This window comes from Capricornis sumatraensis, chromosome 9, assembly GCF_032405125.1.
Source record: "Capricornis sumatraensis isolate serow.1 chromosome 9, serow.2, whole genome shotgun sequence".
NCBI lineage: Eukaryota > Metazoa > Chordata > Mammalia > Artiodactyla > Bovidae > Capricornis > Capricornis sumatraensis.
In genome coordinates, this window is record NC_091077.1 from 25,940,585 (window position 1) to 26,228,942 (window position 288,358).

Sequence of the window (288,358 nt, forward strand, 5' to 3'; positions counted from 1 at the left end):
AGGCTAGGAAAGATTGAAGGAGGGAGGAGAAAGGGACAACAGAGGATGAGATGGTTGGATGACGTCACTGACTCGATGGGCATGAGTTTGGGCAAACTCTTGGGCAAACTCCAGGGAAGCCTGGAGTGCTGCAGTCCATGGTGTCACAGAGAGTCGGACACAACTGAACAACTGAACTGAGTGGCTCAGAAGTATAACAGACATTTGGAGAAACAGGGAACTTGAGAGAGAGCAACAGAATAATGAATGTGTTTTTGAGTTCAGCCAATTTGAAACCTCAGCTAAAACGGACAAGGAACTGCCAAGAGGCTTAATCTTGAGAGCTTTTGTAAAGAAAATTTCTCTGGAAAGTGAGTAATTAAGACATAATTCTTTCCCTGAAAGAAAGGGAGCCCATTTTACCAGGAGATCTGGTTCCTTATTCTGTAAGAGGTTGAAATTTGCAAGTGGGCACTGTATGAATTCTGCTGCCCAGAGGGGACAGTCACTGGCATCAAGCCCACAGTGACCCATGTGCTGGCACAGCCCATCGGGAGGATCCACGGGAATGATTCAAGTTCCTAAAGACAATTTGCTTCTTGCTCAGTTGGTAAAGAATCCCCCTTCAATGCAGGAGACCCTGGTTTGATTCCTGAGTCAAGAAGATCCACTGGAGAAGGGATAGGCTGCCCACTCCAGCATTCTTGGGCTTCCCTTGTGGCTCAGCTGGCAAAGAATCCACCTGCAATGTGGGAGACCTGGGTTCAATCCCTGGGTTGGGAAGATCCCCTGGAGAAGGGAATGGCTACCCACTCCAGTATTCTGGCCTGGAGAATTCCATGGACTATATAGTCCATGGGGTCACAGAGTTGGACATGATTAAGTGACTTTCACTTCAAGAGAAATGCAATCCTTCAGAGCCCAAGGAATGCCCAGCCTTGTCTCAATTTTTAGTGGATTTTTATGTGTGTCTGTCTTGAAGACAAAGCCAACAACTGATTTTCACATCAGCCCAAGGTGATCTTCCCTACTCTAAGCAAGTAGCCGGGGAACGCAGGTCACTTCTATCACGGAACAGGCAGGAGGTACATTATAGAGGAAAGGCGTGAGAGCAGAAGGCAAAACGGTTGGATGAGGACATAAAAGCAGTAGGGGCCTAATGAGCAATCCTTGGCAGGGGGCCCAGAGCAGCTTCAGGACAGGGACAGAGCCCAGGAGGAGCCCTTCCTGCTTTGGGTTAAAAAAAATAGACCCAACTCTCCTCTAAGAGGTGGTCTATTCATTCTGTGCAGTGTTAGGTCATTCCTTTGAAAATTTTAGGTAGTAATAAAAACAGTCATTTTCTTAACACCACCCCTTGAATCACCTTCTGCATCCCTGGATCATATTAATTTTCATCTTGTGTGTGGGCAGTCTCCCAGAAAGTTTCAATCTTGGTGAAAGCTTAAACAGCCCACGGCCTTTCGAAAATTTCTCTTATGTACCCCATTTACTTCTATTCTCTCAGCCCATACTTATCTCCGATGGAAAATAAAAGGTAATTGGGCTTCTTTGGTGGCTCAGCAGTAAAGAATCTGCCTGCCAAAGCAGGAGATGTGGGTTTGATCCTTGGGTCTGGAAGATTCTTTGGAGGAGGAAATGGCAACCTACTCCAGTATTCTTGCCTGGGAAATCTCATGGACAGAGGAGCCTAGCAGGCTACAGTCCATGGGGTCGCATAAGAGTCAGACATGACTTAACGACTCAACAACAACAAAGGATAATTACCATATAGGCCAGGAAACAGTATTTTTCTTAATAACCATAATTAGTCTGGAATTAGCAAAACCTTTCTCACATAGAATCCAAAAGTAAACTTCATGTTTTCCTTGCCCTTGTAGAACTTAGCATTTTCCTTGCAGCAACCCACTCCAGTACTCTTGCCTGGAGAATCCCATGGATGGAGGAGCCTGGTAGGCCGCAGTCCATGGGGTCGCACAGAGTCAGACACGACTGAGTGACTTCACTTTTACTTTTCACTTTCATGCACTGGAGAAGGAAATGGCAACCCACTCCAGTGTTCTTGCCTGGAGAATCCCAGGGACGGGGGAGCCTGGTGGGCTGCCATCTATGGGGTTGCACAGAGTTGGACACGACTGAAGCGACTTAGCAGCAGCAGCAGTAGCAGCAGCAATGATACTGTGCAAGTTTCCAAAGCTCTCCACACTATCAGTCCAACTGGCTTTCCCTGAGGAAGCTGATAAATTTGGCCTTCTCTTTTCAATCTGCTGGCCCAGGAAACCTTGGACTTGGGAAGGTTTGCCCAAGGTGTCCAGGTTTGTTACTATGCACCATTTTTCTGTGTAAAATTTTCCAGATGGTTATACAACCTGTAATAAGACCACGGTCCTTTGAACCCTGAGCAGGTGTATGATTTTACAGCTCAATATTTTAAGATAGAATTTGTTTTAATCTTCTAGTTAAGCCTCTTTGTAGAAACAGAGCTGCCAAGAGAACAAATGCAATTCACTTGCAGTTGTTTGTCTAGTTAACAGTAAGTACGCAAATCAGTTTCCTGTTCACACAAAAGATTTTCTTGTGTTTGAAATCTTTGACCAAGGGGACATTGGCTTGGATGTTTATAAGGAATTCACAAGGTTAATTATCTATAGTGCTCTGTGCACCAGGATGTGAAGTGACTTAACAAGCAGCTGCTAAGTATCAAACAAGTATACTGCCAGCACTGAGTTTTTGAAAAGGATCTTTGTGTGTGCAACAAGAAGACCTCACAGGGGTCTGTGTGGAATCAGGGCTTCAGTGAAGTGAGCGTTATCAGGAAGTAGGTGGACAGCACAGGGGAAAGGAGAAAGGAAGCTTTCCTGTCAAGATAAAATTAAGACAAGGGTTTGCAAATGGTCCATTTCCCTCAGGTTTTGTGTTCAAGGTTTTCCTGTGCTTTTTTCTTTTTTTTTTCCTTCCTCTGCCATGTATGTCTTCCTTTTTCTTTAATATGAAAACATTCACTTTAAGAAGTATTTCCAAAGAGCCTCTTGAGTCTTAAGGTCCATGGCAGGTTTGTGTTATCTTTGGAAACAAATTGTCTGCCGTGTTCATGGTGGAAGCCCATCAGCCAAGGCCCGGCATGCTGGGAGCAGGTGGTGCCTTGGGAGTGTGGCTGATGCACCCTTCATACAATGCAGAGATTCCTTACCGTGGATGCAACCCCTCACCCCAGGGTGTTCATTGATGTGTTTGTCCTTTTTTGCCAGGCTGTTTAAAATCTCTTCTCTTTACTTGATTGCACAAAGATATTTCCCAACAGCCCAAATAAGTTAGTCATCAGTTGTACATTGTTTAAGCACAGGGGAAAGGGAAGATGTTATGAAACCTGAATGACAAAGGTGGCATATTCTCGGTTCTAGTTTCAAAACTGTTGGTTTAAATGAAAGATGGAGAAATTCACAGGCGTCCTTGTAGAACCAGTTTCTCTTGTGGTGAAGGCTGAGAGAACGTGGCTATGAGGAAACCCCTTGTTAAATGTGCAGTTTGGAAGATAGAAACCTATGGCCAGATGTTGGACTAGGGGTCAGTAATTCTCAGGGAAGTGACCCCTCCTTCCCATGCCATTCTGTTGTGACAGATGGCAGATGTGATAGATGAAAGCGGGTGGCACAATGTATCTAGGCAGGAGGGGCAGAGACATCTCAGTTTTGTGTGCGTCTGAAGTTGTGAGCAAAGGCATTCAGAAGTCCGCCAAGAGCAGATCACTGATGTAAGCTGAGGGGAGCCTCTAGGCTCTGTTGCTCCTGTGGCAGGAATGAGAGGTTCCATCATGACCAAGGGACTGAGGCCACGTGTTAGCAGACGGACACCAGGATGCTATGTGGAAGCCAGGTCAAGGTGTGCTGCTCCTCCACACACCATGAGAATAAGACAGAATGAGTCATGCCTGGAGCAGGAAGGTAGCATGGGCCTGACTCATGAACAGACACCTGCTGCCCGCTGCTGCAGGGGAGCCATCTGCTTGCCTGCATCTCGTCTCAGAACTTGTTAGCATCAACCCTAGGATAAGGGTAAAGAAGAAACAATCCTGAACAGCCGAGTTCTTTCCCTATTAAATTTTTTATTTAAGATAATTATGGATTCACATGCTGCTGTAAGAAATAACAAAGATCTTATGTATCCTTTACCCAGTCTCCCAAGTGGCAACACCTTGCAAAATGGCCATATAATATCATGGCCAGGATATTGACATGGATTCAGTCAAGTCACAGAACATTTCCATCACCACAAAGATCTTCAACGGCGTCCTTTTATAACCACATGCACTTTCTTCCTTGACCCTTAACATCTGGCGACCACTAATCTGTTCTCTCTTTCTCTAATTTTGCTTTTCTGAGAGAGTATTTCTCCTTTATCTTTAAAGAACTATGTCACTGATGCAAAATTCTAGGTTGATGGCTTTTTTCTTTCAACACTTGAAATATTTAAATTTGTACTTGCATAGCTTCTGACAAGAAGTCCAATATATTCTTATCCTTGTTCCTACATAGGTAAGGTGTTTTTTTCCCCCATCTGGTTTCATTAAAGATTTTCTCTGCATCTGATTTTTTGAAATTTGGATATGCACATGCATAAATGTGTATATGTTTTGCATTTAACCTGGTTCGCATATTCTGAGCTTCATGGATCTGGTGATTTGGTGTCTATCATTAATTTTGAAAGTTCTGTCATTATTACTACAAATATTTTCAAGTTGTTTAGCTATTCTAGTTCCATTACCTTTACATAGAAGTTTTAGAATAATCTTTTCTATATAGATAAAAAGTATTGCTGATGTTTGATAGGAATTATGTTAAACCTTTATATTATTTTGGGGAAAGTTGGTGTTTTAGTATCTTGAGTCTTCCAATATGTAAATACAATATGCTTCTCCATTTATCTTCTTTGATTTCTTTTATTAGCATTTTATAGTTTTTAGTATAAAAGCCCTATACATGTTTTGCTAGATGTACACTGGAAGAATTTTTTAAATTAAAGAATGAAAGGATTGTAAATGGTATTGCATTTTTTTATTACAATGTTTTAATTACATGTTCATTGCCACTACATAGAAATACAATAAATTTTGTATTTTTATCTTATATCCTGAGATCTTGTTGAACTTACTTATTATTCCTGTAAGTTTTTTCTAGATGCTTGGGATTTTCTACACATCTGTAACTTGGGACAGTTTTATTGCTTCCTTTCCAATCTGTATGACTTTTATTTCCTTTCTGTGCTTTGTTGCACTGACTTAACTTCCAGCACTGTGTGGAGTAAGACTGGTAAGGTTAGACATCCTCATTTTGTTCCCAGTCTTAGAGGGATGATACTCAGTCCTTTATCATTAAGTGTAATGTTACCTGTAAGTTTTTTGTAGACATTCCTCATCAAGACAGGTCTTTATGAGAGAGTAAGTTGAGCAAGTTTTCTTCTATCACTATTTCTCTGAGAGTTTAAAATTATGAAAGGGTTTTGAATTTTGTCAAATGCTTTTTCTGCATCCATTGATGTGTTATGTTTCTTCTTTAGCTAGTTAATATGGTAGATTCCATTGATTTAGTTTTGAACTAGTCTTGCATCTCTGGAATAAACCTCTCTAATCCATGATGTATAATTATTTCTCATTTTTGGTGAATATTGTATTGCTCAAGTCTTGTTAAAATATTTTGAGTTTATATTTATGAGGGATATTAGGCTTAGTTTTCTTTTTCTGGTTTTGACATCAGGGTAATACTTTATAAAGTGAGTTGGAAAGTATTCTTTCTTTGTGATAATCGTTTTTATGTGTCAACTTGGCTAGGCTGTGGTACCCAAATAATTGGTTAAACATTATTCTAGATATTTCTGTGAAAGTATTTTTTGAAATGAGATTAACATTCATATAAGCAGAGTTAGTAAGGCAGATTACCTTCTATATTATGGGTGAGTCCCATCTAAGCAGTTGAGTACCTTAATAGAAAAATGTTGACTTCCCTTGGGAAATTTATCAACATACTGCCTTGGAACTTAAACTATAACTTCATTCTTTCCTGGAGATTTTGGGCTTGCCAGTCCTGATACTCACAAGAACCAATTCCTTAAAATAAATCTCTCTCTTGCATGCTCTTGCTCTCTCTGTCTCCATGAATGCATGCACGTGCATGCATGCGCACACACATGCGCGCGCACACACACACACACACACACACACATCTATCTATCATGCTATCTATAAACACACACACCCCTTACTTGTTCTGTTTCTCCAGAGAACCCTGTCTGATACACTTGTTTCTAAATTCTGGAAGAGATTACATAAAACTGGTGTTGACACTTATTTTAAATATTTAGAATTCACTGGTGAAATCACTGGGTCTGGGGATTTTTTTGTTTTAAAATTATTAATTCAAGTTCCTCAAAATTTGTAGCATTATTCAAATAATTTCACATAGAGTGAGTTGTAGTGGTTTGAAAGTTTTTAAGGAATTGGTTCATTTCTTGTACGTTGTCAGATTTTGGCGTGCAGATTCTCTTATTTTCCTTTGATGTCCACGTGGAAAGCAACTGTTTTGTTCCTGATATAGTGTGTCTCCTTTCTTTTATCTTTGTCAGACTTGTAGAAATTGTCAATTATGTCAATATGTTAAAAAACCAAGTCTTTGTTTTTACTGATTCTTTTCCTACATTTTCTTTTTTTCAATTTCATCTATTTCTGCTGTTTATTATTTTATTCCTTCTGCTTGCTTTGGGTTTATTTGGCTCATTTTTTTCCTAGCTTCTTCATAAGAAGTTTCATTTTTGGTTTTTGACTTCTCTTCTTTTTAAATATTCATTTTTGATGTTATAAATTTCTGCCTCATTACTACTTTAGCAATGTCCCACAAATTTTGATATGTTTATTTTCATTTTCATTTAATTCAATGTATTTTAAAATTTATCTTGGGACTCCTTTATCCCATGGATTATTTAGAAGTTTACTGTCCAAGTTGGGGATTTTTCTATTATCATTTCATTATTGATTTCTAGTTTTATTTCTTAGTGGCCAGGGAACACCCTGTTTGATTTAAGTTCTTTTAAATTTGAGGAGATGTGTTTTATGGCCTAGGATATGGTCTATCTTGCTGCTGTTTATTCTTGTTGAGTGGAAAGTTCTGATTGTTGATTAGATGCTGTTGGTTAATGATGTTGTTTAGTTCTTCCAAACAATTGCTGATTTTCTTTCTAGTTGTTTTATCAACTGTGGAGAGAAGGGTTTTGAAATCTTCAACTACAGTTGTGAATTTGTCTGTTTCCCTTTCAATTCTGTCACATTTTGTTTCAGATATTTTGCAGCTTTGTTGCATATTCCAATATATATGGCATTACTATATCTTGTTGGTGAACTGACTCTTTTATCACAATATAATGTATCCCTTCAACTCTGATAAATTTCTTGGCTCTGAAGTCTACTTTATCTGATATTAATACAGCCACTGCTTCTTTCCTCAGTCAGGTGTTTGCATAAAATATCTTTTTACATTTTAAGTTTTCAACCTGCCTATATTATATTTCAAATAGTTTTCTCAGAGGCAGCATATAGTGGGCTCATGTTCTAAATCCACTCTGATTCCTTGTGTTTTAGTTAGATTATTCTTATTTATATGGAACGCTTACTATGTTAGGGTTTAATACTTCTATTTTGTTTTTAAATTTTCTGTTTGTTTACTTATTTCTTTATTTTCTTTTTCCTGCTTTCCTTTGGATTATTTTTAAAAATCCAGTTTGATTTGTCTGTCTGTCTTTGTATGGCTTTTTTTTTTTTTTTACAGATTATTCTCAATATTATATACATATTACTTATTAAAGTCTCTTGTTGGAGATGGGAAAGTATTGCATACTTTTCAAATGCATTTGAAATAAAAGTTCTCTGAATCACATGTGGATGCTCTCAAGGAGAAAGGTATGTCAGTGTCATTTCATTATCCAACTGACTGAAATTCTGTAAAAATTCTTTAAAAATGTAACACAATGATGAATCTCATAAAGTGCTCTCGAACTGGGAGAAAAATTAAGATGCTTATTTTATAAAGCTGCCATACCGTAACTCACTTCCTTCCAACACTACTTAGATCATTAGGAAAAATGAGGAATCATCTATGAGCATATATATATATATATTTCAGTTCAGTCACTCAGTCGTGTCTGACTCTTTGCAGTCCCATGAATTGCAGCACACCAGGTCTCCCTGTCCATCACCAACTCCCGGAGTTCACTCAAACTCATGTCCAACAAGTTAGCGATGCCATCCAGCCATCTCATCCTCTGTCGTCCCCTTCTCCTCCTGCCCTCAATCCCTCCCAGCATCAAAGTCTTTTCCAATGAGTCAACTCTTCGCATGAGGTGGCCAAAGTACTGGAGCTTCAGCTTTAGCATCATTCCTTCCAAAGAACACCCAGGACTGATCTCCTTTAGAATGGACTGGTTGGATCTCCTTGCAGTCCAAGGGACTCTCAAGAGTCTTCTCCAACACCACACTTCAAAAGCATCGATTCTTTGGTGTTCAGCTTTCTTCACAGTCCAACTCTCACATCCATACATGACCACTGGAAAATCCATAGCCTTGACTAGATGGAAATTTGTTGGCAAAGTAATGTCTCTGCTTTTGAATATGCTATCTAGGTTGGTCATAACTTTCCTTCTAAGGAGCAAGTGTCTTTTCATTCCATGGCTGCAATCACCATCTGCAGTGATTTTGGAGCCCCCCCAAAATAAAGTCTGACATTGTTTCCACTGTTTCCCCATCTATTTCCCATGAAGTGATGGGACCAGATGCCATGATCTTAGTTTTCTGAATGTTGAACTTTAAGCCAACATTTTCGCTCTCCTCTTTCACTTTCATCAAGAGGGTTTTTAGTTCCTCTTCACTTTCTGCCATAAGGGTGGTGTCATTTGTATATCTGAGGTTATTGATATTTCTCCCAGCAATCTTGATTCCAGCTTGTGCTTCTTCCAGCCCAGCGTTTCTCATGATGTACTCTGCATATAAGTTAAATAAGCAGGGTGACAATAAACAGCCTTGACGTACTCCTTTTCCTATTTGTGATTTACCAAGTTATCTCACTTAAGGGCAGATTCTAATCAACTTCATTTTGGAGAAAATTTCACAAACTCATTTTAAACAAACCTCACTGTCACTAATGCTGACTGACAATACACAAAACATTTAACTCTCTCTTTTCCCTAATCTAGGAAAATGATGAGAAGTTCAGATGAGAAGTTCCTTGCTTTAGTATTTAACTGTTACAGTTAATTGTACCTACCCAAGACATCTCAAACAACCATAATTTAATAAAAATATAAGATACCAACTATAGCAGTACCAAAAGTAAATAATAAATTCTTTCTTTATTTTCCACTTAGTAATTTTTAGCATTTTTCATATTCTCTAAGGATTTATTCCTTCTAGAGAGAGTTCATTAAATCAATAGAACATTTATGTGTTGATAATTTAGAACTCTTAGGGATTCACCATAGTTTTCTGGGGGAAAGATATCACAGATATTCTGACTCATTCAGGGTTAGCCCTAGTATTAAGAGAGCAGATTTTCTTGGGATTCATCACCCAGGAGAGATTTTCCATGTCTTTGATTCATATTGTAAGTATTTATGTTCTCATTTTAATTGCTGAAGAAAAGAAATTTCAATATAGACAGTGACTCTCTTTAAATATAATTCTTTTTTCTCAGTATGCATTCAGTTCTTCAGTTCTTACTGAAAAAATAGCAGAAGGGAATATATTTCCTCAGATTACACTTTTCAATTTCAGCATTTAAGTAGGTCTTAGGAATTCCTCAGTATGGTCTGAGGGCTTGAAAAAACTCTCACCATTACAGATAACCTTTCCACAGCTTGAATTCCTAATTCAGAAACAGTTTCATGTTTTGGGAGTTAAATATTCTATTTCAAAATTGTGGAGTAAACACCAAGATGTAAAAACATTTTTCTTCAGTATCTCAATTCGTTAAAGTCTGTAGCAAGATGCAATTTTAAGAACAACATTTTGGAATGGGTCCAAACTTCTATGGTAAAATAGTAGGAGTGGGTAACTCCCAGAGGATATTTAGATTAATTTAAATTCCTGGCATCTTAAATGGAGCCACAACCTTTCTCCATCCCTAGATCTTCCTCCAGTCTGCAGCAGACTATACATGACCTGGCTCTCTGAAAGTTGTCCACCCCTACAAAGTAGCATTTATCTACTCAAGAAAATCCATGAAGGGTTAAAAAAAAAAAAATCCCTCTAACCAATTTCAAATTTATTTACTTATTTCATTTATACATTTGGGCCAAATCTAGACATCTGATATGATTGATAGAGCATAAAATAAGTGCAAACGCATAGTAAGTGCTCAGTAAATATTTGTTGAGTGAACAAAGGAGCATATATCTGGCTATTAACCTATTTGAAAAATGGTAACTTGACCAAAAATGGCATTGCGGTGAGATTTCTCCTTTGATTTATAGTGCTGCCACCCTGTGTAGTCCTTGGAATGGTAGAGGGTGCTATGGCAGAGAAAGATACTTTGATTTTGTGCAAAAAATTCCATATAAGTTATCAGCAGCTGGATTGGTAGAGTTATGATTTTCATTCATCTTTGGAGAAGCCTCCCCTTATTTTAGAAGAATCACAAAAATGGTCATTTAATTACAAGAATGTGAAGCAAATGCCTACTTCTTGATAATGAAGTTACCATATATATGAATGTAGAAGCACAGGTTGGTACTTGGCCTTCTGTACAGAAGTATATATCGAGACCATTTTCTCCTAGGTATAGATATCTATAGGACTCTTGGAATGCCACAAAGGGTGTTATTTAAGCTTATATATTCCTGGTTTTAGGGATATGTAGTTGCAGTCCATGAAGTGAGACCACACCCTGTGGGTGGGGTAGAGTTTTCTTCAGAAGAAGAATATTGTCATCATTAATCATCCTGGGGTTCAAAATGAACAGCTTTGGATGAGGGTAGGTTAAGGCCTGCTCCTTTCTCTGGGGGAAGAAAATGGGATGTTTATAGTGAAATGCCAACGGTATTGTGTCTGCCACATGGAAATCTACCGAAAACAAACAAGAACTTGAGATCTTAAGTTTAGCCCTATATGCGATTTTTTGCAGTGTATCTTGATTATTCCCAAGCATTTAATGAAGTTTTGTTAAATACCACTGTGTGCTTTGGCTATGCTTCAGGAGATTAAGGGAGATGCTTCTGACTGTGACTGTGCCCATCTGGGTATCAGAGCGGAGGTGTGCGTGGTGGGGACAGGTAGGCAGTCACAGTGTGGCTGGATGTGACAGCCCCTCTCTGAAGCTGCAGTAGTTCAAGGTGAGAGCCACAGATCCACATGTGGAGTCACCAGCGAGGGGGGATTTTCATAAGTTTCCTGGAGAGCAGAACTCAGTGGAAGGTCGGCCCCAGCAAGATGTTCTGGGTGGAGGGGTGGAGTCTTTGTCATTTTCATTTTTAATGGATTTAACAGTTCAGCTCCAGTGAATCTCAGGCTACAAATGCAAGTCTGCACACATTTCTTTATTTTCTATAAATTCTCTGAATATTGACTCTGAACCCCTATCCCACCAAGGAGGCAGGAAGCTTGGCCCCAGTCCTTCTGAGTCTTACCTTAGCCTGACTTCAGGCCAGGATTCTTGGTCCGGAGACACCTTTCTGTCATTTGATGATGCCGAGACCCTGTCTTCGCAGTCAGCTTGGTCCCCTCAAGTCTGCAGCTTGTTCACACTGAAGACATACATGTATGTGAAACTCTTGGCAGGGCCTGAAGTCCTGGTCCTCAGAATCTAACCCACCCTGTGGTCCCTGTGGCCGATCCTGTCCACCACATCTCTGGAGAAGGGAGCAGGCACGGGTTCCTGCTGCTGATTGGATACACATGCCTCAGGGGAGGAGGGAATCCCTCCCTGCCTCCTCGCCTTCCCCTCAAAGGCATCTTCTCAAACCTTCTTTCTGCAAAGGACTTCAGCTTTGGAAATGAGAAAGCCTAGAAAGAAAGTTTCTCATGGTCTGCTTCTCTGCTTTCACACAGAACTACTGGTTCTAGACAAAGGAGCACACAGCAAGCTATATTTTTAATGTGGGGAAAGAATGAAATAAATACAGGGAGCAAAATGCATTAATACACTGAAAAATCATTCTGTTAGATGATAATAAAAGGCATGTGCGTTTATTTTTAAGCCATAGCCTGTTGAGATGGGGGGACCCCCTGAGTAACACAGTTTCCTTAGGATGCTGAGTTGTGAACAAATCTGTGTAAAAATGTCTGTACTCTGATCACTAGGATAAGTCGAATTGGGAGTAAGAACATCACAGTCAAGCCTAATTCTAAAACTTACTAGTTGTATGACTTCAAGCAATTCATTTGATGTGCTCTAAACAAGGAGTCAGCAAATTTTTTTTCTGTGAAGGCCCAGATCCTTAGACTTGTTCGCTGTTGGTCTCTGTCACAGCTACTCAACTCTACCACCATAGGCAAGAAACCAGCCCAGGGACACCTTTATGGCTAAGCATGGATGTGTTCCAATAAAATTTACCTTATAGACAGTGAAAATTGAATTTCAAATAATTTTTGTGTTATGAATATGATTTTTTTTGTTCAACCATTTAAAAATGTAAAAATTTTTTTGTTCAATCATCCTAAGTTCACCAGTCATGCAAAAATAGGTAGCCAGTAGGATTTGGCTTTGTAGCCTTAGTTTGCTGACCCGTTCTGAATTGAATCTAGCTCTAATATTTACAGCTTAGTTTTCCGGTCTGTAAATGCTAAACATAGATGTCCCTTAATTGTTCATTTTTGCTTCTCTGTGTGAAACTGAGAACTGATGCCACTGGTTGCAAAGGAGAGTTTGTAAATGAAATAAGTAGAACATCTATAGATGGGCTTTCTCCCTTTAGAAAATACCAGTTCTGGTAGTCGTCATTTATCTACTTACCTGAGATTTGTTGTGTGGGTCAAATGACTTTATTCTATCAGAATTTCATTCTGCACAGCACATACATACAAAAAAGAAAAATTCAGAAACTGTTCTGAGCTGATGAGGAAGCTGCAGTGAACTCCTGGTTACTTCCTTTGGGTCTTTTTTTTGTGCTGTCTCTGACCTGCATGTGGAAATATGCATTACCTCTGAATGTAATATGAAAGTTAAATACAAATCTATCTGAAAATGTTTTAACTAACTGAAGGTAAGATGTAATATACTCATTTTGTTTAAAAATATCTCATTTTGAGTATATATTAGACTATAAATCAAAAACCCAAATATTGAAATTTATGGTGACAATATACAAAATTGGACCTGGTGTACACATTGTATTGCAGGCAGGGATTCCAGACCATTTATTCACAGGGCGGTTGAGATCAGTGTCTTAAGCAGCCTGCTTTAATACAGAAGGAAATAGTGGGGCCCAGGGCAAACGGTACAGTGCATCTTCACTCTTCTTAAAAGTATTTACTTTAAAACAAAACACACTGGGCAAACAAAAGCTAAAACAGAGTTCTGACCAAACCAATAAATTGATCAGTTGAATCTGGACAGTTTTTTGACTCCTCTTATGGAATAAGTTGGAGAAAGAAGGTGCCTATGGAAAATTGTTTTTCCTATGAATGGAAATGAGGGCTGACCTGAGAAAGAGGTGGAGACAATGAATATCTTTGTTTCATAACTGCATAGAGGTGCTGAGTATTGTGAAAGTTGTACTGGCCTGGAGGCCTGGTTCTGGCATTTCCTACTTATAAACTTGGGATTAATTACTTAACTAAAACCTACCTCATGAAAATAATCTATTTGAAAATGTTTGACTAATCATGAATTGATATGTAAATATTAGTTATGCTCCTATATACGTAGCTGTTGGCTAGTAAATGCGGGTCCCTAGCAAGATAATATGGCATCTACTCTAGCTATTTATTGTTTCTTTCACCATCACCATACCAACTTCATTCCAATAGGAGCTGGGCAATAAGGCACACCTTTTTATTACAGGGCCAAGGATTATATTATCAGCTTTTCTCTTTTCACTAGAACTCACTGTTTGAACCCCATATGACAAAGAGCTGGTGGAAGTCTAGCTCTTTCTCTCTCATTCAGCTGTCATCCTTTGCCTGTGATTATATCATTCTTTGAAAAGGTGACATCAGACAATAAACTCTTATTTGAGCTTATTTGTGGTTTTTAAGAAAATCAATTAAAGGATTATTAGACAATACGTTCTGTGATATATTTTCCATCCAAAAACAAGGGCTTGGGTATTACTGGATTTGAGCACTAAGGATTGTTCTTTGTTAAATAAAGAGCAAATTTAAACATTTGGGATGGAAATGGTTAGACATGAATTAAATGTCATCTTGCCACAGGTTCATGTTATTGGGAATGTACTGAGTATCTAACTTAGATGCTTAATTTCTCTGGGAACTTGGAAATTAAAGCTGTTTTTAGTTTTGTTTTACTGTAAAAGTCCTAATTTCATTAGGTATGGGAAATCTCACGGCCGACCCTATCTTTTGCCATGAACTTTGTCCCAGTGTACTAGTACTTTTATTTTAAAAAGATTATTTCCTACTTGAACTTGACTTTGCTCTGTGAGTGAGAACATTTTCTTGTGTATGGGAAATCCTAACAAGATTTTGTTGTAGTGGCAGGGGAGAAATTATAGTAATCATTTATTCTTTACAATTTACTTTTTCTTTTTGTGTCTAGTTTTCAAACTATGAGAGTCAAACTTTTGAATCTCAAGCATTTTAGTTTCCAAGTCCTTTAAATATGTTTGTTTTCTTCTGTCTGTTGGAAATAGTTTTGTCTCTGCAGTCCCTATACTTGATAATTGCCAGATAAATATTATTTTGACTTAGGCCTGCAACATTCATCAGCACTTCTCTACTTATTAAAGCAAAAATTCTTTACTTGAGAGTAATGTAGAAGGAAATGATAGGGTTTGGGGGTAAGCAGAGAGCATAAGAGATAACTGACACTTGACTGAATTCATTCTTTCCCAGAAATATTTTTGTCGAAAATACTATAGTGTCTTTGCTTTTTCATGAACTTCATTAAATCCTAGGGCATCTCCTTCACATTTCTGGGTTGGTTTCTCTGATAACTTGCTTTCCTGTTAGTCTTTAATAAGTCTGTTACTATGATTTCATCTTGTCATGCACATAATAATGAAATTAAATTGTTAAAAAAAAATAGAGCATTTGTTTAAGTTGATGAGTCATACCATATGTTCAATTTAACTTCCTCTCTGAGTATAGTTAATGACTGGTGAAAAAGTAGAATTAAAACTCCACCTATATTTCTACAAATGTTTTTAGACTGTTAAAGAATGGCTATACTTACTTGTTAATTAGTTTACTTTTTAAGATTTCCAATTAGTTTGAACCAGATACCTGAATGGCTTCCTAAATTTTCTTTAAGAACAAGGTCATGAGCATACTAACTGCCTTGTGATATTTACACCAGATATTTTAAAAGTCAGTAGACTATTTCAACAATCCAACTGGCTCCTAAGAAAATGAGACTTTGGCTTACAGGGTGCACTATAATCTGATTTTTGGTTTGTCTGAACTAGCTATTTGGCACAACCTGAAGTTTACGACCCAATTATCTGGAGGAATGGCAGAAAATGGAAATGAACTTTGAGGAGTATACAATGCATAAATGTTCAGTAGGGATTGTGTAATTTTGTACTTATAAGTGTCTCAGAGGCCAGAGACCAGTAACACCTCTTCTCATCTTACCCCCTCCTCATAAAACTTGGATATTTAAAGAATTCTTATTACCAAGGTGTCATTAACAAAGATTAGTCTCTTTACCTTTGTACCAAATCTCTTCTCCACTTCTGATTGGGGGATAACCTAGACCTGAGTCAAGATCAGTTTCTTGTAAAGACGGGTTTGCAGGGTAATAAGACTCTTGATGATTTCTTCGTCAGTGACTGGTCCCTTAGATGTGTAGAGGTGACAGGCTCCATTAATTATTAACAGCAGCTCCAGCTGTGCCTGTTACTTTATCTCCCCCATCAGGCTGCTTTCATGCTGAGGGCCAGCCATGACATCAATGAGGGGACATTGATCTAGAAGCGAACACGCTCCTTTTTGGGAGGTGATAGTTCTTCTTTTTTTTTTTTTTGTCCCCCTCTCCATATTTGTCACGTTAGCCTCAGGATCCCATGAGATTAAGACAATCTAGTGTAATAAAGAAATGGAGACTTGATTATCAAAATAACACATCAAAGTTGCAGAGACGATAGTTTCTCTTGGAGATAGTCCACTCAACTAATTGAAACATTTAAAGATTTCTCACAGTAATACACAGGAAAGACATGGCAATGTTCAGTCTGACTATGGTGTCAGACGCAACTGGCAGAACTTCAGGACTGGAACAGGGAGCCCTCTTTGGTACTGGAGAAGCAGAAAAGACAGTGGGGATCAAAAAGTTTGAAGAAGTAAGAAGGAGGTACCAGAGAGAAGTGATTTCTGAAATGAAGGACTTAAGTAAACTTCATGGAAAAGCTTCTCTCGGAGCTGTGGGAAAGTGCTTTTCGAGTCACCCTCTGGGATAGTTTTGTGTATTTATAATCATGGAACTTTAAGTTGGTTTCATTTCTGATAATGGGCTACAACTGTGTGTACTGCTGACATTTCAGCTGAAAATCTGAGGTTATAAAACAAATATGGGAAGATTCTTGCTATATATGATCATAGAACCCACTGGCAGAACCAGTGGTTTTATTTTGTAGTGAACCTCTAGAGTCAACGTTGCAGTTATTATGAGTCCAAAACCCAATACTTCCTTTAAAAAGTCAGGTTTTGTTTTAAGTTTAAACAAAGTTTAAAACTTTAAGGAGACTCTTAACTGTGTGAACTCCTGAATGATTTGTAAAGTTGTGATTTTCATGTTTGCTACAATATTGCTAGTATCTAATTATTGTACCTGAAGAGTTTTGATGAATATTTGTTGAATTGATTGAGTTAAATTGAGAAGTAGCAACAGTCAGACTCATAGAAGAGCTATAGCTGTGTGCCTGAGTCATGCTGTACCAAAAGAATAAGAACTAAGCACCAAGGTCTTAAAGTTAGTACGCAGCTGCTCTCTTTGGATGGGAAATGGTTCATCTGAAGGGAATGTGTGGAAGAGGAATGTATATGACATCTTCTATTCCATTACTTACAGGGTAGCTTTCATTTGCTTATGCTCTATTTTTTAATTATTTTTATGCTGTCCACAGCTCATTGATATTTTGCTTTGGTCTTAGTGTTGCTTGTAAGGGAAAAGCGAGTGTAACCCATTTTCCCAGGGAGATGTTGTCCTAGGACACTTTTCCCAAAGGACTGCAGCTCTGATTCATCCATTCTTTTGATTGCTTTGGTTTTACTTCATTTCTACCCTTGCTAAATGCTAATGAGATACATGCGATAGAGAAATGTATTCTAGAGGTTACAAAAGGACAGAAGTCATGGCTGTTTACTCTGCTGACAATGATTATGCTTTCAGTACCCCAACATTCCCCAGCTTGAAACTCGCCCTCCACGATAGCTTTCTGTTCACAGTTGAGCTGCATACCAGAATGGGATTTGTCCCACCCCTCCCTTGCAGTGTGACAAACCTCTGGTAAGAGGATGATGCTAAGTTCTTTGACCATCTGTCTAGTTTTGTGCTTTTCCCTCTTTTTCTGATATCAGGAATGTCTAAAAATGTAGTATTCTACAGCTGTGTGGATTATATGACAAATGTCTCAAGGGTTCAGTGTTTGCATCTGAGGACCTCCCTTTGTTTTCTTTCCTTCCAGTATGAACCTTATAGGATAGTCAGACCCATGAACTTGAGTTTGAGTTTACCAATGAGGAGATTGCTTGGGCTCTGGTCTTTACCTTGATGACACTTAATAAATTTTTATTGTTTTTTACTGGGTATCTTTACAAATCCTCCTCATAGACCACAGGAGAGGCATTATTATTAGAGAAAATTGGGGTTTCTTGTAAACATTCTGGAGAGTCCTTGACCTCTGGGAAACAATGGGCCTCCCGGTCAGCTTCCAGCTGCTGAATCTTCCTTTCCTTTTCCTCTAAAACTTCTTCCAGCTGAGTGATCTTCTCATTCTGAAGGGAAACCTGAGTCGACAACTCCATAATCAGGCTGATTTTTCGGTTACCTTCTTCCACAGGTGGGAGACCGCCACAGGACTCCTCCAGTGAGCTGTCTTCTAAGGCAAACAAGAAAAGGAAAACCTGAGCAGTTTTAATTAGATTTCCCAGAACTCAAAGAGAGGGAAGATGAAAAAGCTTCATTTCTCATGTTCTTAAAGGAGAACACAGATGTTGCATCATCTGGTCAGATATACTGAGAAAGGAATCTGAATCGAGTGTGGGGAAAGACTCTCGGTGCTCGTGAAAAAAATCTTAGAAGCCTCTGGAGAGGGAGGAGAATCAGGTTTTGCCAACTCTTTTTTTATACGCATTTAACTTTCAATTAACCATGGGAATGAGCTGTCCTTAAAAACGCAATAAACAGCAATAGCCTTTTCCTTAAGAATTTTTCACAATCTGGTAGAAATATACTTCAATGTAAATTATAATTTGACTGAAAAAAAAGTTGCCATTGCCCCTTTTGGGGAAAATAATAATGAAAAAATACAAGTTTCTTAACCTAGCTTTAGAGTTGGCAAGGGTTTAATCTGAGGTGATCAGGGAAACTCTATTGCATGGTATACAGATCAATTTCTTTAGGTCTGAAGACTTTTCAGTATGTCTTAATAAAATCATATACCTCCTGAATGTAAAAGCTGTCTTTAATTTCTATCATCTAACCCTGTCGATAAGGATAAAGGCCTGACTAAGGAAGGAGAGAGAGAGATTCCAACAAAGAGATAAAATATTAGTGGCTGGCAGCAGGAAATCCTTGAAAGTAAATATCATGAGGCCGTCAGAAGTTTTAGCTATTAAAAGGAAATCTCATTCCACTAGATTTTAGCAGTATTCTCCCCCATTCCACCCACTCTTATCCAGAAATTTCTACCATTAAAATAACCTCTAAGTTGTATAAAAGGCAGACTTCAGCTATAAGAAGCAAGGCATGTCAAGGGCTTGGGTGTCTTTGTTGGATTAATTGAACCAATAGCATATGAATGAACCCGGCACATGGTGTTGATGGTTAATTGCTATAAATGAAGGTCCAGACATTACTCAAACCCCAGTGAAAACACACCGCACAGCTGCACCTGAAAGAAACAGAAGGTGAAGTCCAGGATACAAAAACCTGCTACTATTGTGTCCCTACACACCTGCTAAAATGGGGCAGCTTTATCGCGATAGTCCAAGCAGGCAGGGAACCATCCATCTCTCAGCAAATGAAACTGATTTGCAGTCATCATTTTCTCAAGATCATAGAGTGAAAGCTTTGAACACCACTTTGCACAGAGGAGATGATGCTCTGGCTTTACAAAACTTAGAGATCAGGCTGTTCTCCCCTCACAGAAATTATTACCAGCACTGTACTATGCTTCAAGAATCCACAGAAAAATTTGTTTACTGTACACTTGAAATCCTAACAGTAATGTTTAAGGAGATGGTAGTTTGAGCACCTTTCTTAAAAAGCAATAAAAAAAATCCATCTCAAAGGAGCATTTAATGCGTTCCCTCTTCAATAGGTTCGGAGAAGGCAATGGCACCCCACTCCAGTACTCTTGCCTGGAAAATCCCATGGACAGAGGAGCTTGGTAGGCTGCTGTCCGTGGGGTTGCGAAGAGTCGGGCACGACTGAGCAACTTCATTTTCACTTTTCACTTTCATGCATTGGAGAAGGAAATGGCAACCCACTCCAGTGGTCTTGCCTGGAGAATCCCAGGGATGGGGGAGCCTGGTGGGCTGCCATCTATGGGGTCGCACAGAGTCAGACACGACTGAAGTGACTTAGCAGCAGCTTCAATAAGTCTGTGCTTTCAGGCCCAGAAGAGGGTGATCATGGAGTGGGGATGGGGAGGGGGCTTTCTCATTTGCTGACTTGCCAGGCCTCACCTTTTCTCTCACTGCAGCTGTGCTACCCCAATACAGTAGCCTCTTGCCCCATGTTGTTATTAGGCAACTGGATGTGGCTGGTGTGAATGGAGACATTCTGCTGCTGCTGCTAAATCACTTCAGTCGTGTCCGACTCTCTGCACCCCCATAGACGGCAGCCCACCAGGCTCCTCTGTCCCTGGGATTCTCCAGGCAAGAACACTGGAGTGGGTTGCCATTTTCTCCTCCAATGCCTGAAAGTGAAAAGTGAAGTCGCTCAGTCATGTCCGACTCTTAGCGACCCCATGGACTGCAGCCCACAAGGCTCCTCCGTCCATGGGATTTTCCAGGCAAGAGTACTGGAGTGGGGTACCATTGCCTTCTCTAGGAGACATGCTATGGGTATAAAATACATACTTGATTTGGAAGATAGTTTGAAAAGAATGTAAAATGTCTCATTTAAATTTTAAAAACAGTATTAAAATGACTTTGTGTTTGTTTCACTAAAATGTATTTTTAAAATCAATTTTACTCCTTTGTTTTTACTTTTTAAAAATGTGGCTACTAGAGAATTGGAAGAATCATATCAGCTTGCATTTGTGACTCTCATTATATTTCTCCTGTATAGCGCTGAACTGGAGTTTGCTTTTGGCTGGGTGCTCTTTGAAACGCATGTGGTTGTATTTCCTACAGTCGGCTCTAGTTAATATGTACAATTGCTATTTTAGGAGGGAGTCTTGCTGGTCTTCAACCATTAGCACATGAATTATTTTTCTGTTACTCCAGAAGGTGAAAGTGTTAGTTGCTCAGTTGTGTCCGACTCTTTGTGACTCCATGAGCCTGCCAAGCTCCTCTGTCCATGGAATTCTCCAGGCAAGAACACTGGAGTAGGTAGCCATTGTCTTCTCTGGGGAATCTTCTGATCCAGAGATTGAACCTGGGTCTTCTGCACTGCAGGCAGATTCTTTACTGTCTGAGCCACCAGGGCCAGGGAAGCCACTCCAGAAGATGGAGGCATGGAAATCTTGGCTTGGGAGAATGGGTTCTTAGGGACTGAAATGAGTTTCAACAGGAAATGAAAGAATAGATGGGAAGTGGCAGCAAGAAGCTGTGGGAAGGTGTGACGGGAGGAATGGCAGGCAAGATGGAGAGGGCTGGGCATCATGAGGCTCAGGGACGGTGAGGAGGCATCAGAAGCATCTCTCCTTGTCCGTGCCTGACCTCTCCTTCAGTCTATTCCAAGATTTTCCTCTCTTTTCAGGAGAAGTTATTTTCTACCAATTGCACAATAAAGAAAGGAGTTTAGTACCATTCCCAAAGGCAGACTAATCAAAACTATTTTTTTAAATGTTTTTGTAACATATTGCAATATAGGTAGGACATTTTGTTCACTGAATTCTAATGAGAAAAGGGCAAAAATGCAGCAGTGTGGCCTCTTAGAGGCTATCAGTTACTTGGTCATTTCCTCACTCTCTGCCCTCCTGGTAGAGTGTAGTAGACAAGAAGATAGACAAAGAGAAAAAGAGCCAGGGTGTCTCGGTAGCTCAGGCTGCTGCAGCACAATACCACAGGCTGCATGTCTTAAGGAATATTTGTTAAATGAATTTTGTCACAGATCTAGAGTTTAGAAGTCGAGGATTAGGGTGCCAGTGAGATTAGGTTCTGTTGAGGGCACTCTGCCTGCTTTGTGGACAGTTGCAAGAAAGCAGCTGAGTCTGCACATGGTAGAGAAGGAGATCACAAGTTCTCTGATATTTCTTCTTACAAGGGAACTAACATCATTCCGAGGGTCCTGCCCTCATGACCTTGTCTATTAATGATTACCTCCCAAAGGCACCGTCTCTAAATACGATTACATGGGGGATTATGGCTTCTGCATATGGGTTTGGCGGGGGACACAGTTCCATCCATAACACAGGGAGAAGACGGTTGGAAACAGAGCAGAGAAGGAACATGAAGCTGAAAAACAAGGAGAGATGACAGGAGGCCTGTGATTCCTACTGTAATGTTTCCATGTATTAAATGAGAATGCTGATAGGGAGACAAAGAAGAGATTTCTCATGCAAGTTTATTTTTACTATTAAATGACTTCTTTACACATATAACAAAAATATTTTTGTTCCGTTTCTAAACACACGATGAGTAACAAAAGTGCTTTAAACTTTTCAGCAAAGTGAGGAACTCCAGGACTCACATCCTATTTGTACTGGAAATAGCCCAAGGCCACCCCAGTGAATTTTTCAGACTCGACCACTTCCCTGGTGGCTCAGATGGGAAGGAGTCTGCCTGCAATGCAGCAGGCCCAGGTTCAACCCCTGAGTCAGGAAGATCCCCTACAGAAGGAAACGGCAACCCACTCCAGTATTGTTGCCTGGGAGATCCCATGGACAGAGGAGCCTGGTGAGCTACCAGTCCATGGAGTCGAAAAGAGATGGACACAACTGAGCGACTTTCACTTCACTTTACCTCACCCCAGTGAGTTTTTCAGACTCTACCACAAGTCTTCCCATGATCTGGTCTACACTGCTCTTCTCCACTCTAGGCTCCCTCATCTGTAATAGGAAGAGATGTGCGTCCCTATAAAGTCTTAACAACTCAACCTGCCCCCAAATCTCAAACACGTGTGGCCTTCTGTGGCCTTTGCTTCAAGCTCAGGCAGTCTTGCCAAGGCCATGGCTGCCTGAGGCATGGGGGATTCTGTTTACTGACTAGATAATCTCAGTTTAACCTCATAACCAGAGGTAAGACAGATTCTTTTCTGTGTCAGAGGGAGTAAACCTGATTAGCAACTGTCAAGATATGATGTCATCACAGTTGCTCCTATTGTAGAGGTTTTTACAAGCATACATCATTTTTCAGGATTTACCACATTTCTGCCTTAAAAAGGTGGGAAGTAGAAGTGAGGCTGTGGGTCTAGGATCACGGCAAAGAGGAGGGAGGAGAAAGGGTGGTGAGAATTGTGCAGATTTAGAGGGCAGACAACAGGAGCCTCCTGCTTCCAGCTGGGCCAGGCTATGTTCAAGTTTCTAAGTCACCTTTGAAAGACAATACTTTTGGCCATTTCCAGGTCCCCGTTCTTTTTAAAATTTATTTGTTTATTCACTTTTGGCTCTGCTGGGTCTTCACTGCTGCACAGCTTCGCTCTCGTTGCGGTGTAGGGGCTGCTCGCTAGCTACTCTCGTGTTGGCCTCCCTTCTGGAGCACAGGCTCTAGGCGTGTGGGCTCAGCAGTTGCGGCTCCGGGGCTCTAGAGACCAGTCTCAGTCGTTGCGGTGCAGCGGTTTAGTTGCTCCGTGGCCTGCGGGATCTTCCCCAATCAGGCGTGGAACCTGCGTCTCCTGCATTGGCAGGCAGATTCTTTACGGGTGAGCCACCAGCCAGCTTCCCATTCTCAATACCCTCGAAAACTTCATGCTCTTAGCAAAGTGTCACATGAGAGTTATGTCAAAAATGACAAAATAGACAACAGAGGTAATTGTAGTTTGAGTAGCTCAGAGACTTGACAGTTGGAATGCACAGTTTGGGGGTGCCCAGACCTCACCTGTACAGGAATTATTTCTGCAGCATCCCTAAATGATGATTTTCTGAGTAAACTGCATACGTTGGTATCCCCTTTTCTGGGTCAGCTGCCAATTGTAATGAACGAATGAAATTTTCATTTTGACATGAGTGCAGCTGCGTGTTGTTCTAGAACTGTCTGTCAGGTGGAAGGCTGGAGGAGGGCAGGGTACAATTTATAATGAATCAGAGGAAAGAAATGTGTGAAGGGTGGCCAGTGAATGGCTAGAAAGACATTTTTAAAAACCTTATAAACTTTTTTTTCTCAAAAGGAGTGTTCGCATTTTGATCCCTTTACTGATGTCACCACCCAAATGTGTTCATTGAACAGAGAAATGCTGAGAACCACTGATTGAGCATCTGAGTCTAACACCTCTAGCAATGGGGAAACACCCTGTTCCTAGTAATGGGAAAGCGCCCTGTTCCCCATTAGGGGAAGGTCTTAAGTTAGGTCTTAAGCATCTTTCATGGCCCTCTTGTTTATTCATTCAGAAATTAGTTCAACAACTGGGACCCTGCACATAGAGAATAAATCAGGTTTATTCATAGTTCCACAGTTGGGTAGGAGAGGCAACACTGAGTTAGGACATATAAGACTTAGCTTAAACAAGCACCTCCGCTGGGTACTCATCCATGGACATTTATTTTCTCTTTGACTTTCAAGCTGATGACCGAGGCTGCCAAGTATTTTCTCAATTAGAAAGACTCCCACCAGTGAGGTGATTACATACCTCACTCTCTCAGAGCCACCCAGGATTACTGTTTGGCCTAAAAGACTATGTCAGCTTCCTCCTCTGTACAAATGCCTGTCAGTCTGACTCACCTTCATGCTGGTCGTGAAAGCTGTATATATTTCCCAGTAACCACAAGGGAGTCCAGTTTCATATGTTGCCATAGTTAAGTTTGAAATTTGGCACATCCTTGTAAATATATCCCTTTTGCTACTTGGATAAGATCCAAAATGACAACAAAAACCTTCCTAATTTTCTATCCTTCTCTATACAATGAATGTTTGAGGATGATAGTTCTTGGCAATGAAATGATTCAGTTGTATTTTGCATTCTTGTAACACAAATGTTTTACCTCTTGAAAATCAGGTTTATCTTACTTCCTGCAGACTCATGTATCCTCCTGCCCCAATGTTTTTATTTGAGCACAGAATACATTTGAAGTTGGTATTTGTCAATTTGGAAAAACAATAACAACAACAACCAAGCAGCATCATAAGAACAGATTTTAGCTGGCAAATAGTATTGGCCAGCTAAAATATGTAAAATATAGTCTGTTATTTGCCTGGAGATTTTGATATGTATCATAAAACTCCCCATATCATAATGTTAACCTGTCCTATAAGAAGATTGTGTGTTTCAGAGGAAAAATTTGAGGTGCGATTGTAGACAAGCAAATACGCATTTTCACCCAGCAACATCCCAACAGTTCCATACCTAAGAGCTTAAAGATGTTTTAATAAGTGCTTTGGAAGGACAATATATTTAGTTGAAACCTTGATGGAAAGGCTGCAGCTCTGATGACATAGAAAAGTGCTTCAGAAAGCCTATAGAACATTCGTTGAAAAGGAAAACACTCAGGAAAAGCAAGGAGTGCTAGAGACTCTATAGGAGGCAAGTTCACTGGGCCTCAGGCAGATGTTGTGCTTGTGCCGGTTCCAGAGCCAGCGTGCAGGCTCTGGCGGATGTGGATGCTCTGAGGACTTGTTTAGTGTTTGGGTACCAGGTAGGATGAGAAGCACCAGCATCACTCCTGTGTTGGTACGATGTTCTCACCGTGAGTCACGGGAGCCAAGCAGGCTGAGGAAACTGCAGATTCCCAGCCTCCGGCCTGTGTATACTCCACAGCATAAATGCCCTGTGATATACCCATGCTTAGCCTTTATGGAAATGCTAAATGCACAGCACACGAGTAGTTGACGTATTGCTTCATATCTGGCCACACTACTTCTGCTACTGTCCTTTCAAGCTGGTTTCAATTCTGCCCAGAGAGGTGACATTAAAACATAGGTTGGGTCTTGACACTCTCTTGTCCAAAACCCTTCAGTTTTAAATTTCATATAGACTAAAAACCCAAGTGCTTACACTGACCTTTGATTTGCTCCCCCTGTGTGTTACTGACACACTTCCTATTCCCTCTTTCCTCATTCACCCTGCTAAATTCCTACCAACCTCTTCGCCATTCCCACCAGACCCAGTGTTTTCCCACCGCAGGGCCTTTGCATTCTCTTTCCTCTGCCTGATAATTATAACTCTGATTTATGCATGGCTAGTTGCCTTACTTCCTTCGGGTCTTTTCCTGTCCAAGGTCACATTCGCACAATGAAGCCTTCCTTGGCCACCCTGCCTGAAATTTCAACGCAACCCCCATTGCTGAACACACCAAATCCCTGTTCCTTACTTTGGTGTTCCTAACTTGCTACATTTGACTACTTTATATTTTGTTCTGTCACTAGTCTCTCTCCTCCACTAGAATAAAAGCTCTAAGAGGGCAGAATAGTTTCACTACCATATCTTCTGTTCATACTGTCAAACAGTCTTGACATGTAGTAGGTACTCATTGTTAAGTGAATAAGTGAATGAAAGTTAAGTGCGTAAATGATACAAAACTGCCATGGTCATGACTAGGCAAGAGGTTTCAATTGGTATATCGTTAAGCTGATCCCCAAGTTTTTTCATATTTTTTTTCAAACAAAGCTTTTCTCTACTGCATTTTAAACAGATAATAAACTGTTGTGATTGTACAACATTGCACTTAACATCTCTGCATTTTTCTTTTAAATAGAAAAGTGGGAAAGTTAGATTGTTTCCAGATCCATTGACTTAGATTCTTGAAGCTGTGAAAATGGTTTGCCAAGTTGGCACCTGACAAACCATACCAATATGGAGAATCTAGGTCCTCACTGCTGACATTCTGCTCAAGCGAATCGAGGAGGACATCTGGGAATTTATTTTTCTGTGAAGTTTTTGGGGGTGATTCTGATGATCAGCCAGGTATTTGCACTTGAATTTCTGCTGACCTACAGTAAACATGGTGATCCAAGTTTTTGGCAAAACCCTAAGGGGCAGGTCAGAAATGCTCTAGGCAAGCCTCTTCTCAACAAGGCTGCAGAGCACACAGCTGGAGGAGGGATGAGGTCTGTTACAGTCTGGGCACACTATAGTGCCGTGTACCATCTGCACATGCCAGTAGGGCAGAGGTTTTACTTGGGTGAGTGGAGGACAGCGTATGTTAACGTACCCCGTCACTCCTTTTCAGGGCAAAGTTCCTTCCCACACACTTCAGGTGCTTTGACAAAGCACTTTTTGTGCCTCCCCGTGGTTACCCAGAAGGGCTCTGCCTGTAAATGTGACCAGCAGCCCGAATTCATCCATGGTCCTTACAGCCTTGCTTCTGCTCTGTCTTAAATCTCCTCTTGCCGGTTCTAACATGGCTAAGTTATCTCCAGAATACCAGAGAAAATGCTGAGTGTTTGGGAGTTTGTTTTTGCTTCTATTTCCCAGGGGCAAGGATGAATCCATTTCCTCACAGGCTGACCTGGGGAGAAGTCTCTCTCTTCCTTCCCGTGAGGACTGAGTGGGAGAGGAAATGAGCCAGAGGAAGGGAAGGGAGAGATCACGCCTTGGGGTGGAAGCTTGGTCACTCCCCAGCTTCCATAGGAATTTAACAGCCATCATGGCCAGATAGGGGACAAGGGAATCCCCTCTGCAGATCTGAATCCAGGGTTTTCTTCTTGGAGCTTGCTGGAGTCGGGTGATAGGTCCAAGAAGACTGATAAGAACATTGTCAGAGAAAGACATGTGACAGTAGCTTGGGAGGAGGGCTGTCTGTATGGGAAAGCAAGTGAAGATGTCTCGAAGATGGTGCCACAAAAATGCACATAGCTGGAACATGGTGGAGGGGGGAAACTCGGTGGGCAGACTATAGTGTGTGCCATCTCCTACCCACACCAGTAGGGCAGAGGTTTTACTTGGGTGAGAGGAGGACAGCATATGTTAATTTACCCTGTCACTCCTTTTCAGGGCAAGGTTCCTTCCCACCCATTTAAAGGTCTCAGATTACAGCAGATTATTCTGCAGAGAGGTGCTTTGACAAGGGACCGGAGCACTGTCTGTGTAACTGCACCTGAGTTGTGCCAAGAGGAAATCAATTTAAGCAGAAGAAAGGTTTTGGGGAACCTCTCTTACCTCTTCCTATAAGCAGACTGGAAGTCCCCTCCCATAGATCTGGCTCCTTGGAAGAGAATAATGGTTGAATGCAATGACTGACAGCCTGGCCAGAGGCTGAAAGATAGAAATGAACCCTGGTGGAAGAACAGAAAATTCTAGGGAGAGGGAGAGCCAGGAGATCGGGAGAAAGAAAGAACAAGAAACAATAGATGAAGGATAGTTTCTACGCTTATCTGAAGTGGAATCTGTATGGATGCAAAGTCACTCAGAGGAATAAAGAGAGAAAGTGAAAGTTGCTCAGTCATGTCTGACTCTTTGCGACCCCATGGGATACGGAGGAATACAAGTAAAGAAGATATTCCATCATTTGGAACATGTCTTGCACTAGGGTGACCAGCAGTGAGAATTTCTACTTCTCTTCCTGGGTAACTCAGAGGTTACCTGAGCCAAAGTTTTTATGAAATGAGGAGTACCAATTAACTTTGTGTTAATTTTCAAAAGATAATACAGTTTCTAGTGTTGGATGGTATTGAGAAATAGAATGACACTCCAGCAATAATAGTATTGCAGGATTATTTTTCGATCATGAGAAGGAGCTCTGGAGAAAGATGGGATAAAGGAGTCGTCATTTTTGTCGACCACAACTTTGTTTAAACTTTGTAGGGGAATGGGATTTGTGGAGAGGGGGTAGAAATCATTTTAGTTTTGCTGGCTTGACACTGTCTTTAAATGTCTGTGACAGCAGGACCCTTGGGTCCCATCATTTTCCAATGCAAAATTTTGACTGACTTGAGCATCTGTTTCACAACACACAGCCGCCTTTGTTCCCTCTCACCTGGCCCCTCGTTTTCTTCCTTTTGACTGATTAGCCCTGGGATGACTGTGATAACACCACTGAATTTTCCCGGCCCCCTAGATTACAGTGCTAGATCTGACTCAGTGCTTCTTGGCTGGAGTTAAGGAATCCATGCATAGATGTCAGAAATTGCAAGAAAAACAAATATACTATAGTGACCAAGACTCTCTCCTTGACCAAATTTTAGTCAGACTTCTCTGACTCATGTTCTTGACTAGCCTGACCCTGGACGCTTGTCCTCAAGAGGCTGGATGCAACAAGAATCCTGCTAAGTTACTTTAGCAAGAATCTCCCATCCTTGGTGTCTGATCAGTCTCAATTTCTGATCAAATCTCCTCCTCCTCCACCCCAGGGTGGTGAGTAATGAGGAAAACTCTATCCATGATAGGGGCCCAGAAGCTGCTTAGCCAGTCAACTTGGTCTCAACTGAGGGAAACTCGGGGTTTCCCAAGGGATAGAGGTCTGGATTCCAGACTCTCCTGCATCCTATGGAATCTTATTCCATTGTTGGTGCCTCCTCCTTGTAAATGTTAACCTTTTGACTGGCTCCAAGCAAGCAGCATTTAAATATACTCAGTTGCTATTAACTTGAAAAGGAAATAAAATCTCTTCACTATCTGAAGCCTCTTCAGTGTTGTGCGTCCACTGTATGACCCTTCACAGGTGTGTCTCTCTGAAGGGCTGTCTCTATTCTCTTCCCTTTCCACACACCTTCCTCCTGTTAACCCATTGCATTCTAACTTTTTGCATTTAGTGACAGTCCTCAACTTGGCTTCGCCGAGGTTACTAATGTCACCGGATTCAGTGCGCATGATTCAGTGTTTATCTTGAATGACCTCTGAACGTTTGCCACTGTTGACAGCCCCTCTTCAAACCCCCTTCACTTCTATAACATGATGCTCTGTTTCCTTCCAAACTTTCTGAATAGTCCTTAGTCTCACTCTGTGGGCTCCTCCTCAGCACAGTTATTGCAGGGAGATCTTTACATTCCTGGCCTTAAACTTTCTTCCGTCTGTAGATGATTTCATTTACTCCTTGTGGCTGTGACTGTAAACTATTTGTGGGAATGATACCCAAATTTGCAACATCAGGTCAAACCTGAGCTCTCGCATCTAGACTCCTCCCTTGAGACATCTCATAAACATCTCAGGTAAAATATATCCCAACTTGAACTCACCAACATCCAAAATTGATTTCCTTCTGGTATTTTCTAGCCGAGTAAAATGGCATCATCATGCATCTGCCTGCTAAAGTCAGAAATCTGAGAGTTACCTTAATTTCTCCTTGACTCCCATGCTCTTCCTCCACCTTGTCACAAAGTCCTGTTGATTCGAACCTCCAAATGATGCTTAATTGTCTAGTTGTCTCCATGAGGTCAGGCAACACACTCCTGCAATGTCCTTCACCTCCATGGCCTTACTATTCTTCATCAAAAATTATTTTTAAAATCTCTGTGGGATACTATTTTATCGGGGACTTTTCCAAGCTGTACAACTTGTTCCTCAGTTTTAGTCCTTTATGGCCAAAGGGCCTAAGAAGCTGGTGGGGACCGCTTATCAGATGATACAAATGGGCTTTATAGTAGCACATCTGAGCTGGAATCTACGGGATTCAATTACGACCAAGTAAAGAGTATATTTTTGGAAAGGAAACCTGAAAGTGGTTTGAGTGCATGAGAAGCAATAGCAGAGTTGAAATGAATAAGAAAATGTCGAAGGAGGGAGGCCCTGGTACCGTTAGGAGGAATAGCTCACAGAAACAAATACTGCTTATTAGTCTTACCTCCTATACAGGTAATCATATCTGCCTTTACTTTCATCAACTCTTTCTTTCACTTTTATTTTATGCAACTGGTGTTAGTTTAAATTTCACAGTAGTAAGACAATTGTGAGTTGTTAACAGTTAACATTAACTGACTCGGGTGGGTGGGGACCAGGGGTGTCTCTGCTGAACTGAATTGGCAGCATAAAAATGCCCTGTTCCTGAGGACAGCCCAGGGAGCATGATTCTTTCTATTCCTTCTCCCAGTGGAACGTCACTGCAATTTTATCAGCTTGGTTTTATTTTATTTTTTTAATTTCAAGATGTAATTTCATCTTGAAATTACCAAAGATAATTCAACAGTGATGGAGAAATTCCCCAAGAGGGAACTCAAACAAACTATTCTTTATTTAAGAAATCTTCTGATATTTGATGCAAATTCATAGATGTTTTCCCATTAGTTACCTATGCTATCATGTAAGTTATATGCCTTGGAAACATTATCAAAGCTAATGGTAAACGAGTTATTTTCAGGTTGGGCTTAAACCCAAGGCACTTCAGAGAAACACAAAAAATTTTCTAAGAGACTAGTGAAACACTTAGCAAAATGCTTCCATTCTGATCCTGGAAAGTTTTGTATATATTTTGGATATATTGTGCATAAATTTGGAAAAAAAAGAATATTTATAACTTTTAGAGATGTCAAAGAACTTCCATAATTATGATTCACTTTTTTTTTTTTCCATAACCCCCTCCTCCATACTTGGAAAAGGAAGGAAAAGAGGGGAGTGAAAAAGGAAGTGGGGAATAAATGAACATTTACGGAGCTCTACTTTATGTCATTTTACTAAGCATTTGTTTAGCAATCACAACAGAGCAGAGGAAATGTTTATGTTTAGTTTCTAAAATTATGACTGAGGCCACTAGAGGCCTTATAGGTGTGTTAGTCACTCAGTCATGTTCAACCCTCTGTGGCTGTAGCCCGCCAGGCTTCTCTGTCTATGAAATTCTCCAAGCAAGAATACTGAAGTGGGTTTCCATTTCCTACTCCTCCCAGGGGATCTTCCAGACCCAGAGATTGAACCCTGGTCTACTGTGTTGTGGGCAGACGCTTTACAATCTGAGCCACTGGAGAAACCCTAGAATCCTTATACAGGACCAGAAATATGTGGGCCACTTTCCAGCTTCGTCACCCCTCCCCACCTCTGCTCTCAGACATTCGTGTAAGTCCACACAAGCCTTGTCCCTTTAGCACACCCGCCTTATCTGGGATTGCAGCATCTCTGTGGGGGCATTTTCTGAGTACTTCTCAATTGCTTACGTGATATTTCTGGCTTTACAAGAATAAAACAACAAGCCAGGTGTCTCTTTTTTTTTGTTTTCATCTGTTCTTAATTTCTGATCTGAAAAATGTTAAGATGGTAGGAATCCTAGGAACTGGCAATAGGATTGCCGTTAAGACTTACGGGCATTTGTCCTGGCAACCTTCCAAGATGACCCTCCCAGCGTCTCTGGGTTCTAACCACCTGGATAAACAAAAACTTAGTGATACGTTAGTGTTCAGCAGGCCAAATTCTCATTTTGTCTCTGGTTTGAGATATAGAAATGATCTAATTTATATTATGTATGAACCGATCACTTCAAGTCTTTAAACTACTTTAAGTTGAACCTTCAAATGAGAAAGTATGCCTAAAATTGTAAAATATCCATTTTTTAAAGAGTCAGGTTGGATTTAATCAATCATGTATGGTGATTTTTACTTGAGATTAGCCTCAAAGAATCAATATTGTCTGTGAATATATCAGCCGGGGTGATTTCAGCTCCAAATAACAGACCTGTGACTCTCAGCAACTTAAACAATGGGGAGTTTAAATCTGGGGAATTCCAAGGTTAGCTCATTCTGCGGCTCAAGGAAGCCAGTTCGGCTCCTCCTGAATTCTCTGATTTCTCCCTATATGCAAGGTGGTTGTTCCTTACAGGGCATTGTCTAAAAGTTGGAAGACAAAGAAAGTCTTATCTTTTTAAGCATTAGGAAATCTCTCATGATGCGCATAACAGATCTGATCATATCACATTCCTAAAGCAGTCCTTGACAAGGATATAGAATCCCCATGACTAGTTAAGTCTAATAAACACTGAAATTCTAGGATGGATGGGGAAGACCCTTGAAACACATTATCTGCCTAAACTTCTAATAAATTGGGAATCTGTTAAAGAAAAATAGTGACTTTTGTGTAGGTGACCAATAATGTCTGCCATAGTGAATAAAACTGTCACAGAAATGCCAATAGTAGTATGACATTCAGTACTGCTTTTGTGGCAAAAACACCCTGAAAGCCCAATTCTAACTGGCTTAAGTGAATAAAAAGAATATATTGAGATAGGACCGGTTTCAGGCAAAATTTGAACCATCCCCAAAATGCAACTGGAGGCACTTTGGCCTCTCTGCCCTTTCTTTATGTCAGTTTCTTCCCAAGCCTGGTAGCCAGGTGATTAATAGTGTCTTCCAGGGATAGCCCTCATTCTTTCCATCTAATGGCAAAGAGAGTGTCTACCTATAATAACACAGAAAAATAGGAAGCTTTTCTTTCCCATAAGCCTCAGCACATATCCCTCAGTGGCTCATATTAGATTGCAAGCTCATCTCTGAACCAGTGGATGGGCTATTCAACTGATGTTTAAGCTTCTAACATTGTAATGCATTTAAAAGCAACACAATTATGACAGTGATTTTCTGACAGAAGAGAAAGGAAGTTAGGCAGACAAGCAAATGAACGAATGAATAATGAGGAAATAAAGACCTTTCCCAGTTATGAGTTTCATATTGCAGTTATTTCCCTAGTAAGAGTGTCAATGGATTAAATAATTACTGTCTGGAAGACAGCTTAGTGAAAAGTATTGGTTGCTCAGTTGTGTCCATTTCTTTGCAACCCCATGGACTATAGCCCAGCAGGCTCCTCTTCCATGGAATTCTCCAGGCAAGAATACTGGAGTGGGTAGCTCTTTTCTTCTCCAGGGGCTCTTCCTACTCAGGGATCAAATCCAAGTCTCCTGCATTGCAGGCAGATTCTTTACCATATGAACCGCAGCTTAAGATAAAGCAAACCATAAAAATAAAACTTATAGGAAACAACTAGCAATATCCACACCAGTGTTAAAATTTTAGCAGAATAAGAAACTGGTTGTTTTGGATGCAGTGTATTGGTTTTGAAAAATATAAAGAAGTTATTCACAGTAATTTTTTGTTATTAGGGAAATTAAATATTTTTTGGCTAAAGAACTCAGGCAGAATTAGTTTAGGTTCAAATTTGGCTTTGATATTTGTTTATCATTTGAAGAGACTTTAAAATCTAAGTTAAGTAAGAAGAAATATTTTTAGTGGTATGTACTTTTAAATACATAGTGATTTTTAATGTTAGGAATGTCAACATTTCTAAAATGTCTACTATTAACATATACATCATGAGGTAAAAAGCATATTTGTACATTCTAAAATATACTCTTGGATACATTAATAATGAATAAGAGCCAACAAGTAAATTACATGATTCCGTATAGAAAAAGAGGGCAGCTACCAAAAGATGCAAAGAGAGGGGGAAGAGTTTCAGGGCCTACACTGCATGGGAGGCCACTGAAGTAATTTCCTAAAATCTTGAACAAATCAGCATCTCTGTTTTTCAGCCTCTTCGTTTATAAGACAAAAATGTCAATGTATATAATCAATGAAAAATTGTCCTGACTTTAGAACTCTGTTAGGGACTTTGGAATTCTGGGCATATATTCTAAACTATTTTGGGACTTAATGTGTTGTTAGTTTACAAGCCAGCATTTAAGCTTCTTCTTGTTGTTCAGTCATTAAGTCGAATCTGACTGTTTGAAATCCCAGGCACTGCAACACGCCAGGCTTCCCTGTCCTTCACCCTCTCCCAGAGCTTGCTCAAACTCATGACCATTGAGTCAGTGATGCCATCCAACCATCTTGTCCTTTGTTATCCCTTTCTCCTCCTGCCTTTACTCTTTCCCAGCATCAAGGTCTTTTCCAATGAGTTGGCTCTTCATATCAGGTGACCAAAGTATTGGAGCTTCAGTTTCAGTCCTTCCAATGAATATTCAGGGTTAATTTTGTCTAGGATGGACTGGTTGATCTCCTTGCTGCCCAAGGGACTCTCAAGAGTCTCCTCCAGCACCACAATTTGAAAACACCAATTCTTTGGTGCTCAGCCTTTGTGGTCCAACTCTAACATACAAGATTCTTATACCTGGTATAACAGCCCATTCTGCTGTATGTCTCAGTAGCATGTGTTATAGTAAGTGCCAAATCTTGTATCAAACTGGAGGCAGTTAGTATCTCCTCAATTAATTAATATCCCCCCAAACTACTTGTCAATCACTTGTTAATAGAAAAACAGCCAAAAGATGAGCAGAAATAGCATGGTTAACACATCTTTAGCTTTTTCAAGCTTCCTAGAATTTATTAATTCTGTTGATGATAAACCAGAAAATTACATACTTTTATATGGATATGAGTCTCCCATACGGAGAAAGTAAGAAAAGTGGGAGTTTCAATTTTAAAAATTGAAAAAATAAATTCTTAAAATTGATGCTGTGTTAATGGCTGGTTTAATACATGCTTGTAAAGCCAATAGGACAACTTAAACCCTTGAATTATCATCTCTCAGCAGGGGTGATATAGGAGTGCCAGTGTGTATCTCTGCATGTGTATGCATATATCTTTGTGGTCCAAGAATGTCCAGAGAAGGAGTAGATAATGTGACATAGGAAAAAAATAGGGTAAATGACTGCTTTTCAGTGGGGAGTCCTTCGTCTGGACTTACCCCCCTTGAAAGCTGCATTCTGTCAAAATAGCCCATCCAACCCCTGCAGAACAGAACTGATAGAAGTACAGAGGAACAAAGAGGAGGGGCGAGAGGGAGACTTCGCATGGCAGTGTAGCAGAGGGCAAAGCTATAAGAATGAGCAGTTACTGGGCAATTTTGCAGAGGATGATTTGGAATAATGGAACTCTCTAAAGAGCCAGAACTGTTGTATGCAATAGCAAAGTAGAATCTGTTGTCAACCTCAATGAAAATACTTTTTGCTTTGAGAGAGAACTTTGAACGACTGCTGTTAGACAGACAAGAGAATTCCCTGTGTGAGTGTAGAAGCCCTGAAAAAAGGGAGTGATTCTCGCGTGTAAGTCTGAAAGTAGGACTGTGAAAGCAGAATGGCAATGGGGCAAAATATGCACAGGATGAGGGAGGCGTTTTTTCATCCACAAATTCCTTAATGAATAGGATAGGAAGTTAAAATGAGAAACTGCAGTCTGCTCAAGGTAAATGTAGAGAACTGGAGATAGTATGGATTATAAGATGGTTTCTGGCATTCCCAATCCTTTCATCTTGACAAAGTTCTGAGGCAAAGAGCTCTTCAGATACCGTCAGAGAGGCCTGGGAATCAGGTGGAAGCACCTGCCTGTAGCAATCCGGTGTTTGGAGTGGTGAAACTGGTTAGGCAACATCATTTCCCAAGGGCTGCTGGTGAGCCTGATGCTATCAGGATGTGTCACACATTCCACGTATTTACACTGTAAATATACATGCATATCAGCATGGCCAGGAATCAGAGGAATCCAGCTAAAATAATACATTTGGCCAAATGCAAAGTGGTTAACCTCCCATCCATTTCCTACCAGGATATAAAAACCAATCAACATAAAATTTTGATCTCAAATTCTAATAATTTAACATCAACAAAGAGAAAAATGCAAATAAATGGAATAATACAAATTAGTATTTGACTGGGACTCACTTGTTTTGGGAGATTTTGGAGATTTGAACTCATTTATTCATCTAGCAAAGTAGCTATTATACAGAAACCTCTAAGTGCGGCCTTGTGGATAAAACAGTGGCCAGAGATCAGTCTCCTCTCTCAAGGAAAAATGTAAATGCTTAATTCTTTTTTATTATTTACACTAAACTTGTTTGTGTCAATAATTGTTAATTGGCTCAGTTTCAAGATAAAGAATTACAAATGCCAGAATGTAAAAGACATTTCATGATGAAGGCAAGCATCTTGAGAAATATTATAGTACATTTAAATAAAAAATACACCCCTTTGTTTCCTATTGGTAAGAGGAATATGAATATGACATATAAGAACTGTCTTTGTGTAGAACAAAATTGAAGTATAGACATTGAAAGAAGGGAGTGTTCTGTGTTAAGATTAGGGTCCCTCTGATCAATTGCTCCGTGTGCTCTGCAGGGCAAAACTTTTCGTCATCTGTGACTAGGTCTATCAATATATCAGCATAGTATCTCATCAAATTATAAGAGGCTTACACGACTTAATTCATGCTAAAGTCTTATAATAATGCCTGGCACATAATAACTGTGCAAGAAATGTTAACTATATCATTATTACTGTCTCCCTACTGTTTTTAAGCATATTGCTCAAATGAACATTCACCATCTTCCTGTAAATCACTTGATGTTTCTGTTTAGCAGCAGGGTCAAGTAGAAGTTTTCATTTGTATAGTTTCCTAATCCTATAGCTCTATTTCCAAAATCCTAAAATCTCTGGAAAATGAAAGTTTTCATAGTTTATCTGGTGGCAAAATCTGATCTGACCCGATCTGAATTCATATGGCAGCAAAATCTGATCTGAACTGATAGGAAGCTATTTTTAGTATTTATACATCCCATTCAATGTAAATAATATTTTTGAGTATAGATTATTATCCCAACCCTGTTTGAATTATCTTTCAAATTTGACAAATTCTCCTTTCTGAAATATATTTGGCCCTAAAATTTTACATAAATTATAAAGCTGGGCTTCCTTGGTGGCTCAGATGGTATAGAATCTGCCTGTAATGCAGGAGACTAGGGTTCACTCCCTAGGTTGGGAAGATCCCCTGGAGGAGAGCATGACAACTCACTCCACTATTCTTGCCTGGAGAATCCCCGTGGACAGAGGAGCCTGGCAGGCTACTGTCCATGGGGTCACAAAGAGTCAGACACGACTGAGCAGGTAAGCACAACACTAGTCAAGAGAGAGAGTGTAGAGGAAATTTCTATCTCTGGCTCTCTAAGGCAAGATTTATTAAGTGAGATGTGAGTTTCTCCAACTATAAACATCCTGAACCAATCAGCACTCCAGATCCAAAACATGTGAAACTCGTTTCCTCCCTGACATTCATTATCACCAGATCAATCTTCCCTGTTACTCATTATATCTGCTACAATTTCCAAGAAGCAGTTATTTTGGTTTGGGAACATTTGTCAAGATATTATAATTCTACCCCCTCCTCCAATTATTTTAAACTCTTATCCCTGTATCCACATTCATACAAACATACCATCAAATAGAGGTCAAAATAAACTCAGATTTTTGCCTGTGTCCCCTCAACCCATTCTTAATGGCTTTTCCATTTTCTTCCACCTGGGGTAAGTCAAGCAATCAGGAATGATGTCTTACCAAGCCTCTAAACTTCATTTTTCCCTCCAGAACATGTGCTATTATGGTGAACCATGTAAGTCTCCTATAATTCTGTCAAGTCTTTAGGCAATTCGTCCGGTTTTGTCTCAGGAAGTTGGCAGTAGATCTCAATCTAAAAGGCCTACTATCCTTGTTAACAGCTCCTAAGATCTACAGAGTTGTCTAGGAGAAAATTCTTCTAAGAGCCCTTCCTCTGTTTCTCCAGGGAGTCTAAAGTCATGTGCTTTAAAATTCTCCAAAAAAGGCTTAATCTCCGCATCAGATTTAACCACAGTAACCACAGCTGGGTTTAAAGAAATCTGCTGTCACTCACATCACTAACAGAAAGCAGCAGTCTAGGTAGAAGTGAGCCAGAAAATCTCTTTTCCAGTGCCCTTACGAAGTTTTCTTTCCCTTTTGTGGTCAAAGAGGCCTCAAGATGTAGAACTACTTAAGTCACTAAGGAGGCCAACAGTAAAGGGGTAAATGCAGGTTTATAACAGATATTGATCCAAACAAGTGGAGCATTCCTGCCCCAGTGAGGTAAAGAGCCACTTTTGAAGGAAATACGGTAAAGTGGCATCTGCATTTGAATTCTCTCTGGGCTATTTACTCACTGTGTGTCCTATTTTAGCTTCTTTGGGCTTCATTTTCATGATCAGTACCATCAGCATCATTACATCTGCTTTTGCAGAATTACCCCAGGTCTTGGAAGAAAATGTACTAAACTGGGATTCAATTTATACCCGTTTTGATGCTAAAAACACTGATCTTATCCTTGCATCATGTGGCCTCTAGAAAGTTCATGAACAAAACACAGCACCCCATCTGCTGCTAAACAACCACGGCGAGCTGTTATTATTCCATGAGAGAACATTTGGGCTGTTTAACTTGTGAGGATGGAACTTGGTATTGATCAGGGCTACAAAGCAGAGCATGGCTGCAGTGTTAAAGTTAAAACACTATCTTGGCCTAAGTAACAGAGTGTCAGGAAGGGCAACCTGGAGCTGGCTGGGGTTCTTCTATGGCTGGAGGTAGATCTGATTACATGGAACCATGTAGCAAACCTTAAGAAGTCCCACGAAAGCATCTGGAGCTAACTGACAGCTGAAGACAAGAGAAGAAACCTTTAAGATAAGAGACTGACTGCCCACAAGCCTTTCAAGCAGGCTTTCATGACCTAAGAGCTAGTTATCTCCAGCGACGTATATAAAAGAAGAAGCCCTCGGCTTCCTGAGATGCTTATGTTTCAAAATCTTGTTGGTATCACCTTTAAACCACACTTAGAAGAGAAAAGGAAACAACAAGGTCCTACTGTATACCTCAGGGAAATATATTAAATGTCGTATAATAAATCATAATGGAAAGAATTTTAAGAAGAATGTATACATATGTATAGCTGAATCACTTTGCTGTATAGCAGAAATTAACATTGTAAATCAACTGTACTTCAATAAAAAGAAAAAGTAAAATACCACTTATTTTTTCCCCTAAACCCAGGAGCTTATCTGCACTGGAGATGACAGGAAAACAGCTTTATAAACCATTGTTATATGCTGGTAAGGAGGATGTGTGATTTACACTTCAAAAGGAGGCTCCTGGAAGAACAGCCCCAAGACTGTCTCAGGTCAGTGACACTTCCTGCTGGATGCTGTTTCCTCACAAAAACATTTTTGTTGAGAGGTTGAGGTGGGGGGTAACTAAGTGGGTAGAGGTCTTAAAATAAATAGCTGTGCTGTACTTAGTCGCTCAGTTGTGTCCGCTCTTTGCAACCCCATGGACTGTAGCTTGGCCAGGCTTCTCTGTCCACGGGGATTCTCCAGGCAAGAATACTGGAGTGGGTTGCCATGCCTTCCTCCAGGGGATCTTCCCAACCCAAGGATGGAACCCAGGTCTCTTGCATTGCAGGTGGATTCTTTACCCTCTGAGTCACCAGGGAAGTCCCCAAAAAGGGCTTAAAATAAGGCAAAAATAGGTAACTGGTATTAACTTCCTGTCTTTCTCAATTTTACTGTATGTTATCATCCCCTCTGTGGATCTAGAAGAAAAAAAGTCTCTGTATATCTCTATTAATAAACATATAAATTATGGAGCACATCAATTTACAGTGCTGAGAGGAAGATATTATGTTCTGCTTTAGTTCCCCTTGGTCAGTTTATAGAAGATGGCATAGATTTAGGGTCCATCTGGATTATAAACAAGTGATAACAGGTCCAGAATTGTGAGCACTTCCCAAATTTATACAGTAGCAAGGATTTCAACAGCCACCAGTACAGGTCGGTTACTGTCCGTGTCTGCCCTTGTAAGTCTCTGATCCCTCCTCTGGCATGTGAACTCCCTGGGGACTGAGACAGAGCTTGCACTGTGACATGGCCCGCAGCAGTGCCCTGCAAATGTTGGCACTCCTAGCAGTGTCGTATGACTCAGGGTATGCCTTGTGAAATTTAAGAACGTGGTCTCTGCTCCTCAGTCTGGTGACAGAACTGACTCTGAAGGGAAATTGTCGGGAGCTATTCTGTGTTCTTATTGGATGATGTGCCATATAGAGCTTGAAAGTCACATTTTACATAAAAATAAATATTTCAGTTGACTAACATAAGTCATTGATGGCAAGTTTTGTTTCTGTCTAATAAAATTATACAATGCATGAAGCTACAGGAAGCTCACATTCCGCCTATCTTCATTTTCCAGCTAAATTAAGCTCCAGGAAAGGAAATAGGCTTCTCTCTCACAGCCAGCCACTTTTAAACAATCTCAAAGGTCTATTCCCTATGGGTTAAACTTTGGCAGAACACTGCTACTAGCCTGTGTATGGGGTCATGTGAAATACTGTGATCAGACAGTCCGTGGTCCCCTGTTTACTATTAGATACCCCCTTTCTTGTATGTCCTGCCTGGGAAAAGAACTCCCCATGGGTAATGCAATAGGAAAACAATGGGAATGGTTGAAAGTGTTGTGCTACGTACAACTATTGAAACTGTATAGTTATTCGGTTCCAAACAATTACTAGTTCAACCCTGGGAGTTTACTATTGTCTGGATTTCCCAATCACACACCCAATCATTCAGAAACGCAGCTGGAAGTTTCCTTTTCTATTGCCTCATTCTACATCAATCGCTCTCTAATAAAGATGGATACATTAACCAAGAGATCTGAGAAAGACAGAGCATTGGTTCCATTCAAGCATGAATGTTTTGTTATTATTTAGGAAGCCTGTACAAAGTGGTGCCACCCGTTCTTGACTACTGAGCCTCTGCATTTTCTGTTAGTGAGCACGCCAAAGGCTTTGAGGGAGTGGGTATGCAGTAATCCAGTTTGAAGGCAGATAAAGGATGGCATCATACATCACGTGGAAAGCCCTAAAGGCATATATCATTTTGCAGATGTACAAACAAGGCAGGGAGGATCTCTCCAGCCCCTAACCTCAGGCAGAAGATGCAGATCCGAGATGACTTTGAAGCTTTGGAGACTTAGGAAGATCGACTTTTCCTTGTAACACATTCTGATTATTTTCATCTTATGGGCACTCCCTCTGACTTGTAAATTTGACATATGTCTCTTTCACACAGGCTCTTGACTTGGCAGACACAGAGGAAATGAGGAAACTGTGCCAAATTAAAATGAACACATTTTGAAAACACTGAAATTTTGATAATGGTAGTGATGCTTTTTTGTAGGAGAGGCAAAAAACAAAACAAAAAACAAACAGTTGAAATGAGATTCTGATCTTCTCTAAGAAGTGAACAAGTATATATTAACTATTCTACCAGGCTCTGAACTTTTCTTTTTCTCTATCTTGACCAGAAAACTTCTTAAAAAGCCATTTACCAATTAGTTCAGTAAATTTCAGTACGTTGTTGTCTTAGCATTTTGCCATGAAAACAAAAAGCTTTTCTTTATTAAAAAGAGACCAGGTGTCAGAAAATACAAGTGTTGCTTCTAGTTCTTTCCTTAACTAACCAGTGACAATAGGCAAATTGTTTAACTTTATAGCTTTTATAGCTGTTGAAATTGGGACCATTATACACTAAGGGCACAAAGACTGCAAATTAGGTCGCAAATTTAAAGTTGCAAAGGTTAAAAATAGAAAAAAAAAATTGTTTCCTAAATGCAAACCACTTCAAAAAAAATGCTTATCTCAATTAGTGTGGCATACCTCAAAATTTAATTGATTTCTTCTTTCTACTGGTTTCTTATTTTCCTTTGTCGCACAGGGAGAAGGTGAACTTGAACTTGCTCACTCAAGGTGACTATGTCCTTGCAGTTTAAGACAGTCTCTTTCTATCCCAACAGGATTTCAGTTACTCAGCTCTGGGGTCTTTTCACCCACCTTCTCGTATAATTTTCCATGGTTGTCTTTAAGAAGTTCAAGCACTATACTACCAGGGATTGACAGAAAGATGCCTCACACTTGTGTAGTCCTGCTGTGGTTTGCCCATGTTTTTGCTGATGGGCGTCTGTTGAACTATGTCTGGTTTCACCTGCTTTTTAGATGTTGCTTTGTAACTGGACACTGGAGGCCCTAGTCTCTGACAGAGCCCATCTTCTCTAGATCTTAATGCCTTCTCCTTATACCAACCCTAGACCTCTTCTGGTCTCAGCTCTTTTGCACCTCACCCCTTACCCCAGGGCAGGACACAGAGTAACTTGTGGGTTTCCTTGATGGCATGTATGAGTGATGCCTGGCAAGTGCTCTTACTTCTGGCCAGTAAGGATGGGCTCTCTCAAAGGGCAGCCTCCTCTGGCTCTTGCTTCTCTCTATATAACAGGCTCTAGGTTCATCCACCTCACTATAACTGACTCAAATCCATTCCTTTTTGTGGCTGAATAATATTGCCTTATATATATGTAGCACATCTTTATGTCTATTCATCTCTCAATGGACATCTAGGTTGCTTCCATGTGCTGGCTATTGTAAATAGTGCTGGCAGGTGGATTCTTAACCACTAGACCATCAGGGAAGCCTCAAGCTTGAGTTTTAGATTCACACTGTAGGTGGAATGATCATAAATTTCCATTTTTGTAGATCAAACTGGTTAAATATTAGGAATTTCATGTGATTCAATATACAAAAATATGATTTTGAAAGTCTGACAAAATTCTCCTTTCTTATGAAAGCTTGATTTTCAAAACTACTATTTCCCTGTGAAACTTAAAGATCTCAGTACACTTAAACTGTTGTTCTCTGTACTGTACACTTGCTACTTTGCCCTGTCCTGAGGAGTAACCCTCCGTCTCAGGGTTTACTCTTAACGGCAAAAAGAAAGTCAAGGGAGAAACAAAAATAAAGGTAAATTACTGAGACTAGAATTTATATCAGAGGGTGTTTCAAAACATTATTTTTCTACTACTACAAAAATTGAGATCAGGACCTGATGTTATAGTTCTAAGTTCACCTTAAGAAAGGGACATAAGTGCATTGATGTGCCACATTGTATCAGAAAGAAATGATGTTAAAATTGATTTCTGAGCTGATTTAGTTGAAGTTTTTTGGGAAAGTGAAAGATGAGACTAGAATGACTGGCACTATAGTTTTAAGAATAATGTTCCTTTATACTTCTGTAAATATTAAGATTTTTAAGACCTTTCATAAAAACTTTATTTCATTTAGTTCTTGGTAAAAAACAAAAACAAAAATACCCAGTAGACTTCTAAGTTTTTAACAGAGAAACTGGTTTGGCCCAAGTTAAAGAGCTGTTAAGTTACATGACCAGGGGAAATGAGTGGGCTTAGACTGTTAGTATGTCTTGAGTATTTCCCTCCTCAAAATAATCATCCATCCTGGGAAAGAGCCGTAACAGCCACGTGTCTGAGAGCTGAATGAGCTGTGAGATGTGTACAGTCAATGTGTGTATAAGTTGAGGTATTCAATGTGTGACTCTTCTACAGGAGAGCAAAATCATGGCCTATTGTCTCTCTCCCATTGGCTAGAGACATAAATTACTTAATTTTTATAATCCTCAATTTGCTCTTCTATCAAATGAAGGAGAGAAATTGGGTAATCTCTGGCTCTTCTCAAGTTGCTGTTACCACCTTGGATGATTAGATGGAAAATATTCTCTTACTCTCTTTAAAACAGATTATGCTTTCGGTTTACTTTTTTTGCATTCCAGTTCTCTTAGGAAAGCTTTACAGGCTGTGAGTTTACTTTTCTTTGTCTCTTGTACCTTTTGATGGCTATAAGAATGCTGTTTTACTAAGGTCATATCTTGGCAAGTGTCTTAAATGTAAAATATTGATAGAAAAAGCAATTTTCATCATATAACTACAAGTTTCCATCATATAAACTTGACATGAAGGCATAATATTTGCATTATCGTTACCAGTTAATGGAAGAAAATTAAAAAATACTATTTCTTAGCAAAATATGAAGCATTTTTATTTTCTAAATTAAAGTTCACTATTGTATTATATAAACAGCAGAAATAAAAGGAGTAGTCATTTATGCGGCTTCCCTGGTGGCTCAGATGGTGAAGAATCCACCTGCAATGCAAGAGACCTGGATGCTTTAGGAAAGAACCCATTTCTTTTTCCATTTTGCAGAGGCTGCCCACATTCCTTGGCTCCTGGTGTCCTTCCTCTATCTTCATCTTCAAAGCAGTAACGTTGCATTTCTCTCTCCCTTTCTCATGATTGCATCATCTGACCATAGTCAGACAAGGTTCTCCAATTTTGGGGTCTGTTTTTCTTTTAAATGTATTTGACTATGCCAGGTCTTAGTCACGGCATGTGAGATCTTTGTTGCAGCATGTGGGGTCTAGTTCCCTGACCAGGGATGGAACCTGGGCCCTCTGAATTGGAAGGACCATTGGACTACCGGGAAAAGTCCCAAGCTTTTTCACTGTTAAGGACTCCTGTGGTCATGTTAGGTCAACCTGGGTAATCCAAGACACTCTCCCCATTTCAGGGGTCTTAACATTAGATGCTGGAGTGGGTTGCCATTTCCTTCTCCAGGGGTTCTTAACATTTCAGGGTTCTCGGTTCAGTCCTTGGGTTGGGAAGATCTGCTGGAGGAGGTCATGGCAACCCACTCCAGTATTCTTGCCTGGAGAATTCCATGGACAGAGGAGCTTGGCAGGCTACAGGCCATGGGATCACAAAGAGTTGGACACGACTGAGAGACTAAGCACAGTGCAGTCATTTATATAATATTCAACCTTTCCTCAGGTGTTACATACAATTGCCTATCTCTCAATTGTATGTACAGGGAAATTGAGACATACAAGATATAATTTAATAGGTTAATAACAGAGAGTTAGAAAGTACTTTCTATGTTAAACTTGATAGGTTGGATTCTTGCCTCTTGTGTTGTTCAATCTCATCCAACTCTTTGTGACCCCATGGGCCGTAGTCCGCTAGGCTTCTCTGTCCATGGGATTTTCCAGGTATAATACTGGAGTGGGTTGCCATTTCCTGCTCCAGGTATCTTCCCAACCCAGGGATCAAACTCACATCTCCTACACTGGCAGGTCGATTCTTTGCCACTGAGCCACCTGGTACACCCTCTTTGCTTCTTGGGATTGCCTTATTCTAAGCAGGTGTACTTGGCAGGATAGACTTGATTGGGCTATAGGAATGAACCTGGAAACTTCAGTAGTTTAAAACATAAACATTTATTTTTCACTCACACAAAATCTGTTGCAAGTTCAGTGGTTCTGCAGGGAGCTCCTCCCCAGCAGAGTCTCTGGGATCCAGGATATTTGCATCTTGTGGCATCACCATCTCAACGTGAGCCTTCCAGTTTCCACAGGCACAAGAGTTGAGGGGAAGGCGTGCAGGGACATCTTGTGATATCGCCCTGGGATTTTACATATGCTACTTAAGCTAATAATCCATTGACTAGAGAAAATTATGTTGATCTTCTCTAATTGCACACAGGCTAGGATGATGGGTGGCACGTCTGTGTTCAGTGAGCATTAAGTGTCGCTGCCAAAATGAGGTTCTTGTCTGAGGTGTTCCAAGTGGTCTGAACTGATCATGACTTGAAAATTGGGTCCTAGAATGTGAGAAAATGCCAAAACAGCTGCTGCTGTAGTTTTCTATTGCTTGCTCTAATGAATTGCCACAGCGGCAACTTAAAGGACATGCATTTAGTCTGACAGTTCTGTAGTCAAAAGTCCAACACAGGTCTCCCTGGGCTAAAGGCAAGGTGATAGCAGGTCTGCATTCCTTCCAGATGCTTTAGGAAAGAACCCGTTTCTTGCCTTTTCCATTTTGCAGAGGCTGCCCACATTCCTTGGCTCCTGGTGTCCTCCCTCTATCTTCATCTTCAAAGTAGTAACGTTGCATTTCTCTGTCCCCTTCTCATGGTTGCATCATCTTCAGACAAGGTTCTCCAGTTTTGGGGTCTGTTTTTCTTTTAAATGTATTTGACTATGCCAGGTCTTAGTCACGGCATGTGAGATCTTTGTTGTGGCATGTGGGGTCTAGTTCCCTGACCAGGGATGGAACCTGGGCCCTCTGAATTGGAAGGACCATTGGACTACCGGGAAAAGTCCCAAGCTTTTCCACTGTTAAGGACTCCTGTGGTCATGTTAGGTCAACCTGGGTAATCCAAAATACTCTCCCCATTTCAGGGTTCTTAACATTAGATGCATCTGCACAGTCTCTTTTTCCATGTAAGATAATATTCACAGGTTCTAGGGTTTAGGATGAGAACTTATAGTGGGGTTACTATTCTACCTATCATAGCCACTTTTTATCATGATGAAATTCACTCATTTACATTTAATATTAATGACTAACTGCCTTCTTAGAATAAAACAGGTTTCTTTTTTGTTGGTGGTGTTTTTATTTTTTGCTCCTTTTCTTGCAAGGATTTTGCTACTCTATTTTTCAATTGAAATATAATAGACATACAATATTATGTTATTTTCAGATGTACTACATAGTGATTTGACACTTGCATGTATTATGAAATGATCTCCATGATAAGTCTAGTAACCATCTGTCCCCATACAAAGTTATTACAATATTATTGACCATATCCCTATACTGTATGTTACACCCCTTTGCAAAACAGTTTTCAATAAAAGTTTCTATGTTTTTGGATTTTAGTTCTCTTAACAGCTATTGGTTTATAATTTAGTCACATAAGACCAAACTTGAGACCAAGTTTTTAGCATTTTTTTCTTTGGCCACACAGTGTAACATGTAGAATCTTAGTTCCATGACCAGCGATCAAACCCATGCCCCTTCTCTTGAGAGTGTGGAGTCTTAACTGCTGGATTACCAAAGAAGTTCCTTAAAATATATAGAGAGTTTTCAGCATTTTTATTTGTAGTGGACAGCTATTTTTGTCTGTTTCTACCATGTAGTCCTATTCTTAGTAATATCATCCCAATTATCTTTGGGTAATCTCCCATTTTTGCTCTCAGGCTATATGACTTGGGTGGAGCTGACCCTACTCAAGGCTCCACTGGTGCCCACATGAATCAAGCATTTCCATCCACAACTTGACATCACTCAGTCACAAGGATTCATTGACAAAATCCCAAGAGAGTAAACTGCAGAACTTAGATGAGATTTCTCTAAGAGTCCTTGTCCCACTGGTTTGCTTACAGTGTAAGTTTGGAACCGCTAGTGTCCATCTTAATCTAGCAAGGGAAAGAACATGCCTGAGCATGAACCCAAGGGTTAGAAGATAAGAGACAGAGAATCCTGGTTCCCATCGACATTATCCAAGAATCTATAACTAGCCATACCTCAGATGTTTATTACAAAAGTCTATGCGTTCCCTTTTTTGTCTAAGCAAGTATAATTTGTGCTCTTGACATTTGCTACCACAGAAGTCTTAACCGAAGAGGCCATAGACTTAAATACAGGTAATAAACCCACATGCTTTAGAGCAACTTCAGGTGAGGAAGAATTCTGACACACACTCTCACATTACATCACTGAAGCACTATGGTACTTCACCGGCTTGGCCTGCCCAGAATAACTGGTGTCATCATTTATAAAAATACGACTGCTGATGGCCTAGTAGATTATTCCCTCTGTGATGTCACATAAACCCGGAGAATTGTCTATAACTATGGCAGGTAGCAATTCTTGCAAAGTGTTGAATGCTCAGCTGAAGACCAGTCCAGCAATGTAGACGTCACTTGACTTTTCTCTGCCAAGTATGATACATGTTTCATGAATACATATGGATAGGAGGTATGTGAAAACTGGGGGTGATGAGCTAATAAGGAATGTTTGGGAAAGTAAATTGCAGAGTATTTAATAAACGGGTTGAATGAAGACAGGAAGTTTTTTAACAACCGTGTTGTGAATGTCAGGACCCAGATCTAAGAATGGAAAAAACTGTTTTATAGCTTCCTGCTCTTATGTTCTTTCTAGGTTATTTGTTTATTATTGTTAAAGATTTATATTCCTCAACAATTATTCTCTCTCTCTTTTTTTTTTTTTTTTGGTAGTGGTGCACCACTGGGAAAATAGTTCTTATATATACAATTTATTCATCATTTTGGATCCCCATACTAATGAAATTGGAAAAAATCTTATTAAAATAGCAGGACACAAAAATAAAGTAATTGTATCATAAAATATGTATGTGTATAAATTCATTTATGTAGAAAGAGAAATAATATGAAAAAATATTATGTTGAGGCAATAAGATTATGGCTAATTTTTATCTTGCTTAAAATTTTGGTTAATATTATTAATAAAAGGTTAGGTACTATGTTTTTGGTAGGGATAATAGTCAGTTTTTATGTAAGAATGTTTGTTAAACTATTCTCTGACTATGTGGCATACGGAGCAGTTTTTTTGTGGGTCATCAACTTAAAGTAGACTACTGTTAATTTTCAAGCAAATGCTGCCTTACTCCTATGACATTTTCACCCCTGACTTCTGTTTCCCAAGGATCAGAATTAACAGTCTTGGGAAACTGTCCTAGTTTTGGCTCTTAAATTCCCCCATGACTCATCAGCAGCTATAGAAGAGGTAACATAAAGATATTTTGTATTGACGCCTTGTTCAGCCACCAAACAAGGACCAGGCTCTGGGAATCAGTTCTTGGACTGCTCAGTGACAGTGCTTTGGTGTGCTTAGAAGGGCCATATGCTTTCCCCAAGTTCCGAGAGACTGAAAGCAGCCATCTGCCCTATTAGAGCTGCTACGTTTCTAACTTGAATTTTTTTCTGAACGGAAGTAGACGAAGCAGAAGAGATTTCCAGAAATGTTTCTTAGCAAGTCTGACTTTTCAGAGGCAGCTGCTCCTCCCTCATCACAAAACCCGGAAGGCTTTCAGCCAGGGGTTAAAACATAAATTCCTACATGGGCCATTCAGGTAAACATGAGTGAGTGAAGGGGGTTAGTGAGGATTGTCGTGAACTCTGGCACTCACAGCCCATGGGTAGGAAGCAGCCACACAGCTATAACCATTTCTCACTGTGCATGAAAGGAGCCCTGTGCACAAGGAAGCCAAAAATCTGAAAACTGCTTGGAATCTTGTGAAACCTGTGAACTCTGGGACCACCCTAGATGCTCCACTTCATCTGATTGGGGGGTAGGCTCAGTATTCTGAATTTGTGTCTCTCATCCAAAGTAATTTTGATATAGAAGATCCCAGCATCATTCTTTGAAAAATGCTCTTAAAAGACAGTGAGTGAATGACTGAACAGAAAATGGCAGCTAGTGAAAGGGATCAGAAAATGTCACCCGAAAATATACTGCTTTGGCCTATTGACTATTCTGAGCTGAAGGGAACCAAGAAATAGCAGGTGTTGGAAGGGCTCTCTACCCTTCCCCTTTCTGTCTAAAAGCAAAGCATACATTTCCTATGAGAGAGGTGTCCTCCCCACACTGTTCTTATCACTGGAGACAGGGAGTTGATGCTGAGATGAATCTGTGCCAACAGATTTTACCAGGTGACCCTTATCTTCCATTAATTTCACCCATATATTTACCTTCCCACAATTTGTCACCTCCAAAAAACCCAACTCCTTTGTTCAAATGGTATATAAACTCTCAGGCCTAGCCAGTTCTTTGAGGTTTTCGCTTCTTTCCTATGTTGTTCAGTCGCTCAGTCGTGTCCAACTCTTTGCAACCCCATGGACTGTAGCGCACCAGGCTTCTTTCTCCTTCACCATCTCCCGGAACTTGTTGAAATTCATGTCCACCAAGTCGGTGATGCCATCCAGCCATCTCATCCTTTGTCGTCTCTTTCTCCTCCTGCCTTCAGTCTTTCCCAGGATCAGGGTCTTTTCTAATGAGTTGGCTCTTCGGATCAGGTAGCCAAAGTATTGGAGCTTCAGCATCAGTCCTTCCTATGAATATTTAGGGTTGATCTCCTTTAGGATTGACTGATTTGATCTTCTTGCAGTCCAAGGGACTCTAAAAAGTCTTCTCCAACACTACAGTTCAAAAGCATCAGTTCTTTGGCACTCAGCCTTCTTTATGATATAACTCTCACATCCATACACGACTGCTGGAAAAATCATAGCTTTAACTAAACGGACTTTTGTCAGCAAATAATGTCTCTACTTTTTAGTACACTGTCTAGGTTTGTCATAGCTTTTCTTCCAAGGAACAAATGTCTTTTAATCTCATGGCTGCAGTCACCATCTGCAGTGATTTTGGAGACCATGAAAATAAAATCTGTCACTATTTCCATTGTTTCCCCTCTATTTGCCATGAAGTGATGGGACCGGATGCCATGATCTTAGTTTTGTGAATGTTGAGTTTTAATCTAGCTTTTCCACTCTCCCCTTTCACCTTCATCAAGAGGCTCTCTAGTTCCTCTTCAGTCTCTGCCACAAGGGTGGTGTCATCTGCGTATCTGAGGTTATTGATATTCTTCTGGCAATCTGTGGATTCCAGCTTGTGCTTCATCCAGTCTGGCGTTTTGCGTTATGTACTCTTCATAGAAGTTAATTAAGCAGGGTGACCATATACAGCCTTGACATACTCCTTTCCTAATTTGGAACCAGTCCATTGTTCCATGTCTGGTTCTGATTGTTGCTTCTTGACCTGCAGACAGGTTTCACAGGTGACAGGTAAGGTGGTCCCATCTCTTTAAGAATTTTCCACAGTTTGTTGTGACCCACACAGTCAAAGGCTTTAGCATAGTTAATGAAGCAGAAGTAGATGTTTTTCTGGAATGCTCTTGCTTTTTTTATAATCCAGCAGACATTGGAAATTTGATCTCTGGTTCCTCTGCCTTTTCTAAATCCATCTTGAACATCTAGGAATTCTCGGTTTATGTACTATTGAAGCCTAGCTTAGAGAATTCTGAGTATTACTTTGCTAGCATGTGAAATGAGTGTAATTGTGTGGTAGTTTGAACATTCTTTGGCATTGCCCTTCTTTGGGACTGAAATGAAATCTTTCCTATAAAGCTCCTTAATTTGTATTTTGTTGATTTAATTTGCAGACTCCATTAACTAAACATAAGAGCACAGAGCAAAGCTTTTCTTCCCCTACACTAGTCCTCACCTAGTTGAGGAGTAGATTATCTGCCGGTTCCCTCGCTCCCTCGCCTAAACCATGTAAGACTATTATCTGTCTGTGCTGTACCACTGGGCCTCAAACACCCCTGGTCAAGGTGCGTGAGGAGAGAGGTAAGAGAAAACTAAGGGTTTCTGGACTAAGTTTAGGGATGTGCCTAGTTAGTATTGCTTGAGACATTGGCCTTACTGCAAGAACGTGCTCCAATGACCTTTATAAAAAGCATACCTTGAAGGAATTTCACCGATTTTATCTTGCTCACCCTGATACTCTCATTGGTACCTCGTTTCACTTGCCATTTTTTCATGTTAAGAAAACAGAGTCACTCATTTCTCCTTTGACTCTCTGCTGTTGACCAACTGGTCCTGAAGGTGGACTCATTAGTTGGTTTGACAAAGCTTACAAATATGACAATCAGGAAATTGTAAAAAATAAACATAATCAAGGGCCCTCATGGGAAGGAAGCACACAATCTGGGCTAGGGTAGATCAGTAAGGGACTAAGTTAAAATAGGACTGGGATGTTGCAAAGGCTACAGGGTGGTGGGGGATGGGATGAACCAACAGCAATGCATGGAATTGCATGCAAGTCACTTCAGTCGTGTCCAACTCTTTGTGACCCCATAGATGGCAGCCCACTAGGCTCCCCCGTCCCTGGGATTCTCCAGGCAAGAACACTGGAGTGGGTTGCCATTTCCTTCTCCAATGCATGAAAGTGAAACTGAAGTCGCTCAGTCATGTCCGACTATTCGCAACCCCATGGACCGCAGCCTACCAGGCTCCTCCATCCATGGGATTTTCCAGGCAAGAGTATTGGAGTAGGGTGCCATTGCCTTCTCCATATATATATATATATACACACACACACATAATTTTAAAAAATCTTTTAATTTTGTGTTCAGTTCAGTCGCTCAGTCATGTCCGACTCTTTGCGACCCCATGAATCACAGCACGCCAGGCCTCCCTGTCCATCACCAGCTCCCGGAGTTCACTCAGACTCATGTCCATCAAGTCCGTGATGCCATCCAGCCATCTCATCCTCTGTCGTCCCCTTCTCCTCCTGCCCCCAATCCCTCCCAGCATCAGAGTCTTTTCCAATGAGTCAACACTTCACATGAGGTGGCCAAAGTACTGGAGTTTCAGCTTTAGCATCATTCCTTCCAAAGAAATCCCAGGGCTGATCTCCTTCAGAATGGACTGGTTGGATCTCCTTGCAGTCCAAGGGACTCTAAAGAGTCTTCTCCAACACCACAGTTCAAAAGCATCAATTCTTCGGTGCTCCGCTTTCTTCACAGTCCAACTCTCACATCCATACATGACTACTGTAAAAACCATAGCCTTGACTAGATTGGATATAGCCAATTAACAATGTGTGATAATCTCAGGTGGATGGTGAAGGGACTCAGCCATATACATATGTGTATCCACTCTCCCCCAAAACTTCCCTCCATCCAGGCTGCCACATAACATTGAGCAGAGTTCTATGTGCTATACAGTAGGTCCTTGTTTGTTATCCATTTTAAATATATGGGCTTCTAATATTTTAGATATAGCAGTGTGTGCTATATTTAAAATAGCACACTCATTTCTCCTTTGACTCTCTGTTGTTGACCTTTCCCCCTGACAACCTTAAGTTCATTCTTTAAGTCTGTGAGTCTGCTTCTGTTTTGTAAATAAGTTCATTTGTCTAATTTCTTTTTAGATTTCACATGTAAGAGGATGTCACAGAATGGGTTTGGTTCTCTTTTCAGCTTACTTCACTCAGCATGACAATCTCTAGGTTCTTCCATGGTGCTGCAAATGGCCTTGTTTCATTTTTTTAATGGCCCTGTAATATTCCACTGTATATATGTACCACGTCTTCTTTATCCATTCCTCTGTCAATGGGCATTGAGGTCACTTCCATATCTTGGCTGTTGTAAACAGTGCTTCAGTGAACATTGGGGTGAACATATCCTTTCTGACCATGTTTTTCTCTGGGTATATGCCCGGGAGACCTCACACACATATTTTTATCATCAGCAAAAACTCTTGCTAATCATTAGTACAAGTACAAATGAGAGACAGTCGTGGGAATAACCACCTAAGCATTCCTTCTCTGACTTAGATTTATCCAAAATAACCACACATCACTGATGATTCTTCATGCCATCATGATTTTTGTAATAGAATAAACATAATTCCACTGTGCTTATGCATCTGAGTTTAGGGTGTCGCCTTTCTAAAAGGAACAGACACCTTCAAGAGAAAGAAGGAAAGGAACGCTGATGATGCAGGAGCTTTCAGATGCTTTTTTTCAACAAAATCCTACAACACTATTCCAGTGTGAGAGCAATGAAGAAACCAAGGCACAGCCAAATACTAGGATTAGCAGAGCTGGGAGTCGGATGCCAGTTTTTCCGTTTCTCTCCACTCTCTGCTCTTTCTCCTGAGAACTGGATCTTCAAGGCAGATATTAAAATGTCTCTGACAAATAATGGATACACCAACATGTTACACTAAACATCTGTGGATGCAGGTGCTGTTTAGAACTGCTGGGGAGTTTTCACTGGGGATCAGAAGCCATTACTTAAGTGTCCGTGGAAAGATGACCTTGAGGATAACCACCGAGGAGACCTACCCACACAGTTCAGAGCTCATGCCCCTTTTATGCCTGGTCTCATTCTATGGGACATCCACACAACTAGGGAGTTTCAGTAAATATTCAACATGCAGACTGTCTTGAGAATTTTCTGTATTTTTTAAAACACTATGAATAGGAAGTCTGGTCCTGCAAGGTCAAGATCAGGCCTGAGTCTTTAACCTGAGCCCAACCCCCTCCCAAGCTCACAAGTGAGAGGCGAGCAGCTGCTTGCTGGGTGGGTTTGAAAGGATAGTACTTTAAGGCTCCATTTTTCTATTGACCCTTTTTCTCATTCTTTGTGTGTGCATCTGTGTGTTGTGTGACCACCTTTTACAGTTATGGCTGCCGGCTGAGAGGCTGCATTTAAATTCTTTAAGATTAAGAACAGGCCCTTGTCTATTTGACATTGCAGCTTGCTGACTAAGCCAGCACCGTTGTCACCCCAGAAACTCTCTCTGAAAGGTTCCTCTCCTGTGAACAGCGTGTTTCCTGAAGGGGCCTGGTCAGCAGCCTCCGAGCAGGGTCTGTTTTGCTGCTTCTGAAGACACCTTAAACCTTCCACCAGTCTCCTTGCACCTTCCTCTCCTCGGGCAAATGTCTCTTTGAAAGGTTGCTTTGCGGTCCTCTATTCATCTGTGTGGCTTCCCAGGTGGTGCTAGAGGTAAAGAACCCTCCTGCCAGTGCAGGAGATGCAAGAGACAAGGGTTCAGTCCCTAGGTGGGGAAGATCCCCTGGAGGAGGGCATGGCAACCCACACCAGTATTCTTGCCTAGAGAATCCCATGGACAGAGGAGCCTGGTGGGCTATAGAGTCCACAGGGCTGCACAGAGTTGGACACAACTGAAACGACTTAGCACGCACGCAAGCATTCACCTGTGTATGAAACATTTCTTTTGTTTCATTGGGAAGAAGTCTCTCTATGCCCTGCAAATACACAAGAGACAAAAACATAATTCCTAACTTTTACTCTGGAGTTTGAAACCACCAGCATTCTATTACTCTTGGAAGCAAATTTCAAAACATGTCTATGACTCATTCCTCATTCACAAACTTTGTATTTTCTTCCTAAAAAGCTTGTTGACTCTGAGGAGCTTACTCCCTGAATTTTATCACTGCCCTGGAATCCAGAAGGCACCAGAGATAAAGCCAAACTGAGTCGGGGACTTGCTGCTCACAGTGCAGATTTGCCCTCGTTATGTATGATCCACATGGCCTAGAGTCACAGCAGGGATTAGAAAACCATAATTCTGTCCTATGTACTGAAGGGCTACAGAGGACACTGGCTGCATTTCAGTCAGGGTGGCTTCCATCTTCCTACTTGCCCTCCCTGACCTTGTCTGCAGGATGGAGGGTTCTGCACAGAGCTGGGAATGGGTCCTAAACAAGGCCAGTACTTCCATAGCCTGGGCGTTTCATAACTCAAACAGTCTCACTTGCTCGGCTGTGTTCAAGCCCATTTCCTCTCTCTCTGCCATATTGCCCCTGTTCCTCCACCTCCCTCATTCCTGCAAAGCAGGCTACTTACTGCTGCCTAAAGTAGGGCATGATTTCAGAGTTTTCTGCCCCTCCAATTACTGCATGTATAAGCAAACTATTATAAAGGGAACTCTGAATCAAGTAACTAACTCATCTCTCCCCTATTAACTGATATTTGGACCATGTTAGAAACTCTTGCGGGCCATTAAAACATTCTCTAACATATTTTAAAGCTATCCAATTCCTAAATTCCTGTGTTAATGAAGAAGTTGACATTAACTCTTGTAAGCCATTACTGTTATATTGTTATACTACCCTGAATGTTAAGATCCTCCTTGATATCAAGGAGGGTCTTTTTAAAAAGTTTTGTTTTATTGGAGTATAGTTGACTTACAATGTTGTGTTCATTTCAGGTGTACAGCAAAGTGATTCATATATATATATATATTCTCATATATATTTTCATAGTTCAGTTCAGTCGCTCAGTCGTGCCTGACTCTTTGCGACCCCATGAATTGCAGCATGCCAGGCCTCCCTGTCCATCACCAATTCCCGAAGTTCACTCAGATTCACGTCCATTGAGTCAGTGATGCCATCCAGCCATCTCATCCTCTGTCGTCCCCTTCTCCTGCCCCCAATCCCTCCCAGCATCAAAGTCTTTTCCAATGAGTCAACTCTTCAATCAGGTGGCCAAACTACTGGAGTTTCAGCTTTAGCATCATTCCTTCCAAAGAAATCCCAGGGCTGATCTCCTTCAGAATGGACTGGTTGGATCTCCTTGCTGTCCAAGGGACTCTCAAGAGTCTTCTCCAACACCACAGTTCAAAAGCATTAATTGTTCGGTGCTCAGCTTTCTTCACAGTCCAACTCTCACATCCATATATGACTACTGGAAAAACCATAGCCTTGACTAGACGGACCTTAGTCGGCAAAGTGATGTCTCTGCTTTTGAATATGCTATCTAGGTTGGTCATAACTTTTCATCTAAGGAGTAAGTGTCTTTTAATTTCATGGCTGCAGTCACCATCTGCAGTGATTTTGGGGCCCCCAAAAATAAAGTCTGACACTGTTTCCCCATCTATTTGCCATGAAGTGATGGGACCACCAGATGCCGTGATCTTCTTTTTCTGAATGTTGAGCTTTAAGCCAACTTTTTCACTCTCTTCTTTCACTTTCATCAAGAGGCTTTTTAGTTCCTCTTCACTTTCTGCCATAAGGGTGGTGTCATCTGCATATCTGAGATTATTGATATTTTTCCTGGCAATCTTGATTCCAGCTTGTTCTTCTTCCAGTCCAGCATTTCTCATGATGTACTCTGCATAGAAGCTAAATAAGCAGGGTGACAATATACAGCCTTGATGTACTCCTTTTCCTATTTGGAACCAGTCTGTTGTTCCATGTCCAGTTCTTCTATTATAGTTTGTTACAGGATATTGAATATCGTTCCCTGTGTATACATAGGTCTTTGCTTGGTTATCTGTCTTATATATAGTAGTTCAGTTCAGTTGCTCAGTTGTGTCCAATTCTTTGCAACCCCATGAACTGCAGCATGCCAGGCCTCCCTGTCTATCACCAACTTCCAGAGTTCACCCAAACACATGTCCATTGAGTTGATGATGCCATCCAACCATCTCATTCTTTGTCGTCCCCTTCTCCTCCTGCCCTCAATCTTTCCCAGCATCAGGGTCTTTTCCAGTGAGTCAGCTCTTCACATGAGGTGGCCAAATTATTGGAGTTTCTGCTTCAGCACCAGTTCTTCTGATGAATACCCAGGACTAATCTCCTTTAGGATGGACTGGTTGGATCTCCTTGCAGTCCAAGGGACTCTCAAGAGTCTTCTCCAACACCACAGTTCAAAAGCATCAATTCTTCGGTGCTCAGCTTTCTTTATAGTCCAATTCTCACATCCATACATGACCACTGGAAAAACCATAGCCTTGACTAGACGGACCTTTGCTGACAAAGTAATGTCTCTGCTTTTCAATATGCTGTCTAGGTTGGTCATAACTTTCCTTCCAAAGAGTAAACGTCTTTTAATTTCATGGCTACAGTCACATCTGCAGTGATTTTGAAGCCCAGAAAAATAAAGTCAGCCACTGTTTCCACTGTTTCCCCATCTATTTGCCATGAAGTGATGGGACCAGATGCCATGATCTTCGTTTCCTGAATGTTGAGCTTTAAGCCAACTTTTTCACTTTCCTTTTTCACTTTCATCAAGAGGCTCTTTAGTTCTTCTTCACTTTGTGCCATAAGGGTGGTGTCATCTGCATATCTGAGGTTTTTTACATTTCTCCCAGCAATCTTGATTCCAGCCTGTGCTTCCTTCAACCCAGCATTTGTGTATGTTAATCCCAAGCTCCTGCCTTAGCCCTCTCTGCTTTGTTTCCCCTTTGGTAATGATAAGTTCGTTTTTAAAGTCTTCGAGAGTCTGTTTTTATTATGTGAATAGGAAGGTCTTAATTACTAGATAGACTCAAATCAATTAATTCCTTCTGAAGCCCAGTAACTTGTGTTCTACTGTTAAAAAGAATACTTTTGAAATAAAATACATTAAATATTTTTACATCCTCAAATGGTTTTTTAAAAAGTACTGTCATAAAGTAGGACACCCATTCTAATGTAAAAGTTTGAAAGATAATAAAGGAATGAGAAAATTTTCCAAAGGCTAATCCCAGGAAAAAAACTGAACAAAGAAAACACTGCATATGCCCTTTTTCTAAAACTGTATTATTCCCATGTATATAGGAGTTTAGTTTCCACGCGTGTGTGCTAAGTCACTTCAGTTGTAACTCTTTGTGACCCTACGGATTATACTCTGCCAGGCTCCTCTGTCCGTGGGATTCTCCAGGCAAGAATACTGGAGTGGGTTGCCATGCCCTCTTCCAGGGGATCTTCCCAACCCAGGGATTGAACCCTTGTCTCTTGTGTCTCCTGCATTGGCAAGAGAGTTCTTTACCACAGTGCCACCTGGGAAGGTTAACAGAGAATATTAAAAATCCTCCAAGGTCTTATCTCTTCTCACAAGAGTGGCCTGATGAGATGTACCTGCTTTTATATCAAGAATTGCTCTATTGTAAGTCCTCATCACCTGAGAGCCTTAACACATTCAGAACTATCCTCCTGGGAATTCAGCTCAGTGCTTTGATGAAGTCTTTCTTTACTGTCTTTAATGTGGTGTTACTTCTGTAGAGTTTCCATATAGATTAATTGTGAACAGATGTCATATTCGTTTTTGGCGATCTCTTCCCTCGAAGAAACAAATTTTTTTTGAACTGAATGTAGAATTTTTCTCTTTAAAATTTCTTTAAAATTGATAAATGGATTCTGATATAATACAGCACATGAGTTCCAGTTCCATTAAGTGGAAACAAATAATGCTCACATGTAATGGAACTACTGTGAAGCAGTGTTTATCTTCTTTGATTATATTAAACATCTGCCTAAAATGTATAGAAGGTAAAGTATAAAACCTTGAAAGAACACAGGTTTTAGGGGGAAAAAAAAAAGAAGTTGACTTAAAGTTTGAAAGTAAAGTTATTAAATCTTCTGCTAGACTTGGTTCAAAAAGGAAAAAAAAATTCAATTTGAATTGAATCTTTTTATTTTTTCCAATTCAAAGAAACCATTCTTTGGAAAGAAGAGCAGTAGAGTGGGTAGCAGATATTATATATTAGTAACCTAGTCACCGTGTTGAAAACATTCAGATTGAGCAGTTGCGTTTAGGTAATTACATTTAGAGCCCCTGTACTGCCATCAGTCATGATGTCTTCTTCAGATTTGTTTGTCTGATGGTCTTGATTTGTTTTTCTTTTTATCTCCCATAAATCACAAAGCAGAGAACACAGAAAAAGAGAGATAGGAATCAGCGACCACAGGAAATTTCTGGTTTCTGATGGAAGGGGAACAGAATACCATGATTAAGGTCTGAAACTTAAGGGAAGAAGTGAAAGTCTGAGGAGTCACTGTAGTAAGTCACCTGTGCTATCATAAAAAGATGTAAATTTCTGCATCTCAGGACAGACATACTAAATCAGAATGTCTTTAAAAAGGATCTAGGAATTTAAATTCCACTAATTCTCCAGGTAATTTTTTGTATGCTAATATTTGAAATCCAAATGAAGCCAGTTTAGAGATTCTTGTTCAAAAACACATACAACACCTGAATGATTAGGCCTTATTCGAAGAATATGCTTGTAACTTAAGATCAAGCTAAGTAGCAACTGATAATCAGTAATATTTTGTCTGAGTTGGCACTGCTTTTTACCTAAGTATTTCATTTCTCATGAATCTTGCTAAATATTATGTTTTTGTGTTTATTCATCTTTTAGGAAGTACTTAACTAATACTCATTAAAGACTTTCTCAAATGGAGAGGCACAGTTGACTAGAACATCTGGGTTCTGAAGCTAGCTTCAGTATTTTGACTGCTCTGGGCTTTGGCTTTTCTCTTCTGTCAAATATCAGTTTAGACTAAATTAGGAGCTGTGAAGTTAAGGACAGTGGGTGCAACTGGCCTGGCTAATGCTTGAGGAGTGACAGGAGGTGTGGCTACTGAAAAGGGGCTGGCACTCTGCAGCTCTAACCACAGGCTGCCAAGAAAGAATTCAAACTCAGCATTGCCTGTGTGTCCAGCTTTTCAAGAGATGTTGGAAATTCTGCTTGTAAGATGAAATCTGATTGTCAAATGGTTGCTACTAATGTAACATATCTAACATAGCACAGGCCAATACTTTAAAGAAAAATGCCAACACTTTGGTAGGCTAGATTTAACCTGTAGGCTAATTCATGCCCTTGTTAAGATCCTTTCTAGTTCCGAAATCCTGTATATCTTCTGTTTCACAGCTTTTCATATTGCCAAATCTAGGCACCTGGAGATAACCTAAGTAGTAACTAAGAGAAGCTAGTTGCAGTGTGTTTATTTATAGACTAAATTCTGCTTCAGTGTAGGACATTTATATTAGTTTCAAAGGGATGATGCTCACAAGGTATTTAGCAAAGCAGATGCCTGATTGTAGAAACTTAAATTGTCCATCCTCATTTAACATGTCATGGCTAACGACTATGTCTATGTAATTGAGTTAAGATTAGATAGGACTAAAGAGGGTGAGCAATCAGATTGCCTGTAGTTTTCAAGTCTATCATGTAAGTGGTAGGGCCTATGTTTCCATGTCATGTACATATACAGTGAAGATAGCTACTTAGGATAAATAAACATTTCTGCTATCTCTTTTACAAATCAAAGTCTTCAGGAATTTCTATTTACCTCTCTGTATAATTCATTCAGCCTTTGAAGATTTGGGTTTTTTATCTTAAATGTTAGGTAAGTCTAATGCATTTTGTTGAATTTAAAAAACTAGACCGTTAAATAAAAACTACAATGAGGTATCACCTCATACCAGTCAAAATGGCCATCATCAAAAAGTCTACAAATAACAAACGCTGGAGGTGGTGCAGAAGAAAGGAAATCCTGTTACGCTGTTGGTGAGAATGTAAATTGGTACAACCACTAAGGAGAATAGCATGGAGTTTCCTTAAAAAACTAAAAACAGAACTACTGTTTGATCCATCAATCCCACTCCTGGGCACATATCCAGAGAAAACCATAATTCAAAAATATACATGCATCCCAATGTTTATTATAGCACTGTTTGCAATAACCTAGACATGGAAGCTACCTATATGTCCATCAACAGATGAATGGATAAAGACGTGGCACATCGTATATATACACAATGGTACATATATACATATATGCTTAGCCATAAAAAGAATGAAATAATGTCATTTGCAGCAACATGGACAGATGTAGACATTATCATACTAACTGAAGTAAGTCAGGCAAATGTCATATGATATCACTTATATGTGGAAACTGAAAAAGTAATATTAATAAACTTACAAAACAGAAACAGAGTCACAGACATAGAAAACAAACACAGTTATCAAAGAGGAAGGGAGGGATAAATTAGGAGTATGGGATTAACAGACATATACCACTATCACATAAAATAGATAAACAGCAAGGATTTATTGTATAGCACAGGAAACTATATTCAATATCTTGTGATAATCTATAAGGGAAAGGAATATGAAGCTGGACATCTGACACTAACACAACATTGTAAATCAGTGATAGTTAAATTTTAAAAAGTCTATTGTATAATTTCCAAAACCTATTTTAGCATACATATCTACAATATTGACATCCCATTCCCACACATATATTAAGTATAAAGTTCAGAAAAATTCCTTCAGTTGTATTTAGTGGTGCTTTCCCAAAGTTATTAAATTTTTACCCCTTGTGTTGAACTATCCTTTTGCTATACTGAAGTCCTGGAAAATTTTAGAAGTTCCATTTGGCATTGTACTTAATACTAACTGACTCATTTGATATTTCCAGATTATTAAAGGTCTGAATATTTATAGAAGGGTTACCACCCTCTCTGCTCATTCACTCATTTTCTTTTTTTGAGAACTTTACTGACTAGGGGAAACTTTCAAGGTACATTGAAGACATACTTGGGTTGAGATGGGCATCCTTGTTCTGCCATGAACCCTAGGATTTGGATAATAAGACCTGGCATTTGTTGATTCTCTCTGTGCCAGATGCTTTTTGAACATTAATCATAAGCTTACAACCATCCTGCATTATAGCTATTCCTGTATTACAAGTCAGGAGATTGAAGCTCAGAGATAGTAAGGACTTGTCTGAGTGATCAAACTGGGATCTGAACCTAATTCTGTATGGCTCCGATGTTCATATCCTGTGCATTACTTCCTGATGCCTCCCAGTATTGCAGAGTGGAGAGAGGGTTTCCTGGGCCCCAGCTTTCTCATCTGTAAAATACGGGAGTTGAACAATGTAATTACTGAGGTCTGTTTCACTTTTAACATCCTATGCTGATATTTCAGGGCTTTCTGTTACAGAGAGTATGACTCATTCTTAGGCGAAACCCCCTTTGGATGTTTTCAGATACCTCAGATCCTGGCTGAGATTTTCAAACAGGATGTTGACAGATATACTTAATATTAATCTTGTCTCCTGTGGTATTTGGATTCCTGCCAATTCTTTGTCACTCAAAACAATGGAGAGCATTATTTTCTCTGTTCTTCTGTTTTTGCATAAGCCTACTCTATACTGTTTCTCTTCCTAGTCCTGAGCCATGGTTTTATATTTAACCAGACCTTCGACTTAAAAAAAAACCCAACAAACTTTATTTGCTCATTTGTACAACTACAATACAGATTTCCAAGCCTTTTTTAAAATCCACAATAATCTAGGTTTTCTTTAAAACATCATGTGAAACGAAGGCACATATTTCTAAAACTGGACAAAAGTGATAAGGTGATGTCAGAGGATCACATTGCTAGTTGCCAAGTGAACTAGCAGAGTTAGGGGAGATAAAATTTAAATTCTCTCCGTATTACCTATGAATCTGAAATAGATATACACACTTGCAAGTAACAATACTTCTGATTTTATAGGGATACTTTTCGAGCTCACATAGATTAAAGTATTTGGAATTCTAAGCTGCGTATCAACTAGTGTCTGCATCTTAGATACTAAGCCAATTTGTATAAAAGCTAGAAATGTATAGATAGAACTGTCCTTGCTTCTCCTCCCCTGGGATTAATCTATCTAATGATTAGGCTTACATAGTAACAAAACAGAACAATGACAACAAAAAATAGCTCCCTGATTATCTCAGGACTGTCTAGCTTTTCTTTTGAGATAGTAAGGTTCTAATATTTATTCTGTAACTTAGAGGCTTTCTCTATTTCCTCTGAAAATGTAATGACATCAGATAATCGTACAACTTAGTTTTGAAAAAAAGAACTTAAAAATCTTCGAATCATAATTATTGTAACCAACATTCTTTATGGTTTGTTTCAGCCTTAGTAATTTACACAACGTCCTTTATTCTCATTCCTGATGATGATGGTCTGTTGAAAACCAACATTTGTTGAGTTTTCTTTATGCATGACAACAGCACTAGATATTGTGGGAAGACACAAACATGCTAAAGCTGTAATATATGCTCTCAAAGAGCTTACGGTATGGTAGCGAAGGAATGACGCAAAATTGTTAGACAAGCTGAAAGATGATAAATACCATTAAAAGAGCATAAGTAAGTGCTTAAGGGGAATCTGAAGAGCTGGGCCTTTCACCTTGGATTTGAAGATCAGGAAACATTTTGAAAGGGACATCAGGAATTAGGGGAGGGGGTTCCAGGGAAAAGAAACAAAACCAAGATCTTCATGACTTTTGTCATTTGGTCCACTCTTTTTAAATTTACTTCTGCACCCACCCCCTCTCATGCATAACTCTCACGATGGTTAACTCACATTTATCATTTAAGACTGATGGGGCCTCATCCGTCACGATTCCTCCTTTACCCAGTAGGTGAAGGATTCTAATTCAGTTCGATAGAGATAAAGTCCTCTCAAGTCTTCCTCAAGTCGTCCTCATTTTATTAAATTAATCTCCTGCCACTTATTTTCACAAGTTAGAATCCTAGGACTCATCTATGTTGCCTTCATCTCCTTCCTTCACCCCCAAATCCAGTTCGTCTCCATGTCTAATTCTACTTCCAAAATAATGGTTAAATCTGTTTTAGAATCAGAAAAGATATATGAATATACATATGACATCATAATAACAAACCTAATATCCCTGAAGTGGAGTAAGTAAATGAAGAGGAAAGTGGCAGGGGGTGAGTGTGTAAAGATACACATGGCCTAGATGAAAAGTAATATTTCAATAGTCCAGGTGAGAGGAGTTGGTAGTGTGGACCATGAAAATAGAGCTTACAATAGAATACTGTTCAACTATAAAAAGGAATGGAATTTTAATGTGTGTTGCAACATGTGTGGAGCTTAAAAAATTATATTTCATGAAATAAGCCAGAAACAGAAGGATAAAACTTTTAAGAAGGACCTATAATGGACAGATTCACAAAAACAGAAAGTAGTATATAGATTACCAGGGCCTGAAAGAAAAGGGGCGTTATTATTTAATGGGAACAAAATTTTTGTTGAAGATGGTGAAAAAGTTTTAGATATCTATAGTGCTGATAGTTACTCAACATTGTAAAAGTGTTAAATGCCACTGAACTGTATACCTACAAATGGTCAGCATGATAAATAGCCCATTATGTGTATTAGACTACAACAATTTTAATTTTTTTTCAGCCACCCTGTAATGTGCAGGATCTTAGTTCCCCAACCAGGGATCGAATCCCTGCCCCCTGCACTGGGGGTGCAGAGTCTTAACCACTGGACTACCAAGGAAGTCCCTACAAGAGCTATTGTAAATTAAATCCATTTTGTCCAGTTCTGTTTTCGTGGGCCACACTGCCGATTCCTCTCACCTGGACTATTGAAATATTACTTTTCATCTAGTCCCTCTGTGTCTTTACACACTCACCCCCTTGCCACTTTCCTCTTCATTTACTTACTTCACTTCAAGGATATTAGATTTGTCACTATTATGAAAATACATCAAACTGTTTCCCTAAAACATCCCTATACATGCTATTTCTTTTTTAATGTGCTCATCCTCTTCTTTTCTATATGCTTGACTCATAGTTCACATTTCAGTTGAAATATCATCTCCTTCTTAGAAGGATTTTGCTGATCTACCTCGTCAGAATTTTCTCTACTCCAAAATTTATTTTATGTCATACAATTCCATTTAAATTCTTCGCTGCGCTTATCCTAATTTGTAACTTTTTGTTTATTTAGCTTGAGTAACAGGGAAGATGGTGGTGCACTGCCTAAGATGGGAGAATATAGGGCAAGGCCATGTTTGCAGCACGGTTAGGTTGAAAGAGAAAATATAAAATTAACCTGCAAACAAATGAATCTGGAGTTAAAGGGAGAGACTTGGAGATGCACATTTAGAAATTACTATACTATAGGTGATATTTAAGGCCATGAGAGTAAATGAGATAATCTAGGGGAAAACTAAAGATTCATAGGAAGAAGGGCCTCTGGAGCAGGTTTAGAAGGTCTTCAAAGGTTCCATAGAGTAGAATTCAACAAATTAGAGAAGTAACCAATACGGAAGAAGAAAAACCAGGACTCTGTGATTTGACATAAGCCAAGAGTGGGAGGGAGGTGAGGAAGTGAAGACACTGCGGTTGTTTACTTTGGAATAAGAGTGGGAAAATGGCACCAAGTGATGAGGAATCAAAGGAAGCAGAGATGTGAGATGCCAACATGTTCCTAAGCAGATAGGAATGAGGTGGTAAAGGGGAGTGTATGATGCAAGTGCGAGATAAGGTAAATTAGTGATGTACCTAGAAAGGTGAGACCCACGGGGTCTGGAGCAGTAGGAGGAGGATAGCGTCCTGAATGAGAGGAGCGGCACTTTCTCCACTGCTGACAGAAGGCAACCAGAAGAACACGGTGACAGTATGAAGCCAGACTTTAGATTTGGTTGGTAGTGGAAAGGTGAGCATCGCCCTTTGATGACCTGTGTATACTCAGGGAGTTACAGGTGAGGTCATCAGCTGGCTCTAAGTGTGGCGGAGGGAAGAAAGTCTGAGAAGAGACAGGAAGGGACGGAGCACTTGTCTCGGAGAGGGAGAAAGCTACCTACTGAGCAAAGATCATAGCTGTTCTGCTGGGAAGTTACATGCTCATCTGAGGTCTGTAATCATACAAAGTGAAACCACAATCAGGCGAGCTTTGTTATTTTGTCAGCAGATGTGAAGAACAGAGATAGAGAACTTCTACCAGATATTTTGTCAGGTGCTGAAGAGAGCGAAGATGAACAGATAAACAGAGGTTTAAGAAATAAATCTAGGAAGATATCCTGAGGCCAGTTCATGGAGGACTGAATGTTGGGTTAAGAAATATGACCTTTATTTTACAGACAATGAGAAGCCACTGAACTATTTCTCACTATGAAAGTGACATTACCTAAATTATACTCCTGTATAACTAACCTTCCTTTAATGTAAAGCACTGAGATGGTTAACAACAGCAACAAAAAACAACCCAATATGACCGCTTGTGAAGGATCAGGATTAGATAATCAAGATCTAAATGAAAGTAAGCAACAGTTGACTTGAACCAGACCACTGAAGGTTAAATTCTTAAGAGATCTTGGTGTCTTTGGGAACCAAACCAACTGGATGGGAATATCAGGCTACAGGGGAGGGAATCCTACAAGCTGAACTGGGATGAGGCAGGCTATTACGTAAAGTACTTGGCAACAGCTGTACATCAAGGGACATATTGATCAAGCACAGAATGAGTGAGAACCCAAGAGTCACCTTGCATACTGGAACCAAATAAATAATCATAAAGTTTTTGGTCATTGATAGGGCCAGAGGAGGTTAGGAGGTGTTCATGAAGTAGTATGCATGATTGGCGGTGTTAGAGTACCTCAAGGCATAGACTGGCCAACACAAGGATGCTGGGCGGTAGCCTAAAGTGCTAAGTAGGACCAGGAGGCCAGCCAGTTTATAGCATAGATCAGAAAGGACTTTGGAACTAATGTTCAGTTCAGTTTTATAGGATGGGCCATTTTAATGATAATGTTTGAATGTGAACCCTGAGTGCTAGATTTTATGCCATCTAAACATGTGTGTTTACCATCAGTGTGTGTTAAAAAGTTGAAAAGTCATAAAATAACACAGTTGGAGATAATATCAGCTTGTTAAAATATGGTATAGAGGAATCAGAATATTTTTTAAAACAATTCTTCTTATTAAAAAATATTTTTTTATTTATGGCACATGGGATCTTAGTTCCATAAACATGGATTGAATCCATGCTCCCTGCAGTGGAAGTGTGGAGTCTGAACCACTGGACCACCAGGGAAGTCACCTGGTAATACTTGAAATCAGTCTTAGGATGTGATAATCTCCTCCTACCAGGGAGCCGGGAGCTGTGCTAGTGGTCCTACAGATATTACTGGCAATCTGAAAGTACAATCTGTTTCCTGGTAAATCTGCCACTCGGGTTGGTTTTAAATTTTTAATTTTATAAGCAAACTTTTTCCAGTGCCTAGCAGTTCATAACCATATTAAGCAACAGAGCACTAGAAATTCCGTTAAGTTTTATTCAGTGTCCATCCATCCAACAGTTTATGGCCATCGAGTATCAGACACTGTGTAGGCTGTAGATACAAAGAAAAAACAAAATGCATTTCTGTTTCTCTTCAGGGAGCCCCTGGGTCTGTTTGTAAAGAAAGATAAAGAGAAATTTATATAATAGATGTTATGATATGGTGTGCACAGAGTTTATGGGTGCATAATTCATGGAAAGGCTAGTGAGTGGGTAGGGAGATGGTAGTGGTGACGAAAGTGGTCCCAAAACACTTTCTAAAGAAGGATCAAAAGACAAGAAGGGGACACTTTAGGGGAAATTTCTAGTAGTTGCACATGGCTATAACATTTCAGTTAGGTTTGGACCTCATTTGTTGCATGCGGACTATTTTTCTTAATTTGAAATTCAATCAGTATTTTGTTTTTACTCTTGCTTAATGTTCATAAGCAATGTGTTTAATATAATGGATGTATGTAAATAAATTCAGAAATAATACATAAGATTTCACTAAAATAGAAATATATGTGTGAAATCAGTCATTTAAAAAGGATAAGAATATTAATTTATTGCCTTAAATTAAGCAAGAAGAACATTGATGTAAGTGATGCAGTAAAAGACTAGTGAGTCTCTCATTTTCCTTTGGGAGTGTTTTTAAAGCAGGACCTAAGACTTTTTACGTGATCTTAATCAGAATGATCATATGCTGATGAAGAAGGAAAAGAGCAAACTTCAAGCAGTTTCCATTTCCTTAGAAATACCTTAGAAAGTTCCCTAAGAATTTATTCTGAAGTGAACTTTTAGCTTCTTGATGCTGCTTTATTGACAAAGACATTAAGGTACTGAATTTTGTTTGCCAATATTCCCATATATACATTTTTGTTTAGAACCCACAGTATCTGCTAAATAAATTACTTCCCTTTGGCTTTAGATCAGAAGCAACCTCAAAAGGACAGCTTTTCTCAAATTCAATTACTGACTCTTGGGACTTACCCGGAAAAGTTATGGTTGTAAAAAAGAAAAGATTAGCCACTTGCATCTGAGAATGTTTATAGCATTCAGATGGATTATGCCAAGGTCTGCTTCTAATATTTTCTCTTCTGATGATACAATTTTTAAAGATAAGCACTGATTCTTTCTTTCAGAGTAGTCAGCTCTATATTTCCCTCATGGTCTCCCAAAATTTCTCTTGGATTTGTGGTATTAATTATATTCCACTAACCTTCATTTCTAGGATTCCAAGACTCTTATCTGCTAAGATCCACAAATAACATTAGGTAAATATGCCATTTTCACTATCTCATGCAATCCTATTTAAATTATAAATATTCTGAAAATACATTTAGGATTCTGGAGTACGGTCCTGGTTTCAAACATTTTGGGATATGAATGTAAATTTTTATTTTAATAAATGTTTTGATTTTTAGCTCTGATAATACAATCGCTATAAATATAAGACATTAAAACTTTGAAATGAGAAGCATTCTGCTTTTAAAACTCCAGGTAATATTTTAAAAAGGTTATATATGAATTAATTAGCATTATGTATAACTACAAATAAAAATGAATAGTGTCTGGTTGTGGCATACATTACAAAAAGTAAAAGCATATTGAAATTAACTATCTTTGTCAGAAATTTAGTTAGCTACGTAGCGTAAGATGAGAGGCCTTAACACTCATCTTGGTTTAGAAAAACCTACTCACCCTAAAGAGCTATCAAAAGTGTTACTCTGGCTTGAAAGGGACTATGTTAAATAGCTGAAGTCGGAATCCTGTCATAGACAGTTCAGTGTGATAAAAATGTTGCTCTCCAATAACCTAATAAATATTAAAAATAAATAAGATCGTGGCATCTGGCTCCATCACTTCCTGGCAAGTAGAGGGGGGAAAAGAGGAAGCAATGACAGATTTCCTCTTCTTGGGCTCTGAAATCACTGCAGCTGGTGACTGCAGCCATGAAGTCAGAAGACGACTGCTTCTTGGCGGGGAAGCTATGACACACCTAGACAATGTGTTGAAAAGCAGAGACATCTCTCTGCCGACAAAGGTCCATATAGTCAAGGCTATGGTCTTCCCAGTGGTCACATACTATGGTGAGAGCTGGACCATAAAGAAGGCAGAGTAAAAAAGAACTGATGCCTTCAAACTGTGTTCTGGAGAAGATTCCTGAAAGTCCCTTGGACTGGAAGGAGATCAAACCAGTCAATCTTAAGGGAAATCAACCCTGAAGACTGATGCTGAAGCTGACTCTAGTATTTTGGTCATCTGATGTGAATAGCCAAGTCATTGGAAAAGTCCCTGATGCTGGGAAAGATTGAGGGCAGAAGGAAAAGAGGGCATCAGAGGCTGAGATGGCTGGATAGCCTCACTGATGCAATGGACATGAACTTTGGCAAACTTTGGGAGATGGTAAGGGACGGGAAGGCCTGGACGCTGCAGTCCAAGGGGTCTCAGAGAGTTGGACATGACTGGGTGACTGATCAACAACCTTATAAATTTAGGATCTTTTACGATTTAAGATCATACTAGGTTTCTATACAATAAAATAAATTTTATCCTATTGACCCAAGTCTTATAATGCTTGTTCTGCCTTTGAGGACTCCTAAGAATTCTTGTTTTCATCCATGCATGAAACATACATGTATCTCTCCACCATCTCTCCTGTGTCCTTTTATTTCCTTGACCTCAGAGATTCACCTCACTACCCGAAGATACAAATTCTGTTTGTGGCTGAGAGCATTTCTCTTTCCTGTTTGACAAATTATATTCAGAATTCCCTGAAACAGGAAGAGGGCTCCTCTTTTATTCACTAGAAATTGCTCAGAGAAAAAAGGGACCTTGTATAATGTTGAGGCTGTCATCTTTGTGGGGCAGATGTTCTAACGGTGTGTCCAGGTTGAAATGACAGCTTGTCACGGCAGGACTTCAGGTCTTACTGGAAAATCACAGTGACATTCTCTGATCATTTCTGGGATTAAGGAAAGCATCTGCAGAAGAGCAGTGAGGTTTTCAGATCTTGTAGGCACTGATTAGTATGCCAGCATGACGAACACTCTTCTCCTGGATCCAATCCATATTAAACAAATCAGGAATAATGTTCCTTTTTCTTTACCTCTTTGTTTTCTCTTAGTTCTGTGTTCTTTGTCCAGTATCGAGTTGCGGCTTAATTTGATTGGATAAAATTAAAGGTGTAATAGGGTAATAATCTGTTCCAAGGCAATATATCTTTAAAAACAAATATTCTTCCAGAATACTACATTGCATGTAGGTATCTAATGTATGCATACGAGCAAAAACCTAACACAGTCCCACTGACCAGAAAGAAATCCCATGTCTTCAAACAGAAGTTTCCCACCTGTCTGGTATAGTCTGGTCCTATGCATCTTTTCTAAATTTGATTTGATGAGGTCAAGCTCCCCTACACCCCTCATTCCTCCAAATTTAAACATGTGACTGATGTAGCCGGCCTAAAACTTCACCCTCCTATCAGGAAACATTGAGTCATTAAATAAAATAGCATTGTGGTTTCTGGGGAATACAGGAGAGAACATTTTTCACTTTTTCTACTTTGGCACCAAGAATTTTTTGTAACAGGAACAGCTGCACCAGTATCTATAGCTGACTGACAATCGTTTGCAACCTCAAGCTCTCCAATTCATCTTGTGTTGACAAATCTCCATCTGCTTTGTTTGACAAAGGAGTGCTCAAAATTTCTCTGTACATTTCTCATTTCTTGGAAGGACGTATCTTCCTTCTCCGCTCTGGTCTGGGTTTTCTTTCTTTCTTTTTTTTTAACCAGTATTTCCAAAACAGCACATTCTCTTCTGGTGATCATAACAGTTTCCAAGGTTAACTAGGAAACCTTTGAAATTGATCAAGCTCTAATTCCCATGTGCCTTGTCTGACATTTAGCTGGTGCTTGCCCTTTCATCCAAACTCTCTGGATACAGGAGCCAGGAGACTTAAAATAATAATAATAATAAAGCTATTCCTAAGGGATGGACAGAAGGAAGGGAGCACCATTTCCTGATAATAGTATAATTCCAAAATTAGTCTCAGAAACAAAGGAGGGAGGGGGCCTTGACATCATTGAATTCCCACAGCTGGTATAGCTAGCAAATACTGGCTGGCACCCAAAAATTTCAGAATGGATCTTCTTACCCTTTGTTAATTATAAAATAAATAGATTTCCAGACTTTTTGTAAGGAAGGGCTTAAATATGCAGTTTGAAAATGATAGGGAGAGAAAGAAGAGAAATTTTGTACTTTCCTCACAAGATAAAACTGATCTTCAGTTCACGGCTATCTTCGCCAAGTTTATGAACTTTACCTAAAATAGATTAAAGGGGACAGTGAGAGGTTTGTTGTTTTGTTTTGGTCTTCTGTCCAGAAACTTTTTGCATCTTGTCTCTGGTAATATCCTCTAGCCCTTGACCTTTGGCACATGACCCAGCTGTGGCCTCTGATAAAATCCTGTTGTCTTAGGCACAACAGGTGATGCATGGATAAGAATGTGGGACAATTATAGTCAATCACATGTCTTCCTTGAGATTTCTGGATCGAATCTGTGAGAAATAAGCTGTATTCCCTTTGTCATCAGTTAATTGCTCAGTCGTGTTCGACTCTGCAACCCCATGGACTGTCGCCCACCAGGCTCCTCTGTCCGTGGGGTTTCCCAGGCAAGATTACTGGAGTGGGTTGCCATTCCCTCCTCCAGGGGATCTTCCTGACCCAGGGATTGAACTCAGGTCTCCTGTGTTGGCAGGCGAGTTCTTTACCACTGAGTGAGGAAGACCTCTGTTGCCTTTAGTTCGGTACAAATTAAGGTTCTTTGGTTGCAAGTATTATAAGCCTAAGCAGACTGCTTTAAGCAAAAGAGAAGCTTATAGGAAGGATATGAGAACACTCTCAAATATTGAAGGAATGCTTAACAACCCAACCTTGTGAAGTTTGTCAGATATCAGAAGTTCAGAGACAATTTCTTCAGGGGGCAGGACCAGACCTACAGGATGAATTAGCTCTAGATTTTTTCTGCCCTTCTTCATTCAACTCAGGTCAAGATTCACGTTCCTGAAAAAAAAGCGACTGTGATTGGCTCAGTTTGTCACAGGCCTTTTCCTGGGTCAAGTAGGAAAGGGACAGTGTGACTGACAGTCCCAACAGACCAGAGAACAGGAGAGGCACAGTTCCCCAAAGGAAAACCATGCTTCTGTTACTAAAAGAAAGGGATGTTGTTCCGAGCAGGCAGAAACTGATGTTCACTAAAGACTGACAAGTCAAGGCAGCCAGGGGATCTTTCCTGATCCGTGCCTGCAAGAGGTCAGATGGAGTCAAAGAAGAGTCCAGAAACTGTGCTCAGCCTCACTGCCAGCCTTAGCAGCTCATAAATTTCTTTTGTGCTTAAACTAGTTGCATTTTGGTTTCTGTCACTTGCAACCAACAGAGTCCTGAGTGACGCCTAGTATTCACATGAGTTATTTTTAGTCCTACGGGTCTCTACAATGTCCTTGTGAAAATTAGAACCACTCCAGATTTGTACATAAGGAATAAGAAGGATTTTTAGGGATCTTTGTGCAATAAGATCTCTAAGTTTTCAGGGACTCCTAGGAAGATATTTATCCTTGAGGGAACGTCTGAAATCAATGAGAAGGCATTGGCTTTGGGGTTCTATTCCAGGAAGTGGCTCCATTTCAGGAAGAACTCAGTGGAGAAAGGAAGAGGCAACCTGAGAGGTAATCTCTACATGAGACGAGGGATTATAACGAGAACTATAAGCTATTTTCATGAGGAACTTGTGACACTTAGAAAGCACACCTTGAAGTTATTATTCCTATTCTCTCATGGTCCCCACTGTTAATTTTTGGTGGTTATTGTTCTAGATGTAAAATACCCCACCACGGAATAGCTTCTTTAGGGATTCGGTAGGAGTGCTTAAAAGAAAGTTTCTTTCTGCAAATGTAGGGATAATTATGTGGGTGGGGAAATCTCCACCTTTTGTTTCCCTGAGTTCTTGTCCCTTTCCAGCAAGGCAGTAACACCCTTGGCAACAGTAGGGAAGTGCAGGCTGCCTCTTTGTGTTTGACCAAATATCAAACCAAGCTTCATGCAGTCTGATGCCATGGGTGGTGAGCAGAGCTTATAACAAAGTCCCAATGGTTCAAACTGTGAGAGCCCAGAGTCCTCCTTGTTACCATTTTAAGAAATTCTAGGTAGACTGGTAATTAAAAATCTGTGTTCAGTGGTGAAAGAAGTGTGCGCAGAACTGTTGGTCAAGTAATTGATTCCTAGTCTGAGGAACACTAGCCTTTCAGAGAGCTGAGAGACAGTAGAAGAGGAGAAGGACAGCATTGTTTAAAAAACTAGACACAAATGGACAGCTATTCAAGACTAGTCTTCCTCCAATAAACAGTAACATGACTGGCTCTCTAAAAGCTTGGAATTCTACCAAGGCAAGATTTTATTTAGGCCCAAAGCATTCTCATTAAAACATACTTACACTTGACAGGGTGTTACATCCTTGCAAGGATTGTTTTAATCACTGTGTTTTCCTAACTGAGATAAAAGTCTCATAACATGAAGTTCACCATGCTAAACATTTTCAAGTGTACCATTCGGTGGTCCTCCTATACTGACAGTGTTGTACAAGCGTTGTCACTACCTTATTCCAGAACATTTTTATCACCCTCAAATCCCATTTTTCTTAACATCTAGTTGCAATAGGAGTTTTTGTCCCAAGAAGGTTTGGAAAAGGAGTAATAAAAAGGAGAGGGGGTTTGGGTTGTGTCCCTGGGGATGGACATCATGATTAAAGATACTCTTTAGAATGCTGGTTAGAGTTGGCTCTGGGGCTTTGTCAAAGAGATGTATCTCTTGGCTTTCATGATGGTATAGGACAGCAAGTCCTATGCTTAAAATTAATGAGATAGTGTTTAAAAGTAATTTTATGTCACTGAAAAGTCAATCCTGGGACTAGCCTCCCTCAAAACTGTCTGGCTCTGTTCAGACGCTGAGTCCTCGATAAGCTTGCCCTGGGATGTTCCTGTGCTACCTGAGAGTGTCATTGTCTTCTCGTTTGACTTGTTCTTTTTTTATTAATTAATTTCATTGCAGTATAGTTGTCTTACAATGTTGTGTTGGTTTCTACAGAACAGCAAAGTGAATCAGCTATACATATACATGTACCCCCTCTCTTTTTGCCTTTATTTCCCATTAGGACACCACAGAGCACTGAGTAGAGTTCCCTGAGCTATACAGCAGGTTCTCAGTTTTATACATAGTTTTATACATAGTGTATATATGTCAATCCAAATATCCCAATTCATCCTACCACCCTCACACTTCCCGCTTGGTGTCCATACATTTGTTCTCCACGTCTGTGTCTCTATTTCTGTTTTGCAAATAAGATCATTAGATTCCACATATATGCATTAATATGTGATGTTTGGTTTGGGGGAGTGTCTTCTTAATGAGAGTAAAACCAAGAAATGACTTAACGTTGACACGGCTTTCAGTGGGACATTGGGAACTGGCCTGTAGGATAGAGACATACATTGTTTGATATACCAGCTGTGCATATTAAGAGAAAAGAGTTAAAAGGGAAAAAAAATCCAGAGGAGTGCATTCCCTTTAGTGTGCTAGCTTGAAATCTACAAACCAGGTCCTGAATGTTCTGGTCAAGGATTCAAGCTTTCATTGTAGCAGGTGACTTGATGCTGATGTGCCAGGACTCAACTCACTCAGGTCCTTTACAAAGTAATTTTCTGCTCCAAAACCAAAGGAAGCAGATTGTTTTGAAATCTAGCCTTAGATTCCTGCATACTAATGTTTACCAAAAGATGAACTCAAGCTTTGAATGGGTACAATAGGCATTTCACTGAATTCTGTGAGTAAATTAAACTGTAAGCACTTCAGGTGCCAGCTGTGGGAAAGAGGCAAGGAATCAGCCCTGGACTGTGATTATTTGTACAAAGTGAAAATCAACAAACAACGCTCAGACTGTAAGTAAGTTTCCTGCTGTGCCAGTTTTATAATAAAGGTGTTTTTCTTTTCAGTTGAAGTTTCCATTGACTTAAATCATTTTTTTCCTTGGAGGTTATTTAAGTATGAAACCAGTGAAATCATTTTTATGTGTTTACATGTTTAAAAAAAAAAGTTTGGTAGCTCACTGCTCCATCAATTTGAACATGCTTAAAAGTATCCTTAGTATTCTACGGTGTTTCTCTGATCAGAAGAGTTGAATGGCAACCTTTTATATAGTCTTACTTAGAAAATGAACCAAACTGAAAAATTGTGCACATTTGCATGGAAAGAGATTCTAATTTATTTGAATCCATCTCATTAATCTGCTCATTATAACTGTAGGCACTGGCTTGTAACTAGAGAAGAGAAGTAGCTTTGTGTTAATCCAGATAACATGTAATTTAGTCAGCCCTTTTCCCCTCTTGCAATTTCACTTGTTACCATAAAACTGAACTTCAGAGTTGGCAACTACGATGTCACATGATGAAGGCTGCAAGGAGTCTCCTTTCCTTTCTATTATGGAGACTGAAGTTTTACCATTGGACATTAATTTCTTGAATCATGAAGGTCTTTTGTTCATCAAGAAGAATCCACTTAAAAAGTGCAAATACTCATGGATGGGTGATTTTTTTAAGCATATTATGATATTTTAGCTTGATTACTAGCTGAGAGTAGGTTGGACATGTTTCTTTCCTGCAGCAGGCTACCCCTTCCTGTAAGACAGTGACCCAGTGTCTTCTCCCAGTCCAGCCTTGTACTTCTGGGATCCACCAGTCACAACATCCTCCTATCCCACCCTTAGCTCCTTCTGCCCCTTCATCCAATGGTTGGTGCATAACCAAGCTTGTCCAACCATACTTCCCCACCTCCAGCTACAAAGATAGACTCACGGGCTCGAATAAGCACCCAAGCCAAGCCAAGACTAAGTACCTTCTCATACTTTTCCTAACTAAAGCTGGTGGGAAAACACTTTTTTTTCTTCTTCTTCTCTGGAGAAGAAATAAGTAGGGCAACCCTTGGTTGCTTATGGCTATGTTTTCAGTGTCTCCTGACATCCCTCTTGAGGAAATGAAAGTCTCACTGGAGAGAGAAGCAGAGAGACACACAGAGTTCCCTGATGGGATTTGAGTCCCTGACTCTATGAGACTCTAAGGCTGAGCCTGCCCTTTCTTAGTTTGTTTGTGTTTGTGCCAATAAATCACCCTTTCTTATAATCACCCAATCATAAGCTATTATGATTGAGGGTATCTGTCATTTGCAAACAGAGGTCTGAAAACCAAAAACAAACATTTTATTAAAGGACACAAGATTAAGCAGGGAAGGAGTGGTGTTCTGGTTAAGGAATGTGTGTGGGAGGTGGGTCAACCTTAATTGTTCGTGGTTAAATGGGAGCCATTGTGTGTTAAAGTTACCTACATCTTTTCAGACTTTACTTTCAAATCAATTGAGAGGTAGGGCATGGTGACCAAAGTCTCTGAGAATAAGAGCTCATGTTACTCTGGGGCCACAAGAGCCTTGATAATAATTTCCTGGGCTGTTGAACACAGGGTTAGGCTGTTTGGAACCCATAGGAGAGTAAAACTGTGCAAATATACGGTTTAAGAGCTTCAGGCTGTATGTCTGTCTACTGACCCAGTTTCTCCAACAAATAAGAAAAGCAATACATAGTTTCTATAGGGAGTCAGGGCTTTCATCCATAATTAACCTTGGAATACTTGACTTTATTTAAATTTATATCTGTTCATAATACTTCAGGTTTTTTTGTTCTTTTTTCCTGCACAGGTAATTTTTCCCTGCTTTAGACAGAAATACAGAGACAAAAGTGGACAAAGAAGCAAAGGTGGAATTTAATATTTTCTAACATAGCCCACAATTGTTTTAGTCCTGGTAACCCAGTAGTATCCTAATTTTGACCTATCAAAATATCAAAGGGACAAAATCATCCTTAGATAGCAAAGGACATTATTTTTGTCAAAATGAGAGTAACAAGAATCAGATAGCTTGCAATAAAATCCTTTTTCCCCTAGATTCAAAGTGCAGTTGAGAAATTGAGAACTTTTCTCAGATGAGCAGGAATATTTTCTCCAGCATCCTGTGCAATCATTGTCAGCTTCCTATCATGCAACTGATTTGAAATCTGGCTATGATGCCTTAGAATAAAGACTTTTAAATGGATAATATTCTCTAATGGGTTTTACTCATTTAGATTTCATGGCAGTAAAAGCAAATTAAGCTATATTGTTCTATGGAAAGAGAAAACCATGTGTTTCAAGGTGATGGTGTCACATGCCATTTCCATCTAGAGAAAGTGCTATTCAAAACTGAAAATTAAAGCCAAACTCATATTAAACGCTTTCCCGTACTGTCAGGATGCTGGGAGTGTCTCACTTTCTACAGCCACCACATCATCTACTTCCTCCTCCTCCTCTATTTCCATGTTCCTCCTCTTTTTCCATAATTATTTATGAGTAATAGAGGAAGTGAGAGTAAGAACAATTGCATGTTCCTGGCTTTGCAAGAGTGCCGCACATCAAAGGAAGACATTCGTCCCAGGGAACCATAGTTTTGCAGGAGATCCACCAGGCAGAGTGAGATCTGCTCTTGCTGCAGAGAAATTTCCTCACTGCACCAAAGCTGTATAAGCACCCTGGGGTGACTGCCCAGGCGTGGCCACACACGTCTAGCCTGGGGCCAGGTAGCTTGCACTTACTCTTATCCGTAAATGTATTAATACCTGCTTCAGAAGTTATTCTGAGAATTAAATACACGTGAAATGCTTAACAAAATGCCTGGTGTGTCGTATCAAATGTTAATTTATATTATTGCTGATGATGACAATTTGAGAGTCCCTGCCCACCCCCCAAGTGTGTTTATCATCTCTGGGAGAAGACTTGTTAAAACATCCATACCAGAGTGGCTATTAACTTTTTCGGAACCACCCAGATTTCACCCTCAGCCCGTCTTCCCTGCTTATTTCTGGCTGGTTAGCCTGTTGTTAAAAGATATTTCTTTTCCTTCCCATGCCCGTCTTGGTCTATCAGCCTGTCTACACTTTCAGACAAGCCCTTCTCCTTGCCCTACTTCAGAGACCCACCCCTGGGAGCCTTGGGCCTTCCTCCCTGGGCTCTCTATTTTCCCAACTGCCACCCAGCAAGACACTGATCAGATGTTTCACTCTATTCTTCAGCCCCCAGAGACTTTCCTTGAAGGAACTGCTTATTCATTCCCTGCTTTTCTCACGGCGGAAGCACACCCCGCCTGGAGCTCGCAGTTTGTGTGTGTCTCTAATCAAGCAGAATGGAGATCAGGCCCGGCCAGCATGCAGCTGGCCCGGTACGCTGCCTGGCACTGTGGCCTTGCTCTCTGCTTTGTTGCCAGTGAAGCTATATGCATCACCCAGGGCCCAGGGCCTGTGTGTAACTGTCACGTGGTAATACTGACCTCTAGGGGCTAGCTTTCCTTCACATAGAGTCTTGATCTTCTCATTGAGTTCCAGGACTGTGATAGCAGCCTCTTGCTTAGTTGTTGCCAAATCAGTTAGTAGCTTTTTCAGTTTCCTTTTGTGCTTTAGTTTCTTGGGGGAAAAAAAAAAAAAAAAAAGAGTTTCCATCACTAGAGACAGATGCATCAAAGGAAGAAAAAGAACTAATGATGTCTGAACAAACGTAGGCTTTAAAGGCCAGCTAAAAGAAAGAGCTCCGTGTTCACCTAGACCAAGTCCTGTTTGAGGTCCATGCTCTTCTGTCAGAGGACTGAAACCACCAACAGTAAAAGTCTGCTCTCTGCATCATAATATCTTTCACCCTACTGAAGGGCTTTTATCTGGATCTGAACCTTGTGTGTTGGCTGCTTATATATAGAGGCAGTTAGAAAAGAACTCTAGCTGGCAGTCTGTATTTTGCCATTGAAGTACCAATACCAAAAGCATCTGATTTTTTTTCTTCCTGGTCTGTAAGTAGCCTTGCAGGAAATAGTCATAGCCTTGTTTCTCTTGTCATTTTCACCTTAGAGTTTGCATCCAAATAAACTCTAAAGCATTTCCATGAAGTGTTGATGTTTATAGATATTTATTATGGTATCGATATAGAGAAAGTGGTCAGGGGTAAGAATATTTTTCAAGAAATTGAAATAGCAAGGACAGGAATTCCTTACTATAAAATAATCTGATTTGTGACATTGAAACCTTTGAAGGAACTATAACCAAAGGATTCCCGTTGAGACTGTATGACTAGGAAACTCCACTTAGGGTTCTCAAAATGGATTTGTCAAAATTGCATTTCTCTGCAACTACAGAGAATCTGTTGTGAAAAGTGCTGTGTTGGCATTTTTGTGGTGCTGCCTTTCCAGTGAAAAGCTCACCTTGCCAAGTCTTTGTGGGTTGGTAATTAGGAAGCCCAGAAAATAAATGGCTAACATTTCTTATCAGACATAAATCTTGAGATAGTGAGAGGAATGGTTTTTGCTCATCAGGGAAGACAGTGTTCCCGGATCTTTAAAAAGAGTAGACTCAAGCAGCAGGAGATCACTCTTTGTTTTGAGAGTAAAGGCAATAAAATCAGTTTATCAAAGACAGGATTAGATAGTCATAGACCTCAAGATTAGGACTTCCTGAGAGCTTAATGAATGGCATATGAACTGATAAAAGAAAATGCATCATTCAAAGGAGAATGGTGGTCTTGAAACTTCACCGAAGAGTGGACATGGGCAAAGTTCACTCAGCCTGTCCAGGGGAGAGGTGCCCTGAGCCACAGCCATTCTACTAGAGGGGTAGTTAGCATTCATGTGCTCATTTCATAATGCACTAATTAGGAAGCATCCTTTTGGTGTAGGACACGGTGCTGGCCAGCTGTTAAAAAGTGCTGATAAGATCTCTGCTCCATGTCACTAAGACCTTACTGTCTTTCTGTGACTCTGTTCACCCAAACCCTTCATAATTTGCGTATTATGCAGCTTAGTTCAGGGAGAAATCAAGCTGATGGAGCAATGCAGGTGCCTAAGTATTTGATAGCTGTGTTTTTCACAGTAAATTCAGTTGCTTTGTTACTCTATACCTCCCTCTCTTGTACCAAGTTGGTTTGCATCAGCTTATTCAGAGAACCTTGTCTCTCCCAAGTCTATGGTGCTCACACCTATGGAGGGACCTTTCCTGATGCTGCTTCAAGACCAGTTCCATGCTCAGATTTTTCACATTTCCTTTTACCATTTAGAATTTTGGGGGATGGCAAGTGGGAGGAAGTGTGTAGAAAGGAAGTTTTCTTTTCTGTAAGAAAAGAAAGTGGAAAGAATGAGGGAAAGAATGGTAAGAGGAATTCAGAAAAGAGTGCTAATGAAAAGTAGCAAAAAAGAACTGAATAATATACATGCTCAAGTGTCAGGAATTCAGTGTACTGATGAACACTGTTTACACTTAAATGCGTAAGAAAGTAAGATGGGTTGATGGATGGATCAAGAAACTGATAGTGATAAATAGGAGACAAAGTGTCAATTGTAGTGTCTAGCTATGAAGAATATGGGTGTTTACTATAAAATTACATCAACTGTTCTGTATGCTTGGAATTTTACATAATAAAACTTGGGGAGGAGAAATAACTAAGGATTCAGTTTCCTTACATTGTCCCTCACTTAATTGTTAATAGATGGCATTCAAATCCTGAAATTATGCCACAACTATTCATAGGCAGATAAGTATCCTTCCAGAACCTTTTCTCAAAGTGGGCATTGACACTAAATAAACAAAGCAAAAATAAATGCAAGTTAGTGAGAACTGATGGCTGATCACTAGGAGCTGGTATGGTGTCACCAAGAAAAAGCTTTGGCAAGCTACATTTCCACTCTGACGAGATGGCTTGATGGAGAGCATGCAGGAACTCAGTGAAAAGTGACAGTTCTCAAAATCACTTAAAATTTTCAGTTTTCCAGTTAGAAAGACAACTCTTTAAAAACAATTCATTTCCAGACCACCTTTTTGTCATTATCTTATGATAATTATATATTTTCTGTCTCTTATTATTGTTATAATGTCTGTATATTTTCCTTATGATCTGAGAAAGAAACTGAGGATATTTACTTTGGAGAAGACCGTATATCAGGGGATTATGATGGTTGACTTCAGTTATCTAAGGGGCTATTCAAGATGAGAGGAAGTTGAGTCAAACAGTATTGTTCCAGAGACAGTGTGCAGAGCAACGGATAGAAAACATGAGCAGGCAGATTTTGGCACAGTATGAGAAAGCACCCTCCAACAGTTAGAGCTTATATCCATAGCAAGATAGGATATGTTCTAGCAAAGGCCTCCTGCTCTGGGCACGATCAAGCAGAATCAGGATGAACATCTTCAGGCAGGCCCATAGTAACCTCTGGGGCCTGGGTCAAGAGGTAATTGGAGGTCTGACTCAGCCCCAGCTCCATCCACCCCTAGCTGCCACCAGTCCTCCTAGGGCACAGCACTTGCATGAATGGACACCTCGGCCTTTGTAAGTCTCTAAGGTGAATATAGCTGTCAGGGACACTTTAGAGATAATTCTGGTATTTGTGAGATGTTGGTTAAGAAGGCTGGTGGGTCCCCCAGAATTCAAGAATCATGTGACTCAAAACATGTAACATTATTATTTAGCTGAAAAAGAAAGGGAAGAGGGAATTTCAATTAAAAGTTGAATAAAGGACAGGATTGGTTGCTTAAGATTTCTACTGGAATCTTTTGGTTATTCAGATAAATTTTTAAATGGTTTAGGGTTGTTGTCTTTTTTTCTTTTATCCAGACAGAACTACTGTATGCTATTAATTCATAGCTTCAACTAAGCCCTTTGGGCATTTCTGAAAATTCAGTTTGCCAACATGTTTTTTATTAGTCATAGACATCAAATGATTTCAGTAACAATAATATTTTCCTTTGCTTTTTTGGCATTCTCTAGCCAGGCAACCCGAGTGTTGTACTTGAATCTACTGCACTCTGTTATGGTCTCCCTAGTAACTAGGTGCTCCCCTCAGTGATTACTGAAAGGATAGGAAGGCTTTATAGCTTAGAGGTAAATTCCTATTACCTTGCTCTTTTCCTACTTCTCCTACAGGGTGGACAGAGGGAGGAAATCATGTATTTGTGCAGTGTTTTGAAAAGGAAATATTTATCCATATCACATTGCTGAATAGCTTACATTATACCAAGTCAATGGGATTTAGGAATAATCAGGGAACTATTTATAGAAGAGTTACAACACAGAGTTGCCAGCATGGTTTAAAATTTCTTAGTCTTTCCACACACTTCGAATCATGGCCTCAAATTCTAAAGCTGGACCTTGTCAATTCTTGGCCATGAGAAATTAGGCCAGACATGACATCGCCAGACCTTAGATGCCATTTCACAGAGTTGGTGGGGATTAAATGACATAACACATAGATGACAGTACCCAATGCTATGCTTGTAATGAAGTGGAATGTCTGTCTGGTTTTTGTCATTATTCCTTGAAACATACCAAGGATAGTCTAAACTGGCCACTAAAACGCTAGGGATCTTCTCTAAAGAAGATCCTTCTCTGTCACACTTTACAAAAACTGTACTTCAGTGAAAGCAAGACTTGTGTCTTTTCTTTCTTCTCTTCCTTTTTCTCCCTCTAAATTAAGTTTTCTGCATGATTGCATTGATCTCTTCCTCACCTGTATGGGTAGACAAAACTTAATGCCCTGAAACAGACATGCAGATAGCTTTGATCCAATCTCCTGTCAGAGCTGGCCTGATGCCTAGGCATAGTAGGTGGCTGCCTTCCTGGAACGATATGAGGGTACTCTGAAGCCTGACCTCTTGCTTCCCATGGAATCTCTGTCTTGGGCCTGCCAGAGCATAGCTTCTTCCCATTTTGAAATCTACCCCATCCAACCCACCTTCATTCACTTAGAGAGCAGATGTAACAGATGGGTTTTATCTTCAGGTGGCCACTAATAAGATGCTTGCTACCAAGAATATATAAAAGAATGATCTGAGAGCAGAAGTATAGATAGGTTTCTCTTTTCATTTCTCTTCTAACAACCCATCATTAATAATGCAACTATTAAAAGTGATAATAGCATGTGGATGTAACTCAGTTTAAAAATCATTTTCACATGTCTTGTTTTGTTTTGTATTTATACTTCCTCAGGTGAGTATTTTAAAAGTTCAGGAGTGATAAATATGTGCCATGTATATTTCTTCCTACTCTATGGCAAGCCTTTGACTTGGGGATTCTTTCACACTGGCTTGCGTATATGGCTTCTTAATCCTTAACCTGCACTTCCAACAGCACTGCTCATTGATGAAACCTAATTGTCAGCTGTATTAGTGTCTCTGCTTTGTAGGTGAGAAAGTTGAGGTCCCAGAGAGCTTGAGTAGAGCTAATCATGCCCTCTTAGTAAGGAAGTAGCTAAATTGACTAGAACCAAGGTCTTTTGATTCCAGAGGCTGATTATCCTTTTCAATGCTAATATGAAGCTTCACTAATCAAGAGCACCATTGATTTGTTAGGTTTGTAAAGGTGACCTTAGATAGTCACAGTGAGCAGAAGAAGAAAGGCGGTATAACAGACTTGGTAATGAAAAAGTAGCACTGAAGGGTGGTGGCAAGGCCTTTATGGCATGGGTTGTCATGGTGTCTTTCGAGAACCTTGTGAAATAAAGGAAAGATGTGATGAACCCTACTAAGCACTGTCTGTGCCAGATGTTGTTCTTAGCCCTCCTAGTGATTCTCATCAGTGTATCCTAAATTGACCCTGAAGATTGTGATCATTATGTTCTGTAGATTTATCTGAAGTGACAAAGAGTGAATCAGATGAATCTTTCTTACAAAATACTTTTAATGAAAGATAAATCACAACTGCAAAATGTAATTTAGTCTCATTTCATTTGCAGGGGAGCTAGCTTATGCACAAACCCTTAGGCCTCATTACAAACTTGACCAAGACCCGGGCCCCATGTGACCACCTTTATAAAGTCAAGAGAGTCAGACTTCAGAAATCATAGCTGATACTTTTCAGTTCTTTGTAGTGTCTCTCCTTTCTAAGTAGCTTATTTTATGTTATAACATGCTTAGGAATACATTTTAATTTTGTTTCCCATACCCAGAGGGTTTGGAATTTCTAATAAAAAGAAAACAAAACCCCAGTAATTAGACAAAAATCTTGACTCACTGCTGGGGAAGAGTTTACCTACAGTTTTAGCCAAGTCTCATCATTTCTTTTCCTCTAAAAAATTATTAGAGACAAAGATGGAATTTGCCAGTAGATGTCCTAGTTTCCAGAAATGCTGGAATAAGTGTTTATGTAAGAGAAGGTAAACATAAATACCAAATAGAGAAAAACTTTATCTTGGCATAAATTCCAATGATAAGGTAGAAATTTTTAACAATAAAATTATCCAAATGTTGGAATTTGTTTCCCTAAAAGATAGTAAGCTATCCTTCATGTGGTTTGAGGGTCATTGTCGAGAATGTGCCAGAGAAAAGCTAACACTTACTGATCACCTATAATATGACACCATGATCAAGTGGGATTTATTCCAGAGATGCAAGAGTGGTTCCAAATTTGCAAGTCAATCAATGTAATACACCACATTAACAAAAGGAAGGATAAAAATCACAAGATCATCTCAATAGGCACAGAAAAAGTATTTGGCAAAACAATGGCACCCCACTCCAGTACTCTTGCCTGGAAAATCCCGTGGATGGAGGAACCTGGTAGGCTGCAGTCCATGAGAACGCAAAGAGTCAGACACGACTGAGCGACTTCACTTTCACTTTTCACTTTCATGCACTGGAGAAGGAAATGGCAACCCACTCCAGTATTCTTGCCTGGAGAATCCCAGGGACAGAGGAGCCTGGTGGGCTGCTGTCTATGGGGCTGCACAGAGTTGGACACGACTGAAGCGACTTAGCAGCAGCAACATTCATTCATGATAAAAGCTTTCATCCAAGTGGATACAGGTGAAACATATCTCAAAATAGTAAAGGCCATTTATGACAAACTCACAGATGACATCATACTCAACGGTGAAAAGCTGAAAGCCTTTCCTCTAAAATCAGGAACAAGACAAGGATGCCCATTCTAACCATTTAGAATTTCTTAAAGCGAGAAGTGTCTAACTTCTGATCTTGAAGATTTGAGCCATTGGCTCACCCTCAGTACAATTAAGGAAATCAGGTAGAATCACTGAAACTTAGATGACACAGATTTGAGTGCAATAGTTGAAAACAAATGACCCACTTCTAGCATTTTAGAATTACATAAGTAGAAGCAGAGTAAAAGGACATAATTTGCCCAAAGTCACAGCTAATAAAATAGAAAAAATCAAGACTCCAGGCCAGGTTTTCACACTTTCCATCTCACTGTTTTTTCCTACTCTATCATGTTTTTTTTTTTTTTTTTTTGGCTGTAAGAGCTGAAGGGCCAGGGAATGGGTGTATGATTGGACCCTGGAACAATAACCAAGATCCCCAAGTCCTCAGGTCCCATTGTCAAAAATAGCAGTCATGATATAGGTAAACTTCCCTTAAAAGCCTCTTTATACAGAAACACAAAGTACTGGAATCATGCCATTTTACATGATATATGAGGGCCATTGTAGATGATATGAAAGTTACATTTGATAGGAAGAATTTTTAGGTACTCGAGATCCTGCTAACTTCAAAGAAAGAAGCTAGACTAATCAACTTGCTTTCATATAGCATCAGGCTATGTGTACTCAAACAAATCCATTTCTGAGATTAATGAGTACTGCTTGTATGTTCTTTCTTTATGTGAGTCTAACCCTGGCTTGACATTCTTACCCAGTAAACATTAATCAGGCTAACAACTGAGATTTTTGAGGAAGAACCTACGGTGCAATAAATAAGTTTTCATTAGCTGAGCACAGCACAGAACAAAATTGAGTGTTCAGTAGATATCATGAAAAGAAAAAGTAGCCAGTGCTTGCTCAAGACAAATCTACTTTTGGGGCTTACCATCCCAAATCACACCCTGAGAACAGAGGGAAAAGCGTGTCGTCACACCTAACAGAGCCTGCTAGGAAGCTGTTTTTCAGTCCAACCCTCTCTGGAGACAGAGAAAGCCCAAGAGGCCAAAGCTGTATATGAAGCAATTTCAGCTTGTCAGCCCCACCTCTACAAGTGTTGGTAACATTGGCAAAGAGGCATAATGGAAGAGCACAGAAGCCAGAGGACAGAAAATACAGGTGGTGAAAAAATTCCTATAACTGCTTTATGACAGTGCTGCTAATCTCCTCCAACATGCTTATAAAAATAATGAACAGCTTTTCCTCTGCAGTGACTTTGTAACTGGGCAGATACTTGTTTTGTTTTCTTGTGCTCAGCACTCCTTTTGAATTGACTAAGGCTGCCTTCTGGGAAAAAATTGGTAGCTATTGGCCATCTGTGACTTATCTTGAATCATAATGCAAAGGCCTGTGTTTATGGACTAGAAAATTAAGTTCCTGAAGCACCAAATTGCTTATATCATCTTGAAGGGTTTTTCTGTGTGGTAAAGAACCTAATTAAGTTAACCTTCCCCAGAAACATCTGTTTCTTTCAGAAACCCCACTCTTCTCTAAGAGCGGTGAAATTACAGGGAATATAGGCTCCGTGAGGACAACTTAACACATCATGAGGAAATCTAAGTAGAGAAGATGAAATTATCATCAGAGGAGAAATGGTTCTCATATAACATGAAATAACTTTATACAATGTTTAAGAGAAATTAGAGAACACACCACAGTAGGAAGTTCTTTGTGATGTGTATTTTCTCCCCATGAAATACAATGTTTTAAAAAACCGTTGCTTTCTTAATGCAAAATTGAAACAGCTTTATGGCAGAAATTTAAGGTGAAGTGGATTTGACCTCATATAAAAATGTATTAATATTTATAATGTTAAAAGTAAGTGTATGGGTGAATGTTTGTAAATTGCCTAGTGGCATTGTATTGACAGTGCTATGATTATTTTAGGATCTTCATTCTTTATAAGTAGAACCTCTGAGATGGTGATCTTTGTCAGTGAATTATCAAGCAAAGGGCTTTACAGTGATATCTATTGGTTGCATATTCTATGGGTGCAATTAAATAAGCAATTTGTCTAGTCTTTAATTTTTAAATTACTTTAATCTGGTATATGTCTGGAAACAAAAATAACTTCATAAACAGTAAGAATCTGAAGTCAAATTTCTCCCAAAGAAAATCTAAAATTTCCAGTGAGGCTTATCGCAAGCCACGTTTGACAGTTAATTTGACTATGGGCATGTAAATGCATATGGAGAAATCACCAGGAATTAAGGCATCAGTCGAGCTTGACTCCTAGCACAAGGTGTGGTTTGTCTTTTTAACTCTGTCACTTGAAATGGAAGAGTCTCTTGAATGTTAAATTGGTCAGACAATACAAATTCAAGTGGAGAGAATCAAGTAATGAAGCAGTTGTTAAGACGTGACAACAGAATCAGTGATCTTCGCTCACATTTGCTGAGACCTAAAAGGCCTAAAACCGAAGGCAGTGTCTAATAGTTCAGTAATTTTTGCTCCCTGAGCATTCTCTTTTCTCGATTTTCCTCTTCTCAGTTCCTTCTTAGCTATCCACGATAAGAAAGAGGAAGTCACATGTAAGACAGACTCAAAGAGGATACCAGGAGCCACTAAAATTGTGTCCTAGCTTTCAGTTAGAAAAGTCGAGTTCCTCACGAGGCTATAGGTATGTACAGTTGATGTACATATTCAGTTGCTCCGTCGTGTCTGACTCTTTGTGACCCTTTGGACTGTAGCCTGCCAGGCTCCTCTGTCTGTGGGTCTTCCCAGGCAAGAATACTGAAGTGGGTTGCCATTTCCTTCTCCAAAAGATCTTGACTCGGGGATTGAACCCACGTCTCCTGTGTCTCCTGCATTGCAGGCAGATTCTTTACCTACTGAGCCATGAGGAAGAGCAATAATATGGTAAAGACTGGTTTGGAGACCATTTGAGGAGTTGGATATTTTGAGCCAGCTTAATATAGCAATGTTGGGATAAGTTTTGTTTTTTTTTTTTGCCACACTGTGTGGCATGTGGAATCTTAGTTACCTGACTAGGGATTGAACCTGTGTCCCCCACATTGGAAGTATGGAGTCTTATCCACTGGACCACCAGGGAAGTCCCTAAACAGTTGATATTCAAATAAATTTCAACCATACTATCTTGATAACTGTAGATATAACCCAATGATCAAAACTGAAGTGATTTAGAGTTCATTTGTCCAAGAGATGCAATGCAAGGTCACTTTGAGGGTATCTTTGCGAAGACATCTTATAGTCCCCTCCTCAGTTCTGTTCATATTCTTGATATCTTGTGAATGTGTACTGATGATGCATGTGTGATAGGTGACCTTTCATCTAGTATTGGTGACATTGTAGTCTGTGTATTTGATGACAAGAAAACCCATGCTTCCAATACTGCAATAGAAGTTTTCTTTGCTTTCTTTAGCTAAAACTTTTCAATCTGAGATCATCAGCTTAGTTTCTCCCTTAGGATTTTTGTGCAGTTTCTGTTCTTGACCACCAGGGCACCCTATCTCATAAACCTTTAAAGAGGACCTCCAAGAAATAGCAGTGGTTTGCCACACCAGAAAACTTCCATACTAAAAGGTGTCAGTCTTGCTCTGTGAAGGTGACTCAAAATTTGGAAAAACATTAGGCAATATTTTCACTCCTTATATTCTAGCTGTAATTTTAGTTAAACTTTTTTGGTCTTGTCCTCTATTATTTAGACAAGCTATCTCGTTCATGTCCTGAAACCACATGTCACAGATGGTGAGATAGGCTATTTGATTCATGTAGAGTTACTTTCAATAGTCCTTAAAACAAAAGTTTAATTTCAAAATTTGATGTATATGAATCGACTTTTATGCATGCAACATGATGTTGCAAAGGCATAACCCACTGAAAGAGGCATTGTGAATAATTATGCAAAGACTCAAGGCGGGGGTTCAGGGGGAAGGTGTGGCGGTGATGGGAACTTTTGCTATGTAGATATTTGCAAGTTTCAGACTGCATACTGTAACAAGTTTAGACAAATGTCTCTGCTATAAGACAAGTCATCAGGTACGGACTGTTCCTTGGTTTTGTTGGACTCAAGAGTTTGTCTCTCTCATTTCACTCTCTAGCAAGGTACTTTCTCTAATTCCATTAAGAAAGCTAGCAGTGAAAAGATTTCACATGAATCTAAACTTCCAAGCAGGAGTCTTTAATTAGTCTTGGAGTCCTGTCTGGTAGACCTCTAAGCCTGCTCCCATCAACACACCCTTGTCTGTGAGATAGGTAAGGATAATGAATAGGGAGGGGAATGGGTAAACTGGGCTTAAAGCTACTTGCCTCATCTTTTTGTGGAAATTTGTGGTGTCATACTTTCCAGAGTCTGAGATTGATTGTAAGATTTAGGAATAATCAGATGAGATGTTCATCAGCAACAGGTTAAGATTTCTCAAGTTAGACAAATGGTGAGTTGTCTATTCTGGTCCTGACCCAGAAAAACCCACAGGAGCCATATTAGACTTGAACTTCCGGGTCATCCTTAGTAATAATGGGGACAACATTGGCTTCACAGAAGATCACCGGATCTGGAAATGTAATGGCCCCAGAAATGCACTCTTGGGACACCCTGGACTGAATCTGATCCCCCGCCCCCAGCTCCCAGTTAAGAATGAATACCAGTCAAGGTTCTGTGAAGCTGAAGTTCAGGAGATACGCAACAAGTAAATACTTCTTGACAATCTAAAAGAATGAATAAGGCCTTCCCTGGTGGTCCAGTGGTTAGCACTTGGTGCTTTCAAGGCTAAGGATCAGGGTTCAATCCCTGGTCTGGGAACTAAGATCCCACAAGCTGAGTGGTGTGGCCTAAACAGAAAAAGAATGAGTAGATTAAGTAATATGCTCTAATTTTGCTCAAATATCATGTGTAGAAGTGAAAACTGACATCTGCTTTCTCCAATTTCAACTCTATATGCCTTTTCTAAACTAACAATATCAATTATTGAGTCACAGATGCACCTGGCTTTTCAACTGAAGGTATTTTTTTCCTTTTAATTGTGGAAAACACACGTGGCATAAAATTTATTATAACCATTCTAGATGTGCAGCTCAGTAGTGCTAAATATATGTATATTGCTGTGCAACCAATCTCCAGAACCTTTTTATTTAGCAAAACTGAGACTCTTACAACCATTTTCCCCTCCTACTTTCTGTTCCTATGAATTTGACTACTCTCATACCTCATATAAGTGGAATTATACAATATTTGTCTTTTTCTTACTGACTTATTTCACTTAGCATACGTCCTCATGGTTCATCCATGTTGTAGCATGTGTCAGAATTCCTATCCTCTTAAAGACTGAATAATATTCCCTAGTACATCTGTATTTGATTTTGTCCATTCATCCACTGAAAAACACGTGTTGCTGGCATCTCTTGACTCTTATGTGGAAGACATTTCTTGAAATAGCAATCGTAGTAGTACAGTAATTACACTACTTGTCTTTCCTAGATAAGCTGAAACTTTTAATTATAAATTGCATTTTCATTTGTCAAAAATGTTTACTGTTTGTCAACCAAGAACATTGGTCCCAAAGTAACAATTCATTTAGAAGCTATCTCATATATTCTTTTTTTTAAATTTTATTTTAATTGGAGGCTAATTACTTCGTAATATTGTATATATTCTTAAATGGTAAGACAATTTGTCTTTGGTTAGACAATTTCTATCACAGAAGTCTAAAGTAGGCATTTCTTTTATGTCAAACATAGAGCCTTCATCCTTTTTTTTATACAAAGGAAAGATCGCTAGTACTGCCAGTATGACTTAAAACTGTTAGAAAATGCAAAACCCCAATGACAAAGAGGCCTGGGATCACCAAGCAGATATAACTCAAGAATGCAGTAACCTGAGAAACAGGTACATTTTGATAGTAATTGTTAGAAAAGAAGTTCAGAGGAACAGATGCTTATCAGACAAGCTAATTTAGTGATGAGCCTCTGTTTCATCTGCCCTTTTGAAAAGGGGCTGTTAGGGCTTCTCCTTCTGCTCTATAGGTTGACATCTACCTATCATATTTGGCTGAGGCGCTTTCAAAAAAGTACATCAGCTCAAACCTCTCTCCACTTCCACTCAATCAGAATGGGAGAGAGTGTGGGTGTGAGGTTGGTAATCTGGTTTTTAAGCTTTCTGGTTGCTTCTGATGGTAACATCTTTAAGATGGTTTTGGATTGACCAAAGGAGAATCTAAGACAGGAGCCAGATGCTGGCCACAAAGACAGTATGAGTGTCCTGTGGACATTTTTGTGCTCATATTCCTGAGGCCAGGCAGTAATGTGAGTTGGGGAATTGGGACAGCCCCAACTACTGTAAGCTGAAGATGGGAAGGTTTCCATGGGGTTCAGTCCACATAACATCTGCTATTTTTTTTTCAGTTGACTAGTTTCAGCTGTAGAAAGAAAGGGACTAGTCCCAACCAATTGGATCAAAGGAGTGTCTGGTTTTGGAAATCATACTACCCTATGGCACTTCACTTAGGGAGTTTATGAAGTGCATTGGCTTCCTTTCTTGGGGTAAATGTGAAGAGACAGGAAAGTACAAAAGACGCCAAGCCATTCAGCGCTCCAGCACTCCCTCCTGCCAGACTTGGAAAAAAACGCCCCAGTTCTTCGGGTTTCTGAGCTCTCTTGATGAAACTCTTCGCAAGTTATAAAAGCTAAGGAAAATTCCTGTACCTGCTTTCACACTCATTGCATTGTTCAAAGTTATTTCATCAACTTTCATAAGCCTCAAAGAAATCTTACAGGAAAATTCTAAGTTCTGTTCCTAAGTCTGTTAACAACACACTAATCTGAGGCGAGTGCCTTGATACTCATACTCTAATGACAAATGGAATTTTAAAAATCACCTCAGGGTTTACATGTGGATGAATTAACTCATCCTGTTTAAGTGCTTTGAGCCTCAAATGTTCGCCATGAGGTAGGGAACAGATGCTATGGAAAGGACACTTTATGAAAATCTCCTTTTTTCAGTTTAAAAGTTATAATTTATTTTTCTTTTTTAAAAAGTCATTCAAGATTTTTTTTTAAAGGAAATCGTGCTTCTTAAATCCCTTGATAATCCCAGTGTGCACTTAACACACACACACACGCATGCACGCACACGGCAGAAAAAAAAGAAAACGTCATTTTTGTGGCACAAAATGCATCAAAAGTCTTGCTGGCTAGCCTAATTTTTGTGCATTAAGGCGGGGGGATACCATATGTGACCTCAAAGTAATTCAGTGAATTCCAGTATATGAAAAGGAGAAAACTTAAACCACCTAAAAAAGGCTTAATGTGCGGTGTAGTTAACAGTCTTTCATCCTTTGTATTGCTTCTGTTTATTTTTTTCTGTCTGAAACTGGAGTCACACTATGCATAATTTTAAGGAGAGAAAAAAAGATAACTAGTTGCTTCTCTATTCTTTTCTCAATCTCTTTATTTTCCAATGTGATTGTAATTACTATCTTCTGTGATAGAGTAAATGAGGGGAAAAACTGTAAATTAGATAAGAAATTATACCAGAGGTGGCATTTCTATCAACCTGGGAGAGCCAAAGAGCCTATCAACAAGGGTTGAATGTTTCTCCTGGACTAATCCCAATTTTCCAAGTGCATAAGCTACTGGAAAACTTTTTGGTCTAAGACTTTTGAGAACATATTTTTCTGACCAGGTTAAATGTTCCAAAGTAGATAAAAGTTTAAGAAAGAATGAAGCTCATTAGAAAAAGCTGGATTTCTGAGATCACCAATAATAATTTAGTTCAACAAACATTATCTACTAAGTACTAGTCTAAACCAGACGCTATAGGTGCAAAGATGAAACATCATCTCCTCTCTTCAGAAGCTCTTGTCTTATGAGAGAAACATATACAACAAATTTCAATATGTTTGTGACAGAGTATGTATAGGATCCTTTGGGAGCACAGAGGAGGGACCCTTAAGCCTGCCTGGAGGGTCAAAGAAAGTTGCCTAGAAGATATATTGCCTTAACTGAATCTTTAAAACATGAATAGGAATGAGATAAGTTAGGAAGAAAGGGGTACATAGACAAGGTCATTCCATTATTTACAAGACTGAGGTTCATAAACATTGTCTATGTAGAAATCCTCATGAAGTCAAGCTCAAGATATCAAGTTAAAAGCATGAAAGATAGACTGGATTATGGATAATCTGTTAGGTAGTTCTGGGAAATTTTGGTTTTATCTTCCAAAGAATGGAAGAATTTTAGGCTTGGACAAATGCAAGCTATAGATCACCCTCATGGCCTGAGGTGAGTAGAATTTTCAGGGAGAATGTGTAGATACAGGGATTTCAGTAGGAAAGCATTTCAGTGGCCCAAATGAACTAAGGAGTAATAGGAAGACAAAAATATTTAGGAAGCAATACTTCAAGTGATTGGCTTTGTGTTTGTGGGGTGGTTTAGGGTGGGGGCATTGGTAGAAATGGAAGTATCAAATTCCATAATGCAGTGACTCAGATGTGATGTCTGATTCTCAAACTTTAGTGTTGGTAAGAATTGCCTACTGAGCTTGTTAAAATAGCAATCCAGACTGGATCAAGATGACAGATTGAATTGGGGACACGTTCTTGCCACTCAAGTCATAGGGTAACACAGAAAAATACATTACAGATATAAAAACATATATAGAAAGTTCCAAATCAGAAAAGTGAAATATCTGGGTCTGAAAAATGCAATGGGAAGTCAAAGCAACTAATCTTGAACAGGAGTGGAGATGAAACAGACATATACGTTAGGGGTGGGAGTTGTCACTGTCAGTTAGAAATAGTCAAACCTTGTAACTCTTATGCACAATAAGGAGCTGGAATGGGGCTCTTCTTCCCTTAAGCTAGAAGGGGCTTTTCAGTTGGGAAAAAATGGCTAAAGCTACACACCTACCAGCTCAGGGATAATGCAAAAATGTAGGAAATGGGTGGCAAAGAGAGAGTCTGGAGAAATATGAGCCTCAAATCCAGCATCCATGTAGGCTGTGTGATTGTGATTCACACTTATCTTCTCAAACAGAAGCTGTTAGCCAAAAATATTTTGTAAATGGTTCAGAAATAATGAGTTCCAAGAGGCAAACTTGAAACTGAGTGTTTGCAGCTCCCATGGAAGTCATTCCCACTGAAGCTGGGATGCTCACAGGTGAAATCACAAAGCACAAAAGTTGACTTACTGCAACGAGAGAGAGGACGTCAGTGTATACAACAAATGGAAGAACTCATACCCAGGAATTTTTGATAATAGAGGAATCAAACAGGGAGGCCTGGCGTGCTGCAATCCGTGGAGTCGCAAAGAGTCGGACATGACTGAGAGACTGAACTGACTGAACGTTCAAAAATAAGTTTGAAAATCTTATGACAAGAATAAGCCCTTATAGAGAAAAAGAAAAAAAGTATACCAGAGAACCAAGCAAACATTTGAAAATAAAAACTATGATCATTGAAAAATGTGTAGGTTATAACTATAGAACAGATACAGCAGATAAGAGACTTAGTACATTGATAGACAGTCTTGGGATTCTTGAAAACTTACAGAAATGAAGGGATGGGAAATATAGAAGAAAGCTTAGGAAGCGTAGTGATTTGTGCCTTGTGATTTTGGTCTATGAGCTTATCTTCAAGGAGAATAGCTTCCACAAGAGCTCCAGACACTCGTTTCCAAGTTTGCCTCTTCTGGAACCCCTTGTCTCTCATCATTTCTTCTCGAATGTAAGTCTAACATGTTCTCCAGAAAGAAAGAAGGGAGAATGAAGGAGAAGCAGTACCTGAGGTAAAAATGGTGGAAAAATTTCCAGAAATTAAGATGCACGTTTGTAGACTTAATTACTTTGAGTTCTGGTATGAAAAGTTTAAAATGGGCATCTTGGGTCCTATTCCTAGAGATTCTAATTCACCAAATGCTTATTGTTGATACTATAAATATTTACAACCTTCAGATTCTCCTGACAGACCTAGAACCTGTTCCTGGGACGCAAAGTTCTCTGGCCTCCTGATTGGTGAGGTGTAGCAATAGCTACCCAGGCATGTGGGCTCAGTGTGATCATATTGAAATGTTGACAGGAAGGATTTAGTGAGAGGGCAAGTGTAAATATACAAGGAAAGTGAGTAGTTGAGATTCTGAGATGCTGAGAGAGAATTGGATCCAAAACCAGATGAGTGTTTAACCCAGGAGGAGGTACACCTATATGTGTGGTGGGAGGAAGGTGAGGAGTCTGATAACCTTTCTAGAATAAGTTTTAACTCTAAAAGATGGGAAATACAAGAATCAAAGCACTCCCGAGTGCTAAGCCCTATGTATAGGTCTTATTTGCAAACCACTAAGACCAATTTAAATACAAAAAAAGTTCACTGCCAAGAAACTTGGAGAATTAAATTGGGAAACAGACTGGACACAAGGGAGACTTTGCAGCAGCCAGAACCGCAACCAAATACTTGACAGAAGTAGTTCAGAGCCGTGGGCAGCCCTTCACTGTGGCACTGAATGACGGATGCTCCACACAGCTTCTGCTCCTCTGCCTACGCTGCTTTGGAAATCAGAATTTGCTCCTGCCTCTAGGAACCATCCCTGATCTTCTCTGTGCATCTCCAGCTCCCAGTTGACAGTGCAGAGAACACATCTGGTTGGTCAGATTCCTGCACTCCGGCTGTATGTGAGCCTGGAAAGTCATCTGGCCTGCTTGGCCCAATGGCTCTGCTTTTCTTTTCTTTCATTTCTGTTTTTTTTTTTTTTTTAATTTTTACTTATTCATTCATTCACTTGGCTATGTCGGGTCTTAGTTGCCGCCCTGGGGATCTTCACTGGGTCAAGCGGAGTCATTCATTGCTGTGAACAGGCTCCAGAGCGTATGGGCTGTTGGTTGCAATGCATTGGCTTAGTTGCTCCATGGCAACTGGGATCTTAATTCCCTGACAGGAGTCAACCCTGCATTGTAAGGCAGATTCTTAATCACTGCACCACCAGGGAAGTGCCTGAAGACCTTCCTACATAATGGAGAATTCCCTCAGCTTCGGTAAAGGCATTGGAGCTCTGGGCAGCTCAAAAATTCCCACCGAGATTGCTGTTGCACCCCAAGGAGCACCTTTGTAGGAATTAGTAAAAGGCGCCCCACGGAGATAGTGGCATCTTTACGTTAGCCATGAGAGTATTCTTTTGAGATAATTTTTAAAGTATCCTTTCCTGAGTCGAGGTGCTCAGATAGGTGAGCAGGATGTATCTGGATACTAGTCCACACTTCCCCTCGGCTGGAAGTCCTTGTTCACAGAATAACCTGCCCAACTACACAAAATGTTCCTGATGGCTCTACACCTGCTGGAGATAAGGGGATTAAATGCGATCATGAAACTACATCACAGAAGAGGCAGACTTGGGCAGTAATGTTGATACTACACTGTATAATCCAAAGGCTTTTATTTTACAACCAGCCTTAAAGCCATAAACTCGCTTCACAGTCAGTTGGCAAATGTTATCAGAAAAGGTGGGTAAAAATCCCTTTTTTTTCTCTCCAGTTGTTGCTGTTTTCTGAGTAAGTGCAGATGTCTGGCCAACTGTGAAAAGTTCAGGTGATCTTATTTTGACTCAAGATTTGAAGGGTCTTATTTGGGTTTTTGGAATCCTGTCTTGAGATATTCTTCACAAGAAAATTTTCTTAGCTGAGAAAATCCTTAGCTGTCAGCCTTGATTCAGGGTAGGGAGTAGGACTGACTTTAGGAAAATGAATTACTGAGGAGATGAAGATACGTTTCCTCTCCCTCCGCCTTGTCTCTCTTCCACCTCTCCTGGGTCTTGTGTATCTCTAACCCAAGTCATAAATTAATCATTTGGTGATTTGATTTTTACAAGCTGAAGAAACTTAAGGCCAAGAGGATGAATCTTTAATGATGGAAATTAGGTACTGCTCAGCAGAAGAGAAAGGTTCTCTCAGGGCTAGTGAAATCACAACTTCCCAGGAAAACCAGTTCTTTCTGTATTGTCGTATCCCTGAGGCTGACTGTCTTTCATAAAGTCTCCAGAACAGAGGTGAGCCGGGGCTGTGACTGCCTAGGTCAGAGTGGGCCCCTAGTAATAAGCCAAATGCAGTCAGCGTCCAGCCCCTGTGGTTGGACTGTGGGCTGTGGCCAGGTCGGGAGTGACATGAAGGTGAAATAGTAGGTAGGAATTCTGGCTCAAATGCTAGGCGCAATAAGGCAATCTGTACTTACTACTTCCAAATAAATTCAAGGTAAGGGATAAATAAGTATCTTCAATGTTTACATAGAAGCTCTTATCTCAGAGTAGGCTGTGAGTTGCTCTACTGTGCGTTCCAGCTTCCATGTGAAATTTATGTAACTAAAGTTTTCCTCGTTTCCACAATGGACACTGCCTTTCATCCCCAAATGAACTGTCTCTGAAGTCATGCTGAGAGTTGACTCTTCTTTGGTGTTTTCTCCATGGGAGGCACTATTCTAAGCACTTTACACATATTAACTTCTGAGAATCTTGTAAGAATTCTACATGGTAGGGACTCTTATTAATGTCCTTATTTTCCAGTTGAGGAAGCAAAAGATTGGCCAAGGTGAATGACAGAGTTTAGGGAAGAGGACATACCTGCTAAGCGATAGAGATAGATTTTGAATCCCAGAGGCTGGCTCCGGGTTTGGGCTCTTAGTGTCTATGCCACCATGGCTCCAGAAAGGAAAGTGACCCAGACCATCCAGAGAAAAAGGATGAAGGCCAGAGAGGCAGGGTCAGATATGAACACCCAAAGGAGGAGTTGAATGTAGATTGAGACAGGAAAAATACGGATATGGAAACAGACTCAGAAAACCAGGGAATTCAGATTTCACTCCCAAGTTGGACAAAGGCTGAACTCCTCTGTATTCCATCTATTACGAAGTTCTTTCATGACCCTAGGAAAAAAGAACTGAGAGTATATGACTATGTTGAGGGTTTACTGCAGACCAATTCGAGGAGGATGCAGGAATGCTTGCTAGACTGTAACCATGAGAAAGAGCCAATGCCTTGCTTAGGAGCAAGAAAACAGCTGTCACTCTACAGGTTTTTTCTTAAATTAATTAATAATTAATTTTACTTTACAATATTGTATTGGTTTTGCCACACATTGACATGAATCTGCCATGGGCGTACACGTGTTCCCCATCCTGAATGCCCCTTCCTCCTCCCTCCCCGTACCATCCCTCTGGGTCATCCCAGTGCACCATCCACAAGCATCCTGTATCCTGCATCAAACCTGGACTGGCGATTCATTTCATATATGATATTATAAATGTTTCAATGCCATTCTCTCAAATCATCCCACCCTCTCCCTCTCCCACAGAGTCCAAAAGACTGTTCTATACATCTGTGTCTCTTTTGCTGTCTCGCATACAGGGTCGTCATTGCCATCTTTCTAAATTCCATATATATGTGTTAGTATACTGTATTGGTGTTTTTCTTCCTGGCTTACTTCACTCTGTATGAAAGGCTCCAGTTTCATCCATCTCATTAGAACTGATTCAAATGTATTCTTTTTAATGGCTGAGGAATATTCCATTGTGTATATGTACCACAGCTTTCTTATCCATTCATCTGCTGATGGACATCTAGGTTGCTTCCATGTCCTGGCTATTATAAACAGTGCTGCGATGAACATTGGGGTACACGTGTCTCTTTTGATTCTGGTTTCCTTGGTGTGTATGCCCAGCAGTGGGATTGCTGGGTCATAAGGCAGTTCTATTTCCAGTTTTTAAGGAGTCTCCACACTGTTCTCCATAGTGGCTGCACTAGTTTGCATTCCCACCAACAGTGTGAGAGGGTTCCCTTTGCTCCACACCCTCTCCAGCATTTATTGCTTGTAGACTTTTGGATAGCAGCCATTCTAACTGGCGTGAAATGATACCTCATTGTGGTTTTGATTTGCATTTCTCTAGTAAGGAGTGATGTTGAGCATCTTTTCATGTGTTTGTTAGCCATCTGTATGTCTTCTTTGGAAAAATGTCTGTTCAGTTCTTTGGCCTACTTTTTGATTGGGTCTTTTATTTTTCTGGAATTGAGCTGCAGGAGTTGCTTATATATTTTTGAGATTAATTCTTTGTCTGTTGGTTCATTTGCTATTATCTTCTCCCATTCTGAAGGCTGTCTTTTCACCTTGCATATAGTTTCCTTTGTTGTGCATAAGCTTTTAATTTTAATTAGGTCCCATTTGTTTCTTTTTGCTTTTATTTCCAGTATTCACTCAACAGTTTGACCATCCAATATATGGAAAAGGAAAATCAATTTAAAATGAAAAAGAATAAATTTGTTGGTTTAATGTGATTATTAAAAACCAATTACAGGTGTATGTTGTCCTCTTCAAGTTAAAAATAAAACACAACTCAAAAGGCCAGATCTCCCTCACTCACTTCTTATTCATTTCAGTTTGTCCCTCAGTCATGCCTGCCTCTTTGCGACCCCATGAATCGCAGCACACCAGGCCTCCTTGTCCATCACCAACTCCCAGAGTCTACTCAAACTCAAGTCCATAGAGTCAGTGATGCCATCCAGCCATCTCATCCCCTGTCGTCCCCTTCTCCTCCTGTCCCCAATCCCTCCCAATATCAGGGTCTTTTCCAATGAGTCAACTCTTTGCATGAGGTGGCCAAAGTATTGGAGTTTCAGCTTCAACATCAGTCCTTCCAGTGAACACCCAGGACTGATCTCCTTTAGAATGGACTGATTGGATCTCCTTGCAGTCCAAGAGACTCTACTTCCTATGATTTGATCCTCCCGTGATGTTAGAGATGTAAAACTCAGGTCTTAATTAGCCTCAGTAGTGGCTCCAGAATTTCTAGATAAGAGGCTTTGGGGCAAGTAAGCCAGCTGGCAGGGTGGGGCCAGGGCACTGGTTTAGACCTGTGTTTGCATGGAAAGCACACTGTGTTAAGTTAGCTCATATTTTCATCTGGGTGGCTTGGCGGGGTGAGGGAACTTTGCTCTCCAAGCTTCCCTTTGCTGTTGTCACTGATAAGCGGACTGCAGAAGAAATGTTTCTAGCCTCCCATCCACTTTCTTCAAATCTTCTCTAGTAAGTTCAGAACATACGTATAAACGCATGTTGCCCGAAGACAAATACTGTTTCACATTTCCTGACCAGCCTTTCCAAATCCTCTGGCTGTAGACAGCTTGTTCACTTGAACCCTTAATACGGTTTTTTTTTTTTTTTTCTTTCATTTTTTCCAGAAACACAAAACACATTGTCCAGAAGAAACACATTCATGGCACAAAACCAAAATGAACAAGGTTTATGTATTTAAGTATATATCCATTCCTATTAGGATCCTACTCCTGTTTGAATTTCTAATGGGAAAATGAAAATGGGGACAGTTGAAGAGTTAGAAACAGAGAGACCCACAAAGGAAACAGTCTTGTCAATGCCAACTGGCACCTGTCTTTACAAATGTGGAAGAGCCCCTGTTTGAGTTCCCTGAGTCATACAGCAAATTCCCATTAGCTATCTATTTGACACATGATAGTGTATATGTTTCCCAGTTACTCTCTCCATTTGTCCCCCCTTCTCCTTCCTCCCACACCCCGTGTCCATAAATCTCTCTATGTCTACATCTTCATTGCTGCCCTGCAGACAGATTCATCAGTACCATCTTTCACATATGTGCATTACTATTCGATATTTGTTTTTCTCTTTCTGACTTATTCACTCTACATAATAGGTTCCAAGTTCATTCACCTCATTAGAACTGACTCACATGCATTCCTTTTTATGGCTGAGTAATATTCCATTGTACATACGTAGTACAGCTTCTTTATCCGTTCACCTGTTGATGGACATCTAGGTTGCTTCTATGTCCTAGCTACTGTAAATAATGCTGCAGTGAACATTAGGATACATGCATTGTTTTCGATTTTGGTTTCCTCAGGGTATATGCCTAGTAGTGGAATGGCTGGGTCATATGATACCTTTATTCCTAGTTTTTAAAGGAATCTCCATACAATCTTCCATAGTGGGGCTATCAATTTATATTCTCACCAACAGTGCAAGAGGGTTCCTTTTCTCCACACCCTCTCCAGCATGTATTGTTTGTAGATTTTTTGATGATGGCCATTCTGACCAGTGTGAGGTGATATCTCATTGTAGTTTTGATTTGTATTTCTCTAATAATGAGCGATGTTGAAAGATGTTATCACAAAAGGTGTACCAACTCACAGTCTCAGAAGGTATTTGAGTGCTTATCGCCCAGCCTATCCTGTTTTTTAAAATCAAGCTTTTATATTTTGCCAACCAGAAAGGTACATAAAAATCTCATAGTTATATAGACTTGTTTTAATCTAATTACAAGGGTACATAAAAATCTCAGTTTTTTAGACTTACTTTAATTACAAGGGAAGTAAAAGATTTTATTTTTTATATTTTATGTCTATTATTTATTAAAATGGTGTATAAAAATCTCATAGTTATTTAGACTTACTTTAATTACAAGGGAAGTAAAAGATTTTATTTTTTTATATTTTATGTCTATTATTATATAATGTTTAAATATTAATTTAATTTTGCTACTGCTGCTACTGCTAAGTCGCTTCAGTCGTGTCCGACTCTGTGCGACCCCATAGATAGCAGCCCACCAGGCTCCCCGTTCCTGAGATTCTCCAGGCAAGAACACTAGTTTCTATGAAACTCATATCACTAATGTTGTTCTGTATCTTTTTAAGATTGGAGGGTTTTTTTGAGAAATACTATTAGCGAAGATGTTGCTTAGTCACCATTTTAATTTCACGTGAAGAAACTCATTGGAAGATGTGTTAATAATAGAAGAACATGAAAAGGATAATTATGATTTTATGAGATGGGCTAGGAAGCAAGAGTTTCTAAGCAGAAGCATGAGAAAAAGAATAAAATTAAAAGTATGGGTTGGAGAGTTGAACCTAAATTTTAGTCCAGGAAGAGTCAGGAGGGTCTACTGTACCTGGATTTAAAAGAGGAAAGTTAGAGTAGCCCATAAGCTCTGTGGTAGGAGAATTTTGGGACATCTATATGAGGACAGACTGGGTTAAAAAAACAAGTATTGGACCCATCCTGAGTGGCAAATGTGCAAAGTGGAAAGAGACAGAACCCCAAGCCTAGCAAGGGATTAGATTGTGAAACTCTTAAAGGCCATGCAAAGGAAATTTATTCAGAAGAAAATAATGGGTCATATTTTTAGCCAGTGGATGGACATTTAGAAATAACACTGGACCGCTGGGAGGGAAATTTGGGTCAGGGAACCTAAATAGAGAACCAACACAATAACTTAGTTGAGAAATGAGAAGACATGCACAGTGCAAGACTGCAGGAATGACGAGAGGGGAAAACACTGATCAAACTTTTTCCAAGACAAAAGTGACAGGGTATGGGCGCCAACTCGTCTTAGAAATGGAGATGAGGGAGGAATCATAGCTGATTCCCTGGGTTTTCACTCCATTGTCTAGGTAGATGGAAACACCTTTAACTGAAGCAGGCAATGCAAGGGAAGATCCCATTCTTCTGTGGAGATGGGAGCATGTGGGGTGAGAATGGGCACAAAATGAATCCAATTTCGACTTAAAGGTGTTGTAAAGAGGTCAAGGGGAAGAGTCAGCCCCATTTAATGTATTCATTTTTTTCAACAAATATTATTGAATACCTACTCATCCAGGTACTGTTCTGGTTGTGGGGATACCGTTGTAAGAAAGACAAAATTCTGATTCTTACAGAGGTTATATTCTAGGGAAAGTAGCTAGAACATTAATGTCAGAACAAATTTATGATGCATAAGAATTAAATTTTATTCCTTGGGTACACTGAGTTATATGAAAGCCTTTTGTAAAGTTAATATGCATAACACATATATGTTCCCATTGACTCAGCATAATTTTGGTCTATTAAAATATAAAGATTTATAGTTTTGTTTTCTCTTATTAAGTACTGTTGTGTCTGTTTATCCATTTGAAGCCAAGGTTTTGCCCCACAATCAAATCTTCATTTATTACAAAGTTCATATGGGTAACTAGGAAATACATTGCGACGATTTGTTTGTTGACATAGTCTTCAGAAAAATCAGTGTTAAGCATAGCCTCCCTGAGCCTGTTTCCTTGCTTGTTAACTGTGCGAGGTTGTGTGAATGATGCCAGCTCCACGAGGCCTGTCAGTTCTGTCCACTGTGACTGTTTGGTCCTGTCGCTTCACCTGTCTTCTCAGTATCCCGCACAGTGTTCCTTCATCACCCTTGCCACCTTCTGCACCAGGCTTCCCTTGGTCCTTGTCCCTCTGGACCCAACAATGATGGGACTGAATTCTGTGTGAGAAAATTCTCACAATTGTGCTTTTCATGGCACTGTATTGTCTTGTATCGAGGTCTAAACTGAGTTTTCGAAGGGCCTAGCAATTCTTCTGCGCGTCTTTTGCCGTTTCCTATCCTTCCTGGCAGTGGCCTGTCAGTCCCAAATAACAGAACTCACTCAGGTACACAGCTGAGACCAGAGCTCCTCAGACTCCGAGCCTGAAGGGCACAGAGTCACTAGCTTTGGTCTCTGCCCTGCTCTCCATCCCTTGCTGTCACAATGGAAGAAGTGCCCTCCTTCTGCACACGGCTCGCCCCTCCCTTTTGCCCTTCTATGATCTGGGTTTTGTTTTCGCCTACCTTACCAGGGACTTTTCCCTGCTGATCATATCATCGGATCTTCCGCATCTTCATACACCTTCATGCTCATTCTTAACAGCTACAGATGTGCATAAGCCTTTCTTATAAACAAATTGACAAAGAAACTACCTTATTCATCCCCCATCCCCCTCCAGCTATCACCCTCAACTTACATCACAATCAGATCTTTTTTTTTTTTTTGAGTATAGTTGATACGCAATGTTGTGCCAGTTCCAGGTGTACAGCAAAATGACTTAGAGATAGATTGATAGATTCTTTTTCAGCTTCTGTCCATTATAGATTGTTATAAGATGATACAGTTCCCTAGTCTATACATTATACGATAGGTCTCTATTGTCCATCCATTTGACATTAGTAGAGTGTATCTGTCAATTCCAAACTCCCAATCTATCCTTCCCTCTCCCCTCCCCAGGCAACCACAAATCTGCTCTCCAAGTCTGTGAATCTCTCTCTGTTTTGTAAATAAGTTCTTTTAATCATATTTTTTAGATTCCACATATAAGTGATATCATGTGATATTTGTCTTTCTCTGTTTGATTTATTTCACTTAGTATGATAATCTCTAGGTTCATCCATGTTGCTGCAAATGGCATGATTTCATTCTTTTTTACATCTGTGTAATATTCCATTGTATGTATGTATGTGTGTGTATATATATACCCCACATCTTCTTTATCCATTCATCTCTCAGTGAGTGTTTAGGTTGCTTCCATGTCTTGGCTATTGTAAATAGTGCTGCTGTGAACACAGGGCTGCATGCATCTGTTTGGATTAGAGTTTTCATCTTTTCTGGGTATATGCACAGGAGTGAGATCACTGGATCATGTGATAGCTCCATTTTTAGTTTTTTAAATAACCTCCAGACTGTTGTCTGCCATGGCTGCACCAGCTGAAATTCCTACTAACAGTATGGAAGGGCTTCCTTTTCTATACACCTTCTGTAGCAATTACTTGTAGACTTTTTAATGATGGCCATTCTGACCTGTGTGTGGTGATATACTTCACTGTAGTTTTGGTTTGCATTTCGCTAACAATTACCAATGATAAGCATCTTTTCATGTGCCTGTTGGCCATCTGTATGTCTTCTTTGGAGAAATGTCTATTACAGGACTGATGCTGAAGCTGAAACTCCAATACTTTGGCCACCTGATACGAAGAACTGACTCATTTGAAAAGACCCTGATGCTGGGAAAGATTAAGGCAGGAAGAGAAGGAGATGACAGAGAATGAGATGGCTGGATGGCATCACTGACTCAATGGACATGAGTCTGAGTAAACTCCGGGAGTTAGCGATGGACAGGGAAGCCTTGCGTGGTGCAGTCCATGGGGTCACAAAGAGTCGGACATGACTGAGCAATTGAACTGAACTGCTTATTTTTTTGATTGTGCTGTTTTTGGAATATTGAGGTGCATGGGCTGTTTGTATCACAACCAGACTTCTTGAAGGGGTTGCCCACTATCACTGTTCTCCAGTGTCATCTCCCACTCACTCCTCAGCTCTCTCCAGAATGGCTCTAGTCGGTATGTCTGATCCAGAGGTGTTTAGTAAATAAAAATACATTAGACTGATGGACGGAATGAAATTAAATATCCCAGGGCACACTCAGATTGGTAAGAATGTACATTAAGAAGGTTCTCAATGTGAAGTATATAAAACATCAAGCTTTGGGGGGAATGATTTACATTGGGTAAGTCATTCTGAACACTTGATATTCTTTTGATCTAAAGCATTTCTTCTCTCAGAACTGATCATTTCAGGGAAGTCAAGAGGAAAAAAGGAAATGCCATTCTTTGAGAGACCAAGTTCTGACTGAAAAAATGACTCTTCCACAGACCCAATATTTTAAAGTTAATTTGGAGATGGAGTTGGACTGTGGTTGACTGAAACTGCTCTATCTTCGAGCTATCACCTCCTGAGACGCCCCTGCCTGTCATAGATGTGCCCGCAGGGTACTCTTATTTGGAGCCTACAGTATTTTCCTCTAACAGAAGAAGGCTGAAACGTGTAGGAAAATAGGAAGAGTTGGCTGGTCGTGTGCACAATGACTTAGCTCTGCTTATTGGAGCCAGACCCTGAATGCAGTCTTTCTCGCTGAATGCCTGTGAACACCATGCATCATTGAAGAATAACACACTGGATACACCAACATATCCTACACGCGTCACATAATTTCTTTGGATGATAGCCGCTCTTTCTTCAAATGAAAACCCCATCTTCCCTGCTTCGCTTGGACTGTGGCATTCCCTGGTTTTGGTACAACTGTGGCTGTTTCAAGTCAGTCCAGCTCCCTCCTATTATCTTGGGGTTATTTATCTTTCACATATGATCCTTCTTAAGAGCAGAGAAAAGCAATGGCATCTGGCTGTCTTCAAAGAACCACAGAGAAAGGGCGGCACCCTTTGGTTTAAAAATAATAAACAAGTAACAAAAGCCAATGCCCTGTGGACTGGTGGCACGAGGCCCTCTGTGGCTGCAAACGTTGCTTCCCCCTGTCTTCCCAGGGCTACTGGATATTTTAGGGGCACCTGTTGATGGTATCAGCTGCCAGAGCATTGCTGGCACCAAAGGGTATGAAACAACAAAGGAGCAAACCCAGGGCACTGTTGGCCCAGCAGCCCGGCAGGCTGCCATCGTGAAGGCATGGCAAGCAGGTACTCCATCCACATCCTACTGCGTCCCCAAAACATCACACTTGTCTGCCACGCGTCCTTCCCTCTCCAGCCTTTGTCTCCGCAAGAATGAAATCCAGTCCAGTCTCACCCTGGGTGTAAAAGATCAACTAACCACTTGGAGCGACCTAGAGAAGGACAGACACCCTCGCAAGGGAGGGTGAGCATTCCAAAAAAAACCCCAAAACCCTGCTTAAACTAAAACAAACCCTTAACTAGATGGGACTAAGGCTCCATTATTTCCAAGGCACAGGTTATTTGCTTTTGATATTTTCTTCTGTTGTCTGTCAAATCCACTCCTATTAACACCTGTCTTATCACAATATCTTTCAATTAAGTTGTCTCTAATCCTACTACTCCATTAAAAAGTTTAATTGACTTTGAAAATGAGACTTTGAGGAGCAGAGGAATGAAATGATTATATAAGAGCTTCAGGTATAAAATTTCACTATTAGAAATGTAATATCGTGGCTGGCTCCTGGATCTGTGAAAGTACATTTTCAGTTATTGATGACCACCAGAGTTCTCTGAGGCCACAGGTTGCCAAAGAACAGGGCAGAGAACAGAAATGTGGGCAGAAAGGCAAACAAATATGAACTGGGGCTCTTGAAGAGACTGTATTTTTTATTTCACATTCTTTAAAAAATGGAGGTAAGTACAACACAATATTGTGCGCTTAGTCGCTCAGTCGTGTCCAACTCTTTGCAACCCCATGGACTGCAGCACACCAGGCTCCTCTGTCCCTGGGATTTTTCAGGCAAGAATACTGAAGTGGGTTGCCGTTTCCTTCTCCAGGGGATCTTCCCAACCCAGGGATCAAACCCAGGTCTCTTTACCATCTGAGCCACTGGAGAACCACAACACAAAAGTAAATATCTTAAAAATAGCCAGTCCTTACAATGTCTTATAACCCCAAAATGCATACTTTTCTAATATGCTAAAGATTAAGGAGATTAAAACACTCATGTTAGAATATGATTACACATTTGTACACACTATTTTTTCCCTTCTTATATCACGTAACATGTTACTAAAGGGGGCATCTTGGGAAAAAGGAGGAAAGAAAGAAATGGTTCACATAAAAGACTTGGGTGGGATCTGATAATATAGTTCCTGCAGTTGGCTAGGCCATAGCAATGTACAGATCCCGGACTAGGTCAACAGATGGTTGTTTTTTGTTGTTCAGTTGCTAAGCCGTGAGTAACACATGAGTCATGTCCCACCCTTTTCCCACCCTTTACAACCCCGTGGACTTCAGTCACCAGCCTTCCCTGTCCTTCACTGTCTCCCCCAGTTTGCTCAGACTCAAGTCCTTTGAGTCAGTGATGCCATCCAACCATCTCATTCAAGAGATAGTACTCAGATAATTACTGTGTAAATCGTAATAAATGAACAGTGGTTTACAATCACTGGGGAAAATAAATATAAGTCACCAAAAGATGAAAGAAACTTTCTTGGCAGATCCATCATCCACAAAATTAAAATGATGAGGCAGAAAGCACACACTGTCACAGATGCCATAAAACTCAGATTCCTCGTTTGGGGAGTACGTGCAGGAACAGCTGCTCCTCACAGGCCCAGTGTAGCAGGTGCTATATATGAAAGCCAGTATTCCTGTTTTTATTTTTTGTGACTCTTCCCTCATTCAGAGAACAAGGGGATTGGCCAAGTTGCAGCAAAGAGCTCACAGCTCCAAGTTTTAAGCTTCCAGGATATTCACTGAGATGATCCACAGGGTTGAAATGTGTTGCCTGTTCTTAGGCCAGTTAGCTTGCAATTGTGTACCAGTCACTACATTTTAAAATTAGAACTCATTGACAATATTTAGAAATGGGAATGTATCACAGAAAAGTGTAGATGCACAGTATCTTTTGAAAACAAGACTGGCTATATCATTTGGGGAGTCTAATACAAAAGGAAAATGCAGCCACCCTTGTTCAAAAACAATTACGGATTTTATGACAGTGACAACGGAGCCTGAGAGCAAGTGTGGGCCCGTCTAAGCACAGACCTGATGTGCCTCCACACCCAACCTGCCCAAGAAGGTAGTAACCCATGAAAATCCAGAGGCGCCGACCCCCCAGGCCTGTGTTCCTCAGATAGCAATCGGGGCAGCCAAATGCCGGCTACCCCTCTAAAATGGAGCCTGCCTGCTCAGTCATCACAGCCTCCTTTGTTTCCCTTAGCTCCTACAATGAAGTCAAGCGTCAGTCAATATTCATCACTGCACTTGCTCAGTTGGTGTTTTTTCTTTCACCTTGACTTCACTGAACCATATATACCACTTGATTGGTAAAGTACAAGTTTGTGCCCTCTGGTCCAAAGGATATAACTGCCCATAGAAAGACATGCTTACTGTTCCCCTCTGGGGACAATGACCCACTGCAAGTCTCTTCTTAATGCTCATTGAAAGCAGAAGTCACCCACACACAGGTTGGACAAACATTTTTGTTCTAAGACAATACAGATAAAGAAGTAGCTTGGCATGGCCTCAACCTGTCTCACCTCTTCCAGAAGGATTACAAGGGCCAGAGGAAGACAGGAAGATGAATGAAGCCCCTTCCACTCTACAAGTCAAGAACTCTTTAATTTTTTGAAAACCAAAAATATTTTGTTCTAAAAGCTAAAACAAAAAATGACAACCACAAATGCTACTTTAAAAAACTCACTCTTTTAAAATTAATGCCTATGCATAGTGTTAGCTATCAGTCACTCTGTTTGACCCCACCTGATGTACTTTGACGAATCTTTCTTCCGAAAAGAATAAATCATGCTCTTTGGAGGATGAATCTAACAGGCTTTGCTCTTCCTGAATGATATTGTATTCCATAAGGATGTGCTTTGTTCTCCTGAGTTTCAGAATTTATAAGCTTGACGTTTATGACAGACTCTACAACAGCACTGTTCTGTACTCTGAAACTGATTTGCCTGCTGAGACTGCATAAAATCTAAAGGAAAATCTGTCAACAGTTCCTTTTCCCTTTGCTTGACCTCCATGCATTTCTGGGCACCATACAGTATTTCATTTTTCAGGACCATTTCCAAGCCAAGTCTGTTTCTGCTCACGATTTGTTCTACACTAAACCTGAAGAGGCTCATTGGTCAGGGTCTGGTTGACTCGCTCCACTGGGTTTCCCCACTTGGTCTACATTCTTTCCTTCATTCCCTAGCCGTAGCCTTTGCCAGTACTTTCACATTCATCTAACTTAAGCACCCATGTAGTAAATATTTGGTGAGTACTCTATACACGAATAAATAAAAACATAATAGATTTATTCTTTAAGTGACCAATATGATAAAATATATTGCTTCTTAATGCTTTTAATAACTCTCTGTTATTATTGTTGCTCTTGAGCAAAGATAAATATGCATGCTTTATGTTCAGTCACAATAGGTCTTTCATAAAAAGCACTTGAAGAAAAACATTAATTTCCTCCAGCCTTGTTGCAGTTCAGGAAATGTGAAATAATTCAATGATACTTTGTATTAGCATGCCCACCTTTTGCATTTATCTTTATTCAGTTCTTCTATAATTTATATACACTGTTATAGGCATGCACATTGCAAATACCGCTGCATGTGTGTCTTTATTTCGTTCACTTGTTTGAAAAGTCTTTAAAAGAGACTGCAAACATGGCTTTTCCTTGTGACTCCCTCTCCACTGCTACTGCTGCTGAGTCGCTTCAGTCGTGTCTGACTCTGTGCAGCCCCATAGACGGCAGCCCACGAAGCTCCCCCATCCCTGGGATTCTCTAGGCAAGAACTGGAGTAACTCTAGGGTTTTTTGTGTCCTGTGGTTACTCAGTAGACATTAGAGATAAATGAGATTGTTTGATGACTGTAATACTGAAGCCACTCAACCTCAAACTTTCTTCCTCTTCCTCTCTCTCTCTCCTCAGCCCTCAACATCTAACTTCTTACTCAGTTACTTGAGGATTTCACATTTTATGACCCTATGTAATATTGATTTCTAAAACAATGGCTCTATTTTCTTTTTTATTGATTTTTTTACTTGCTGAAGTATAGTTGATTTATAATATTGTGTTAGTTTCTGGTATATAGCATAGTGATGGAATTTTTTTCTTTTCGTCAGATTCTGCTCCATTATAAGTTATTACAAGATAATGGGTATAGTTCCCTGTGCTATGCAGTATATATCCTTGTTGCTTAGCTATTATATACATATAGCAATTGTTAATCCCAAACCCCTAGTTTGTCCCTCCCCTTCTTCCATCTTACCTTTGGTAAATATAAGCTTGTTTTCTATATCTATAAGTTTGTTTCACATATACATTTATTTGTATTTTTTTTAGATTCCTTATGTTATATAGTATTTGTCTTTGTCTGACTTATTACACTAAACATAATATTCTCTAGGTTTATCTGCATTCTTGCAAATGGCAATATTTCATTCTTTTTTATGGCTGAGTAATAGTCCATTGTGAGTGTGTGTGTGTCTCACATTTCCTTAATTCAATTGTTCATTGATAGAAATAGAACTCCTATGAAGATTGGAGTGCATATATCTTTCCAAAGTAGTGTTTTCATTTTTTCTGGATTTTTTTCCCCTAGAAGTGAAATTGCTGGATCATATGGTCTTAAGTTAACAGATCAGTTTTTTAAGGAAACTCCATACTGTTTCCCATAGTGGCTGTAGCAATTTACATCCTACCAGCAGCGTATGAAGGTTCCATTTGTCTATATTTTCACAAATGTTTGCTTTTTGTAGGCTTTTTCTACCCAAGGCTCTCATACTTCGTTGAGAAACAACAGGATGGCCTCAGGTCTCCATGACTAGAGTCGCTTTTCCCCACCTTCACTCTTGTTCTAAATGTCCATTGACATACCCTCCTCAGGCCTCTCAGACTGAAATCTCCACCTTCACCCTCAGGGTTTGTCTTAGCCATCTCAAGTGAATCTGCCATAATGGCTTACATTTGCTAAGCATTTATTAAGGGTTATGGACTTTTCCAAGAACTTGACATAGACTATTTTCTTCAGTCTTTACAAAAGCTAATGAAGGTAGGTACAATTATTTCCATAATTCATCAATTCTCTGACTTGTTTATTTCACTTTCTGAAATAGAATGTGTTTTAAAATCAAGTATTGGCAGCACTTGAAGAATCTTATTGGCACACAAAATGAGGGTGAGGTGAGGTGAAGTCGCTCAGTCGTGTCCGACTCTTTGTGACCCCGTGGACTGTAACCTACTAGGCTTCTCCGTCCATGGGATTCTCCAGGCAAAAATACTGGAGTGGATTGCCATTTCCTTCTCCAGGGGATCTTCCTGACCCAGGGATCAAACCCAGGTCTCCCGCATTGGAGGCAGACGCTTTAACCTCTGAGCCACCAGGGAAGCCCACACAAAATGAAGATGTATATATTTTACAATCTGTGGAATCTTAGATTTGAAGACATATAGTATCCGCATCCAGCTACATGAAAACACAAGCTTAGAGAAGTTAATTTAAGACCATGAATCCATGCAGTGTTATTCCAAAGCCCAATCTTTTAACTACTACACTGCAACTCAGGGCAGTGATCCTTCATATTTTCTTTTCTTCGTCATTTCCTTTTAATAGTCAGATTTAAATGTATATTTTTTTAAAAAACCGATGGTTATTTTCATTTTGTGATTTAAAAGTGAACACATATTCATTGTAAAACTTTAAAGAGCATAAAATTTAAGGACAAAATAGACATCGCCATGAATATTAAAAGATAGTCATATTGCCAACATGTTGGTATATTTCTTCCTGGTTTTTGGTGCCTTATGCACATTCACATATTGATCCTTAATCAACCTGGAGGTTAGTGGTGCTGACCTGTGCAGTCAAAAATCTGCATATGATTTATAGTTGGTCCTCAGTATCCCCAGTTCCTTTGTATCTCTGTTTCTTCATCAGGGTTCAACCAATCACTACTATTACTATTGTACTAATTATTGAAAAATACCTGTGTAGAAGTAGCCCAACACAGTTCAAACCCATGCTGTTCAAGGATCAACTACATATGTATAGCACTGGTCACATACCATTGATGTAGTTTTGCATCCCTCTGTTTTAGCACTATGCAGTGAGCATCTCCCCATGGTACATCCCCATGGTACATCCATTCATGCTAAGTTGCGTCCAGCTCTTTGTGATCCTATGGACTGTAGCCTGCCTGTACATGGGGTTCTCTAGGCAAGAATACTGGAATGGGTTGCCATGCCCTCCTCCAGGGGATCTTTCCAAACCAGGGATCAAACCCGAGTGTCTCCTGCATTAGTAGATGGGTTCTTAACCACTAGCACCACCTGGGAAGCCCCCTTCCCCATGGTTTTATATGTTTTACAAGCACAAGACTTTCAACAGTCATCTAACTTTTGTTGTAGTGTTGAACTATAATTGAACACTTGTATTTTTGCCAAGTTTGACTCAGACTGTAAAGAATCTGCCTGCAATGCAGGAGACCTAGGATCAATTCCTGGGTCAGGAAGGTTCCCTGGAGAAGGGAATGGCTACCCACTCCAGTACTCTTGCCTGGAGAATTCCATAGACAGAGGAGCCTGATGGGCTACAGTCCATGGGGTGACAAAGAATCAGACATGACTGAACAACTAACACTTTAAGTACATGTGATGGGCAACCTTATTACTATCTAAAAATTCCAAAATCTGTTTATACTTCTTTTTGAGTTATAATGGTTTCCTTAGCTTATCAACAGAGTTAAAAACGTATGTGCCTCCCACACAGAAGAAGAGCTGTGAGCATGAAGTAGCTGAAAAATCCAGAGCTCAAATGGGAGACATTTCCCTAAAAAGAACACCAGTGACTTCCTCTGGAGCTACTTGGCATATTCAACCTCTTTGGGAGAGGATTTTATCCTTGCTAGAAAAGCCCCAGGGGGCTTCCCTGGAGGCTTAGCAATAAAGAATCTGCCTGCAATTCAGGAGCCTCAGGACACATGGGTTTGATCCCTGGGTCCGAAAGATCCCTTGGAGGAGAGGGCAAGGCAACCCACTCCAGTATTCTTGCCTGGAAAATCCCATGGACAGAGGAGCCTGGCAAGCTATAGTCCACAGGATTGCGAAGAGTCAGACGTGACTGAACCAACTTAGCAGCAGCAGTAGAAAAGGCCCAGAGGGTCAGTGTTTGAAGTTGAGTTACATAGCAATAGGATATTTGTGCTATACAGATTCTCGTCACATCATTGAGGTGGAGGCTACAGCATGAACATTGCTTTCACACTGTTGGATGGTAGGGTTTGGGGCACAAAGCAACAGTGTTTATGGGAATTGGAAACTAAGAAATCTAGTCTTAACACTTTTAGGGCTCCTTTTCTTAGTCTCATTTTCTTGTTACCTCTTCTCACTACTGACAAGAGAAAGGGAAAATCAGCAAGTAATCAATACAGCGGAGTTTAGTCTTTAGAGAAGGTCACAGGGAACCATAGAAAGGAAGTTTTAAGAGAGCCCTTGGGAAGACTTCAGATTTCTGACAGCTCATCCACTAATCCCCAGAAGGCAACTTTGTACGTATTCCCAGTTTCAAAAAAGAACTACTGTCAACTGGATTTTATTTCCTGGATATGTTTATGTTTACTATTGTGATTAGAATGTTTCTTGAAAATTAATGTCTTTTGATGACTGAGGGATATTTTCTCAGTATCCTCAAAGTCTTCAGTAAGATCTCTTGATTTTCAATTAAACGATCTAGAACCCTTTAAGTAGTCATTTCCATGGCTCAGCAGGTAAAGAATCTGCCTGCAATTCTGGAGACAATAGGAGATGCAGGTTTGATCCCAGGGTTGGGATGATCCCCTGGAGAAGGAAATGGCAACCCGTTCCAGGATTCTTGCCTGAAAAATCCCATGGACAGAGGAGCCTGGTGGGCTACAGTCCACTGGGTCACAAAGAGTTGGACAGAACTGAGGGGCCAAGCACACAGAACTCTCTAATCATAATTTTTTCTAAGTGAAAGTAAAGCACCCTACTGTCTGGCTGTTCTGTGCTCGTCAGTACCCGCTACCTGTCAACTATGTGTGTGACAGTCTGTAAGGTGTTCTAGGGACAACCAAGTGCAAACACTGCTTTCTCTGTGCTATCAACTGAGGAGAAGTGTGACAGTCTATTAGGTGTCAGGGAGATGAAATAGAAGAGTGAAAGTTGGGGTGACTCAAGTAGATAACATATTTGTATAACGCTTTTCTAGAGTTCAATTTCAGAAATTCAGTATGAATTCTGGTCTAATTCTTGTTATTCAGTATTAAATAATGAGTATTTGTTTTGATAGTAATGGGTGCCATTTTTCAGGGTGACTCTTAAAACAGAGCTAAAGCATAATCCCTGTGCACAGAGCATTTGCCTTCAAATAAGGGAGAAAAATATTTCTCTAGAATCCCCATAACCTGGGGCATTAACTGAGGAGGGTCATAAGAAGATCCAGCATTCAAAGGAAGGGAAAGCTGTTTGGTGAACAGCTTTCAACTGGGGACTTGACTAAAGTTGATTAGGAATTTAGCCATAGAAATTGGGCAAAAGGAATTTTATGAGAAGAGGCTTCAAAGGGAAACTATTAGAGTGAATTCGGGAAACTTTGTGGATTCTAGGTTGACAGCTGAAAAATGTGAGCTACTTCTTGGTATATGAGATTAATTTTCTCATCATTTTTCAGTTTAAGTAATTATGCTGCCTAGCTGAGAATCCCTCTGAATTTCTTATTAAATGAGATGGGATGTATGTGTACCCAGTAGACATGTATGTGTGCTGGGTACACATACATCCCAGGGCATGGCAATCCACTCCAGTATTCTTGCCTGGAGAATCCCATGGACAGAGGAGCCTGGCATTGAACAGTCCATGACTTCGCAAAGAGTCAGACATGACTAAAGTGACTTAGCCCACAAGCACGGATGTATGTGTATCCAGTACATACCAGAGAACAAATAGAAAGAACTAAGCTTGTCTTTAAAATCATACCTCTTAGCTTAATTTAAAGACATGACCATTATTTTTAATCTTTCCTCTCAGGTTGCATGTACTTTCTGAGACAGTGGCAGAATTTGGCTGACAAGAAAGCAAATTTTTTGGAACTATGTAGTTTTTAATTTTTATACCAATTTTCCAATAATTTAAACTCTGTTTTTCTCTGTTTTGTGAAAGGAAAATATACATTGGCCCTTGTAGGCTCCTGGAGCACTGAACAACACATTAGCCCTCATTTTGTTATTGTGCAATCACATTTTCTTCACTCATTAGATGATAATATTTTTATTGGTCCAAGACACTCACAGCTGTGTTACCTTCACTGCAGGCTTAAGCAATTAGTAGGCAGCCCTGAGGGACAGGATTGCTTGACTCTACCCAGGAGAGCTAGCTGTTTGAACAAAACAGTTGCTCCCTTTAAAAAAATTATCCTCGTGATGATTTTAGATTGCTTTTCAATTTGAAATATTTGCCTGAAAAGATGCTATGATTGCATGTTACAATATAAAACAAATTCACATGATTTATAAAGTTCATTTAAGCACTATAGTAAAACCATATTAACATTTCACTTTTTGTTCTTGTGATTTTCCTTCTCTTCACTTGATCTCAAATTACTTCTGTTGGATGGATAGTAAAATATGTGTAAGTGTTTTGGTGTGTGATCAAAGAGAAAGTTTCTAGGTCTCTGTCTTGGTTGGAAATATGAAGAAAGTTCCCGAGAGACAAAGAACTCAATATAATTGTTTTTATATAGCTTATTCGAACACTACTATGCCCAGCTACAGTAATACGATCTTGCTTAGCTAGAATATTTGCTTTTTTATTACAAAGGTTTATTCTAGGAACACAAGCAATAGGTTATCTACAAAAAGAATGCTAGTTTCAAGCACTGGAAGTCTCTGAAGGTTCATAGAGAGTTTTGCTTTGGTAAGGAAAAATATATTTAAAATATTCTTCTTAATCATTTGAGCAATACAAAGTAATTCCTATAGATAAATAAGTAAGGAATAGTAAAATGTATAAGCAGAATACAGAGAAGATAATACTCCTGCTTTCTTTATGATGTAGTATAAACAGAGACTGGAAGAAATAAATCAAAATTCAAATCATTATATATTTATTGAGCACTGAATGTGCCCAAATTGGAAACTAGAACAGTGAACTAGAAGCTTAAATAATTTTGAAAGTGATGCTCACTTAAAATAATTTTAACACAATACAATTTTAATATAATAATTCAGATAATGAAACTGCTAGAATAGAGATATAAATTGTGTGCTATCAGAGAATTAATTAACTGATTATCTGCTGCCAACCCATCATTGAATGTGAACAAGGCAAGACTGTGAAATGAGAGAAAAGGACAGGCCACCTGAATGTTAACACTTGGATTTTACTCCAAGAGTATTTTCTGAGTAAGAACTATATAGGGGACAACCAAAACATAAGATTTGCTCTTAAAAAGAGGGCCAAGCCTTTCTAATGTGGCCATAATTTAAAAATTCCCTCAATTTCTATCAGCTTGCAGAATCACCCCTTTGGCTAAGGTGAGAATAATTACTTAAAAAGATTAGCTATTTTGGCTACCATTTCAACTATCAGGAGGTTCAAGCCCCACAAGAGTCCACAGTAGCTTGGGGCTTGAACAGAACCTGCTGGCACAATTAAGATGCCACATGTGTGCACCAAGATAATTCACAGATTCCCAGGCTCTGAGGTACTCTCATTTCCTTTGGTTTTATCTAGAAAACAACAAGATATAAATATGTAGTTTGGTTTTGGTTGACTTCGTTCAGAGGCAGTATAAATTACTATCCTGTTGAATTAGTAATCCAATTTCAAATTACTAATAAGTTTGAAAGCCACTTTGTTCCAACCCCCAATTCTGTTTCCCAAATTTCTTTTCTCCCTACAAGCAACTGCTATTTTGAATTTTTGAGTGATTCTTTCAGGTTAAAATTTGTTTATTAGTCTATTTTGTTCTGTAGATTCTTTTACATGTATTTTTACTATAGATATGTTTTTATGCCTTCATTGTTTCATACATATTTTTAAAATTTTACATTAATGCTGTCATACCATCTATAGTAGCATTTTGTTGTTTAGTCACTAAGTCATGTCTGACTCTTTGCAACCCCATGAACTGCAGTACACCAGGCTTCTCTGTCCTTCACTATCTCCCAGTGTGCTCAAACTCATGTCCATTGATTCAATGATGCCATCCAACCACCTCATCCTCTGATTCCCCCTTCTTCTCCTGCCCTCAATCTTTTCCAGCATCAGGGTCTTTTCCAATGAGTCAGTTCTTTGCATTAGGTGGTCAAAGTGTTGGAGCATCAACTTCAGCCTCAGTCCTTCCAGTGAATATTCAGAGTGGATTTTCTTCAGGCTTGGCTGGCTTGGATCTCCTTGCTGTCCAAAGTACTCTCAAGAGTCTTCTCCAGTACCATGATTCAAAAGCATCAATTCTTTGGGGCTCAACCTTCTTTAGGGTCCAATTTTCACATCCATGCATGAATACTGGAAAAACTATAGCTTTGACTGTATGGACCTTTGTTAGCAAAATGACATCTCTGCTTTTTATATGCTGTCTAGGTTTGTCATGGCTTTCCTTCCATAGAAATATATTATATTTATATAATAGCATATAGATAATATATATAATAGCATATAGATAATATATCCAATAGCATATCTATGTCTATATCTGTAATAGTCTTCAGTGATTATCCTGGTACAGTAGTTTCTTCAGGGAAAATACTGAAACATGGATTATAGGGATATAGGACAGTGCATTTTCAGCTGTAGTAGGTGTTTCCTGATGGCTCTAGAGTTAATATGCTAATAAACAACTCATGCCAGCATTTTGTAAGACCTTCCATTTCTCATATAGTCTCCAATATTTGATGCTTCTTTGATTTTTTCCAATCAAATAACATTGTATCCTTGTATTAATTTCTATTTTTCTGATTAGTAGTGAGATTAAAGATATTTTTGTATATTTATTGGACATTTGTTTCACTTGTGAGTTCTACATTTTCATGCTTTTATTTTTCATGTCTTGCTGATTTTGTCTTTTTGTTTTAAAAAACGATATATAAAAGTTCATATTTTTCCATTTATGTCACTACTATTTATTTGAATTTAATCTTTGATTCTTTATTTAGCATTTTAAAGTTAGCAGTTAAATTTGTTTTCAACTTTTGAGGAATAAATACAGTTAAGGTTATGATTTTCCTTCTGAGTATCACTTTAATTTGTATTAAATTATATTAAGTTGTATTAAAATTATAGTTTTGTCCAGATAGATGCCCAGGAGTGGGATTTCTGGATCATATGTTAATTCTACTTTTAGCTTTCTGAGGATCTACCATGCTGTTTTTCCTTTTATAAAAAAATACGTAAAACAACATTTGTTAGTTGTAGGCTTTTTAATGATGTCCATTCTGACTGCTGTGAGGTGGTACCGACTTGCATTTCTCTAATAATTGCTGATAGCATCTTTTCATGTGCCTACTGGCCGTCTGAATTTCTTCTGGAGAAATGTCTACTTAGGTTTTCTGTCCATTTTTCGATTGGGTTGTTTGTTTTTTTGTTGTTGAGTAGTATAGCTCTTTGTATATTTTGAAAATTAAGCCCTTGTCAGTCACATTGCTTGCAAGTATTTTTTCCCATTTTGTAGCTCGTCTTCTCGTTTTGTTTATGGCTTCTTTGCAGTGCGAAAGCTTATACGTTTTATTAGGTACTGTTTGTTTATTTTTGTTTTTGTTTCTATTGCCTTGGGAGAACGACCCAAGAAAACATTGATACGATTGATGTCAGAGAATGTTTTGACTATATCTCTTCTAGGAGTTTTATACTGTCATGTCTTATGTTTGTCTTTAAGCCATTTTGAGTTTGTGTTTGCGTACAGTGAGAGGGGCTGTTCTAACTTCACTGATTTACATGTGATGTGACTGTCCAACTTTCTCCACACCACTTGGTGAAGAGACTTTTTCCCATTATTGCCTCCTTTGTTGAAGACTGAACATTAAAAAAAAAAAATTTAACTCAGATCTCCCTCCAGTGTCTACAGCCTTTCATGTTCAGGATGTATAAAATGATAATTGCATCTAAGTTTACTCCATCATCAGTATTTTTATTTTGACAAGCATCAACCCTAAAAAAAAGTTGAAAGATGAGTACAATAAGCACCATATACCCTTCATTTAGATTCAGAAATTGTTATCTTTTTGCTACTCTTGCTTTCTCTCTCTCTTAACTATGTTGCTAATATGGCATAGAACTCCTACATACAGGCCTCTTTTATTGTGCTTTGCTATATTGCACATCACAGATGTGCATATTTTTAGATTAATTTTTATGGGGGTATAGTTGATTCATAATGTTTCATGCATTTTTATTTATAAACTGAGATTTTGACAATCTTGTGTCAAGCAAACCTATCAGTACCATTTTTCCAACAGCATTTACTTATTTCACCTCTCTGCATCATATGTTGGTAATTCTCATACTATTTCAAACTCTTTTATTACTATATTTGTTATAGTGACCTGCGATCAGTGATCTTGATGTTATTCTTGTCATTGTTTTGAGATGCCACTAACTGTGCCCATATACCCATATAAGACAGTAAACTTGGTATATGTTGTATGTGTTCTGAATGCCCCTCTGACTGGCCATTCTCCCATCTCTCTCACTCTTCTTGGGCCTCCCTATTCTATGAGACACAACAATATTGAAATCAGGCCAACGAATAACTCTACAATCTCCTCTAAGTGAAAGGCCTTCAAGTGAAAGGAAGAGTCACATTATCTCTCATTTTAAATCAGAAGCTGTCAGTGATTTAGTGAGGAAACCACATGGAAAATTGAGATGGACAAAAAGGCAGGCCTCTTGTGCCAAACTCTTAGCCAAGTTGTGAATGCAAAGGAAACATTCTTGAAGGAAATTAAAAGTACTACTCCAGTGAACACACTAATGATAAGAAAATGAAACAGCCTTATTACGGATCGTAGTGGAAGTTTTAGTGATCCTCATAGAAAAACAAACCAGCCATAATATTCCTTTAAGTTAAAGCCTAACCAGAGCAAGATCCTAACTCTCTTCAATTTTATAAAGGCTCAGAGAGGTGAGGAAGATGCAGAAGAAAACTCTGAGGCTAGTAGAGGCTGGTTCACGAGATTTAAGGAAAAGGAAAGAAGTTGTCTCTATAACATCAAAGTGCACGATGAAGCAGCAAGTGCTGGTGTTGAAGCTGCAGCAAGTTATCCAGAAGATCTAGCTAAGTTAATGAATGAAGGTGGCTACATTACATTGGGGGTAAACAAAACAGCTTTCTGTTGGAAGATGTCATCTAGGACTTTCAGAGCTAGAGAGGAAAAGTCACTGCCTGGCTTCAAAGGACAGGCTGATACTCATATTAAAGGCTAATGCAGATGGCAACTTGAAATTGAAGGCAGTGCTCATTTACCATTCTGAAAATCCTAGGGTCCTTAAGAATTATGCTAACTCTATCCTACTGTACTTTAGAAATGGAACAACAAAGCCTGATGACTAAACATCTGTTTACATCATTGTTTACTGAATATATTGAGCCTACTGTTGGGACCTACCGCTCAAAAAAAAAAAAAAGAAAAAAGATTCCTTTCAAAATATTACTACTCCTTGACCATGTACCTGGTCACCTAAGAGCTCTGATGGAGATGAACATGAATTTCAGGTTGTTTTCAAGCCTATAAACACAATATACATTCTGTAGTCCATGGATTAAGGGGTCATTTTGACTTTCAAGTCTTATTATTTAAGAAATTTCATAAATTTATACATGCCATATATATAGTGATTCCTCTTATGAATCCAGACAAAGTCAACTGAAAACCTTCCAGAAAGGATTCACCATTCTAGATGTCACTAAGAACATTTAGATAAGTAGATGATACCACTCTAATGGCAGAAAGTGAAGAGGAACTAAAGAGCCTCTTGATGAGGGTAAGAGAGGAGAGTGAAAAAGCTTCCTTAAAACTCAGCATTCAGGAAAATAAAATTGTGGCATTTGGTTCCATCACTTCATGGCAAATAGATGAGGAAAAAGTGGAAACAGTGACATTTGGGGGGGGGGGCTCCAAAATCACTGTGGATGGTGATTGCAGCCATGAAGTTAAAAGATGCATGCTCCTTAGAAGGAAAGATACCACAAACCTAGACAGCATATTAAAAATCAGAGATATCACCTTGCTGACAAAGGTCCATATAGTCAAAGCTATGGTTTTTCCAGTAGTCATGTACAGATAAGAGAGTTGGACCATGAAGAAGGCTCAGTACCAAAGAACTGATGCTTTTGATCTGTGGTGCTGGAGAAGACTCTTGAGAGTCCCTTGGACTGCAAGGAGATCAAACTAGTCAAGCCCAAAAGAAGTCAACCCTGAATATTCATTGGAATGACTGAGGTTGAAGCTGAAGCTCCAATACTTTGATCACCTGAGGCAAAGAGCCAACTAAACGGAAAAGATGCTGATGCTGGAAAAGATTGAGGGCAGGAGGAAAAGAGGGCAAGAGAGGATGACGTAGTTGGATAGCATCACTGACTCGATGGACATGAGTTTGAGCGCACTGGTAGAGAGTAAAGTACAGGGAAGCCTGGTACGCTGCAGTCCATGGGATTGTAAGGAGTTGGACATAACCTAGTAACTGAACAACAACAAAAAGAACATTCATGATTCATGGAAAGAGGTCCAAATATCAACATTAGCAGGAATTTGGAAGAAGTTAATTCCAACCCTCATCAATGACTTTGAGGGGTTTAAGACTTCAGGGGAGGAAGTAACTGCAAGTGTAGTGAAAACAGCAAGAGAGCTCGAAGTGGAGCCTGAATATGTGACTGAATTGCTGCAATCTCATGATAAACTTGTAACAAGATGAAGAGTGGCTTCTTACGGATGAGCAAAGAAACTGGTATCTTGAGATGGAATCTACTGCTGGTGGAGATACTGTGAATGTTGTTGAAATGACAACAAAGCATTTAGAAATATTGCCTGAACTTAGTTGATAAAGCAGCAGCATGGTTTGAGAAGGCTGATTCCAATTTTGAGAAAAGGTCTACAGTGGGTAAAATGCTATCAAACAGCATTGGATACTATGGAGAACTTGTTTGTAAAAGGAAGAGCCAATTGATGTGGCAAGCTTCATTGTTGTCTTATTTTAAGAATTTGCCACATTCACCCCATCCTTCAATAATGACCACTCTGATCAAGCAGCAGCCATCAAAATGGCAAGAACCTCTACCAGTAAAAAAGACTGACTTGCTCATTACGCTCAGATGATGGTTAGTATTTTTTTAGCAATAAAGTATTTTTTAAATTAAGGTGTATACATTGTTTTTTAATAGACTACAGTATATAACTTTTGTCTGCACCAAGAAATCAAAAAGTACATGTGACTCACTTTATTTTGATATTCGATTTATTGCTATGGTCTGGAACCAGATTCACAATATCTGTGAGGTATGCCTGTACTTCGGCAAGCATCCTCTAAGAAAACATGATTCTTCTCTATGACCACAATGCCTTTTGTACACTCCCAGAATTCATACTCATACAAGAATATTACCTAATAGCCAGTCTACATTTCAATTTCTTCAATGGCTCTGAGAATAGCCCTTGTATATTTTTCAAGTTCACATCATTCCAAGGATTATATGCCCACTGCCCTTTGTTATCATGTTTCTTTACTTTAATCTGGATAAGTCACTACCTTTTATTTTCTTTCATAATCGTATTTTTGAAGAGTTCAGCATAAGTTGTCTTGTAAAATGTCTGACAGCCTGGATTCATTCAACAATTTTTTTTTTCACATAACTAGGTTAAACCTTTTAGACCAGAAGACTATATAGATTGTTTTATACCTCTTATCAGAAGGCATATAATAACATGTTGTCCTGTTAATGTCCTAATAATGCTAGGCTGGATCACTTGACCAGGGTGGTGTTTTCCAGATAGCACCATTGTAAATCTCATTTTCCCCCATTCCTAATTAATAAATAATCTGTAGGGCACCTGTCCTTTGGCTTAGTTTTGTTTTTGTTTTCCTGGTTTTTGCAGCATAGTATGTGCAGAAAAGCATACATATATCATTAGTGTGTTGCTCAGTGAAGTTTCGCAAACTGGATACATCCATGTAAATAATCAGCCTCTAGCTTGAGATATTTAATATCATCAGCACTCTAGAAACTCACCTTGTACCTTCTTTCTGGCTATGTCTGACATCATAAATTGATTCTTATTTTATACTGTAACTAAACCTAATCGCACAGGATGTACCTTTTCATGACTTGCTTATTTCACTCAAGATTATGTTTGTGAGGCTCATGCGTATCGTTGTGTGGTGGCTTAATTTTGCTCATTATTCTTGCTGTTAGTATTTTGTTGTATGAATATATAAATGATTTTATCCATTCTCTTATGGATTTGGGGTTTGTTTACGTTGGAGATATTATAAATAGAGATTGTGTGAACACTCTAGTATATTTCTTCTGGTTAAATTTTCGTTTATGTTGGAAATGTTCCAACAGAATAGAATAGCTAGGTGATGAATATGCCCAAGTTAAGTTTTCAGAGTTATTGTGTTAACTTCCCTGCCCACACAAGTGGTTAAGTGTTCTAGTCGCTACTTACCCTTGCCAATACTTAATATCATTAATTGCTTCCATTTTAGGCATCCTGGGGAGGGTATAGTGGAATCTTACCTCACTTTTAAAGCTCTCTAAATGAATCTATTTAAAAACATTTCAAAATAGTCAACACTAAATTATATTTGCTGAAATCTGTTACTTATTTTTTTGCTTGCCACTTATTTTTGCATCCAGCTACTATGCTATATTGGTTCAATTTCCTGCTTGATGACGAATACTAGAAATTCTTTCCATGAGAAGACAGTATAATCTTTCTGGCTCCATTTATCTAATTATTTTACTCTACTTTGATCTGAGTGATAGTTAGCTGTGTATGGAATTTGGGGATGATGAATATTACTGTCTCAGCCCTAGGAAGATTCTTTCCCATTGTCTCTTGCCAATACTCATTGTTGATGAGAAGTCTGCTATCAGTTTGTTTCTTTACAGGCATACATCTTTTCTCTCTGGTGGATTTCTAAGATTTTCTCTTTTTTTGGCATTGATTGTCATAAGGTCACATTATTACTTTAAAAAAAATTTTTTTTTATTTTTTAATTGAAGGATAATTGCTTTACAGAATTTTGTTGTTACATTATTACTGTTTGACATTTTACTACAATGTACCTACACGTGAATTTACTTACATTTTTTCTACTGGGAACTTGATGAAATTTTTCTTATCTTTCTATGTTTCTTATATACAAGAATATTCACATTCATTATTTGATTATTTCTTCTCCTCTGTTCTCTTGTTGGTATTCTGAGAGCTTCTCATTCTTTTTTTCCACATGTCTTAAATTCTCTTTCATATTTTTTATTTATCCCTCTGTGCTGGATTCTGTGTGATCCAAGAGAATCTTGTCTCTTCCAGTTCACTTATTCTCTCTGTTAGTCTAATGTTAAATTTGTTCTTTTAAGCTTTTAAAAATTTTAATTACTATATATTTTCTTTCTAGAATTTCTCTTAGGTAATTTTTCAGATCTTATTCTTTTTCATACCACTTTGCCTTTGTTTTATGTTTTCCTTCCTTTCCTTTTTGAACATTGTAAATAATTTGAAGTCCTTTTAAAATTACTTCATTATCTCCATTCCCAGTATGCTATGCAAATCCTCCATTTGCTTGCCAACTCACTCTTATGGTGGTTACTTTATTCAGTGTAGTCATCATGTTATAATCTCTTTCTTGCAGTTTATCTCTGTGGTAGTACCATTTGCACTAGTCTTTGATGGATTTTTAATGTTAATTTCCCAGCTTGGGGATATAGGGCTTTGTGTATCACACAGTCAAACCTCTATCCATGAACAGAGCAAGCTTAGGTTTTCAATTTCTGTGGCTGATTATATTTCAACATACAATGGTAGATAGAAACTTCCTCCTAGTTATTCCAGAAATTTCTTATTTCTGTTTCATTTGTGAAACAGACTTTCCTGGACCCTAGCTTCACACATGAAGGTTCAGTTCTAGCTCTTTGCTCCCAGAGTCCTATGGTCTAGTTTATCTTCTGCAAGTAATTCAAGTCCTCAGCCATGTATTGATAACTTGTTCCTAATTTCTATTGAGCTTATTGGGATCAACTTCAGCTCAGCACTTTCACTTTGAGTTATACTGCACACCTGACATCTGAAAATTTCCTCTTTTTTTTTTTTTTTTTTTCAGTTCCAGTTTGGACTATATATTCAAGGTTTTTTAAAATGGGATGGGGGGATTGTTGTAACCCAACATTTCAACATCTTCACAGCAGCTTGGGAGATTTCCTGCATCTGATGTCTTCTTTAAAGATGTAGAGTCCTGAGTCATCATCATTTGTCTCCACTTCCAGTTAACTTCTTTACCCAAAAGTCTGCTAAGGGAGTTAATTCTAAGGTGGAATAAGTTTCTTCTTATTTGATAATGCCCATTTTTCTACTTCAATCATTTTTTTTTTTTAATGAAGATAAATCTTCAAAGAAAAAAAGCAAACTTGAAGTTTGACAGTGTCAGTGTCTGAGAAAGAATATCAAGGATATAGTTTCTACCACTATGTCATAATATTTGAAATTCTACCATTAGGAATTACTTTTATATAGTTACTATTTTATTTCTAAGACTCCTAAAAATCAGTATGTTACATTCAGTGATTAAGACCTCAAGAAATCACTTCCTTTTTGGCATTATCTGATTTCCTAATAACAGCTATCTGAAAAAAACCCATGCATACAATATGAGTGTTGATTTTGTTGGTAGTAAAGTTTTGGGAGAAAACTCAGACCCTATAAAAATATGTCACATGCAGTGTTTGCTAATTCTATAATTGGAGTTGTATTAATATATGTATACATAGGCATATATGTGTGAATACATACACATACAATATTCTAAAGCATGACTCATTTTTATAATTACAGATTTGATTTTAAATTCATTTCTTTTTTACTACAGTTAGTGCTAAATGCTTATGAACTTTAAAAAATACAGTATTAATTTTTGACAGCACAAATACAAAAGCTTTGAGATAGAAGAAATAATTGAGGTTTTAGGGGGAAAACATTTACTTTGCCATTAGGATTTATTTTCCAAACTGTCAAATTAGATTTAGAAAACCTCTAGCCCTTTTACACAAAAGAAAAAAAAAAGCACGCATGTCAGCTTGTACAAATTTAGACATGGCATCCCTCAGAATTAATTGTAAACAACTCAGCAGCCCTGGAGGTTTTGCCTCTGAGCCAGGCTTGCTAGGTGAGTTTACTGAACACAGTGGATTAACAGATACTCAATTATGATTTCTGTGGGTTGCCAAACTACATTCTTAAACTATCATTTAGCATTCTATATTTAGATAACTTAAAATTTTTACTTTTCCATAAAGAATACTTTTTTTTAAGTTCATTTGTGGATTATAAAGTCATAGGAGTAGGAGGAAACAGTGTCCGTTTCCTTTGCCTCCCAAACCCTCTGACCCTATGAATTTGAGCATTGATATGGGCTGAACTGTCTCTCCCCCGCAGTTCATATGTTCATGTCTTAACCCTCAGTATGTAACCTTCTATATTTGGAGATAAGGTCTTTAAAGAGGTAATGAAGGTAAAATGAGATTTTTGGTGCGGCCACTAACTCTGTCTGACTGATGTCCTTAGAACAACATGCACTCATAAAAAAGAGCCACAAAGACAGCAAGAAGATAGCTGTCTTTGAGCCAGGAAGATCTCAAGAGAAAGCAACCCTGCCAACACCTTGATTTTGGACTTTTAGCCTCCAGTAGTATGAGAAAATACATTTCTGTTATCTAAGCCACCCAGTCTGAAGTATTTTGTTATGGCAACCTTAGCAAACTAATACCAGAGTAATAATTCCTTTTCTCAGTCTCCACAGCTTAATTACTGTGAATTAATTAAGTACTGGAAATCGCTGCCAGAGTTCAGTTTCATTCCTAGTCTTTGAGGCCTGGGAAGGACAAGAATGTATCCATTGACAAAAAATTAACAAGACAAAACACACCCGCACACTAGAGGAAACCTTTGTTTTCTAGAGGCTGAAAAGGCAACTGAATATCTCTTAGATGTGAGCATTTTGCTATTTTTATTTCTTTGCTATATAGATTATAAAAAAAATCTGAGAGATAAATTTGGAATGAATAAAAGGTAGGTAAGAAATAGGAGTACATCATGAGAAACACAAGCTGGCATCAAGATTGCTGGGAGAAATATCAATAGCCTCAGATATGCAGATGACACCACCCTTATGGCAGAAAGTGAAGAGGAACTAAAAAGCCTCTTGAGGAAAGTGAAAGAGCAGAGCGAAAAAGTTGGCTTAAAGCTCAACATTCAGAAAACGAAGATCATGGCATCCGGTCCCATCACTTCATGGCAAATAGATGGGGAAACAGTGGAGACAGTGTCAGACTTTATTTTTTGGGGCTCCAGAATCACTGCAGATGGTGACTGCAGCCATGAAATTAAAAGACGCTTACTCTGAAAAGTTATGACCAACCTAGATAGCATATTCAAAGGCAGAGACATTACTGTGCCGACTAAGGTCCATCTAGTCAAGGCTATGGTTTTTCCAGTGGTCATGTATGGATGTGAGAGTTGGACTGTGAAGAAAGCTGAGCACCGAAGAATTGATGCTTTTGAAGTGTGGTGTTGGAGAAGACTCTTGAGAGTCCCTTGGACTGCAAGGAGATCCAACGAGTCCATTCTAAAGGAGATCAGCCCTGGGATGTCTTTGGAAGGAATGATGCTAAAGCTGAAACTCCAGTACTTTGGCCACCTCATGTGAAGAGTTGACTCATTGGAAAAGATTTTGATGCTGGGAAGGATTGGGGGCAGAAGGAGAAGGGAACAACCGAGGATGAGATGGGTGGATGGCATCACGGACTCAATGGACGTGAGTCTGAGTGAACTCCAGGAGTTGGTGATGGACAGGGAGGCCTGGCGTGCTGCGATTCCTGGGGTCGCAAAGAGTCGGACACGACTGAGCGACTGAAATGAACTGAACTGAACTGAAGAAATAGGAATTCCCGTTTTTTTTTGTTGTTCCACTTCAGATTTTTTTTCCAGGGAAATGGATAATCTGTTGCAAATATGTACACTTTTTTCTCTTCCTGCCTGGTAAAACCACCAGTATGTTTTCTCACTTGTCAGAGATCCTTGTCTATGTCTATTTTGCTATCAGTATACAGTTGCGGGGGTTACAGCTGGGGAAACCATACTGCAACTATATTCAAGAGTATTTAATGTGTCTGTAGAAATCAGTGGAGCCTGGCAGGCCCCAGTCCATGGGGTCACAAAGACTCAGACATGACTTAGCAACTGAACAATGATAACAGCAACAACAACATAGAAATCAACAAACAAAGATACAAAGCCCTGATTCTGGAAATTATTTATCTGAGAAGTAAAATAACCTTAAAAAAAAAAACCTAAAAATAAAAACCCAGTAAAACATTGTATTTCTTCATTAATCTATTTTTTATTGCAGATATTTTAAGAAATTGGACAATTTTTACTTCGATAATTTTAAAAATACATTTCATGGTGTTCACTATTCTTCACCTAACTCCTCCTCCAGCAATTTCTTTTGTTCCTTCCTATCTCTTCTTTTTGGTTTCCAGCAATGATGTTAAAAATAAACAAACGCTTTAGAAATTGTAGTGCTGTCACACATATTTGAAGGACAACAGTGGCAGGTAGTTTGTGTTTTCTTCTTTGCAGACTCCAGAAAATGTTTATGAAGTTAGCTACCATAAAACAATTCTGAAAAAAAAAACGCACAGGAGAATCTAAATTTCCCATTTTATTCGCTTGATTTGCACTTGAGACTTTTCCAACCCACCCTTCTCTCACTTTGGACTTCAGATCTGCAGTTTTGACTTACTTCTAACCAAGTGTACTTATCATGCCCCATAGGCAAATCAAAGGCAGTGTGTTCAAAATGAAATTGATTCTCTTTCCCTGACCTGTTCTTCAATAGCTTCCTCCCTCTGGGAATGTCACTCACCTTCCACTCCATCCTCAAGCTTTTGCATCGGACGGGGTTCTCCCCATTCCCTCTGCATGTCACAGTTCTCACAGTCGACCTTCTTTTTTCCTTCCCTGTTGTCTCCATCCACAGAAAGCCATCACCTCTGACCCAGGTTCCTGCAGTACGTATCCTGGATCTATCCTCTCCAGTTCATTTTCTACATTGCCCTCAGTTTGACATTTCTAAAATACCAACCTGATTATATCTACAACCATTCAGTGGCTACCATCTACTCTTAGCCATACTTACCTCGTTAGACTTATTTCTGGACATCTTTCTATTCCAAAATATGCCTATGCTCATTTTTAAAGAAATGAACATTACTTCCCTTTGCTTGATAGGCTCGCTCACCTGTACTCTTATGCGTATTTTGGGTCTCAATTTATATGTCATTTCTTCTAGGAAAACCCCTCACCTTCTCCCAGCCTCAGTTAAGGACTCTTGTCAGGTGTTGTCACGAACAGGTGTATTTACCCCTGCCTTCGCACTCTTCATACTGCTTTGCAAATGCCTTTTAACTTGATTCAGTCGTCCACCAGTCCAACAGTGCCAGAGGACAGAGGCAGTCTTTATGCTGTTCACTCTTCTGTGAACGCAGAGCCTGGCGCATAACTGATGATGAATAGGTATTTATTAGATGCACAGATAAGAAGTAATTAGAAAACAAAATTCACACTATTTCTGATGGACCCCTTGTTTTGTCTTTTCGTTTGTTAGACATGTAACATATTACTCAAATGTGCTTGAAAAATCCAGAGGTTGCCTTATGCGAAGTGAAAGTGTTAATCAGTCAGTTCTGTCCAACTGTTTGTGACCCCACGGACCTGGGGCCTGCCAAGCTCTTCTGTCCAAAGAATTCTCCAGGCAAGAATACTGGAGTGGATTGCCATTCCCTTTTTCAGGGGATCTTCTCAGCCTAGGGATTGAACCCTGGTCTCCCACATTGCAGGCAGATTCTTTATCATCTGAGCCACCAGGGAAGCAAAGGAACATTTTATCATATTACCTTATGAGGATTAAGGTATTCCCATAAGGAGTCTTATTCCTTATTCCTCATACAAGTCTCAAGGACAGTGTGAAGACAGGGAAGAAAGTTAAATGGTTCTGATTCCAAATGGATCACAACATTGCCTCTTTTATCCATTCCTGTTACTTAATAATAGAACAAATAAGTAAGCGCCATGACGCACTGCTCTTCTCAAGTGTAATGTATTCTTCCCAATGGTTTCTAATTATTCAAGAGAAGTCTAGCTTTTTCCCCCAGAGTACATGCATCAAAAGTGAAGAATAAATTTCTTTAAAACACTGGATAAAGATTTTTAAAATAATGAATCAGACCTGCAAATTGTTAGCAAATAATGGGAAATCCTTGAGCTTGGTCAAAGATTTTATACAGGGAGAATCCAGGTATGTGTATGCCTCTTGTTTTTCTTTTCCAGGAACTATTAGGACTACTCTAAAGGAGTGGGAAGTTACTATCTGGCAGATTAGATCAAGTTGGAGGAAAGAGTTCCTTTATTGTTTTGACATTTATATGTTGGTCCAGTATTTCAATAAAGTCCTTGTACATTGCACAGCTGTGTCCGGTGCAGGAGAGGCTTGCCAGTGTTAATGACAGCAGCACAAAGAGTTCTTCTGCTGACCGTGCCTAATACTTTTATACTGATTAAATATTTAAGAACCAAAAGGTTCCGTATTTAAAGACAATAAACCATGCCAGTGTAAATCAAAGTTTTAAAATGTCAGACAGCTCTAAGACTTCGGGCTAATCATTCACCATGAGAATGATAAAAATTTTCTGAACTGAAACTGAGTTGTTCTATGCTGCCCTCAAGCATATCTAAAGTGGGGGAGACTTCAGGGCAACATTCTTCTTCTTTTAGGACTTATTCCCGAAGGACACAGTGAATGTTATATCTCACCCCACCCTCCCAAAAGAGTAGCTATTAGAGGAAAGTGCTCAAAACTGCCTTTGAAGTTTACTACCAAGATTCAGAGTCTTGACAGACCAAATGGGTATTTGGTGCTTGCGGGAAAACCTGTTCTCCTTTTACTCTTCCTAGAAGGAATGAAGACACAATTCAAGCGTTCTAGAAAGGGCTCTGCATTCTGGGAATTTTCATGGCTTAATTTGTAAAGCCTGCCCAGTCCTTCTCATATGTTGCTTCTTCCACTGCCAACGCCTTGGAACACAGGCCTTGGAGAGCCAATCTAAGTGGTGTAATTCATCCACTTCACTGATGTGCTATTCAGCATTTCTGTTTTCTCTTGATCTATCATATTTTAAAAATAAGTGTAAATGTTTTAATAGTTGACTTCAAATTATCTGTAGAAAGGTATACTGGTAAAAAAAAAAACATGATTCTTTTAAAAAATTATTAAAATTATCAGCACAATGTCATCAGGACACTTGGAGGTAGAAAAACCTGAGAGGTGGTCTTTATTCTTGTTTTCTAGTAAAACATACTTAGTTCTAAGTGCATTACAAAATTTATTTCAAGATCATGATGGGTCAAAACTCAGCAAGGAGAAGAATGACTAGGTTTAAACCACAGAAGAATCAGAGACAGTTGTCTTTTGAAGACACAAAGGCCAGATTTTCTTGAAGCCAAATTTTGGCTAAAGTCTTAGAGCACTCTTGAAAGATAAACAGACAGTCTATTTTATCTGTGGTTCAGAAACACACACATTGGACATGGGACAGCCAGAAGGAGATAAGAATTTGTCACTTGTTTAGTTTCATCTATGCTAAAACTGTTTCTTTGGCGAATCAGCTGTGTCCCCAGTAAAAAATAAAAGGTTCATGTTTATACCGTTCTGACTTTAGTACATTTCAGAGTATGTTGTGATTTAAAGCACTGGTTCTTACATTTTCTTTTAATCATAAACCATTTCAGCGAAGGGGGATGGAGAAAGCCAAAATCTCTAGTCCATCTACTTATTTATTTCTCCTTTTCAATTAAAAAGAACTCAGTGATAACAAAGAAGGAAAAAAGAAACAATTTGTAGTCTGAGCTCATACACATGTGCTCTAAACAGTGCCCTCTAAACCAAGAAATAATACATGTATTTTTATCACACTTATCTTGATAGTGTGTTATAACTCAGTCTGCACAAATTCAATTAGCACACCTACCAACAGGGTGCATGTAATTAGCCATTTCATGGAGGTGGATTGAGATGGTGACATGTGGGTCATATATATTTTCTCTAGCATTAGTGACTTGGGTGATTCCTATTTAAACTTCAATATGTGCATATTCTAATAAGTAGTTCTTTGAAAGATATAAGGTAATAATGCAAATATTCACTAACAGTAACCAAGTAAGCTTTAACCAAAGGATCCTCAGGAACCAGAAAATTCTCAATAAATTAAATTGAAAAGTATGAAGATAAACCGACATTAATTTGTAGTTACAAAGCAAGGATAAGTCGCGAGGTTGATGTAGCCCTGAGAGCACAGCGCACTGGTTGTTGACATGCATTCCACTAGCTCTCCAGCATTGCAGACTTTGTCACAGACTGATTGCTTACAAAATACCTTCTTCCTGAGATTCTAACATGTGCCGAGTTTAGTTCATGAACCTCAAATATCGGTCATGCATACTAACTTATCTTCTATTTAACTATTAGAAAAATCTTTAGTTTTTCATAAAAGTGAAAGTGTGTGTGGAATTGTATATCTTTGGCAATAAATAGAAGAAAAGACTTGTATTTTTGGATTGGTAGGAGGCCTTCAAAAGAACCAGGGACTGTGGGCTATTCCTTTGGAAACCTAGGTATAACAAACCTAGAAGAGCTGTGGCCTCCTGAGCTGTAACTTGAAAGGCTGGTGAACCGCTGAGAGCCAGAAACGTGCCTGATGGGGTATAGCTGGCCATCCTTCAAGGACCGGGATGCTGCTGAGACATTTCAGCTGCTTATGGGCTTTGAAACAGATGGCCTCCAAGGGTCCTGCTGACATTGGGAGTCACTATTTATGGCAGATGAGATGACCACATGTTTCTGCTCAGAGCTTTATTTGCTATGCCGTTTATTTCACAGACAGTACTCTTCATGTTCTGGACAGATACCACACATAAGACCTGCTGGCTTCTGGGCTATGTCTCAGGACTGTTCCTCTGATGCTATTGTGGATAACTTGTTTTTAAACTCATGGTAAATTGGGAATGAGTCTTAACAGATAAAACAGAAGCAGTTATTAGCAATCCTTTTCTAAGTGACCATGCATTCTTAGTCCTTCGCATGGCTCTTCAGGCAAACACTTAATGAATCTTTGGTTTTATAAGAGTATTAAAATTTGGTCAAAGAGCAGGACCGTTCTATTGTGGTATTCCTGTCTGGATATCCAGATTCTCTTAAAGGCCAGCTCATGGACTTGAAAACTACCCAGTTTGTCCTCTCCCATTTAAAGCCTTTTAATGAAAACTTGCATTGTTTGTCTTGAAACAAGTATGTTTGAGTTCAAAGATTTGGCACCAAAGCAGCCTTGTTTATTTTAACTTAGGTGGTGAAAAAATAGCTACTTTTAAGAAGCTGTGTGACTTCCTGAACGTTCTCTTTTCCAAGAGAGGGTGGCCCTGACTGGAGGACAACATCTCCCGCGGGGCAGGAGGAGAGAAGGTGGGTGAGTTACGCGGTGACCCTGCTTTCTATAGAGTGCTCAGAGCTCCCGTCTCCATGAATCACAGTTGATTTTTTAACACAGACAGATTTCATCTTGATCGATCTTAGACAATGTTGAAATTAATGCTCTCTAAAATCTAGGCAACTGTATCTTTGTCCTTGCGTCTGTGAAATTCCATGAGAAAAGTGTTCAGAAAGAACTTCATTCAGTGAAAGATGTGGAGAGTTTTGGAAATGCTCAAACAAAACCTGTTGAATTTCTATGAACCCCCAGTGAGGAAAGCATTAAGAACAGGGGTTTCGAAAGAAAAATTTTCCACATTATTTCACAGGTCCTCCTTCCTTTCTGAAAGTTGCTTGTTTGCTTTCATAAATAATACTTTCTCCAGCTGGCACACTTAAACAGGATCCATTGAAATAAATTTCATGGGACATTGAGCAATTCCAGTCCTTTTCTCAATCAAAACTAAAGGTTATATTATTTGTTCTGTCCTTCCCTTTTGAGTGGCTAGGAAAGAAGTTGTTGATATTATTGTTAATGTTTCAAAGAAACCTACAGCAGCTAAGTTTTTTTTCTTAAGTGAAGCACAGCTTTCCACCTTGGTCACGTCCCTGAAGATAGGTTCTTTTAGGTGTTACAGTTTCTCAAAGAGCAAGAGGTGGTAATGGACATCTCAATTCTTCCATTGGCTTGCTCTCATTCCTCTCCTGAATATGTTCGTGGTTAGGAATGTTGCTGTTGGCTGGAAGCGCATGCTGATGTGACCACCTCGTTGGTCTGGTGTGCCAGGTGGCATGAGGACTGAGCATTTTGGAAATGCCCATGATTTCCATCAGCATAGAAAAAATTGACTAGTTGGCAATTGGAGCAGATCAATAATGATTCTTTTGTGTGGGCAAAGATGGAACAGAAAGCCTTTCACCAGTTTTAATAAAAACTCTGAAACATGATTGTAAAGGAGCATTGGGGAAAATCCTATGACCTCTTTGGAACATATAAGAAGGACTCTAAGGGTGACCGTAGAGATCAGAGGCAAATAGCACTTTGGGGATGGCTCTTTCCAAAGAGAGCATTGTGTTCTCACTGGCTGCTTTAGAAGTAAGGCAGAGACCTCAACAAGGCTTGAGAATAGAGTTTATTGGCCAACAGGGGGAAAAGCTGGCCCAGTGTAGCTTTGTGGCCTTTAACCCATGTGATGGAGGGAGGGCGGTTCACTAGCAAAATAATCTTCAGGGTGGGGAACTGAACCGGGAAAATAAGTAGAGAGAGGAGCGGAACACATATAACATTTAGTAGTAATTAGTAGTTTGTCGCTCAGTCGTGTCTGACTCTTTGTGACCCCATGGACTGTAGCCTACCAGGCCCCTCCCTCCATGGGATTCTCCAGGCAATAGTACTGGAGTGAGTTGCCATTTCCTTCTAATGTGAATTCTAACAAGGAGGCATGTGGAAGCTTCTGGACTCTTCCAAGGGCATATGAGTCAAACTTGCACTCAGTGATAAAAAGCGAGGGCGTCTTTCTGACAGAGGTAGACCTGGCAGATGGTAGGGGAAAGAGGTGTGGTGCAAACAGCCCCAGGCTTTGTCAATATCAACTGTACCTGCAGATGTGAAAAGGCGAACTTTCCTCATACAAAGTGTGGGAGAAACACCTGTGTGGTGGGATTACCATCTGCACCAGCGCTGTGGTAACAATTCAGAGCACAAGTACAAAAACCACCAAATGCCCTCATAGGCACCGTTAGGGGAGGGGCAGTTTTGCTTGGAATTTTGCAGAGCCGATAGGCAAGATATTTCTCTGGGTTTGGGTACTTTGTGAAGAGCATTGAGTGATACTGGTTCCTTTTCTGCCTGGACATCTTGCCTTGAGGCCTGGCACCAAGGATGGCATCTAGGCCACAACACAGACATAGTCTAACCCTGAAGCCAGGTGTCACTCACTGTGCCTCAGGGCCCTGGGCACTTGGTATAGTGTCTAACCCTGTAGCAGCCCCTTGTGCTTGAGGGCCATCTTGCTGCTTCAGAGCTCTTCATCTGCAGAAATCTGTGCTCTGAAACCAGGTATGTGGGCTTTGCTTTTCCCAGAGCTCTGGTGGAATGTCCTTCCCCAGACATTGCCAGAGGTCATTCCCTCACTCCCTCTCATTTCTGCTTTGATATCATCTTACAGTGAGACCTTTCCCTATCACTCTGTATAAAATAACCCCTTCTCCTAGGATCCACCCGATCCCCTTACTGCCCTTTTGTCATAAACCATTTTGCACCATGTGACATTTTAAACATTTACTAGTGTGTTTTTTTTGCCTTTATCACTCCACTACAATATTAGTTCCATGAAGGGATTTAGTCTGTTTTGTCGACTGCTATTTCTTACCATAAGCATCCTTTGGAATACTTGGGAAATAAATGAGTGAGGTCTTAAGCAGAACTTTTAACTCTTGATTTCTCTCAGTTTCCTCAGACTCATAGGCAGTTTGGGCATCAAGGGAATGACAGATGGGAAAAGCTTTTTTTTTTTTCTTTGCAGGTGAAGTAACCTGAATGAGGCCAGGGTATAAAAGTTAAACAGTGTACCCAAGGAACAAAGTGAAAGCCTTTTCACTCTGAGAAGGAAATAAGCTGTTTGCAGTGTTTCTTAATTAGATGATATTTGGTGATAAGTGAGGGGTCCTACCATGCTGTCAATATTGTCCTTGGAGTGGCACTGGAAATTTTCTTATCCTTAGGGGAAAAGCATCAGGACAAGTGATTCAAATGTGGTTTAGAAAATGCCAGAGTCCAATAGGGATTGACTTGTCTCTAGATTTCAATTTATTTAAGTCTTCCCTTAACCTTCCCTTGATTTACATTTTTGAAACCAAGCTAGCCAGTAGAGCTTGGAAAATATGTATAGTTGTTTCAAAATTAAGCTTTATAGTATGATTCATAACTGGCTGAATTTTGTGCTAGCCCACCTGCTCCATGGTTTCTGGGCACCATCTTGCGTGTGAAATCTCTTATGGCAGTTATCCTCATACTGCCATGGAGGAAATAGCCATTAGGAAAGCTTCTTTAAACACCAGAGGGCTTAAGGACTATGTAAGAGGTACCTAATCTTTCTAGTTCCCTTCTTGTCTATCACTCTGAATTCCAGATGCCAGGTACAGTAGGTTCTGAAGTAGGCTTTACGACTTCCTACAGGATACATGGATAAAATTTTAGCTCCAACATTGGTAAAATGGAACTAAACCCATAAAGTCCGTGAAAACCTGGTTGCCCAATCCCACACTAAATATCCTTATGGAGTTTAGAAGAGGTGCATGGAAACCTTAGAAAGATGAGTTCCCTAACCTCCTATAGAACTGGATCAAGAAAAGGTGCTAAGAAGATTTTTGGATTTCTTAAGAGGCTGGTCCTTAGAGGAGTGTCTCTACTAGCCTCAGGTTGCCCTACAGAAGTTCCAGCACCGTCTACTGTTAGCACCGTGGCCGTGTCAGTGGCAATCCAGAGCCAGCTCATACAGGCTTGAGAGAGCAAGTTGTTAAATTTCAGCATAAAAGGGCCAAGGTGGGTGGGAATACTTACTTAAAACACTGAAATAGGCAAACACTATAAATTGGGGTTCTCCCCCTCTCCCAAGAGCTGGTAGGTAAACATTCACCAGTACACCACTAGCCTTTAGTCATCACTTAATGTTACTGTGAGCACTTGGCCTGCTTGGACTTTGTGTGTATATAGACATATGTAATGTACGTGTATTATAGGGATGAGAGGATAAAAGGATGTTTGAAAAAATGTCAGCCATATGGTGACCAGAGGGTATGAGAAGTATAATATGAAAGCTAATGAGACATTTTAATGTTAAATATATTTTGATTAAAATATTTCTTGTTGAAAAATTCACTAGTTTAAGAGTGTATCATTAAAAATATATATAAAGATGCCTATGATTTATTGATAAGGGGAGAAAGGTGTACATATAATTGGAAAATGATACATAGTAAAATCATATTTTTGTAAAAACAAAATCATCCCAACTCTAAACAGTGTATATGTGTACATGTGTTTTTCTATGTTACAGTCTATAGCAATTAAGTGCTATTGACATAAGTAGTGAAAAGGTAGGAAAAAAAAGAAGAAAATTTTAAAATTCATATACTTTTGTATTATTGACCTTTGGCCAAGTATTTGTTGTGGAGTTATAGAGCAAGGACCAAGCAGAATGACTTTGAAAGAATGGCTTATTTAAAAATGTAACATGAATGAAATGTCATAAATGTACATGAAAATTTTTGAGGTAAATAACCTTCATTCAGTTCCACACACAACATTTACAGCATTAGATACTCAAAATAGGAAAAAATTAAAATACTACAAATCAGTTAGTGTATGATTGTATATGAAATGTTGAGGTTAAATGAAAGATACTACAGAGGGTGTGTATATGCTTGTGTGTGCTTTAAAATACTTTGTGAAAACAAAAAAGGATAAAGCCATCCCAAAAATGGAGAGCAAGACTGTTTGAACAAATACAGACACTGTGCAGACAATGGACTATTCATTTGTGCCGAGGAAGTGGAGCCTAAGCGTCTTTCCACCTGTTCCAAGTAAGGCACAATGACTCTAACCTTGAACCAGTTCTCGAATCTCCCTATAAATCTCCCAAGGAGAAAGTAAACTTCTCTGTGAGAAGATCTCAGAAGCTACGCTGCAGTGTACACAACTTGGCAGTAGAGATATGTAAAAAGAAAAACCATCAGAAGGCTTGGCCCCTGTGCTCACATGCACTGGGGTATTAAACCTTTGCTGAGATGGAAGCTCTTTTCAGATCTTTATAGACGTGATCATTCAGACTCAATAGACGATAACATATACTATCATATCACTGACTCCACCACATCAGATAAAGACCATCACCCTACAGCCTCAAATATTCCTCTGGAAATAACACACAGATTGTTTACCAGAGAGCCACCTGTATTTGTCTGGTAATCAGACTTTAAAGATAATAAGAGCACAGGGCTAGGAGCCCAAAGCAGGGTCTGTTGACATAAGTAGGTGGTAACTATCCAACGCCCAGAGTTCTATTAGGGATAAGAGAGAAATAGGCACCTCTTGCTCCATAAGAAAATTCCTGTTTAGTTTGTTTCCTAGCAGTTGTCTAGTGTGTGTCCTCCCTGATGTTCAGTGACTACTTAATTGAGGGATGACAGAAGATCTTTATCTGGGACGTGGGCTTTAACACTCCGGGGAAAAATCACTCTGCAGTTGATGTGAGTAAACATGTATAAGCCTTTACAAAACTGACAACTCAAGGATCCACTTGAGTAGCTAATAACTGTGCCAGAAAAGCCCAGCACAGCTGAATTCTCCTGTGAGTCCCTGATGCAGGGTACGAGGAAACTGCTGCCTTTCCTCAAATGCAAGAAAGGAAGGTGCCATGGTGTTATTGTTCACGGGGAGTTTAATTGGAAGAACTGTGAATTCTATGAGTACTTCTGCAGTGTTATCGTTTAGGAGTTAAGCATGTAACATATGCTCAGGTATAAAGTTTCTTGAAGTGTGGGTCATAGGCCAGCTGCCTCCAAATTAAAAATATATTTCCAGACTCCATTCCAGACCTACATTTAGATTATCTGGCAAAAAATTGAGAAATATCCTTGCATCTTTCCTCTCTTCATTGAAATTAATACTATATTAACCCTTTTGAAATGTTCAATTAGTGGTTTTTAGTATATTCACAAAACTGTACAACTCTCATCACTATCTAATTACAGACAATGTTCACCAACACAAAAAGAAGCCTCTTCGCATTAGTACCCATTCTCCATCCACCACCTACCACTCTCTCAGGCCAATAGCGACCACTAATCTACTTTCTTGGCCTCCAAAATCACTGCAGATGGTGATTGCAGCCATGAAATTAAGACGCTTGCTCCTTGGAAGAAATGCTATGACTAACCTAGACAGCATATTAAAAAATAGAGACATTACTTTGCCAACAAAGGTCCATCTAGTCGAAGCTATGGTTTTTCCAGTAGTCATGTATGGATGTGAGAGTTGGACTATAAAGAAAACTGAGCACTGAAGAATTGATGTTTTTGAACTGTAGTGTTGGAGAAGACTTTTGAGAGTCCCTGGGACTGCAAGGAGATCCAACCAGTAAATCCTAAAGGAAATAAGTACTGAATGTTCATTGGAAGGACTGGTGCTGAAGCTCCAATACTTTGGCCACCTGATGTGAAGAACTGACTCATTGGAAAAGACCCTGATGCTGGGCAAGACTGAAGGTAGGAGGAGAAGAGGATGACAGAGGATGAGATGGTTGGATAGCATCACCAACTCGATGGACATGAGTTTGAGCAAGCTCTGGGAGTTGGTGATGGACAGGGAGGCCTGGCATGCTGCAGTCCATGTGGTCACAAAGCCAGACACGACTGAGTGACTGAACTGAATCTACTTTCTGTCTCGGATTTTGCCTACTCTGAACATTTCATATCAGTGGAATCACACAATATGTGATCATTCATAAATAAAAAGATAACTACTAAATTAGTATAAATAACTAACAATATCCGGGAGATGGCAAGGACTGGGAAGCCTGGAGTACTGCAGTCCCTGGGGTCACAAAGAGTCTGACATGACTGAACAACAACAATATCACATTATTGCCTTCATTTGACACATCAAACCCAGATATAGTAAAGAACAAAATGTAAAGAAACAAATAGCTAGGAGGAAGTCAATCTTTATGAACTCTAGTACTCTCCTAGGCTACAGTTAAATTTGCCTTGATTTATTTTTGTCTGAAAACCAGGAGGTTACCTGATGAGGCTCACCACAGATTCTGAGTTTGATGGGTGTGGTGGAAATATGCCATTCTTTTTGCCTTCCAAGCATTTTGAGCACTTTTCCTAAACTTGGAGATTTCCCCACCTACAAGTCATTAGTTTCTCAAGGTAGGCACCTAAAATTCACTTCTATCTCCCTTGCATCCTCAAGTGCTTGCTTGAGCCCTGCTCTCCACCAGTCAAAATCATCTATGCCAGAATTCAGATCAAAACATGTTTGGGGTGCACTCCACTCAGAGCAGAAACACCTTGCACACAGGCAGATGTTCCAGAGGAATCTTCAGGACTAGAATCAGAGGTACTAGTTGGAGCAAATAGTGGTGGCAGGCAGATGGTTCTTCTGGGACAGTTCTGAGTAATTTGAGCATCATTCACAGCTTAAGTTTCCAAGTGTGGCCTCTGACCCTCCTAGAGAGTTTGGAAGTCGCTCATGAATCTTCATTTAATTCCTGTTCCACTTAAATTTGTTGGGATGTATTTCTGTTAAACAAGAATACAATTGCTAACACAGGACTCTACCTTAGAGGCCCCACTAATGCTGAACTGTCAGTAGAAGCTTGCCCCAAATTCACTTGTGAGCTTTAGAGCCCTGGCAAATCTCTTTTTCAGAAGAGCCCTCCTTTTTAGGTTCAACTGGGCAAATCCTTTCTACCACTCAGAGTGTAAGAAGTTTCACTGATACAATATGAACCCTTTGTGATATCTGACACTACTATGTTGATTTCTAAGGTACTCTCTGTAGAACACTACCTTGGAATCATTATCTCTTTCCAAGTCCATCAGTCTAATGGTTTAGGTGGTCTTATTAATCAACCTCCCTGCCCTACTACTTTCTTTGACACATATTAATGTACAACAACAGCTTTAAAGTTCAATGTCTAACAGCTTTATCTAATCATCAAGGATGAATGGAAAGTTTTAAGGAAAAATATGAATTTGTGATTTTTGAACTTTGTATGTACATGTTGTATACTTAATGTCTAATCAATAACATAGTCAACCATTGCTTTCAACAAATTCCTTCTTATACTTTTTGATATAAAGAGACTCCTTAGATGCTAGTGGGCCATCTGAGAGACCTATGAAAGGATGGTTTCTGTGATGTTGAAGATAAATTCTAGGCAATAAGCTGTGAATATTCTTAAATGTATCATTTATGTTAAATCTGATTCTTTCCCTAACACCCTTCATCCTCAATAGGTTACTGCACATAATGAAGAGACCGAGTTTTGAGTTTCTTAAATCACTCTGAAATGAAATCTAGAAGCAGTGCTTCAGTTGATGTTTTGACATTTTATCTACTCTGTGTTTGGTTTGCTCTAGCATGTGGGCATCCACAGAAAATATCACAAATATCAGTTGATACTTTCTAAAATATATTGAAGTTGATGTCTACAATAGCTCCCAAGGCACACAGTGTGTGCATACACTGTATAGGCCTATGAATATATCTGTGAACCTACAATTTCAGATTGAGAAACACCAGCCTGGAGTCTTACCACTGTGCATTTTTCAGGCAACACATAGTCATTACAAAATGAGGGACCTTGCTCACATAAAGTTTGTCCACAAGGACTCTATAGAATTATATTTTAGGATAGAAAATTTTCCCAGAACATATGATCTTGAAAATAAAAACAAAAACCCATCCATGAAAACTAATCACAGAGTATACTAAGAAAATGAATTTGGTATATTTAAAGGTTATTGAATACAATCATTTATTCTCAACACTGTTTAAGACAATGCAGATATACATGACCTGAATGGGGGAGCAGTGAGAGCCTCGAGGCATATAATTTCATTGGTGTGAGTTCCCAGAGGAATCACACTTGAAACTGACCAGCAAAAGATCCATTTGCTAGGAAATCATCTTGAAATTTAAATTCATATCCTGAGATCGATGGCTGAAAGGCAAAGTAAACACCCCAGGCAACACACTTTTGGAGAAGTCATGGAACCATCCTTAACTGAGTCTGTCTCTGACTAAACTTGAACTATTCCTATATACTAAAAATTTGCACATTTATGAGCATTTAACATGCTCGTGGTTAGGCTGAATTCCACCTCAATCCTAGGTTTCTATCCAGTGTAACTTTCCATTTCAGCAATGACTAGCTAAACATTGCAGCCTTTTAAGGGTTACTGTGCTATAGCTCCTTACCTACTTTTGCTCCCTCATGAGCTCTGTCTCTGGGGATGGGTATGTTTCAGGAGTGGAAGAGTGTTCAGGGGGAAACATTCCCATGAGCTCAAGCTGGACATAACTTGTTTTTAAGGCTTACTTTAAATATCGGGCGGTATACTCATTAGCAATTCCATAAAGCAGCATAATGCCTCTTATTCTCATTTCCGCCTAGTCCCTCTTCTGAACTTGCAGTCTGACTGTTTGCATTGTTTTTGTGCCCGCCCCCCGCCTGGTGCACCAGGCATTCTCCCCTCCTCCAGCAGCAGCCTCTCTGTTTGATCACCAGGCTTCCTCCTCCTGCTCCTCCTCTTGACACTTCCTCCTAGCTAGTTCTTCCATGAAGACGGACAATAACAATTCACAATCAAATCTCCCCGCACCCAATAAGCCTGGAGGATGAGAGCCTGGCTTGTTAGGATCAGCACAAATAGTTGAAGAATGAACAGTTAATGAGGATGTCTTTTGGTTTTGTATTCCTTAGCCTCTTCCTGGAATCTTGTGAATGATTTCTATCCTTTCTGTGAGAAGCTCAAGTTCTTAGTCCTGGCCACACAATATTGCCATACATTTTTAATGAAATAAGTTTAAAAGGTGTGGAGTTATTATTTTAGGCTTTCTTCATTTTTAAGGTGACTCATATCTAAAGCATCTGTCGACTCTCTGACTGGTTACCCTCCTTTGAGAAATCACACCCGTCTAAACAAGTCTGTTTAAACCATTTACGTTGTATGGTTGCTGATTATTATTGTAGGTTCTGAGGCTATGACAGTGCCTTTTCATTTATTAAGGCTCAAGAGAACTCTTCCAACCCTTCTGTCTCCCTAAAGTCTTCCAGTAAAGTTTATGTCAGTTCTCAGTAAATAGGACTTAAGAGGAAGAGATTGGGTAAAAAAATAAGATGATTTATGTTTGAAACACTACAAATGATAAATATCTGCACTTAAGCAGTTACTGAAATTAACATTTAAAATTAGAAACAACTTCCCTTTTCCATTTTGCAAAAGAGGAGATTGACATCTTCAATGATTTCTAGGAAAAGATATGAAAATATATTTGCTTAAAAAGTAATTTCTTGACCGTTCTGAAGTTCCATGGTGGATTCAATTGAGGGCCATCTATGGGGTCGCACAGAGTCGGACATGACTGAAGCGACTTAGCAGCAGCAGCATCTATTCTAGAGGGATTCCTGATGGTGTTTGGGAATGCAGAGGCTGAAGCAGGAGGCCAGAAGAACAAAATAGGGACGTGGAAAGGTGTATGCAGCTGACCCTGCGGTGGCTCCCTAACCACAGGCACACTGATGTTTCCAGAAATGTGCATCCAAAAAAGAATTTCAAAGAAACTTTGGCTAAGTCAGCTGCATTTCATTTAGTACTATGCAGGGGGAATATGTGTCATCAGACCTCCCAGCTGGGATGTTTGTTTACAGGGTCAAGCAAGAATCAGAATCAGGTAGGATAACTTTCTCCAAGGGGGTCAAGGAGATAAAGGTTAGGAAGGCAAACTTTGAGGGACAGGAATGTGGTCAGAACTGCCTGTTAGCATCAAAGATGATCTTTTCCAGTTACAAAACTCCTAGTTTTCCATTTCCCACGGCATTGACAGCTGCCTAATGCAATCACGTATTCTTACTCAGGTGACTCGGAGCAAAAATACCCATGTTATTCCTCTGTGTCGCCTTTGGCAGATGTAGACAGTGTTCTTCATGCTCTCCTCATGTACAAAAAAAATAAGTACTTATAACAATGAGCACTTTTTTAGGTTCAACAGGGACATATATTTATTGTGAAGCCAGGGAGTAATTAAGAGTCAAACTCAATAAAAGGCAGTCTAATACTGAAAACTAGATGCTTTCACACTGTTAGAAAAATGTCCAAGCATTTATTACAAATGATGATCAAGATAAGGTAGCAACAGTGAAATTAATGTCAAGATTAATGAGGGTTGGCTTTGTCCCAAGCACCGTCTTCTTTACCTGTGTCATCCCTACTGGTCCTCACAATAGCCCTACTGAGGTAGGTTCTAGCATTATCCTATTTCACAGATAACCATGATGCAGAATTCTCAGAGCATTCTCTTACCAAGGATGCTATTAAAGTTAGCAGTGAACAAAGTTGTAGGGATGTTTGCTGGGTTTGTTGTTGTTTTGTTCTATTAGATAGCTAGCACTTAGATAAATGTACTGTGTGCATGTACTGATTTAAGAACTTGGTAAGTGTTAACTCATTTAATCCTCATGACACCCATGTGAGCTAGATACACATTATCATCATTTTGAAGTTGTAGAACTTGAGCCTCAGAAAATCAGTCTGCTCAAGGTCACCCAGCTCATGAGCCAGGAGAGCAGGCCTCTCACCCCACTGTCTGTCTAGAATGTTCAGAGGGAAAAATGTCATATACAAGCAGTTGATGTTCAAGCATTTCTTAAACATTTAGTCAACTTGCCCAGTTTGCTGGGGCAGGGGTGGATGTGTGGGTGTGCGGGTACTGTGAAGAAGAGATTGAGGCAGGGCGAGAGGTCTTTTCCCCCATCTCTTTTCTTCTTCTCAGAACTTGACAATGACTCTTATACCGTATGATCGCTGGTGTGAGAGCTCACATTTCCTCTTATGAATGTTACTGCCTACTAAACTGGTAGTGATGATAGACTGATCATTGGGGATTAGAAGCTATCTAACATATGACTGGTCAAAATCAATTTCAATGCTAATTCAGCTAAAGTTAACAGCTTAGGTTTTATTTTACTTAATAATTTTAGTACTTCACATTTAACAACAAAATAAACTTCAAAATATATCCTATTTTTCCTCAACTATCAAAGCACACATTTCTACCTAACTTGTTAGATAGTCCCTTAAATTTCAAACAAATCCAAACCAGAAACTTCACCATCATGAAGGGCAGTTGCCTCTACTTCAGCACTGACACCACCCACATGCGCTGTCATGCAAGGAGAGGAAATTAACATTTGCTGATGGAGTGTTGAGCATCTGGAAAGCCTGTCTGTGGTTGACAGTCCTGGCCTCACTGACATAAGAACCTAAAAATAAGTAGTGGGGTGGCGCGTGCATTGTCTTGGGAAGGAAAAGAATGTAAACAAACTCAAGGGGAGGAAGCTGGCTTATTCAAAATAAAGAGGATGGGGTACTGGGGGTTCTTCAGATGGCAGGGACCATACTCCATCTCTACCTAAGTTCTTTGGTTAGTAAGACATAGGAATGTATGTTAAAAGAGGCTAAATTCTGATTGCTTTATATAGACCAGAAGCTCCCACAAATCTTATGGTAAGGCTTAGCATTGAACGAAAAGGGCCCCTGGTCCTTGAAGGGCCAAGAGTCATGGGTGTGGAGGAGAGGGAACAGCAGCCACACTTAACTAGAAAACTGTGCCCCCCAATCTTGGGATGGTTAAACCCCTGAGGGTCCTATGCAGACTCTGAGCAGGAAAGAGCAGTCTTCCTGCCGAATGCCTGAGACCAAGTTTCCCGCTAACAATGACAAAAGGAGGCCTTGGAAGATATATATATATATATATATATATATATTTTTTTTTTTTTTTAATTTTAAGCAATTTGATCTTTTTTTTGTCCATTGAATGTCATGGAACTAGATGTGGAGGGATAATTATGTTCTCTTTCATACCTTTTGATTTTCTGGAATTTCTTGCATAAATTTTAATCTCAAGTTTTACTTGGTTTAATAATAATCACCATCATGATAATTTTTATAAACCAATTTCTAATGTCACTGACTCTAGGATCGTGTTCTGGATACCTATAAATACAAGATGAGATGAATGATTTAAATTACTAGTGCAGCAGAATCTAATATCCCTTCATCAAAATCCACTCTCCCCTCTTCTTGCATGCACAGTTAAACTACCTTTCCCAGAATTCCTTGCAGTTAGTGGGGCCTCATGACTCAGTTCTAGGCAACGGAATACAAGTAGAGGTTAGGTTCTCCACTTCCAGATATGGCCTGTTATAAACCTTCCAAGCAAACTCATCAACAGTCTCTTCTCTGTCAATGGAAATAGAGGGGATCCCAAAGTAACTGGAAATCTACTTGTCAAATATGACAGAGGTGCCTTCAGTCTTGAATGACACTGAGTTATGATGAGTGATCATGGGAAATAGATGGGGAAACAGTGGAAACAGTGTCAGACTTTATTTTTTTGGGCTCCAAAATCACTGCAGATGGTGACTGCAGCCATGAAATTAAAAGATGCTTACTCCTTGGAAGAAAAGTTATGATCAACCTAGATAGCATATTCAAAAGCAGAGATATTACTTTGCCAACAAAGGTCCATCTAGTCAAGGCTATGGTTTTTCCAGTAGTCATGTATGGATGTGAGAGTTGGACTGTGAAGAAAGCTGAGTGCCGAATAATTGATGCTTTTGAACTGTGCTGTTGGAGAAGGCTCTTGAGAGTCCCTTGGACTGCAAGGAGATCCAACCAGTCCATTCTAAAGGAGATCAGCCCCAGGTGTTCTTTGGAGGGAGTGATGCTAAAGCTGAAACTCCAGTACTTTGGCCACCTCATGCAAAGAGTTGACTCATTGGAAAAGACTCCGCTTCTGGGAGGGATTGGGAGCAGGAGGAAAAGGGGACGGCAGAGGATGGCATCACCGACTCGATGGACATGAATTTGAGTGAACTCCGGGAGTTGGTGATGGACAGGGAGGCCTGGCATGCTGTGATTCATGGGGTTGCATAGAGTTAGACACGAGTGAGCAACTCACCTAAGCTGAACTGATGATGAATGAACAGAACCTGCCCACCAACAAGAACTTTCAAAATAGACTATCACTAGAATGAGCAGGGAATAAACTTCTGTTGTGTTAAGTCACCAAAATTCTGGGATCTCTTTTACAATATTAGTTGTATCCTAAGTAATAAAATCAAAGTAACTGAAACAGCAACCATAAAAACAAGCTAACTCCCCTCATGTGTAATCACACAGTCATGTCCTCTGTAATAAACACTTCAAAGTTATAGGATAGAAGTAATGAAATAGCTGTCTAAATTTAAAATTCACTATCAAGTTCTTATTTAGGATACCTATAAATGTGCTTTGCCATACAGAGCATTCTAGTTTATTTGAAATAATTGCTAAATTTATGAAAAAATTTTCACTAAAAATTTGGAATCTTCTGAAAAACTGGATAATTTGGCCAACTTGGGCTTTATTCTCACTTTTATGTAAGTAATGCACTTTCCAGATTCATATGACTTGTCCTGGCCATCTTCCCTCTCTTGCATTACTTACTTGGCCTTTGAATGCAGTTGAATTTGCTTTTTGTGTTATTATAAATAGCTGGGGAGTAAACAAATATGCAATCCAACCAGCTATAGTTACAATGAGTAAAGATTAACTATTTGCATGTTATGCCCTTGGCTTCTTTTAATGGAAATTATAGAAACAGTCATATAAAATCTATTACTGTACTTGCTGATCTGATATTTTTGATGGGTTTTTCCCTTTCACTATATCTCTCCATATCCCTTACATGAAATCCAACAAAAACTCATTTCAGAATTAACTCATTAGAAAATAAGTAATAACCTCTCCTCCCCCTAATATGATAATAACTATTTGATTATTTTCTGTGTTTTGCCTTTGGCCATTCAGAAGACCAAAGCTATATATCTGTTTCAACTACACTGTAAGGAAATTCATGACTTAAACATGAATACTCTATTTTTTCTTCTTTTATTGCTATTTTATTTCAATATATATTTTCTCAATTATGGTTATTTATATGCTTTTAAAAATTCAACTATTTCATCCTTGCATTTTTATAGGCCATATCAAATTCTTTGTGAAATTAGAGTATAAATAAATAAGTATGGTTAAATTAAACATTATAGTTAATGTTTAATAACAGTATAAATTATATCAAGAGAAGAGATAAAGTTGAATATTCATAAAATGCAAGGCTATATTCATTTAAGATACAAATTTTTATTTGATTATTGTTTTTCCCTTTTGAAAATAGGGTAAAGTTATAAAGAATTTCTTGGTATTTCTAGATGATTTGCTGTAAACTAGAGGGACATGATTTGTTGTTGTTTCATTTTTAAAAATTAACATTAAAAAGCAGCCATCATCTACAGACCGATACTTCTCTCATTTACTTGTCTAATCACTCCACAAGGCATCTGTTGAACAGCTATTTGTGTCAAGAACTATGTGTGAATAAAGTCAAGCTCTAGAACTTGAGGACTCAGCTCATGGAGTAGAATAAAGGTTAAAAGAGATATCCGTAGAATGTAGACTAGAGGGAAGGTGAGTTTCTGTCTGAGGAGTCAGGAGAGGTTCTCACCCGGGGACATGTGTAAACCTTGTTGAAAGACCGGTAGAGGTTGAAGTAGGGGCAAGGGCCTAAGTTGTGAAGAGATGGAGGCCTGCACCTGTAGATAAACTCAGTGAATTCCAAACCCTCAAATCAGCACTGTCTTTGAGTGTCAACTGGCAGGAGGGGATGGAGGAATAGGTCAGGAGATGAAGTTGGCAAAGGGAAAATTGTAGGGACCTGGCTGAGGTCCTTACTTGCCTTGATAGCTATTTACTCTGTTGTAGTCAATGAGCAGCCTGTGACAGTTGTAAGTAAAACTCATGTAACAGATTCTGTAGTCCATGCAACCAGTTCTGAAAAAACTGCCCAGGATGCTTTTATGGAATCAATCTTATTAATTCTCTTAAGGCTTCTTTTTAAAACTTTTATTGGAGTATAGTTGATTTACAATATGGTGTTAATTTCTGCTGTACAGCAATGTGAATCAGTTATACGTATACACATAACCACGTTTTTTTAAGATTCTTTTCCCATATTGGTCATTACAGTGTAGGGAGAGTAGAGTTCCCTGTGCTGTGTACCATAGGTTCTTATTAGTAGGCAACTAATAAATAGATAATTTATATATACAGTAGTGTGTCTATGTCATTCTCAGTCTCCCGATTTAACCCTCCCTGCTTTCCCCCTTGGTAACCAAGAGTTTGTTTTCTACAACTGTGACTATATTTGTTTTGTAAATAAGTTCATTTATACTGTATTTTTTTCAGATTTTACATATAAGCTATATCATGTGATATTTGTCTGTCTCAGTGACTTCACTCTAGCTCCATCCTTGTTGTTGCAAATGGCATTATTTTGTTCTTTTATGGCTGAGTAATATTCTATTGTATATATGTACATCTTCTTTTTTTATTCTTTCACATTTTAGAAAGTTTATCTTTGTGCGTGTGTTGGTTTCTGCCAAACTTCAACGTGAATCAACCATAGGTATACATATGTCCCCTCTCTCTTGAACCTCCCTCCCTCTTCCCTCCCCATCCTACCCCTCTAGGTTGTTACAGAGCCTTGGTTTGAGCAAAGGCTCAAACTTCATACAGCAAATTCCCATTGGCTATCTATTTTACATATGGAACGTAAGTTTCCATGTTACTCTTTCCACACATCCCATTCTCTCCTTCCCCCTACTCACATGTCCATAAGTCTGTTCTCTATGTCTGTATTTCCATTGCTGCCCTGCAAATAATTTCATCAGTACCATCTTTCTAGATTCCATATATATGCATTAATATGTGTTTGTTTTTTCCTTTCTGACATACTTCACTCTGTATAATAGGCTCTAGGTTCATCCACCTCGTTAAGAATGATTCGAATGTGTCCCTTTTAATGGCTGAGAAATATTCCATTGTATATATGTACCATGTCTTCTTTATCCATTCTGCCCATTTAATGGGCATTTAGGTTACTTCTATGTTGCGGGTGTTGTAAATAGTGCTGCAGTGAACATTGAGATTGCATGTTGAGATTTATGCCCAGGAATGGGATTGCTGGTTCATATGGTGTTCTATATTAACTTTTTTAAGGAACCTTCCTACTGTTTTCCAGAGTGGCTGCACCAGTCTACTTTCTTACCAACAGTGTAGGAGGGTCCCCTTTTCTCCACATCCTCTTCAGCATCCATTGTTTGTTGATCTTTTTATGATGACCATTCTGACCAGTGTGAGGTGATAAGTCATTGTGGTTTTGATTTGCATTTCCCTCATAGTTAGTGATGTTGAGCATCTTTTCATGTGCTTTTTGGCCATTTGTATGTCTTCTATGGAGAAATGTCATGTCTATTTAGATCTTCTGCCCACTTTTGGATTTGATTTTGTTTTTTGTTTGTTTTTTTGTTTTTTGGATATAGAATTGCATGAGCTGTTTGTAGATTTTGGAGAACAATCTCTTGTCAGTCACTTTCTTTGCAAATATTTTCTCCTCTTCCATGGGTTGTCTTTTGGTTTGTTTATGGTTTTCTTTGCTGTGCAAAAGCTTTTAAGTTTAACTAGGTCCCATTTGCTTGTTTTTGTTTCTGTTTTCATTACTATAAGAAGTGGATTGAAAGAAGATATTCCTGTGATTTATGTCAGAGAGTATTCTGCCTATATTTTCCTCTAAGCATTTTATAATATTCAGCCTTACATTTAAGACTTTAATTCATATTGAGTTTATTTTTGTGTATAGTGTTGGAAAATGCTCTAATTTCATTTGTTTACATGTAGCTGTCCAGTTTTCCTATCACCACTTACTGAAGAGACTGTCACTTCTCCACTGTATATTCTTGCCTCCTTAGTCATATATCAGTTGACCATAGGTCAGTTCAGTTCAGTCACTCAGTCATGTCCAACTCTTTGTGACCCCATGAACTGCAGTACGCCAAACCTCCTTGTCCATCACCAACTCCCAGAGTCCACCCAAACCCACGTCCATTGTGACTACCCAACCAGTGATGCCATCCAGCCATCTCATCCTCTGTCATCCCCTTCTCCTCCTGCCCTCAATCTTTCCCAGCATCAGGGTCTTTTTAAATGGGTCATCTCTGCATCAGGTGGCCAAAGTATTGGAGTTTCAGCTTCAACATCAGTCCTTCCAATGAACACCCAGGACCATAGGTGCATGGGTTTATCTCTGGACTTTATGTCCTGTTACACTGATCTGTATTTGTTAGTGTGCCAATACCAAACTGTTTTGATTACTGTAGCTTTGTAGGATAGCTGGAAGCCTGATTCCTCTAGCTGCATTTTTAATACTGCTTTGGCTATTTGGGGGCTTTTGTGTTTCCATACAAATTGTTACATTGTTAGTTCTAATTCTATGAAAAATGCCATTGGTAATTTGATAGGCATTGCATTCCACCTATAAATTGCTTTGGGTAGTATAGTAATTTTGACAAAATTGATTCTTCCAGTCTATGGTATATCTCTATATTGGTTCCATAGTCAGTGGAACCAATTCTGGGAAAACTGCACACAGCACTTTTATAGAATCAGTTTTATTATTAATACTTTTCTGATGATTTGTTGTTTAATTTGATATTGATGCATTTCAGAAAGAATTTAGGGTGGGTTGAAAAGGTAAATAAATTGAACTAGAAGTCACTAAAATAAGAACTTGAAAGATACATTAAGAAGGAGTTAAGGGTAGGGAAGCAGGTGTGAAGGTCGGTTCACACAGCTCATGCCCTGACATCCTACATTATCATTTTCTAGAGCCAAGGTATAGAGGACTTGGCTCCAGCCTTTCTGATAGTCAGAATAACTATTAATAGAAGCACAGAATCCATGGAGTAAAAGCAAGTCCAATGCTCAGTGGAAGTACCAATATTCCTGATACAGAAATTACAGAAAGATATATTCTCTAGTAAAATAATAAATGTCTTTAACAATAATCTGACAGTGAATATACTGAAAAACTCCATAGGGCAATTTCTTTTTAAATAAAATCTTCCCAAACTAAGTCATTAGCATCATGCCATACTACCTTCCTCTCATTCAGTAAAAGCAGTTCTAGGACAACTTGATGCAGTCTAAAGTGTGACTTTTTGCTAATCTCACTTAATTCAGGAAGGATTTTAGGGTACCTATCTGAAAGGGAAAAGTGGACCTTATTTCAGGCACTCTTCTGTGATATGCTTCCTTTCATCCCAGCTTTTTAAAGCTAAATATTGAGCTCAAATATCACTCTTGGAGTGCAGTTAAGCACAGAACTCTCTGGTAGAAATGGTCAGCTGGGTTGGGGCTAGAACTAACATCTGGTTTTAGAAATTGTGGAGCCTGAAATAACTCTTTTAAATTAAAAGGCTGCTCACCTTCCTTCACGCAGTCACTCGCTGATTAACTGATTCATTCTTTTTTTTTTTTTTTTAACAAATATTTATTGAGAACCTACTACTGGGCAGACACCATGAATCAGAAACTTACAGTCTATCAGAGATAAAGACAGACACAATTAAATCAAAAAGAGACAGTTCTACAAAAGGCTTCAGAAGACATTCTCCAAGGGGAGAAATGAGCTAAGGAAGTACTAAAGGATGCAGGATTCTCCTCAGAAATTAATTTTGAGTCTTTAATTAATCAGCTTCCTAGCACTCTCTATTAACGAACTGGCAGCTAAAATGAAGTACTTCATTCCAACAGATTCTTTGTGACAACCCCATAAAACTGTGGAACTGTTACTGAAACAGTCCATTTTGGAATAACTGTTAATAACTTTTTTGAACCTTGGTAGGTGTCAGGCACACTGCCAACTACTCCACAGGCATTACCTCACTTGGCCAGTTTATGTATCTTCCATGGTACCCTATGAGGCTAAAGAATGCTATTAGCTTCTTTACCCAAATGGGAAGAGAAGAACTTTAGTAACCCTTGTCAGTCATGCAGCTGGGGTAGCAGGGCTAAGTCACTAACCCAGCAACTAGCTCTCCATTACTGCTCTTATAAAGGCAGGAATTAGGTTTTCCCGGGCAAGAATATTGGAGTGGGTTGCCATTTCCTTCCCCGGGGAGCTTCCCAGCCCAGTGATTGAACCTGGGTCTCCTGCACTGTGGGGAGACTCTATACCTAGTGAGCCACTAGGGAAGCCCCAATACCAGGGCCAGTGGCCTTTACAGAACCATCATGATTCATATCTATAGCTTGTCTCTCTATTCTTCATAATGGAAAGGTATGACTCTCACTCATCTTAAAGTGATTTCTATTATTAAGGGAACAGATAAAACATGATTTCTAGTAGCTGCTGATAATAACAGTATAGAGTGAGTTCTGTGCGAGCATCAATGGCTGGTAGTTTATACAGATTAATGCAGCTCAGGAACAAACAGGAAAGTGCTGGGAACAATCTTGTGTTGTCCCCACCTGATTTTTTGACAAGCAATTAGAGAGTATACCAAAAATCTATGAATAGATTGAAATGCTTGGGCCTCTAAACTCTGTATATTCTTTTGAGAGGATGTCGGTATAAGTCCAAGCTTATCAAGTAAATGAAATATATGTTTGAAGAAATGCATAGTCGGCTAATAGGTATTCACAGAATAAGTGGATTCGATTATGTGTCCAAGTAGGTGGCTAACAAAGATCAGACACATGCCATGATTCTAAACTCGCTGGACAGACATGGATTATCCTTGGGGGCTTGTTCCTGCTGAACTTATTCATCATCTATGGAGAGTGAGCAGACAGGCTCCATATCCAGTTAGAGAAGGGGAAATGAGCCTCCTGGCTATCAGCCAGAATCCAGGCTTGCTTGTTCTGAGTGACCAAACTCAGGCCTCAGGTCCCTGCATTCTCAATCTGCCTTCACTAGTAGAGGATCCTATAGCTGATATTAGTAGCTGTCACAGCAACATATTGTGCGTTAGTTTTCTGAGGCCAAAAGAAAAAAAAAAAAAGAGAGAGAGAGAGAGAGAAAGAGAGAAAGAGAAAAAGAGGGAAAATGGTAATTTTAATTAAATAAGGTCCTGGTAGTACTCCAAAGTTGTATACTGAATATTGCTTCATCCATGTGCTATTAGTTATTTAACCACTTCTTGCTGGGCAGGAGCCATGTAATGGCTCATAATTCAGAGGGTACTGCCTTTAGAGATTATGAGCAACCTGCTGATGTGAAGTGAGAGCTCAGACTCTCCCCTTCCAAGCTTCCTGAGAGGTTTGGCAGCAACACTCACCAATGGGATTGAAAAGCTTCTGACATCCTTCAGCGACTTGTCACCTCTCCAGTGCAAGCACGTAGGAGATGCGCCATGGGATAACCACATAAAGGGTTAAGATGAAGGTTCAAAATAGTATTAAGCCCAGATAACCTAACTACAAAGGTAGGATGTAGAGAGGGTTAACTATAACCAACTAGTGCAATAAAAATATTTCTGAGATTTATCCCACATGCAGCCATTTAGTACCAATGGGTTCTGTTCATAAACAATCACTGAGGAATTTTCCATTTGGATTAACGTCTGGCTCAAAAGGAAAGACCCACAGGGGAGGAATTTCCCCATTCCTCATTGGCCCCAGGTAGGACTCTATCAGATCCTGTTAACAAAGTCTCCCAGGCTGATTCACTCTGACATGAGGTCTGTAGAGGATATTCAAGTTAAAAGATCTAAAAATTAATTTACTGATACAACCAGCATGTGTGGGTGTTGGCATATATATTTAGCAAAAAGTTTCAAATGAAAGTGAAATCATGCTTATGAAACAGGGGCCCCGGAGTCCGAATATGTACACTCAGGTCTTTGCTTTGTTCCATGTAAGCCGTTTACTGTGAGCAGGCTTCTTTGATTCACTTCCCTCATCTGATAAAGGTGGAGTACTCCCTGCCTCACAGGACTGTTGTGAAAAACAGATGACATAATCTGGATGGGAGCATTTAGAGAAGTGTAGGTTGTTGTATGACTCTAAGCTATTAATTACTGTCACATTATCCTAAAATTAGTCATGACAAGCTGCAGGAACAAGGTAATACTTCTAGAGTACATAGAAGTGTGAGCTTTAGAGGGCAAGGAGTGGGAAGACCATTCTCCTTTGGTTTGTCAGTTGGACAAACGTGTCTCACGGGCCATGGTCCTGGCTTGCTGTACTAAAAGTGAGGCCTGGAGATGCTTTTCTGAGGCAGGAGTTATGAGGGTGACAGTGAGATGCTGGTCAGGGACAATGGTACTGGGGAGAGCGGAGAGTCTAGGCTGAAAGAGATGGGGATTGTGCTGGATGGTGCAGTGCGTCTCAGACACGAGCCATCGTGAGAATCACTGGAGGACTTGGAAAGCGTACTGCTGGATCCCACTCCCAGAGCTTCTGATTCAGAAGGTGTGCGATGAGACCTCAAGACTTGCATTTCAAGCCCCAGGTGACTCTCATGCTTCTGGTCCCAGGGCCACACTTTTGAGAACAATCTGGATGGTATAAGAATTACCGCATCTCAGCTGTAAATACACAATCAAATCTGATTCTGATGAGTATACAGAAAAAGGGAATTTTCTTCAAGCTAGTTAGGGTTATTTGGTGGTTCCTAAAATGGACAGGAGTCAGATTCAGAAACGGACAGGAGATAGAGCAGCTCAAGCTCCGGTGCCGTGATGCCTGGGTGTCACTGGTAGGGTATATCAGTTCCATGTGTTTTTCCTCTCTTGCTTCCCCTGAGTTAATATTCAGAGTCCAATTGGGCACATGCCCATTCCCAGCTAGCAGCTGACAGGGTACTTTGAGTTATATGCCTTCCAAGACTGCACATTGAGAGAGACATATTTGGGAAGGATATCGAGGTACTGCCGAGGAGGGAGTGTTAATGAATGCTTAGGCAGCCAAAACACGGCAACGACAAAAGTCGCCTATATTCTCTATCATAGCAGGAAAAGCCTGATCAGTAGAGGGCCTGGAATTCTAGGGGAGGGGAGTCTGCACTGGATCTAAATTGGTGGCTCTTGCGGATCCTTACTTTAGAAAGTAAAATGGGAACTGACAGCTTCTTTAGAGAAGGAAAGGAGGCAATTGAAGGAGGCAGATAATCACATTGTCAATGGCAGAGCGAATGAACAAGGATGACTAATTATATTTCCCAAATACTACAAGTAGGCAAGCAATGAACTCAACAATTTGGAAGGCATTCATTTTAAAAGGTTTTTTTTTTTCCTCCTCCTTTAAGACTCTTAGTCCTGATTTAAATTGCCCTAATATGGGCAATAATATTTAAGTTATTATAAGCACTCAGTTGAAATATTTGTTTAATCCCATATAGGTCTCTTAAGTAGATAAACTCATGCAGACTGGAGTAATGAAAATGCCCAGGGCAAGTTAGTCCTGTGGGTGGCTCAAGTGGGTGTCCACATGTGTGCTGAGAGGGGCAGTTCTTGGCAATCTTTTAAAAGTGTAAGCTGTGACAAGACTTCCTAAAGTTCATGGGATGAAATTTTAATCTTCAAAATATTAGCAGTGACAGTTTTACTCTGAAATGCTGAGGCTTGTACCTTTTTCACATTTCATAGCTATCAATTTAATTATATAATAATATAATTTGACGATTGGTTTCTAGGAGTGTGAATCCTGAGTAAAAAGAAACTAAGACCTTGGATTGTTAATTTTCATGTTAAGACTATAGTGTCCTTCAGCTGCTCTTCTTACTTCTTCTAAAATTGAGGTTTCTTAGAACTTTTTCTTTCTCAGCTATTTTTTCCTTTTATTTTCAGTCTAAGGAATCATTACCTTTTTGTCCCTTCCATGTTATACCTTGAAAGTATCAATTTCAGATTAAAGTAATGCCTTATGTAACTGGCATTTCTAAGGAATAACATTTCATAAAATAACTTTCCCAGAGATTTAAAGTAGGCTATTATAAATTCCAAAATAACCTTATATTAAATTTATCCATTTTAGCAATTCATTTCAATGAAATATGTACAAAGCATTGAACCAGACACTGTGAGAGGCATAAAGAAAAACAAACTTGCTCTCTATCCTTGAAGTGCTCACAGTCTTGGGGAAGAGCTGGGCCATCAGATAATTCTGTTGTGGGTGATAAAGGACAGAAGATAGGTGCAGAGGAGGGCTGTGAAAGTACCAAGGAAGGAGAGATCACTTCCAGTTTGATGGTCAGACAAAACTGTCTGGAAGGAACAATCTTGATAAAGCATGGGGAAACTCTGGTGAACACAACGTTGGGGACATATTCCAGTCGCAAATGAGCAAAGGTCCCAGGGCAGGAATTCATGGCCATACTCAGGGATCACAGATGTGTGATGGAGAGGAGACAGGAGAAGGGATTGGCCCCTCATTTTCAGTGTGATAAAAGCCATAGTCAGGAGGTTGGACTTTATTCTGGGAAAATGGGCAACTGTGATAGCTCTCGGCATTGGAACAGGGGAAATGACATGATCAGGGTAAAATTCAGTTAAGCAACATATATTGAGTGGTTTGCAGTGAGCCCACACATTCTTGGTGCTGCCCTCAATGTTCTTCATGTCCAGTGGTGGACAGAGGTGTAAACAGAGAGCATCAGTGAAATGTGAGCAGAAAGTAGCAAAACTATAGAGCAACTGTGAAAGTGAAAGTCACTCAGTCGTCTTTGACTCTTTGCGACCTCTTGGACTATAGTCCATGAAATTCTCCAGCCCAGAATACTGGAGTGGGTAGCCTTTCCCTTCTCCAGGGGACCTTCCCAACCCAGGGATTGAACCCAGGTCTCCTACTTTGTGGGCAGATTCTTTACCAGCTGAGCCACAAGGGAAGTCCAAGAATACTGGAGTGGGTAGCCTATCCCTTCTCCAGCGGATCTTCCTAACCCAGGAATTGAACCATTGTCTCCTGCATTGCAGGTGGATTCTTTACCAACTGAGCTATGAGGGAAGCCATAGAGCAACTATACCCCAATAAAAATAAATAGATAAAATGCAGTGTTTCAAGCTAAAATAGATGATGTACAGGAGGTCAGGGAGCCCAGAGAACGTGCTCTGGGGGTTAAGGGAAAGGTTAGTCCTTGATACAAGTCTTACAGATAGAGTAACATTTATTTGGAAAAAGGAGGAGAGAGAAGGACAGCCTGGACTGCGAGAGCACAGAGAGCAAAGTCCCAGGGCACCGACAGACTCTGGCTGTGTAGAGAAAGATGACAGCTCTATTTTACTAGCCTACTGGACTGAGGCAGAGAAAGGGGTGAGTGAGAACAGGGAAATGAAGGCCAGGTATGGGACAGTCCTGTGGAAAACTTTCCAGAGTGGCAGGGAAGCCGGGAGAGCCTGGCGGTGGTCACATCCTGCAGCAGGGTTACACTGGGGAGGCACAGCCAGACAGAAATTCTAGACTCTACACGTGACTCTCACATACTGTAGGTGGTGTAAGTCCAAACTGCTTGAAAAACTCACTAATACTCTCAGTTGCTTCCTAACCTTGAATGTTCCAGCACTCCCAGGAGCCTTCTGATGTCCTGTCTCCTCACCGCATTCTCAGGGCTCCACTCTCACACCTTGGTCCATTCATCCCCCTTCTCTTCTCTGATTCTTCAGGACATTTCATCCTCCCATGAATGTTAACCTCCAGCTCTGTTTGGTTTTCTGCCCCCACAGCAAATCTTACACACAGTTTTTTATCCTTTCTCTCTTCTGCAAACAAGGCTTGATGGTGTGAGAGCCAGTGGGCTACATTGTGATTGGGTGAGGCAGTAGGCAGGGGTGGTGGGGGCTCTGAACTTGAATATGTTGATAATTTGGGGCTAGTAGCAATAACTGAGAACTATGATGGTCAAAAAGAGCTAGGGCTTGGCAGGACAATGGAATCAAAGACATGGAAGTGAGATAATTTGTAAAAGTATACTCAGAGGCAACAATTAGCAAAATATGAGATACAAGCAGAAACAGGTGGGATTTTAATACTGTTTTAAGTTTGGATCTACAGTATGTAATAACATTGTGATATTATTCACCATGCCTGGGGAACACAAACGAACACACCGAAGAGATAAGAATAAAAAATGATAAATTTGACTTCATATGTGCTGAACCTAGGATATCCATGAGATATTCACGTCATATTTAGCAAACCTAGAGTTTTAATTCAATGCAGTATGCCAGCAGGATCCAAGGTAGTATGCTTAAAATGTCATTCAAGGACAAACACCAGTGGGAAATTACATACTCTGGCCCTTTTTTAGAGATTGATTATACACTGATAAATCCTGCAGTAAATGAACATATTTAATTTAACTTTATTTCCAATGCCCTGCTCATATTTTTTTTTCAGAATACCTATTAACATAATTTAAATTTTTTCCCCAGGAACAGTGTTTTAAGAAATGCTCATTACAGCACTGAGGAGCTGTGATCAGATTATTAAGATAGAACTTGGTAGAGGAGGAGGCTATGGTTACTTGTATGGAAGGAAGAGTTGAAGAGTTATGAATTAATCACTCAGAGTAGACAGAGAAAAGAGACTAGAGATAGAAGCTTTATCAACATGTTTGGCACTTCCAGTGGTGCGTGGGAAATACAGTTTAGAGAGGTAGCATGTTGAGAGAGCAAAAGCATGGATTTCACAATCAACATGTGTGGGACAAATGATCTAATTTCTAAGGCTCAGTTTTCATATCTGAAAAGTAATGCTCACCTTTTTGAGTTGTATTGAGAAGTAAAATAGGTAATGCATAAAGCACCTATCACCTAGGAAACACATAGTCTACTTCAGTAAACATTATTATTAACATTATTTTCATTTAAATATTCTTGATGAGTAAGCAAAACTTTAATGATTAACCTGCTATGTTATGAGCTGAACATTAACAATTACACAGAAGAAATCTCATTGGTTGGTATCAATACCCTAACACAAGGGAGCACTCCCAGTTCCGACACACCTGGGGCAGGAACAGCATGGAACAGGAATCGACTGCAGAAGCCAAACAGTGGAAGAAGACACTGCAGGAATTTCCCGAAGGCCCCCATGACCATGATTTTTCATCAGTTTTTCATGAAGAGATGCTGGAAGCTAATAACTGAACCTTAGCAAATCTCTCTCCTTAAACCATTCTGAGCTACAAACTCCCTGGGTGAAGGGCTGTAGGAATCCAGCTGGCATGAGGTGACATCCTCTGACATTAGTCCTTACCCAGTACCCTGAAAGGCAGGCCAGGGGAGGGGCATCGGGAAGAGAACGCTCGGCTACGAGAGAGGTTTCTCTCTGAGTCGGTCACAGTGTCAGCAGTGCAGGCCTGAGTCACGTTCAGTCTCGGTCAGTTGAGCACACAAGGCCAGAAAAGAATCTAGATTTAGTCTAAATCTCTGCTAACTGCCACTGCAGATTAGCTTCTGTCTATCCCAGGACAAAAAATGGGGCAACTATTGTGGTTTTTATCCAGATCAGATCACTGCAAACCTCAAAGGGCTGGTGACCAGAATATATTCTTCTGCGGTCTTTTCTCTAGGACTTCTGGGCTGCAGTCTCTCAGACTGGTCTGAGTTTGTTGTTGTTCAGACTGGCCACTCTTGTTAATCAATAAGTCATTCCCTAGCACGCGGGATGTGGTTGGAGGAGATAACTGAGAGGAGGCGAGTGACTCTTTGAGCAAACACTCCCGGGATTCTCAGATCCTTGAGAAGGGGCAGTGGCAGGACCACAGCCACTGGTCTATGCACATGGATCCACAAGGCTGTTGTGGCAGGAGACGCTCATTAAGCTGTTCTCTAAGTGTAGATAGGGAAAGTATAAATGAAATTTCCCCTGGAACTTCAGAGGGTCTCTCTTTCTCTCTCTCGGGGAAGACTTGTAGCAGAAAATGGGCAGTTCATTATCTGATTTGTTCATATGGTCATTAGCCTAAAACCAGAAGACTGGGGCAAAATAAATACACATAAAATAATGCTGCTCAAAATAAGGTCTAAAGATGGGCAGCAGCAGCATCTGAATCCAGCATTCCCTAGAAGCACATCTTCTCAGGTCCTATCCTAGGCGTACAGAAAACTGTTCCGAAAAGTTTTCCAGATACTTCTCCATATACAAAAGTTTAAGAAGAACTGTCCTAGGCCTATAGGAGAGGTGTCTAAAGTTTCCACTTCTGTTCACTCACAACGAGCCCAGCTTGCTTGTTTTTCTACCCTTAGTTTCCAGTTCTCTTATCCTGATCATATCTGATTAGGTCATCTGGTTATATATAAGAACTCAGTCTTGCAATTTTTATCATCAGTGTAAATCAGAATTCTATTTATGGAAAACAACTCTATAGAGGCAGTAAAAATGCTGGTTCTTAGCCCTATGATTGGTTTGCAGTGGAGAGACTATAGCTGCAACTTTTGAAACATTTCTGTTCATTCGCAGAATAACAATGATATAAAACAAAGGGTGAAAAAAGGCAGAAGACACTTACATGGGCTGCAAGTTGCTCCTGGGAAGCTTTTACTTCAGCTTGTAATTTCTCAATGCACTGAAAAGGGGTAGAGTTTAGAAACAAAGTGTGTAACTCTTCCTTTTACATATTCAGAGTGTTCCAGATGTACTGGTTCTCATATTTTACAAATGGCAGCATTATCTCAGCTAGATGTTTTGAATATCATCGCTCCCATCCCTCTCTTCCACTCCATGGAAGAACCCGTCAACAAAGTATATCAATATAGTAAAAACTAGGTCATGATTGGGAAAAATAATGTTTGCTTGATGTACTGCAGATAAAGTTAACCTATCTTATATCACATCATGTATACATACATGTGGGACCAAATGAATTGGTACCTGCCTTTGGAATATATGGACATGTTTTAATGTGAAGATATATATACCTATATATAGATACAGATTATCTGTCTATCCATCCCTCTATCACAAAAGCAGATACAAAACAACATGGGTTGAACAAGAGATAAATTTACATAATGACACATATAAAAATGTCCTGAGATTCAGAGATTGGTGACTTCTCATAAAGTAATTTATTAAAAGTCTATGAAAAATGTTTTGATCAACTTCTTTCACTACCCAGAAAGAAGCTATTGCTTGATTAAGTTCAATTGAAAACTAAGAAATATTTATATAGTCAATATCACTTATAAAATAAATAGAATATTCCCTTAATAAGATTCAAAAGAATACATATCAAACTTAAAAATATCACCAAGAAAGTTTGTTTTTTATGTGAATATTGTATCAGAAAATACAGTTACATTGAGCAAATACAGAAACTGTGATTCACCATCTTGAACTTAAATATGAACTTCCAGCCCAGCCAGAAATAACTACAGGATTTTCAGCTCATATGTTTAGGTAGCTTTTAAAATAAAGATTATTCTTCTTCTATGACATACCTGGTCTTTTGCAAGAACCATTTTTTTGTATGGTTCTCCACTGTCTTCCCTACAGTCCAGAGCTTCTAGCTTTTTCTCCAGCCAGGAAACTTGCTCAAGCAGCTTTGATTTTGTTCCTTCTGAGACTGCAAGCTGGAGAAATGTGCTTGTAAGGGCATGGAAGTACAATGACTTTTTTAAAGCTTATTTTATTAAAGTCCAATTTACAAATGAATTGCCTTCCATCAATATCTCTTAAATATGAAAATGGCTTTTGAAACATTCTCATAGATGACAAATGATTAGTAAAGAGAGATAAGGAAATAATTTTTATTTTATTTATTGTTAATAATAAAGATCTTTCTGGGCAAGAGATGAGACCACATAGTTACAGCAGGCAGAGATATGTCTAGTACAACAGTCTCAACACTCATCTTTATTATGTTTCAACATTGTATTTTATTTGTACAGCTGAATCTGAAATCTGTATTGTGGTTTAGATAGGGTTCTTGAAACTTGACTCTTTGGAGGCTACCTGCTCAGTCACTCAGTCATGTCCGATCCTTTGTGACCCCATGGACTGTAGCCTTCCCACCAGGCTCCTCTGTCCATGGGATTTTCCAGGTAAGAACACTGAAGTGGTTTCCATTTCCTACTCCAGGGGATCTTCCTGATCCAGGGATAGAACCCACATCTCCTGCATTGGCAGGTGGATTCTTTACCTCTGTGCCTGGGAAACCCCCAAAGTACTAGCTAGTTATGCACGCGTGCTGACTCACTCAGTCATGTCCGACCCTTTGTGACCCCACGGGAAGCCGCAGCTCTCTAGAAAGAGGAGGAATTCTGACTCCCTCCCTTGAATTTTTAGTGCAGCTGTAAACAATCTGCCTGCAGTACAGGAGCAGTAGGAGATGCAGGTTCAATACCGGGGTTGGGAACGTCTCCTGGAGGAGGGCCTGGCAACCCTCAGCAGTATTCTTGCCTGGAGAATCCCATGGACAGAGGAGCCTGGTAAGCTATAGTCCATGGGATCGCAAACAGTCGGACACAACTGAAACGACTTTGCAGCAGCAGCAGGACAGAAGGAGCTGAAGGGAAATGCAGGAATTTCTAGTTAAAATCAGATGATCAAGGGCTTTGGTTATTGTCATTTAGTCACTAAATCCTGTCCCAGGCTTTGTGACCCTATGGACTGTAGCCCACCAGGCTTCCTTATCCATAGGATTTCCCAGGCAAGAATCCTGGAGTGGGTTGCATTTCCTTCTCCAGGAGAGGTCTGTGCTAACCATAACCATAAAATGTCTCAAGATGAGTGTTTTCCTGTTTGTAGACTTCTCCTGAGGAGAGTGGTACTTGGATAATCCCTAGTCCCTTAGCCTTCTTAGAGAGTCCCTTGTGATTTTTCTTTCTAGCTCAGCAACAATTCTGAAAGAGTCCCTGGAAAGGGACATACAACCTTGTATTCATTCCAGATCTCGAGTTCCGAGGCTTGGCTTATCTCTAAGTATCTTTTTCATATTATTCCAAGAATTATTGCAAAGCATACCATCTCATCTTGAAAAGGGCAACAAATATTTAGAGACGTTTACCAAATCGAGAGGCATTGAGAGGTTAGTCTGCCATGGAAATAAGTTGGGTACATCACGTATGCTGGTATCCATCCATCTATCCATGCACACATCGATGCACTCAACAAGTATTTGTCTAGTTGGCTCTCTGTGCAGCCATTGTGTTGTATGCAGGGAATGATGAAAGCACAACAGGAAGGTCAGAAAGTGAAAGCGAAAGTCACTCAGTCGTGTCCAACTCTTTGCGACCCCATGGAATTCTCCAGGCCAGAATAATGGAGTGGGTAGCCTTTCCCTTCTCCAGGGTATCTTCCCAACCTGGGGATCGATTCCAGGTCTCCCACATTGCAGGAGGACTTTTTAGCAGCTGAGCCACAGGGTAGCCCAAGAATACTGGAGTGGGTAGCCTTTCCCTTCTCCAGGGGATCTTCCCAACCCAGGGATCGAACCCAGGTCTCCCGCATGGCAGGCAGATTCTTTACCAGCTGAGTCACAACGGAAGCCCACAAGGGAGGGTCAGAGGGAGCACATGCGCCATGAACTGTTGTCTTTGCCTTTCAGCTCTCAGTGGCCTGGGAGGCCTGAGGAGCTCTGCATGAATACTAATACATCTAACTCTTGGGGTGCATGATGGTTTGGAAATGTAATCTGATTTCTCCGAGCACCCTTCCATTTCATCATAGTAGAGTGTAATGGCTGAAGACACAGACTCTGAGACTTTGAGTAAAAGTCTCAGTTTGCTACTTGCTATCTTTGTGATTTGGACAAATTGCTCAGACTCTCTGGGCTTGACTTTCCCACCTGTAAATAGGAATGAGGATAAAAAGAATGGTACTTATCTTATGCATTTGTTTTGAGGTTTATACATGAGTCTACACAAGAGAAACACTTAGAACAATGCCTGGAATACATCAAACACTCAGTAGTTCCTATTATTATTTCATCTACATCCTCTCGACTGCAGTAAGCATTCACATAGGTTTCATCCAAATATTCATTATTTATCAAATTATAAAATAAAGTATCTGAAGATGTCACAGCCTCTACAAGCTGGTTACCCTAAACTCAATTTATATTTGGTTTGCTCGCTTCCTGTAACCACTCTAGTCTTCAGGGAAAAGTCCTATCTAAGTCTGATGTATTTTTTTAGTCTCAAATATATTCTTTCTCAGTCTGTCCCATTTAGTTCCCATATCCTGAATGATTGATCCAGTCACCATTTGGTTATCTTTCTTTTAAATCTATCTCCTATTGTTTTTAGGCCTTTATTCATTTACTCAACAGATATTCATGTATTCACTCATTGCTAAAGAAATATGTTGGATCTTTATTATATGTAAGCTTTGGAGGTAAAAAATAAAGGTGATATTGTTTGTATTTTCACAATTTACTCAGAAAAGCAGATGATTTAAAAACTATTCCATAATGTGAAAGTGTATAGATGAATAATAATATTAGTACCACTTAATGCTTACCGGGTACTTAGTACATATCAGATATTCTGAGAACCTTTTGTTTTCATATTTATTTCAGTTTAGCTTCATATTCATTTCACAGATAAGGAAATTCAATAAGGTTGCATAACTTGTCTAAGGACATAGATAGTAAATATTGGAACCCAAGTTTTCAGTAGTGGGCATTAGGTGTGACTCCCAAAGTCCAAGTCTGACCCCAGAAATGGGGCCCTGATAATCATGACAATCCCATTCTCTTTCCTTCCATCCATTTTCCTCCCATTGGTTTAGGAATCAAGGCCTCAACCAATCAGATCCTGGATCTTCTCTGGCAACAGTTAATGTATAGGAAATATGACCTAGTTTGCACCAGCCACTCTGGCCAGGAGGAACTCTGATGATTTGGAGAAGCACTTTCTCTTATCCACAGACAAGAATGCTACCATAGCCATCCTACAAACATCCAGGAAACCCGTTCTATGACAAAGCCACTCTCTGGATGGAAGTGTGGACAACAGAACAAACCTGGGTCTTGTTGACACCACTGAAATGTTTTTCCAACTAATTTTGAAGCATCTCCTACCTTGGGACTTACCTTTAGTGAGTTTATAAGTTTCCTTATTGATTAGACATTGAGTTTTCTCTTATTTGCTGCCATAAGCATTCTGCTGATAAATTGTCTGATTCCAAAATTGCATAATCATGACCATAAGTGAGTAAGATCTATGGAAAAATAGCAACTAACATTTGTTTGGTAGCTACAGCTTACCACACATTTTATTTTGTTGTTGTTGTGACTCTTTTAAAGATTGGAAGTTAGGTGCTTTTAGGGGTTTTCCCAGAGCTAATAAGGACAGGTTAGATTGGGATCTACATTGGTCTGTTTCCCACTTTGGGTTCTATAGTATATCCAAAGCCTAACTCTGAGACTGCCTGCAAAAATGAGATCTATGATTTCCCCTGATCATGTGGCTTTCGGCACTTTTTCTCTGTGTGTTCACTTATTTACCTGAAGAAAATTTATTTTCCTTTTTTCTAAGACTTGAGGAAAGTCTGTCCTGCCATCTCAGTCCCTTTTTATATATATACCAACCCCATCTCTTTGCTCTCCTCTTATAATAAATTTCTGTCTGAATATCCCTTTGGCTCAAATATATTTAGCTCAGATTCAGCTTATCTCTAAGAAATCTTGACATGGAATCACAATATCTGTATTTTAGGCCTGACCCCACAACCCTCTGATGTTATGACCTATGAGCCCATAATAAAATTTTACTATGTCGCTTTGCTATGTTTTTACAGGGTAGTTCTCCAATCATGTGTATTCTAACTAGGTTGTAAATTTCCCAGAAGGTTGGATAGGGAGAGTTCTGTCAAAACTTATAACAAAATTCAGTCAGATTGGCCAGAAATAATATTTGCTAAAAACATTTCATTTATTCACTTTTTAAATGATATTTTCATTGTCATATGTTTCAAAATCTCACAAAAGCAGGATAAAGGGATCTTATTATCTCTGCCTCCTGTGGATACATTGAAGCAAGAACTAATGTTGGATTGCATTATATAATGATGAAACTGTTTATTAGCATAAGACTACTGATATTGCCCCAGCCCTTTTGAAAATGACCTATCAGATAAGACTGATAATCCAAAAGAACAGAAAAAATGAAAGAAAATAAAATGAAATAACATAATTATATATCTAAGTATTTTTAAAGTACTGAATAAAAGAATATGCTCTATTGCTGAGTTGCAAGATAATAGCTACCATTTTGAATTCACTCCATTGTTTTGATTGGAGTTTTAGAACTTTTCAAAATTTAATTTTCAATTCAGGAAGCTCTTAGGAATGCTGCTTAAATTCAAATTCAAATTATAGGATAGAAAACAAGATATCAAAGAAAGTAAGAGGAAACCTAAGTTAGTAGCTGCAAGATATCCCAGTTGAATTTAAAAGCTCTAGGGGCCTTGGGCACCACTTCCTTTTTATTGCTTTTTTTTGTTTGTTTTTCATAGGAACTGCTTAGTTTTACAGTTACTCATTTGAAAGAGAATAAAGATAAAAGCTCAGTCCAACTTAGTATCAGACACCTGCTTATAAAGAGAGAGTAGAAATGCATTATTCTTTAAGTAATCAGTTTCTATATTTCCTAACCAGCTATCTGTGCTGGAACATATGGTTCACATGATGTTGGGAGGCTAATATTCTCCCTTTGATTTTTGAAGAGTCGGCCCCTTCCCCTCTGCCTGATTCTAACACATTTAGAGGGAGGAGATGATTTTAAAAGCACGAACAACATTTGTCGTAAGAATTACGTAAAACGAAGGAACAAGTTTCATATTATACATTTGAGGCTATATAAATCCACTAAAATATTCAACTTTAATATATACCTTGGCATTCAATAGTAGGTCATCATAAATGTAATGCAATATCATTAAAAGTCAAAGGAAGATAAACTGTATTCATTGCACAGCTTGTTGATGCAGTCAAGAAAGTATATTGATACGTTTCATATTAATATTCAAGATGAAAGTAAAAAAAATGACTTGTACTTCAAAATGATGGCAGATTAAGAAGCTCTAGGAATTGGTTCTCCCACTTAAATAATTTTTGAGCTGGCAAGAACTGTCAGAACTAACCATTTATTACCTCTGGATTCTAGTGGAATGCTTTCAGTATCCAGGAAAGTGCATGATGAACAAAGATGCTGGCATTCAAGGAAATCTCTGTAAGGTCATTGGCTAACTACAGAGGCAATGGAATAGCAACTTTAGTAACCACACAAGACAAAAATTATGGTCTCTGCAAAATTAGTTTGGAAAAGTAACCAAACATACAAACTGTAGAGGAGGGAAGAATTGTATATGGTCTTGGGGAGTTAGAAAGAATCTGATTTCCAGAGTTACTGTATTAGAATATTCAAAATGTCTGGTTCTCAACAAACAAGTACAAAGATCACAAAGCAAAGTATGACTCATTTATTGGAAAATTAATTGATAAAAACTATCCATGAAGAAGTGTAGGCATTGAACTTTTGGACTTAATTAATGAATACTTTAAAATATCCTCAAAGAGCTGAAAGAAACCACGGACAAAGAAGTAAAGGAAATAAGAACGATACATATACAGATAGAAAATATATGAATGGATAAAAATTATAAAAAGAAACTAAGTAGAAATTCTGAAGTTAGGAAACAAAATAGTTGAAAAAATTACTGAAATGGTTCAGTAGCAGATATAAGCTAGAAGATGACAGAATCAAGAAAACTTGAAGACAGGACAACTGAAATTACCTGATGTAAGGAGCAGGAAGAAAAAGGTATACAGAGAAGTGATCAGAGCCTAAGAGTTTATGCACACTATGGAAAAAGCTACCAAGTATACAGACATATACATTATAGGAGCAAATAACTAAAGATGATGCAGAAAAGGAAAAGGGAATTTAAATGGTACACAAAAATCAAGCGCACAAGAAAGCAGCATGGAGGAAGTGAGTAACAAATAGATGTAAAATACAGAGAAAACAAATAGCAAAATGGCAGAATTATGTCCTTTATTATCAGTAGTATTTTAAAAGTAACTGGATTAGACCCAGCAAATAAAAGACAGTGACTAGAAAAATGAATTAAGAAATGTGATCCAAGTATACACCACTTATAATAGAGTAACTTCCACCCCAAAGAAACAAATAGTGAAAGGAAAAAAAGATATTCCATGTGCATAGTAGCCAAAAGAGAGCTGGCATGGCTATACTAATATCAGAGAACATCAAATAGATGCCAAGCCAAATTTTAACAGAATACAGGGATGTAATATATTGATAAAAGGGTTAGTTTATCAAAATTATACATCAAACTACAGACCCTCCCCCATATATGAAACCATTAACAGAATTTAAGGGAGAAATAAATAGTAATAAATAGTTATAGAGTAGAGACTTCAATATCCTACTTTTAATAATGGATAGAAAATGTACGCAAAAGATCAAGGGCAAATAGAATTCATCAACACTACGGACGAGGTGGATCTAACAGATAATGTTCAGGATAATCCATCCAACAATAGAATACACAGTCTTCTCAAGTGCGCCCAGGGCACATTCTCCAGGATAGACCATATATGTTAGGCCACAAAATAATTCTACATAAGTTTAAAAGGACTGAAATTATGCAAAGTACCTTCTCCAATCACAATGGAATAAATCTAGAAATTAAAGACAAAAGGAAAACTGAGAAATTTGAAAATAAATGGAAATAGCACATTCTTACAGAATCAATGGGTCAAAGCAAAAAAAAATCACAAAGGAAATTAAGTATCTGGAGATAAAAAGAAAAACAGAACAATATAGTGAGACAGAGGATGCGGTGAAGACAGGGCCAGAGGGAAACCTATAGATGGAACATGTACATTAAAAGAGGAGAACTATGTCAAATCAGCAACCTAACTTCATACCTTGAAGTTAGAACTTGAAGAAAAAGAGAACACTAAACCCAGAGTCAATAGGAGGAAATAATAAATATTAAGTCAGAGATAAAACAGAATACAAAAGCATCAATGAAACCAAAAAGTTGGTTCTTGGAAGTGATCAACAAAGTTGACAAGTCTTTAATTATATTAACAAAAAAGAAAAAAAAATAACTAAAAGTAAGGAAAACTAGGGAAATTACTACCAGCCTTAAAGAAATTTGAAAGATTATGAGTGAATACTATGAATAATTGGATGCAAACCAACTATATTATCTAGATGAAATGAACAAATTCCTAGGAAGACATAATTTGCCAAAACTGATTCAAGAAAATTTGAAAATCTCAATAGACCTGTAGCAAGTAAAGAGATTGAGTCTTTAATCAACATCTTTCAACCAAGTCCAAGATCAGATGGCTTCACTGTGGATTCATCGAACATTTTAAGGACAGTAAACACTAATTTCACACAAACTCATTTAAAAAACAGAAAAGGAGACTACTTCCTAATACATTACCCTAATATCAAAGTCACACAAAGATACTGCTATAAAAAGTATAAACCCACATTACCTAAGAAAAGAGACGCAAAACCCCTCAGCAAAATAATAGCAAACTGGATCCAAAAGGATATTCATTACAAAGAGTATGCATCAAGAATAAGTGGAATTTATCACAGGGATGCTAGGGCAGACCAACATTAAAAAACCCACAATTACTACAACATAACACATCAATAGAATAAAGGAAAAATACAATATGTTCATCTCAATAGATGCAGAAAATTATTTGACAGAATTCATGATATGATAGAAGCACTCAGCAAACTAGGAATAAAAGAAAGCCTTCTCAATGTGATAAAGAGTGTTTATGAAAAAACCCACAACTAACATCATATTCAGTGTTGAAAAATGGAAAGCTTTCCCCTTAAGATCAAGAAAAGATAAGAATGCCTGCTTTCTCCACTGCTTATTCAACTTTGTATTGAGAGCTCTACTCAGATCAAATAAGCCAGAAAAAGAAAAAAAAAAATCTAAACTGTAAATTAGAAATAAAACTATTTCCATATGAAGATGACATGATTCTATATATAGAAAATTTCAAACAATCCCCAAGAAAAACTACTCAATTCAGTTCAGTTCAGTTCAGTCGCTCAGTCGTGTCTGACTCTTTGCGACCCCATGAATCGCAGCACGCCAGGCCTCCCTGTCCATCACCAACTCCCGGAGTTCACTCAGACTCACGTCCATCGAGTCAGTGATGCCATCCAGCCATCTCATCCTCGGTCGTCCCCTTTTCCTTCTGCCCCTATCCTTCCCAGCATCAGAGTCTTTTCCAATGAGGCAACTCTTCGCATGAGGTGGACAAAGTACTGGAGTTTCAACTTTAGCATCATTCCCTCCAAAGAAATCCCAGGGCTGATCTCCTTCAGAATGGACTGGTTGGATCTCCTTGCAGTCCAAGGGACTCTCAAGAGTCTTCTCCAACACCACAGTTCAAAAGCATCAATTCTTCGGCGCTCAGCCTTCTTCACAGTCCAACTCTCACATCCATACATGACCACTGGAAAAACCATAGCCTTGACTAGACGGACCTTAGTCGGCAAAGTAATGCCTCTGCTTTTGAATATGCTATCTAGGTTGGTCATAACTTTTCTTCCAAGAAGCTAATAAATGAATCTAGTAGAGTTTCAGGTATAATATAAACACATAAAAATTAATTTGGGTTGTTATACACCTATGTTTTTAAATGTAGACTAATTATTATTCAGGTGTAGTGAGGTTAACAGATCTGGAGTTGATCATCATTGGAAAGATAGTTAGTTACAGTCCCCAAGAGGAGGGGCATGACACACCATGAGGAGGGTAACAATATGGAGGGGACATATCTGAACTAAAGGGTCAGTCAGGAGCAGAGGAAGCAAGGGGAGAATGTGGGCAGGAACATTTATTGCAGCTTCCATGGGGAGGAACACGTGAGTAAAGATAATCAGGGTTAGGACTAGCTCGTTTGGATAACTTCAGTGGGCTCCGGAACATCGAGATGGTCCCTCCTTGTATGGTACCTGTACCTGGGGTGGTTAGAGCAGAGGAACAGTGGCCCTGTGTTTTGATTGGTCAGTTGTATATGAAAGGCACATTTACAGAGAAGCCCTTCACTATTTCTAGGAATTGATTGGCAAGCATTGTGAGGGTGGGGGCAGTCCCTCCAGGGTCAGCAAGGCCCTGGATATCAAATCATCTGAATTTTTTTTAAAGGCATTATTAATACAACCAGCAATGAGCAATCCAAAACAGAAATACAACAGTTCCATTCACAGTGGTATCCAGAAGAATAAGCTACCAAGAAATAAACTTTTTATTGAGGAGGTGAAAGAGTGATACACTGAAAATTACACAACATTGCTGAAAGAAATTAAAGAAAACCTAAATGAAAATATCTTATGTTTGCATGTTGCAAAATCTAATATTGTTAAGATGATAAAACTCCCCAAAACTAACTACAGATTCAATGCAATCACTACTAAAACTTATTAGCTTTCTTTGCAAAGATGGAAAAGCCAGTTCTCAAATTCATATGTAATCTCAAGGACCCAGAATAGCCAAAACAATCAATCAATAATAAAAAACAAATTGGAGGACTCACACTTCCCAATTTCAAAATGTACTACAAAGCTATAGTAATTAAAAACAGTGTCAAAGTTGGTATAAAGATACGTAAATAGAACAATGGAATAGAACTGAGAATTCAGAAATAAACCCAAACATCTACAGCCAGTCAGTTTTCAACAGGAGTGCAAAGACCATATCATAGGTAAAGAAGAGTTTCTTCACAAATGGTGCTGGGACAACTGTATAGACACATGCAAAAAAGATGAAACTCCACCCCTTCCTCACTCCATAAACAAAAATTGACTAAACATGGATCTAAATAGAAGAGGAAAACTATAAAACTTAAGAAGAAATCAGGAGAAAATCTTCAAGATCTTGGATTTGAAAATGGATTATTTGATACTGAAAGCAGGAGCAACAAAACACAAAATAGTTAAATTGGACTTCATCAGAATTAAACATTTTTGTGCAGGAAAGAACATTATCAAGAAAGTGAAAAAATAACCTAAAGCATGAGAAAAAAAATTTACAAATCATATGTCTGATACAGATTTAGTATGAAGAATGTACAATATAAAGAACTCTTACAACCCAAAAAAAAAAATACAAATGACCCAATTAAAAATGGGCAAAGGACTTCAACAGACATTTCTCCAAAGATGACACACAAATGGCCAATAGACACAAGAAAAGATGTTTAAAACTATACCTAGTACCATGTGTACAGGAAAATCATAGCATCTCTCCAAGGAACTGTAGCAAAGTGCATCTGCCCTAGCCCATCCACGAGGACAACAATGTCCAGTCGGTCTGAGGACACTACAAAGGTCAGCAAATCACCAAAGTAGTCCAGGGGTTCAGGAAAAAGAAAGTAGGTTCTACATTGATCAGATGCAGTGTGAGAAGGCAAATGACACTACTGTTTATGGGTATTCACCAGAGCAAGGTAGTTTCCAACAGAGTTAAACCAAAGACCAAGAAAAAAAATTTTTGTACACAAAGCCATATCTGAATTAGTTCAAAAAGAGAAAAAAATAACTATAAGAAATAACTTATTGTGAAAATGAAAAAATGAAACAACCTGTTGTGAAACCATGGTTTAACTGAAGATGTTTAGCTTAGTGTGTATTTCTTTGCAGTTTTACAAGATGTCTCTAATATTTCATTTCCTTCCCATTTTGTTATTGATATGTAGCATTATAAATCTGCTTTTGCAGTTGTGATTAATGATTGTGTGAATAAAATAGGGCACTTCCTAATTTAAAAAAACTCAACATAATCAATCATTAATTAAGGAAATGCAGATAAAAACCACAATGAGATTTCACTTCACAGCCACTATTATGGCTATTTTTTTAAAAACAAATTTATATTGGAGTATTTGATCAACAATTTTGTGTTAGTTTCAGGTGTACAGCAAAGTGATTCAGTTATACATATACATGTATCTATTCTTTTTCAAGTTCTTTTCCCATTTAGGTTATTATAGGATATTGGGCAGAGTTCTCTGTATGGAAGGTCCTTGTTGCTTATCTGTTTCAAATATAGCATGCATATAGGTCTGTGATTTAAAAAATAGAAAGTACTGGTAAAGATGTAAAAAAAGAAGAATCCTTGTATGATGGTGCAGATGTTGTGGGAAACAGTTTTGTGATTCAACAAAGAGCTAAAAATAGAATTACTATTATCTGGATTGTATGGTCCAACAATTTCACTCCTAGGGTATGTATGTACCAAAGAGAAATGAAAGCATATATCCACACAGAAACTTGTATATAGATGTTCATAGCAGCATTATTTTTAATAGCTGAAAGGTATTGTGACCCCATGGACTGTAGCCCACCAGGCTCCTCCATCCATGGGATTTTCTAGGCAGGAATACTGGAGTAGGTTGCCATTTCCTTCTCCAAGCTAAAAGGTAGAAACCAAATATCTGTTAACAAATGAATAAACAAATTGTGTTGTGTACATACAATGAAAAATATTCTTCAATCATAAAAAGGAATGCATTATTGATACTTGCTACAACTTGAATGAATATTGAAAAGATTTTGCTAACAGGAGGAAACCAGACACAAAAGATCACATGTTGTATGATTCCTTTTGTCAGAAATACCCAGAATAGATAAACCCATAGAGACAGAAGATTAGTGGTTGGTCGTCAGGGGATGGGTAGAAGGGATTATGGGGAATCATTACGTACTGGGTAGGAAGTAATTCTTCTTCTGGGATGGAGAAAAATGTTGAAACTCAAGACAGGTTGTGATTATACAACATTGTGAACACACTAAATGCTGCTGTATCCATTTAAAAATGGTTAATTGTATTTATGTGAATTTCACCTCCTTTAAAAGAAAATGACTTTATAGTTAGCTCTCAATGGTTAAGAAAATTGTCATCATTATTTCCATTTCACTGAATGTTATTAGGAAAAGAAACCCAACAAAATTGGATTGGTTTAATTTTAGATGAATGAGCTCAAAGTTCACATAGGTACTCAATACTCCTCTGACATCAAAATACTATATTTTCCTATTGGGAAATATGCATTCTTCCTCTCTGAGAAAACTATTTATTATTCTCCACTCTTACCTCAAATATCATTTCATACTTTCTTATCAAAATTCCACCTTTATCCCAAACGATCACCTCATCAATAATTCACTGAAAAAAATAGAGGCTGCCAGATGGCTATTCCCTCACTTTCTCATCAGCCAATATATAAACCTTCCTGCAGCAGACTCTACTAATCTCTTTCCCAATGACCGTTTCCCCATTTATCCCTTTCTACCAGACACCCAATTTGGATCAGCCAGCAGCCATGTGTTTAGGGAAGCTTGGTCTTGTCCATTTCCAGCAAATGAATCACTGTTGCTCAGCCAGCCCTGTTGGGCTCCATTCCCAGGTATAAAAGATTATTTTAGGCATGAGCCTGCAATCCAGTAGAGGCCCCTGGAGCCTTGAGGAAAAGGCTCTTTACCAGATTTTTTTAAAAGATATACAGGAGGAAGAACATCTCTTTTTTTGCAGGATGTTCTGACTGCACATAATGCTTGGAATTGTTGCAGTTACTGTGTAAGACAGTCAACACTGAGGATGGGAGAGCAAAGGATGGGTAACACCTGTGTTTTTGTTGACATTCTTGAGCTGTTGAATTAGCAAATGCTGGAACTGCTCCATCTCTGGACTTACTCTTATGTGTGATGATAGCCGGCCTTAACATATTACTTTAACTGGGTTTCTGTTGAAGGAAAAAGCACCCTTACTTAACAAATGGAGAAGCTTTCTTCTATCAAAGGCCAGCCTTTTTACTCGGCTTTGAATCTCATCTTCTCTGATCTGTCAAAAGCCTTTGCTCCTGTAATTTCCACAGCCCCCCAGTCCTCTTCCATTTCTGCATTCTCTTTCTCTCTCTTACCCTTTCTGGATGATTCTGCTCAGCATATAAACATGTCATAGTAATTGTGATAAACAAAAGCTGTCTGTTGGACTCTCCCCCACCCCCTCCTCTAATCATCATCCCATTTCTATGCTGCTTTTCCCACTCAAACTTCTTAAAATGATTGTCTGCCCACACCATTGTCTCTTACAGTCATCTCACTCTTTTTTTATTTTCTGAAGGAAAAAAAAATTATTGGCTTATATAACTGGGGAATCAGAAGTAGATTTCTGTTTCACTCACAATTAGATTCCACAGACCCCAAAGAAATCATAGTATTCTCCTTTTACCTCCACATCCTGATACTGTTCTATGTGTTGGCTTCATGATTTCCAGTGCAGACAAGCCTTCTTCACACACTGGGGAAGATGCTACCTGTCACCTTCCAGGTTCAGGTCCTCAATAGTAAAACAGTGTGTCCTCCAATAACAAGTTGGAAAAGAACTGTATTTGCCCCACCTGTGTTCATAGGACCACTCCTGGGTTGATCTTTATGGTCAGGAAAATGGGATATCATAATTGATTGGACCTAGGTCATGTGCTTCAATCCCATTCCTTCTAGTAAGGAATATTGTGGTTGATGGTCCCAGGATTATTAAAAGATTGGAGCCTGAAGGAACTATTCTCCAGAAAAGGTAAACATAAAACAGAAGCCAGTTAAAATTCACCCTCCGTGTTCAGCACAATTACATCCTCATGGTCATGAGCATGTGCCTCCCCCTAAGTGTTCTGCCTAATACGGTGTGTCTATTCGACATTAATCCAAAATGCACTTTCCCTCTTGAAAGGAGACAACCTACAGTCATGTCAAGCTCCTACTTCTGGCTTCACATTTTGTGTATATCTCTCTGAATCAAATCCAGATGAGCCTCATCATGATACAGACATGAGACAATTTTTAATGTACCCTCCCTAATAAAATACAGGGAAAACAGGATAATCACAGTACTATTCTCCTTTAAAGGAGGGGGAAAGGGAAAAATTTACAGTTGTCATAGGCCATTGCAAGCATCACATTCTCTCAGTCAGCAATAATAAGGCCTATCCTGGTGATGCACGGAGTGGAGTGGAGGTTTCTGGTCTGTTTGACTCTGTTTCTAACCTCTGGGAGCCTTCTTTGTCCTTTTCTTCCATGGTCACCATCAAGAAAAAGGCTAGAAGGCATGCCTTTGGTAGGGGGTGTACTATGTTTTAGTTTTGGGTGTATCACTAACTCCTCTACTTGTCAAGACCGTTTCAGTTACATTACAGAAAACTAATGCAAATTGGTTTCCATTAAAAAGATAATTAATTGGTTCATTTAACTGAAAAGTAGAGGCACCCTTAAATTCTGAGTCTTAAATTAGAGTCTCAGAATTCCCTTCCTCCCTCCCTCCCTCTCTCCTAACCTCTCTCCCTTTTATGCTACAGGGAAAAAATTCCCTGTGGCTGTGAAGAGGGCTACCCTGGATTATTTCCCTCTCCTAATCTCTGTTCTTCGCCTCTGCCCCTTGCCCCCACTACTCTACTAAAACTGATTGTGCCTAGGCTGCCTATGAGTCTCCTTTTTCCAAATGCAATGGACACATTTTGGGGCCATCTTTTTCAATTTCCCAGTAAATTATTACACATTTGAGGATGCCATGCCTCATGAAACACTCTTCTTACTGCTTCCAGAATACGAGTCTCTGGATTTCTTCCTGATTCTTAGTTCCCTTGGCTAGATTTTCATCTTCTTCCACTCCTCTAAATATCAAAATCTGACAGTCCTAGCAGATCTCATTAGGTGCCATGGTTGAAACACTAGTCATACACCTGTTTATGCCTCCCAATTTCTCTACATATACCACTTAGCTTACATATCCGACAACCTACTTAATATTGTCACTTGAATACTTACTAGGCAACCAACAATTAATGCCTTCATCAAAAAAGAATGAAATAATGCCATTTTCAGCAACATGGATGCATCTAGAGATTATTATACTAAGTCAGAAAGACAGATACCATGTAACATCACTTATATGTGAAATCTAAACTATGACAGAAGTCCACTTATCTACAAGACAGAAACAGACTCACAGACATAGAGACAGACCTGTGGCTGCCAAAGGGGAGAAGGAGTGAGGGAGGGATGGATTGGGAGTTTGGGGTTAGTGGATGCAAAGTATTATATATAGAATGGACAAACAATAACGTCCTTCTGTATTGCATAGGGGACTATGTTCAATATCCTGGAATACTGTAATGGAAAGGAATATGGAAAGAATATATATATATATATATATATATATATATATCTGAATCATATTGTATAGCAGAAATTAATACATTGTAAATCAACTATACTTCAATAAAATAAATTTTAAGAAAGGATGAATATATTCAAAATTAACTCCTCATATTCTATAGCTTCCCAGGACTTCCCTCTTCTTAATAAATGGAACCAGTCATCCATATGTTTAAAACACAAGTACATTCAAAACTCTTTCTTTCACCATCTACCCAATCCTTCATAGAGGACAATTATTAAAACCACCTCATAGTAATGTGAATTGTTATGTTTATCTCCTCTTGTTGGTTCTGTTACATCATCTTCTCCACAATCCACACCCACATACACAGCAATTAATATTGTAGAAGAGGTTTCCAGTGTCACTCGAAAACCACTCAAAAACAAATTGAGTCTTGGCAACCCTTGCAGAACTCACGCTACAGAGAGGAGTGACTATTTAAAAACACAGGCTTCCCTTGTGCTAAAAGTTTTGCAAGCTGAGCTGGACTAGTACTACAAGCTACTAAATTCCTTGGCAATAAATAACTGAGGCAAGCACTGTAAAAATTACCTATCCTACCTGTGGAATGGGCAAGACCCCCTGTGTCTGAAGATACTTTCAGGTCACAGAACTGGTTTGGTCTCTTTTCAGTTTTACAGCTAAAAACAAACAACAAATTCTTCATCCTACCCCCCATCTTAGACAAAACAGACTTTTACATTTATTAACATTTCTGCTTTTAACAAGTTATTTCTAGCCATTCCTAGGTTTATGTACATCTTAAAATAGACTTCCCAAGTCTATAATTTAGAAGCATGGTTACCCCCTGTTTTAGTTTGCTGGGGCTGCTGTTTTGAGAACCACAGACTGAGTGGCTTAAATATACATTCATTATCTCACTGCCTTGGAGGCCAAAAGTTCAAAACCAAGGGTCAGCAGGGTTAGTTCTCTCTAGGGGCTCTGATAAGGCATCTCCTCTGTGACTCTCTTCTGGCTCCTGGCAGTCTTTGGTGTTCCTTGCCTTCTGGAAGCATGACTTTGGTGTCTACAGCTTCATCTTTGCATGACTTCTCCCTGTATGTTTGTGTCCAAATTTCCACTTTTATAAGGATGTAGCCTTATTGGATTAGGAGCCTATCCTACTCCAACATGTCCTCATTTTAACTAACTACATCTGCAAAACCCATATTGCCAAATAAATTTGTGTTCTAAGATACTAGGAGTTAGACCTTCAACATTTGAAATTGGAAGGGACCAAATTTAACCATAATACCACCAAGTTGGGGTAGGGCAAAGCAGGGAACTCTGAGGAGTGAAGAAACATTTATTTAAACTCTGAATGAAAATATAAATACTCACTAAAAAGTCAGTTGATAGTTAAAATATAAAGTTAGGGATCCAGGCAGACAGTCCTAAGATCCATTTAATCTCCAAATATGTCCTCTGGGTCATATGAATATATAACTTTTCAATGTCTATGAGTTTATTTCTGTTTTTTAAAGAAGTTTATTTGCATCATTTTTTAAAACTATTCTAAGTATAAGTGATATCACATGATATTTTTTTCTCTGCCCAACGTATTTAACTTCACAGGACAATCTCTAGGTCCATTCATGTTGCTGCAGACGGCATTATTTCATTCTGCTCTATGGCTGAGTAATGTTCCTGTGCGTGTGTGTGCTTGTGTGTATGTGTGTTTATCACGTCTTCTTTATCCATTCATCTGTCAGTGGGCATTTAGGTTGCTTCCATGTATTGGCTATTGGAAATATTGCTGCTATGAACATGGGAGTGCATGTACATTTTCAAACTAAAGTTTTTGTTTTTCCCAGATACATGCCCAGAAATAAGACTATTGGATCATATGGCAACTTTGTTTTTAGTTTTTTAAGGAACCTTCAGTCTGTTCTCCATAGTGGTTGTACCAATTTGCATTCCCACCAACAGTTTGAGAGCGTTCTCTTTTCTCTACATCCTCTCCTAGCCAGCATTTATTATTTGCAGACTTTTTGATAATGCCCATTCTGATTGATGTGATACCTCATTGTATTTTTGACTTGTATTTCTCTAATCATTAACACTGTTGACCGTCTTTTCATGTACCTGTTGCCCAGCTGTATATCTTCCTTGGAGAAATGTCGTCTTAGGTCTTTCATTCATTTTTTAAAAATTGGATTATTTGTTTTTTTGATGTTGAGCTCTGTGACCTTTTGTATATTTTGGAAATTAATCTCGTCTTACATTTAGATCTTTAATCTATTTTGCATTTAATTTTGTATATGGTATTAGAGAATGCTTTAATTTTAATCTTTTACATGTAGCTGTCCAGTTTTCCCAGCACCACTACTTGAAGAGACTATCTTTTTCCATTGTATATTCTTGCTTCCTTTGTTATAGATTATTTGACCATAAGTGCATGGGTTTATTTCTAAGCTTTCTATCCTGTTCCACTGATCTGTATGTCTGTTTTTGTGTTTTGATTACTGTAGCTTTTAAGTATAGTCTGAAGTGAGGGAAGCATGAACCCTATAGCTTCGTTTTTCTTTCTTAAGATTGTTTTGCCTATTGGGGACCTTTTGTGTTCCCATACAAATTAAAATTTTTTTCTAGTTCTGTGATAAATGTCATGGGTAATTTGATAGGGATTGCATTGAATCAGTCTAGTCAAAGCTATGGTTTTTCCAGAAATGTATGGATGTGAGAGTTGGACTATAAAGAAAGCTGAACACCAAAGAATTGATGCTTTTGAACTGTGATGTTGGAGAAGACTTTTGAGAGTCCCTTGGACTGCAAGGAGATCCAGTCCATCCTAAAGGAAATCAGTCCTGAATTTTCATTGGAAGGACTGATGCTGAAGCAGAAACTCCAATACTTTGGCCACCTGATGCGAAGAACTGATTCATTTGAAAAGACCCCACTGCTGGGAAAGATTGAAGGTAGGAGGAAAAGGGGATGACAGAGGATGAGATGGTTGGATGGCATCACCGACTCAACGGACATGAGTTTAAGTAAACTCCAGGAGTTGATGGTGGACAGGGAGGCCTGGCATGCTGCAGTCCATGGGGTCTCAGAGTCAGGCACGACTGAGTGACTGACCTGACTGAACACTGAATCTGTAGATTATCTTTGATAGTATCATTTTAATAATATTGATTCTTCTAATCCAATATGTTAAATCTTTCCATCTGTTTTTTTTTTTTTTAATCAGTGTCATAGTTTTCAGAGTACAGGTCTATTGCCTCCTTAGGGTTTTTTTTTTTTTTTTTTTTTTTGATGCAATGGTTGGGATCAGTCTTGAATACTACTTTTCCATTTAATTAATCACCAAACCATCTCATAAATATTTCTTGTCTATTTCTTCTCTCCACTACTAATAGGTACTTATCATCTCTTAAGTGGATTTTTGCAAGAGCCTATACACTGATATGGAGAAGGCAATGGCACCCCACTCCAGTACTCTTGCCTGGAAAATTCCATGGATGGAGGAGCCTGGTGGGCTGTAGTCAGTGGGGTTGTGAAGTCGGACACGACTGAGCGACTTCACTTTCACTTTTCACTTTCATGCATTGGAGAAGGAAATGGCAACCTGCTCCAGTGTTCTTGCCTGGAGAATCCCAGGGACGGGGGAGCCTGGTGGGCTGATGTCTATGGGGTTGCACAGAGTTGGACACAACTGAAGCGACTTACCAGCAGCGGCATACACTGAAATATCTGACTCTGGTCTTCTAATAAATCTGTTCTTCTCGGTAGACTCTGAGTTTTCTCTCTGAGGGCAAATCTGAATACTCTTCAAACCCTTTAATGTCTCCTTTTTGCCTATAGGTCAACTCTGAATGTTTTGATGGAAAGAGCATGAGCTTTGACATCAGAGAGACAAATGGATAGATTCTAACTTGATTTGAGACCTTAGGGAAGTCACTGTCTGTACTTCTATTTCATGTGGTGTGGTGGAAGATACAGACAAATAGTCACAACTGACAGAGGTGGGCGTGGTAAAATGGGAGAAGGATTATGAGAGCACCTAGTAAGGACATCTAACTCAAACTTGAAAGAGGAAGAAAAATATTTTGGAGTAAGTGACCATCTAATTGAAGACCCAAAGGAGAAATTTGTTGAATTTTGTTGGATAACAGAAAAGGGAATGAAAGGATGCAATGGGAACAGAGCAGAGCAATTCTCTGCAGAAGCAGAAGGAAAGGGATGAATTAATTAATACTTGACTGTAAGGAACAAGGGGCTTCCCAGGGGACGCTAGTTCAATCTCTAGGTTGGGAAAATCACCCGAAGTAGGAAATGGTTACCCACTCCAGTATTGGTGCCTGGAGAATCCCGTAGATAGAGGAGCCGGTGAACTACAGTTCATGGGGTCACAAAGAAGGAAAACACAGATGTGCACAAGGAACAAAGCCTTTTTTTTTTTTTTTAATAGATGAGACAGGTAATAGAGAATATACTACTTTTTAAGAAATTGAAAGTGGTATAATAGTAATATACTGGGAGTGGTGTAACATAAAACTGAAGAAACAAACAGGGGATTAGACCACAGATGATTGTAAAATTTGTTAAGAAGTAGATGTTTGATCCTGAGAGTAAATCGGGGCTAATTTAGGATCTAAGTAAGGAGACATATGAGGTCTGTGGTGCAGAATCTTCCCTCAGGCTGCAGTGTTGAGCCATCAATACGCACCGCAATGAAAGTAAAGTAGGGAGAAGTTTCTGGAGTTGGTGGCTTGGACAAGGGCAGTGGTGATAGAGATGGAGAAAAGAAGATGAACCGAAGAACTCTTTGAGAGGCATCATTCGTAGTACTTAGCATTTGGATGTGTGGGGTGAGGAGAGGAGAGAATCAAAGCAGCACAGATTTCGGAGATAGCCGCAAGAGAACTGTTGGCAGCTATCCTTGGTTTAGGGGATGTGAGAGCAGGAACAGATTTGGGACAGGAAGCTAACAGACAGGCAGAGCTTGAGTTGCCTCTTAGAGCTTTGGTGGACCTATCAGTAGGCAGTTAGAAGTTCAGACATGGGATCAGGAGGAAGACTTGGTTCTTTTTGATAGGTTGCGTGCTCTGAAGGCAAGTCATCAAGGGAGAACGTCTAGAAAAAGCATACAAGCAGACTGCAATCCCACAAAAGGCTTCTCATCATTTGCAAAATGGGAATACACATTTCCAGGGCCAGTGGGAGAAATACAGGAGGCTAACATATATAGGGGAGAAGGCAGTGGCACCCCACTCCAGTACTCTTGCCTGGAAAATCCCGTGGATGGAAGAGCCTGGTAGGCTGCAGTCCACGGGGCTGCACAGAGTTGGACACTACTGAAGCAATTTAGCAGCAGCAGCGACATATATATATAGGAGTACCTTGCAGAGTGCTTAGCTCACAGTTAAGAGTTCAACAAATATTTTATTGAATGAGTAAATGAATAATCAAGCAAAATTATACACCTAATTTACTAATTTCCTTGTAGAGATTAACAAAGTGAAAGTTAGCTTGCCATCACTGAGACAGTCTTAAGAAGAATATGGAGGTTATGTCCATGCAAAAAAGACACCTGCACTTATCAGCAGAGCCAAGACTTATAAGGGAGAGAGGATTTTGTTTTTTCATTTAGACAAGAAAGTCACATTTATTAGTACTCGGTCAGCTATTTAAAACTGACCTCAGTTTGATCTTGACATTTACAAGCAAAAGGAAGTCTTTAGTTATGTAATAGGCCAGAAATCCATGCGTCCCTCCTATAACAATGACAACAGAAGCCTATTTGTCATTATGCTTGATTCTACTCAAAACAACACATCTCTTCACCAGCTTGTAGTCTTTTCTTACTTTCTCTGAGGTTCCCAGTCAATGCGCAACAATTCAGTCAGGGGGTTAAGAGTAATGATTGCTTAGATACAAGGGTGTGTGTGTGTGTATGTGTGTGTATGTGTCTGTTAAGGGGGAAATCTTCTGTAATAAAATAAACTAGAACCAAATTGTTTAACAAAATTCTCAATTACTAGGTTTCATGGTGATTAGGAAAGACTTTCCAAGTTAAACAAGCTGTTTGTGATTTTGTGGCATTAAAGTAGACTTCCAAACAGACTGGAAAACAAAAACTCATTCACAAAAACTCATGATTTCGGCTTGGCATATCAAGCATAATTTCTGAGCATTTGCAGAAATGAATACTCCTACCAAGGGCACATTACTTATTTCAAATAAACTTGACATCAAGGGATCCACTGTTGCATTTAAACAATGAAAAAAGAACCAGAACATTTTTGAGACAATCTCAGTATGCATCAAATCACTTTTAGCTAGTCATACACATAATCGGCATCTAAAAATTTGCTGGAGATCTATGTTCTTTCTATTGCTAAATGTAAAGTAAACAGATTGAATACTAAGAAGCAAACAATGGAGTTTACTTTACAGCCTGAGATACACAGTGATGAATAAATTTTAGTTATTAGAGTCTTTGTCTTTCTATTGGTTTGCTTACTTTGCTCAGTGTTAAAGGTAAAAAGATCAGTTAGATGTCTCACTCAATCCCCAGAAACCAGTGCATAAGTCAGAGGGGTTTACGATAGTCCTTACACTAAAAGAGAGTATTGGTAAAGGACCAAGAAGACTGAATCTAACTCCAGCTCAAAAATTTACCTGGGATTTACAACCAGAAGTACCTGCTGAACGTCACACTGTTACAGAGCGTTTGAATTGAATTGAGAGTCCACAGAGTCCTGCATTTATGAATGGTTGATTTTTGACAAGGCTGTCAAGACCATTCAGTGGGGAAACATTGTCTCTTCAACAAATGGGGAAACCAGATCTTCACATGCAAAAGAGCATTGAAGTTATCAGGACAAAGCAACAGAATTGTCAAGGGGTTGGATAAGCAAAGGACATATTTGGCAGCCTAATATCCATTCTCCCGTTCTTAGTAAAACTGTCTTCATACTCTTGGGGTGACAATGTACCCACCTAAAAATCCATATTTCCTAGCCCCCATGGTAATAACTGTGGTCAAGCATAAGTAAGAAGTCATTAGGGAAGTATTAGAGAAAAGCTCTTCAAAGAGGCTGCTCAGTTGTCCATCTCTGGTTTGCACTTGGTCTTTCCATCTTCACGCTGCTGGACTCCATGAATGTCTGCAGGTGCCTCTTGGACCCTGAGGATGGAAGCCATGTTTGAATGCATGGAGACCAAGCTCAGGCCTCTGAGGGCTGCGGAGCTACTGAGCCTGTTCTGGGCTGCATGTGTCCAGACTTACTCTGTTACTTGTTTCGGCCACTCTTCTTTGGGTTGTTTGTTTCATGCATCCCAGACTAATCTTAACTGATTCATTTAGTTACTGTGCAGCTGGGGGACACAGAACAGGAGTGACAGCTTCCCTTCAGCCTTTGGCTTGTGTTTAGGGCTGAAGCTTCAGTGTAGAGTGGAAACTTATTACAAATGCACATTCTTGACCCCCATGCCAGGTGAACATATCAGATACTCTGGGGGTGGGACCCCACAATCTGTCTAACAAGCTTTCTAGGTTCTAGTTTGGGAATCAAGGCGAGTTCTTTCTGTCCAGTGCTGCTTGAGTAAGAAACTTCTTTACATGGCTTTGATCTATGATCACACGTTCTTAAGAACAGTCTTTGGATTTAAAAAATATTCATGTTCTAATATCAGCCTCACTGCTTATTAACTGCACAGTGTTGAGAAAATCACATGCTTCTGAGTCTCAATTTTCTTCACAGGGATTATAATAGTGCCCCTCCTAAGGTTCCTATGTGGGGCAGATGAAATGTCTATCAGTCTAAGCACAGTACTTGAAACACTACAGGTGCTTAGTAAATGTTAGTTCTTCCACTCTCTGCCTACTGTTGGTAATACTCTGCAGAGGTCTGGGACCAGGCCTGCACCCCTCTAGGATAAGAACCAGACACCACCCCCCAACTGTACCCTCTTTCAAACGTTGCCTCCATTGTTGCTTCTACTGTTCTTTAAGATGGAGGATAACCTCAGGCAGGGAGATCCCAGGTGAAAAAAGTGAAGAAACTGCCTTTGAATATAACATGATTGACCAAGTTCAGTAAAGAGTGAGAACATAGCAAGTTGCTATTATTAATTTTATTTTGAGCTTTCATAAATGTCTCTCTCATTGGGTGAGGGAAAAATTAATTGGCATGTTAGCTATTACTAAGTACGAAAAAGGATCCCATGTGCTTTATTTCAAAAGTTGAGAAATGAAACTACCATATTATTCTCCTTTGAAATTTCTCTGCATTTTGAGTATTATCAATAAATCTCTCTTTATGAAAACAAAAGGGGCAAAATTATTTTTATGCTCCAAAAGATCATTAAGGGCCCCTTCCTGTGTCTTGTGTATATCCTTTTCCTACCTGGAAAAAACAATAGGAAAAAAGGTCCAGTCTCCATCAAGCCTCCCACCTCCAAGCTCTTGCTTCAAAGCATGATATTTCTTTCCCAATTTTTTTTTATGCCACACACCACATGTAACTAATATTTTGCTAAGTATGGTATCCAAAAGATGCCTAAAGCTAATTCTGACTACATAATTATTACTGGATTCACCTCCTTGGTAAGAAAATGATCACAAATTTTCTCCACTCCTGAGTTTTCTGTCCCTGAAACCCCAGAAAGTTCAGGTACCAGCACTGTCCATTCAGCTCCCTATCTGGGCAAAACCATATATTAATAGAAGAAAATCATAAATCATATAGAGAATGGACAGAATGAAGCAGGAGGAAAGAAGGTTAAAGTAATAAAGAAGTCCCTTTACCAAACGAGGAGCTGAGGAAGAGGGGAAAAGAAAGTGAGGCAGTGAAAAAGCCAATAGGACAAAGGAGCTGGGGTGGGGATGGAGTCTTTCCTGGTTGAAAGACTCTGATATTCTTAAGCAACCAATGTGTTGTGATTTGTGTATCTTTCAAACATTTTGAGAGACACCAGTAAAAAAGCAAACTTACACACACACACACGTTAGCGCATGACCCATGACTCAGAGGTTCACAGCGTTCTGTTATAACCACTATGAGGAGTAGAGATAATTCACACTTACTGAGAACCTACTCAAAGCTCACAAGAGCCCTATGAAACCGGTGTGCTTACCTTCTTCTATAGAAGATAGCTTTGACTCAGAGAGACTAAGTGAACTGCCCAAGGTTATAAAGCTAGCAAGTAGTGGAGCAGAAGCAAACCCCGAACTCTCCTGGGTCTGCTGCTGGGAGCCGGAACCAGAGACTGATGATGAATGATGTCTCAGGACCAGCGCTGTCTCCAGAGGAAGCAGCTCAGGAGCTGGCCGGCGGCATCCCTCTGTGCTCTGGGATCTCTGGATCTGTGCTCCATTGTGAAACTGTGGCTTTTCCTGACAATTTCTTAGCATAGAAGCTGTGGGCTTTCTTTCCTCCTGTGTGGTTGTAAATTGCAGCCCATGAGCCCTTTCCTTTTTCCCTCCTCCCATGTGCATTGCTGATAGAAACCAGCACACAGGCAAAACCTGCTCTTTCATGAGTTTTCCCTGGAAACTTTATACTCTTCTTTTCTCCTCTTTAACTCCTTTCCTTCATTCCCATTCCTCCTTCTAGTCTTTTATCTACTACCTAATTTCCAGAACTTTCCTCTCACTGATCATAACCTACAGGAAATTGAAGTGTTTTCTTTAGCAAAACTTAGTAATGTTTTTAATTACTTACCATTATTACCCAGGAGAAGAGATGGAATCTTATGTCCCTTTCTACCTCTGGCCTGCTGACTTGCTGCAAACTTATATCTGAGAGCTGTGAACAGCCCAGATTAAAAGTCTAATTGTAAATTATCCTGATCTCATATTTCTTTTGACAGTAGGGACATGACTACAGAGAAATAAAGAATAATTGTTAGCTAAAGGAAACCAACAAAGAAGTCTGTTTACTGTGTGACCTCACAGGAGAAGTGCCACAAACTCCTTTCTTCCTTACTATTTCTAAGTTTCTCCTTTTGTATAGTGAACCAGCAGAGGTCTTACCGGAAGAGACCCTAGGAAGGTTAAGTTTAAGTAACCTGAGACGCAGGACCTACAAGTGCTTAGCGTAGATGAATTTTGAGGCATCTGTCTGGGTTGGTTCTATGTGCATCACTAAGAGCATTAAACTATAATAACATCAACATTTACCCTTTTCTCAGAGGCAGGACCCAGTGGTTGACAGTTCACTCCTTAGTTTCAGCACAAATTTTTGTCCTCAACATTTTCTCTCCTCTCCCCACTTGTTTCTAGCCCATCTGGCCAGTGTCCAACCGCAGGGCTTACAAAATGATCTGGATTACCAATGAAAGCTAGCTAGCATTCCCACCTTCCTTGTGAAAAATCCTGAATTCAGTTCAGTTCAGTAGCTCAGTCGTGTCCTTCTCTTTGCAACCCCATGAATCACAGCACGCCAGGCCTCCCTGTCCATCACCAACTCCTGGAGTTCACTCAAACTCACATCCATCGAGTCGGTGATGCCATCCAGCCATCTCATCCTCTGTCGTCCCCTTCTCCTCCTACCCCCAATCCCTCCCAGCATCAGAGTCTTTTCCAATGAGTCAACTCTTCGCATGAGGAGGCCAAAGTACTGGAGTTTCAGCTTCAGCATCATTCCTTCCAAAGAAATCCCAGGGCTGATCTCCTTCAGAACGGACTGGTTGGATCTCCTTGCAGTCCAAGGGACTCTCAAGAGTTCTCCAACACCACACTTCAAAAGCATTGATTCTTCTGCATTCAACTTTCTTCACAGTCCAACTCTCACATCCATACATGACCACTGGAAAAACCATAGCCTTGACTAGATGGATCTTTGTTGGCAAAGTAATGTCTGCTTTTGAATATGCTATCTAGGTTGGTCATAACTTTCCTTCCAAGGAGTAAGTGTCTTTTAATTTCATGGCGACAATCACCATCTGCAGTGATTTTGGAACCCAAAAAAATAGTCTGACACTGTTTCCACTGTTTCCCCATCTGTTTGCCATGAAGTGATGGGACCAGATGCCATGATCTTCATTTTCTGAATGTTGAGCTTTAAGCCAACTTTTTCACTCTCCTCTTTCACTTTCATCAAGAGGCTTTTTAGTTCCTCTTCACTTTCTGCCATAAGGGTGGTGTCATCTGCATATCTGAGGTTATTGATATTTCTCCCAGCAATCTTGATTTCAGCTTGTGTTTCTTCCAGTCCAGTGTTTCTCATGATGTACTCTGCATATAAGTTAAATAAGCAGGATGACAATATACAGCCTTGACGTACTCCTTTTCCTATTTGGAAACAGTCTGTTGTTCCATATCCTAAATTAATGGTATTTAAAAGAAAACATGTATACATGCAAACAGGAATAATATACTCCACTTACACACACACACACATACACACACTGTCTGGACCACTAAAGACAGTTTCTCTTTTTACAACCACAAAGTGGCCTAGCCTGGTAAGGAAGACAGTGGCACCCAGTGGACAAACGTTTGATTGTTTGAGACAGGTGTCCCATTCAGAAATCTCCTCCTGTCTCAACTGTAAGGTGCTCTTACCTTTCCCTGTCCTTCTGTCATCCCATTTTTAAAACATCTACTGAATTTAAAAATAGGGGGGAAGCAACTGTTGTTACCGTTTTAACTCATCAAGAATAAGAGTAAACTGAAACACTGAAGAAAGCAAAACGTTCAGGAGTAAATCCTCTGAGACTAGTGTCTGCGCTTGATTAACCTGTTTCAACAGTAACAGTGGAGACAGCCAAATCTAATAAAATACTCAACTTAATTAAAAATGTAATATTAAAAATGCCTGTAATGGGCTTTTTTTTCACATGTAATGTTCTCCTTTGCCTCACACCATTGCCAACTTCCAATTAAATTCCCTTGGTTGTATACAAATTTGGCAACTCCAGGGGCAATACTTCAGGAAAATAACACATACAGATCCTGCATATTAATGCTGTTTTGCAGTCTATGTGGGAGCCAGACAGACACCTATTTTCACTCTCCAGCCCTTACTGTGCTTCTTTTGGTTGTGAGCTACTTGGGTAGAAAAGCTTTGCATATCTTTCTTTCCCCAAACAGCTAACTGGTATCTTACTCATGGTAGTTAAAAAGAAATGGTGAAATCGAGTTTCCATTTTATACAATTAATCTGCTAAACACTGAACGGAAGTATCTGAGTGTTATATGTTACATAAAGGGATCATCTAGTTAAGAATCTTAAATATTAAGGACTAGTTGTATTGGATAAAGATATTTTATAAAGAACAAAAGGGATGAGGATTTTCATGGGTGAGTTGAATTTTACTGATTTAAGTTATTGAACGCATTAAAAGACATTCAATTACAAAGTAAAAATACATCTTCTTAGTGAAACCTAATACCAGCAATACCTCAGTTCGGCATTACCAGTTTCTTCCAGGTCTGCATGCTCTGAAATCCTTAGTTTTTATGCTATGGAATCATACCTCATGTTTAGCACTATAAAAAAATCTTTGTAATTCAGATTTTGCCACAATTTGAAGCTTGCTTTTTATGGTTTAGTAGCTAAGTTGTGTCCGACTCTTTTGACCCCATGGACTGTAGCCCGCCAGGCTCCTCTGTCCAAGAGATTCTCCAGGCAAGAATACTGAAGTGGATTGCTGTTTCATTCTCCATTGATTTTTATGGGTGGTTTAAAAAAGAAGACCAGTTGGCAAGCCAGGTTAAGGCATGTGAGTGAGATGGAATCTCCCCAGTGGGACTGGGCCTAGGGATACCACTGTTCCATTAATTGATGGATGGCTCCTGTGACCCATTGCATATGTCACATTTAGGCAGCCAGCAGTAAACACATTCCAAAGTAAGAGAGTACATTTTGGGTATGTAGAAAAAAATGGAGGCTATTTATGCACATATCCCTACATTACCTATGTTCCCTGGTAGCTCAGAAGGTAAAGAATCTGTCTGCAATGCAACAGACCCAGGTTCGGTCCCTGGGGGGAAGATCTCCTGCAGAAGAGAATGACTACACACTCCAGTATTCTTGCCTGGAAAATCCTGTGGACAGAGAAGCCTGACAGGCTGCAGTTCATGGGGTCGCAAAAGAGTTGGACATGACTTAGCCACTAGCATTCCACTTCACTTTCTACATGACATGTTAATTGTATTTAGCACATTTCTCCCCTAGTCTCTGCAGAAATTCTTGTAAAATTCTATTGTACCCAACTTTTGCTGTATAGACCCTTGTTATTAAAAACCCAAAATTGTTTTTTTTATTTTTACTTTATTTTTTTTTGAAAGTTTCTAAAAATTTACTAGCAAAATGGCTCAATCCATGATAAATCAGTGTAACATTTCAAGGTCTCTGTCCTTTTTATTCTACTGACTGCCACCAACAATGAGCACCAGAGCCCTGTAGGAGGACCCAGACTCTTGGCCAAGTGCCCTCTCCCCAGGGGAAGGGCTACAGTAACAGTAGGATTTGTGCCATATACACTATACTGTTTGCAAAGCGTAACGGTGTCAGGAAATGGTCTGAGCTTTACTGATAGTCACGCTCAGTGTCTCTGAAATAGACCTGGTGTGTGTGCTGATGACCTACTTGACTGCCCAGATGAAGCTATGCTTCACCCGTTATCTGTTTTGCCTCTATGAGTTTCAAAACCCAAGAGGGATGCCAATATTTGAAAACCTCTCTTTCTTCACATAATTGGAAAGAGTTGCTCCTGTGGGTTTCCTATAGGTTTTATCTGTTTATAATACAAATATGTTTCACTTATTTCAGAAGTCTACTTGCTTAAAGATGGCTTCCCTAGCTCATGGGCTGTGGTGAATGAAAACAAAATACAAAAATGTAAGAGAAGTTTTAAAGGCTCAAAAGGTCCGTACAGATTGAAGTGATTGTTGTAATAACTGAACTGAATGAACTGTTGTGTGTACGTGTGTATCAGTAGGTACAGAGACTGAGACACATATGTAGATTTTCCTCGCTCTATTGCACACTGAGGAGCATATATTTCCCGTCCCAGTGACAAGTATTACCTGTTCAGATAAGACTTTAGCCTTTTCTTCTGCTTCCTTCAGGCAAATCTCCAAGGTCTCGAGTCGTGCCAAAGTAAACACCATCTGTTCGGTTTCCAGGGACTCTTTCTTTAAAACAATAACCAAGTATTACTTTCTGACATGGGTAGTTTCCTGCATGCATCTCAAACAACTCTGTGGACTAAGGACAGGCTTAATAAACTCACATATATCATCTCCTTTTCTTCTTCAACATAGCAATAAAATAGTGAAATGTTACAAAGACAATAGTTTTATTTAACAGTTTAGAGTCTAAAGGCAGAGTTAAAAAGTGCATGTTAATGAACAATGAACAACTTTACAAAGGTAGAATAAAATATCCATGTTGAAATTTGGTTAATGTGCAACTTTTATTTCTGACATAAATATTTTTCAAGAGGTTAGAGCCAAATTTCACATTCCCAGTAAGAGATGTCACCTAGTATGCCTACATTTTTTTTTTAAACATTCAACTATCTTAGTCATTTCAACTCAGGGAAACTTTTGTTTCCTTTGATTGTCACCTTCTTATCCCAAGTTCCATTAAAGCAAAGATACCACATAGTTTAGAATCAGATTATACATCCCCAGAACATTGCTAATATGACTCAAATCACCAGATGTGTAGACTTTGCCTTTCAAAATTGTTCTGAAGTTGCTGTTTTTCATGTACAAGCAAAGAGTATGCAAAATTGGTACGGAATTATCACTTACTAGCACTTTCACTTTTCACTTTCACACATGAGAAGGAAATGGCAACCCACTCCAGTGTTCTTGCCTGGAGAATCCCAGGGATGGGGGAGCCTGATGGGCTGCCATCTATAGGATCGCCCAGAGTCGGACATGACTGAAGCAACTTAGCGGCAGCAGCAGCAGCAGCAGCATTACTAAGGCTAGGGCACTTCCTGACTACTCTTTGGCCATTGAGACAATTAATTTAAAAATACATAGCAATGCGGAAATGTCAAAGGAAAACCCCATTGGTGTTAGGATTCTGATGTTCCTATATCCTTGGGTATGTCCTGTTTTCTTGTGAATATTCAGGCTGCTGCAGCTGCTTCCAATTAACTCCAGAGGAAGGAAAGAATTGTGTTCCTACATTAAAAAAAAAAAAACAAAAAAACAACGACTGCTTTATTTTCCCTTTGGTCTAGGAGCCCACCAATTTTACACATATGTGCATTTCCTGACGATACAATAGAGCCATCTGGTGGTAAATGGAACCAGCCATAAAAATAAGGCATTCATTCAGTTTCTATAATTGTTCATACCATTCTCCGAACGTTAAAGCCTTGCCATGGACCTCTGATAAAACTGAACCTACATGGGATGAGGGGCAAAAAAATGTTCTGTCTCAAAAAGAGCATGGCTCCTAAGTCCCACAAGACTGTATACTTTTCCCCCAGGTCAGCCTTTGGTGGATGAACATTTTGGGTGAGAACAGTGATATTCTAATAGATGAACAGTGATATTATCTATTCAGGGATGAACCAATAACTTTCAGTCTCTCATACATGATTCTAATAATTTCAAGAGTCAGTCTAAAACATCTCATGTTAAACATGAGCTGAAAAACAAAATTGTTGTGTGTTTATATTTTTAGGTAGGTTATCTAGCAAAACATTTTATGCCTAAAGGGGAAATTGTTGAGAGTCCAGACTATTAAAAAACAAACAACAACAACTAAGGGTCCCTGATCTAGGTCACTATTTCTAAGGAGAATCTTCTTGTCTAGTATTTGACCTCAAGAGGAAGTTTTAAAAATCCTTGTGAGTAAACCCAGCAAGATCATCTAATCTACTTTTCTAGGTCCTTTTCTCCAAACATCCCTAATTTTCCCTGCCAGAAAAGACAACCATTTCCAGTAAAACAAAAGAATTACAAGTCAAAGCCAAATGAAACAGGCTTGACTGGGGACTGATATTAAATATCATAGGGCTTTTTGTACAGGTAGATTTAAGAGAGCATCGTATGTCATAGAACAGGGAGCGTCCTGAGCAGACTGTGAGGAGTGCAAAGCGTGTCTTCTGTACCTTTATCCCAGTCGCCACTCCCCTTTCCCTGACTTGCCTTCCTGCCCCCTCTCCTTTAAGGGAAAGAGCCATGAATGTGTCTACTTTGGAGTAAAAATGTCTTACACAAAGTCAAGCACTTTTTAATAGGAAACAACCTCCATTAACCAAACAAAAGACTACAGATTAAATCAAGAATAATCTCAGAAGTAGGGCTTTCCAGGTGGCTCAGTGGTAAAGAATCCACCTGCCAAAGCAGGAGACATGGGTTTGATCCCTGGGTCAGGAAGATCCCATGGAAGAGGACATGGCAACCTACTCCAATATTCTTGCCTGGAGAATCCCATGGACAGAGGAGCCTGGCAGGCTATAGTCCATGAAATTGCAAAGAGTCGGACAGGACTGAGCATGCACACAGGGAATCTCAGAAATAAGTAAATACCTGGGGTTGGAAGTTTTGGAGGTTGGTGTCTATTTTCAGGGAGTGTAAATAGGTGTAGTTGGTCATTGTCCCTATTTTGCAGGGTGCAATGATATAAGAGCAGAAAGGTGGGATTTACATCATTAAATTTATTCTCCTAAGGTACATGTGGACACACTGTATATAAAGCAATTTATGTTTCTTATGAACACAAAACTGTCTTGGTGATTAATATGATTTCCTCATCAACTACTTTAATCAAAAGTAAAAATGTATGATATATATAGGTGATTGGGGATTGAGTCTATGTCTGTAGATTTTCAAATGGTAAACTCTAGCACTTCAATGGGTTTCTACTCTTTGTCCTAAAATTTTCTACCTAAATATCTATCAGTAATATAAGTGCATATACCTAAAATAATCAGGATGGTCAAAATAAAAGAATATTCAGTTTAGTTCAGTCGCTCAGTCGTGTCTGACTCTTTGCGACCCCATGAATTGCAGCACGCCAGGCCTCCCTGTCCATCACCAACTCCTGGAGTTCACTCAGACTCGCGTTCATTGAGTCCGTGATGCCATCCAGCCATCTCATCCTCTGTCGTCCCCTTCTCCTCCTGCCCCAAATCCCTCCCAGCATCAGAGTCTTTTCCAATGAGTCAACTCTTCGCATGAGGTGGCCAAAGTACTAGAGTTTCAGCTTCAGCATCATTCTCGCCAAAGAAATCCCAGGCCTGATCTCCTTCAGAATGGACTGGTTGGATCTCCTTGCAGTCCAAGGGACTCTCAAGAGTCTTCTCCAACACCACAGTTCAAAAGCATCAATTCTTCGGTGCTCAGCCTTCTTCACAGTCCAACTCTCACATCCATACATGACCACTGGAAAAACCATAGCCTTGACTAGATGGATCTTTGTTGGCAAAGTAATGTCTCTGCTTTTCAATATACTGTCTAGGTTGGTCATAACTTTTCTTCCAAGGAGTAAGCGTCTTTTAATTTCATGGCTGCAGTCACCATGAGGAGCAGTGATTTTGGAGCCCAAATATTACAGAAAACTAAAAATTCCATGAGCTTTTGGTTATAGTCGAGACACTTGATTATTACGTTCTTGTGTTAAAGTGGACAGTGTACTGGATGACGAACCTTCTGCAACACTGTGAGAGTCGATTTCCTTTTTAGCTACAAATGTTCCTCATTTAAGAATTTGGAGGAAAATCTATTCTTTGTTCTAATTTCATTTTTCTTGATTTTTCTAACCCAACTCAGTACCTTTCCATTGTTCCCTTCCCTATTTCTGAGTCATTATGTTTCTGTCTTACAATGACCTTGCTCTTCCTCAGCCATACAGAGCCCTTTCACCCTTCAGCGCTGGTTCAAGATCTCTGATTCTGTGAAATCTTTCACCTGCCTCTGAATCCACGCGCAGCACTTGGAAAGACACCCACCTGCAACAGCCAGATAGCACTGCCCTGAGCATTTACTAGGAGCTCAGTAAAGAGTTGTTGATTGACTGAAGGCTCAGCAGTCAGAGGTGACTGCACCAGATGGAGCAGTCCTTCATGCTGAGAGGCTGTAACAGTGACTCCTTTGAGCAATACTTTCCAAGTATCCAGCTTCGAACACTGACTAGGATGAGAGCCCCAGATCAAGTCTGCATGCCAAGGTCAGGGCCAGACGGCGCAGCAGAGGGTAAGGCAGTGGGTGTGGGTTGGGTGATGATGGCAGGGTCGATGTGAGGATTAAATGACATAAATCGGCTAACTGCTTGGATGGATGAAGTACTCAATTAATATTCTTAGCACTGATTGTATCCTCCTAATTCCTCTAGAGAGAATCATTTGATGTTAAAAACTTTCTAACTAATTTTTAAACCCTAGTAAAAGAAAGTTCCCATTAAGACACTTCTGTAACAGCAAATGATTAAACCACAGCAGTGGGAAATTCAGTCAAGTATGCAATTAGAACAAAGTTAATATATTAAATACGTGGGTGCATTTCTTTAAAATCAAGGTTGCTACATAAAGATGTGGTTATGGGTTTCTGCCTTTACAGAAGAGCATTTTGCAGTGAGTCAGTTTAAGACAATTAAATGTTTCTAGCAGTCTGGAGCAACTAATGTCCAGGGCTCCAGCCGCAGCCCCTGCCTAGTGGCCAGTAACTTCCTGCCAGATAAAACATGCTTTCAACACATTCTGCAACAGTCAAGCTTCCTGCTTGATGTCTTGTGTATTTATTACTGTGGCCCTACTCCTCTTTCCCCCAGCTTGACAAGCAACAAGCTCCCTAAACTGCCTTACCCTTCTAGGACCTGCTTATATTTCTCACGTATATTAAAGTCTTCCCTCAGGCCCCCAACTCAGCCCTTTACCTCCAGGCAGATTTTTTCCACTCCCTCAATCTCTAGTCATCAGAATTCATTTTACAGTGGAAAGCTGGTCCCTCTCATCCCTTTCTGTGCTTAGCTTTTGCGATAGCTTCTTAGGCTAAATTGCCAGTTTCTATTTAGGCCACCATTTAACAATTCAGTTTTCCTGATTCCAACTAGAAAGTGAAAACAGTATTTCTCTGTGGTTGAGGTTGTGTCATTAATCACTAAACAAAATATTTGTATTTGAAACATGAACCAGCTACATCTATTGTCCAAGCCTGGTGGAAAGAGTTTCTAGGAAGTGCTCATCTCTGTGACCTAAGAGGAGATGGTCAAGAGAGGATGACGGATGAGCAGTGACTAAGGGGAACTCTGCTTGGAATCTGGAAGGTCACACTGGAGTTGTAGACCTAACCTGATTCACTGTGTGACCCAGGCTATATGACTCTGGGGCTTCACTTCTGTAGTTGCTAAGTCATGTCCAACTTTTTGCGATGTCGTGGACTGTAGGCCACCAGGTTCCTCTCTCCATGGGATTTCCAGGCAAGAATACTGGAGTGGGTTGCCATTTCCTTCTCCAGGGCATCTTCCCGACTCAGGGTCTCCACCAGAGAAGCCCATTCTTGAGGCTTTAGTTTTTTCATCTTTAAGTGCATTGGTCGGGTTTCAGAAGGAAACATAGTTAAAGAGATCGAGGGCAGTTTGATGAAAGGAATGGTGAGAGTACAGGTGAGGGTGTCAACCAAGGATGGAAAGACAGCCCCTCCACCCACCGCCCGCCCGCCCTTGCCCAGATGTGAAGAGACTCTTTGTCTTACCTTGACCTGAAGAATAGGGGAAGAGGTATTGTAGGAATGTTGTCACAGGATCTAGAGAGAGAGCTTGCAGGGAGGGCCATCCTATACACTGAGGTCTTGGGCAGAGAAATACAGCTGCTGCCAACCTGTGTCCAGGCAGTGGTGGTGGGTGGACCAGTGGAATAAATAGCCTGACCCTCCTCTCCTCTCACCTGCCGTACTTCTGTCTAGATGTTCCTTGAGCTGAACCCAGTGAGAAAGCAGAGGGCAAGAAAACCTCAACAGCAAGTCCAGAGAGACCACCTCCCTGGAAAGAGCAAGTGGGGGAAGGGTGGAGAGTGGATATGGAGCGAGCAACAAAGAACTCTCAGGCCGAAAGGGTCTAATTCTGTTAGCGGTTCCCCAGTGCCAGCCCCATACATCAGTGTTGATTTGTGACAACATTTTTACCAGTCAGCAAGAAAAGGATGAAAGCAAACTTTTGAAAAGGACCTTGTGAATTTTTCATGAAGCCAGGTTTATTCTATTTAGAGGACTGTCCTTTATTCTGAGATTATGATCATTCATATATGTTTGTGTTAAGAAGATGCATCTTTAACAGATGGCAGTGATAGTACATGGGGATTACTGTGTTTTACTGGTTAAAAAAAAAACTGAAAAATTGGCCGTCCTACAAGAACTAACCAATTATTTTTTGATGGAAATTCTTACTGCGGGGGTTTATAAAATCTAAAAGCATAGAGACCTTCTATCTAAGTGACCTCTGATAAATTATACATTGAATGTTTTGTCAGGTGGCTATTCCAGAACTATGTTCCCTGAATTCCCCTGGACTAAGTCCAAGATGGACTTGAATTCAATATCAAGTCACTTTAGCACAGTTCCAAGATACTGTTATTCTGGACAAGGCCCCACACTTGTAAAGGTCGACCTTTTACAAGATCGACCTTTACAACCTGTGAAAGGTCAACTCCTTTTCCATTTCCATAGCATCACCGATAGAGCAGAAGGAAAAGGTATTTGAAAGGAATCGTTGATTCAGGTTTTAATTTGTAAAAAGATTGTTGGCATGAAAGTTAAAGAGAAATGGCTGTATAACATATGATAGCTTCATAAATATAACTTTAAATAATGGCTTACCTAAAACTCTTAATAGGCCAGCTAATTTTAGTTCAACTGAAAGTGATTCAATTCATTTAAGTTCAAAAAATATTTACTGAGGGCTCACCATTTGCCAGGTACTGTGCTAAGCAATGGGGAAATAGGTTGTAACCAGACATTCAGGATTAACACCCTCACCAGATACTCAGTTTAGAATTTCTCTCCAATACAAAAGTCCTGGATTTAGTTTTATGTGAAAATGCATGTCAAAATTTTGGTTAATTGAACATTTTTATGCTCGCTCACAATATATTACTCTGTGCTTTGGGGCCTGTTCTTTTCTCCTTGATGAGGATTCTAGTAGATGTTAGAAGGAGGTAACAGAAGTTCTAACCTATTTTCAAATACCCCAGGTCTATCTCAGGCAGTACTGCTTGATAAGTTCTCACAGACTGTGAACGGGTAGTATTAGAGGACCAAAGGGACCTAGTCAATAGTCTGTATCTTTCGTCATGTAAATTAAAGTTAGCAGTAAAACAGGTTCTGGGTTACAGGAGACCTGAATTTGGGTTCATGTTATATTACAGAATGTGTTCTGTGACTCAAAACAGCCCTCTGGCATTTTGATTTTCATGGGTGGATTTCTTAAAACTTTGGGTATCACAGACCTCTTTGACTAACAAATGATACCTATCAGTTTCCTTACCAGAAAAAAAAAAGCCTTTGTACATGCTTGCACACACACACACACACACACACACACACACACACGATAAGCACACAATTTCACATTTACTTTCAAGTTGCTTAAATGTTTTTCTCAATGCTACTTGTGTAACCCAAATTATAAATTCTTTGTTTAGAGGAAATAGTGTATTCCAGCACCTCTACTTTATATTCTAAAATAAAATACCAAATGTTAATGAACGAGGGTATGAATATGTTATTGTCGCCTCTATGGTAAATCATGCAGATGAATAAGTGAATAATCTGCTGTTCCTAGAGACATGCCCCAGACTCAAAAAAATTGGGGTGGCTCTTCTCTTTGGACAGTAGAGCAAGTAAAATACACTCCCAGGGAAGCCTGGTTCTTGTAACTGAGCCACACTAGTATACCTGTCATGCTGACTGTGAAGTAAAGATTTTAATAATGAGAATATATTTCTTTCATAATAGAAAAAGAGAAAGGATGTAGCAAGGTGATTTGCTGTTAAACGTGATTTTTTTTTCTGTATAAATCATGATTATGTCTTGGACTCAAGTTCATTATAAACAACCAAATAAATATTTTATCAGCAAGGAAGAGGTGATAAGAGAGGTTGGGTAGGCAGCTAATAGGGTCTGCCACGAACAGCAAACATAACTGATAAACTTTTTCAGTTTTTTTGCCATTGATGTGAATTTCTTTGTTCTGGGAATAAGTAAGTTTTCATAGAGCTTTCATGTGATTTATCTTATATTTATAATGGCTTTTCTTTCCAGTTCTTTTACTGTCAGAGGGAAAAAGCATTTTTTCAACATCAGAGATGAAACCAGCTGTTAAGCATTAATAATGGGTTCATGTCTTCAGATGAGATAGTATCTCTGAAACCCTAGGGCTAAAGTCAACAGCTTTGTGTACATTGTCTTATTTTGTCTTTTTTGCACGAGCAAGGTGGGCCAGTGCACATTGTTCCTTCTGCTTGCCAAACATCTGCTGATTGATCTTCCCCAATAAATCAATTTAGACTGGGTTTGTTCTGAAATCACTGGGAGGAGGGAGATTAATTCTGAATTAGTGTAAGATGTTGCTGAAAGAAAAACAAGGAGCACTGGGTATTTTCTGTGAATCTTGGTTAATAATCAAAGTATATAGGAAATATCTTGAGAACTGTAACTTTGATTATTCCTCATTCATTAGCACTTGCTAATGAGAATGATTGAATGTATTTCTGATGTTTGTAGGTATTAAAACATTATGTATTGTGTAGTTTTATGAACAATTTGTCTTGAGTTTTATCCATGCCATAAGCATCTACCAAAACATTCAGTTCAGTTCAGTCACTCAATCATGTCCGACTCTTTGTGACCCCATGAATCGCAGCACGCCAGGCCTCCCTGTCCATCACCAACTCCCGGAGTTCACTCAGACTCACGTCCATCGAATCCGTGATGCCATCCAGCCATCTCATCCTCTGTTGTCCCCTTCTCCTCCTGCCCCCAATCCCTCCCAGCATCAGAGTCTTTTCCAATGATTCAACGCTTTGCATGAGGTGGCCAAAGTACTGGAGTTTCAGCTTCAGCATCATTCCTTCCAAAGAAATCCCAGGGTTGATCTCCTTCAGAATGGACTTGTTGGATCTGCTTGCAGTCCAAGGGACTCTCAAGAGTCTTCTCCAACACCACAGTCCAAAAGCATCAATTCTTCGGCTCTCATCCTTCTTCACAGTCCAACTCTCACATCATGTCCAGTTTTAGCTGTTGCTTCCTGACCTGCATACAGATTTCTCAAGAGGAAGGTTAGCTGATCTGGTATTCCAATCTCTTTCAGAATTTTCCACAGTAGATTGTGATCCGCACAGTCAAAGGCTTTGGCATAGTCAATAAAGCAGAAATAGATGTTTTTCTGGAACTCTCTTGCTTTTTCGATGATCCAGCGATGTTGGCAATTTGATCTCTGGTTCCTCTGCCTTTTCTAAAACCAGCTTGAACATCAGGGAGTTCATGGTTCACATATTGCTGAAGCCTGGCTTGGAGAATTTTGAGCATTACTTTACTAGCATGTGAGATGAGTGCAATTGTGTGGTAGTTTGAGCATTCTTTGGCATTGCCTTTCTTTGGGATTGGAATGAAAACTGACCTTTTCCAGTCCTGTGGCCACTGCTGAGTTTTCCAAATTTGCTGGCATATTGAGTGCAGCACTTTCACAGCATCATCTTTCAGGATTTGAAACAGCTCAACTGGAATTCTACCAAAACATTAGTAGAATGTTTTCAGAGACTTTAAAACATAATTTCCCCCTCTGTCTATGGATACCCTGACCCATTTTTCAAATTGCTTCAATGTTTATAACATTTGCTGATATCTTTTTTTACTAATTAATTTTTACTAGAGTATTGTTTTGGAGAAGGCAATGGCACCCCACTCCAGTACTCTTGCCTGGAAAAACCCATGGACGGAAGAGCCTGGTAGGCTGCAGTCCATGGAGCTGCAAAGAGTCGGACACAACTGACCGACTTCTTTCACTTTTCACTTTCCTGCACTGGAGAAGGAAATGGCAACCCACTCTAGTGTTCTTGCCTAGAGAATCCCAGGAATGGCGGAGCCTGGTGGGCTGCCATCTCTGGGGTCACACAGGGTCGGAAACAACTGAAGCGACTTAGCAGCAGCAGCAGAGTATAGTTTATTCACAATACTGTGTAAGTTTTGGGTGTACAGTAAAATGAATCAGTTTTACATACATCCACTCTTTTTTAAGTTCTTTTCCCATATAGGTCACTACAGAGTATTGAGAAGAGTTCCCTGTGCTATACAGTAGGTCCTTATTAGTTGTCTATTTTGTATATAGTAGTGTAAATACGTCAGCACCAGTCTCCCAGTTCATCCCACCCCTCACTTCCCTTCTTGGTAACCATAAATTTGTTTCACTTATACCCTTTTACAGATTCCACGTAGAACTGATATCATATGATCTTTTTCTTTCTCTGACTCTCTTTGCTCAATATGACAGTTGTGAAGTCTATCATGTTGCTGCAAATGGGTATTTTTTTTCTTTTTTATGGCTGAGGAGTATTCCATTGTATATATGTAGCACATCTTCTCTACCCATTCCTCTGCTGATGACCTTGAAGGTTGCAATGAACATCGGGCTGTATGTTATCTTTTCTAACTGTGGTTTCTCTGGATATATGCCCAGGAGTGGGATGCCTGGATCATATGGTAGCTCTTCTTTTAGTATTTTTAAGGAGCCTCCACATTGTTCTCTGTAGTGGCTGTACCGATTTACATTCCCACCAAGGAGATTTCCCTTTTCTCCACACTATATCCAGCATTTGTAACTTGTGTTTTTGATAATGGCCATTCTGGCTGGTGGGAGGTGATACCTCATTATAGTTTTGATCTGCTTTTCTTTAGTAATTAGTGATGCTGAACATCTTTTCATGTGCTTTTTGGCTACCTGTATGTCTTCTTCGGAGACATGTCTATTTAGATCGTCTGCCCATTTTTTTGATTGAATTGTTTGTTTCTTTGATATTAAGCTGCATAAGCTGTTTGTACATTTTAGAGATTAATCCCTTATTGATTGCTTCATTTATAAATATTTTCTCCCATTCTGCAGGCTGTGTTTTCATTTTGTTTGTGTTTTCCTTTGCTGTGAAAAAGTTTTTAAGTTTGATTAGGTTCCAAAAAAATGATTTTAATTTTTTTCAAAAATAAAGGAGAGGATGAAATGAGGAATTGCTATTTAATAGGTAGGTATAGAGTTTTGGATTTGCAAAATTAAAAGTTCTGCATATCATTTGCACAAAAACATGAACATGCCTTACACTACTTAACTGTAAATTAATAATGCTTAAAATGATCAATTCTATGTTATATATATATTTATCACAGATAAAATTTTAAATAACATAAAACAAATGTATAGAGCAGATAAGTTATGGCATGAAGGAATTAGTATTAATTGTGATTAATATTGTTGTGACAAAGAACTGCAAAAAAGATTGCACATAATAAAAACTGTGAAATTTAAGAAAAGGAAAAAGCATAGCAAAATACTCTTGTGAAGGAAAAGATTTGATTCCTTTAGTTTAAAACATTTACCGAATATTATTTGTCTTAAATTTTGCTTTAGTGGGACATTTAATAATGCAAATACTTCCCTTGTTTGTAAGGATAATGCTTTGTACAACTTAGTTTTTAGTGACAGGATTATTTATTTTCTCAGACATCATTTCCAACTGGATTTTGAATATTTAGGTATGTTGGCCGACAATGTTTTCATCCTCCCAGTGTATCCCAGTGTTTCAGTAAATGTAAATGCCTGTAAGAAGGATTTTCAGCTCAGCTTATGTGGAAGGTGATAGAGTTTTATTGCCCAAATTGAAGTTTTTCAAATTTAGTTTTGTGAATAAATTTTTTCTATTCTGTATATAGTCAACCGCAAATGATTTATGATTGACATTGTTCAAAGTGAAGGTAATCTTTTGTCTACCAGTGAATTTTAGACTCCAAATAAGTAAACTTTTAGAAAAAAAATTTTAAGTTAACTTTCAGTGATTAAAAACTTGAAAACTCTAATGATGCTGTTTCCAAAACCTAGCAAAGAAATCCTTAGTTGAACTTGATGTTCCATGAGAAACCTTTTCCATGATCAGGCTCCCCCTCCTTCAACCCAGCCTGGCATTTGCTCAGACTCCCCTCTTTACCAAGATCTGAAGGAGAAATGTGTTATGCATCCTTTTGGATCAGATAAAAGTGTAGCCACAATTTCCATAGTACATTCCATTGTGATAAGGAAAGCAGAGGACAGATGAGAGAGCTCTCTTTTGCTGTAAATTTCCACTTCTTTTAAGGTCTCCCAGTCAAAATATTACTAAGAGGCATGGCCAGATATCAGAGAAGATGGCAGAGCTTGCTCAGTGGGGCTCAGTTGCTTGTGAAATGATGAGATCATTACATCTAATTCACCTTGCACTCTGCAGTGGCCATTTGTCATGCCATGTCTTTCTCTGGAGTATTTCCCACGTCATGAACCCCATCTCCCCAAAGAATAAGCCAGGAGCTCCCTCTCCAGCCTCCTTTGCCCCTCCATGCCCCATTGTAGGCATGTGACTTAGGCTCCCCAAATCTCACACAGCAGCTTGAGGATTCAGCATAAACGAGAGTGATGTGAAAGGTACCAAACAGAATGGAATCTGGCTGGGTGAGCAGGGTCGTTCTGTTTTTGGAGGCTGCGGTGACAGCAGACTTAGGAGCAACATCTCAGGGAATTCCCTAGCAGTCCAGTGGTTAAGAACGTCACTTTCCAATTCAGGAAGTGCAGATTTGATTCCAGGGAGGGGAGCTAACATCCCACATGCCTCGCAGCCAAAAAGCCAAAACAAAACAGAAACAATATTGGAACAAATTCAGTAAAGATATTTAAAAATGGTGCACATCAAAAAAAACCTTAAAAAAAGAAGTAACATCTTAGAGGAAGTAGGAGGGGCTGTGGGGCCTTTGCCCAGTGGCAGCAGTAATAGGTTCTCTACCAGAATCTGACAGGGAAGTTCGGTGCAGTCTCCGAGACCGATTCTCTGACTCTCCTCAGTTCAGTTCAGTTCAGTCGCTCAGTCGTGTCCGACTCTTTGCGACCCCATGAATCGCAGCACGCCAGGCCTCCCTGTCCATCACCAACTCTCAGAGTTCACTCAGACTCACATCCATCGAGTCAATGATGCCATCCAGCCATCTCATCCTCTGTCGTCCTCTTCTCCTCCTGCCCCCAATCCCTCCCAGCATCAGAGTCTTTTCCAATGAATCAACTCTTTGCATGAGGTGGCCAAAGTACTGGAGTTTCAGCTTTAGCATCATTCCTTCCAAAGAAATTCCAGGGCTGAGCTCCTTCAGAATGGACTGGTTGATCTCCACTCTCCTAGGCATCCTCTGAAATCCATTTTCTCCTGAATACTAACTGGAATGGGTTCTGTTGGTTTCAAGTGTGAATCTGACTGATTACTAGTTTGTTTGACTTTAAGTAAGTAATTTAATTATCCTGAGCCTCCACTTCCTCCTCTGTAAAAAATGGAGGAAATGCTAACTCACTGAGGGCTGCCGTGGTGATTAAATGTGGTCATGTGGAAAAATGCTTAGCATAATGCTTGACCCATAGAGGGAGGTTGCTTTGTTTTATTATTATTTTTTTAATCATCTTTTTAAGCTCTAGATTTTATGTTTCTGTGGTATCGCTCCTGGGAACTTACAACTAAGGAAAGAGCCTGAGCTCTTGACCATAAGGATCAGAAACTCTTAGTATTTGTGGTGGCATTGGCATCATGTAGCTGCCTCTTCCCTGGTGGCTCAGCCAGTAAAAAATCTACGTACAACACAGGAGACTGCCTGCAATGCAGGAGACCTGGCTGTGAGTTGCCATTTCCATTTTATTTCAAACCACTTCAAGCCATTCCATTGCCATTTCCTTCTCCAGGGATCTTCCCGGCCCAGAGATTGAACCTTGATCTCCCACGGCTGCTGCACTGTGGGCAGATTCTTTACCACTAAGCCCCTGGGGAAGCCCTAGAGGAGATATCATATTACAGTTTATTCACCTTTTTATTTAAAACCTTTAATGTGGCTACTAGAAAATTTTAAATTAGATATTTGACTTTTAAATTATATATTTCTGTAAGACAATGCAGCTCTAAGTGGTGGAATCAATCATGTAAGTGAAACAGACTAAGCATCTTTAGATCATGATTTCCGAGAGACGTAGGTGAACGTCCTCGGTCATCAATCAGTAAATGAAACACACACCTCTAAAGACAAAAAAGGAGATTCTTATACAGGACAGGCTCTATCACACAGAATTTTGCAACAGAACTTGGACTTCCCTACTTTGTTAAGGAAATGTGTGATAGTATTCTGCTGTATTTTATAACAGTGATGTGTCAAAAGTTTTACTTGGTAATAGGTAGATATGCTGTGTTTAAATTCTGATTAAAATTTCTAATGAGATTCATTTTTTTAAAACCTATGCCTTTATTCTTCTGTCAATTATTTGAAAATAATTTAAAAAATGAAAAAAAATTTAGATGAGTTTGTATAAGCCAGATGGTCAGTAATGATGATTATTTTCCTAGTATACTGAGGGTTAAGAACTTGAGTAATTTGAAAGTTACCTTATGGGTACTAGACTGTGTTTGCTTGTTTTTACCACAAAGCAGTTCTGAAATTGGACCATTCAGATCTCAGCATTACATGTTAAGCAGTCACAAAGAAAGTTATTATGGGAGACTTTTTATAGATTTTCAGAACATAATTGTCAGAAAAGAATGTAAGAACACATTTGAAGGCAAAAGGCCAAATGCAGCTTTACTCAGAATTAGAAAAATTAATAAGATTCAGAATATAGTTACCACCACGGACATAGATATTTCTATATTAAGAAAGATTCCAAGTAGAAATAGCCCCTAGGGAAAGCAGACTGTTCTAGAATTTATAGCATTTTCCTTAGGCATTTGAGGCAGGCAAAATAGGACTTACTTTTTTCCAAAGAATGTTTCTGAACTCCATCTAATTTTAAAATATCTTACAGTTTAATTTTCCTTTGCATTAAGTATATGATTCAAGAACATTTTCTTCCCTAACTGAAAAATGTGACCAGCTATTCAATAACAAACACATGAGAATCATTCATGTATTGACTAACTGCCGTTGATAGGTAAGGTCCAGAGCTAAAGCCTAGAGATAAAGCCGAATTCATCAAAGTTTCTACCCTCCAGGAGCTCATAACGTGAAAAAAGTTGAGAAAGGGAGGACAGATGCTCAGATAAGTGGACTCCAATATTACAGAGATGAGAAATGAGACAGGAAAAAGACAGGTATTGAGTGACATCACTGGGCCATGAATTTTCAATATACTATGTCCCCCAAATTTAGATAATATAAAAGATATAAAAATGAAAGTGAAAATCATCCAGAATTTTACCACCCAGAAGTTGCCACATTTTATTATGAACTGAAGGTGTGTGTTCCAGGCTCCCTCAAATTCATATGTTGAAGCTCGAACACCCAATGTAACAGTATTAGGACATGGGGCCTCTGGGAGGTCATGAGATTTCAATGAAGTCATCAGAGTGGTGTCCTTATGATGTGATTAGTGCCCTTGTAAGATGAAATCAGAGAACTCCATCTTTCTGTTACCTTCTCTCCCTTCCTCCCCCTTTTCACCCATGTGAGGATATAGCAACAAGGCAACTATTTTCAAGCTAGTACCCAGCCAAGCTTTTGAATATGCTATCTAGGTTGGTCATAATTTTTCTTCCAAGGAGTAAGCATCTTTTAATTTCATGGCTGCAATCACCATCTGCAGTGATTTTGGAGCCCCAAAAAATTAAGTCTGACACTGTTTCCACTGTTTCCCCATCTATTTCCCATGGAGTGATGGGACCAGATGCCATGATCTTTGTTTTCTGAATGTTGAGCTTCAAGCCAACTTTTTCGCTCTCCTCTTTCACTTTCATCAAGAGGCTTTTTAGTTCCTTTTCACTTTCTGCCATAAGGGTGGTGTTATCTGCATACCTGAGGTTATTGATATTTCTCCCGGCAATCTTAATTCCAGCTTGTGTTTCTTCCAGTCCAGCGTTTCTCATGATGTACTCTGCACAGAAGTTAAATAAGCAGGTGACAATATACAGCCTTGACGCACTCCTTTCCCGATTTGGAATCAGTCTGTTGTTCTATGTCCAGTTCTAACTGTTGCTTCCTGACCTGCATACAGATTTCTCAAGAGGCAGGTCAGGTGGTCTGGTATTGCCATCTCTTGAAGAATTTTCCACAGTTTATTGTGATCCACACAGTCAGAGGCTTTGGCATAGTCAATAAAGAAGAAATAATGTTTTTCTGGAACTCTCTTGCTTTTTCGATGATGCAGCGGATGTTGGCAATTTGATCTCTGGTTCCTCTGCCTTTTCTAAAACCAGCTTGAACATCTGGAAGTTCATGCTTCATGTATTGCTGAAGCCTGGCTTGGAGAATTTTGAGCGTTACTTTACTAGCATGTGAGATGAGTGCAATTGTGTGGTAGTTTGAGCATTCTTTGGCATTGCCTTTCTTTGGGATTGGAATGAAAATTGACCTTTTCTAGTCCTGTGGCCACTGCTGAATTTTCCAAATTTGCTGGCATATTGAGTGCAGCACTTTCACAGCATCATCTTTCAGTATTTGAAATAGTTCAACTGGAATTCCATCACCTCCACTAGCTTTGTTCGTAGTGATGCTTTCTAAGGCCCACTTGACTTCACATTCCAGGATGTCTGGCTCTAGGTGAGTGATCCCACCATCGTGATTATCCGGGTCATGAAGATCTTTTTTGTACAGTTCTCCTGTGTATTCTTGCCACCTCTTCTTAATATCTTCTGCTTCTGTTAGGTCCATACCATTTCTGTCCTTTATCGAGCCCATCTTTGCATGAAATGTTCCCTTGGTATCTCTCATTTTCTTGAAGAGATCTCTAGTCTTTCCCATTCTGTTGTTTTCCTTTATTTCTTTGCACTGATCGCTGAAGAAGGCCTGAACTGAACCCAACCATGCTAGTACCTTCATCTCTGACTTTCCAGCCTCTAGGATTGTGAGAAATCAGTGTCTGTGTTTGAAGCCACCCAGGCTGTGGTATTTTGTTATGGCAGCCTGAGCAGACTTAGACACCGCTGCTGCTGCTGCTGCTAAGTTGCTTCAGTCGTGTCTGACTCTGTGCGACCCCATAGATGGCAGCCCACCAGGCTCCCCCGTCCCTGGGATTCTCCAGGCAAGAACATTGGAGTGGGTTGCCATTTCCTTCTCCAACGCATGAAAGTGAAAGTGCAGTCGCTCAGTCGTCGGACTCTTAGCGACCCCATGGACTGCAGCCTACCAGGCTCCTCCGTCCATGGGATTTTCCCGGCAAGAGTACTGGAGTGGGGTGCCACTGCCTTCTCCTGACACCGTATTTGGTGTATACTCTTCTAGGCTTGTGTGTGTGTGTACCTGAAGACGAATAACACATAAAACATTCATACTATACATGGTTATACGTGGTTAAATTCCTATCATTTTAAGTTAATAGAATTTCATAGGTATCTATATTTGAATAATAATGTCATTCCCCTCAAATTTTAACTTTAAAAGCTATCGTAACTTTGAACATTCACAATAAATTTTACTATGTGCACAGGCAGTTTTCCCCACTATTTGTCAAACCTGTAATAAGCACATATGTGTATCTTTGTGACCTTGTTTTTCTAATAGTATAAAGAGAAAAAGTGGTTACTGGATTTTAAAAGATTATATACTTGACGCATATTTAAGATTACATCCTCCAATTTCATCCTCCCACCTGTGACATGAGAATCAGACTTTTCTTACACCGTTGACAATATGATATTTTCAATACTTTCTATGTCTGTCAAACTTATAGGTAAACATGATATCTAAAGACGTTTTTATTTCTTTGTCTCCATTTGGATATCTTATTGGGTATTTGTATGTCTTCTTTATAAATTAGAAATTTTGTCCTTTGTCCATTTTCAATTTAAGGGCTAATCTTTTCCTCATTGATTTATATGAGACCTTAATATATGAAGGATATTATATTGTAATAGATGCTACAAATATGTACTAATACTTATTTTGAATATTTATAAATACTTCTTATGTGGGTTAGAATAGTGGTACACTTTCTTATGAGATATAGAATTTCTGGAGACTCAACTGTCTTTTCATCTTTGTGCATTAATGCATAACTTTGAGAGGAGAGTGAAGTTTTTGCCGAAGCAAAATCTAATCAAAACTTGGAGAAACATTCCATTTCTCTGAACCTCATTAAGTACAGATAATATATCACTTTGATTCAAATTATTAGACATATTTTGAAATAACTGATTCACTCTGATACCTTACCTAAATTAAACAGCTCAGCTATTGACATGATGACCTGGAGCTATTATTCCCAGCAGCAAATTTCAGTTTACAAAACCATCAAAACAAATTAAGCTGATGTTATCCAACTTTCCTGATGAGACTGAGGGCAGCCGGAGGCCAGACTTTATCCCTGAGAGCCTGCATCCTTGTGCTTCTCATCCCCAGGTCACCCCACTCCCTGCCAACTTCTCTCCAAGCATCCAAAGTCAGCCTCCCAAAGGGAGACTGATTCCTAGATTGAATAACTGACTTGAACCCTTCAGGGGATAGTCTCTCTCAAGGAAATCTAGAAATTTGGGGAAGTATTTTTCTTCAGATGACAGGAGTTGAAGTGTGCTCTCATAGTCAGACTGATTGATTCCATGGTCCCCAGAGCACATTTTCCCCTTGCCCTGTCTTCCTCTGATCTGAACATTCAGCTTTCAGAAAATGAGCAAATTATACGTGAAACTTGGGCTTTCTAGGTGGCACAGTGGTAAAGAATCTGCCTGCAGGAAACACAAGAGACATGGGTTCTATCCCTGGGTGAGGAAGATCCTCTAGAGGAAGAAATTGCAACCCACTCCAGTATTCTTGCCTGGAAAATTCCATTGACTGAGGAGCCTGGGGGGCTACAGTCCATGGGATCACAAAGAGTCAAACACGATTGAGGACATATACGTGAAACTTGAGTTTATCCAGAGTATTTATTCAGAGTAACCCTTAAATTCAACTAATATATTTGACCTTTATATAGTCATATATATATATATTTAACTTCTGTCCCCTTTCTACATTTCAAAACTTCCTGTTGTGTGTATACACATACTTCTTAACATTTACACTTTCACAGAAAAAAAAAAGTCAGCACAAATTACCATGTTTTCTCCCAAAATAATGCCTGTTGTTTGGAACTTTTTGCCATTTGAAGAAGCCAAATAGAGAAAAAAATGTCATGGGCATCTGATGAAACAAATTTGCAGACACTCAAATACTTCAGTTTACAGAGGTCCTTTGCGCCACTGATGCTTCTTGGGGACATTCTGGAAAACAGTCTATCTGTAAAGAATCTGTTTCAGTGCCACGTGTTTGGTAAATTTCTTTGCCTGTTGACATTTTTTAAAAGGAACACATTTGCATGCAAAAACAGGACCTTTTGTTTCTTATACATTTACTCTGTTAGAAAAATTAAAAACAAAACAGGTCGCCTTGCCTAACTACTTATGAAAGAGCGTTTTGTAAAGGACACTTCCTAGTTCTTTGGCCAATCTTATTTTAAACTACTCTTTTTTAACTCTCTCTATTAACTCTTCAGTTGGATAGAACTTATTATTAAAATGAAAAGTTCAGGAGGTAATGTTTTATTTTGTATCTAACTATAGCATTTCCTTTCTTAGGTTTAATTATTTTCTTATTTATGTCTAGCTTTATATTGCTGTGATTTGTTTGTGTGTTTTGGGCTGCCTCAGTTCTTATTTATGGCACACGGGCTCTTCGGTTTGGTGCATGAGCTTCTCTAGGCATGAGGGTTCAGTAGTTTGGCTCCTGGGCTTAGTTGCCCCTCAGAATGTGAGACCTTAGTTCCCCTACCTGGGACTGAACTCGTGTCTCTTGCATTGGAAGGTGGATTCTTAACCACTGGATCACCAGGGAAGTCCCCAGTATTGCTCTAATTTTTGTCCACCAAAATATTTCTGAAAATTCTTCTAGCACATGACATGATTTCACTTGCCCAGTCCTTGGAGTTGTTTCTGGCCATGTAACTTCTCTGGCTAATGAAGTAGGAGGAGACATGGTGTGTCTGCACTTCGGGCTGAGCACTCGCTGCACGCTCTCCTCCCAACGCCGCCCGCCTGGATCGCAGGAGGGTGCTCCCAGGCAAGGCTCCCATCCAGAGGCCCCTCAGTAACAACGATCAACAGTGTCCCTCTGCCTCCCAGTGTGGACGGCTATTGTGAAGAAGAAATGAATCATTCAGATAAATATAATATGAAGATAAGCCATTAGCCAATTGCAGCTAATATCCTTCCAAAACTTTAATGAAGTTTTGATAGTTCTTGATAGTAGTCAAAGGAAAAAGAAATCTATTTCTCACCAATGATGCCATCGCTACCACCTCTCTATGTACTGTTCGACCTGAACACTCTGTTGAAGTTGTTACCTGTAGAATTTAGGTTATTAAACTAGCTGAACTTTGAGATGATTATATAGGGACAACAGTGGGAGAGGAGCAGGAAAGCCTGACCTGGATCAGTGCCTCATTTCTTGCAAGATATCGATATAAAAGTGAGGCATGAGAGGTTGAGCAGTATGTAGAAACTCAGACTAACACCTCGTGTTCCAGCATCTGGGGAGCTAACATTACCCGTCCAGATATAGTAATGTTGGTAATATTGGATACTATTTAGATAAACTGGCAGATGTCCCTAGAAATAAAGTTTTGATTTCTATACTCTTCATTATGGAGGAAAAAAGCCAATTGTTAGTTTGAAACCATGGAAATTGCCATGCTTTTAAAAGCTTATTTACTTTTGGCTGTGGTTGGGTCTTTGTTGCTGTCTTTGTTGCGGCAATGGGGGGCTACCCTCTAGTTGCTTCTCATTGCAGGGGCTTCTCTTGCGGAGTATAGACTCTAAGGCACGTGGGCTCAGTAGCTGTGGCTCCTGGGCCCTAGAGCACGGGCTCAGTAGTTGTGGCACACCAGCTTTAGTTGCTCCGAGGCATGCGAGATCTTCCCTGATTAGGGATCAAACCCATGTGTCCTGTATTGACAGGTGGATCCATTTACCACTAAGCCACCAGAGAAGCTCTACCATGCTTTATTAAATGAAATGTTTTACTTCCTTAAAGTTTGCAGATTTTCATTAAATCTTTCATGTCAAGAAAGATTTGTCTGAAGGACTATGAAAGTTAGAGAGTTTCTATTCATATGTTTTGTCTTGCCCCCAGTTACAGCACAAGAGATGCTTTGCATTTCTTGTGAATTTCCATTCACAAAACCTCATTCATTCAGTTAGACTTATTCTGGTTGTGTTATTCTATGGGGTTAGAGTTCCAGGGTTACAGACTCTCAGAGATTTGGCTACAGAGGGCTTATTGGAGATGGCTCTTATAAGCAACACTTATAACGGAAGAAAAGAAGCAGAAATGCAACAGTGGCCTGAGCTGATTCCATTAGCGAGTTGGCCCAGCCCTTCAGGATTGCCCTCAAAAAAAGGGACCCAGGTCTTGCAGCCCTGCATCAACCAGTCACTGGACGCAGGTTGACCCATGAATGGGGATGACTTTGGAGCAATGGAGTGCCTTCATCCAAGTAAAATTCCTGGTGATAGACTCAGCTGCTGGTCATCTCAGGCAAAATTAACTCAAAGTAAATTACAGATCCAAATGTGAAACCTAAAACTATAAACCTTCTGGTAGAAAAAAGAAAATATTTGTGACCTTGGGCAAAGATTTCTTAAATCAGATAGCAAAAGCATGATCCATGACAGTATAAATTGATAGATTAGACTTCATCAAAATTAATAACTTCTGCTCTTCTAAGGACATTGCTAAGGGAATGAGAAGACTAACCATAGACTGAAGAAAATACCTGCAAAACACACATCAGAAAAATTACATGCATCTAGACTCCCAGGAACAGGGGAGCCTGGTGGGCTGCCGTCTATGGGGTCGCACAGAGTCGGACACGACTGAAGCGACTTAGCAGCAGCAGCAGCAGCAGAATGTATAAAGAACTTTCAAAACCCAATGATAAGAAACAAACAACACAACTTAAAAATTTGTGTTGGACAAAACATTTCAATAGTTATGTCACCAAATGAGATAGAAGGATGGCAAATAGATGAAAAGGTGCTCAAACACCATTAGTTATTAAGGAAATGAACATTAAAACCACAATGAGATACCACCTCACCTGTTGGAATGGTTAAACTTAATAACCTTACCAGAATCAGAGAGAATATGAATAAACTAAAACTTTCATACACTGCTAGTGGGAATGTTAAATGATACTACAAATTTGAAAAATAGTTTGAGAGTTGTTAAGGAAGTTAAAAATACAGCTTACCATGTGATTCAACCATTTCACTCTTAGGGATTTACCCAAGAAGAAAGAAAGCATATGTCCATACAAAGATTTGTACATGAACATTCATAGCAGCTTTATTTGTAAAAAGTCAAAAGCTGGAAATAATCTAAATGCCAGTCAGTGGGTGAAGGCATGAGCAAACTGGTGCATTCAGTGCAGTGGAATACTATTTAGCAATAAAAATTAATTATTAATGCACACTAAAAGGTGGATGAAGTTCAAGACAATTTTGCTGAGTGAAAGAAGTCAGTAAAAAGTTGCATATTGTATGACTTTATTTATATAAAGCTCAAGGAAATGCAAAACAATACATAATGACATGAAACACGCTTTCTTGGAAATAAGGTGGGAAGGAATGAGTAAGAGGGATTACAAAGGAGCATGAGAAAGTTCTGGGAGTGATGGAAAGACCATCATCTTGACTGTGATGGTGGTTTCACGTGTGTATACATATGGTAAAACTCATCAACTTGTACACATTATATTTGTCAAGTTTGCTTAAGGAAAAAAGAAAAAGGAAGAAAGAAGAAAGGAAAAAATAAAAGGAAAAGAAAGGAAACAAAATCTAAGACAGTTCTGAGATATTATTTCTTACATATTGGAGTGGTAAAATAACCTATTTCTTATAACACCACAAATCTTCATATTTAAATATACATAGAGATGCAATTCTATATTGATCTCATTTCAAGATAAGTAAGAATGTCTCCTTTAAATCATTTGAAATGTTCATTTAAAATACAAGCAATATTTAACAACTGTAATTCATTAGTGATTTGAAAGTTTGCTTAAGAATCTTTTGAAAGCAATTTCAGAATGCTAAAATTTAGAAATATCAGAAATGTGACCAAATATATGCTTCCTGCAAAAATAATGCTATGTTATACCTAATACTAGAAGAATAGAAGTTATACAATTTGACACAATTTAAGGCATTCTTGTCTTTCCCGGTTTGTCAAATGTAGTATTTTAAAAGCTAATTTATGCTTGTTTTATAAAGTTGACTGCCTATATGGTGTGCTATGAACTTGACCTTATGAATTAAAAAAATTTTAAGTGCTTTAATATTTTTGGCTCTTAATAATTCTTCAATGAAGTCATCACTGAATTACAATTTGAACCCTAAATGGCTTATGAGGTTTTATAATAAGCCTAGTTTTGTAAAATGAGTGAAATAGTTCATACATATTCTAGCATTAATGAATTCATAGCCACACTCTCATTTTTGGATGTACCACTCTATATAACCAAAGGTCACGTGATGTTTTTACATTGTTCGTTTCTATGTATCACAGTTTTCAGAAATAGTTCACGGGGAGAAACCCTGAGTCAGGTATCTGGTTCAGGTCACGCCTCCTTGCAGTAGAACTTTTATTTCCTAAACAATTTCAAATGAGATGATTTATAAGCACTAGCTGTTCTTTGTCAGAGGATGTTAAAATGGAGCAAAGGCAACAATTCCAAATAACATTCTAATATGGTCCAGATAAACAGGGGTAACCTGGCACCTGAAAAGTGGATCTACGTAAATTCTCACTGGATTATACCATAATGTTCTTGCTCTGCAGTTAACATATGACTCATCAATCACTCAACAGCTGGACTCTCCCTCAATCTCCTTGACTCTAAATTTCTTAATTTCTAAGGGGATAATAACAATATTCATGGAAGAGGAGGAGAAGAAAAGTACAATAGTGATGATTCTAAAAAAACCACCCCCATCTGCTGCTGTAACAATTCAGAGAGACAGCCATCTGTCAGTCTCCTAGTGCTTTGCCTGGAACTCAGTCCAGTTGTTCTGTTTCAGATGGAATTGAGTGAATGCCGTTTGGTATCACAAACTTTCTTTCAGGGACACAGAGATGCATGGGTCTTCCCAGGTGGTGCTAGTGGTAAAGAAACCGCAGGAAACATAAGAGACAAGGGTTTGATCCCTAGGTTGGGAAGATCCCCTGAAGGAGGGCATGGCAACCCACTCCAGGATTCTTGCCTGGAGAATCCTCAGACAGAGGAGCCTGGTGGGCTACGATCCATAGGGTTGCATAGAGTCGGATACGACTGAAGCCACTTAGTTGCAGAGATGAATAAAGACTCTAAGAATGCACAGTTTTCCAGGAAAGTCAAGATGTTAAAGTACTGTTCAGGGGCCAGGTGCCGCAAAGGTAGCGGGTGTTTCATCCTGCTTTGGTGCTTAAGATACCTTTACAGAATTAAAGACATTTTTATCCTTCATCCATGTGTTCTCTACCACAGCTAACCACAACTATTCAAAAGAGGCATCTGAGATCCACCTACAGTTTGGTTCCTTGTGGTACAGAGCAGAATCTGGTCTGCTAAATAATCATCCTTTGAGTTCCAAGATTTGAAGGGGGCTGTGCATTGAGGAGGCAGCATCAATTGTGACCATCCAATGGCCTTCAAGTCTCTAATCCTAACCTCTACCTCAAGCTAAATGTATTCTTTTAGGAATGTAAAAATTCAGTAACTAAAGCAGAAGCAGTTACTCCAAGCCCCCAGGGCTCTCAACTACGTGAAATGTAAATTAAAAGAAGATAGATTCTGAACTCCGGGAAGCTAATTGGGAGCCCTAGGCAGAAATCCTAAATGTAGTAATTGGCACCTTGTCCTTTTCAGCGTCTTAGGCAGCCAGTGAGAGGGTTACCTCTAGGGTGTTAACTGATTAGCATTGTTAGAGAAAAGGCAGTCAGCAGAGATTGGTAGGCTGAAGTCTCCCATTTCCAAAACTCCAATTAAACTACTAGCTCAAGGGTTACAACTAACCAGAGAAAAAATGTTTTCATATAGTGCCAGTGAGGGACACTCTTCCTTTGGATAACAAAACCGTAAATAGCTCTACTACATAAGTTAAAAACTCACTGAAAAGTCATAATAGAATATTCAATGATAACTAGAGGTAGAAAAATTCTTCATTAAAATCGTATTCTAATCTAAGTTAGTTTCCCTTTGACTTCTAGTTCTTCAACAAAAACCCACCTCCTGAAAATTTCTGTGGGTTTGAGACGTATGTCCAGTCTGTCTGGGGCCAGAATCAATGAATTCTTAGATGTTAACACTGAACAAAAATAATTGTGTGGAAGTAAGGTTCTGAATATGTACCTCACTAGATCAAATGTTTTAGCTGATGATGCCGGGGTGGGTCATGAGTAGAAAAGAAGAATGCTGAATCCAGAAGGAAATAGAGAAACCAAAGGGCAAGGTCCCACGGTGCGCAGAGTAGTCCGTTTGACATGAATCTATTCCCAACAGCTATACCACTGTACACTTGCAGATAGTTTCCCAACCATTGTCATAGCCCAACCATCTTATAGCAAATAGACTATAAAGTCTCATCATCCTCATTCGACAGATGAAAAACAAGGCTTGGAGAGTTTAAGTGACTTGGGGCATCATTACAGCCTAATTCCCAGTCCTGCAATCTTTCTTCTCTACCACACTGCCTTTTTACATTAGAGCTGGAAAGGTTGTTCCAGAAATGTCTGTGGGTAGAGTCTAGGGGATCCTTACTAAAATTGAGTCAAAGGTGTACAGATAGCTCATTCTTTTTCTTTTTTAAGGGAAATCCTCAAACTTGCATAAAAATAGAAAGCTAGTATAATGAGGCTCCGTGAACTCATCACAGCTATAACACCGACCTACCCAATTGTCACCTGAGGCCTCTAGGGGGACTAGGTAGAAAGGACCCAGCTGCCCCAGAATGACTTGAAAGGGAATGAACTGAGAATATCAGGAAGAGACTGTGATTTAAACCCAAACCCAAACAAACCAAGTAAGATGAGTTACCCAATCTGTTTCATGTCTAAATTCCAGAGTTTCCTCATATACAAGCAAATACTTTGAAGTAACCCAGGATGTCTATGCTTGTGCAGGACCCCAGAGAGCAGTGTGAGATCACAAGGAAAAGTGCGATCACAGCCACTGCATACCAACTTCCCTCCTGCCCAGCAGCATCCTTTCATTGGTACCCTGCCCACTTTAACACATTCTACTTGAAAAAGTATGTTTTATTTTTTTAAAATGTTTACTAGTAAAATATCAAAGGGAAACTATGTTAGAAAAATCTCTACATTAATTAAAGAAGTTACAGTTTCATGAACTGTAATGCTTTAAAAAGAGAAACTCATGAAAACTTCTTTTCTTACCGGTTTTGTGTTTCTTTGTTGTGTATTTGACACTGAATTTCCAGACGTGGTGCTGAAATAAAGTAAGAGTTCAGAATTGCAAAATTTTCTCTCAGACATGCACACACTCATACACACATATACACACCCCACATCTAATAGATCTTTATGCTGTAACATTGAAGATGTATCTTTTAAAATATTTCCTCCCAATGTCATTTTCTGAACATTTTTAAAGGAAGTCAAAACTAGGGAATGTAAACTTTACTTGAAGAAGATAAAATAGCCTTTAAAGGTCCTCTTGAGAATAAGCAGTCTGAACAGTACAATCTGTTCTGAAAACCTGCAAAATATCTTATTTCAACTAAAAAAAAAAGAGAGGAAAAACATATCCTATGAAACAGCAGACTTTGAGAATTCTTTGTCTCCTACACTGCTTCTCAATCAATTTCTCTTTGTCCGCTGGATTATTTCCAATAGTTTACAAACATGCTGTTATTTGTTGCATCTTGAGCCTTCTTAACCCTTTAGTTTCTGCTTGATTACTCTGATCCCCATTAGAGCAAAACTATATTGTCACTGTCTCTAATTCCTTTCTTCCTATTTTTTGTTAAAGCCACTCCATTCAGACTCTCAGAACTATCATTCCACAGAAACTGCACTTACTGAATTCACTAATGAGTCCACATTACTGTAACCAGTGGTCATGTGTCACAGTTTATCTTAACAACTTTTGACATGATTCAAGACTCCCTCTTGAAATGCATTCTTCACTTGGCTCCCAGGACATCCTAAGGTCCCAGGCTTTCTTCCCATTCCATCCACTGCTCCTTTTCAGGCTCCTTTGATGGTTGTTTCTTCTTTCTCTCAACTCTCAACATTGGCCTGTTCTCTTCTCTACTCACATTCACTCCCTTGGTGAGCTGCTCCAGCTTCGGGGATTTAAATATTATTAATATGCTGGGGCTTCCCTGGTGGCTCAGACAGTAAAAGAATCTGCTTGCAATGAAGGAGACCTGGATTCAACCCCTGGGTCAGGAAGATCCCCTGGAGAAGGGAATGGCAACCCTCTCCAGTATTCTTGCCTGGAGAATTCCATGGACAGAGGAGCCTAGCAGACTACAGCCCATGGGGTCACAAAAAGTTGGACATGACTGAGCAACTAACACAATATGCTGACCACTCCCCAGTACATATTTCCAGTGCAGACTTCTCCCTTGAAATTCAGATTCATTCATTCAATTGCCTTGTTGACATCTCCACCAGGATGTCTAATAGACATCTCACTTTCAACATTTCTAAAACCTAACTCCTAATTCCTACTCCCAAATCTGCTCTACTTGCAGGCTTCTCCATCTCAGTTGCTGATGACATTATCTTTCCAGTTGCTCAGGCCAAAACTTTAACTTTTCTTTTTGTCATGGAAACCAGTCCAACCCAACAGGAAATTTTGGGATCTACCATCATACTATATCCGGTACCTGGCCAGTTTTCACCATCTGAATTGCTAACAACCTGGTTTAAACCTCAAACTACATTAGATCTTACCTGGACTGTTGCATTAACCTCCTAAATGGCTCTCTCTGGTTTCACCTTTGCCCCCTACCTTCAGTTTTCAATACACATCAACTGTAAAAATATTATTTCACTCCTCTGATAAAAACAAACAAAAATCTCCAGTAAATGATTCTGTTTCACTTAGAATAAAAGCCAAAGGCCATGTAATGACCTACAAGTTCCTAAAAATGTCTTTGCCATTCAACCTTTCCACCTACTGTAGGATTCCTTTCCATTCCCTTCTTCTCCTCTCAAACACACCCCCCCTTTACCTGTCTGAATTCATCACATATTCCTCTTCTCAACTCCTCCCTTTTGAGTCACACTGGCTTTCTCATTTTTCGTCCATCACGTATGCCAGGAAGTTTTCATCTATACTTGTCCACTGGGCTTTTTACTAATTCCTTCTTCCCTTTGCTCAGATATCCTTTCTCAGGCAAGCCTACCACATGTATTTCATTTAGAATTAGGCTCCTCACTCCTCTGTCCATCCAAATTACTGTGATTGATTTTTCTCTGCAGTGTTTACCACCTTCTAACACTTTATGTACTTGCATGTTTATTATATCCATTGTGTTTCCTCTCAGCTGAACATATAAATTCCTTAAAGATAGGGAATTTTTTGTGCTGTTATTTTGTTACTCTACCCCTAACATCTTCAAGATGGCTAGGATGGTCAGTAAATACTTGTTGAACAAATAAATGAATGAATGGTTGAGTTAAGAAACCTCCAATCTTAATAAGTCATTCTGTTGATACCAGCCAGCAAGCCTTATTTTACAATACTGGGGCACTTTTATTATTTTCTATCCTACTATCTCCCTAATGAGTGTGTTATTTTATTCCCATATTTCTGTGCATATCTCTTACTTCAAAAAGTCAAACCGTTTAAAATGTTCACAGAGTAATCAGTGACTATTGAACAAAATTAATTAAATTCCCACTTAGTGAAGGACACACCGGGGTTCTGAGAGATATAATTGTTTTTCTTGCATCATACCTAAATCAGCTTTCTACTTGACAGTACCTCTTTATCATGAAATGGAAAACACACTTTTGATCATCACAGTTGCTGGGCAAAACAGCAAACCATTTGAAGGACCTTAATAAGCTGGCCCCTCTTGCCTTTTAACTAATTTTACTTTCTATCAATCTAGCTCACAAAAACTGGTGTTTTTGCCAAACTTGATTTTTACTACCCTGTAAGTCCAGGGCACGTGTTTGTCTTTTTCCTAGATTGTTTCCTCATGCTCTCATCTCTGTTTGTTAAAATCGTACCTATTCTTCATGGCAATGAAAAGTAAAAGTGCTAGTTGCTCAGTCGTGTCTGACTCTTTGCGACCAGAGAGACAGTAGGCCGCCAGGCTCCTCTGTCCATGGGATTCACTAGGCAAGAATATTGGAGTAGGTTGCCATTCTCATTTCTTATACAACTCGAATGCTGCTCCCTGCCCTCCCCGCCCCAACCCAAGCCTCTTCAGTTCTGCTGGTCAGAACCATTTCTTGCCTCTGTGTCCACAAGTAGATTTTGGATGTCTGTCTTTTATAATTTTTATTTCATTTCATGATGTTGTACAGCTATTTGTCTACCTGTATTTTTGCACTTCTCAATGACACTTCCCAGAAGACAAGGACTGTGCTTAATCAAGAAATTAATATGTGGTCACTGAATGAAGCCAACTCCCCCCCCCCCAAAAAAAATTGAGTCCAATACATGTGCATATTCAGATGTGACACAGATATACAAGAAAAAGCACTGTTTGAAGATAATTTCTTTTAGTAATGCCTGAAACAAAACTACTGGTTTAAAAGGCAACTCTGGCTGCCTGACAATAATATTTAAAGGTCATGAGTCATGGCCTCAGGGTAACCATAGTAACTCGGCATACACAGGACACGTCATATTGTACCATAATTAAGGGAACAAAAGCTTTAGAAAGCCTATTAGCCTGGAGAGAAAACAAATTAGAATTAACAAATATATTTATGAAGCTTGTTTTTGTTGCGGTGATTTCTTACTTCAGGGTTCATAGAAGAGCTGAAAAAATATCTTCAAGTTTCTTTTGGCAGGAAGTAATAATATGACATATAGGCCTTACAGTTGCTTTTTCCAGTACTTAATAAGGACATAAATATTTCATTCCTTTCAGTGAAAAAAATCTTTATATCTGTTCTCCCAACTTTTTACCTCCTTTTGTTCACCAATTGGTCCAAGTGGATAAATATTTTAATAAAATTCATTCGGGAATACACCTATTCAGCACCTCATCTCTTCTAGGAGAGGATAAAGAGCTTTGTTTCATTCCTGAGGTTAGCTGCATCCAGCGCCTAACCATCCCTGGCTTAGACAACATAGGTGCAAGTTCCCATTTGGTTTAAACTATATACACTGTGGAGTAGGTCTGTCTCAAGGGCCTGGGAAGAGGAGGGGAGAGAAATTAAGGCAAGCAGATATATGGGGCCAGTTTGTTCCTGCTTAGAAGTGAAAGAGCTGAATTGCACTGTTCTAAAGGTGAAGAAATATCAGTAACCTCAGATATACAGATGACACCACCCTTATGGCAGAAAGTGAAGAGGAACCAAAAAGCCTCTTGATGACAGTGAAAGAGGAGAGTCAAAAAGTTGGCTTAAAGCTCAACATGCAGAAAACGAAGATCATGGCATCTGGTCCCATCACTTCATAAATAGATAGGGAAACAGTGGAAACAGTGTCAGACTTTATTTTGGGGGGCTCCAAAATCACTGTAGATGGTGATTGCAGCCATGAAATTAAAAGACACTTACTTCTTGGAAGAAAAGTTATGACCAACCTAGATAGCATATTCAAAAGCAGAGACATTACTTTGCCAACCAAGTTCGGTCTAGTCAAGGCTATGGTTTTTCCTGTGGTCATATATGGATGTGAGAGTTGGACTGTGAAGAAAGCTGAGCACTGAAGAATTGATGCTGTGTGGTGTTGGAGAAGACTCTTGAGAGTCCCTTGGACTGCAAGGAGATCCAACCAGTCCATTCTAAAGGAGATCAGTCCTGGGTGTTCATTGGAAGGACTGATGCTGAAGCTGAAATTCCAATAATTTGGTCACCTCATGCGAAGAGTTGACTCCCTGGAAAAGACTCTGATGCTAGGAGGGATTGAGGGCAGGAGGAGAAGGGGACGACAGAGGATGAGATGGCTGGATAGCATCACCAAGTCAATGGACATGAGTTTGAGTGAACTTCGGGAGTTGGTGATGGACAGGGAGGCCTGGCGTGTTGCGATTCATGGGGTCACAAAGAGTCGGACACGACTGAGCGACTGAATTGAACTGAAAAGTGAAGTGGAGTTTCATGGTCGTCCACTGTCTCCTTCATCAGAGCCCTGCTCCATGCTTGCACAGAAGACTCTGTTCCATATATCAAGAGAACAGACATACCACTCATGATTTACAGCGAGAGCAAAGCCCTGCTTTCCACTTGACTTCCCTGCTTATGGTACCCTGGGCTATTCCTTTCAAAGTTGTTGTTGTTTTTATCACAGGCCACTTTTCCCTCCATTTGGTAACATTGCATCCACCTCTCCAATTGTCAGCACACTGACATGTCATCTCGAAATTGCCGTGTTCAGAGAAATAAAAACAAGTGTTTGCTAGATTTTTATATTCTTTAACAGAAACTACCTTCAAAAAACTTCCTTCCCCCAAAAGATTGTTAATCTTTTGAGAGTCACAGACTCCTCTGCACATAGAAATGTTTCTCACAAACAGGAGAATTTGTGAATTTCTGATTTCATTTATGGACCATAAATATAGGTTAAAAGGAAATAAAAGCAAGGCTCACACATTTCATGTTGAAGAAGGAAATGGCAACCCACTCCAGTATTCTTGCCTGAAAATTTCCACAGGAGGGCTGTAGTCCAAGGGATTGCAAAGACTCGGATACAACTGAGCAAGTAAGCACACATTTCATGTAATGAAAATACATTTTAAATCTTGATAAATCAGGACTAGAGTTACATGTGTGCATATCACAAGGACATCATTTTCTAGGATATAGCTCTGTCTATAGAAAAGTTCTGGTCATCTGTCATACAAGGTTTAAAAGAAAATTCTAAGTGGAAGCTATATCTACGTTTTAAGGGAAAGGAGCATTGTATCAACATGCAGATTTCCTAATGATTAACTATAGATTGATTGTAGCAGGGAACCATACTTCCATATTTATAGCCAGAGTTGGTTTGTATTTCTGTTTGAGTATGGTTGGAATGACCTAACTTCTTTTGTGTACATCTCTTGGCAGCGGAGCAGCAAAGATGACATTTCATTCCAGCGATTCTAAAAAAGGGCTACCTCAACTTCCCCTTCTCACACCAGTGTAACGTCTGGAGTGAGTATGTGATTTTGAGAAGAATGAGTGAGGAACATTTTCTTCATTCAACAAATATTTACCAAACACCTTCTGCATATCAGACCCTGCCCTGTGATCTGAGAAGCCATCCGTGTTCAAAGAAAGGGATCATTCTCCAGGAAAGGAGAAAAAGTCTGTCTGATGTTTTTCCCCAGACCATGAAGGAAAGGTTTTCTTTGAAATGCCAAGTGAAGGCTCCTTTATCTAGAAATTCCCATGAATTCTTTTGGAATGGGAGTAGTTAGGAACTCACCTGCTTCTCCCTGGGGTTTCACACCCTGAGGCCACAGATGCCCTGCTGTAACATTCTCCCATCTCAAATCGGGCTCCCTGAGGTACCCTGTCCGTGAGTCAGACGGCGACTATCCCCATTCCTTAGACATTTAGAATCCCTGTTACTACACTGCTGTCCCTGTTACTAGGCAACCACAATGGCTGAGGAAAGGACCGTTAGCTTCCCAGAGAAAAAGTTTCAATTACAAAGCCACAGTAACCTCTAAAAACATCTCACAAATCAGATCCAGGCAGGAGGGTAGATGAAAATCACTGTGTATTCATCATTTCTGGAAAATGCACTCAAAGTGGGCCACAAGCAATGGTTTTTGTGCTCAAACCATGACATGTTTACATTTAGAGCCAATGCTAAGGAGACAGTCACACGGTTTGTCTGAGTGTGTGTAGTCACAGAAATGGATTGGTTTACAGGCTGCCAATAGTTTTCATCACAGACCACCTCCCCCTGTGATAATATTCCTTTCCTGGGACCCATAGGCCCCAGGCAGAAAACTGCACCTGGCCACATCCTAATTAAGGCTTCTATCCTGATTTAGGATTGCAGAAGTGATAAATTATGCTGATTAGCTGGTGATCTGCTCACTGTCACAAATCATCTGTAGCGACTGCTCCTTCTTCCTTGTTGTTTGTCCAAAAAAACACGGCCACTTTCTCCAGCCAGTTGCTACATCTCTCCCTGGATGCATTTGTGGACCCAGGACAACTTGTATTCACTCCACTTCCTGCTCTGGCAGGAAGTACATATAGGACCTTTTCAGTCGAGAGACAGAATCACTCCTGGGCTTTGAACTCTCATGTTCTGGGCTCACACAAACCTAATCACACAGTGCATCCAAAATAAATTGGATTGGTAGGAGAGAAATTGTTCTAATCACAGAGTTTATTTCTAGGGATGGAGCATACACTACAAGAGTACTGAAATCAGTTCAGGTCAGTTCAGTCACTCAGTCATGTCTGACTCTGCGACCCCATGGACTGCAGCATACCAGGCATCCCTGTCTTTCACCAACTCCCAGAGCTGGCTCAAATTCATGTCCATCAGGTCGGAGATGCCATCCAACCATCTCATCCTCTGTCACCCCCTTCTTCTCCTGCCTTCAATCTTTCCCAGCATCAGGGTCTTTTCAAATGAGTCAATTCTTTGCGTCAGGTGGCCAAAGTATTAGAGTTTCAGCTTCAGCATCAGTCCTTCCAATGAATATTCAGGACTGATTTCCTTTAGGATTGACTGGTTGGATCTCCTTGCAGTGCATGAGACTCTCAAGAGACTTCTCCAACACCACAGTTCAAAAGCATCAATTCTTTGGTGCTCATCTTTATTTATAGTCCAACTCTCACATCCATACATGACTACTGGAAAAACCATAGCTTTGAGATGGAACTTTGTTGGCAAAGTAACGTGAAATCAGTGGTAGCTTATCAGCTAAAGAGTATGATAAGCATTTACTTCTTCAACAGAACTTTGTCACCCAGATTCCTGGTAAAAACAAACGCTACAACTAAAGTTATGAACCAATGGGCAGTTGGTGTTCTAGGAGGAAAAATCAACACTAATTAGGTAGATCTGGAAAGATAAAAACTGGGGTATTGGCCTTGCCTCTAGTTAGCAGTCTGCGTGAAATTCAGAAAATCATCTTACCTCTTTATGACTTTTTTTATATAAAAGACTCAACTTGAGTTGTTTCTGTCACCCTTCCAGCTTTAACGTTCTGTTCTGTTTCCCTAACCCATCTTATTAAAAAACCCACAGAGTGGATTACACTTTACTGCCTTTTAGAGGAATGTGCAGATATTCACTGCGTGGTTGGTTCATACCAGTTTTTGAAAGGAAGGTCATCTCAGTAATGGCTGGTGAAAGGCAGTGTAAGCACTAATTATTTATAATGCTTATTAATCTTATCTTACATCTCATGATCAAAAAGAGGTGAGGAGATATGGCTGGTACAAAAACAGACTTTCAAAAAGTCCTTGAAAAACAAAGTGACCTTTCCACTATTACTTCCCCTTAAATGAATGCTACAGGGAAGGATTTCAGAAGGAAGTGGTGAAGAAACTAGCAGGTTTATTGAAGACATATTAGTCTACAGAATCTTTGACTGAACAGGCAAAATAATGAAATAAATGATTGTATCCTTTTGTGGTTAAGTTGAAGGAAAAAACTGATTAATGAAAGTCATTGAAATGAACTAATTTTTTAAAGATGGACTAAATCTTGAGGATAAATTACAAAATTTCCCTCTAGACTAAAGGAAAAGGGATTTTTAAATTTTCTAGAAATAAATATGCATCTTCGGCACTTTCTCCATTAACAGCATTTAAAAAAAAAATCATAAGCTCATCAGGGCTCTTAAAGGCCACTCTGCATAATCTGAAAACTTACTTGTCTGTCAGGAGTACATCTTATTTTAGAATCAGAAATCACGTATGTATATAAAACAAAGAAGAATCGTAAGGAGTATACATAATTTATGTGCTCTCATCCTAGTACTTATCAAGATTTCTTGTTAAACTTAGGTCAGAGAAGAAATGAGATAAAAAGTAAGGCCAGAAAAGAAGGTAGAGGAAGAAACACACAGTGAGCAGAGCGCAAGACAGAACAGACAGCAGATCACAATGAGTTAGAATGGCTGAGGAGAGAAGACGAAGCTGCAGTGGAGGTTTTGAGAGTTTCCGCTAGGGAACGAGCCCTTTGGCTTTTATCTGTCCACTCACTTTCAATTCGCTAGCTCACCAAACGTTGAAGACCCATTGCGCACTAAGCATGGTGTGAGGCACAGATAAAATCAATACTGGTCCCCATTCCCTCGGAACCGATCATTTTATCAGGTTGTCATTCTAATGGCCATGAATGTTCTATTAGGAAAAGAGGAAATGAAGAAAGTGTTGGATGTTCCAAAGGGTGTCCTGGCTTAACAGATCCCAAGCACCAAAAGAAAGAATAAATGAATAAAAACAAGCAGAAGTACCTCATAGATATTCCTCCTGGGGAGGCACAGTTCTGTGGAGGCTGATGACTGCTTTTCACAGAGTTGACCTAGGGAGGTGAACTATGTCTTCATTGTAATAGACATAAGGTAACAGTGCCCATGGCTGGGAGTCAGGGTGTGTCTGACCTGGGGGAGGACAAGAAGAGGGGGTAAAGGGGACAGAAACCACAGTAACGTGTCACAAACAAGTACATGGACCGTTCAGTCCATGAGCTGCTAACAACCCAAACATCTCTCAGTTGATTGCAACAGCTTTCCTTGTGTTTCTCTCAAGAATTAGCCAGCTCTCTTGTCATTGTTTTTTGTGACCTCTTCCCTGTGTTGCTGATTGCTTGACACAGTGGGTCTAATTATCTCCAGGCTTCCAGCATGCTTTAATGAAGAGGGTTGTTTATCTGGGTGAGCAGAGAGGCTTGCCTACCCCTTGGTCCTAAAGTCTTTCCTCAGAAAACAGGAATAAAATTAAAAGCTGTTAGCTGATGAGCAGGAATGTCAACTTTTCATCTCTGGCTTTTTTTAATGGAAGAAAGTCAATATTCTTTTTCCTTCCCCACAATTCTATATTACACGAACATTTGTCATACTAGGAATCCCAAATAGTCTCTTAATGCCCCTATAAGAATTGTCTCTGTCCTTTGGGTTCAGTTTTAGAGAGGCAATAAATCCATGTACTCGGCACTCACTGTATAACCCAAGGAGGGACAAATACTATACAGACAAAGGACTGCATAGCCTCTGAACTTGGCTGTTCAGCAACTGGATCCTGGGACTTAGAATCTCAAACAAGTGATATAAGAATCAAATAAGCAGTTGAAGTTCTAGTTATCCAGATGCTCATGTATTTTTTCCCACAAGCACGTACTGAGGCTCTGCTGCATGACAGGGATTTTTCTAGATGCTGGTGATATAGTGATAAAAAGCAAGACAAAGTTGCTACCCTCATAAATTTCATACTTTAGTTGGTGGAATCAATAAAAAAAAATACAGAAGATACTTTCAGATAGAAACAAGTGCTATAGAAAGAATAAAACAAGAATGTACAACTAGGAACAGGAGACAGCATAGGACTGAAACACAAAGGATGGGAAAGAAGCAGCCTAAGGACCTTCGCAAGGAAGAGTGTTCCGGCAGTCGTTCAGTCCTATCCCATTGTCAGAGAAACACGCTCAGTAGCGCTTTAAGACCTGTCTGGCCTCGTGTCTTGCTGTGCTCCCCTTCACAGAAAAATCGATCCAAAAAGTTGCTTCTTTTTCCATCTCCCTTCAGTCTTCTCCAACTATCCATAGTATCCACTGGAACGGCTTTCATTCAGGCCACAAGCAACCTTCACTTTGTCATCTCCCTTACAGAGCTGCATCCTGACCTGAAGTCCCCTATTATGAGCCCTGCTTCTTGGTCTCTGGAATGGCCGTGGTTGCCGTCCATTCCTAAAGCAACTCTAACTGCAAACTCTGCTGATTTCATGAGCCCTGATAGACTGCCAGGTAGTTCCATTTTTCTTTTCTTGGCCCAGATTGGTTTCTGTTGCTTCGAACCCAACTCTAATTCATGCACTTCAATTTTTCATATTCCTATTGATTTTTATTCAGGAAACCCAGTTGTTCAACCTACAGCCCAGTCCTCATTCATGATTTTGCTTACATTCATTGCTTTCTTTTAACTGTTACACTGTCTTGTTGAGGACATATTTGTGTTCCTTCCATGACTGACAAACTGTTCTTTTATAGTTATTTATGTCTTGAGAGTAAATCACTCGTTCATTTAAAAAGTTTGTTATCATGTATGTTCCTATCACAGTGTAAGATACTGGAGTTAGACATAGGTGAAAACAGTAATGGTTCCAAGAAATTTCTCTTTTGGGTTAATATATTTTAAAATATTTTTCCTGTTTTTCCAAATACTTTGCTACACTAGGTTCTATTGAATCTATTTAGAGTCTCTAATTGTATCTCTATTAAAATTTCTTGTAGATTAGCTGTAAAATTAAATATAATTTATTTAAATATTATATTTTCATCTCTATTTTTTTTTACTTCTAATAAAGAATCTAGACTCAAATAAGTAAAACCAAACTAAGTGACAGTAGAGAATCTTAAGAAGTTATTTCTCAGGAAAATCATCTCTCCTAGAATTTTTTCATGGCTCACGGCCAAATAAATGAACATGTTTTGATGGACATTGTATTGTGAAGAATACTTTCAGTTACAATTTACAGGAAAGGCAACTCATAGCAGTTAACTCATAAGGGAGTTTGCTGGCTCATGCAAGTAGAAGGTTAAGAGATTAAAAGTACCTCAAGGTCAGCCAGAGATGGTATCAGAACACAGTATCTTTCCATCTTGCCATTCTTCTATTACCAGCATTGGCTTCTTCTGATGACTTACTTTCCTCATGGGCATAGAATGGCTGCCAGTGGTAAATGTGATTCCAGGTGACTTTGTTCACGGCTAGAGGTAGAGAAAGAAGGTTGCTTTCCCTAATATTAGACAAAAGTCATATGTTTTGTTCTAATTGAATGGTCCTAAGTAGCTGAGTTCCATTGACTTGGAAAATGTGATTAGCTTAAAGCTGAAATATATGTCCACCATAAAACCAACTTGGGGCTGGTGCATGGGGATGACCCACAGAGATGTTATGGGGAGGGAGGTGGGAGGGGGGTTCATGTTTGGGAACACAGGTAAGAATTAAAGATTTTAAAATTAAAAAAATAAATAAAATAAATAAATAAATTTATAGGTACTAGAGACTTCAAAAAAAAAAAACAACCAACTATTGTGGCAACAGGAAAGGACCTGGGAGAACCCACCCTTTAGGACTAAGCATGGGGTATCAATGCCATTCCAATCCCATTGGCTACTACATAGTGAGGGAGGATGAAATACATTTGGGAAGCTTTAACCATCCAATGCCAGAGAAGGCAATGGCAGCCTACTCCAGTACTCTTGCCTGGAAAATCCCATGGACAGAGGAGCCTGGTGCGCTGCAGTCCATGGGGTCGCGAAGAGTCGGACACGACTGAGTGACTTCACTTTCACTTCTCACTTTCATGCATTGGAGAAGGAACTGGCAACCCACTCCAGTGTTCTTGCCTGGAGAATCCCAAGGATGGGGGACCCTGGTGGGCTGCCATCCATGGGGTCGCACAGAGTCGAACACGACTGAAACAACTTAGCAGCAGCAGAATACTCTCCCTGAAGTGCCTAGAACACTGAAGGAGAGATCAGAAGATTCAGAGTTGGGATAAAAGACAGGAGAGAACAGCAATATGAGAGAAGTGCACACATTTCCCTTATAAAAAGACAAACATCAGGCCACTGAGTAGCAGGAAAGAGGTCTCAGCTCCAACTATGAGAATCGGAATATGACTGACAAGTCACCTCTTTAACCTGGAAGTCACATCTTCATCATTATCCTTCACCAAGAAGACAACACTTTGGAACTTGATGTGAATGTGAGTTGAAAGTAAATGACAAATAGGAAAGACAATTGGCACCATCTGTACTCATTCAAAGCAGGGGATGTTTTGCCATTCTAGAAGCATTCATCATCATAAGCTATCAGTGTGGTAGAGAAACAATTCCTCTTAGAATCTACCCTTTTCAGCACAGGACAGTATTTGTCTTTCACGGAAAACATACAGAAATTATTCAAAAATCAGTTACTCTGAACAACTAAAAAGCATTGAGAATGTTTTAGTTATTGTTTTAATTTTAGGGAAGAAATTAATTATTAACTGCAATCTGAGGAAAAGAAATTTGACCTTGGAGTGGTTTATGTGTGGCAGGTCAAAAATAAGGGGAAAAGTTTAAATAGAGTAACTTAAAAAGGCAAGCAATTTTGTCAGAGTTCTAAATTTTAAGAACCTATACCACACAGGGAGAAAAAATGCTCACAATCTACCAGATGCTCCTCAGCCAGTGAATTATTATTTGTCCTGATAAGCCTTTATTATTATTTTATGAAAATGTTTGTGAGATGCTTACTGAATCTGAAATACATTAAACAAGAGTGTGAAGTCCTAGAAACTGGTAAAATGGAGCTACCTTCCCACTTTCAAGGTATTGCATTTATTATTCATCATTCAAAGGATTATTTTGGCCATTTGGAGTTGCATTAGTAAAAGAAGTTACGTGAACTGTAAATCCCAAGGTTGGGTAGAAACTATAGTTAATTTATTATATTACAGGTAGAGAATATAGATTAAGAAAATAATTCAGGAGAATAAAAAGCACAATGAAGTGCCTTAACAAATGTCACTCTTAATTTTAGCTACAATTAGTAAACAATTATTTGCTTTCACCTAAAGACTCTAGTAAAAACATAGTAACTTCTAAATTGGTTTCTAAATTTTAATTACTAAATGAATTTTGGTGAACTATACAAGTCTGAAACTTAAAAATAAAAAGAGTAGAGAACTAGCAGTTCCATTCCCATGTCTGCTTTTTCAGAAGTATATTGTTTTATACATTTTATAAGATTAAAATGTCATATGCACTATTATAAGAATTTTCTATTTGTAATTAATGAGATGACTGTGCTCAGCCTTCCAGGAGCCATCTTTCAATCTGTGCTGCTGGAAACAGGCAATAAACAAATATTTACAATAAAATATGTGTTGATGATAAGGCAACTTTGTCAAGAGAACACCATTCTCTAGGTAGTAGATGTCAGCTGTTCCTTTAATCAAGACACGGTTTAATAAAAGGCAGGCTTTCTGAGGCTGCGACAAGAACAAATGTATCCTCATGATAGAATAGTTCCCAAAATAAGCTGTCATGTTTGGCTGCTTTCTGCGGGTAGATTGAATTTCATGAATGACCCTCCTGTCATTTCACACATGGCAGATTCAGCAGAGCAACAACCAAACAGAACTCCTGCCAGTGGAGGTGGTTGCTCAGTTACAACTACGGGAACTGCTTTCCTTTGGCTCTTGATTTACCTAATGGCAATTTTTTTTAAAAAGCAAACATAAATCTCACATTGAGGTTTCATGAATTTTGCTTACGAAATAAAAATATACAATCAGACTCCCTTCGTTGAAGTTGGAGATGCAAAGGGGATCAAAAGCACAAATGAGATGATATTACAGGTTATCTTAGGCTAACAATCTCTCCTTAAACTAATGTTTCTCCATTTAATTGACAACTTCAGAAATGACATTTTAAAGGCTAACTAGTAGTTACAGTGTATGTCCTCAAGACTTTTTATATCTTTTAAAAGTTATCTTTAAACATATATACTATTTACATTATTCATTTTAACACTGTGGTGGTGATCGTTGTTATTGCTGTTTCCCATATAAAGAAAGTAAGACTTGGAAAAGTTAAATAATTTACCCAAGATCTCATGGCTATGAATTAGAAAGCCTGAAATTCATATACATGTCTTTTTGTTACTAAGATCCATACTTTCCATCACTGTGCTATAAGTATTTTCTGCAGCCCACCACCACTCAAAATGTTCATTTTAGTTCAGTTCAGTTGCTCAGTCATGTCTGACTCTTTGCAACCTCATGGACTGCAGCAAGCCAGGTCTCCCTGTCCGTTACCAACTCCTGGAGCTTGTTCAAACTCATGTCCATCAAGTAGGAGATGTCATCCAACCATCTTATCCTTTGTCATCCCTTTCTACTCCTGCCTTCAATCTTTCCCAGCATCAGGGTCTTTTCAAATGACTCAGTTCTTCGTATCAGGTGGCCAAAGTATTGGAGTTTCAGTTTCAGCATCAGTCCTTCCAATGAACATTTAGGACTGGTTTCCTTTAGGATGGACTGTTTGGATTTCCTTGCAGTCCAAGGGACTCTCAAGAGCCTTCTCCAACACCACGGTTCAAAAGCATCAATTCTTTGGCACTCAGCTTTCTTTATAGTCCAACTCTCACATCCATACATGACTAGTGGAAAAACCATAGCTTTGACTTGACAGACCTTTGTTGGCAAAGTAACATCTCTGCTTCTTAATATGCTGTCTAGGTAGGTCAAAAATGTTACCATGGGTATTTATAAGTCATGAAGTAGAGTACTCAACGTCATCCACTGAATATTTAATCAAAGGCCTAGCAACTACAGGTACTTCTGGAAACTGAAAAAGTTTTCCCTCCCTGCCATCTCAGTGCCTCACATCTTTTCAAGAACAAAAATTAGTTAGCATAATCTCCAGCTTCACTTTTTTTGCATCCACTTTCTATTGAATGCCAAAAGGCATGGCAACTTAATTTAAGGATTGGTTTCTTTTAAAACTCTTGTCAGAAAGGGTTGTTATTTATATAAATGGCTGGCTAGACTTTGTGTGTGTGGTGGAATTTAAAATATATATTCTTTTAGAAGAAATTATTTTAGTTGAATTATTTTCATTTTAAAAATATACATAATGAACCTCAAAGATATCTTTTTATGTCTACTAAGAGAACTTCCCAGGGATCCTTTGTTCCAGGCATATCATTGGATGGATCCTAACAGAACCGAATGAAGACTTGAATCTTTCATGCTGCTTATGACTGGCAATTAGGTTACTGTCATAACATCTGTGTTTAAATAAGTCATGTTGCTTCTCTTGGAATGTTCTGGAATTTCTAGACACCTATAGCAATAAAAATCATGAGTGTAATGTGTAGAACAACATAGCCCACACTTTTTATTTCAATGAACTTCTGAACAACTTGATGAGATTGTTGCTGATGAGGAAACTGAGGTTTAAAGAATGTGATGACTTGCTCACATAGCTGGAAGTACTGAGTGGACTCCAAATGTTCTGATTCCAAATCCTGTCCTGTCTCTCTGTCACACTGTATGGCTTATCTGGTCATTCTGAAAGTCACCAAATGCAGAAGGTAGAGGGGGAACCCTGAGGAAGTGTCACCCGGAGATACTAATCACTCCTTGGACAAAATGGTGTAAGGTGTTTCGCTTAGGTTGAATTCCGTTTTAGTTGCTAAGTTGTGTCTGACTCTTTTGCAACCCCATGGACTATAGCATGCCAGGCTCCTCTGTCCATGGGATTTCCGAGGCAAGGATACTGGAGTGGGTTGCCATTTCCTTCTCCAGGGGATCTTCCCAACCCAGGGAATGAACCTGCCTCTCCTGCTTGGGAGGCAGATTCTTTACCGCTGAGCCACGTGGGAAGTCCTATGTTGAATTCCTGCCTTATTGTTTAAGTGCTCTGTGAATAGTAAAAGCTGTTCCTAGTGGATCAGTTCTCATCTTCCTACTAAGATGTATATGAACTTTCCATTGACAGCAATCTTTCTGTTTGTACTTGTAAACTGAAGTCTGGAAGTAAAACAGCCTCTCAACTCTTTTATGGGAGGCATCATGAATTTTATTTCTTGTGAATTGCCAAGGTTGGGAACTCTCTGAACTTTTAACATAGATTTCTTGACTTCTCTTAACTGATCAAATTCAGACAGTAAAAGCTGATAATAAGAAAACAAACTCTGACTTTGGGCAGAAGGGGAAGCAACTACTCAGTTTTGTTTAAAACAGAATGCGTAGTGGTCACTCAAAGATAACTCGACCAGGGTAAAATTACAAGTGAAGTGGTAGGCTTCCCTTCTCCTTCACTCCTCTATTCTGGCCTTTCTCTCCAGCCTATTTAGTCTGCATCTAACTCTGACGTCGTCACCTTCCTTTGTATGAGAAAGAAAGACTTGATAGATAAGAACATAGACATATTTTGTGCACTGCTGAATTACTCATTCTGTGAAAATCTCTCCTTAGTGAATGTGTAAATAGAATCTCTATAAGGAATTATTAAATGTTTCCTCTAATTATCATAATAATAAACATTTAAATGAGTAGAAGTAAGTCATGTTACCCTCATCTCTATCAGAGGACTCTCCTGAGGTGGGATTTAAAGTGATAAAGGCAAAGTCAAGGAGACAGAGGCAAGGTAGAAAGGGAAGAGAGGCCTTCCTTATTCCCCTAAATGACAATTTGTGGCTCTCTGGCCATGCCTCGTAAGCAGGGAGCCAAATGAGACATTCTTAGACAAATGACTTACATTAGCAAAATGCTCTTAAGTTTTTGAACACTTTGACTCACATTAACACAGAAATGCTACGTAGCAAACATTATTCTAGAAGAGGCAACAGAGGTGTCCTCTGATCTCCATAAGCAGAATGAATGTGCCTTTGTACAATACTGAGCTCTCCACACTAAACATTTTCTAAGGAAAAATGCATCCCAGTGTCAACAGGAAGATATTTATTTTATTTATCTTTCACAGAATCTAGACAAGCCTGGACATACATAAGCAGGTGCTCAAATCTATACAAGTACAAGTACATGTAGGTAAATTGGCATAGAATTTCCAGTCTTTACTGGGAAGTCAAAGCAGAGGAGTATCCTTAAGAATGCCACTACTAATTGAAGGGTAAAATGTTGAGTAAGTAGCCAATAAGATCTTGAACAAGGATAACAAGCACAAATACTAGAGCTGTTGTCAACTTTGTGTGTCAACAGTGAATAAATCCTGAGGTCAAATTTCCTTTCGGCTGTTCTAAAATCTACTTACTGCCATATAGTATATGATAACCCATTTATCCTGGAATCTCAAAATAAACATTGGATCTCTGTACTATAAAATATAGTACGTTAAAGACACAATTCTGTATATTCGAAAGGCTCTGTTGTAAACTTTGGAGATAGAATATGCCACAGAGGGCATTTCATTGCAAGACAGTATAGTGCAATAAAATGGCTACAAGCAAGGCTGTGATCAGGATGTCAGGCAGGCCTAGGGTCTCATCTGAAGATGCAGCTGGGGAAAGATGCACTCAAGCCTGCATGGCTGTTGGTAGCGTCCACCTCCTCATGGGCTTATGGACTGAGGATCAGTTCCTTGCTGGATCTTGGCCAGAGCCTTGTCAAGGTTCCTTGTCAGGTGGGCTCTCCAGCATGGCAGCTTATTTTATTTCTTCAAAGTATGCAGTTGAGACAGCAATAGGAGAATCTGCTCACAAGTAGAAGTCACAGAGTTTTATAACCTGATCTTGGAAATGACATCCCATCTCCTTTACTATATTCTCTTGAAAATACAAAAACGGGACTCACAAGGACAGTGCACACTCAGTGGGGGAGGGGATTTCAGGGCGTTATGAATACCAGGTGGCTGGGACCATTGGGGGCCATCCTAGCCTAGAGGCTGCCTGTCATACTAACACAGCCTTCTAGAAATTATTTAAATAAGGATTTCAATATTTATAAGGGGTAAGAAATACACTTTTGGACAAAAAAGTAAGAGGAAATAACACCTAAGAGCCATTCAAACAACCTCATCTTAAAATACTTTTTAAAACTCAGAAGAAAAAATAAAAAGTAAAACAGCTATACAAAAAAAGCAAATTAAAACAATATATTGCTTTTCATGTGCCAGCTTTGAAAATATTAAATATTTAATAATACCCATTTTGGGTAAGGATAAGCAGGTACTTTACAATCTGTTTATGGGGTTAAACATTTCTGGTGGCAGTCTGGTAATATCAAGATTTGCATATCAAATTATCAATAGTATTTCTAGGTATTTACTATACAGAAATAATTAAGCCAAAGTATAAGGATTTATACACCAGGATATTTATTTTGGTGGTATGTACACTTCTAGAAAAATTACAGATGGTTTAAATAGCCATCAAAAAGAATTGGATAAATAAAATATGTTACTGGGACCACATGATAAAACATATTGCAGCTATTAAAAATAACTCCATATAGAATTATCTATATAGAACTGTGTGTGTGTGTGTGTGTGTGTGTGTGTATATATATAATATATGCTGGTATGTTTTACCTATAGTTGCAGAGGAAAAAAATCTGATAAGATACCATCAAAATATTAGTAGTGGTTATCTTTGAATTGTGGGATTACAGCTAATCTTTATTTTATTTTTAATACTCTTCTGTACTTTTCTTTTTTTTTTGCTTTGAGTATATTTACACTGTATAATGACAAAAAGTAGTAAAATTGTTTCCAAAATATTCTTGAATATAATTTCCTCTATATCCCTATAGAATAATGTTTTAAACTTTCATCATAATACATGTTAACTGTAACAACATAGCATCTTAAGATTCTTTCAGTCTGAATATATTAGCTACTTCTATTGCTAAATGAATATGTTAAGTCTTATTGGCAAATTGTATTTTCGAAAGAAAAACACCTCTGGAATTCTATATACACACAAATATCATCAGTCAAAAGGGAACCGGAAATTAACTCTCAGATTTCTCCTTAACCTGATTACTCTGGAAGAATAGCCCACTGAGAGACTGGCACTGACTGGCACTGAAGATTTTGATTACTCAGATGAGGGAATAAATCTTTGGCTGCCATACCTGATCCTTCACTCAGCATTTATTCTTCATATCCAACATTTACTGAGCATCTACTATATGCCAGACCTTAAGCTAAGTAAATCAGAAACATACTGTGGCTGCTCTTATTGCCTAATAAAGGCAAATCAAAGAATTTCACTGCTGATGTCTCAAAGATCATAATCCAGAATTTCTCAACCCCAAATTCATGAATCTGAGAAGCAGATTTTCACCTCCTTCAGTTCATATATTGTTTGGCAGAAGACTCAATTATTGTACGTTTCTCTCTTCCATCTTGGGACAGGCAGAACTCTAAAAGGACCCTCACAATGTTTGGCTCCTGGTGTTATGCCCCATGATTGTGTTAGGCATTTTGGAGATACAGTTAAGGTTACTAATCGGTTGATCTTAAGACAGAGGTTATCTGGGTGATCTAACCTAATCACATGAACTCTTTCAAAGCAGAGCATTCACCTACATACTTAACAATACAACCATCAAAATCTTCACATGAAATTCATCTCTCAAATCCTATTTAATTTTTATGAAGTATCCAAATAATACCCTTCAGGGTCAAATATCCAATTTAGAGTTACATATTGTGTTTAGCTGTCACTTCTCTTTAGCCTCCTTAAACCTGGAACATTTTTTCATCCTTTCCTTGCCTTTATATTCTTGAAAGTTGAAGATAACAGGCCAATTATTTTGGAAAATATCATTGAATTTGGATTGGTCTGGTTTTTCTTCATGATGGTTGTGCATATCAGAGAAATGATATTTTTTCCCTTCTCATTGATTACTATAAAATAACATATAATTTCTATTTTTATGGCCTTCCCTTGTGGCTCAGCTGGTAAAGAATCTGCCTGCAATGCGGGAGACCTGGGTTCAATCCCTGGTTGGGAAGATCCCCTGGAGCCCCAATCCAGTATTGTGGCCTAGAGAATTCCATGGACTGTATAGTCCATGGGATCACGAAGAGTTGGACACAACTGAGTGACTTTCACTTTCACTTTTCTATTTCTATGATTACTGTTGTTGTTGTTCAGTTGCTCAGTCATGTCTGACTCTTTGTGACTCCATGGACTGCAGCACGTTAGGCTTCCCTGTCCTTTACCATGTCCTGGAGCTTGCTCAAATTCATGTCTATTGGGTCAGTGATGCGTTCCAACCATCCCGTCCTCTGTCATCACCTTCTCCTACCTTCAGTTAATTTTGATCATGGTGTCTGCCAAGATCCTCCATTGTGAAGTATTCTTTTTCCCTTTGAAATTAACAAATATTTTGTAGGAAGGTAATTTGAGACTATGTAAATATCTCATTTCTTACCAAACTTTAAATTTATTTCTGTATAGTAAATATATCAATATGGGTTCATAATTTTCTATTTTAATTCACTGTTTTATAATATACTACTATCATTATTTATTTCAATACTTAAGCTTCTTAAAGCTGGCTTTGCTTTAGTGTTATTTTGACACGTCCTCTGTATTCTTTGAGCACTTTGTTACTTTCTGACAGCAAGGTATTTGAGGCTCATCTTGTTCTATCCCTCTCCAGTCCTGGAATTGGCCATTTTTCCAGGGAGTCCTGGTTTCGGTTACTGAAACAGTCTTTAGAAACCAAGAATCAAACCCTTAGTGTCGCTGCTGCTTCCAATCACATTAGGCTTTCTTTAACTTTCCCAGAGCATCATGTTCTTTCCTGCCCAAGGCTTTTCTATGTTAGCCCCTCTACCTGGAATGCTCTTCCCTCTTCTTCACATAGTGAAATCTTCTTACTCATCCTTCAGGTCTCAGCTTAAACCTTGCTTCCTCAAGGAGGCCTTTCATTGGTGCCCAGAGTAGGTGAGGTCTCCCATCATAATAGCAAGTTCCTTTAAAGAAGTTTATAGTATAGTCATCATTTGGTAACATGTCTTCTTCTTGCTTTGAAGGACAAAGGCTAAGTTTGATTGAGAGTATCACCAGCGCCTAGCATAGTGCCTAGTACATAGTAATTTCTAACATGTATTTGTGGAAAGAATGAGTGATGGAAGTGAGTAAATGAATAAACAAATTAATGAAAAAAACTGGAACCAGAGATCTCAGTACTTTCCCAGTTAGTCCACTATGTCTGATATTTAGTTACTAAGTCGTATCTGACTCCTTTGCAACCCCGGGGACTGTAGCCCGTCAGGCTACTCTGTCCATGGGGTTTCCCAAGCAAGAATACTGGAGTGGGCTGCCACTTCCTACTCCAGGGGATCTTCCCAAACCAGGGATTGAACCCATGTCTTCTGCTTGGCAGGCAGATTCCCTATCACTCAGCCACCTGGGAAGCTAGTCCACAGTGGACACTTAAAACCTTTAAAAGTAAAGAACTCACTGAAATAGTACTCTCTAAATCCTCAGACATAAAGGCACAATTTTAACCTTCCTAACCAAATCCTGAATTTTTGACACTGGATCAAATGATTTTCCACATTATTTCTGAAGTTAGTTCTTCTTGGAATGGATTCAAGCAAAAATGGAAAACCAAGTACCCTCTGAAAAGGTCATAGACTTTGCCACTATTGATTAATCACTTGGTTTTATTCTCCATTGGATTTATTATATCCTGAGTAACTTTGCTAAGTTGTTGAGAAAACAGAAAGCTTCAGAAGAATATTTAATTTGATTGCATAATGCTAAATCTTTGCCACCTCCTGGGTCCCTAATTAAATCTTTTTACATAGCACCTTGTCCTTGAATGTGGGTTTCTCTAGGAGTCTCAGGAAGGGAATTTATGGTAGATAAAATCCAGAAACTTGATTTGAGACCTTGTGGAAGCCTAATAGAACTACCATTGTTGTCATAGGAAAAATGGTTGTCTGAGGAGACCTTACAAATAGCTGAGAAAAGAAGAGAAACTAAAGGCAAAGGAGAAAAGGAGAGATATACCCATCTGAATGCAGAGTTCCAAAGAATAGCAAGGAGAGATAAGAAAGTCTTCCTCAGTGATCAGTGCAAAGAAATAGAGGAAAATAACAAAATGGAAAAGACTAGAGATCTCTTCAAGAAAATTAGAAATACCAACATTTCATGCAAAGATGGGCACAAAAAAGGACAGAAATGGTATGGACCTAACAGAAGCAGAAGAAATCAAGAAGATGTGGCACAGAAGAATTATTCAAAAAAGACCTTCATGACCCATAAGACCACAGTGGTGTGATCGTTCACCTTGAGCCAGACATCCTGGAATGTGAAGTCAAGCGGGCATTAGGAAACACCACTGTGGACAAAGCTAGTGGAGGTGATGGGATTCCAGTTGAGCTGTTTCAAATCCTAAAAGATGATGCTGTGAAAGTGCTGCACTCAGTACGCCAGCAAATTTGGAAAACTCAGCATTGGCCACAGGACTGAAAAAGGTCAGTTTTCATTCCAATCACAAAGGCAATGCCAAAGAATGTTCAAACTACCACACAATTACACTCATCTCACACACTAGCAAAGTAATGCTCAAAATTCTCTAAGCCAGGCTTCAATAGTACATGAACTCTGAACTTCCAGATGTTCAAGCTGGATTAAGAAAAGGCAGAGGAACCAGAGATCAAAGTGCCAACATCCATTGGATCATGGAAAAAGCAAGAATGTTCTAGAAAAGCATCTATTTCTGCTTTATTGACTATGCCAAAGCCTTTGACTGTGTGGATCGCAACAAACTGTGGAAAATTCTTAAAGAGATGGAAATACCAGGCCACCTTTCCTGCCTCCTGAGAAATCTGTATGCAGGTCAGGAAGCAATAGTTAGAACTGGACATGGAAAAATAGACTGGTTCCAAATCAGGAAAGGAATACGTCAAGGCTGTATACTGTCACCCTGCTTGTTTAACTTATATGTAGAGTGCATCATACAAAATGCTGGGCTGGATAAAACATGAGCTGAAATCAAGATTGCCAGGAGAAATATCAATAACCTCAGATACACAGATGACACCACCCTTATGGCAGAAAGTGAAGAACTAAAGAGCCTCTTAATGACAGTGAAAGAGGAGAGGGAAAAAGTTAGCTTAAAACTCAACATTCAGAAAACTAAGATCATGGCATCTGGTCCCATCACTTCATGGCAAATACATGGGGAAACAGGGGCTAACTTTATTTTTTTGGTCTCCAAAATCACTGTAGATGGTGATTGCAGCCATGAAATTAAAAGACACTTGCTCCTTGGAAGAAAAGTTATGACAAACCTATACAGTATATTAAGAAGCAGAGACATTACTCTGCCAACAAAGGTCTGTCTAGTCAAAGCTTTGGTTTTTCCAGTAGTTATGTATGGATGTGAGAACTGGACTATAAAGAAAGCTGAGCGCCGAAGAATTGATGCTTTTGAATTGTGGTGTTGGAGAAGACTCTTGAGAGTCCCTTGGACTGCAAGGAGATCCAACCAGTCCATCCCAAAGGAAATCAGCCCTGAATATTCATTGGAAGGAATGATGCTAAAGCTGAAACTCCAATACTTTGGCCACCTGATGTGAAGAACTGCTTATTTGAGAAGATCCTGATGCTGGGAAAGATTGAAGGCGGGAGGAGAAGGGGACGACAGAGGATGAGATGGTTGGATAACATCACCAACTCAATGGACATGAGATTGAGCAAGTTTTTGGAGTTGGTGATGGACAGGGAAGCCTGGTGGACTGCAGTCCATGGGGTCACAGAGAGTCGGACTCAACTGAGTAACTGAACTGAACTGTCTCTATAGGAAGGACAAACATTCAATTGTCTTTTTTGCTTGATGCTTTTATGACTTTCCTCTGGTTTTGAATCAAATCTAGACTCAACAAAGATGCACCTAAAGTTTCTGCCTTCCCTTAGCAGTAATTCCAACCGTTTCCTTGTGAATTATGTCAGACCTTTTGCCATCTTTCGAAGCATTTGATTATTGAATGCTGTTGACTCACTAGAAGGAAAGTGGGATCAGAAGGGCAGACCTAAAATAGCTATAGTTCTTCCAGTCCTGAGAGATACATTAGGCAAGTTTTCAAGTGGCTTTTTAAAAATTTTACATTTTCTGAGATCCTTGGCAATTTCTCTTCCATTCATTTTATGTTATGTGGTGTCTATTATAAAAACAGAGAATCTCAGAACAACTTACACAATGGAAAATGATTATTCAGCTACTTTTTTCTCTTTTCTGACTTACATTGTGGTTTTCTCCCATGTGAAAAAGTGGTTTTTCTTTCACTTTTGGCAAAAGTGAAGACCTGGGTGATAAAAATTACCTGTGTTTCCATTCAGATCAGATGAGAAATTCAGAACACCCCCACCCCATGTGAATTAGGCTTCTGTAACTTGATATTTTAATACTCCCTACCAGAGAACCTAACCGGTATTTATGAAGAAAAATCCCTCTATCCTTTAGACCCCTTCCAGCAGTAAATTTTCCTTACTTGGTCATGTTTCAAGTGGTTTAGCCTTCACTCATGGCCCATTTAATGTAGTTTTTAAAAGGAACAGTTATTAGTATATCACATCTCAAAGAGTAATTGAGATGGATGCAATTGATTGATGTGATTTAATTAACTAGAACTTTTTACCTACACTGAAAAAATCTTAATGTGGGCTTTACTAAACAAACTAAAGTAACCCTACCAGGAACCAACTGAGCATTCAAAGAATCAAAGGCAAAGAATCAAATCAAGCTTACAAAAATCTCCTCTAAAGAGAACGCTGTTTCAAAATACATTGTTCAGCTTTGAAGTAAAAAAAGCTGAGCAACTAGGCTCTAATATTTTCTAAACAGAGATACATTTTAATTGTTAGATTACTTTTGAATTTTAGAAGGGAGATTGGCAATTTATGTGCCATTTCTAGAGAAGGAAAAAGAAATGTAATTGGGATTCTGTGCACCATGCTTTCAATGCTGGCCCAGAAGATGGAACAGAAAATGGTCTTCCCTCCAGGACTGTATTTCATTTGTCAAAATGAATATGGAGCATTGAGTCATTCCTAATATTCAGCACACTCTCCTGGGCCAGCAAAGCACCACAGACATTAGCAGAACACAGCATAGTGACAAGAACAGAGATGCTGATATTGTAGTTTTGTCAAGCGACAGCCTCTGGCCATGAAGAATGTTGGGTAGGGCTATATTAAATTATCCAGAGTTATTAGATACTTGGTATGTTTGTCTGTACCCTCTTTCACATCCTACTGAAAGCTATCTAAAGGAAAATAATATCCTACAAATGTCATATTCCTGGGAAGAATAAATAGAATGGCTATTTATCTACCAAAGCAGATAAGTGGGGTTGATGTTGTGATGGTACGCATGTTTATTTCTGGCACAAATGTTTACTTGGCTCTGCTTCTCAGCAGTTTTGTTTCTTTCTGTCCACCCACAAAGAGTCAGATAATATCCAGTGAACACCACCATCTTTGGTCACTGCTAGTGTTTATCTTCTAAGTGCTAATATAAAACAAACCTCTTGATTCAGACAATGGTGAGCCTGACTTTCTGAGCATCTTTTCTTCTGTTGAAGAACGTGTTAGTTGCTTAGTCGTGTCCGACCCTTTGCAACCCTATGGATTGTAGCCCGTCAGGTTCCTCTATCCATGGAATTCTCCAGGCAAGAATATTGGAGTGGGTTACCATTCCCTTCTCCAGGGGATCTTCCTGGCCGAGAGATCGAACCTGGGTCTCCTGTATTGTGGGCAGATTCTTTACCATCTGAGCCACAAAGAAAGCTCTTCTCTCATAAAGTCTCCCATAAAGGCAGTTACCTTTGAAAAGTATAGGTCATTGTGCTGGCTCTTTCAATACAAATCACAAGCATTTTCTTGACCAGAAGTTAAAAAGCAAATACGTATTTTAAATCAAAATTTAGAATAGTTGTGTATTTAGAAAATTTTATTGCTCTTTTAACTTTTAAACATATTCATGAATTATTTTAAAAATTTCTAAAACTGTTTACAAAAATACTGCTGGTTAGGGAGTTTATAAGATGCTACCAGTCCATTCTGAAGGAGATCAGCCGTGGGATTTCTTTGGAGGGAATGATGCTAAAGTTGAAGCGCCAGTACTTTGGCCACCTCATGTGAAGAGTTGACTCATTGGAAAAGACTCTGATGCTGGGAAGGATTGGGGACAGGAGGAGAAGGGGACGACCGAGGATGAGATGGCTGGATGGCATCACGGACTCGATGGACTTGAGTCTGAGTGAACTCCGGGAGTTGGGGATGGACACGGAGGCCTGGCATGCTGCGATTCATGGGGTCGCAAAGAGTTGGACACGACTGAGCGACTGAACAGAACTGAAGATGCTTGAGAAGAGTTCTTTCTATTTGCTTGCTCTCTGTCTTCGGCTGTGCTGGGTCTTTGTTGCTGTGCAGGCTTTTCTCTAGCTGCAGCGAGCTGGGGCTGTTCTACTTGTGGTGCACAGGCTTCCCGTTGCAGTGGCTTCCCTTGTTGCAAGTCACAGGCTCCAGAGCATTCGGGCTCAGTAGCTGCAGCTCTGGGCTCTAGCGCGCAGGCTCAGTAGTTGTGGCACATGGGCTTAATTGCTTTATTGCATGTAAGATCTTCCCAGACGAGGGATTGCACATGTGTCTCCTGCACTGGTAGGCAGATCCTTTACCACTGAGGCACCAGGGAAACCCTCTGTTTTTAAAAAATTATTATTTATCTATTTGGCTGTGCAAAGGACCTTTAGTTGAGGGATGCAAACTCTTTGTTGGTGGCATGTGGGATCTAGATCCCTGACCAGGAATCGAACTGGGCCCCCAGCACTGGGAACATAGTGTTTTAGCCACTAGACCACCAGATAAATCCCCTTGAAAAAAATCTAATTTCAATTATAGTTCTTTCTAACATAGAAAATTAAATTGGTAAATAGAATTAGGAACTACAGTTTTAAGTTATTTGATAGTAAAGACTATTGTAACCTTAATACCTAGCAAGTAGTGCTTAATAATCATTTGTTCAATGAATGAATAGATGGATGGAATACTGACAAAATCAAATCTTATTAGTAAGACAAAAATAATAATAATAGAATAATATACAATTAGTTAACTTTATAAATGAACCTAGTTCTGATCTATTCATTGGAATTTTTAGTTAATTTGTTTTTATCTACAAGACATTCTGAGAAATTATTATTGTAGTTGATAGTAATAATATATCTAATCATTCCTCTAATATTTATATTCATGGTGTACTGGTCTTTCTTTGCTTTATTAACATATTTTTCTATCCATGCCTTGTAAAGGGACCTTTAAAATGGCAAGGACAGCTGCCTCAGAAAACAGCATAACATGATGAAAAAAAGTAATCACAAATACACAGAAGCAAACCAGATGTTTCCTCAGAAAATTTAAAAACCTTTCATATCTATGATCAATGTTTAATTATAAATCATTTGGTAAAAATTTAGGAACTTAGGTTTATTCAGTTTTGCTTTTTCAGAAACCTTTTATGTGTCCAGGAAACACAAACCAAACTGTTGCTGAAACTTAGAAAACAATTCATAACATTGCTTAAACTTTCATGTTTCTTTTTAAACCAGTGTAGAACAATGAATCAGTATTTAGCACTACCATGTACTAATAACATGGTAAACAATTCATAGCATGTAAATAGAGTATGTGGCATGATCATTACATTCAAGTGACATATTCTTGTAGAAGGAGAAAATGTAACAATCATGAAACAAATCCTAAACAAATGAAAATGGAAGGAATTAAGTTTTAGCTCATCAAAGAAGATATATGCTTGGGAAAGATGTCTTAAGACAGTTGAAATTGACCTTATGTCTGAGGGAGAAGAACCAGGAAAGTGAAGGGAAGGTTGGACTAGCCTGTGAGACCACAGGGAGCCTGATAACAGAGAGGGGAATGCATGAAGAATGAATGAGATCAGAATACCCCTCCAAGGAGAATTGGTGGTGCTCTATCAGGAGAGTGTATGAGATGCTAGAATGCTTTTTTAGGGTGCTCTACAAGCTACTATTAGCAGAGGCGTGAGTAGAAGGAATTCTATGAGAAGCCATATTAGACCTGAACAATATTTATTTGTCAGGATAATCATTTGATACCAATTCATCTTTTCCTCCTGTGCTCATTCCATGATAGGTCTTGAGATATGGGGCTCCCATTCACCTAGAATCTCTTCTCTGATAGGGCTGGGGAGCGAAAACTCTAGATTCTTGGCTCCTGGTTTTGAAAGCATTAATGTGGGTGGAGAAAAGGCAGAGGAACCAGAGATCAAAGTGCCAACATCCGCTGCATCATCAAAAAAGCAAGAGAGTTCAGAAAAACATCTATTTCTGCTTTATTGACTATGCCAAAGCCTTTGACTGTGTGGATCACAATAAACTGTGGAAAATTCTGAGAGAGATGGGAATACCAGACCACCTGACCTGCCTCTTGAGAAATCTGTATGCAGGTCAGGAAGCAACAGTTAAAACAGGACACGGAAAAACAGACTGGTTCCAAATAGGAAAAGGAGTACGTCAAGGCTGTATATTGTCACCCTGCTTATTTAACTTATATGCAGAGTACATTATGAGAAATGCTGGGCTGGAAGAAGTACAAGCTGGAATCAAGAATGCTGGGAGAAACATCAATAACCTCAGGTATGCAGATGACACCACCCTTATGGCAGAAAGTGAAGAGGAGCTAAAAAGCCTCTTGATGAAAGTGAAAGCTGCTGCTCCTAAGTCGCTTCAGTCGTGTCCGACTCTGTGCGACCCCATAGACGGCAGCCCATCAGGCTCCACCGTCCCTGGGATTCTCCAGGCAAGAACACTGGAGTGGGTTGCCATTTCCTTCTCCAATGCATGAAAGCGAAAAGTGAAAGTGAAGCCGCTCAGTCATGTCCGACTCTTAGCGACCCCATGGACTGCAGCCTACCAGGCTCCTCTGTCCACGGGATTTTCCAGGCAAGAGTACTGGATTGAGCTATGCTAGAAAAAAGAAGATTTGGAAGAGAAGCAAGAACCAACCAACCAAAGAAACAAACAAAAAAAGCAAGACCAAAGAATTTTGTCCATTTCTGTGTCCTGCTCCTGCCCCTCCCCATCTCTCACCTGATGCCTGAAGATGGAGGGAAAAAAACAATAGAACTGTCCCTTAAATTTTGTTTTCTGATAATAAAAAGGACATATCTCTTGCATTCTAAGTGAGTCTCACTGCCTGGTGGAGTTCCTGGTACCATTACAATAGAAAAGAATACTTCACCAGTGCAGTCTGAACTTCAGGAACAGACACCAAGCCAGTGTCCTTAATGAGAACAGAGTGTGCAGATAACAGAGCAGAGATGAGTCAGAAACGGTGTTAGGGATGGAGTGAGAGCTTCTGAGCATCCCTGAACCCTGAATCTCAAGATGGGGAGAATAATCTGGACATGGAAAGGGAAACCAAGAGAATACTGGAAGTTGGGCCAGGGAAAACGCAGTGTCATAACCAGAGACCGTGACAGCATCACAAATTTTAAATAGATAAACCCTGGGTAGAGTCTAACAATCGAACATTGACTAAAAATCATGCATTTTGGCAGGTGGTAAGCCATGAGATGTGCCTGAAAATTAAAGCAAGCAAGTTATAGCTCAAAGGACATCTGCGTAGGGTCAGAACACAACAGGACTAAGAAGCAAATGGCTTCCTTCCCAACAATATTGCATGGATTTGGAGCAAAATTTCTTTATCAACCCACTCATTCTTAGATTCAAATCCAGGGATAAAAGCCAAAAGGGAAGCTCTATCCAGAATGTTTCTGCATTATCGACTAAGATTGCCTGAGAAACTACCATATTTTCATGGAGTTTACCTAAAATAAATTATGTTTGTATGCATGAACCCAAATGAAGGCTCAACGTCAGAAGATATATTTTAATTGTAGAAAATAGCATTATATTTTTGAACTTCAGTTCATGCGTATGAAATGCAAGCCTGATAAATTCATTTTCAGGATCCCTTAATTTCCAGTTACTGAATTCTCCCCACCTACCCACTCTTCAGGGGACCGGGTTCAGAATTATCCTATCCAGGATATTATTAGTGCTTCTTTAAGACATGCTGCTATAGCTGAATTATCTTCATTTCCTGAGCAATAAAATGAACATATTAGTTCCACTTCCACCTATGGGCAGAGAGGCCAGAAATAGTCTTTCTGGATTAAGTCACAGATCTGTAGTATCTAAGTGGAACCCTGAAACTTCCAAGGCTTATTTAGCTATCACTTTTGCCTTAACTCATGGAATATGAGCAAATGGTCATGAAAGTTCTTTCTGTTTTTCCCCTTGTATCTGGTTTGTTATCCAGTGTCTTTGTGGGACACTTCTCCCCAAAATATTAGTCTGCTTAGATGTGGCTTAACATCATCAGGACATAAATGAAGGCTGCCATTGATCAATGCTTGCTGTGCCATGTTCTTGATCTATGCATTTCTTTAACTAGTGTGCACAGTAACACCTGTGAGGTAGGGTGTGCTATGCTGAAACCAACGATCAGAACTGATTATCATTCCAAACCTCATGTCACCGGGAAAGGGCAGCAACAGAAACTATGATGATAAAAAACTGCTAATGACTACTCTATACTCCACTATCCATGTCTACCCTTTTTCATTGACTATTATTCTCTTGGAATTATCTTAATCATATAGCATTTCTTTCCTGCTTGGCTAAGCTGGATACAAGTCTATATTGCTCTAACCCATATGATATGGCTTCAGTTTTGAATCAGGACTGTCTAGTGAGGCCTTTGGTTTTGCAAACTTGCCAGTTTGGAGATGAATATATCCCTGAATGTCAGCACAAACTGAAACTATGCCTCAGTGTCATTCTTGAGGCAAACTTAAACTATGCCTCGGTGTCTCCACCCACATGGTACACAAGTTTTCATTTCCAGTGGCCCTGGAATAACCAGTCCTAAGCTTAGATTTGTGGCCCTGACTCCAGATAACGGACATTCTTTGTTTTACTTTGTCTAATTTCTTGTAAGACTGTGATACTAACATTCCACTAACGTAACAGCATTCCAGCATGCAAACCTATAGGGATAATACTTTTTCTGCTATACCATCACTGCTTATTTGAGTATGTACTATTTTTTTTTTTAGTTTTTTATTTTTTTAATTTTAAAATCTTTAATTCTTACATGTGTTCCCAAACATGAACCCCCCTCCCACCTCCCTCCCCATAACATCACTGTGGGTCATCCCCATGCACCAGCCCCAAGCATGCTGTATCCTGCGTCAGACATAGACTATTATATACTTATTGGTTTGTTATTTAATAGCTATGAAGATAAATGATTCACAAATGTGTAATTTATTGAATTGACATTAAATGATGGAATGGAAAAGATTTCTATTTTGTATCTTTACATTTCTATCTATAAAACATAAATAAAATGAGCAAAATCAACATAGATGTTCAATGTTCAACACAGATCAAATTTTCCTGACCCCAGTTTAATATGGAGGCCTCAAACTTGAAATAGTTGGAAATGCTGAAGTAATGTGTTTTGCCTGTTGGCTCATTTTTCTGACAATTCCTCTGCAACTACTTCCTAGTGTACGCTCTTAAAATTCACATCTTTTCTGTATAACTGCTCCTTGGTAAATTATTTAAAGCTTTAACAAAGCTTATTATTTTGAGTATCACAGTTACAAAAAAAGTTTCTAAAATAATATTGTACTATGGCTGTACACTTTCATCTAGCTTCCTTAAATTACTATTGAGCAATCTACATATTTTGTTCAGATTTTGCCAAGTTTCCCCTAATGTCCACTTTCTGTAGTGGAATCCAGTCTAGGACCCCATGCTGTATTTAGCTGTCACACCCTTTCATCTCTTTTAATCACATACCTTTTGTCTCCTTTAATCTGAGATGGTCCCTTAGGCTTTCTGCATCTTTCATGACGTTGACTCTTTGAAGAATACCGGTTAGTTATTTTTGAAGAATGCCTCTCAATTTGGGTTTGTCTGATGTTCCCTCATGATTAAATTCAGTTGTGCATTTTTGGCAAAAATACCAGGGACATATTATGCTGTTGGTCTAGAGATAAAGCTGAGGGTATGACAGCAAAATCTTTTGTTAAGACCTCAGCAAGATGAAAGGTAGGGCCTCAGAGAATTATTCAGTCATAAAAAAAGACTCTTTGAGATTAAAGATGTACCATGCCACCTTGGGTTGAAAAGGACAGAGACAGCATAAAAGTACAAAGAGGCAAATGGATCCCCCAAGATATCAGAAAGTAGGCTGGGAAAAGTACTCATGGGCAAATGTGATATCTTTCATGAAATAGGAAGGATGAGTCAGCAGGCTGAATTAAGAACCTGTTATGAACTAAATTGAATCTCTCAAAATTTGTATGTTGAAACCCTAACCCTCAATGACACTATACTTGGATATAGGGCCTTCAAGGAGCCCTGGAGGCTTAAAGGAGGTCTTAAGAGTAGAGCCCTAATTGGACAGGACCAACATCTTTTTGAGGGAAGAGACCTCAGATCTCTCTTTCTCTCATTGGACCTGCACAGAGGAAAGGCCATGTGAGGACATGGTAAGAAGGTGGCTATCTGCTGTCTGGAGAGGCTTCACCAGACATCAACACTGCTGGCCCATTGACACAGGACTTCTGGCCTCCAGAACTGTGAGAAAATAAATTTCAGTTGTTTAAGCCACTCTAGCCTGTGATATTGCTATGCAGACCAAGCCAACCAATTTAAGGCCAGAGGGCATCGTTAAAAGCCATGAAGAATGATTGCTGGAACTAATCAAGGGATTTCCAACATTTTCCCAGTTAGATTTCAGAATTCCTATTCACCAGATTCTCCTTTGTGGCTCCCATTGTTTTTTGCTTTTTCTGATTAGGAATGTTTATAACGGCTATCTTATAGGCCTATTGATTTCACCATTATCTATTGTGTGTGAGGAGAAGATTACCTGGATCTTTAGTTTCACAGATCTGCATGCTGAGGAAAACTGTGCACAAAAAGCTATATTTAAGAAACTATACCTGAGAAATATCATCCATGCCTGGACCTAATTTAGATGATAAAAATCTGGACTTTGAGCTGATGCTGTAAAGGAATGGGACCCCAGGGACCTAGGAAGGGAGAATGTGTATTTTGAATGTGAATCATCAGGGCCTAAAGACTGTGTAGTAGACAGCCTCCTTCATGTCCCCCAAAGATCCTCACCTCCTGGTATTCTAGCATTATGTCATCCTCTCCCTTCTGGACTAGACTTGCTGACATGCCTCTAACAAACAGAATATAGCAGAAGCAATGGCATGTCATCTGAAACTGGGAGATGAAAGACTGTGGCTTCTAGCTTAAATTTGTCTCTTAATCACTCTCTGGGCTTCCCAGGTGGCACTACTGGTAAAGAATCTGCCTGCCAGTGCAGGAGATGCAAGAGATTCAGGTTTGATCCTTGAGTTGGGAAGATGCCCTGAAATAGGAAATGGCAAACCCATTCCAGGATTCTTGCCTGGAGTATTCCATGGGCAGAGAAGCCTGGCAGGGTACAGTCCATGGGGTCGCAAAGAGTCAGACATGACTGAGCACATGTGTACACACACACACACACAGACACATACACACAGACACACAGACACACACACAAAAGACACACACACACACACACACACACACACACACCCTCTAAAGAAACCACTGCTGTGTTGTGGAGCTACCCAGTGGAGAGACACATATGGGCAAGGAACCCTGGCCAACAGTCAGTGAGGGTCTGGGACCTGCCTAGGGCAACATAAATGAGTTCGGAAACAGATACTTACCTAGTCAAGCCTTGGAATGACTTAAGTTCTGATCATCAACTTGCTTGCAGCTGTGTGAGAACTTGATCCAAAGACATCCATCTAAGCCATGGTCAGATTCCTGACCCATAGGACTTTGGGATAATGAATATTTGTTGTTGCTATCCGCTAAATTTGTCATAATCTCTTGTGCACTGAAAGATAACTAATACAGTTGTTATCCATTCACCTCTTCTTAAAATATTTCTAACGTGCCTTTTACATTTTATTTAGTTATTTTTGGCTGTGCCGGATCTTCGTTGCTGTGCAGGCTGCTCTTTAGCTGCAGAGAGCAAGGGCTACTCTCTGATTGAGGCGGCAGTGGCTTCTCTTGCTCTCCTGTTGTGGAGCACAGGCTCAATAGTTGCAGTGCACAGAATTAGTTGTTCCACCACATGTGGGATCTTCTCGGATCAGGGACAGAACCCATGTCTTTGGTATTGGCAGGTGGATTCTTTACCACTGAGCCACCAAGGAACCTCTCTAGTGTGCCTTTTAAATTTTCTTAAATTTTATATTGGCGTATAATTGATTTACAATGTTGTATTAGTTTAAGTGATTCAGGTATACATGTATTTTTTTCAGATTCTTTTCCCATCTAAGTTGTTACAGAATATTGAGTAGAGTTCTTGTACTGTATTTGTAGTCTTTGTTGATTATCTATTTTATATACAGTAGTGTGTATATTTTAACCTCAAAGTCCTAACCTATCCCTCCTCCCCACCTTTGGTAACCATAATTTTGTTTTCTAAATCTGTGGGTCTGTTCCTGCTTTGTAAATAAGTATATTTGTATCATTTTTTTTTTAGATTCCACATATCAGTGATATTATATGATATCTGTTTTTCTCTGACTTTCTTAGTATGATGATCTCTGTCCATTTATGTTGTTGCAAATGGCATTATTTCATCCTCCTTTATAGCTGAATAATATTTCATAGTATATATGTACCACATTTTCTTTATCCATTGCTCTGTCAGTGGGCATTTAGGTTGACTGCATGTCTTGGCTATTGTACATAATGTTGCTGTGAACATTGGGGTACATGTATCTTTTCAAATTATGGCTTTCTTCAGATATATGTCCAGGAGAGGGATTGCTGGATCATATGGTAGTCCTATTTTTCATTTTTTAAGGAACCTCCATACTGTTCTCCACAGTGGATGCACCAATTTACATTTCCACCAACAAAATAGAAGGGTTCCCTTTTCCACACCCTCTCCAGCATTTATTGTTTGAAGACTTTTTGATGATGGTCATCCTGACCAGTGTGAGGTGATACTCACTGAGGTTCTGAGTTGCCCTTTCAACTAGTGATGTTGAGCATATTCTCGTGTGCTTTGTGGCCATTTGAAAAACATCTATTTAGATCTTCTGCTCATTTTAAAATTTTTTCTATTCAGCTATTTGAGCTGTTTGTATATTTTGTAGATTAAGCCCTTGTAAGTCATATCATTTGCAAATATTTTCTCCTATTCTGTGGGTTGTCTTCTTTCTAATATGGTTTCCATTGCTATGCAAAAGCCTTTAAGTTTAATTAGGTCTCATTTTCAATTCTTGTTTTTATTTTCATTACTCTCAGGATACAGATCCAGAAAGACGTGCTGTGTTTTACGTCAAGGAGTGTTGTGCCTCTAAGAGTTTTACGTGACCTTAGATTTAGGTCTTTAATCCATTTTGAGTTTATTTTTGTATACAGTGTTATGTTCTAATTTCATTCCTTTATGTGTAGGTGTCCAGTTTTCCCAGCCCTTAAAGAGACTGTCTTTTCTATGTTGTATATTCTTGCCTCCTTTTTCATGTATTAACTGACCATTGGTGTGTGGCTTTATTTCTGGGCTTTCTATCCTGTTCTATTGGCCTATATTTCTGTTCTTATGCTAGTATCATACTGTTTTGATTACTGTAGCTTTATAATATAGCCTGAAGTCAGGGAGCCTGATTATTCCAGCTCTTATTTTTCTTTCTCAAGATTGCTTTGGCTATTTAGGGTCTTTTGTATTTCCGTATAAATTTTAAGATTTTTGTGTTCTAATTATATGAAAAATGCCATTGGTAATTTCATAGGGATTTCATGGGCTGCCATCTGTGGGGCTGCACAGAGTTGAACACGACTGAAGCCACTTAGCAGCAGCAGCAGCAGCATTGAATCTGTAGATTGCCTTTCAACAGTCATTTTGAAAATATGATTCTTCCAGTCCACGAACATGGTATATCTTTCCATCTGTTTGTGTCATCTTCAATTTCTGTCATCAACATCTTATAGTTTTCTAAGGACAAATCTTTTGCCTCCTTCAGTTCAGTTCAGTCGCTAAGTCGTGTCCAACTCTTCACGACCCCATGAACTGCATCACGCCAGGCCTCCCTGTCCATCACCCACTCCTGGAGTTCATCCAAACTCATGTCCATCAAGTTGGTGATGCCATCCAACCATCTCATCCTCTGTTTGCCTGCTTAGGTAGATTTGTTTCTGGGTATTTTTTTCTGTTTTATGTGATGGTAAATGGCATTGTTTCCTTAATTTCTCTTTTTGATTTTTCATTGTTAGTGTGTGGAAATGCAACAGACTTCGATGCATTAATTTTGTATCCTGGGATTTTACTGACTTTACTGATGAGTTCTAGTGGTTTTCTGGTAGCACTTTTAAGATTTTCTTTGTATAGTATCATGTCATCTGCAGACAGTTCTACTTCTTTTCCACTTTGGATTCCTTTTATTTCTTTTTTCCCCTCTGGTCACCTTCGAGGACTTCTAAAATTTCTAGGACTTCTAAAATTATGTTGAATAAAAGTGGTCAGAGTGGGCACCCAACTCTCATTGCTGGTATTATAGGAAATGCTTTCAGCGATTCACCCTTGAGAATATTACCTGCGGGCTTGTCGTACAAGACCTTTATTATGTTGAGATATGTTCTCTCTGTGCCCACTTTCTGAAGAATTTGTCATAAGTGGATGTTGAATTGTGTCAAAAGCTTTTTCTACATCTATTAAGAGAGTCACTTGGTTTAAATCTTTAATTTGTTAATGTGGTCTGTCATACCAATCAACATGTGAATATCAAAGAACTCTCCCATCTATCTGTTCAATAAATCCCACTTGATTGTGTGCATGATGCTTTTCAATGTACTGTTAAATTTATTTTGCTAGTATTTTGTTGACTATTTTTTAATCTATATTTATTAGTAATATTGGTTTTCAATTTTCTTTTTTTGTGATATTTTTCTTTGGTTTTGGTATCAGGGTGATGGTGGCCTCTTAGAGTGAGTTTGGGAATGATCCTTCCTCTCTGATTTTAAAAAATAGTTTCAGAATGATAGATGTTCCTTCTTTTCTAGATATTTCATAGAATCCACCTGGGGAGCCATCTAGTCTGGACTTTTGTTTGTTGGAATTATTTATTTATTAACTTTATTATTGGAGTATAATTGCTTTACAATGTTGTGTTAGTTTCTTCTCTACAACAAAGTCAGTGTATACATATATCCCTTCCCTCTTGATCCTCCCTCCCACCCACCCCTTCCCTCCAGGTCACCACAGAGCACTGGGCTGAGCTCCCTGTGTTACACAGCAACTTCCCACTAGCTCTCTATTTTACACATGGTAGCGTTTACACATCAATGCTGCTCCACTGGGAGTTTTAAAATCACAGTTTCAATGTCAGTACTTGTGATTGTCATTCATATTTGCTATTTCTTCCTGGTTCAGTCTTGGAAGGCTGTACCTTTCTATGAATTTGTCCTTTTCTTCCAGGTGATCCATTTTATTGGCATAGAGTTGATTGTAATAGTCTCTTATGATTCTTTGCATTTCTGTGGTGTCAATTATAACTTCTTTTTCATTTCTAATTTTAGTTATTTGAGCTCTCTATTAATGAGTTTTTGTGCTTCCCTGGTGGCTCAGATGTTAAAGCATCTGACGGCAATGGGGGAGACCTGGGTTCTATCCCTGGCTCGGGAAGATTCCCTGGAGAAGGAAATGGCAACCCACTCCAGTACTCTTGCCTGGAACATCCCATGGACAGAGGAGCCTGGTAGGCTACAGCCCATGGGGTTGCAAACAGTCAGACACGACTGAGCAACTTCACTTTCACTTTCTATTAATGAGTCTGGGTAAAGGTTTATCGATTTTCCTAATTTTTCAAAGGCCAAATTTTAGTTTCATTGGGCTTTTCTATTGTTCATTTATTTCTTCTCTCATCTTTATGATTCCTTTCCTTCTACTAACTTTGGGTTTTGCTTGTTCTTCTTTTTCTAGTTGCTTTATATGTAACATTAGTTTGTTCATTTGAGATTTTTCTTGTTTCTTGAGGTAAGATTGTATTGCCATAAACTTCTTTCTTAGAATGGCTTTTGTTGTGTCCCATAGGTTTTGGAATATCATGTTTTTTGTTTTAATTTGCCTTCAAGTACTTTTTGATTTCCTCTTTGATTTCTTCAGTGATCCACTGGTTATTTATTAGCACAAGCTAATATATTTTTTATCATTGTATTTCTTCTTAAAATATCTCTAAGTGCGCCTTTAACTTTGTCTTTCATCCAATATTTGCTTTTGTCCTCCAGGTTTTAGTCTACTAATTATTTAGATTGTTTATACTAATTATAGATATTGTGTGTATAATTATATATATTGAAATTATTAATCATATAGTATATACCATACTTTATTATAATACATGTTAACTAACATAAATTATATTTTATATATTTATATATACTTTTACATATATATATCAGGTAGAAAAATATCAGCTTTATTATAAGATATTTTAAATATATACAAAAGTAAAGTGAAAAGCATTATGGACCTCATGTATCCATCATCCAACTTCAACAGCCATGATCAATACTGACATAACAGAGCAATACTGATGTAACAACCTACTGTCGCCATTGTTTCATGTCTACTTCTGCCTATGAATCTCCCCCAGATTATTTTGCAACAACCCTAAGATGCATCATTTCTTCTATAATATTTTCAGCATATATTACTCTTTAGGAAAACATTTTAAGTGTACAAGTTAACCACATAAATAATATCAAGGATTGTTTTGATGATGAAGATTGGGTCTTCAGAGCAGAGGCTAGTAGTAACCATACTTATAAATATTCTTCTATAACTTGATGATATACATAAACTATTCTAGAGAAGAAGTGAACAGGAATTTTGTGATTAAGGATTAGCAAGCTGAAGAGAGAGAGAAGTAGCTGAAGGAAGAGAGAGGAGACCAACAATATGACAGTAGACTGCAGCCAAAGTCAAGTTAACCAGTAGACCTTAACTCAAAAAGAATGATCGAGTTTAAGAACAAGACTAACACTGAAAGTCAGTCTGTCAAATAGACTGCATTTTATATAACTCTTCTTTAGCACTCCAAGTCCTTCAGGAAAGTCTGATAGACACATAGCCTGTATTCAAAGGATTGTGCTAGTAGAGAGATTCAGATGGTATAAAGCAGTGCAGAAAATGGCCTAACAGTGAGTGAAAGGCTGAGAAGAGATTGAGAATTCAATAGAACAAGAACTAGAAAGCAGAAGTCATCAGGGAAAATATAAAGCGATATCGCTTACCAACAAAACCCCAACAACAGCAGCAAAACCAATGTAGTTACTGAAAAATATTCTAGGTTTGCAACAATATATGAAAAGAGGAATCAATGAACTTTTTACTTAAATATTAAAGGAAAAGTGACTCCAGAATTCTAGAATATATCTGATTACTCCAAGAAGCTAGTGTCTTGGTTACATACATGGGCACAAAATCTCATATACAGATAGACCTCCTCTTGATGGAATCAGAAATAATGCTGCTGCTGATGCCTTTTATCACATCTATGAGTGCATGATGGGTTTTGTAAAATAAAAGAGGAGAGGATTGACTTTGCCCCTGGTTATCCTGTGTCAGTGAACTTACAGATATGATAGTGTCTAAATAGCACTGACCCAGTTGAGTACATCTGCAGAATACAAACATGGCTACTGCTCCAGAAACTGCTTGTGGAAGTTGTTAAAAATACAATACTACAACAAGAATATCATACTCAGTTGACGCTGGAAAAGATAGCTTTTAAGTCCTAGTCTGTGAATTACAGAAGTTTTCAGTTAAAAACAAAGTAATATATTTTTACCAGTTGTAAAAATCCTGTGACCAGTCCAATCCAATCTACTATGTCTCAAAATTAAGACAGAAGTGTTGGCCCCTTTGTTTTATATAATCAAGATAGCAGAGGATATTGTGAATTTTATATAAGAATTCCTTATCCTGGTCTTATGAAACTATTTGTTTTGGTAATATCACCCATGATTCACAACTTTACTTCAATCCATAACACTAAATTTTCATCTCTGTCACCTAACTCATTGTACTGGAGGAATATTTTATTTTTCTTAGATTTTATTGTTGAACTCAGAGGTATAATATTACAGAGCAATTTTCTCTCTATTGCCCATAGCAATGATAAACCAAAAATGTGTACAGGTAAGAGTGAAATATGGTGTCAATCAAAAAACAATCAATTTTGCCAAATAAAGAGTTCTCTTTTAATAAAAATATCTCCCTGATGTAGGTGTTGACCTGCCCCTGATTTCTGAAAGGAGGATATTTTTGTTGGATTTAGTCAGGGGCAGCCAATACCTCATTTCTTTCTCATACCCTCTGATTTTATGGGTTAGGTGTAAAAGGCAGGTGTAAAAATTACAGATTGTCATCTCCCAGCAATCTATCATGCTTCTGAGTTTCTCAGAAACATTTTAAGACTGGTGGAAGATGAATATTATTTGGAAGTAAACCTATGTGTATTCACCTACATACACATGCATAGTGCCACACGCATGGATGCATGATGTATGAATGTGAAGGTGTAACAGAGAGGGAGTAGAGGGAAAAGATGAAGAAGATGGAGAGAGGGGCATGAAGAGAAGAAACCATTGCACCATGTTTACTCCTCTCCCTGAACTCCCACTTATCTTTTTTTAAAACAGATTTTATTTTTTAGAGCAGTTTTAGGTACACAGAAAAACTGAGCAAATGCTAAAACTTGAAACAACCAGGATGTTCTATAGTTGGTAAGTGGATAAATAAACTGTGGGACATCCAGATGGTGGAATATTATTTCGGATGCTAAATAGCTTCCATTTATCTTCACCTTGATCTTCTTGACAGGTATGGCCTTCTAGCTCCGCATCCAGCTTCTTCCTATCATTTAAGATCCTTTGTGACTCCTCCCTAGCCCACCAGTCCTCTGAATTCCCCCTCTTCCTGCCTATCTAGTGGACAATTTTATGCACCATTCGGCTTAATATTTAACTGCATCCTTTTAGTGCTCTCTGAATGTTCTGTGCATCAGTTTTGTCTTCCCAACTAGATTATAGCTAATTCAAGGGCAAGAACTCTTTATTATAATTATGCATGACCATGTCTTCCATTGCTATTCTGTATCATGGATGCTAAGTAAATGAGCATTGATATAATGAAAAGACAGAATCTCCAATTAGCTTGTGATTTTGATTAAGAAATTGTAATTGGTTCTTAAATTGCATGCTAAACTTTTTAGAATGTTTCTATGCATTCCAGATACCCATTTCCTCTATTTGAAATATAATAGGGGTTAAAGCCACACTGGCTTTGAATCCTGCTCTCCAATTTATTTATTGTGTGATCTTGAACAAGTAACATAAATGTCCTCTGCCTAACCTTACTCTATAAGATAGAGATAATAACGGCATCTAACTCACAGAGTCTGGGAATAATCACATGAATTTATTCACAGTCATCATATAGAATACCTGGTACATAGATAGCACTCTGCATATGCTGACTACTTTGCTATGGCTGAATAAAAATCATTGCTTATATTTCCAAATTAGCAACTTGCACAAAAAGTTGGTTATTATTCATCTGAAATGAGCCAATGCCATTTTTAGGTCCAGTTTTTTGAAGATCAATAATCTGTTTAAGATTATAAGGGAAGGCAGGATCTCGAATTAAATCACATGTTTATGCCAAACACAAGGCAGGAATAATCAAGGTTAACCTGTACCAGAAGTCTAAAATGTAATGTCTTTCTCCTGTCTTAGATATATTTCAGATCTCTGACCAAAGAGTGTGTGTGTGTGTGTGTGTGTGTGTGTGTGTGTGTGCGTGTGTGCATGCATGCATGCATGCACACTTAGTTATATCCAACTCTTTGTGAACCCATGGACTGCAGCTCACCGTCCTACTCTGTCCATTGGATTCTCCTGGTAACAATACTGGAAGAGAGTGCCATTTCTTCCTCCAGGGGATCTTCCCAACCCAGGGATCCAACTTGCATCTCTTATGTCTCCTGAATTGGCAGGCAGATTCTTTAAAGAGACTTTAAACCAAAATAGTACATCAAAGTTGACTTCAGGATCAACCCTCATATAACTTGGTGTTTGGGGGGCAATGTGACTAATAGCCAAAGAAAATATGTTTTTAAACTGAAATAGGCAGTGTTTCTTGGGGGAAGGATAAAAAGTATATGTATGTACATGATTGCCGGGAGAAATATCAATAACCTCAGATATGCAGATGACACCACCCTTATGGCAGAGTGAAGAGGAACCAAAAAAAAGAGGAGAGTCAAAAAGTTGGCTTAAAGCTCAACATTTAGAAAATGAAGATCATGGCATCCGGTCCCATCACTTCATGGGAAATAGATGGGGAAACAGTGGAAACAGTGTCAGACTTTATTTTTTTGGGCTCCAAAATCACTGCAAATGGTGACTGCAGCCATGAAATTAAAAGACGCTTACTCCTTGGAAGAAAAGTTATGACCAACCTAGATAGCATATTCAAAAGCAGAGACATTACTTTGCTGACTAAGGTCCGTCTAGTCAAGGCTATGGTTTTTCCAGTAGTCATGTATGGATGTGAGAGTTGGACTGTGATGAAAGCTGAGCACTGAAGAACAGATGCTTTTGAACTGTGGTGTTGGAGAAGACTCTTGAGAGTCCCTTGGACTGCAAGGAGATCCAAGCAGTGCATTCGGAAGGAGATCAGCCCTGGGATTTCTTTGGAAGGAATGATGCTAAAGCTGAAACTCCAGTACTTTGGCCACCTCATGCGAAGAGTTGACTCATTGGAAAAGATTCTGATGCTGGGAGGGATTGGGGGCAGGAGGAGAAGGGGACGACAGAGGATGAGATGGCTGGATGGCATCACTGACTCGATGGGCGTGAGTCTGAGTAAACTCCAGGAGTTGGTTATGGACAGGGAGGCCTGGCGTGCTGTGATTCATGGGGTCACAAAGAGTCGGACACAACTGAGCGACTGAACTGAACTGAACTGAACTGAGAATATAGCGCTGGAAAGGAAGGTGGAGATCACCTGACATAGTTCTTCATTTTACAAATGAAGACCCGATGTCCTAGAGCCCCTGAAGGGAATTTCTGGATGTTTCCAGAACCCAACTCCTCCACTTTCCAATCTTTTACCTTTTACACCCCCTCATTCATCCTTCCTCCTTCTCCTGATTTTGCATATAGAAATTCCATCTATTCTTTAAGACCTAAGATAAACGTCACCTCCTTCATGATGACCAACCAGCAGAGACATCCTTCTGTGCCCACACTCAGTCTGAAATCTGATGTGTATTTGTGACCCTTAGCTTCTTTATTGGATTTTAAATATTTCAAAGCCAATGATGCTATCTGATTCAGTGTATATCCAGTAGAATGCCATCCACGTAGGAAACTCTTCATGTATTCTTGTCAAATAGATGATTGAACAAAGTAAAATGACATAGTAACTTGAAACCTTGGCTATTAATAAGAAAAATGGATGCATGAAAATGTAAAAAAAAAAAAAATGTATAAGCCATAATGCAATGCCTTTGGTCTCCTTTAACAAAAGGCTTTACATTCATTTCAAAATTTGTTATTGATTTAAAAAACAATAACGACAATAATTTCATCCCTCCTTGTTAAACCCTTCCTTTCATTAGAACAAGCAGAAGGGAATTAGTGAGTTATAGCAGAAACCAAGCTATTAGGGATTTAAAGATTAAGTTTGAAAATCCATGTGTCTCTTTAAAATATGAAGAGTGCCAGTTCAGCTGAGTACAGAAAGGCTGCCAGCCAAAAAGATCCAGTCAAGTTAAATTGAAAAAGAGTTGGTTAGTTTTTGCTAGTGGCTGTTTAAATGTATGATAATCCATCACCCAATTCTTCTATCCTGGTATGTTTCTTAAGTAAATGTTTATCATGCTAAATTCCGTTTCAAACTGTGGTTACAGGGTATCTTTTGAAAAGCAGAAATTTCACATAATATGGGTTTAGCTTAAAAGAGACAAAATCACCAAAATATTTCTACTTTTAAGTATATTCTTTACATGGGGTTCAAAGGATGGTTAGAAAGTAAAACTTATTCCCCAAATAAGAGTCAGCCCTAAGGAAAATTCCTACATACACACACACACGACTCCTTCACAGAGGACCTACTAGTAATTTTTTTAATGGGGCAAAAAAGGAAAACACAGTAACTGGCCTTTCATGTTTTTGAACTTAAGAGTCAGAGTATAGACATCAAGAGTCAGAATATGGAAGTTTATCTCAGACAGTATTCAGTGGCCACAGGGAAAAGTAGATATTCAGGCCCTTAACCTCAATTAAATTAGCTTCTATGTGACAAATAATTATTAAGTATTCGTTATATCTAAAGCGGTGTGCTGACTAGGAAATATGCAGGAAATAAAGATGATTACAAATAATTACTATCATCCGATTAACTAGAGTTTTCAGGCACTGTGGTTACTATTTTTCTATCAGCTAATCAGAGTATCAACCCTCTCCTCATTTACAGACTTTAGCACTGGTTCTTAGGGGAGAAAAGATCTTAATTACCTGGAGAATTCTTTCTATTCACCATTCAACTGATTTAATTTGATTTCCCAGAACTTAGGGTTCATCATTTTGCCTAAATCCAAGTGTTTTCTTAAATCTATCTTAAGGACATTTCAAAAAAGACACTGGGTAGTCCTAGGATCTGAGGATGTCATTTAAGACATTTATATATTTCAATAACATTTACTCATTTATCATATTTTATTGAATTCTCTGAAGCATTTTAAAATTATATTCATTTAAAAACTAATGGGAAATAATACTGTTTCTAGCAGGTAAATGGAAACAAATCAAACTTTAGGGGCATCTTGGGCAAAATTTTATCAGGATGTTAGCTTCTTCAAAAGTTAAGTAATAGATAGGAGTTTAACCTTTTTTCTGCTTCCCAACTAGCAGGTCTACTCCTTAAGAGTAGGTATATGTATATACCTCTGTAAACTTACTGAGGGCCCAGTACAGTGCCTGATAGCCATTAGGTACTCAGTAATGTACATGCATGAATGAATTAATTGATTAATGCAAAATGTGATCTCACAGCATTTGGAAACTTTCACTCCTTAAATTTAAATCACCCAGAAAGATAAGCAAAGGTAGAGAATGACTCAGCAATGTAGAACAATCCAAGAAAGCAGGTAGGGGTTTCCCAGGGCACAAGGGGGAAATTACATTTTGAGAAAAGTCTCTGGGGGAGGATCACAGCTGACCACAGGGGCTATTCTATTCAATCCCCCAATGACATCCTCTAGGATGCACCAATTACAGATTTCTCCCCAGAGGTGTTTGCCCCATAGAAACCTCACCACCAAAAGCTGTGGCCAATAACCTGATATTTTGGAAAACGGTCCAATGTACTAAGCAGACCTATCCAATTCCAAAGAGTCAACGAGATTTATTGCCAAGAATTTCTTTGCAAAAGTTTGAGGACGTATCATTCTCATGTTTTGCCCTCCTTGGTGAGATATTTAAATAAACACATAGTTTCATTCCTGGACTAGCTAGCTGGGTATTCTTTGAAACTTCGGTCACAGACCCCTCAGAGGAACAGAGTGACCTCCATGAAAGCTCAGTCTTGGAACTCTTTGAGGAGGGTAATCACAAGATTAATGTTTTCCCTATTTAAAACTAATTTAAAACTAAAAATAGCTGCAAAAACCTCTACTTATCCTAGAGGGGGTGGCAGACTGGCAAGGGGCAGGGATTATACTGCTAGAGAACATCCATAATAAATTCTCCAATATTTCAGGATTAAATACATTACTTGGGGACTATGAAGTAGCATTTATAACATTTGCCATTTATCTTGTTTTATCAATAAAGTCTGTGCTTAATCTATTTCTTTTGGGGGACACACAAAAATTCATTATTTTCAAATATTCATATTTTTATATTTAATAGTTTGGCAAGATTTTGCACACTTAAAAGATCATTGATTTATTTGCTTCATAGTCCCATCTGTTACTTCCATTTTATGGAGAACGTGAAGGAACTCAATTGACTTTATCAAGGTCACCAGCAAAGCAATGATAAGAAACCTAAGAGTGAATCCTTTCTGTTTCCAAATATTTTGAAAGTTGGCTCATGTAAAGAAAAAAAATCTGTATGATGAAAGAGCACTTCTGGGAATGAAAAAAGAGAAACCTTGTCTCTCGATGCCTAGAGGTCTGAACTAGTTCCAAAGATAAAGCTTTTAAGTACTGAGCTCAAATCAATCATTACTTTAAAACTGGATATTTTCTTCCTTATATCCTGAATGTAGAAACACAAACTAATCCCAAAGTACAATTTTAAAAAATTTGCCCTTAATAGCCTAATTTTTAAAGGTAGAGTCTTGTGTTTGGGGTACATATTCAAATAATTTGGTGTCTCAGTGAGGTGCATATGTAAAATATCTCTCCTTCATTGTAACAGCTATCGAGTCAGTGTTTGTCAAAAGCTTGTTGATCAGATACTAGTCTCATTTAGTTCTTGAAAAAAGGCATGTGGGGAGAATGCTATTAATAGCGTACCCATTTTACAGTTGAGAAATGAGGTATAAGAGTTAAGTCATTTTCCCCAGGTCACAAAATGAATGAGGATTGGAGGCTGAATGTAAACAAGCTGAATATCCATAACAAAACAAAACTAAATATGTTAAGTCAACCTCACAGCCCTGTGAAAGGCTTACTTGTTAGCCCATAAAATCTCTTTTCCAGGTAGTTTCTTAAAAATAACAACAAAAGTGTCAGCAGAATGTCGATTCAATTTAGTATTTCTAGAAAATTATTTCTGTTTTTAGAGTTTTTGCTGTTGGTTCTGTTGCTAGTGCTGTTTGGCAGATAGTGTGTGCTGAGCTGAGATGGCATCCGTAGGGTCGACGGTTTGTGACCCTATGGACTGTAGCTTGCCAGGCTCTTCTGTCTCCATGGGATTCTCCAGGTAAGAGTACTGGAGTGGATTTCCATGCCCTCCTCCAGGAGATCTTCCCAGCCCAGGGATCGAACCACTGTCTCCTGCACTATAGGCAGATTCTTTACTCACTGTGCCACCTACATTCAAATTCTCGTGTAACCTCACACTAGCCATGTGATCTGAGACATACTAAGTTTTTCAGATCTCTTTCATGTTGGTGTTCAGTAAATGGTTCCCAAGTTCTAGGTATAAATGCTTTTTTAGGAAGTGAAAAAAGGTACTTAGGTACTTAGAGATTAACTAGTCCATATATCTCAGTTTACAAGAAAAGAAAATGAGGCCCTGAGGAATTAAGGGACTTGTACAAAACCTTTCAGCTAGTTCCTAGCAGAACCAGTGAAGATTCAAGCTGCCTGAGCGCCCAGTGTGTGCTCCTTTGCTGATCCATGCTATTATCTAATATCTGCTTCCTCAAGTGGAGTAGTATATGCTTGATGATGTCTGCCACTAGGAGGAGTTTTCTCCAGCAGATAGTGTGAGATTGTTTTCATGTGTAACCAGAGTCACAATGCTGGACAGAGAGCTAGGTAGAGCTAACAATCTTTTCACTGCCTATGAGTTTGAAGCTCTAGCAAAAGTGGATAGAGGCTCTTTTTGCCATTTGTGTGACTTCCATTTGCCAATTTGGATCTATAACATTTCAGCTGAGTTTGGAAAGTTGTACAACCATCACTTTGGTGGTTTCCCTGTCTTCTGGAACTTTGCTGCAGACTTGCATGAGTCATCGTGCTTCCTAGGTTTCCTCTTGGTTAAACGTCTCCATGGAGTGTCTATCTCCATGGAGTTTCCTGTGGGGAACATTTGCTTACAATTACATCTGCCAACTGACTCCTTAAATGCATTGAGATCTCTGTGGCATGACCCAGGTCTCTCTACTTGGCTCCGATATGTTTGAAGTTTTGCCATAATGTGAAAAAAAAAAATATGGAAGGCTTGCTGAGCCAATGTACTGATGACACAAAGATGGTGAGCCCAATGAATATGATAAGGAGGGAATCAGATTATAAAAAGCCTAAACCGACGAACTAAACTAAATGGAATACAATGAAATAAAAAAAGAGAAATTTTAAATTCTTAGGCTGGGATGCAAAATTGTAAAACTGTACCAGAAGAAGATGGGATTTTATGTTTGACATAACATTTGGCATTACATAGTATAGGTAAATTTCTACCTTGGTACACATAAAAATACCAGAGAGTTTCAGCTGCCTGTGATGCCTTTTGAATGGCTTGCTATGAACAGTAATGTGGCTGCAAAAAAAAAGATCATTTCCTCTTGGGCTGCATCTTGTAACATGTGCTTCTCAGAACAAAATAAATCAGAATTTGGTTCCACTTGTTTTAGTCAGCCATATAGGGGTTATTATTTTCCTTTCTCTGCAGCAGGGACATAGCTAAACTGAAGAGCATCCAGAATGTTTGATAAGAACAAGAGATGATTCAAAACATATGACACTATAGGGTGGTGGAAGGAACTGGAGTATTTTTATCCTGGGGGAATAATGATAACTGTCAAGAAATCTGAAGGAGCTGAGATTTGACCATTCTGGCAAGCTGATCTGTTAGCCTGACACAGTTTCATGGATGCTGGTAGAAAGCACAAGACTCGGAGTCAGAGACAAGTTCATTACTCACAACAATCAGAGGACCCAGAGTATCAGCATTTCCCTGTGTCAGCTTCTTATCCCAGTTCGCACAGGGCAATGCAAACCGGAGGAGATGATGCTTGTACACACGATAGGTGGCATTACAAGAGAGGAATCCCAAGCTCAGTAAATCCCACTCTTTTATTATAGGCTACCTGCAGTGGACATGAACTTGGGCAAATTTCGAGGGATGGTGAGGGACAAAGAGGCCTGGTGTGCTGCAGTCCATGGGGTCACAGAGTCGGACATGACTGGGCAACTGAACAACAAGCAAATCTGCCCAGCCATCTACCAAGAGAGATACTATCTCTAAACAAAGAGCTTTCAAGGGAATTAAACTCTGTCAGTGCCTCAGCTAGAAGGACATGCAAAAAGGAGGAAGGATCCATGAAGAACTGTCTTTCAACAACAGGTACATCTCAAGGGTGGTCCTATTAAAGAATATCAGAAATCTGCCACTTCAGAAAAAAACAATGGTGTCCACTTGGCAAAAATGGCCAAAATACAAGTTTACAGTAGGTTAAAATTATTTCCTGTAAAACAGAATGAGCTCAAGATGGAATGGACTCCTTGAGAAGTTAGACATGTTCAGGCAGGACTCAGGCAGCCATTTGTTGTGACTGTTAAAGAAATATTTATCCACCAGAGCAGTACTGAATTTAATGTTGTTTTCAGCTTCTTCCAGCACTCCACTTATCAGAAAAGAGAGGATAAGAAATAAGTGAGGTAACTAGGAAAAAATGCATGACAGAAAAGGATAAAGGGTACTTTCAAACTTGAAATACTTTGTTGTATAACTTCTGACGCTCTAGTTCTGTCCTAAGAGGATCCAGACATCTCTTTGATAAACCAGAGATAGGGCTGTATCCAAAACCTTTATGAACTTTATGTTGTAATCTCCCTTGGCGGGCCTCTTCAGCTAAGAAAAACAGCTCAAAGATCTATTTGGAATTAAACTCTGAAGCCTTATCCTAGATTGATTATCCTGTGTCTAGAGAACCAGAATCTTTGCTAAGGGATCCTTTATAATTTACCTGGAAATACCTCTTGTTGTCCAGACACCTAAACCGAAGCTTGGGAATATCCCTAAGGAAAAGATCCTGTTCATAGGGTTGTTTTTAAGAAATACAACACATCTTCCCCCCACCACCGCTCCCCCACTGCCAAAAAAAGGAGATTATTTAAGAGTAACTCTCATGACAGTTAGCAAAAGGACATTTTTTGCAGATTTATTAGCTGTTCATTCTATTTGAATTCATGTGCACACACACCACATATGTAAGATGATACAACTGTAACTAGTGGGTGGAAATGCGACTATGGGCATGCCGTTCGACCTCTTTGTCTTCCTATTTCTTTCCATGAAAAGTGAGGGGGTTGAAATAGATGATAGCAGTGTTTCTTTCCAGCTTTGCAAACTCCAGAGAATCCAGGAAGAGCTGCCTTCTTAAAAGCTGCCTAGTATTCGGAGCTCTAAGAATATAATAGGGCTTAAAAGAAAATAATGGGAAGCTTAGAAGGGAAAAGAAAATGGAAATCCCCTTTGAAAAATGGTTTAAGGAAATTTCTCGTAGGCTAAAGCATAGACACATCAATCAGGATATTGGGGAAGTCTATGGGATGGAATTATATAGGAATATTTTGTGGTGCTTTGTGACAAGATGTGAGTACACGTTATGGCAGGAAACTGGAAGCAAAACTTCAACTGTATTCTAAATTCAGCAGGGAATCCTATTCTAAAAAGTTGACCTTGGTAAGAGCCCCAGACTGGCTGAAGTGTTGGGTGCTGACTCATCAGGCCAGAGCAAGCTATAAGGGTAGGGAGGACTTGCTTCTAAAGAGGTAGACACCTCTCTGGAAATAATTCATTTATTCTTTTAAGTAACAGGAGAGACAAAGCTTAAATGGTTGTCCTTCGTTTGCATCTCAAAACAAGCAAATAACTAAACTCTTTTGGCTTGGGCCAGTTTGATCCCTGAATATGCACATATAGAGAACTGAACACATTTTCTGGAGATCACGGCTCTCTACAACTTTGTGATGAATCAGTAATTGAGGCACCCCTCTTTGTATCCTTTATCTCAGAAGACATACATCTCAGATCTCACAAATCACATCTCAGAATTTATTCAGTGCTTTGGAGCTTAAAATATTTTTTTTGAAAATAATTATGTTTCCATATGGTTTATACATCAGTTCTGAAAGTTGACATCTTGAAACTATGAGACTTCATTTGTCATCAAGTAAAATTTGTCATCACACCGAATTTATCAACATAATATAAAAATTTCAGTGTTTCAATAAAACAATGGAACTTGAATGGGTACTTTTTCCCCTGCAAACATCCACCTTAATTTCTGCCTCCTAAAACTGTTGCTTTATTTTGTTTCAGCTTTAACCCTTAAAAATAGTAAAAGAACAATCTTACTTGGAATGTTCATTAGTTTAACAGCAGGAGTCAAATTAATCTCCTTCAAACCCCATATTAGACTTACTTTACAGGGTTTAAGATGTTTTTAAAAAGAGGTCTTTTGGAAGAAGCCGTGTTGATCTAGAACTTGGAGTCTCCTGGGAGCACAGAGCTCAGACTGAGAATGAGTCTGCCACATTTTTCTGAATCAAAAGTCAGCTCTATTCTAGCATGACCTTGGGAAAGTAATTTTTGTCATCCTAGAATACAGATATACATGATAGAGGGCAGCTGCACTCATTATAAATATCTTGTAAGGTAGGCAAAATGCTGCACTATAACTCCTGTAGCCAGAAAGCCAGGAGAGAGAGGGCTTTTGTGACCTTTCAAGAATAGGCTGTTCACCCCAAGGAGTCCTGAGTAATTAAAAACGAGGGTTAGCACTTCTCACTGGAGGGATCAATTTACTCTGAACACCCCAAAGCATTTTATCACTTGTTCTGGTCTCTGACTCTGGACAAGGGAGGGTGGAGCGTGGGAGACCCATATTCAGGGTGGGATCAAACTGGCCCAACCAGTGAGGGGGTGGTTGAAGAAGGAGCAGTAATCTGAGAAGGAAAAACAAAAATAGAGTGGGGGATAAAGTGAGGAGAGAAAGAAGAGCAGGCTCTGGGAGGCCCCGTGGCACTTACTGGCAATCCCGTGTTCCAAGGCCTCGTGGAGGGCAGATGGCTATTTACGTCTGTCCTGTTTTAGTAGCAGATGCTAGCGTGGCCCCAAGGGAGGGTGCAGACACTGGCCTTGACCACCACTCCCCATGTCAGTTTCTTTCTCAAGAATCTGCAGTGACTCTCACCCTTCATTTTGCCTTTTCCGCCGTTTGGATGTTCAGCTCCACCCTTATCCTTCCCATAAGAGTTCCAACTCTCCCTCCAACTATATTGTCCAGACAGGCTGCTCTCCTTCCTCTAAGCCCCACATCCTCACCCCTTTCCTCTTCTACAACTTTCCCTCTTCTCTTCCAATGAACACATCTAAAACACGCCTGTCATCTTAGGTCAAGACATAATTCATTTCAGAATAGCAACTTAGATTGCATAAAGTTTTATACCATGCACTTAAACACACTATCCTCACCTGACTCACTATTTCCCGGGACGGTTCCTTGACTATCTTGGCCCTCAGCCATCTCTCCCATATTCTATCTCCTAGAGCATCTGTTTGCTGACCCACCTCTACAGAATTGCTCTGTAGGGAGGGAGGGAAGGCTGTAGGAATCTACATTTTCAACAAGCTCCCCCAGAGGAACTAAGGAGCTGGAATGAACTAAGGAGGCAGAATTTTAACTTTGGCTGTTTATTTTATATCTTTCCATATTGTTTCTACATTTTTACCATGGTCATATACACCTTTTATAATAAAAATTAGTGGGGGTGCATATATATTTGTTAAGCTCTCAGAGGATTCTGATGGTGTAGGAACCATAGATTCCCACAGTTGTTTGAACAATGATGCGGACACACGCCTTCTTTCATTTCTCAGCTCTTCAGTGAGGTCGACAGTTACTCAAGAGCAAGAACTAGTTTTATGATTTTCCTCTTTCCAGTGCTAGAAATGCCAGGCTCAAAGCACTCAATAAGTACCTGAATGGATGCCCAATAAAACAGGAGAAAAATTAAATAAGGATACACATGACATGGTACATTTGAAGAAAAAAGAAACTTTACAATGAGTAGGTTAAAGAAAGATGCAATAGTATTGCAGAAAAAAAGATACTTAGGTGACTTGATAGACTACAGGATGACCACAGATAGCATTGGTGTTGTGTTTTTGGAACTAGAAATGTAGGATCTCTGAAGGCATCAATTAACTTGTAGCATGATGAAACCAAGAGGTGGTTATCTTTTTAATCTGGCTCATTCTTATAAGTGATCACAGTTATGAATTCTATAGCTAAAGAAAGCTGAGTAGTTGGGAAGAGTTAAGAATCAAAATTTACATACTTTGCTAGTGGAAATACAAACTAATACAGCTGCTTTAGGAAACAGTCTCACAGTTCTTCAAAAAGTTAAACACAGCATTAGCATATGGGCTAGCAAATCCACTCACAGGAATTTACTCAAGGGAACTGAAAACACATATCCACGCAAAATCTTGTACCAGTGTGTTCATAGCAGCATTCCTTTTAGACTGGCCAATGAATAGCCATGATAAATGAATAATGGCTCAGATGGTAAAGAATCTGCCTTCAACGTGGGAGGCCTGGGTTCGATCCATGGGTCGAGAAGATCCCCTGGAGAAGGGAATGGCAACGCACTCCAGTATTCTTGCCTGGAGAATTCAGTGGATAGAGGGGCCTGGTGGGCCACAGTCCATGGGGTTGCAAAGAGTCGGACATGATGGAGAGACTAATACGACACAGTCTAGCCAAACAACAGGATATTATTTGGCCATACAAAGATATAGAATACAGGTCATGCTACAACACAGGTGAATCTGTCTTAAAAACATGCTATGTGAAAGGAGCCAGATGCAAAAGGCCATGTGCTCCTAGGCTCCATTAGTATGAAATGTCCAGAACTGGCAAATCCATAGAGACAGAAGCTGGATTAGATATTACTGGATCTGAGAAGAAAGAGGGATGGGACATGACTGGTACTGGGTATAGAATTCTGGAATTAGATAGTGATGAGTCACATAATTCTGTGAATATATTAAAGACCAGTGAATTGTTTACTTTAGAAGGCTAAATTTTGTGGTATGTAAATTACATTTTAATAGAGCTATTATTTTTTAAATGAAAATAAATCAAGAGGGAATACAGGGGACAAGGGAAAGCTGAGCAGAAGAATCTCCAAAATGTTACAAAAGAAAGAATAAGACAAGGGAGAAGTTTTACTAAAGGCTGCCTTTTGGGGCATAGTTCCTTTTTTAAACTTTTTTTTTTTAAGGCTAATTGAGGAGAAAATTAGAAGACATAGACTTTAAATGCCGCCTTAAGGAGTTTAGTTTAGATGAAAGATTTTCCTATCCGTACGGAGCTGAAATAAGAGGTTTTCATATCTCTCTTTTTGGGAGACTTAAACAGTGCTTAGAATAGGTCCCATGTGTCAATCTGTGGAAGCCCTTCCTGAAATGGGAGAGGGATGAATTAGATGACCTTTTATGGTCTTTGGTCTTTTTCTCTTTCTCAGAACAATTAGTCCTCAGCAGTTGATATAACACACTGCCTCCAGAGCACTGAAATAAGAGAGAGGAGACACTTCTGTTTCTTGAAAAGTTTTATTTGGTTTCTATATCAGTCATAAGCATACATTCTTCTTAAGACTATAAAAGTCTTCTCCTCCAAACAGTTAGCTTTTTATTGAAAAAAAAAAAAAAGCACAACTTGAAATAGCCACCTATTATTTCGATCAATTGTGCAAAGAAAGAAAATTCAGATTATGTATCACTACCTCTACTCATGTTATTAATATGAATACATAGAATGCACTTGGCCTAGTAAATAGTTTGCAAACCTCCACAAGCCTTTGAATTCATTTTATTTGAAAAGTAAAATAACATCATCCTCACTCATATTTCCCAGGGAGCAATCACTTCTTCTAAGCATTCCCAATTGCCTCCCATTGCTCTTAGCTTTAGGAGACAACAAGTACCTGCTGTGGGTCCGTCCACTCAGCAGCATCCTCCTCATTCTCTGCCCAGGACCCAGATTCCCATGAAAATAAAACAAGCTGGGGGACAAAATTAGAGCAAGGAAGTCTGTTCTGGCTCTGCCTTCAGATTCAAACCAGGTCTGTCTTCCTGGTGACCTAGTCAGGCCCCCCAGGTCCAGTAGGGCCTCATTTCAGGCAAAGTCACTATTGGTACTCTTGGCTTCATCATCACACACGTTCAAGAATATTCATTCATTGAGTAAATGTCGAAACTGAAACTTTCCTATTTTGGGTTGGTAATAGAAACCTCCATTTCCAATGTCCTCAAATGTTTACTGAATAAATGGATTGTGGTTCTAGAACCAGATAGGGTGAAGACTTTGAGTTGCTGAGAACGGTGACTAAAGGAAACCTCTCACTGAGACACAAAGCACTCCTCTTCCTCAGGATGGACTCCTGCTTCTATCCTGCTAAGCAAGGGCATGGTCAAACTGCCCTTTCTCCAGGCCTTCAAGTCCGTCAGCCCAGGTCGAGGTTGGCATGCTCCGATATGGGTCCAAAAGAATCCGGAAGCACCTGACGATGAGGATGCCCAAGAAAATAAACAACAAAATCACAAAGACAAATGTGGTTTTCTGCTCCAGAGACATGCTAGAATCTGATGACACGTTCCCAAGGGGCAACAGAGGAGAAGGGACCGGCTGTCCTCCATCCATCGTCCAGGGATGCTGAAGCACAGAGTCTCCCGGCTTCTTTCTCTTCCATCATCAGCCTGCCGAGATCATGGTGGCTGCACCTTGGAGAGCCTTCAGAGAGAAAGGAAGGGGAGGAGAGGGAGTAAACATCAAAGGGCAACTTTATTTCTAGGCTCACCATCCTATTTTTCAGAGAGAAGAAGCATTCGCAAAGCTTTTTCAACAGGGATGCTTAATTACATATAACTATGGGGAAGAATATGTTACTCTTGCATGAAATTACCAGACTGTTCTCAGGGTAGCCACCTGGGGCCAGGAGGGATGGGCAGGGAGGGCAACCAGAGTACAGAAGATGAGAAATGTACAAGGTAATGTTGACCTCAGATGTGTTGCCAAGTTGACATCCAAACCAAGCCTCCCTGCCAAGTCTCTTCCAGATTCCCTCCAATAATAATACTCTCACATCATTCTTATAATGAGACCATTGACTGGATACCAGCTGTGTGCCAGGGCTCTAGCTAAACACAACAGAAGATAGCCATTCTATCACAGGCTCCATGAAAGCAGGGATCTCTGTAGCACGGGGAAACTGAGGCTGGGAAAGTGTTAGTCACTCTGCTGCTGCTGCTAAGTTGCTTCAGTCGTGTCCGACTCTGTGCGACCCCATAGACGGCAGCCCACCAGGCTCCCCCGTCCCTGGGATTCTCCAGGCAAGAACACTGGAGTGGGTTGCCATTTCCTTCTCCAATGCATGAAAGTGAAAAGTGAAAGTGAAGGTGCTCAGTCGTGTCCGACTCTCAGCGACCCCATGGACTGCAGCCCACCAGGCTCCTCTGTCCGGGGGATTCTCCAGGCAAGAATATTGGAGTGGGTTTCCATTCCCTTCTGCAGGGGATCTTCCCGACCCAGGGATCAAACCTGGGTGTCCTGCATTGCAGGCTGGTTCTTCATTGTCTGAGCCAGGCTGGAAAAGGTGCCTAACATAGAAACTCTCTCAAGGAGCACTGGGTTTGGGTCCTGAGTCTCTAGCCTCCGTGGTACTGTGTGTGGGACCTTGAAGAGGTCACTAAGTTGGAAAGATGAGAAGTAGAAATGGCTGCATGCTATCTCACGGTGCTATCATGAAGATGAATGTCAGGGAAAACCTTTGAAAAGCATACAAAGATGAAAAGCAAAGGAAACAAAGTGTTGCTTCACTGAAGACAGGACTAAGGAAGCTACCATGCTTCTCCTCTGCTCTCTCTCACCTCGCCTAGGCCAAGGGAGAAGGGAGGGGTCTCAGACTCCCAACCATCAGACTCCTGCTGTTTTTTCTCTCTTCATCAAAAAACAAAAACATGGTTCAATGCTTGATCCTGGAAAGGACCTAGAGAACCGAGCTAGGGAAAAGCAATTGATTGCATTTTAAAAAAGCCAAACAGCAGCTTCCTACTGTTTGTTTAAGACCATTTGGTGAGAGGAAGAGAAAGAAAGAAATGTTATCACTATTTCTATTTTGCTAGTAGAAAAACTAAGGTGTATGGATATTACTGTTTGTCTTTAAAGGCATACTGAAGTAGCCATTGAGGCCAGTGAAAGCGTCATATATTGAACTAAACCCATTTAAATCAAATTTGATAAAGAAAAGTACTTATATCAGACATTACTATATAGGTAAATCATAGGACATATTTATGAATCTGTCTGTAAAAAAATTACATAGTCATCTATGGAAATTACCATGAATTCAAAAGAAATTATGCTCAATGAAAATAAGCAACCAAATAAAAATAGAATTATGGCCTAAAGGATTAACATAGTATTTCTTCAGTTAACTTATAATCATTGTCTTGAGGTATAGAATTAGTGAGCATAACAACAGTTTGTGTATATGTTGACACTTCAAAGTTTACAAAATCACAGTTTAAAAATAGTTTATAAGGGAATTACAACTGGTATCTGGGAGGAAGGAGTGACCAGTTTAGGGGAAATATTTTGCAGCTCCTTGACTCTGAATATTTTAAAGGTTGGAATAGTTGCAGTAGATTCATTTATGATTCATTTTTATTTTAAAATATGATTGGAAGAAAATTTGACTGTTTTTTAAAAACATCTCCTTAGGTGTATAGAGGATATTCATGGATTGGGCTTGGTTTGCTTGTTTTTAAGCACCCTGCCAGTCTTGGGTGCTAATCTTAATAGGAACTGAAGAGGGGACAGGAAAGGTAGCCAAGCCAGCTCTCCCTGGTGCTTCTAAGGACATCCATACCCAACCAAATACCCAAACTGGACTTAATCATACCAAACAAAAAATTCCCCAAAACCTGGGTCAAAAGAAAGCCTCGTGGTGATAGAGGAATAGATGTCTAAGCTGTGCTGTGCTCAGCTGTGTCTGACTCTTGCGACCCCGCAGACCGTAGCTTGCCAGGCTCCTCTGTTCATGGGATTTTTCAGGCAAGAATACTAGAGTGGGTTGCCATTTCCTCCTTCAGAGTAAATTCCCAATCCAGGGACCGAACCCTCATCTCTTGTATCTCCTGCATTGGCAGGAGAGTTCTTTACCACTGAGACCCACTATGTTGCCTCTTGTCTTTCCATGTCCTTCTGATCCCTGGCCTTCCCATGGCTTACTAAAATCCATTTTACTATGTCCATTTTCCCTCTGGCCCAAGTGAAGCCAGAGCCACTTTCTTCATCTGTTAACACAGCCAAGACAGGTCTGCATTTTTAGGAATTTTTTTTTTTATGAAAACATTACATAATCCGAAAGGGAAATAGAAGAAAAAAGAGGACCATTAACTGTGTAAATTTACAACACAAAGTTTGCTAGATCTGTGAAGTTCAATGACAACAGTGGAGAAGTGGATATAGAACCTTTTGAAACTGTGTTAATGACACCTTTAGCCATGAGCTGTCTGACTAATATAGCAATACTTTTCCAGTCCCTCCCTTCCCACCCCTGGTCTTCACTTTACTATCATGATGAGCACCGTCATGACACCCTGGACCAGTCTTCTCCAGCCTTGTCCTTTGTACAAGGCAAACTATCAAGTCCTTTTGTCTTAGCTAAGCATCCTATAATTCCTAGGCTTATTCCACAACTCAGGTTTTAGAACTGGTACACCATTCATTTGGGGGATGCAGTGATGGGCAACCTTTACAAGAAGCCCCAGTAAACAACCTAGTCATCTCAATTCAGATTATCAGCAACATCTCTCTATACATGAGCCTGGGGCCTCACTTCTTCACAGGGAAGCCAACTATTAGAATGTCTTAACACTCAGTTTTAATTTGCAATTTTACCATGCTATGCTGATTAAAAGGCAGATCTAAGGATATAGTTAACCCTCTTTGCAACCTGATCTTTGCAACCTCTTTGCAACCCTCTTTGCAACCTGATATTTTAGCGGGTTTTGAGAAGCCCGCTAAAATATAAATATATATATTCTTGTTCTCTGAGCCTTTCACCACCAACCCCTTTTAGATAAACCAAACTGAGGAGACAAGAGAGATGAAAGCATTTTGAGAACTCTACAGATCTTTACAGATTGTAAGCCTCTCCCCTCCCAGCATACTATGATGCCCAAGTTCCTATTAAAATCACTTCGTTTGGTCAAATCATCACAGATCTCTATTAAAGTGCAGTATTTTACCAGGGAAAATGAAACATTAACACATTAGCAGGGATTTGTCTTTGAATACTGTTCCTGTTTGGAGGAGGGGGAAAAGAGGTAGATAGAAAGGAAACTGAAGGAAGATCCTGCTGGGAGCAAGGGGCTGCTAGAGGGACTTGCGGGAACCAGACGTGGGGGCTATGAGTTGATGGTCCAGAGGGACAGTCCTGGGGAAGGATGAGGGAAAGTGGGTAGAGATGAGAAGAGGAGATGGTTATGAAGGAAGATGGAGATCCAGAGATTCAGAAAGAAATGCCAATTATTTCCCAGTTTTGCCTGGAACTGCTTGAAATCCCTAGAAGAGCCTGCTTGATTTTAAAACTGCAATCAACTAATCAATAATTTACAAATTTGGAAAGCTCCACAGCATGTTTAAGCTAAAGGAAGCATCAGTGTAAGATGCAGAAATAGAAATAAATATAATCACTTGGCCACCACAGTACAAGAATATTCAAAGACATCCAAATTTTGTAAGTGCCTGAGAGTAAAGTGTCCCATTTTGGGTAGAAGTGATTCTTAGGGAATGGTCACAATTGCTTTTACCTAAACAATGAAATGTTCCTTTCAGATGAATAATGGAATGTGGGCAAGTAAATTATTTCGAAAGATTTTGATGCAACCATTATCAGCATTAATAACAACAAAAGGCAGTTATTTTAAGAAGGACCAGAGTCACTCACAGCAGTATTTTAATCCTGACTGGCTTTCCCTATCACGCAGCACACCTGTCTTCCCTTTGCTTGGTCCATTTGTATGTGGAAATAAAGTCTAATTTTAACATGGACCAAGGAAAGCTTAATTGAAAGCTGCCATTTTCAAAAGTCATGTAATACATCCCTTTTCTCAAACTAAGCTCCTTAGACTCTAAGTTCACAAAGTGCAAACACCCTGAATTAGTCACAAAGCCCCGTGTGAGGAGTCCATCTCACCCATAGCCATTCTCACTGTCAGCCATTCACTTTAGTCCGTTTGCAGAGAAACCCTCTCTTTCTTACCCCATTCTTCCTCTATACTGCGTCATGATTCATCTTTCTAAGCTCAAATTTACCATTCCTCCCCTCAGAAAACCCTTGTACTCCAATATCCAAGACCCCTCACCAACCCCTTAACCCTCGTGTGGACCTAATACACCTGTTTTCTGGACCACAAATTAGATGGCAATCTGTCAGTGGAATTTTTCTGAGGTATTACTATATTTTCAAAGTAAGTTCAGAAAGGAACAAAGATCAAATCACATTTGGTTTTGAGCAAAATGACCAGTGGACAAGAACAAACTTACATGTAATTGATCTGCAGTCACCTAGGGAGAGAGTCCCAACTCTGGCCGTTCAGCAGCTCCACCTCACACCTGGTATCCTTTGAACACCTCCAGGTTTCCCACCGCTGAGCTTTGAGTCATGATGCTGTCCGCCAGATGCTCTCCTCCTCGCCTTCTTCCCACCTGCGGCTTTCTCTCCCTCCCCCCGGTCCACGCCAAAATCCTCCTCCCCAGCAGGTCCTCGGTCCTCCCTTCACCCAAGGCACCGACGCTTCCTGCGCTCTGTCCCTGGGAACAGTTCACCTGCACTCTGCAGCAGCACCTATTACAGGATGTATCTCCTGAGGATGTGCTCCTCACCGTCCCCTTTTTAAACAACAGGCTCCTTGAGGAATTCCTTGCTGCTTTGGGATCACTGCCTCTCTAAATAGAGGTTGAAACAAACCTCTGGCCCCTTAGAGTTCAGGGAACTGAATTCAAGCTTGGAGGTGCTGGGTGGTACAGAGAAGGGGTGAAAAAAAGAACATGTCATCCATCCTAACTGGGATGTTAGACCATTGTGGTTGAAATAGATCTTGTTTCAAAGAATCACAAATAGTCTGAGTCACAGTGACATTTTAATAGTCACAGAGCTCATGATTTAAGAAGCAGTTGTTTGGTTTTTTTTACATTTCTTTGGCCTTGCTGCTGATGGGTAGGGTCTGAAATATAGAAATCAGCTGGAATTAAGCACTCTCCCTTCTGTTTAAGGGGTCAATCCTTTCTTACCTAGATTGCTTTTGGATGGAGAAGGGTAGCCATTTAAAATATCCTGAACTGTATTGTCTTACATGGGAACTATCAATGTCAACACATATCCTTCTCAAGCTTGGAACCTTTGGGCTGTTCATCTCATTATAAAATTTCACAGTAAGAAAAAATATTTTGTCTGGAGAGAACTATCTTAAAGTAATGATATATTTCTGACTTTTCAAGGGACAGCCACAGAATGCATTCATTGCATTTGGCCCCTTGTCCTGGGAAAGCACACACAGGCCACACAGGCATTTGATTTCACCGTCTCACTTTTGTGGTCGTCCCTCTCGCGATGGGTTGCAATAACAGCCGCAGTAGATGCAGTGTGTATATAGTCCTGCCTGGCACATTGTGAGCTGTTCAAAAACTAGGTGATGAGGAAGGACTGTTTTCTCTTTATCTCGTTGTTGTGCAAAATGAGATTTATTGCTCATTTCCCACGCAGGAATGGAGATTGTTAAATAAACCACCCCAAATCAAAAAACTCAAGAGTAGCCCCCTTCAGAGGGGAATGAGTAGGTCATCATCCTTCAACTGCTAATGCCCTGCAGGGTGCTGTGAAACAATGCAGTCTGTATTTTAAGTTTTCCGAAACCATATAATTGCTGTACCTAATTTTTAAAACTTGTAGGCCACAAACCTAGTTATGTGACTTGATGTGTTTTCAAAAGCCGATGTAAAAACAGTTCAACCATCGAGCAAGAACACTCACAGGCTTGTCCAGTTTACACTCACGTGTGATGGACAGGACACCTTGTCCCACAAAGATGTCCTGTGTACCTTGCTTATATTTATCTAGCAGCCTAGTGAGACCAATCTGTAGACTGTGAAATAGGGAGGGAGTTGGCTAGGTAGGCAGGACTGAATCTGCAACAACTGACAGGAACAAACTTCCTCAAAGTGCTGCATTATCCTATAATAGTGCTGAAGCTCGGCTGTTGAAATGTGAACATGTCTTGTAAAAATGGAAGAAATAATATATCCTGAAAGTGAGGCAGAGTAGAATCACTCTCTACTTTTTTGAGCTTAAGGAAGCCTCAACTGCGTAGCTGTCTGTATAGCTGGAGTGTCTGGAGGTATATCGTCCATCCCAGCCACCCACCCCCGACATGTAAACATCCCAGTCAACCCTGTTACACATTTCCCGCCACAACTGTGAGCCCACCACCAAAGCTACCTCATTTCTCATAGAAATTTTGTGTATGAATCCAGTGAAGAACAACTTGCATTCCAGGATATACATGCAAGGATGCAAAATGTTTCCTATAAATTCAAAGAATACATGGCCCTTTTGGTGGCCAGCTGAGATCTCGAGGTAGAGATTTCCTGACTGTAAGTGCTTCAGGCATTTTAACCACCCTCTCCCCATTTTTCTGGCTCACATAAATGCATGGCAACTTCCATGTTCCTCTTTTTCAACACCGCTCCTATTCTGATACAATAGCCCTGATGATTCCAAATTCACAGGATGGTTAGGAGTAAATATTAATTTATACACTCGAAAATTAGACGCATGGCTAGTAGAAAGTCCATAGACAACAATTTTAAAGACAAGCGAATGTGGTCAGCTACAAATTTCAACAGGCAGTTTCAGAACTGTTGCTAGACCTCACTGCTGCACAGGAGGTCGGCTTCCTCTGCTCATCTCTGCAAAGTCAGCCTGCAGACACATCTGCTGCTTGGTTTGGGGAGTGAACCCTGTTGTAGCCGGTTCACCATGCTGGTCAGCAGGGGACCTTTATCTTCAGCCTGAGCCCTGACCTCAGCTTTGCTTCCTCCCTATTTTCATCTTTCTCCTAACATCTGCTTTACCAGTTTTAAAGGGACTGCAGGGCAAGACTGCAGCTTTGCTGAGAACATCAGAAAAATAGCCTGTGAGTGCCCAGTCAGTAAACGGGGGTGTCAAAAGGCACCACGAGCAAACTGGAACTTTAAAGTCCAAACAATAACCTTACTGTTCAACTCAGTTTTCCTTCTCTTTCCTTGTGTGTTTCCTAGTGAAAGAGAGTGCTTGCTGATACCTCAAAAGGCTAGAGCTGCACACTGCCCAGGGACAACAGGGACAGTCAGCACTATCATTATGAGTTGTTTGGGTCATGATCCAAATTAGAATATCCTTGTTAGATTTTGGAAGGTTGGATGTTTTAGGCGAATAGAAAATAATGTAATGGGCAAAGAGCTTTCAAGAATAATTTACTGCAGCTTAGCAAAGAAAAAAGCCTGTTTTACTATTCTCTTATCCAGTATCTGTAGCATTATAAACTTAAGCATGCTTTAAAAATACAGGCATCATTAGATTTCACCCCCGTGCATTAACTTTACCTAGCAACTATTTAATTAGACTTTATCTGACAGCTCGATCTAAATTCAGAACTTGGATCCAAAAGGCATCCATGCGATCATGGCTCATGCATATATTTAAAGTTAGAGGAAAGCGTTTAATTAGCCCACCATAGACACAGATTTTGGTCAAATACCTGGAGCTGGCTGAACAAACACTTGATCCATTTCCTGGTGGAACAGTTACAGGTAGTTACAAGCCTCCTTAGTTTCCATTCTTCCCGACCAGGCTGTGAGAAAGCAGTAGGCAGTGGTAGCTGCAAGCAGCTGATGGCACACCCCAGAGCTAAAGCTGTTGTTTCAGGCTTAGAAACTTCCCATTAAAACCCCGAGTTAAAGGAGCATCGTCTTTCTGAGTGAGGCATCATTAGCGGCCAATACAGCTGCTTCTCTGAGGCGAGCCATGATTTCGGTTCTGCCTCAGCAACTCTTCAGAGAATTCTGCTTCAGTGAGTAGAGGCAGTATCCTAGCAGTGTGTCTGAAATCATCTTCAAGAAAGCATTAACATTCAAAAGGAGTACGGGGGGAAAACATCACAGGGCATTCCCATACCTTTTCAAAAATCAAAGCCATGAGTCTACCAGTGTCCTGCTCTTCTCTATTGATTGTTGACACTATTCCTCTTTGGGGATGTCAATTAGCACCTTGCAGCAACCAGCCTCCATATCGATCATGGTTTATGACCTTCAGGCCAACTTAATTAATGGAAAGACTTCTAGGGAAGGGCATCAGCTTAGCATTTAGGAGATGAAGGAAAGACTCCTTTTCCTAAAAAAAAAAAAAAACAAACAAAGTTGACCTTTTAGAAAAGCAACGATTATGGGAGGCATTGAGGAAAGAACAAGTACAAAAGAAGAAAATCCTAGTTTCACCACCTGTTTGTAAATTTACTAGGTGGTGGGTTGCCAGGTCCACTCTCCTCTGGGCAGCCTGCATGACTGTGACCTTGGCAGGTACCCCACCCCACACAGGCCATCTGAGCCCACTTGGTGAATAAAGATAGACCTTCCCTGAGAAAAAGTTGTACTAATTCTAAAGATTCTGGTTACATGGCATAACACGTATACTATTTTCCGCGGACAAAGTACCTAAATAAATTGGAAAAATATTATAGGATAAAATTCATCTTAAAAAAAAAAAGTGCTTCTCTTGAAAGCATTCAGCCTAATCCTTAAGATGGAACATCCTTGATTTTTCGTAACTCACCACTTTCTTTGTTGAAATGGAAAAACAATTAGCAACAACACCCACCCACCAGATAATGGGGTGCAAGGTATCTAAAGCTGACTCTCGCTGTGCCTGTCAGCTCTGCTGTCTCTTCGGCTCCCCTGAGAAGCTGGCCATGGCCCAGTAGCTCTAGGGGACTAGAATGGAGCTCATTCTCTAAGAGGAACCCCCCCCCCCCCTACCTGCTAGCAAGAGGCAACAATCCTGGATAAGCCTCAGATCCAAGGAAATTCAAATGCTAAGGGTTGGAGTCTAACATCAGAATCAAATGCTTCACAAGGACATGAAGGTATTTTCCCCAGATGTTTTCCAGACTTTTTAACCGAATTTCCTTTCCAATTAGTGTAACTTACTACATTGTTTCTCTCCCTCACACACATACACAAAGACACACAGACACACAAAACAATGGAACAAACAAAATCCAACAGAGCGCTGTCATTCAATACTAACTGGTATCCATGCTTTTCAGCCGACGGTGCTGGTGGACGGAGCACCCTGCTCGGTAATGCTAACAGAGGGTGGTTCAGGGAACAATCTGACCCCACCCTCACTTATATACTTATCATTCCATGGGGGGAAAAAGGACTCTAGTTAGGAACAAGCCAGGTTACCACCAGTTCCCTGCCCAGAGGCCCCTCAGATATTGTTGTCATCTGTAGACAGTAGAGGTAGCAGGGAACACGAGAGGGCTGTGGCTGTCCTCTAGCTACTGTGCAGCCTGAGCCCATCCCAGGCAGATGAGTGCCTGGCCTATTTTTAAAACTCTCCAGAGAAGTAGATTCCAAAGCCCCCTCTGACAACCTCTGTTTACACTAACTCCTCCGTTGCTTACTTCGTCTCAGTGAGTCAGCGCATTTTTCTCTTCTATCCCCTCTGTGGTCATTAACCACCGCGAGCTTCTGTTAGAATGCTCTTCCACAAAGGAAGCTGAACTAGGTAAGCCAAAGAACATTTGATGAAGATATGCTGCTACAAAGATCTTCAGGCCAAGTTTGGATATTTCTTTTATAAGATAATTATCATTGGAATGATCAGTATCAGCCCTTCTCCCCTGCAGTTACATTATGACAGTCGTCATGAGCTGAAACAGTGAAGAAGGACTTACAGAAAGTTTATCTCTTTGAACATTTCATAGGAGGTTCCAGTCCTTTTGTTTTTGATAATCTTTATAGTTGTTTGAATTCCTCCCCAAATTTCTGCTTTCTAGTCCAGCTTTAAACAGGAACATATAAGGCTACACAGAGATGTTTCATGTTTCAGACTAACATGAAATTTGGTGAAATAGGATGATTTCATAGGTTATATATACAATGCTTCTCTGATCCCAAGGTTATTCCTGAATGTCAATTCAGTCTTTTTACCACATGATACCCTGAGTTAGTATTGTTAGAAATCTATTTTAAGAACTTATCCTACCTTCTAATTTCATCTCACTTTTAACGTTCTTTAGGTTATAGTTCTTTCCTAAATTTCTTATACTGCACTTTTCCATAGAAAAGTAGGCAATGAATATGAGGAAAAGTTCATGAGCTGCCAAGCTTTATGTCAACACAAGGCTGTACTATTATTAATTATCATTGTTTCTTTCTGACTCTACCTAATTCTCAAAATCAAATTGAATTGATTCTTGGTATAATTTTCAAAATAGAAACATGATTTTCTTTTTATTTTCATCACTAGATTAGTGGTTAAAAAAATCTTTTCTTCCTTCTTTTAGGTAAATTTTTCTTTGACGCTATTCAAGAACCATTAAGTTCATTCATTGCGCATCAGATATGTTCTGTGTTAAGTGTGCTCAGAATAAAAACTATAGGTACTACGTCCCTGCTTGAGTTTCTTCAGGTTGTGTACTGCACAAGTCTAGGAGGCTTCCTAGTAAGAACCCTAGGAGCTTACCTTCCGGCCATGGTTGCTAAGCTTCAGATAAGCCCACCTCCACTATTCCCCACTTCCTCCCCTTCCCTTCGCTACTCACCCAGCAGGCATCTGAATCATGTTCTTACAGGACCTGATTTCACAAGGTCATTTGTAGCTTTTAATTGCCTAAACCAAAAAAATAAATAAATAAAAGACTCTTTAGCATTAATCTTTCTTGTTCTTTGTGACGACATTGGACATAGCTGACCACTCTTTTCAAGGAAGGAATGGGGAATAGAATACACAGAGTAAGATGGATGGGGTGGCAAGAATGGACATGACAGCTCTTAGAGCCCCTGTCCTTTGTTAACTTCTGCCTTCAGAGGTTCTCTTTAGCCTTCCAAGGCTAAAGCCAAGTGTAACTTATGTGACTAGCAGCAAATGTGAAATTGAGGATGTGAAAACAGGCTGGGATATGCACTGATGACTCTACCACTTTTGATTCATTAAAAGAGAATTGGAAGTCAGTTTAAGTGTGTCTTTTTAAAATGTCTTCTTACTTTAAAAAAATCAATGCATCATGTAACATAAAGTTAAAAAAAAATCAAAATGAGCTCTAATAGCCCTCTGATTTTCCAGGTCTAAGTACAAGCTTATTTATCCACTTGGCTATCTTCACAGGTCAGTGAACATTCAAGGCTCAAGGGAATAGTTGGAAAGATTTAATAATATTTATACCAAGCCTATAAATAAGGATCTATACTCAAGAATTATTAAAAAGCAAGCAGGTTAAAGTCCAACTGCAATTGGCAGCCTCCTGGTTTAATCTTTTCTTGAATGCATTTCTGTACCATCACATCTGTTGTGTGGTGAATGCTCAATTAGTAGTCGATGAAGCTGGAACACAGAGAAATATAAAAATGAAAATGAGAGACAAGCAATGTGCAACTCAGTGGAATTATATCTGAAAGAAAGAAAACACTAATAGAATTTCATACTTGTCAGGATTACAGATTGCCCTAAAAATTATCGAGTTTATTTCTTCCTAAATCAAAAACAGTAAAACATATAGGAATGAAATGCATCATGCTCATAAAAAAGCTGATGTCCAATCCTAAAAAGGAACAACTTCACAAAACATATCATATTA

The 288,358-nt window shown here is 39.4% G+C and overlaps 2 protein-coding genes across 2 annotated transcripts; both read right to left on the bottom strand.

Annotated features, from left to right (window-relative positions):
• Window positions 1–17,941: 17,941 nt before the first annotated feature.
• Window positions 17,942–196,029, bottom strand: CCDC192 (coiled-coil domain containing 192). Its single transcript, XM_068981026.1, has 6 exons — window positions 195,964–196,029; window positions 193,492–193,599; window positions 163,712–163,843; window positions 162,781–162,837; window positions 78,908–79,040; window positions 17,942–18,228 (listed from the first exon to the last, which is right to left on the bottom strand). The coding sequence occupies exons 1-6, from the start codon at window positions 196,027–196,029 to the stop codon at window positions 17,942–17,944; spliced, it is 783 nt and encodes a 260-aa protein (XP_068837127.1).
• Window positions 196,030–275,849: 79,820 nt separating this feature from the next.
• Window positions 275,850–276,095, bottom strand: CTXN3 (cortexin 3). Its single transcript, XM_068981524.1, has one exon. The coding sequence runs from the start codon at window positions 276,093–276,095 to the stop codon at window positions 275,850–275,852; it is 246 nt and encodes an 81-aa protein (XP_068837625.1).
• Window positions 276,096–288,358: the final 12,263 nt, after the last annotated feature.

Excerpts from the sequence above, each read along its gene's own strand:
- CTXN3 (XM_068981524.1), bottom strand. The coding sequence starts at position 276,095 with ATGGATGGAGGACAGCCGGTCCCTTCTCCTCTGTTGCCCCTTGGGAAC.
- CCDC192 (XM_068981026.1), bottom strand. The coding sequence starts at position 196,029 with ATGACCAACTACACCTATTTACACTCCCTGAAAATAGACACCAACCTC. Across the intron at positions 163,844-193,491 it reads CTAAAGTCTTATCTGAACAG|CTTGCAGTCTCAGAAGGAAC; the intron begins GTAATACTTGTC and ends ACATTTCTCCAG. Across the intron at positions 18,229-78,907 it reads AGGAAAGCTAGCCCCTAGAG|AAGACAGCTCACTGGAGGAG; the intron begins GTCAGTATTACC and ends TGTTTGCCTTAG.